Consider the following 288,358-nt stretch of genomic DNA (forward strand, 5'->3'; position numbering starts at 1 on the left):
GCTCGAGTGTCACTCATTGTGCTCCGCAACTCGGGAATTCTCTTCCCTCTCATATCCGTCAGCTCGATTCAATAACACATTTGAAAACCGGCATACCAATTGTGAATTTCGCACTGTTACTGCCAGTTATCTTTATTTGTTTGCTAATTATTCCTTTTTGATTTATCATTCTCTTGTTTTAGTGTTGACTAATGTTGTTTAATTTTATTGTAAGATGACCTTGAGTGCTAAGATTATAAAACGGGATTTTCTAATGGCCAAATATAACCAACACAATTGCTCAGCCTTACCTATGAACTGTAATCCCCCGGGATGTGGTTTGGAGCGTACAGCGGTTTGTAATCCCAAGCAGCACATTATTCATTACTTCACTCCGCAGCAGTGCCACTCGCAATATGGCGGCGACGTTGACGTACGATGCTGCTGGTCACGCAGCGTCTAGTAATTCTATGTCTATGTTTACTGGAGCATGGTGACCACGCGTGTGCGTGTGTTGTAACGTGTGAGTCTTGCACCTCAAAACACAAAGCTGAGTCTCCGTACTTTAGCGACACCAGCGTTTATTCAGCTTGAAACAGGAACAGCGCGGTTATTTTTTGTAGCGGGATCTGCCGCTCGCCCATACACAGACACAGCAGTCAGGCAGGATCGGGGTAAAGTAATCCTGTGCCCTGCACATTTATAACGTTCCTGTATTACCCATCAATGGCAGGCGCCTATAGCCTGACTGCGATCTCTTCGGATTCGCTTTTACGGCGAACTGCTACAGCGCTGGGAGCCTGCGGTTGCTTCGGGATGCTCTTCCGCGTGGGTGGGAATCCCAAAAGTGTTCAGAAACCTTACAGCGCGTAAAGCATTTTTTAAATTTCGTGTCCAAGTGTAGTGACTCTCGAGGCGAAAGGCACTCTCATTGGATGGGCTCCTTGTTAAATTAGTCAAAAAAAAAAAATGAAGAAGATTCCAGTGAGAAAGTCGTCTTACATTACATTGATGGATTGAAGGCCAGAAGTCCACATGACCGTCATCATCAAGTTCTTCCGTGTGAACCCTGAATATCATGAAGACTGATTGGGTGGTCATTGATGTGAGGTAGAATGTCTAGAGGGAGCTGGTCAGGTGGTCTCGTGGCCTCGGACCCCCTACAGATTTTATTTTTGTTTTTTTTTTTTGTTTTTTCTGTCCTCCCTGGCCATCGGGCCTTACTCTTATTCTATGTTAATTAGTGTTCCCTAATTTTAATTTTTTCTCTTTCTTCATCATGTAAAGCACATTGAGCGACATTGTTTGTATGAAACTGCGCGACAGAAATGAATGTTGTTGTTGTTGTCCTACACAATCACCCTCCTCCTCCTCCTCCTCCTCCTCCTCCTCCTCCTCTCTGTCATATCCCTCATACCAGCCATGATTCTTTTCAAAAGTAAAGTGCAGGTTAATTGCTTGATGTATTTTTACTTTATATGTAAAAATTATATGATTATAACTATATGGGCATTTCGCAGATCTGAATCTGTTCCTTGGAGAGTCACAGTCCGGGTGGCTGATGGAACGGTCCTTACGGATGACACTGCAGGGGGCTGGCTACTTTGAGCAGTTGTTTAAAGCTGATCCTCCAGGTAGGACGTTGGATATCTCAGGGTCCAGGCTGATCCTCCAATTAGCTGTGAATTCCCCCCCCAGCCTCACTGAGATGGCACAGGTGGTGGGTAGGAGGGTAGGTAAGGCTGCAGGGATCTGTGATATCCGGGGTGAACTTCTCCAGGCTGGTGGTAAGGCTGTCCTCCTGGCATTGCAAGCAATCTTTGCTTCCATTTGGGAGACTGGCATCATCCCAACTGACTGGAAAATGGGACTTGTCATCCCTACCTGGAAAGGGAAGGGTAATCTCCTGGATTTGGGCGACTACAGGGGGATAACACTGCTCTCGGTGCCGGGTAAGGTCCTTGCTAGGGTTGTCCTCAATAGGATCCAGGATCACTTGCTCACCTACCAGCGACCGGAGCAGTCTGGTTTTACGTCTAAGAAGTCTACCATCGACCATATCCTGGCACTGAGGGTTCTCATGGAGCGCAAACGTGAATATCAGCAGAGTTTCTTTGCAGCCTTTGTCGATTTTTCATAAAGTGTTTGACTCAGTTGAGCGAGCTGCCCAGTGGGACATCCTGAGGGTTCGCGGATCCCCTCGAGGTTGCTGGATATCCTGGCCGGCCTGTACACTGATACTGGGAGTGCTGTGCAGAGTGGTGGCAGGACCTCTCAGTTGATTCTGGGGTCCATCAGCGGTCTGTTCTGCTCCTACTCTGTTCAATGCTTGTATGGACTGGGTGTTGGGCAGGGTCGTGGGGTCCAGCAGGCTGTGGGGCATCTGTTGGTGAAGATGCTGTGATCTTCGTGGAGTCAATGGAGGCTCTGATTGGGGGTCTCGAGAGACTGAGCGGACGGGTCTGAGTGTCTGGGCTTGCGCGTGTCCTGATAAAAATCAAAGAGATAGGCCTTTACACCTTAACAGCAACAAGACCAAGGAGCTGGTGGTGGATTTTAGGAGGCCTAGGCCTCTCATGGACCCTGTGATCATCAGAGGTGACTGTGCAGAGGGTGCAGACCTTTAAATATCTGGGAGTGCAGCTGGATGACAAATTGGACTGGACTGCCAATACTGATGCTCTGTGTAAGAGAGGACAGAGCAGACTATACTTTCTGAGAAGGTTGGCATCCTTCAACATCTGCAGTAAGATGCTGCAGATGTTCTACCAGACGGTTGTGGCGAGTGCCCTCTTCTACGCGGTGGTGTGCTGGGGTGGCAGCATAAAGATGAAAGACGCCTCACGCCTGGACAAACTTGTTAAGAAGGCAGGCTCTATTGTAGGATTAAAGTTGGACAGTTTAACATCTGTGGCAGAGCGACGGGCATTAAGCAAACTCCTGTCAATGATGAAGAATCCACTGCATCCACTGAACAGGATCATCTCCAGACAGAGGAGTAGCTTCAGTGACAGACTTTTGTCACCGTCCTGCTCCACTGACAGACTGAGGAGACCCCACACTATGCGACTCTTCAATTCCACCCGGGGGAGTAAAAGCTAACATTAATTTTATTTTAATTTTTTTCATTTTTATTACTATTTAATTTAATATTGTTTCTTTGTATCAGTATACTGCTGCTGGATTATGTGAATTTCCCCTTGGGATTAATAAAGTATCTATCTATCTATCTATCTATCTATCTATCTATCTATCTATCTATCTATCTATCTATCTTTAATGACCTCTTGGGCACGGCCATCATCAGGGTGTCTGTCTGTCTGCAGAGAGTGTCGACCTCGTCATTGAGAGGTTTACTGACCTCGGCAGTGACATTCATGACTCTGGTGATTCTTCCTATGAAGTCAGTAGACGGATTGGGAGAGCATGGTGAGTCATGAGGTCGCTGGAAAGGGGTGTGTGGCGCTCCTGCTATCTAAATAAAAGGACGAAGGTCCAAGTCTTTAGAGTCCTGGTGCTTCCTGTCTTGCTATATGGTTGAGAGACATGGATGCTATCCAGTGACCTGAGATGAAGACTGGACTCCTTTGGTACTGTGTCTCTTCTTGGGTACCGTTGGTTTGAGTGTGTTTCTCATGTCCTCAGAAATAACGTGACGCGTATCCGAGTTGCAGTACCAGCAAAAAGTCAGGGGGCGCAGTGTGCTAAAAGTCGGAACGTGACGTCAGAGTCTCTGTTTACTATCCACAGGTGACAGAAAGCCACTATGCGGATCCTACGAGATCGATGTGCGTGCGTCGATGTTCGATGAATGGTTCGATGTGGTGAAGCAAAATGCCGACATACAGATGCATTCGTGGTGCTTTGATATTCCAGCGTCACATATTCCCGATCGTATTGACATGATACTTGTTTAAAAGTCTCACATACCATCTATTGTGCCGTCTTTTTTTTTTTTGCAACTTCACAACAGCAAACATAATGACAGAGCTGTATTTGAGCCACTGAGAAAAAAAATTAAGGACACGGTGAAAACGTGTATTTTGTGATTAAAGTGGAAATTTCTTTAATCTCGAAATGTCCACTTTAACCTTTACTTTATCACTAAAGCAGACCGTCGTAAACGTCATCCCAGATTTTAATCTCTACGAGCTTCTCGGACCTGAAGCAGCAATAGACCACCACACAGCACACGTTACATGTTTGATATTCCAACTCTCTGCACATTTAGAATCCTTCGATTTACACTTGACTAGCAGAATACCTGCGCTCCGCAGCGGAGAAGTCGTGTGTTAAAGAAGTGATGAAAAAGAAAAGGAAACGTTTTAAAAATAACGTAACCTGATTGACAATGTAATTGTTTTGTGACCGTTAGGAGTGTCGCTGTCCTGAAGGATTTGATTTTCATTATTTCTTTCAGGCAGGTTCGTATTTGGAGGTCGTGTTGTGTTCAAGTTACATTCCGTGTTTGTCAACAGGTTTCATTCATCGAAGTGTTCGCTACCCAAATCAGTACTCGTGAATCTAAGATGTTTAACAGGCATTCCTGGTATCAAGTTGTGGATTTGCCTGCGAATATTTAGCGTCAGCGTGTCTATGAACCTAATTTAAAGTTAAGTTTTACACCCTGCTTTCCTATTCGTTTGCATAAGCACAGTCCTTCACCAGCAATTTTAACTCCGTTACAGCAATTTTAACTTAGTTACAAAGTGATCAAAACTCTCGTTTATACCCTGCGTCTTCTCATTAAACTTGTATCTCGTGAATATCATATTCGTCGTAGGCATGACAAACGCCAGCGGCAGCCTGTCTATGAACTTAATTTAAACTTAAGGTTCACACCGAGCTTTGTTTCCGCAGTAGCTGCCCTTATGAATATGCTTGTATGCGTCACTCGCTTCATATTCTTTTGCTGCCTTCTCACTTGTGTGATGCGTTTTTTGATCAGGTTTCATTCATCGAAGTGATCACTACCCAAATCAGTACTCGTGAATCTAAGATGTTTAACAGGCATTCCTGGTATCAAGTTGTGGATTTGCCTGTGAATATTTAGCGTCAGCGTGTCTATGAACGTAATTTAAACTTAAGCTTTACACCTTGCCGTCCTATTGATATGTCTACAAAGGCCTGTTCAGATTCAGAGGGCTGCTCCTCTCTTACTGCATCACTAAGCAGCTCGTCTTCCTCTTTATGTGAGACATCACACACTGCATGCACAGGTTTACCTCTCCCAGTCCTGCAAAGTCGGTTGACGTGAGCCGCTCGGAGAAAATGCATCGAAGCTTCTCAGCTGTGCTGGTGCTCTCTCGTGTGATCTCGCGATGTCCACAGCTTTATGTAATGTTAGCTCAGACCTGGCATACCAGCAATTTTAACTCCATTACAAAGTGATCAAAACTCTCGTTTATACCCTGCGTCTTCTCATTAAACTTGTATCTTGTGAATATCGTATTCGTCGTGGGCATGACAAACGCCAGCAGCAGCCTGTCTATGAACTTCATTTAAACTTAAGGTTCACACCGTGCTTTGTTTCCGCAGTAGCTGCCCTTATGAATATGCTTGTATGCGTCACTCGCTTCATATTCTTTTGCTGCCTTCTCACTTGTGTGATGCGTTTTTTGAGCAGGTTTCATTCATCGAAGTGATCAATACCCAAACCGCTACTCGTGAATCTAAGATGTTTAACAGGCATTCCTGGTATCAAGTTGTGGATTTGCCTGTGAATATTTAGCGTCAGCGTGTCTATGAACGTAATTTAAACTTAAGCTTTACACCTTGCTGTCCTATTGATATGTCTACAAAGGCTCGTTCAGCGTCAGAGGGTTTCCGCAGTAGCTGTACTTATGAATATGCTAAGCACAGTCCTTCACCCGCGAGTATTTACCTTATATGGGCAGGCACTCAATTACGCGGGACGCAACTCCGCCTCACACGGCGACTGAGCTGCAGGCTATGGCCGAATATATGGATGAAAGTAGGTTCCAGTTATGACCGTTAGGCGTAGAATTTCGAAATGAAACCTGCTTAACTTTTGTAAATAAGCTGTAAGGAATGAGCCTGCAAAATTTCATGAAGATGGGACCATAAATAAGAAAGTTCAACACGGCGGACGTTATCGACCGTTATGACCGTTACGCATAGAATTTCGATGAAACCTGCTTAACGTTTGTAAGTAAGCTGTAAGGAATGAGCCTGCCAAATTTCAACCTTCTACCTACACGGGAAGTTGGAGAATTAGTGACGAGTCAGTGAGTGAGGGCTTTACCTTTTATTAGTATAGATATCACTTTCATGATAAAATGCATTAAAGTATTTATGTTTTACAGATAAATCCTTAATTTCGTTGAAATAATGAATACTGTTAATAATTACACACGGTGGCGGAGCGGTAGCACTGCTGTCTCGCAGGGAGTCACGTCGCTGGTATTCCCTGCCTGGAGTTTCCATGTTTTCCTGCTGGGTTTCCACACTGGGCCTCCATTTTCCTTCCAAAGTCATGCAGATTTGGTGACACTAAAATGACGCCAGTGTATGTGAGTGCTTGTATTCACCTTGCGATGAGCTGATGCCCGTCCAGGGATTGTTTCAGCCTCGTGCCCAATGCTAGCTGGAATGGACACATCCCTGGATTGATGGATTTAATCATTAAACATCCTTTTCAGAGATATTGTGGTAAGGTGTCATCGGAATTTAATGGCTGTTCCAGGCAATTCACAACACAGCGAAGCCGATCCTGTTCTCACCGTGATGATATCTCGCACTGCCACCTGCTGGATTCCTCCAGATTTACGTAAAGTACAAACACAAGTATAGCTGGCATAGCAGGAGCCTCGTCGCGTCGTGTCGCGTGAAGTATTAACCCGGCCTTAGACTTTGGCACGACCAACAATTGCTGCTGAGATGAACGTAAAGAGCGCACTGCTGTATAACGAACCAGCAACTCGACCAGGTAGGATGGGGCAGCGCCATTTAGCGACTTATAAACCAAAAGTAACATTTTTAAATGAATCCTAAATTCAACTGGGAGCCAATGAAGCGAGGCCAGAATTAGAGTAATGGACACAACTTTCTGAGACCCGACAGGAAAACGAGCAGCCAGCATTCTGAACCAACTGCAGCCGAGAAAGATGAGATTCACTGATTCCAGAATGAAGTGCATTACAATAATCGAGGTGCGATATAATAAAAGCCTGGCATACCTTCTTTAGATCGGAGTGCCCCAGAAACGGTTTGACTCCAGTAAGCAGTCTGAGCTGAAAAAAGCAGCTCTTACTGGACGAGATCTGATTATTAAAATAAAGATCGGAATGAAGGATAACGTGGGGTTTGCAAAACCCAGCTAATGAGCCGATGCTGATCCCTGACAGCCCCATCAGAAGCCATTGGCCCAAATACGACAACCTCAGCCTTACTCTGATTGAAATGCAAAAAATTATGGCCATCCAATGTGTGACCTCATCATAATAATCGTGTAGTGACTTTAAGGACTCCTTAGTCACAGGTAAATACATCTGGGCATCATCAGCGTAAAAATGAAATCAAACACCAAATTTGTGAAATATGGACCCAAGGGGTAGTGTAAGAGCCAATCTTAGAAAGTTAAAGTCATATTGGTGTTTGCTTAATTTGAACAGAATATTAATGTCTTTCATAGTCATAGCTTATGGTATAATCTTTTCCCCTATAAGTTAACGAGAGAGAGAACCTTCTTACTATAACTGAGGTACAGTGTGATTGATAATAAGCTCAGTTTGTTCAGAACTGGTCCCATTAAAGAGGGACTTGAAAGACCCATTTTAAGCTTAGAAATGGGATAAGCATACAGTTTTCTGACCATTTTGAAATGGTTCAGAAATGTTAAGTAAATAGTAACGATTTGAGATGGAACACGATTAAGCTTAGAACTGAACTTTTCTTAACATAAATTTTCCCTTTTTTTGCTATTTTAATTTTCTTTTTTTTTGTGTGAACAGTTTTACTTTAAAACTTAACTAAACTTTCAAAAATGAAAAAATTTTGTCTGTGCAATCATTTCTGTGCGTCAGGCTTTTGTTGAATCCCATTTTTTGAGTTGAAGCTGCAGAACTTTGGTAATTTTGGGAAAACGCAGCTACAGGTAGCAAATATCAAAGCACCCAGAATAGAGCCCTGTGGGACACCATAGTTCAGACAAGGAGTAGAGGAAAAGACAGACTTGTTACCAACAGAAATTAGTGAAAGAAGAAGCTAGTGCACCCCCTCGGATTCCTAGCCACTTATCCAGCCTTGACAACAATATAGATAGATAGATAGATAGATAGATAGATAGATAGATAGATAGATAGATAGATAGATAGATAGATAGATAGTGTGAAAGGCACTATATAATAGATAGATAGATAGATAGATAGATAGATAGATAGATAGATAGATAGATAGATAGTGTGAAAGGCGCTATATAATAGATAGATAGATAGATAGATAGATAGATATGTGAAAGGCACTATATAATAGATAGATAGATAGATAGATGTGAAAGGCACTATATAATAGATAGATAGATAGATAGATAGATAGATATGTGAAAGGCACTATATAATAGATAGATAGATAGATAGATAGATAGTGATGAAAGGCACTATATAATAGATAGATAGATAGATAGATATGAAAGGCACTATATGATAGATAGATAGATGTGAAAGGCACTATATTATAAATAGATAGATAGATAGATATGAAAGGCACTATATGATAGATAGATAGATACTTTATTAATCCCAAGGGGAAATTCACATAATCCAACAGCAGTATACTGATACAAAGAAACAATATTAAATTAAATAGTAATAAAAATGAAAAAAATTAAAATAAAATTAATGTTAATTAATTTACTCCCCCGGGTGTAATTGAAGAGTCACATAGTGTGGGGTCTCCTCAGTCTGTCACTGAAGCTACTCCTCTGTCTGGAGATGATCCTGTTCAGTGGATGCAGTGGATTCTTCATGATTGACAGGAGTTTGCTTAATGCCCGTCGCTCTGCCACAGATGTTAAACTGTCCAACTTTACTCCTACAATAGAGCCTGCCTTCCTCACCAGTTTGTCCAGGCGTGAGGCGTCTTTCATCTTTATGCTGCCTCCCCAGCACACCACCATGTAGAAGAGGGCACTCGCCACAACTGTCTGATAGAACATCTGCAGCATCTTACTGCAGATGTTGAAGGATGCCAACCTTCTAATGAAGTATAGTCGTCTCTGTCCTCTCTTGCACAGATCATCAGAATTGGCAGTCCAGTCCAGTTTATCATCCAGCTGCACTCCCAGTATTTATAGGTCTGCACCCTCTGCACAGTCACCTCTGATGATCACAGGGTCCATGAGGGGCCTGGGCCTCCTAAAATCCACCACCAGCTCCTTGGTCTTGCTGGTGTTCAGGTGTAAGTGGTTTGAGTCGCACCATCTAACAAAGTCCTTGATTAGCTTTCTGTACTCCTCCTCCTGCCCACACCTGATGCAGCCCACCATAGCAGTGTCGTCAGTGAACTTTTGCACGTGGCAGGACTCCGAGTACGTTGTGATCGATGGTATCAAAGGGTGCAGTTCAATCACTAAAATCCGTCGAGACCCCCGAGTCAGCTGAACATACAGTAGAATATCATTAACAACTCTGAGTAAAGCTGCTTCAGTGCTGTGATAAGTTTTCAAACCGGACTGAAAAATTTCTTGACCCCCATCACAATCCAAAAACACCTGACGCTGCTGCAAAACAACGTTCTCAAGTATTTTAGATAAAAAAGCTTGTTGAGAAATCAGTCTAAAATGATTTATGTCCTCCGTACTAAGGTTTGGTTTTTTCAATAAGGGCTTTACCACTGCATGTTTAAAATAGGCCGGCATAGGTCCAGAGGTAAGAGATAAGGCTATTATAGTTCATGAAAACTAAAATCAAAACTGAAACTATTACTAAAGAAACATTTTCATAAATTGAAATAAAATAATGAGCAAAGCCAAAATAAAAAACTAAAATTAAACAAAACTATTAAAGTAACTGGAAAGACTATCCATCCCACTATATCCTAACTACAGCGTCACGGGGTCTGCTGGAGCCAATCCCAGCCAACACAGGGTGCAAGTCAGGAAACAAACCCAAGGCAGTGTGCCAGCCCACTGCAGGGCACACACACGGGACAATTTAGGATCGCCAATGCACCTGACCTGCATGACTTTGGACTGTGGGAGGAAACCCACGCAGACACGGGGAGGACATGCAAACTCCACGCAGGGAGGCGAACCCAGGTCTCCTAACTGCGAGGCAGCAGCGCTACCCACTGTGCCACCATGCCGCCCTGGTTGGGATTAAGGAAGTTGAAAATGACACGAGGTGACAAACATCGATGAGGTATGTGGGGATCAGGGCGGACGGAGAAAGGCTGGAGCAGGCGGATTCTTTCATGTAACAAACGATGCTGACTATCATGACAGACAGGGGGTGCTATTGAGCCCCAAACCCAAGACACAACTGAGAGTCACGGGTTCAAACAATGGATTGTTATTCCTCCAAACACCTTCTGTACAACAGATAATGTAAATGGATGGTGAATCCTTCCTTTTTTCTTCACTTCTCTTCTTCCAGCTCCTCTTCCTCTTACAAATGCTGTCCTCTGCCTCCAAACTGTGACTCTCTGCGGCAAGGCAGATCCCTGGAAGCACTTCCAGGTCAGGCACAAGTTTCTACAATTCAGCGATGGCTCCTCCCTGGTGCTACCCATCAGCTTGCAACAGGACTGCACCATGGGACTACACATCCCAGCATGCCTGTGGGCGGAGAAAAAAGGGGCGGCGACATGAGAATGCTGCACTCTATTGTGTCAGGAAATGTACAGGCTCTGGGAAGGCTAACTCCTTTGACCACTTCATCCTTGTGGCCTTCCTCCCTGGCAAAGGACCAGTTCTTGGCCTGGTTGGGACGCCAGACGATCCCTGAAGACACTTACACTGTGCAATGAGGTGAAGTCGAGGCCGGCTGTGGGCAAGAGCAAAGATGGTGAAGCTGAAAAGGATATGGAAGAACAAGCAGTGCTGGATTAACCATATAAGCAAAGTAAGCACATGCTTAGGGCATCATGGGTAAAGGGGGCACCACAACACTTTTTCATGGCCGAATTTATCACATAAATTATTAAATTAATTAAATTTATAGCCATTTTCAAAATTTAATGAAAAATTAAAAATGCCTCCCTGTACCTCCCTATGCCGTCACTGTTCGTGGATGGCGCCTTACGCAGTGTGCTCTGCATACCGGTGCCATCTACGATGGGGAATTCCCGTTTCATGGTGATTCCCTTAAACGCCATGTTAGGTCAAAGTATTGTGAAAATAATTCGATTCAAAACAATATGTTTTAATATTTTTAAATAATAGTTAATAGTTGATTAAAAATTATTATCACGTAATTGTTGTGTCTCGTGAATTACCTGTTATTTAACTTAAAATAAATTTCTAGTGCGTAGAAAGCGTTATTTTCTGTTTTAAGCAAAAACAAAAAATCGTCCCAGTTTGAGGAAAAGATATTCTGGTAAGTCCTATGTCATTCTATTCTTGGATATTTTTAAATTCATTTACATTATGTAAAAGTGAAAACCGTACGGCTGATTACTATTGGATAAAATTGTGTATAATGTTTTTACTAATAAAGATTTATTAACAAAATTTTCACAGAATATTCTTCAAATCTTACACTAAGAATACGTGTAAATAGATTTGCTAAACTGACACAAAAGCCATAAATGAATTAAATAATCAAAATGGCAAATCTGTTTCCTCCCACAGTCCAAAGACATGCAGGTTAGGTGGATTGGCGATTCTAAATTGGCCTTGGTGTGTGCTTGGTGTGTTTGTGTGTGTCCTGCGGTGGGTTGGCACCCTGCCCGGGATTGGTTCCTGGTGCCCTGTGTTGGCTGGGATTGGCTCCAGCAGACCCCCGTGACCCTATTCAGATTCAGCGGGTTCGAAAATGGATGGATGGAAATGGCAAATCTACGATTTTCATGTCAAAATGTTTTGTTTAATTTTGAATTTTCGATAATAAAATAAAATTTTATTTTCTAGTTTGTTATTGTTTTACAGTTTTTCTCGATTGCTAAAACACTAAACCCTATTGTCTGAACCAAATTCTCAGTTGCCTGAACCCACTTATTGAATCAGTCACACTTTTCACCTGTTTAGACCCATCTTGTCAACACGTTGTCATTGCATAATGGTGAGCACAGGTGGCAGATGTCAAACACAATTAAAGCTCAGTTGTCACCGGTCGAACACAACAACTCCAAATTCATCACACTTGTGGCTAATGATGTGAGGGGACATATGAGCCAGAGCACTGGTTTGTGAGGCACTGCAATGGGTAGAGATCTAAGAAGAGGAGTTCGTGTGAGAGGAGGTCGAGCAGGTCAAGGTGGTCAGCGAGGACAAAGAACAGTAATATGTGATGAAATCAGAGCTACTGTGACTGTCCATGGTATGACAATGAAGGAGGCTGGACTAAGGGTACAACCAAACATCAGTAGATTCTCTGTGTCCAGATTGACACAATCTGTGAAGATTTCGAGAAGAGAACAGGTAGTTACCTTGCTTGACATGATAGTATGTACATGTTGACAACAATCACAGACGTACAATGACTGTACTATAATCAGCAAAAAAAGAAACGTCCTCTGACTTTCAACGGTTTTTACTTTCAGTAAACTTAATGTGTAAATATTTGTATGAACACTAAAAGAGTCAACACCATAAGACATAAACTAAAAATGTTTCACAATGTGTCCCTGAATGAAGGGAGGCTCAAAATCCAAAGTACCAGTCAGTGTCTGGTGTGGCCACCAGCTGCTTGAAGTACTGCACTGCATCTCCTCCTCATGGACTGGACCAGATTTGTCAGTTCTTGCTGTGAGATGTTACCCCACTCTTCCACCAAGGCACCTGCAAGTTCCTGGACATTTCTGGGTGGGAATGGCCCTAGCCCTCACCCTGCGATCCAACAGGTCCCAGACGTGCTCAATTCCTTCAACGATAAACACGAATCCGTCCATCACCCCTGGTGAGACAAAACCGTGACTCATCAGTGAAGAGCACTTTTTGCCATTCCTGTCTGGTCCAGCGAAGGTGGGTTTGTGCCCATAGGTGGCGTTGTTGCTGGTGATGTCTGGTAAGGACCTGCCTTACAACAGGCCTACAAGCCCTCAGTCCAGCCTCTCTCAGCCTATTGCGGACAGTCTGAGCACTGATGGAGGGATTGTGTGTTCCTGGTGTGACTCGGGCAGTTGTTGTGGCCATCCTGTACCTGTCACGCAGGTGTGATATTCAGATGTACCGATCCTGTGCAGGTGTTGTTACACGTGGTCTTCCACTGCGAGGATGATCAGCTGTCCTTCCTGTCTCCCTGTAGCGCTGTCTTAGGCGTCTCACAGTGCGGACATGGCAATTTATTCAGCAGTCCTCATGCCTCCCTGCAGCAGGCCTAATGCACGTTCACGCAGATGAGCAGGGACCCTGGGCATCTTTCACAGTCGGTAGACAAGTCTCTTTAGTGTCCAGCGTTTTTAGAACTGTGACCTTAAATGCCTACTTTCTGTAAGCTGTTAAGGTCTTAACGACCATTCCACAGGTGCATGTTAATTAATTGATTAGGGTTAATTGAACAAGCATGGAAAACATTGTTTAAACCCTTTACAATGAAGATCTGTATTTATTTATTTATTTGGATTTTTAAAACATTATTGTTGAAATACACAGTCCTGGAAAAGGGACGTTTCTTTTTTTGCTGAGTGTATATACTGTACGTCAGTAAACATGTTTCAGTACATCACTGTGCCAGTGTACTGTAGTATTGTAATGGAGGGTCAGTCTGACTGTTTGTAGGCCTATTCCATGTGTGTATTGTTGTAAGTGCGTGTTCTCTTTTTGTAGAATTGAAAGACTGCCACATGAGGGTGATAGGACATCTATGTTCTCCCCACACCAAGAGACCCTAATTGTCGACATGGTCCGTGAGAACAACACCATGAAACTGCGTGAAATTCAGCTGAGGATCATTGAGGACCATGTGCATTTTGAGGGTATTGACAGTGCTGACCGTGTCCTCAAGCGCAACAGACTGCGCATGAAACATCTGTACAGAGTTGGATGGAGTCAAAGAGTCAAAGATTCCAGTATGTACAGGTTGGTAAATATCCAGACACATAAATGTTGGTTACTGTAAGTAGTGATTTACTGTAGTTGGCCTACATCACTTACAACAATATCTATCTATTCCTACAGAGAGTCTTTGAACTGGATGCAATGGAAAAACTCCATGAATACGTCTACATGGATGAAGCTGGGTTTAATCTCACCAAAAGGAGAAGGACAGGCCGTAGTGTGATTGGCCAACGGGCCATTGTTGGTGTCCCTGGGCAGCGTGGTGGCAATGTCACACTGTGTGCTGCCATCAGCAATCATGGTGCTGTCCACCATCAGGCCAACCCAGGGCCCTCCAACACTCACCAGCTCCTCATCTTCCTCAATCACATGCGAGATGCTCTGTTAGGGCAGCAGGATGAGCCGCCCATCTATGTCGTCGTTTGGGACAATGTGAGTTTCCACAGGTTAGAGAGTGGCTCAATATGAACCAAGGTTTTATCTTTGTCTTCCACCGTACTCCCCTTTCCTGAACCCCATTGAAGAATTCTTCTCCTCATGGCGGTGGAAGGTATATGAATGCCAACCTTATACCAGGGGAAATCTCCTGCAAGCCATGGAACTGGCCTGTGGTGACCTGGGTGTGGAGGGCATGTCAAGCCTGGATACGGCATGCCAGGGGTTTTTTCCCCCGTTGCCCGGCCAGAGAAAATGTGGCCTGTGATGGAGATGAAGTCCTGTGGCCTGACGCAGTATGGAGAAATGATGCTGTGGCTGCGGAGTGATGCACTTCTTCTCTTTGTACTTCATTTGTAGATTTGTGTGCTTTATTTTTACGTACAAGTGCTACATGGAAATGCACAGAATTTCTGTTTTTTTGCAAATTCTTTTTTCTATGTACAAGTGTTAAAAATGCCCAGGTATTTGGTTTTGCAACATGCATTTAGCCTAAAGAAACCTTTATTTCTAGCGCTTCATGTCCTGAGCATTGTGTTTTCCTCTTTTCTATGTCGTGTTTCGTGACTACTCAGTAGAGTATTTCATTTAGATTGACTTGAGGCCTGAGTTGACAGCATAGTTCAGTTTTGAGCACAGATTGAACTGTTTTGGGGTGAAAGTTTGGTTTTGCAAGAAGAGTCGGAGGTTTTGTGAATGTCGCTTGGAAATTGGGTTTTGTGTTCACAGTTTAGGGAAGAGGAGAGCAGCTTTCCAGGAATGTGTCGTCTTAGCAATCGAGAAAAACTGTAAAATTACTTAGTGCTTAGGGCATCTAAGGGTCTTAATCTGGCCCTGAGAACAAGTCAGTCAGTCAGTCAGTCAGAAGCTGCTACACTTGATGAAGGTCTTCGTCTGGCCAGTAGCGACATATGGATGTGGGGTCTGGACGCTGAAGAAAGAAGGGATGAGAGAGAGAGAGAGAGAGAGAGAGAGAGACATCCAGGCCTTCCAGAACCAAAGCATCCAGAAGGTGCAGGGAATCTCGTGGATGAAGTTGATGACCACTGAGCAGGTCTACATGCTGGCCAGAATGGGAAGTCGAACTGCTTGAGGAAAGATTAAAAGAGCTAAACCTTTACAGTTTAAGTAAAAGAAGATGAAGAGGAGAACTGACTAAAGTGTTTAAAATGATGAAGGGAATTAGTGCAGCGGATCGAGGCGGTGACTTTAAAATGAACACGGGGACACATGTGGAAACTTGTGAAGGGGAAATTTCATACAAATATTATGAAGTTGTTCTCAGACCACAGATACTTGGAATAAGAGACCAAGTAGTGTGGTGGACAGGAGGACTTTAATGAGCATTCAAAACTCGACCTGATGTTATTTTAGAGGAAATAATTGGATGGAATTAGCAAGCTTTGTTGGCTGAATGGCTTCTAATGTTCTAAGAAATCCAGAAGCCATTAAGAAGACTAACAGAATGTCAGGTTATATAGCGCCTTGATGTGTGGAGTACAAGTCACAGAAGGCTTTATAACACACTGGTGAGGCCTCATCTGGAGTCCTGTGTGCAGTTGTGGTCTCCAGGTTTAGGTCTGAATACGCAATGGGAGTTCTGAACATCGAGAGTCCACCTTATGAGGAGGATTTAGGAGTCGTAGTGGACTCTACGCTTTCAACTGGCAGACAGTGTTCAGAAGCCATGAAGAAGGCAAACAGACTGTCAGGTTATATAGCGCCTTGATGTGTGGAGTTCAAGTCACAGAAGGCTTTATAACACACTGGTGAGGCCTCATCTGGAGTCCTGGGGTCAGTTTATGACTCCATAAAGACACAGCAGCACTGGAGAAAGTCCAGAGGAGAGCGACGAGGCTAATTACAGGGGGCTACAGGGGGTGAGTTATGAAGATTAAAAGAGCTGAGCCTTAAGGAGATGAAGAGGAGACCTGACTGACGTGTTTAAAATGATGAAGAGAATCAGTCCAGTGGATCAGACGGGGACTTTAAAATGAGTTCATCAAGAACACGAGGATGCAGTTGGAAACTTGTGAAGGGTGAATGTCACACCAGCATTAGGAAGTTTGTCTTCACTCAGAGAACCTCAGACACGTGGAGTAAGAGACCAAGTAGTGTGGAGGGCAGGAGGACTCTGTGGTCTTTCAAACTTCGACTTGATGTTCTATTGGAGGAGTTAAGTGGACAGGACTGGTGAGCTTTGGTGCACCTGCTATCGTCCACAATTGTTCTAATGGTCTCGTATCCCATGATCCTAACCAACCAAAATAGCGGTACAGAAAACACTGAAGCTGCAATTTCTCCTAAATCTGCTTTTACTCTTGCGGTCACTCCTGTCTGTCACTGTGCCTTTTCACATTAAACTTGCTGATTTTTCTTTTTCCTAAATATTTCTTTATAAGAAATGAGGAAGTCAGCGAGACACTAATAGCACAAATGTGCTTTTGACTACCTCAGTAGCCACACACAAGTTAGTCATGACAAAGACCGAGAAAGCAGACTGAGGGGGTTGGCGGGCATTCTGAGCCGAGAGCGGGCAGAATACAGAAGAGACGAAATATAATGTAAAGAAATGTAAGGTCATACCTGTGAGATCTGAATAACGGGCAGTTGGAAACTTCAAAGCGTGCGCCTCGTCAGGAGGACCGAAGAGTCACAGTGAACATCAGAAATCTGACAAATGAGAGATGACCATTCAGTCCGTCAGGGTTTGCACTGATGAAGGCTAATGGGATGGTAGACTATATAGTGTCCTGGAGTCCTCATTTATCAACCTTTGTGTGGATTCGAGTGTGAAAATATGCCCACGGCAAAAAAACAAAATGCGTTCATCACAACAAAACTCAGATTTTATAAAACTTGCCATATGCATATTACTACACTGTTTATAAATCACAATCACCGTGCGAATGTGTAGACGTGAACGCGCCACCCTCAAGCATCCATATAAGGAGTATGCTAATCAACCTCATACATATGCAATCAGGGTGCTGTAGAATTTCACTGACTGTCCCCCACCTGACACGCTGAGACTCCGCCCCTTCATTCAAGAGTGTCTGGCTGTGCTCCACAGATCATATACCGCATTATAGCGCCTCTCCTCTGCACTCTGAGGGTCTGTGTTATCTCCTATAGTAATAAAAGGCAAAGCCCTCACTCACTGACTGACTGACTGACTTGCTCGCTCATCACTAATTCTCCAACTTCCCGTGTAGGTAGAAGGCTGACATTTGTCAGGCTCATTCCTTACAGCTTACTTACAAAAGTTGGGCAGGTTTCATTTCGAAATTCTACATGTAATGTCATAACGGTCGATTACGGTCTACAATGTCCGCCATGTTGAACTTTCTTATTTATGGCCACATCTTTACGAAATTTGGTAGGCGGCTTCCCTGCGCTAACCGAAACCGATGTACGTACTTATTTCGAGGGTATGATGCCACTGTCAGCCGCCATATTGAATTTGATAAACATCACTAATTCTCCAACTTCTCATGTAGGTAGAAGGCTGAAATTTGGCAGGATCATTCCTTACAGCTTACTTTCAAAAGTTAGGCAGGTTTCATTTTGAAATTCTACGCATAACGGTCATAACTGGAACCTACTTTCGTCCATATACTGTATACGGCCATAGCCTGCAGCTCGGTTGCCGTGTGAGGCGGAGTTGCGTCCCTCATTGTCACGCCTCCCACATAATTGACTGCCTGCCCATATAAGGCCTTCCGTCAGCAGCTATCCAATAGACACGCTGCCGTGAAATATTCGCGGGTGAAGGACTGTGCTTACAATTGAGAAGGCAGCAAAAGAATATGAAGCGAGTGACGCATACAAGCATATTCATGAGTGCAGCTACTGTGGAAACAAAGCACACGGTGTAAACCTTAAGTTTAAATTAAGTTCATAGACAGGCTGCTGCTGGCATTTGCCATGCCTAAGACGAATACGATATTCACGAAATTCAAGTTTAATGACAGGGCGCAGGGTATAAACGAGACTTTTGATCACTTTGTAATGGAGTTCAAATTGCTGGTGAAGGACTGTGGTTATGCAAACGAAGATGAGATGGTCAGGGATAGAATAGTGTTTGGCACAAACTCAGCGAAAGTGCGACAGAAACGTTTAAGTGCCGGGTCTGAGCTAACATTAAATAAAGCCATGGACATCGCGAGATCGCACGAGAGAGCACAAGCACAGCTGAGAACCTTCGATGCATGTACTTCGAGCGGCTCACGTGAACTGACTGTGAACGCCGTACGCAGACAACAAGCAAGACCTCAAAAGAGCGCTGAACAAAAAACGCATTACACAATTGAGAAGGCAGCAAAAGAATATGAAGCGAGTGACGCATACAAGCATATTCATGAGTGCAGCTATTGCGGAAACAAAGCACACGGTGTAAACCTTAAGTTTAAATGAAGTTCATAGACAGGCTGCTGCTGGCGTTTGTCATGCCTACGACGAATACGATATTCGCAAGATACAGGTTTAATGAGAAGACGTAGGGTATAAACGAGACTTTTGATCCCTTTGTAACGGAGTTCAAATTGCTGGTGAAGGACTGTGCTTATGCAAATGAAGATGAGATGGTCAGGGACAGACTAGTGTTTGGCACAAACTCAGCAAAAGTGCGACAGAAATTTTTAAGTGGTAGGTCTGAGCTAACATTAAATAAAGCCGTGGACATCGCAAGATCACACAAGAGAGCGGCTCACGTGAACTGACTGTGAACACAGTACGAGTGATCACTTCGATGAATCAAACCTGTTCAAAAAACGCATTTCACAATTGAGACGGCAGCAAAACAATATGAAGCGACTGACGCATACAAGCATAATTATGAGTGCAGCTACTGCGGAAACAAAGCTCGGTGTGAACCTAAAGTTTAAATTAAGTTCATAGACATGCTGCTGCAGCGTTTGTCATGCCTACGACGAATACAATATTCACGAGATACAAGTTAAATGAGAGGACGCAGGATATAAACGAGACTTTGGATCACTTTGTAGCGGAGTTCAAATTGCTGGTGAAGGACTGTGGTTATGCAAACGAAGATGAGATGGTCAGGGACAGACTAGTGTTTGGCACAAACTCGGCGAAAGTGCGACAGAAACTTTTAAGTGGCAGGTCTGAGCTAACATTAAATAAAGCCGTGGACATTGCGAGATCGCACGAGAGAGCACGAGCACAGCTGAGAACCTTCGATGCATGAACTCCGAGCGGCTCACGTCAACTGACTTTGCAGGACTGGGAGAGGTAAACCCGTGCATGCAGTGTGTGATGTCTCAGACACACTACTTCTCGCGCGGGTATTTTGCTAGTAAGAATATAAGTTTAATGTCACTGTGCTCTGTACAAAAATTATTTTATAAATCCACTCGCATGTACAGGCCACGCCAAAGTTAGCCCACAGGGGCTCTCAGCATTTAGAACTGCTAGACAAGCATTTGAAGAGAGAAAGGTACAAGTACGAAAATGGGCAACGTGTACTATCTCTGTATGTTAGAGATGAAATGGAATCCTCTCCTTCCCTTGTTTGGAATCTAAGTAAAGGCCAGCACGTGGAGAAGACAGAATAAAAAGACTTGGACAGCAGCCGAACACTTTGAAGCCGAAGGACGGATGGGTGATATCGTCATCCATCCTGAAAAGCCTTCCAGCGCAGCGACGAAAAATGGCAGGCTGTATACAGTCATGGCCGAAATTATCAGCACCCCTGGAATTTTCCCAGAAAATTGTTGCAATTCCAAATGTTTTGGTTTACACATGTTTAGTTCCTTTATGTACATTGGAACAGCACAAAAAATCATTTCACACAAAACTCAAAAACCAGGCTGGACACAATTATTGGCTCTCAACTTAATATTTGGCTCCACGTCCTTTGGAAAAAAACAACTGAAATCAGGCGCTTCCTATAACCATCACCAAGCTTGTTACGCCTCTCAACTGGAAGTTCCCACCACTCTTCTTTTGCAAACTGCTCAAGGTCTCTCAGATTTGAAGGGCGCCTTCTCCCAACAGTAATTTTGAGATCTCTCCATAAGTGTTCAATCGGATTTAGATCGGGACTCATTGCTGGCCACTTCAGAACTCTCCAGCGATTTGTCTTCCACCATTTCTGGGTGTGTTTGTGGTCACATTCCTGCTGGAACACCCATGACCTCTGACGCAGACCCAGCTTTCTGACACTGGGCCCTACATTGCGCCCCAATATCTTTTGGTGGTCTTCAGATTTCATGATGTCTTACACACGGTCAAGCAAAACATCCCCAGAACATCTTCGACCCTCCGCCATGTTTGACTGTAGGTACTGTTGTTCTTTTCTTCGTAGGCCTCACTCCGTTTTCTGTAAACAGTAGAATGATGAGCTTTACCAAAAAGCTCCACCTTGGTCTCATCTGTCCACAAGAAGGATTTTGGCTTCCACAAGTTCATTTTGGCAAACTCCAGTCTGGCTTTTTTATGTTTCTGTGTCAGCAGTGGGGTCCTCCTGGCTCTCCCGCCATAGCGTTTCATTTCGTTCAGATCGTTCGAGCTCACACTGTGGCACCCTGAGTCTGCAGAGCAGCTTGAATACGTTTTGAAGTTGATTGTGGTTGTTTATCCACCATTCGGACTCTCCTTCGTTGAGGTCTTTTATCAGTTTTTCTCTTCCGTCCACGTCCAGGGAGATGAGCTACAGTGCCATGTGTTGTGAACTTCTTGATTATGTTACGCGCAGTGGACAGAGGAACATGAAGATCTCTGGAGATGGACTTGTAGCCTTGAGATTGCTGATGTATTTCCACAATTTTTGTTCTCAAGTCCTCAGGCAATTCTCTGTTCTTCTTTCTGTTCTCCATGCTTATGTAGCGACCTGTGGTTGAGTCTTAAAGTTTTCAGAGCCGTACTCAGCCGTACATTTCCCCCAAGCTGGTCGGCCAGCGGAATGCCAGCGCCATGCACGCAGCTGTACCCAGCTCTTTAAGCAAGCGAGCACTTGTGTGTCATACACCGCACGACTCCGAGTGTCTCGGCAATCATTGCTTAGATGAAATCTTAGGAATACACAGCTCTGTCCTGTTGTATCTCTTTATTAAGCAGATAGTCAGAAAACAAAGCTCAATCTCATTACATAGCCATTGCCAGGGTCATTAACGAAGCCACCTTTCTCATTGATGGTAACTTATTTACAATCTAGTAACCCCGGACGGCAATGACCCAAACCCATCCCACCAGTTGAACACAAACACATACAACAATTACAACATGAACAATAATTCGATTACCTTGCTAATTTAACACAACAGTAAACTTTACATAAATTACCCACAATGCATCATGCCGCCAGCACTGGCTGCCGGGTCACTACACTTAGTGTGGCCCACTCAGACACACAACACAACTTGTCTCCATTTTAACTGGCCTCAGGTGGGACTGCTGTATTGCCAGCACAGGTGAGTTCAAACGGGCATCATATGCTTGAAACAAAACGATTTACCCACAATTTGGAAAAGGCGCCAATAATTTTGTCCGGCCCATTTCTGGAGTTCTGTGTGACACATGATGTCAGATTTGGCTTTTTTTCTCTGTTTTCTTGTGTTGTTCCAACACACATAAAGGAAATAAACACGTGGACACCAAAACATTTGGAATTGTAACGATTTTCTGGGAGAATTCCAGGGGTGTCGATAATTTCGGCCATGACTGTAGATCAAGATCCCACCTTGGTATTTGTCTTGCTATGGCTTCCCGTCTGTAATGCCATGTAAATTGTCAGTAAAGAAAGCTAAGTTATTTTCTCTTATGTGATTTTTACCGCCGTATCACTATGGGAAGGATATCGCTTTTTAATATCATATCTAAATAGTTTTCAGTTACTTAAAACGCCGCAATTACAAAAGAATTTATTCCAACTAGGGAGCTAGCAACCCCGATCAGAAACAGTCTGAGAAGGGCGTAAGGCGGCGCCAGTGTCTGGGTGAGTAGTCGCTATCTCCTGGTACCTGTAATGACGTGATTGCTGTTACAGTGAACAGTATGGACCACGGGTGTCAAACTCCAGGTCTGGTGGGCCGCAGTGGCTGCAGGTTTTCATTCTCACCCTTTTCCTAATCAGTTTTCACTGCTAATTAACTTCTTTTCCCTCTATTTTAATAGCCCTGTTTTTAAGGAGTAAGTCCTCTGAATTGATTCTTTTCTTCATTAAATGACAGCCAAACAGAAATGAGACGTGAAACGAGCCAACAGATGACCAGCTAAACTGGGGCTTCAAACTCCAACCAGTTCCTTAACGAGAAGCTGATTCTTGCTGTTAATTAAACCCGTTATTCAATTCCATGGCTTGTTGCTGCTCTCTTTTTGCCACAGCAGACATTTCCAGACCTGTTTTTTTTCTAAGAACTCCTAAAATGTTTTGGTAACCTGAGGGATCAACCTTACCGAGACCTTCATCTTTATTTTCAGATTTTGTCTGATGGGTACAGGTCAGCTGGTCATGTCCTGCTTGTTTTATGTCTCATTACTGCCCGGCTGCTAATTAAGGAAAAAACAACTAAGGGGCCCGAGTCAAGCGAATTAAAGCTAAGGCTAAAGAAGTTAATTAGCATCAAAACTGGTCACTAATTAAGAAGAAGGTTAGAATGAAAACCTGCAGCCACTGTGGCCCACCAGGACTGGAGTTTGACACCCCTGGTATAGGCCATATGACACACATATGACACACTGAGGCCACCACTGCACTCACTACACCACTACATGCAGTCATATGACAAAGTCTGGGACCCCCTCTTAATACTTTGGATTTCTGTTTCTCATTGGCTGACCTTTCAAAGTAGCAACTTCCTTTTAATATCTGACATGCCTTATGGACACAGTAGGATTTCAGCAGTGACATTAAGTTTATTGGGTTAACAGAAAATATACAATATGCATCATAACAAAATTAGACAGGTGCATAAATGTGGGCACCCAACAGAGATATGACATCAATACTTAGCTGAGCCTCCTTTTGCTCCTTTGAGCCTCCAGACGCTGTCCTCCTATAGCCTGTGATGAGTGTCTGGAGTCTGGATGGAGGTATTTCTGACCATTCTTCATACAAAATCTCTCCAGTTCAGTTCAATTTGATGGACAGCCTGCTTCAAATCATCCCATAGATTGTCGATGATATTCAAGTCAGGGGACTGTGACGGCCATTACAGAACATTGTACTTCTCTTTCTGCATGAATGCCTTTGTAGATTTCCAACTGTGTTTTAGGTCATTGTCTTGTTGGAATATCCAACCCCTGTGTAACTTCAACTTTGCAACCGATGCTTGATTATCCTGTAGAATTTTTTGATATTGGGTTGAATTCATCCGACCCTCGACCCTGAACTAGCCACACCGCCCCATTGCATGATGGAACCTCCACCAAATTTGATTGTAGGTAGCAGGTGTTTTTCTTGGAATGCGGTGTTCTTCTTCCGCCATGCAAAGCGCTTTTTGTTCTGACCAAATAACTCATTTTTTTTGTCTCAACAGTCCAAAGCACTTTGTTCCAACATGAATCTGGCTTGTCTAAATGAGCATTTGATACAACAAGCGACTCTGTTTGTGGTGTGAGTGCAGAAAGGGCTTCTTTCTCATCACCCTGCCATACAGATGTGCTGAATTGTAGACCGATGTTCAGATACACCATCTGCAGCGAGATGTTCTTGCAGGTCTTTGGAGGTGATCTGTGGTTGTCTGTAACTATTCTCACAATCCTGCTCATATGCCACTCTTGTATTTTTCTTGGCCTGCCAGACCTGCTGTGTTGGTTTAACAGCAACTGTGCCTGTGGCCTTCCATTTCCTGATTCCATTCCTTACAGTTGAAACTGACAGTTTAAACCTCTGAGATGGCTTTTTGTAGCCTTCCCCTAAACCAGGAGACTCAACAATCTTTGTTTTCAGATCTTTTGAGAGTTGTTTTGAGGATCCCATGCTGTCTGTCACTCTTCAGAGGAGAGTCAAAGGGAAGGAAGCACAACTTGTAATTGACCACCTTAAATACCTTTTACTACTCATGACTGGACACTCCTGTCTGTGAAGTTCAAGGCGTAACGAGCTCATCCAACCAAGTAATCAGCATTGAGCAGTGACAGGCATTCAAATCAGCACAATGACAAGGGGACCCACATTTGTGCACAGCCAGCTTTTCACATTTGATTTAATTTCATACAACTAAATACTGCGTCACTAAAAATCTTCGGAAAACACCACAGCACTCAGATGTTCCTAGAAAATGAAAGACACACCACTGGTATCTTTATTGTTGAAAGGAGAGTCAATTATTATGCAGGCTGAGAGGGGGTCCCAAACATTTTCATATGACTGTATGTCCGTCAAAGCTACTTTGCCTTAAAATAAATGAATCACGGGCTGACCCAGGCCTTTGAGACTTGATGTTTGTCCGTCACATCTTGGATGACTGGTGCGCTAATGGACTGTCCCTGCTGACAGTTAACAATGGCCGCTTCAATGTCGCAATATGAGTGCGGTCGATTGTTCCGATTACTTTAGGAGAACCGGACACGGCTACAAATGGACTTTGTATGTTGGCAAAAACCTGTTATGTGTTGTTATGCATGTACACCCGCACCACATGAAAACTGGATGTAGCGCCTCGTCGGTTCATTAATGTCATCCAGCATAGCAGTCGTGATGGAGTGCAGCTTGGCTGAGATATTCCTGACCGGCTGGCCAATTCACTGAGAAGTTTAACTGATTTAAACTGATGAAAAAATGAAAAAGTACTTCAGTGCAAATATGCAGCATTTGCCCTCTAAAACGGGAACTAAAATACAGTCTGGACATTAAAGTCATCCTGTTTGTCACATCAGTGCACAATGATGACTCAGTGATATGACTTATTCCAGGTGTGAGTCATCGTTTAGACGGTTTGCCTGCATTTCCCTGCTTGATCAAAGGGGTCGCCATTTCCCATTTATTCTGTAATTTTGCATACACATGGGTCAGAGTTAATGTTAATATATGCAAGCTTCCGCATCAACTTTTCTTTTAAAAATCCTGACGTTTGTGTAGGAAGTTGCGTATGCTCATTTCGATTTTTATGCATATGCAAGTGTATTATCGTAGTACAGGTAGTCCCCAGGTTACGGACATCTGACCTACAACTTGCGAACGAGGACGCAGCTGCAACGCATGCACCTCAGTAACTGCCGTCATCTTCGGCCTGGGGATGCCGCAAGTGGTGGCTGGAGGGGGGGCAATTTCGCTGCTCGAGCAGTATAGTGTCCCTCGGGCAGCTCCCGGCGGCAAGCGGTGACCTGTGGTCCATAGTCACCGGGGCCACAGCTGTCGCTCGTGTGCAGGACGATGGTTCGCTGCCTGCCCACTACGCCGTCGAAGCAGCTGCTCCTGACTGGACGCATGCTGGACAGAGCAGAGGTGGGCGTTTCACTGCCCGCCCAGCACACACGGCTGGTAATGCTGCAAGCGATGACCTGATTGTGGGTGAACGGGGCGCGGGGGGGTAGCATTGTAGTCTGTCTCGGAATGGCTGCCTGTTGAATTGGGGTTGAGCGATTCACTACCCACCTTTGACCACACCGTGTTCGTTCTCGGTGGGCGGACGCTGCAGGCAGCATATTGTAGTGGAGGTGACTGTGTGGTAGTCGAGTGATGAACCCCACCTCGCTGCCTCCAGTCATTCTCAATAGCAAGCCTGCTTGTACTATTACGTACTTAGCAGGAAGTTGTCAGGGGTAAGTGTTCTCGTCAAGTTCGTTATCGGGTCGGCCTACTGTTGCACTTTAAGATTAACACACACATACATAGCTATACGCATACATCGTGACCCTCTAGCACTTTAAACCACACAAGTGCATTATGAATAACACAGCCTGTCGCTCTCTCAGCACTTCAAGAGACTTCATTATTATCGGCACAAACAGCATACAATGTTTTAAAGATATCTCAGACCTAAATATTACTTTTGGTCTACAAGAATACATTCAAACATACAAAGGCTCAGCACTCTTGACTATCGGCCATTTATCAGCCAAGAATGCCTTCCTTGACGTCCTGTTCCCTACTATTGGGTGGAGCTCTCACCCTCAACCTTAATAAACCTCGCAGCACAGAGCATATGGCAAACCTCCGGCCGCACCAGGTGCTCAATGAAATCTACCTTATCACTTCGATCACTCTGGAAATGAAGACAACGCATAGAAAGTTAAAAGAATCATGATATTTATTACAGGAAAAATAATAATACCACTGGAACAAAGAATAATAGAAAATAGGACTTATAGAAAAGTCTGGATATATAAAAGTAAAGGTGACAAGGATGAATGTCGCAGGCGGCTTGTGATCCAGCACTCATAGTTGTTCATGATGCTTTTCTGATGACCAGATGGAAACGGCATCACGTTGACGTAGCTCTGTCCTCTTTTGATGTCTTCTTCCCTTCTTCTTCCTCCCTCCATTCTCAACTTCCTTACTTCCTTACTCACTTACTATATCGCTCCTCAGACAAGACATAATAATTCTAAAATTGTACCAGGGGGTTTTGCAAGATGTGATTGTTAGATATTCTGATTGGCTGGCTGTCAATATGAATGAATTCACTGTCCGTTTTCCCAAACAATAAAACTTTTTATGTTCTCTGAGGTGTCACTATGTCTTCCTTTCCCAGGTTGTAAAATAATTAGATGTTCATCCTTTCTCAGGTTAAAAAAGTAATTGAGCCACCAGCATGTCTTCCTTTCTATGTTGGAACAGATGTTTTAAAAGTGAGATATGAATTTGGTCTCGTCCGTTGCTGGAGATGGATGTCAGAAGTGGAGCTCCGTAAACAGCAGTGTTATTTTTTCTATTATTTCTTATTATCCTGAAGTATCCTGTATTTATCCAACCCGAGGGTCCTATTACAATATATGTAAGCATATATAAAAATGGTCAGCAAGAAAGGGGCTCAGAAAGAAACAGAAAAGAAAACTAAAGCTACATCCAAGCCTAGACAGGCAAGTCCAAGTTCAAGTTCAGAGACTGACTTGGAACAAACGGGCGAAAGCCCAGACTCCTCGGGACCACAGTCCGCTGCATCGTCTCCAGTTGAGAGCGAAAATGGGAGTGAATGCGCAAGTGATGCAGGTCACAATAGCTCGCCGATTGGAGAAGATCATTTGAAACTGGAAAAGGCCTTGCAGTCCGCGCTTTCACCTACTCCTCGTGAGCCAGGAACATCGGCTGTAATACAGCCCGCCACTTCGCCTACAGTGCACAAAAGTAGAAATGATCTGTCCGATCTGAAGGTGATGATCGCTGAGCTCAAGCAAGAGATAAAGAATGATATAAAGAAAGAAAGAAATAGTATGCTCAAGACAAGCGAAAAGATAAACGAGAAGACACGTGAGAAGCTGCAGCGGGAGGATAATAAAGACTCGGAGAAACGCGTATATAACCGCTTTGAGGTGGACTTTAAATGTATGCTGGCAAAAACTGAGGAGCTCACTCAAGAAAATGCGTCTAAACTGAGGACACTTGCCAATCAGCTGGAGGAGGTTAAGCAGACATTCACGACTCGAATTGAAACAGCCAAAACTCTAGCATCCACCACTGATGGAAACAGCTGCCAACTGTGAATACAAAAAACTCAGAGACAGACTTGCTGCTCTGGAAGATGGATAAAGAAGGAATAATATTAGAATTGAAGGTCTACCGGAGAATCGTGAAAGTCCAAACCCAGTGAAATTTGTAGCTGAACTATTCTCCAAAATAATTGGAGAGGACTTTAAATCAGACACCGAGATAGGAACAGCGTACCACATACGGGGATCGAACAACTCTAAACCTAGGACTTTTACTGTGTGCTTTGAGAAGTTACAATTTAAATGAAATGTATTGTCACTTGGGCGGCACGGTGGCGCAGTGGTAGCGCTGCTGCCTCGCAGTTAGGAGACCCGGGTTCGCTTCCCGGGTCCTCCCTGCGTGGAGTTTGCATGTTCTCCCCGTATCTGCGTGGGTTTCCTCCAGGCTCGGTTTCCTCCACAATCCAAAGACATGCAGGTTAGGTGGATTGGCGATTCTAAATTGGCCCTAGTGTGTGCTTGGTGTTTGTGTGTGTCCTGCGGTGGGTTGGCACCCTGCCCAGGATTGGTTCCTGCCTTGTGCCCTGTGTTGGCTGGGATTGGCTCCAGCAGACCCCCGTGACCCTGTGTTCGGATTCAGCGGGTTAGAAAATGGATGGATGGATGTATTGTCACTTCTCAGACAGAAACAAGAGATTAGATCTGAAAATAACCTCATTCATATTTTCCCTGATTTTTTTATAATATTAAACAACGCTTACGAAAAGCCAATATCAGATACAGCCTCTTGTATCCTGCCAAACTGAAAGTGGAGATTCAAGGCAAACATCTCTTATATATATTTCTCTTCTGGTTCATCCTGCTTCCTCTTCAAACCCGGTGTCCTCCACATGCAGCCCACACGGCATTTCTCGATTCCTATTTGTCCTCTTCCAAACCCTTCCCCACACTGCCTGTGGCCTCCTATACACCCCCACATCGCTTTTCTCGATTCCAATTCATCCTTCGGACTACCGCGTTCCCCGCTCCTCTCTCATGACCCCATTGGTGTCACGTCACCTCCCACCTCCCGCGTGACCTTTCACTTCGGCCATGTGTTTGCCTGGGAGTCTTTTCCGTAGCCTGCTACAGGAAGGTACTCTCTCGCCCATTGGCATTGGTTTCGCTCCTTGCTATTTTCGTGACACTGCGACGGTTGTTTCCTAAGCCTTTGTTATAAAATGAACGACAGTATCTTCTCTGTCGACGGGTTTTTGTACAACGTCATCTCTATTCCAGGATCCGGCAACTGCCTGTTCCTATCCGTGGGTTATTTCTTGACACAAACGGCTGACAAAGGCGATGCACTCTCACTACGACATAGGGCAGTAGATTTCATTGCATCACATTTGAACAGATTTGGAGACGTTCTTCCTGTTGTTCTTTCCAACGCAAGTCAAGTTATCACAACAAGTTAAGAGTTCTATCAATACATGGCAACAGCTGGAGTTTATAGTGGTGAAGCTGAAATTCAAGCTCTTTCTGAGACTCTCCATACTACCATTGTCATTTACTTCAAACACGACCGCAACATCCCACCTTGCATTACGTTTGCCAAGATCTGCGTTAATCTACAACAACCAGTCTTCAGCCTTTTTCTAAGGTTAGATCTTTCGACTCATTATCTGTCGTCTCCAGCAAAACACCAATTCACAACTACGTCTTTCAAGAAGTATTTCTTTCTTCTTGATTTCTGAATTCCTTTCTCACCATTTTCTGTTCCTGCTCTTACATCGCCGTATGCTATGGCGGGCGTCGACTAGTTACATATATACCAGTAGGGAGGAAGCAGATAAAGAGTTAAGAAAGCCGATCCCGACATTTTCCTGAAATACGGGCGTGAGTCGCACCCTGTGATGGCATCGTAAAGAAGATATCACCGGCTGTGTGATCTGCTTGCAATGACACTGGTACCGTAATTATACATTCTTTTCCCTTCTCGGCCACTATCTGTTTTCGTTTTAATTACAATTTTACACGTTTATGTAGGTATGGGTGGAAGAAATTAAATTAGTAACCCTTTTCTTTTTTTTTTTTATTTATTTATTTTTTACTAGCTGATTACCCAGTGGCTTTGCTCACTGAGTGCAAGGGAAAAAAATAAAATGTTTTATTCTTTAATAATTTATATACTACATTAACATGTAGAAGTAAAGATACATTGAGCAGTACTGGAGTACATTTTAAAGGCGCTATAACACAACAGGTAAGTAGCAGTAACAGCAGTTTAAATGTATTTGGATCATCTCTCGGTAGCAGATCCCTTGTGAAAGGCGCTATACGACCGCTGTGGTAAAGATATTACATTTTCTATGCGATCCTACAAATTTCTGCCTGACAGCCTTGCACTACATGCCTGTGATTTAAGAGAAAAATTATTCAGAGAAATGTGGACGCTGCCCTTCCGTGCTTAACGAGCAGAAGGTCCAAACAATTCCCAAGTCCAAAACTTAACATGAAGCAGTCCATCTTCTTAGACGTAAACCCTCCATCGTCTTAAGAGAATTCATCACATAAGCAACCTTGAATGTTGCGGGGTTTTAGTGACCCGAACTCACCTTAAGGGACAGTGAGTAGTCGCGAAGCGCAATTTACAAAGAGAGTTTTGCTTCGATGGCGCCGATCACACTCATTCGCAATGATTTCCACCCTCGCAGGAACTGACGGGGAACTCGAAGTGTCACAAACAGTGCGAGAAGAGAGGACGCCGCCCGAAACTGCGACGCTCTCGACCCGGCGGAGCAGCCCGACATTCCACGCCTCCGAGCGTTCACTTTGTTCTCACGACCCCTCGCCGCTGAAGTCTTCACATTGTCTACAGCTCGGCGCAGTTAAACAGTAGAAAGACGCAAAGCCGTTTTCCTCATCTCTTCTTCTATCAAGTACTGCCAATTAAAAAAGTTACAATGTGGCAGTTTCCGCGACAGTCACGTGGACGAATAAATAAAACTTCTCTGTCAGAACGCGCCTGGCGGCGGACGGCTCAGCGCTGGAGTCCAGAGAGGAGGGCTGGGAGAGGGCGACGCGGGGCGCACTTCTATGGGATAGATCGGCGTGTTTGTATTTACTTATTTTCAGGGGTGGAAGTAACAAATTACAACTACTTACGTTACTGTAATTAAGTACTTTTATCGGGTACTTGTACTTTTATGAGTATATTTTAAAATCTGTAATTTTACTTGTATTTAAGTACAAATTAAAGTAAAGAATCTACTTCGCTACAATTAAAATGACAATTCGTTCCTGAGTACGCCAAAAATTGGAATTAATATTCAAACTTTTGACAGGCATTTCGGTAGCCAATAAAAGAATCCGATGGCAAACGGACCAATGACCCTGATATTTGGACTTGAAAAAAGCACCCGTCCCCGCTGCAGCAGGTTTTGATCATAATCGCACAGTGAAGGAGCTCGGAGCAATTTAAGGATTGAAGGTTTGGAGAAACAAACTTCATGGAGGACCGCAACATTCAAAGCAGTGAAAAAGACCAAGAAATTCTGGAGAATGAGCGCCCCTGGCCGCACCTGGAGGAGCTGTTCACGTACAGAGGGAGGAAAGGAGACCGCGTGCTAATGCAGTGCGAACTTTGTTTGCCATCTGCGGTGATTTCGGCATGCAAGACTTCAGCCTCTAATCTCAAAAAACACATTATGGTAAGAAAGCTTACAGCGATTGTTTTGTTATGCTATTTTCATTTTTTAATATGTAACTAGCTTGTCTACTTGAAGCTAACAAATGTCATCCATTAGCCTGCGATTCAAGTATAACTGAGCTAGCTAACCTATGTACGCGCTCGCACGCATGCATATTTTATATTAAATAATACTATCACAAAATATTAGGGGAACCACTATAATAATTATACAGTGCGATGCAAAAGTTTGGGCAACCTTGTTAATAGTCATTATTTTCCTGTATAAATCGTTGGTTGTCAGTTAAATCTATCATATAGGAGACACACACAGTGATATTTGGGAAGTGAAATGAAGTTTATTGGATTTACAGAAAGTGTGCAATAATTGTTCAAACAAAATCAGGCAGGTGCATAAATTTGGGCAGCACAAGAAAGAAATGAAATCAATATTTAGTAGATCCGCCTTTTGCAGAAATTACAGCCTCTAAACGCTTCCTGTAGGTTCCAATGAGAGTCTGGATTGTGGTTGAAGGTATTTTGGACCATTCCTCTTTACAAAACATCTCTAGTTCATTCAGGTTTGATGGCTTCTGAGCATGGACAGCTCTCTTTAACTCACACCACAGATTTTCAATTCTATTCAGGTCTGGGGACTGAGATGGCCATTCCAGAACGTTGTACTTGTTCCTCTGCATGAATGCCTTAGTGGATTTTGAGCAGTGTTTCGGGTCGTTGTCTTGTTGAAAGATCCAGCCCGGCGCAGCTTCAGCTTTGTCACTGATTCCTGGACATTGGTCTCCAGAATCTGCTGATACTGAGTGGAATCCATGCGTCCCTCAACTTTGACAAGATTCCCAGTCCCTGCACTGGCCACACAGCCCCACAGCATGATGGAACCACCACCATATTTGACTGTAGGTAGCAGGTGTTTTTCTTGGAATGCTGTGTTCTTTTTCCTCCATGCATAACGCCCTTGTTATGCCCAAATAACTCCATTTTAGTTTCATCAGTCCACAGCACCTTATTCCAAAATGAAGCTGGCTTGTCCAAATGTGCTTGAGCAGACCTCAAGCGGCTCTGTTTGTGCTTCCTCTTCATCACTCTCGCATACAGCATCTCCTTGTGTAAAGTGCGCCAAATGGTTGAACGATGCACAGTGACTCCATCTGCTGCAAGATGATGTTGTAGGTCTTTGGTGCTGGTCTGTGGGTTGACTCTGACTGTTCTCACCATTCGTCACTTCTGTCTATCCGAAATCTTTCTTGGTCTGCCACTTCGAGCCTTAACTTGAACTGAGCCTGTGGTCTTCCATTTCCTCAATATGTTCCTAACTGTGGAAACAGACAGCTTAAACCTCTGGGACAGCTTTCTGTATCCTTCCCCTAAACCATGATGGTGAACAATCTTTGTCTTCAGGTCATTTGAGAGTTGTTTTGTGACCCCCATGTTGCTACTCTTCAGAGAAACTTACAATGGACCCCCTTAAATACTCGGATTCACCTGTGCATGTAGGTCAGGGGTCACTGAGCTTACCAAGCCAATTGGAGTTCCAATAATTAGTTCTAAAAGTTTGGGGATCAATAAAATGACAACGGTGCCCAAATTTATGCACCTGCCTGATTTTGTTTGAACAATTATTGCACACTTTCTGTAAATCCAATAAACTTCATTTCACTTCTCAAATATCACTGTGTGTGTCTCCTATATGATAGATTTCACTGACATTTTTTAGCGTAACAATCAACGATTTATAGAGGAAAATAATGACTATTAACAAAGTTGCCCAAACTTTTGCATCCCACTGTATGTCATTGAAATGTGTTATTATCAGGCATGGTTTAGACACCTATGTCACCAGGAAGGCACCAGAAAAAGGGACCTCAAAGTTTACTATTATTGAAGTTCATTTAGAGCACAGATGCCGTTTATGTCAGAGCTGTAACAAATAAAGTTCCCCTGCATACTTTAAAAGAAAGTCTCGCCATCATTTCATTTTTCACAATTTGTGAAAACAAGACACCACTTTCATTATCTTAAGGTTATCTCAGCATTTTCTGTCACTTAACCCTCAAAGATCCGCTGCGGTGACAACACAGTCAGCCACGTATAGAAGCTGTAGCAGGCTCAGTTTTAAAGCTAAAGAAAAGATCGCATAAAACCATAAGAATAAAGGTGCCAGCTATGCACCCATGATATTTAGAGCTAATATAGCTCTAATAATCTCGGGAATTAAGGTATCAGAATGAGATTGCTTGTGGTGCGACCCAAGAATCAGCTTTTAAAGACATGCCCACATCATACTAATGCCACGTAATTTGGGGCAAAGAAAACATTTTTTGCATGCAGCATTTATGTAAAATTTGCCTCTTTTTTAATATTCCTGAACACTGGGGTCAAATACGCAGTATTTGACTGTACTGGAATTGCATAAATGGGTTTGACTGGAGAAATTTAACCCAAAAAATATAAAAATGGATGTATGGTTGGTTTCTAATGATTAAACAAATAGACCACACTTCATTCTAAACAATCAAAGTTTAGCTTGAATAATCACTCTAGGTGAATTCATTTTTTTTTATGTTTTTTCTTTAGTGTTGAAAGTAGTGATATGAGGAAGTGATGTTAAGAGTCTGACTGATATATACAGTGGTGTGAAAAAGTATTTGCCCCCTTCCTGATTTCTTATTCTTTTGCATGTTTGTCACACAAAATGTTTCTGATCATCAAACACATTTAACCATTAGTCAAATATAACACAAGTAAACACAAAATGCAGTTTTTAAATGATGGTTTTTGTTATTTAGGGAGAAAAAAAAAATCCAAACCTACATGGGCCTGTGTGAAAAAGTAATTGCCCCCTTGTTCAAAAATCACCTAACTGTGGTGTATCACACCGGAGTTCAATTTCCTGATTACTGCCACACCTGTTTCAATCAAGAAATCACTTAAATAGGAGCTGCCTGACACTGAGAAGTAGACCAAAAGCACCTCAAAAGCTAGACATCATGCCAAGATCCAGAGAAATTCAGGAACAAATGAGAACAGAAGTCATTGAGATCTATCAGTCTGGTAAAGGTTATAAAGCCATTTCTAAAGCTTTGGGACTCCAGCGAACCACAGTGAGAGCCATTATCCACAAATGGCAAAAACATGGAACAGTGGTGAACCTTCCCAGGAGTGGCCGGCCGACCAAAATTACCCCAACAGCGCAGAGACGACTCATCCGAGAGGTCACAAAAGACCCCAGGACAACGTCTAAAGAACTGCAGGCCTCACTTGCCTCAATTAAGGTCAGTGTTCACAACTCCACCATAAGAAAGAGACTGGGCAAAAACGGCCTGCATGGCAGATTTCAAGACGCAAACCACTGTTAAGCAAAAAGAACATTAGGGCTCGTCTCAATTTTGCTAAGAAACATCTCAATGATTGCCAAGACTTTTGGGAAAATACCTTGTGGACTGATGAGACAAAAGTTGAACTTTTTGAAAGGCAAATGTCCCGTTACATCTGGCGTAAAAGGAACACAGCATTTCAGAAAAGAACATCATACCAACAGTAAAATATGGTGGTGGTAGTGTGATGGTCTGGGGTTGTTTTGCTGCTTCAGGACCTGGAAGGCTTGCTGTGATAGATGGAACCATGAATTCTACTGTCTACCAAAAAATCCTGAAGGAGAATGTCCGGCCATCTGTTGGTCAACTCAAGCTGAAGCGATTTTGGGTGCTGCAACAGGACAATGACCCAAAACACACCAGCAAATCCACCTCTGAATGGCTGAAGAAAACAAAATGAAGACTTTGGAGTGGCCTAGTCAAAGTCCTGACCTGAATCCAATTGAGATGCTATGGCATGACCTTAAAAAGGCGCTTCATGCTAGAAAACCCTCAAATAAAGCTGAATTACAACAATTCTGCAAAGATGAGTGGGCCAAAATTCCTCCAGAGCGCTGTAAAAGACTCATTGCAAGTTATCGCAAACGCTTGATTGCAGTTATTGCTGCTAAGGGTGGCCCAACCAGTTATTAGGATCAGGGGGCAATTACTTTTTCACACAGGGCCATGTAGGTTTGGATTTTTTCTCCCTAAATAATAAAAACCATCATTTTAAAAACTGCATTTTGTGTTTACTTGTGTTATATTTGACTAATGGTTAAATGTGTTTGATGATCAGAAACATTTTGTGTGACAAACATGCAAAAGAATAAGAAATCAGGAAGGGGGCAAATAGTTTTACACACCACTGTAGTTTGGCTGATATCATTTATATTTTCCTTTGTATAATTCCTCTGTGATCTTTCCAGAGGAAACATCCATGAAAGATTGATCAGTTCCATGACATCATTGCGACATCAGCTAGTCGCCAACGGAAGACCACAGCCACACCAAACAAGCTCTCAGCAAGTAAGCAAGCCAAGTTACCAGATGTGATGTTGGCACCTGTAAGCAAACGTGTCCCTCAAGCAACTATTGACAAGCTTATCATCAATTTCATATGTGAAGGTCTACAGCCATTTGCAGTAGTTGAACAGCCAGCTTTCAAAGAATTAATTACCACATTGCAACCTCATGCCAAAGTCATCTCCAGGTCCACCATTTGTACCAGAATCTGTGACGCTGCAGAGGACTTGAAGACAACTATAATTGCAGAGTTGGGTAAAGCCAAATTTGTTGCAACCACCACTGATTGTTGGTCAGCTCATCAGAAAAGTTACCTTGCCATTGGATAGAGGAAGACTCCTTGGAAAGAAGATCTGCAGCACTAGCGTGCAAAAGATTGAGAGGGTCTCACACATTTGACATGATTGCTAGTGCTCTTGATGATGTCCATTGCCAATACAAGATTAGAGACAAAGTTGTAAGGACGACAACTGATAGCGGATCCAACTTTATCAAAGCTTTCCATGTGTTTGGGGCACAGAATGATGCAGAGGTAGATGAGGATGATGCAGACTTGGATGCTCTTGATGTGAGTGACCATATTGAATATCATGATACAAGTATAATCCTTGATGAAGACTCTGGTATGGAATATCAACTACCGCCACATCAACGATGTGCATGTCACCTGTTAAATCTTGTGGCAGCAGCAGATACAGCTCTTGCAGAGTGCATGAATGACACCTTCAAAAGGCTTTTCCGTGCAACCTTTGCAAAATGCCAGGGCATTTGGAACAAAACTGGGCGATCTTCTTTGGCTAGTGAAGTAGTAGAGGACAAGTGTGGGCTACAGATCATTCGTCCCAGTGCAACACGGTGGAATTCAACCTATCTTGCCATTGAAAGAATAATACGCATCATTGATGAGAAGGGGGAAGATGCCATGAGAAGTGTGTGTGACGAATTCAAGGTGAAAATGTGAGTAATATTAAGTACCATGTATGCAGTCTCTTCCTATTAAAGTCATAATTGGCTTAGTTGTTTATGTTATACACGTTTTATCTTCCAGGTTGAGTCCTGCAGAAGTTGCATTCCTCCGGGAGCATTGCATCACCATGACCATCACCATTAAAAGCTTCAAACATTCTCCAGTCAGAGTCCAGCACCTACATGGGATGGCTGCTGCCAGTAATCCACCAACTTCTATCAAAACTGAACAGGCCGGAGACATCAAGCAAGACCTGCAAGCCACTCATCAAAGCCCTGCAAAATGGCCCGCAGATGCGTTTTGGATAGATGATGGCGGATCCAGACTTGGCTGTTGCTGCAGTCCTTTTCCCCAAGTTCAAGACCTCCTGGACTGACAGAGCAGATGTTATAGAGGCTGGTAAGTTCAAATTTATATATTTGCATGTTGCTGTGACTGCATACTGGTATACAGTGGGTACAGAAAGTATTCAGACCCCCTTCAATTTTTCACTCTTTGTTATATTGCAGCCATTTGCTAAAATCATTTAATTTTTTTCCTCATTAATGTACACACAGCACCCCATATTGACAGACAAAAAAAAAGAATTTTTGAAATTGTTGCAGATTTATTAAAAAAGAAAAACTGAAATATCACCTGGTCCTAAGTATTCAGACCCTTTGCTCAGTATTTAGTAGAAGCCCCCTTTTGAGCTCATACAGCCAGGAGTCTTCTTGGGAAAGATGCAACAAGTTTTTCACAACACCTGGATTTGGGGATCCTCTGCCATTCCTCCTTGCAGATCGTCTCCAGTTCTGTCAGGTTGGATGGTAAACGTTGGTGGACGGCCATTTTTAGGTCTCTCCAGAGATGCTCCATTGGGTTTAAGTCAGGGCTCTGGCTGGGCCATTCAAGAACAGTCACAGAGTTGTTGTGAAGTCACTCCTTCATTATTTTAGCTGTGTGCTGAGGGTCATTGTCTTGTTGGAAGGTAAACCTTCGGCCCAGTCTGAGGTCCTTAGCACTCTGGAGAAGGTTTTTGTCCAGGATATCCCTGTACTTGGCCGCATTCATCTTTCCCTCGATTGCAACCAGTCGTCCTGTCCCTGCAGCTGAAAGACACCCCCACAGCATGATGCTGCCACCGCCACCGCCATGCTTCACTGTGGGGACTGTATTGGACAAGTGAGAGCAGTGCCTGGTTGTCTCCACACATACCGCTTAGAAAGTTCTATCTTGGTCTCATCAGACCAGAGAATCTTATTTCTCACCATCTCAGAGTCCTTCAAGTGTCTTTTAGCAAACTCCATGTGGGCTGTCATGTGTCTTGCACTGAGGAGAGGCTTCCGACAGGCCACTCTGCCATAAGGCCCTGACTGGTGGAGGGCTGCAGTGATGGTTGACTTTCTACAACTTTCTCCCATCTCCTGACTGCATCTCTGGAGCTCATCCAAAGTGATCTTTGGGTTCTTCTTTACCTCTCTCACTAAGGCTCTTCTCCCCCGGTAGCTCAGCTTGGCCAGACGGCCAACTCTAGGAAGGGTTCTGGTCGTCCCAAACGTCTTCCATTTAAGGATTATGGAGGTCACTGTGCTCTTGGGAACCTTAAGTGCAGCAGACATTGTTTTGTAACCTTGGCCAGATCTGTGCCTTGCCACAGTTCTGTCTCTGAGCTCTTCAGGCAGTTCCTTTGACTTCCTGATTCTCATTTGCTCTGACGTGCATTGTGAGCTGTAAGGTCTTATATAGACAGACAGGCGTGTGGCTTTCCTAATCAAGTCCAATCAGTAGAATCAAACACAGCTGGACTCAAATGAAGGAGATCTCAAGGATGAGCAGAAGAAATGGAAAGCACCGGAGTTCAATATACGAGTGTCACAGCAAAGGGGCTGAATACTTAGGACCAGGTGAGATTTCAGTTTTTCTTTTTTAATAAATCGGCAACAATTTCAAAAATTCTTTTTTGTCTGTCAATATGGGGTGCTGTGTGTACATTGATGAGGAATATAACAGAGTGACAAATTGAAGGGGGTCTGAAGACTTTCCGTACCCACTGTAAGTGTATATACAGTATGTTATATCTCAGTCATGATAGTTCCTCAAAATATTAAAGTATCATTTGTTGTGGGTATTTAAAAATAGTCACATAAATTAAAGTAATTGTATTCCAATTACAGCCTTGACATACCCTGAAACAACATCTTGAAACCACGGAGCATGAGAGTGAGCATCAGCAGAGAGAGTCATCTGATGATGATGATGATGATTTCTTCTCCAGAGTGATGCAAAGGCCCATTGAGCTTGATGGTTACCTTGCATGTGCCTCGGACAGCATGGAGCTGCTTCACTCGTTCCCAGCCATCAAGAAGCTGTCTCTTAAGCTAAACACGGCTCTGCCTGCATCAGCCGCATGCAAACGGCTTTTTAGCTGTGCTGGTCTACTGTTCACATCCAAACGAAGCCGGATAGACTCTATGAATTTTGAAAATCAGCTTTTGCTGAAACTTAACAAAAGGTTCAGAAAGTGAACTGTCCAAGACATGTTTCTTATGTCCAAGGCTTTAAGGCCCTTGCCCGGCTGTTTGTTTGCAGTACTCCGGTAAAAGTTTATACTACAGGAAGAACTCCTGTTTAATCTTTGTTTGTTTAGAAAACACATTTCTTAAATTTGATCCATTCATATACTTCATCAGTAATGTAGAAATATTTGTAGTAGCTGTTTTCCAAATGGTTCTCCGATTTGATTCAATGGTTTTTGATAATTCATTAAATATCAACGTCCAAAAAGTAACTAGTAGTCTGAGTAGTGTTTGAGATGACTAATTTGTACTGTTACTTTTTTAACACTAGTACTTTTACTTGTAATTGAGTATTATTTCAGCAATGTAAAGTATCTGTACTTAAGTACAAATGTTCAGTACTCTTTCCACCACTGCTTATTTTCAATATCGGTAAAGTAACTCTCACACAAATAATAACAATTTGTAAAGACGATATAAAAATGGCATCCACAAAAACCAAGTGATTAGTTCCTGTATTATAATATGTTCTGTTATCACACGTAGTTTCCGTTATGAGAAAAGAATTTTATATACCGTATATCGATTATTCTAAAGGAGACTGTTGAACATCATACCCTTGGTTTATTGTTGTTGTTATTATTGCATTAGGGTTCACTAAGCTTATCCAGGGCCACTTTTAACACCATTCCCTGGGTTTACTATCTTAACATTTCAAGTATGTTGAAGATTTTCTTTTCTTTTCTCTTTTTTGTTTTAGTTATTCTTATGGTGTTTAGACTTTATTGGCAACTAGCAAAATACCCGCGCTTCGCAGTGGTGAAGTACTGCCTTAAAATATTTATTAAGAAGAAAATTAAACCTTTTTAAACTGAGGGGAAATATGCCAATAATTATCTGTTAAGGATCTCTTTGTATGCCACATTGTGAGTTCGGCCCTCCAGTTGTAATCTGACCAAGCTGTGCGCTGAGCTTACTCTTGATCATGTAACGTACAGTCGGCCATGTGAACAGTAATCTTGTCTCAAATCTCACAGCTTGGATTGCTGCTCTCATAATCGGTTTGAGTTTCATGGTTTGTTTCAATTACGACAGTATTTGTAGGACTTGTGTTGAAGTGACATTCGGCATCTGTCAAGCGTTGTAAGCACACAACCGGTTTGATCGATAACTTCACATCCAGCTTTTGAGAGTTTAAACATTCATAAACATCAAAGTGTCCACTACTGAAACCGTCACCTGTCAGTCTAAGATGTTTAAGAGGCATTGGCGGTTGTCCAAAGGTGTAAAATATTTGGCCATTTCGGTACACTTGAAAGCGACAACCAAACAATTCAGCGGCGGCCATCAACTCACATGCAGATCCATAGGTGAAGGTCTTAAGCATTTCACTCTTCTAGTGCTCCTGTGTAGTCTAATTATCTCCTGTACGTCATCAGTCCACACCTTGAACCTGTCCCAGTCAGTCAATACATAAGACACAATGGATATCAAGAGTGAGCCTGATATGGCCGTGCAATATGTAACACAGAGAATGGAAAAGGTAGGTGCCATCTCTGGGCATGGAAACCACTCGGTAAGTGACAGTTCTTTGATCGATGGTGATCACCTCGATAGACATGTTAATGGGGGTACGGTTGGAATGATAAAGGAAATGGGTACCTGAACAATGTAAAGTAAGTCTAAAATACCTACACAATAACTATAATCGTAATAAACGAACAATAAAACAGTGGAGAAGCCATGGATTAAATAAAAAGGCTGTAGGTATCAGCAGGGAGACGTGAATCCCGTGGTGAAGCAAGGAAGGGAATGTAGAGACTGGAGCGACAGACGGCCTTATATAGGCAGGCAGCCAACAACGTGGGAGGCGTTGGGGTGGGGGACCCAACGCCTCACACGGTGACCGAGCTGCAAGCTATGGACGTATATATGAATGTAAGTAGGATTCAGTTAGCGTTGGGAACCCGCGTACCAAATTTCTTGAAGATGGGTCCAGAAGTAACAAAGACCGTTGAAAAGTTCAATATGGCGGCCGACAGTGGCATCATACCACCAACACAGTACCAAATTTCAGCCTTCTACCTACACAGGAAGTTGGAGAATTAGTGACGTTGGAAAGTTCAATATGGCGGCCGACAGTGGCGTCATACCACCGAAATAAATATGTACATCAGTTTCGGTTAGCGCAGGGAAGCTGCCTACCAAATTTCGTGAAGATGGGGCCATGAATAAGAAAGTTCAACATGGTGGACGTTGTCGACCGTTATGACCATTACGCGTAGAATTTCACAATGAAACCTACCCAACTTTTGTAAGTAAGCTGTAAGGAATAAGCCTGCCAAATTTCAGCCTTCTACCTACACGGGAAGTTGGAGAATTAGTGACGAGTCAGTGAGTGAGTCAGTGAGTCAGTGAGGGCTTTGCCTTTTATTAGTATAGATAGATATCTCAATTTTAATTCACATACACCGCTGCTGGGGGTCTTGTTTTGTTTTGGACGTGCTCTGTCTCTAGGTATGTCTGAGGACTGGGACTTTGTGAAGTTGGGTTCAGCGTCACGTGGGGCGGCAATGTGGGGGGGGACTGGGGGGGTGAGAAAGAGAGCAAGCTACAGTGATCCCTCGCTATATCGTGCTTCGACTTTCACAGATTTTAAATGTAAGCATATCTAAATATATATCACGGATTTTTCGCTGGTTCGCGGATTTCTGCGGACAATGAGTCTTTTAATTTATGTTACGTGCTTCCTCAGTTGGTTTGACCAGTTGATTTCATACAAGGGACACTATTGGCAGATGGCTGAGAAGCTACCCAATCAGAGCACGTATTACGTATTAAATAAAACTCCTCAATGATATACGATGTGCTTCCCGCGCGGTGCTTGATTGTTTGCTTTTCTCTATCTCTCTCTCATTCTCTCTGACATTCTCTGCTCCTGACGAAGGGGTGTGAGCAGTGGGGTTGTTTGCACAGAGGCTGTTTGCTTAGAAGATATGGACCCTCCTGTAAAAAATGCTGAAAGGCTACCTTCACATTGATCCCTTCATTGCACCCCTTTATCGCAGTGCTTGCATACTTAAAAGCCCAACAGCATGTATTGATTTTTGATTGTTTGCTTTTCTCTCTCTCTCTGACATTCTCTGCTCCTGACGGCGCTCCTTTTGAAGAGAAGATATGTTTGCATTCTTTTAATTGTGAGAAAGAACTGCCATCTCAGTCTTGTCATGGAGCACAGTTTAAACTTTTGACTAAAGGGTGTTATGTCTAGAGGGCTCTAATAATGTTAAAAAACGTATTTAGAAGGTCGTAAACAGGTTTTCTATACTCTAACTGTGAAAATATTCAATTTATAAATAAAGAATCCTACTTCTTGGAAATTCATTTATCTGTCTGGAGCGGATTAACCGCGATAAACGAGCTTTTACTGTATAACTGTGCGGAGAATATTTATAAACAGTGTGGGAGAGTTTACAAGGGCTTAAAATATATAAAAATAACCATACAAACATAGGGTTCCTACTTCACGGATTTTCATCTATCACGGGGGGTTCTGGAATGCAACCCCCGTGATCGAGGAGGGATTACTGTATATCTAATCTATCCTTTTAATCCTTATAATTATAATTACCAACGTAACAATAGACTGCATTAGAAATTAAGGTCAAAGCTGTCTAACTTTTGGTTAAGACTACAAAATGACATCAGAAATTCAGAATCAATGTCTCCAAGACGGGACAGTTAACTTTGTGAGCTGGAATGTTAAAGGCCTGAATCACGAGTTAAAGAGAAAGAAAGTATTCTCTCACCTGACAGGTCTAAACACTAAAATAGTATTTTTACAGGAGACCCACTTACTAGGCAAGGATCAGTTCCGGCAGGCCCGGCCTTAGGCATAGGCGAAGTAGGCGACTGCTTAGGGCCCCGGCATCCGGGGGGCCCCGGATCGACGGCGGCCAGGCCCCCGGCCCGCCCCTCCCCTCGCATGTTTAAATCACGTGGGCCAGCGGGGGCGTGTCCGCGTGGGCGGCTGTCTATAAAAGCGGAGCGGTTTGAGTCAAGATCTTTATGGGTCGAACGTTCACATCAGTGAATCAGCCCTCATCATCATTCGTCGAAGAAGAAAGAAGAAGTCAAGATCTCATAAATCCTTCCACCTCGCAGCTAACTACTCCGGGCGAAAAAGGGACGCAGTGTGATGACCTCGTAACGTTACAAGAAAACGTCTCCTTGGTCTAATTTTCACGCATTTCGCAGAGCTTCCAGGGGGGCTCTGGACCCCCTCTTTCCTAGGGCCCCATAATACCTAAGACCGGGCCTGGTTCCGGCTGCAAAAAGACTGGACTGGCCAAATGTTCCATTCCAGCTTTACAAAGAAAACTAGAGGAGTGGGAATCCTCATACATAGAAAAGTCTCACTTGTAGCATCAGATGTAGTATCTGATCCTGAAGGGAGATACGTGATGGTTATGGGTAATTTATTTAATTGTAAAGAGATTTTGATAAGTGTTTATGCATCCAATGTGGATGATGGGGAATTCATCCATAATGTATTTGCATCCATTCCCAATGTGAACACTCATAAAATTATAATGGCTGGGGACTTTAATTGTGTTTTAAATCCAGACCTAGATAGGTCTCCTGTCACAGGTGGATGACATCTAACACCGCAAATACAATTACACAGTTTGTAACTGACCACAACTTATCAGACCCCTGGAGATTTCTAAACCCAAACTCAGGGACATATTCCTTCTACTCACCAGTGCATCATTGCTACTCAAGAACTGATTATTTCTTTATAGATAATAATTTCTTGCCTACGATTAAATCCTGCAAGTACAACGCTATTGTTATTTCCGACCATGCCCCTCTGATCTCGGAGCTAAAATCATAATGCCCCACATACTCATCTCGCACACATTAACCCACTTTTATTAGCAGATGAGAACTGTACAGAATTTATATTAAAACAAATCAGTTTCTTCCAAGAGACAAATACATCCTCAGAGGTCTCTGCAGGAATACCCTAGGAAACTCTAAAGGCCTTCTTAAGAGGACAGATTATCTCATATCTTTCCCACAGAAAAAAATTGGAAACCAAGCAGGTATCAAAGCTAACCAACGAAATTACTAGAATGGACGAAGAACACGCCAGGTGTCCAAGTGAGGCTCTACATTGGAAAAGGCAGGCTCTGCATTCAGAACCTCAACCTCTCGACAACTAAAGAAACTGAACAACTCATTTTTAAATCAAGACATCATTACTATGAACACGGAGAGAAAGCTAATAAGCTCTTAGCTCAACAAATCCACAAGCAAGACGTTGGCAATGCAATCCCAGCAATTACCAACACAAACGGAGACAAAATCATTGACCATAAAAATATAATGCACACATTTAGAGACTACTATAAATCCGTATATTCCACTGAGTTTAAAGAAGGCAAGACATAATCTAATGCATTTCTGGACACATTACAGATACCACAAATAGATACTCTTAGTGAAGAGGAATTGGATAAACCGTTGACACTATCAGAATAATTAGATGCTACAAAGTTACTTCAGAGTGGGAGAGCAGCAGGCCCCAATGGCTACCCTGGCGAATTTTATAAGAAGTTCTCCACTCAGCTAGCTCCCCTCCTATTAGCAACATTCAGAGAAGCTAGAGACAATAAAATTCTTCCTCAAACTCTTCACCAAATATTAATCACCGTCTTTCCTAAACAAAATAAGGACGTACAGTATTACAATGTGCATCATAAAGACCAATTTCACTTCTGAATAATGATGTTAAGATACTGTCCAAAGTCCTAGCTAGAAGGATGGAGAAAGTGATGCCTTCGGTAATATCACAAGATCAAAATGTATTTATTAAAGGTCGACACTTAGCTTCCAATCTTTGACACCTGTTTAATGTAATATATTCACCTGCAAAGTCAAACATCCCAGAGATTTTATTATCTTTGGATGCAGAAAAAGTATTTGATATGACTGAATGGAACTACCTTTTCACTACATTGGAGAAATTTGAGTTTTGCCCGAACATTTGTGCATGGATCAAACTACTGTATACCAATCCAGAAGCTTCAGTTTGTATTAACAACATTTTTTCAGACTACTTTAAACTAGAATGTGGTACCAGACAAGGATGCCCCTTGTCACCGCTGCTTTTTGCAGCCGCCATTGAACCACTGGCAGTTCACTGTCGAAATGCTTATCAGATAAAGGGGATTATCAGAGAAGGGCTTGAACAGAAAATTTCTCTCTATGCAGATCATATGGTTTTGTATATATCAGACCCACAAGATACTGTGCCTGCAGTCCTAACAGCACTTACAGAATTACCTCTGGTCTCAGAATTAATTTGAATAAAAGTCTGCTCTTTCCAGTGAATTCTCAAGCACACAATATTAGATTGGACACCTTCCCTTTTATCATCGCAGATCAGTTTAAATACCGAGGTGTAAACATCAAAAGTAAACATAAAGCTCTTTATCAACTTTCAATCAATTTTGCCGTCTGTATGGAAAAAATTAAGCAAGACTTGCACAGATGGTCAACCGTTCATCTCACTTTAGCTGGAAGAATTAATGTTGTTAAGATGAATATCCTCCCTAAGCTTCTCTTTTGATTTCAAAATATTCCAATATACATCAAAAAATCATTCTTTAAGAAATTAGATTCAACCATAACCTAATTTATTTGGAATTTAAAACATCCACGTATCAAAAGAGTGACCCTACAAAGACCAAAGACAGAAGGTGGCATGGCTCTACCTAACTTTCAATTTTACTATTGGGCAGCAAACATCCATTCATCTATTATCCAACCCGCTACATCCCAACTACAGGGTCACGGTGGTCTACAGGAGCCAATCCTAACCAACACAGGGCACAAGGCAGGAAACAAACCCCGGGAAGGGCGCCAGCCCACCACAGGGCATGAACACGCCCACCACAGGGCATGAACACACACACCCACACATCAAGCACACAATAGGGACAATTTAGAATCGCCAATGCACCTCACCTGCATGTCTTTGGACTGTAGGAGGAAACCCAAGCAGACACTGGGAGAACATGCAAACTCAACGCAGGAAGGACCCGGGAAGCAAACCCAGGTCTGCTAACTTCAAGGCAGAAGTGCTACCCACTGCGCCACCGTGCCGCCCCGCAGTAAACATACAACATATAAAAAACCCTGACATTTACACAAATAGATGAACAGACCCAGGCTTGGTCTGCAATAGAAATAAAATCTTGCAGTTCCTCTTTATATTCCCTGCTTTGCGCCCCAATAAATGCAAATTATTGCCAATATACTAATAACCCAATTGTTTTTCACTTATTCAGAATGTGGAACCAATGTAGGAAGCATTTGAAGATAGAGAATCTTTTATCGGTGGCACCTCTGCAGGAGAACCACCTTTTTCAATCCTCGTAAACAAACGCAGTTTTTAATATCTGCACAACATCTGGGATTAAATCATTTAGAGATCTGTACATAGAAAATGTCTTTGCATCCTACGAACAATTACATTCTTTAACTTTCCAGCAACACATTTCTTTCACTACCTTCAAATCAGAAACTTTGTTAAACAGAACCTGCTCGATTTTCCTCGCCTCCCACCCTCTATGCTGGAAAATATATTGATCAGTTTCAAGGACTTAGACAGCATCATCTTACAGTCCCTCCCTTTCAGAGATCCAAGAGGACACTGGGAAAAGGATCTCTCACTCAACATCTCAGAAAAGGAGTGGAAGGTAGCAATGAAGAGAATTCACTCGAGCTCCATATGCACAAAGCATACCATTTTTCAACTCAAAATTATATATCGAGCACATCTGTCTCATTTAAAATTGTCCAAAATGTTCCCAGGGCGAGATCCTACCTGTGAACACTCCAATCGAGCTCCGGCCTCACTGGGTCACATGTTTTGGACCTGCGCCAAATTAACATCATTCTGGACCAACATTTTTAAGTGCCTATCAGACAGCGTTGGTGTCACAATCACTACTAACACACTAACAGTTGTATGTGGTGGGCTCACAGAGGGGCTTAAAGAAGAGAAGGACAAACAAACTGTGATTGCCTTCACTACACTACTGGCACGTAGATTGATAGGTAGATAGAGAGAGATAGTGATGAAAGGCACTATATAATAGATAGATAGATAGTGTGAACGATAGGGGGCGCCCTCGCTCCCTTGAACCCCTGTCCACGACTCCAGACACCAGGTAAAAGTCCTCAAGTTGACTTTATTTTGTCGCCACAGTGCACAAAGCACACACTCCACCACAATTCTCATTAAATTACCAATACTACACAATAATAAACAATCCTCCAGCTCCCAGACGCGTTGCCACCCTTCCACCCAGCTCAGCTCGTTGTCTGGGAGTTCCCATAGTCCTTTTATAATCCCTGACCCGGAAGTGTTTCTGCCCAATAGTCCACAAGTCCTTTTTCTTTCCGGGTCAGGGTAAATAGTCCCTTTCTTCAACCCGGAAGTCCGTCGCTCCGGGTCACAGGGCACGAAGAAGCCTTCGGTCCTCCCTGCAGCTTCCTCCTGTGGCCCCCACGGCATCCAGCAGGGCTTTGCATAAAAACTCCAATGTCCATGATGCCCTGCTGGTCTTCTGGGGACCTCCACGCTGCAAGGAGGGCTCCACCTGGCGGCTTGGGGGTATTGGCCGGGATAAATGGCTGGCCATCCATCACAATAGACAGACAGATAGATAGATAGATACTACCTACATAGATGACCCCTACTCTCTCTTCTGTTTCTTTTTCCGGTTTCTCTGTGGTGGCGGCCTGCGCTACCACCAACCTACTCAAAGCACCATGATGCCCCAGCATTGATGGACTAAAAGCCAGAAGTCCACGTGATCATCATCATCATCATCAAATCCTTCCGTGAAAACCATAAATCCAAAGAGGACTGTTTCATTTATGTTAGGTAGATTGCCCAGAGGGGACTGGGTGGTCTCATGGCCTGGAATCCCTGCAGAGTTTTTGTTTTTGTTTTTTCTGTCCCCCCGGCCATTGGACCTTACTCTTATTCTATGTTAACTAATGTTGACTTATTTTATTTTCTTACTGTGTTTTTTATTTTTCTATTCTTAATTATGTAAAGCACTTTGAGCTACTGTTTGTATGAAAACGTGCTATAGAAATAAATGTTGTTGTTGTTGATAGATAGAAAGGCACTATATGATTGATAGATAGATAGATAGATAGATAGATATGCAAGGCAATAGATAGATAGATATTTTATTTTTAAAATGATCTTTATTATGAACAATAACAAAATATACACAGTCATAAGACAAACAATCCCAATATTCAGGATAATAACAAAAGAGTCTGTATCAGACAACCACCACTACTCCCCCTTTACACTCCTCCTACTCTGCACATTAATTAGAACATGTTGTTGATGCCCACCAATACTTTTCATTCCCAGTTGATCACCAGTTCGCCCCCCTCCACAGCACACAGTACCTGTCGTGTCCCCCACATGTCGCTGAACATTTCTAAATTGTTTGTTAGTTTCTGGTACATGAATTCGAGTTTCAGTCGACTTTTAATTAAAACTTTGAAGAGCAGCAGAGCGTCGGTGCCCATGAGGTTTTTCTCTTTATTCCTCCTCGTTTTTAAGATTGCCAACTTGGCCTGTCCTAAGAGGAAATTCCCAATAACAGACTTATTCTGATTTTTTTGATTATAATTAATACTAAATAAAAAACAAATTTTTGAAAACTTAAACCCAAAATCACTAAGAAGAAAATCCAAGAAAATGAACAACGACCTCAGCCGTTCACAGTGTATGAACAGATGAAAGATGGTCTCCCTCGTGTCACAGAACGGGCACTGGTCAGTCTCTGAAGCTGTAATCGTATAAAGAAATGAGTTTGTGGCTAAGGCCGAGTGCGTTATCCTCCACTGCAGATCCCCAAGTCTTTTCTGTAACGGGAGTTTATAAAAAGCTCTCCATGAAGGTGTGATGTTCTCAGAGGCCTGCAGTTCTTTCCTCTAGTGTGTATCTGGCAACTCTTTTAACTGGTTATAAAATGTCACTTTGACACACAGTTTATAAAGTTCTTTCTTGTTATACAGTTCAAAGTCTTTCTTGACCAGAGTCCCAAATCTGAGAAGGTGTTCAGGCCTGTCAGTGTGGTCAGTGACATTTGGCTTTACAACAACAACAACAACATTTATTTCTATAGCACATTTTCATACACACAGTAGCTCAAAGTGCTTTACATAATGAAGAATAGAAAAATAAAAAACACAGTAAGAAAATAAAACAAGTCAACATTAATTTACATAGAATAAGAGTAAGGTCCAATGGCCAGGGAGGACAGAAAACAAAAAAACCTCCAGACGGCTGGAGAAAAAAATAAAATCTGTAGGGATTCCAGACCATGAGACCACCCAGTCCCCTCTGGACATTCTACCTCACATCAATGAAACAGTCCTCTTTGGATTTAGAGATCTCACGGAAGGGCTTGATGATGATGATGGTCACGTAGACTTCTGCCTTTCAGTCCATCCATCTTTACAATAATAACAGGTGATGTCATCTCTGCCTCTGGTGTCCCCTCACCTGTGAAGTACTCGTCACACAGTGAACTCGCTCCTGACCTCCGCAGTGCTGTTTGTACTTGACTAAGAAAAAAGTCAACCAGGCGTACTGATCGGATCCCCAGGACTGTCGCTAGGTGGGCAGGGTGTGCCAGCACCTCATGTTTGTATCAATTAAATGTTTTATTTTTAAAATTCTTTTGTTTAAAAGAATTGATACGAATGAGTCAGAAAATAATAACGAACAATCTAAAACAGGAATCCAGACCAAAAAACAAAAAATACTTTCCAGATTTAGCCTGGTCCTCCTGAACTTTCTGTGCCAGACCTGAAGTGCAGATTTATAAAATTCCGGCAGGTCAGACCCAACAAAGCTGGCAGAGTGTAATAAAAAATAATGTTCAGCAAAATTTAAGCTCCTTACCCCACGAAATAAGGTAAAGGCCAGCTGTCTCCATGGTAGGTGCTCAGGGCCGTATAAGAGCCGATGTAACGCCTGTAACCTAAAGGCCTCCATCTTGCTCACCAAGTCAATGAGTCCCTGACCGCCCTCTTCTACAGGCAGATACAGGACACTGCGCTTCACCCAATGTAGGCCATCCCAAAAGAAATCTAAAAGTATTGCCTGGATGTTCTTGATGACGGATATTGGGGGGTCTACACACTGTAACTTATGCCAGAACATGGAGGCTATTAAGTTATTAATAATGAGGACCCTGCCTCGACAGGAGATCTCCTTTTGAAGGTATTTCCATTTCTTCAGTCTGGCTTGAACTTTTTCCGCCCAGTCTGCCCAGTTTTCTCTAGCTACTCCTCCTTGTCCTAAAACACCCCAGGTATCTGAAGACTCTCCTGTTCCACTTAAGGCCACCAGGTAGGCCCGGTGGGTCTCCATCCCTCCAGTTGCCAATTAAAAATGCGGTACTTTTGTCCCAGTTAATTTTTGCCGATGACAGTTTTTCAAATTCATCCAGGCAATGTTTCAGCTCCGTGATGTCTCCATGATGACAGATGAACAAAGTCAAATCATCGCACGCGACCACCTTGAGCTGTAAATTCGGGCACTGAGGGATGTTCAGACCTTGAAGGCGGATGTGAAGTTGTTGTAGTAGCGGCTCGATGGAGAGCGAGAAGAGCATACCGGACAGAGAGCAGCCCTGACGTATCCCTCTGGTGACCTTGAAGGGGCTGTTAGTGTTCCATTGAGTTTCACGACACTAAAACGTTGTGATATAAAAGTCCAATGTGTTTAATGAATGAAGGTCCAAAGCCAAAGGCCTTCAGCACTGCTAAAAGGTAATTGTGGTCCACCCTGTCAAACGCCTTCTCCTGATCCAGTGATAAAAGACCAGCATCAAACCCAAAGAGCCTGGCAGCATCAATCACATCCCGAACCAGGAAGATGTTGTCCAGAATACACCTGTTGGGGACACAGTATGTCTGCTCGGGTTCACGATACTCGCCATGACTCTTCCTAACCGGTTAGCCAGGGCCTTGGAGAAGATTTTGTAATCCGCACACAGCAGGCTTACTGGGCGCCAGTTCTTTAGCTCCGTGAGGTCTCCTTTCTTTGGGAGTAGTGTGATAACCGCTCTGCGACAGGAAAGGGGCAGTTCACCCACTTGCAGACTTTCACAGAAAACCTCTGCCAGATCAGCGCCAAGGTGACACCAAAAAGCTTTAAAAAACTCAACAGGCAAACCGTCAATTCCTGGGACTTCCCAATGTTCAGCCCATTCAACGCTGTGGTCAACTCATCTAGAGAGATCGTAGTTTCCATGAAGTCTTCTCTCCATCTGGAACCTGAGGTAAGTCCTGGAGAAAAACTGACGACTCTAAAGGTACCTCTTCAATGTCTGCAGAAAACAGTCGCTGGTAAAATTGGTGTGCCCAGGATCGAAGGGCTTCAGACTCCAGCAGGTCCTGACCTTTGTCATTTTTTAAACAGTTGATGGTCTTACTTTGGCCAATTGTTTTTTCCAGTTTAAAAAAAAATTGTGTGGGAGCGTCCATCTGGGTGAGCGACTGCATTCTCGAGCGGACGAGTGCGCCGTTGACTCTCTTGTCTATAAGGTCCATCAATAATTGTTTCTTAGTTTTGAGGGACTCAAAAGTGCTGCCGTCAAAGTTATTACATAAAACTGAATGAAGTTCCTCGATATCCTTCTCCAGTTCAGAAATGGCCGCATTCACATCCCTGGTGGTGTGCTCGGTGTATTGTTGGCACAATACGCGTATCTCAGTTTTTGAGCAATCCCACCATTGCCTCAGTGAAGAGAAGGTCTTCTTTTTGTATCTCCATTGTGTCCAGAAGTATTTGAAACAGTTGATGAAGTGGGGTCTTTCAGTAGATTATTATTAAAGTGCCAGTAGGATTTAACAGAAGGAGCAGAGAGAAAAGAGATTTGAAGGGAAACAAGACAGTGATCAGATAAACTAGTTGGAAGAATGGAGCAGTTAGCTATGAGGTTCCTGTGATTTTTCTGGATGTAAATTCTGTCAAGTCGAGCCATAGACAGCAGCCCAGCTGAGCTCTTCACCCACGTATACTGCCGGACCCCCGGATGAAAATCCCTCCAAATATCAAGGAGATTATTATTGGTGACCACAGACCTCAGTGATTGGACGGACCCCGGGTGCGGTTCTAGCCCATTCCTGTCCAGCTGCGCATTTTCTGTGCAATTGAAGTCACCCCCCACAAACACCAGCTCATCATTGTCACATGTCCCCAGGACATCATTTAAAACTGAGAAGCAGTGAGTTCTCTCAATCCCTACATTTGGGGCGTACACGTTAATGAACACCCACTTCTTCTCTCCCAGCTGTGCTTCTACCTTCAGCAGCCTCCCCTGGATTAACTCCGTACAAACAACACTGTCAGGTACAAAACTCTTAGAAAATAAGATCGCGACTCCTGCACTGAGATTTGAGCCATGACTAAGATGTGCCAGCCCTGGCCACTCTCTGTGCCAGTCAGACTGATTTGCCTCGTCAGTATGGGTCTCTTGAAGGAAAACCACGTTAATTCTTTTTTGCGCTAAGTGCTCAAATAGCGCCGTTCTTTTTACTAGATCTCTGCAGCCGTTTATATTGAAAGAGCACAGGGAATAGACAGGCATTGTAAAAGAAAATAAGGTGGCGGTCAACAATACTACCTTAACCCAAGAAACGGGGAATCGCATTAAAACTGCCATCATGATTGCGCTTCTAGTGAACGTTTCACTTTGCTGATAATATTCTTTAAGCGGACTCTCTCTTTGGAGTTCATGCCTAGTTCAGCAGCCCGCCGCCGCACTTGCTTCGCCGAGCTCAGAAACTGATGGAGATCCGGGAAGTGTTCGACTATACTGACCAGTGGCGGTTTTAGGCATGGGCGAACGGGGCAGCCGCCCGGGGCGGCATTTTTTCATGACACGTGGGGGGCGGCACACGAACTTGGAGGAAAAAAAAATCATCTGTGCCGCTAAGCGGTTTTCTATTATCTAAGATACCTGCGCCGCCCCTGCTGCTGAAGGAGCCGCACAGAAGCTGAGCGAGCGGAGAGGAGAGGAGATGAGGGGCGGTGGGGGGTTGGGAGGGAGGTGGCGCAGAGTACAGTTCACCTGTCCCAAATGAAGCGGACAAGGAGGGGGGCTAAACTATGTCAGTGACACCTGACTTTCTTACAAATAACGCACATTTCATTCAAAATATTTTAAACACAGACCAATAATTGGCACATTTTTATTTATTTATTTAATTGTGTGAAATGGCTAATAAAAATAGGTAATAAAAAACGATTATGATGTGGAGGTGAATTGGTTTAGTCTTGACTTCTGGTCGTGAGTGACAGCGTTGGGGGATGATGGGACATCTGTTGATTGCCGATTACTTAGTAAACAATAGCGATGGAGAGAAAAAGGCCAAAGCTGTCAGGTGCCCAATTTAGGAAAAGAAGAAAAGATGATGAGGAGAAACGGGCAAAAGATAAAGGTATGCAACAATATTCTCTCTGTATGATTAAGGTATTCATGTCATTGTGTTAATTAGTGGTATAACGTTAACTCTTACTTTGTTAGCCTTCTTGCTTATGATGCATGCTATGCTTGCTTACCTTGCTAAAAAAAAAAAAAAAACACAGGAAAAGCCTAATATACAAACCATCACAGAAATTCTAATGGTTTCTATTAAATACCATTGTGAACCATTAACTTTTTTCCAGTGAAACTATTACAAAATTCCTTATTGTAGTGTGTTTTGGGCACTTTTCCAATAGGATTTACCATCCCACCCACTAATAGAATCCATCATATACCAGCAGACACTGTTATACTTACCATTAAAACCAATACAATTCCCATTATAACCATTAGATCCATTACATTTTCTGTTATTTTTGGGCAGGGTTCTATTGTCCACAAAGCGTCACTTCTCATATGAATCACATGATGAGCCTTTCAGTGATGCCCTTAGGAAGTTGGAGATTGGATTCTTCAATGTTGTTCTTGATGCAGCCCTGTCAGCCATCGCAGAGAGATTTACCACATTGGAAAATGTGGAAAACAAATTTGGGGTTTTGACAAATTTCCCTAGTCTTGCAGATGAGGAGCTGGCAGAGCAGTGCAATGCACTAGGTACCACACTGCACTTCGAAGGGCATTCTGATTTGGACAGTGGAGAGCTTGTGCAGGAAATCAAGAACTTCCCTCACCTGCCATCAAAAACCATGAGCCTCCTTGAGCTTATCACTTTCATGCACGATAAGGATCTATCTGAGATCTACCCCAACTTTTGGACTGCTCTCAGGATTGCACTTACCCTGCCAGTGACTGTGGCTCAAGCAGAGAGGAGCTTTTCCAAACTGAAGTTAATCAAGACATACCTGAGGTCAACCATGTCTCAGGAACGGCTCACTGGCCTTGCTGTCATAAGCATTAATCATTCAGTAGGGGAGCATATCTCATATGATGCCATTATTGATGACTTTGCATCTAGAAAGGCCAGAAATGTCAGATTTTAGTTTCAGTTTGTGTTTTCTGTTCTGCAGTGAAATAATTTAATTTTCTTTAGTGTGATTTATTCTATATTTTATTTGTATATTATTCTTAATAACTTAAAATATTTTTTCTTAAATAATATTGGTTTGTACAGAGTATAATTAAGTTATGAGCAGTTTATTTATTTATTTTTTTTTTGCAAAAATTGGTCTGTTACGGAATGACGGAATTACTACAATAAAGCGTGTGGTGTGTACAAAATGTGTAGTTTTGTCATTTTATTGTTTTTGGGGGGGGGGCGCCGGGAGGGAGTCTCGCCCGGGGAGCAATTTAATGTAGAACCGCCACTGATACTGACCCCCCACTTCCCTTCTAAAAACTCTAGAAAACGCAAAATGCTTTCTGTGCTGTAAGCCTCGTGTAAGCTCGAGTGAGATGACAGATCAACTCTGATCGACGGGTCAGATTCATTGCCGTCCTCCCCTCCTTCCTCTCTCACTGTGATTTCAGTGCTGTCTGTCTGCTGCTGATCACTATCGGCGGCCTCTGCACTTTCAGTCTTCGTGCTCTTCTTGGCGCGCTCTTTTTTGCGCACTGGTTGTTTGCTGTTTTCTATTACAACCACCACCAACAATAAACAATACACTTTCAAATAAATGGCAACTCAGTAAAAAAATCTTTATACATGAAACTGATAGTAAAGAAAGATAGAAAAAGAAAACGAGAAATACTCACAGAGACCCAAACGAACGAAGAGAACCTGCGACCAACAACCTCGCCCACCCAGACCAGAGTAATCGACAGACAGAGATTCCACAGATAGATAGATAGATAGTGACGAAAGGCACTATATAATAGATAGATAGATAGATGTGAAAGACACTAAATAATAGATAGATAGATAGATAGATAGATAGATAGATAGATAGATAGATAGATAGATAGATAGATAGATAGATAGATAGATAGATAGATAGATAGATAGATAGATAGATAGATAGGAAAGGCACTATATAATAGATAGATAGATAGTGAGATAGATAGTGATGAAAGGCACTATATAATAGATAGATAGATAGATAGATGTGAAAGGCACTATATGATCGATAGATAGGTAGATAGATAGATAGATAGATAGATAGATACTTTATGAATTCACCTACTCCAGCAGCAGCATACTGATAATAACAATATTAAATATCAGAGTGATAACAATGCAGGTATAACAGACAATAAATAGATAGATAGATAGATAGATAGTGATGAAAGGCACTATATAATAGATAGATAGATAGATAGAGATGTGAAAGGCACTATATAATAGATAGATAGATAGATAGTGATGAAAGGCACTATATGATAGATAGATAGATAGATGTGAAAGGCACTATATGATCGATAGATAGATAGATAAGATAGATAGATAGATACTTTATTAACTCACATACTCCAACAGCAGCATACTGATAATAACAATATTAAATATCAGAGTGATAACAATGCAGGTATAACAGACAATAACTTTGTATAATGTTAACGTTTACCCCCCCGGTGGAATTGAAGAGTCGCATAGTGTGGGGTCTCCTCAGTCTGTCAGTGGAGCAGGATGGTGACGTAGACTTATCTTGTTGAACTGGAAGAATCCTAACTCTCCCCTTTTCAGTCAGTGGGTAACTGATGTCATGTACTATTTGAAACTGGAAAAAATCAAATTCTCACTTAGAGTATCTCTGCAGAAATTTTTCAAAACCTGGCAGGATCTGATCAATAACATTTTAGAATAAGCTTTTAAAGCACCGAGGAAGCAGATTCTCTCCCTATTCTTTTTTCTTTCTTTCTTTTTCTTCTCTATTTATCTTTATTCACTTATTAATTTATCTATATACTTATTTTTACTAGGTTTAAGTTTTATTCTGCTGCCCATGCTCTCTTTCTCAGGGTTGGGGTTGATTTGTTTTCAATTCTATTCCTGTAAAATTGATCTATTTGTATGGAATGTTGTGTGATTTCAATAAAATCAATAAAATAAAAAAAGAGAGATATAACTGGGCAGCAGACCTGCTTTGATTTGTCCTGACTGTAGCTCATCTTTTGTCTTGTCTTAAACAAAATATAATGGAAATATAAACCAAAATGTACAGATTTTGTACCTCACAGCAGCAAGCTTTGTAAATATGGTACAAGTCAACTGAGGTTCTACTCAAGCTAAATAACACACTGGTGAGGCCTCACCCCGGGATACCTCATTCTGTTTTATATAAAGAGACACAGCAGTGCTAGAGAAAATCCCAAGGAGAGCGGCTGGGCTGATTAAAGGAGTGGGAAGTATGAACAATAAGGAAAGACTAAAGGAGTTGAAGCAGATTACACAGCGACACAACTGAAGTGTTTAAAGTCAGAAGGAGAATCAGTGCAGTGGATCCCAACTGCTGCTTTAAAACAAATTTTTCAACAAGAACATGGTGACACACATGGAGACTGTGCACAATAATACAAAATTCGAAAGTCAGCGTCAGGCTTTGCACCTTATGAACCAAATTACCCGAACTATTCTATAACATTTCAGTAATTATTTACTGTGTGGTATGGCAGCTGCACAGCACAGGACAGGAAGGACTTGGAATGGGTGGTGAGAACAGCACAGGGGATTGTGGGAAGTCCTCCCCTAGACCTGGACTCTGTATATGCTGGAAGGGTGTAGAAGAAGGCCAAATGTATAGCTGCGGATCTCACCCACCTGGGAAATGGACTGTTTGTACCACTGCCTTCGGGAAAGCGGTACAGAAACGTAAAAACAGGCACCAGCAGACTGAAAGACAGCTTTTTCCTCAGAGCAGTGAAGTCCATCTGCCCTGCTGATACACACACACACACACATCTACCACCTAACCTGCCCCCTGTAGACAGGCACACGCACTTTCCCTCGTATTCCTCCGCTGCAGACCACACACAGATCACTGGTCTCTGCAGGCGTGCTACCTCAGGAAAAGTCTGGACTGGATGATGTTTTATTGCTGCTGTCTTTTATACTTACTATGTTTATGTTATGATTCATAGTGTATTGTGTATTTTAAGTATTCTGCCTTGAAGCCGAGTCCTACCAACAAAAAATTTCGTTATGTGTATGCATAATGACAATAAAGAATTCTACATTCTACATTTATAATAAGTCAGCAACGTTATTGTGTAAGGAAATAAACATAACATTTTATTTTATCGTATTAAATAACAATTATCCCTTTTGAGTTTTAAAATGAGTGGTTGCAATGAAAAAGAAAGAAAGTAAAGTGACAAGAAAACGCATTTCACTGGAAACTAAAATGTAGGTGCTCAGACGATTAGATTCCGGTGAACGCCACATTGATATATCGGCACTGCATTAAATTGGTCAACTTCGACAATACAGACAATTTTAAAAAATAAAGAGAAAATCGTATCATCAGCAACTACAACCACAACGACTTCTGCAACAAAAAATAGCCATTCCAGAAGCTATGTGATTGAGGAAATGGAAGAACGACTTTCCATCGGGATCGATGATGAAGTGGACTGCAATATGCCATTAAGTCAAGCAATCATAATGGAAAAATTCTAAATCGATAATTAACCACATTCAGAATGCAAAAGGCCACACCAGTGAAAACGTCATAGCGTCGTCGAGGATGGTTCCATCGATTTTAAAAAGAGAAACGATCTTCATAACATACAGAAGCGGCAAGTGGATATTTAGAAGCAGCTGCGGCGTTTCCTGCGACATTAAGAGCCATCACAAACATAAATGATGTATTTACTTGAATATTTTTGATTTTCATGAATGATTTATGAATAAAAATCGATATTCACAATAAGAAATGTCTATAATTTAATGTAATAAAAAAGTATTTAATTATACTAGGGGGCTCTGCCCCCTGCTCGCTTTGCTCACCAACCCCCATGTTTGGTTAATCAGATATACAATTTTAAAAGCTTTGTTTTTTCTTTGGAATTGTTTCAATTTCATTATTTGCACTTTTACTTTAAAGCTTCATTAAAAACAATATTTGGAATCACCTTTTCTTCAAGATTGCATTGAATTTTGATTCTGTTTTTGGAGACACATTGTGACGACGCAACGTATAACTTCCTGTGAGTGAATATTGTTTCTGTTTCTAATATTTGTCCCTGTGATTTATTGATTGTCGTAGCAAAAGCTATTCTCACGGGAAACTGTGAACATTTTAATACGAATGGCGTATCGAGATCTCCTTTGGTGTGTAATGTTATTCGCGGAATATATACATTACCTTTCTTGTCGCCTGTTAAAATTTGCATCGCTTCTCCGTAATCATAAATATACACCTGACCGAATTGCGTTTTCTTTAGAATTCAACTTGTCGTTGCTTTAACTGTTGCAGGACCACAGATTCTCATAGCGTATGGTCCATTATTGTGTAAATCTACATTTTCTGCATTGAACGATGCGAAGGCGAAAAGACTTTGTTTTCTGCTCTTTGCCGTTTTATTTCTGACCTCGATTTGTCCTGCTCTTTTTTCAATTACACCTGGTTCTGAAGATTCATTTCCTTTTGTTTGCGCTAATGCGATCTTTACTATCTTTTTTGTGATACTGTAGCGACTGACAAAGTGATAAAGTGTCCCAAAAGTTTTACTTAAACAATCGGCGACTTCGTAACCCCAAACCCAACTTTCTAGCACCCTCTCCACCTTCTCATCCCCCGGATCTCGATTACCGCATCAATCAATACCCCGCTATCAGCCTTCCATGCTGTACTCCACCCTCCCTCAATCGGACCTAACAGTCACTTAAAACAAAAAAGGCTTTCAACCTGGCTGGGACGCTGCAATGCTTTCGAATTTCCCTGCTTTCATATTCTGTACCTTTCTCTGCATGTGTATCGCACCATGGTTTCGAATTCCACTGCTTTCATAATCTCTTATCTGCCCTTTTTTTCTCTCCAACGCTTTTGGGTCTCTTTTCTCCACGCTGCTCTTTCTTCTTTGTTTAGTCGTTGACGTTTCATCTCAAACGTATTGTCCTTATATGCTTTAAGCCTTGTTCACAGCGTTTTGTTTGCGTTCATAGCGTCCGGTGAGCGCGGATCAAGCGCCGAGTGTTTTCTACACGTAGGAGTCAATGAGAGTGTTCATACGGGCTTTGGTGACGGCGCTTGTCCGCAGCGCGCTTATACGGCATCAAAAAAACGTTGCATGCAGCTTTTTCTTGCCGTTCAAAACCCAACGAACGCAAGGAAACCGCTTCTAGTTTGTTTTCTGCGCGTTTATTTTACGCTTCGGAGGACCGGATATATCCCATATATCGCATTTCTGCATAAAGCACAAAAGAACTTCCTTTAACCCGACGTTGTGCAGTCAGAGGATGAACCCAGTAGCAGCGGCGATTTTTTCTCTCCCTACGTCGCCGTATTACGAGTATTTTTAAAACAAGAAGATTAATATCTAACATAGCAAAATGGTCCATATTGAAAGGAGGCACCTCAAATAAAACGACAAGGGCTTTCATATCCCATTTCCCGACACTGCCTCCACAGGTTAACACACAAACTACAATTTGGGCTGCAGGCTGGCGTTAGACAGAGACAAACGAACGCCGGTGTAGAAGTCAATCGATCGCCGCCACAAAATGCAACATAAACGTCTCGGACGTTCAGAGCAAGTTGGTTTATCCAAAAACTTAACGCCCGTGTGAACAAGGCCTTATATGTGCTGAGAGCACAGGATCTGCGTGTGCTACGTGCCTTTACATGACTGACTGTTATTTGGTATTCTTTGCGTCTCGCGGGTCTTTTAAGTGTCTTCTGAGAACTTCCCAGAAGATTACGTCTTGTCGCCCCTGCTTTTCCTTTCCAGGATTTTTTTTTTTTTTATAATAGAGAGACATGTTAGAAAATAAAACCAAAAAAAATGATAAAGTTTTTTATTCTCTGCCCTGTTTCACCTATCCCCATTATTTACGTGTTAAGATGACTTCGTTAAACAGTTTCATTTAGCGCTGGGATTTCTTGGAATGTTTCCCCCCGCATTAAATTGGGTCTTATTGTATATACATTCGTAAGGCCAGGGGGAATTTGTAAAATTCTGGTAACTCTTTATTTACTTGTGGATTCTTGTCTAAACAATATTTTGTTGTTTCTACCCCAGATGAATAGCTTTATTACTATGTAGATTCTTTATGACAAAAGGAAAGCTATTCATGATATCTTTATGGTGCTCATTTTCTCCAAAGAATCACAGGGGTCCCTTCCTGATGACTCCAACAGCTTTGCACTATGAGAAACAAAAATTTACAAGATGGCTGGTGTGAAAAAAATAAACAGAGAAAACACAAAAATAAAGAGTTGGGGGAATTCCCCGTATAATGACTGCGTAGTAATCGTAGTAGACTGGTTCAATGGTCAAAATTGGATTAAACACACATTTGACATGCAAGCAGTTTCGTTGCGGGTCTTTTATGGAATGATGGCAGGAAAGGAGACACTGAAAGGAAGTGGAAATGATCTGGTAGGAAATGACGTCAGTAGTGGGGGACGGAAATGACGTCTTCATCGGGAGCCAGAAGGGAAGTCATCAGTCATCAGTACGGGGCTGGAAGTGACATCTTTGGGAAAAAGAACTGGAAGTGAAGTCATCACGGGGGGCCTGAAGTGGGGCTATTGCGTGGGACTGAGGTGAGAGTGTTTTATTAATCTTCTGTTGGTCTGTTGGGACCAATCGGATCGCTGGAAAGGGGTGTGTGGCGCTCCCGATATGCAAATGGACGAAGGTCCAAGTCTGTAGAGTCCTGGTGCTTTCCTCTTTGTGAGACACGGATGCTATCCAGTCACTTGAGATGAAGACTGGACTCCTTTGCTACTGGGTATCTTCAGAGAATCCTCGGGTCCAGTAATCAGAATATAAGTTTAATGTCGCTGTGCTCTGTACAATAATTATTTTATAAATCCACTCACATGTACAGGCCAGGCCAAAGTTAGCACACTGGGGCTCTCAGCATTTAGAAGTGCTGGGCCAAGCGTAGGACAAGACAGACAAAGACAGCTGGAGGAATGGATGGTCAGACTAAAGACAGGTGGATACTATCTTGTCCTCTGTTAAAAGTCAGCACAAAATCTTCTTTCCTTGTTTTGAAATGGACTATTTGATGACGTGGGGGCAGCCAAATACTTTGAAGCCGATGGACGGATGGGTGATAACGCCACCCGTCCTGCAAATCCTTTCAGCGCAGCGACGAAAAATGACAAACTATACACAAAGTGTTGTCATGGCTTCCTCGTCTGTTGTGCCGTCATTAAAGAAAGCTAAGTTATTTTCTCTTATGTGATTTTTACTGCCATATCACTATGGGAGGGATATCGCCTTTTTTTTACATTATATCTATAAAGATTCGGGTTACTTAAAACGCCGAAATTATAAAAGAACTTATTCCAACTAGGGAGCTATTGTCCCCTAAAGGAGCAGGTCCCACTGGTTTGACTTTGTATTGCTAGTGGAGTCCCAAATGAGGCATCAGTTACGGCACTATGGCCATGTGGTGCCATTACCCGAGGGTGATCCAGCTCACAGGATCCTCATCGTTGGAGACCCGAGTGGCTGGACTGGGCCAAGGGGTCACCCATGTAACACCTGGCGGCAGCAGATAGAGGGTAATTTCCAGATGGTGGGATCAGACTACATGTCTGCCTGGGGGGTTGCCAACCGGGATCCCAAGCTGATTCGTCATGTAGTGGGGGCAGCGACACACTATACTAGTTCATGCCCCCCAACTTGACTTGTCTGCTGGGAGAAGGGAAAAGGCATTAGCACTGTGTTCCAATCCTCTATCTCTTGGTCTTTCACGCTCATTTGGACCCTTTGGCTGCCCCCTAAGTGCATGTGTGCGACACCGGCAAACTAATTGTTCTGTGTGTGCTGAAGGTTTTCTGTGGGTATGGAAGTGGATTTCTGGTGTTCTGTTCAACAAACAGGCTCCACATCACAAAGGCAAACTTTCCTTTTCAACCAGAGAACATAAAATAATTCCATGAAGCATGGAGGTTATATTAATAGATAAAATGATGGTTTGTACGAGGGATATCCAGAAAAAAAAGGTTACAAGTGCCCTGGAGGGTGCAGGGAATTTTTTTCGAAGGTTGGCATACCTGCGTGTAGGGGGGTCCTAACGGTCAAAATAAGCCCGGGACCGCGTCAGTCAGTTGTGAAAATGTCATCACAGCAAGCGAGTTCGTCAACCTCATGCTGAGGCCGTTTGCTCCACCTACCGCCGATGCGAGATTCGTTCGGTCATCAAGTTCCTCACTTTGCGACGCGAATCCGCGGCCGAGATCCATCGTCAGCTTGTGGAAACTTATGGACCTGAGGTAATGTCACGTCAGCATGTTTACAAGTGGGTTAGGTCGTTCAAAGAAGGTCGCACTGACACTCACGACGAAGAAAGGAGTGGGAGGCCGTCTCTCGTTTCAGAAGAGCTTCTGCAGCAAGTTGATGAAAAAATTTGCAGTGATCGTCGTGTGACGATTGACACCCTTCATGAAATGTTCCCACACATCTCACGAAGTCTCATGGGTGAAATTGTCTCAGAAAAACTTGATTACAGGAAGCTGAGTGCAAGATGGGTGCCAAAAACGTTGACTCCAGAACATCGCCAAAATCGCGTTTTGGCTGCACGTGAATTTCTTCAGCGTTATGAAATCGAGGGTGAGGCGTTCCTTGACTCTATTAGGACTGGAGACGAAACTTGGGTATGTCACTATACTCCTGAGTCCAAAAGGCAGTCCCAACAATGGCGCCATACCCATTCCCCATCAGCCAAAAAATTCAAAGTTCAGTTTTCAGAGCGGAAGATTATGGCATCCGTCTTTTGGGACAGAAAAGGGGTTTTGTTGGTGGATTTCATGGCCAAAGGGACCACCATCAATGCTGAAACATATTGTGAGACCCTAAAAAATTGAAAAAAAAGATTAAAGACAAAAGGAGGGGAATGCTGACTCGTGGTGTGTCCCTCCTTCACAACAACGCCAGACCCCATACCGCTCGTGTGACTCAGGACCTCCTTGTGTCCTTTGGATGGGATATTGTTACCCACCCACCCTATTCCCCGGACCTTGCGCCCTCAGATTTTCACCTTTTCACCAAACTGAAAGAATTCTTGGGTGGGAAACGTTTTTCCAACGATGAGGAGGTGAAGGAGACAGTGGAGAAGTGGCTTTCAGAGGTGGAGCGGAGCGTATTCGACGAGGGTATAAAAAAGCTGGTGCCCAGGCTGAAGAAGTGCATCGAAGTTGACGGCGATTACGTTGAGAAATAAACACATATTTTGGAACATACCCTGTAAATTTGGATGAAACATATTCATTTTTCGATTTTTAACAGCTGTTGTAACCTTTTTTTCTGGATATCCCTCGCACTTCTGACGGCTAAATGATCAGTAGCTGAATTGCTATTAATTTAACTGCAAGGTTACAAATAAGCTTTTTTAATAACGTCTTTTAATTTCAGTACTATTACAGTCAACATGTAAAAGTTCAAGAAATGACTGTAACACAAGAGCAGCATTCAATTTGTGGCCCAGTATACTGTGAACTCTCTGTACAGTTTTGTATTGCTGTTGCAGTATTTGGTATATGGAAATTTAAATTAAAAAAAATGATATTAATTCACTGTCATTTTTTTTTACAGTTTATGTTACCATGCAGTCATACATGAAAAACTTTATCACTTCAGGAAACATGCAAACAGTTTTTGACAGTTAAAATAAAATAGAAGGCCCAAAAACAAAAATGAAACTGTGCATAAAAATAATCGATAAGAAGTTCAAAACCTAATGACCCAAATGAATGAGGCAGAAAGGAAAATTACAATTTTAACCGGCTAAGTTAAATTCATTTTAAAATATCTGCACAATATTTAATTAAAAAATAAATAAATGTATAAGTCAACTTAATCGATTTCTTTTTATTTATGTATTTATTTATCGATTGATTGACTCATAGGCTGTATTATTTGTCTTGAGAGTCTGTGTCCTTGTTACTTTCTCGTATATGAACTACAGGGAAAGTATTGTACACGTCTAAAGATTCAATGTGGAGATTTTGATGAATCTCGACATTTTAGACCTCCCTGACTTTCTTGTATTCGAAGTATAGGGTTTGTATTGTAATCGTCCAAACTTCCATTTCGAGATTTTGATGAATCTCGATGTTTTAGACCTCACTGAGTCCGAAAATACAATTTTTGGAATTCTGTCTGTGTATGTGTAAACGTGACATCCTGAGTGTGCTTTCACTTCGGTCAACCAAATTTTACATACAAGTATTTGGTACAAAACTTAGATTCCTATCAACTTTTGAGCTAGTTCCGCTAACAAGAAATGGTACTTTACCTTTTATTTTTCATGCAGCTGCGGAGTTCAAATTATTCAACTTGACTTTTATAATAATTGTTCAATATGTTATTAATTTGATTTATTTGTTGTTGATGGTTCTTTAGTTTCCTCCCACAGTCCAAAGACATGCAGGTTAGGTGGATTGGCGATTCTCAATTGGCCCTAGTGTGTGCTTGGTGTGTTTGTGTGTGTCCTGCGGTGGGTTGGCACCCTGCTTAGGATTGGTTCCTGCCTTGTGCCCTGTGTTGGCTGGGATTGGCTCCAGCAGACCCCCGTGACCCTGTGTTCAGATTCAGCGGGTTAGAAAATGGATGGATGGATGGATGGTTCTTTAACATACATAATGTAAAAATATAATCCTTGTCTTAAGGTTTACTCCTCAATTATCCATCCCCATATCTGAGTATACAAGAAAGTCGAGGGGAAACCACTCCCGATTTTTTATAGTGTATGATTCAATGCAGACATATTTCAGCCTGTTAAATTTTAATTTTCATTTCTCCTTTCTGCCTACGCTGCAGAAACATTAAAAATACAAAGATAGAGATGCAAATAATACAGCCAGTCAATCAAAAAAATCAATAAATAAATTTGAATATTTAATTAAAAAATAAATAAATGTATATTGTACGGATATTTTAAAATGAATTTAATTTAGCTGGATAAAATTTAAATTTTCATTTCTCCTTTCTGCCTACGCTGCAGAAACATTAAAAATACAAAGATAGAGATGCAAATAATACAGCCAGTCAATCAAAAAAATCAATAAATAAATTTGAATATTTAATTAAAAAACAAATCCCAGCCTTGACTCCCTAAGAAGACAAGAACCCCCAAAAGAGGGAAAAAATGGAAGAAATCTTAATAATATATATTATATGTGGTATATAATATATGGTGCAGTGGGTGGCGCTGCTGCCTTGCAGTAAGGAGACCCGGATTTGCTTCCCAGGTCCTCCCTGTGTGGAGTTTGCATGTTCTCCCCGTGTCTGCGTGAGTTTCATCCAGGTACTCCGGTTTCCTCCCACAGTCCATAGACATGCAGGTTAGGTGCATTGGAGATCCTAAATTGTCCCTTGTGTGTGCTTGGTATGTGTGTGTGTGCCCTCTGGTGGGCTAGCGCCTTGCCCGGGGTTTGTTTCCTGCCTTGCGCCCTGTGTTGGCTGGGATTGGCTCCAGCAGACCCCCATGACCCTGTAGTTAGGATATAGTGGGTTGGATACTGGATGGATGGATGAACAATTATTAGAAAAGTAAAGTTGAATAAAGCGGACTCTGCAGCCGCATGAATAAAAGGTAAAGTACCACTTTTGGTTAACAGGAATAGCTCAAAAGTTGACAGAAATCTATGTTTTGTACCGAATACTTGTATGTAAAATTTGGTTGACTTAAGTGAAAGTGCATTCAAGTTATTGTATTTACACACACACACACACACAGACATACTTCCAAAAATGGTATTTACGGACTCAGGGAGGTCTAAAACATCGAGATTCATCAAAATCTCGACATTGAATCTTTGGACGATTACAATACTTTCCCTATAGTTTGTATGAGAGAAAGTAAAAAGTGGGGTAAATCAGTCATTTTTTAACCCGATTTGTCCTGAACAGGGCTGTGGGAGACGGGGTAACAGACCATCACAGGGTGAACACACACACAGACCATCCACACACTAGGGCCACTTTAAAAATAAAATAAATAAAAATAAAATAATAAAAGAACCTTGAATTTAGCATTGCCAATCCACCTAACTTGCATGTCTTTTGGACTGTGGGAGGAAACTGCAGCAAACCCACACAGACATGGGGAGAGCATGCAAACTCCACACAAGGCGGGCCGGGGACATGAACATTGGTCTACTTACTGCAAGGCAACAGTGCTTGTCATCGTGCCACCGTGCTGCCCAAACAGGTAGATAAATACACAAAGCAGAGCACAAGTAACAATTTTTAGGAAATTTTAGGTAAAAAAAAAAAAATCATAGTGAATTCGGATTTTTAGGCGAGTAAGCATTCAGGTTTCTGCTCCAGTTTGCTTCTACCTGCTTACGCGAAAGATTTTCGATTGTCCTTAAAACAAAAGCAAAATCTCAAAATTGACTAATTCTGACAGCTACAGCATACTAAAGCTGTCTTTAACAAATCTTAAACCAGATATGGACGACTTGTGTCATACAATGTCGGTGCAAATATGAAACAGTTTCAATCATTACATCATTTTGCAGTATATAATGTATAAGTATATACTGTACAGTACTGTACTCATACTCTTGAGCAACATAACTTTCTCTTTTGTAATTACCTTTTTTTACATTTTCAGCAATGTTTATCATCGGATATCGATCATATATACATTATATTGGGTTCCGCAGTCTCAAAAAGTTTAAGAATTACTGCAGTATACGAAAGAAGCAGATCACGTTGCTCTCAACCCATCAGTTTACCGCTGATAAGCATCGTCGAGCCGCCTCCCTCCTTCCCTCCTACTGTTTGCGATCATGACGCGCAAAGCAGAAGGGGGTGGTAACAAATGCAGTATTTGGCTGCACACGTAGCCAATGGTTACACTTCCCATTTGGTGCGTCGCCCACAGTATCCAATAGAATGCAGCGAAGGACGGCGCATCCTCAAGCACCCGCCTTTAACGTTCGTTGCCAATCGCGACGCTAATGAGATGTTTCCTCTGCAATCGTCGTGAAGCGAAAAGTGCGATTGACAGCGACACGAGCCAATCGGCTGTGCCGTCAAAGAGCAGCCTACCGCCCGGACGCTGATCGAGAAGAAGCCGCCAGTGAAGCGTTCTGTTATCCGGGCGCTGCTCAAGATGGTGTGCGGCGGCTTCACGTGCTCCAAAAATGCACTCTGTTCCCTCAACGTCGTGTACATGGTGAGTCCCGTTCCTGGGTAGCGAGAGGGAGTCTGTGAGAATCGGAAAGGTGGGCATTCGCGGGGCGGTAGGCCTCTCTGAGAATAGGGAAGCCTTTTGAGTGAGTGCGTAAGAACCGGTAGGGAGCCCCGGATTTTGGGCCGGCGAGCACTGCAGGTGACAGGCTGAGCGAATTCCTGTGAGAATTTTGGAGGCAGCCGTTTAGCCTCATTTATGACCGTTGGTTGGTCGAGTGCCGCCGGTGAGCGCTGTAGTTAACACTACATAACGGATGTTGCTGGGCATAAATCACTGTTTATTATGTACTGTATAGCGCCGTTAACAATGTGCACAATAGCAAGGCGTATCCCAGAAACATTAACACTGAAACTTGGGATTAGAGTCAAATTGAAATAATAGCAATAATTTAAACAAATCTGGTGTTAATAAAAAAAATAAGGAGGAGCTGGGAAACATCCTGCCATCAGTCCTTCAGCGGAGACCGAATGGAGAAATCAATCAGAAAAAGTCTGAATGAGCGTAAGCCGCCCTATTTCGTGGTGTTGATAAGAAAGGTAATGATTTACTTCATGAGGTAGAAGTGCATGATAAACAAACAAGGGTAATTGCGTCAGATATTTGAAATATTAAAATATGTACATCGATATAAATGTTTAAAGTGAACATGTTCTTCTTTATAATAGAAATGCCTTTTTTCACTCTCTGGTAGGGGTCGATAGAAAGCAAAATCTTTAGTAAAGGATCAAAATAACATCATACTCGTAGTGTAAAGCAGTACCCCACATCCCATTCTATGTATCTAATTTCTCAGTTATAACCTTCTGGTAGAAGCTCTTTGAGGGTTAGGCCCACCTGTTAAAAAAAAAAATCAACAATATTATATTTGTAATCAGCAACCTTGGAATAGCATAAAGCTACACTCTGTATGCCTATACTACCTGTCCTCTCTCACCTTCAATCCCCTCAAGGCTTTCTGAAAAGGAGCGACTTTTACTTCAACATATCCGACCGCAAGCGCCTTCAAAGGATAGTGAAGACGGCAGAGAACATTATTGAGGTGCCTCTCCCTTCACTACAGGACATGTTTTACAAACGCAGTGTCCTCAAGGCATTGTGCAGGATCCCTTACACTCCTCACATAGACTTTTCACAAGAGAAGATACTGCAGCATCAGAGTCAGGATAGTTTTTACCCCCAAGCTGTCAGACTCCTTAACACCAGGCTGCCCCCAGAGATCTTCCACACTGCCTCAACAACCACCTCTAAAAACACAACTTTTATACATGCCAGCACTTTCCTGTAAAGACGAGTGTGCAAGTAGAGAAGAACTGAAAATCTCCTACTGACCTTTTAAGGATTTTGCACACTGCACTTTGACATCCTTTAAAACATTCTGGCCTGTCATTGTTTACACGTCCTAAACAACTATTAGCATACACTGATAATTTCTGTTTGATCATTCATTTATTACTAGCCATGTGCGCCCAACTACGTTGCACGTGTTAAAGTTATCTGTGAAGGGCTCCTTGTTTAAACGGGGCTGCCAGTCGTGAACTGGGCCCTTCGTCTCACAGCATTATGATTTTTTATAAGGGAAACAAAATTACAAAAGAAAACCCTTGGACATTGTTTTGATAGGAACGGCCTACTTGGAATCACTGTCCGAATCGTAATTATGTGGTGGTGTAGGAGCATTTCTGTTTCTGTCCGTTCACAGTCCGTCTCGTTTTCACAACACTATCGTTTCCTCTCACGGTGTCTTCTCAACCTTTCTCCAATCTTGCAGGTTGCTTCGTTGCAATCCAAAGAGTAAGGCAATATACACGGAGCAATGGTTATAAAAGGGGGACACGTAGGTATCCAGGCTCTTTAAAGCACTATTAGGGATCACTTCACTGACATGTTGTTTCCTGAAGAGGCATTAGCTCTCTTGGAAATGTGTTCTTTTTAAATTGCGGCATATTAAGTAACTAAACAACATAGTAATATACCAGAAAAGGCGATATCCCTCCCATCGTGATTACGGCGGTACAAGAATCACATGAGAAAAAATATACTTTAGGTTACATTTACTGACGGTTAACGCGGTTACAGAGGCATATGGGCAGACTTTATCCAGGTGGGAATCTGGATCAAAACAGGCTGCCATTTCTCGTCCCCACGCTGGGAGGTTTTTCGAAACTTTGTCGACACGTGCCTCAAAGGGTCTGGCTGTTGTCCAAGCCTTTTATACTGTTGTTCTTCATCTTGCTGGTCCTCTCTGTCTCCAAACAAGGGCAGGAAAGGGCTGAGCGCCTCCTCCACAAAATACAGAAATATCATAGTGCTTACATGCCGGTTCTCCTTCTCCCCACAAGGGAAGACGATTTTGTGCTGACAGAGGACAGAAATACCCTATCCTGTGTTTAAGCTGACTATACAAGCCTCCAGTTGTCTTTGGCTATCTAATCCAATGCTTGGCTAGCAATTCTAACTGCTGAGCCCCGGTGTGCCAAATTTAACATGCACATGTGAATAAATCCATACTAGTGAGCATAGAGACAGTGACAGTAATATTAAAGAAAAATGTAATATAACACATGTGAGCAAGCCACGGTACAACTGTGAGACGCGCAGCACTCGCCGGCTACAACGTAACAATAATAATTTCCAGAACGTGCTGTTACGTTGTCATTCATCATACCCACTGTCTTTCTTTCATTCATATGTTACGTAGGCACGTACCTTTTATCTTCGGCAATCTCATTCTCTAACCAGGCCTCGGGAGCTGACCAGCGTAACACTGTCCACCACCCCTTTCGTTATTCTAGCACATTGTTGACATCCATGAGTAACAACAATGTACTAAACTGGACGGTGGTCTACGCATATGTGGAATTCACAGACAAACAACGATCAAGATCTAAATGATCTCTTTAGTTAACTTAAAGCACAACAATTTGTTTAGTTTGAATGTCTGTGTTTTGAGGTGTGACTGGCGTACTGCAGTCTTCAGTAGTATAAGCCTGGAGGAGATTCTTAATGCAATGCCTATGTTGTAGCTGTCTCTCTACTGCCATCTAGTGCTGCTTCTTCTAATTCATTCATGGACAAACAAAGATCAAGATCCAAATGAAGATTATAGATAGAGATATTAGGTTTAGATTAGGGGATAATGGCCTGAAGGCCTATGCATGGGTACACTGCTCCATTCATATATTTATATTTTTAAAGGTAAATTCACCCATTCTATAAAATGTTTCACAAAATCCTTTAAACCCCATACTTCTTGTCCTATCTATGTCTAATTCCTAGTTTTTAACCATTCCTACAAATTTCACTCCTTTTTATTTAATTTTATTAATTTCGGGTTTCGGTTCAAAAGTGACGCCCCCTACTGGTCAATTTTGAAAATTACTCCAAAGTTGGAAAAAATTAGGAAATCAAAATCTACTATAAGAAGACTTTTTCCGAGGACCTTAAAATTAAGGTTCTAGAATATTCCAATATTAGGTATAAGAGTTGGGGTTTACGATCATCGGATGCTAAGTTACTCACTGTGCCTAAATACAAGTTAGTAACTGCTGGTGGCAGAGGTTTCGGAGTGATAGCCCCTAAAATTTAAAATTCTTTCTCTCTCAGCCTTCACGAGGTAAAATCTGTTATTAATTTCAAACTTCTGTTTAAAAACGCATCTTTTCAATGAGTATTTTTCTTTTTCGTGTATGTAATTTTTACTGTCTTGTTAATGTGTGTATTGAATTGTAAAGTGTCCTTGAGTGTATGAAAAGCGCTACATAAATAACTTATTATATTACATATTTATTGACTATATTTATCTAGATTGCATAATACCATACAATGCATCAATCTTGTCTTTGCACAATGTCTTGTTTGTGTTTTAAATTTAAATATTAATTCTATTTTATTTTTTATTTGCATTTCATGTTGTTACGCTGTGGACCCTGAGCTTTGCAATTTCGTCTCTCTGTATACGGTTGAGATGACAAAGTTCGCTTTGACTTTGATCTCCTCCTTATCAGTGGTCTCCAACTCCGATCCTGGAGGGCAGCATTGGCTGCAGGTTTTCGTTCTAACCCTTCTCTTAATTGGTGACCAGTTTTTTGCTGCTAATTAATTCCTTCTCCTTTCATTTTAATTGCCTTTTTTAAAAGATTTGTTCCCCTGAATTTCTTCATTTCTTTCCTTAAATGACACCCAAACAGAAAAGAAATGTGAAGTGAGAGAGCCAACAGAAGACCAACGAAGTCGGGGCCTCAAACTCCAACCAATTTCACTCCAACCAGATGCTTAATTAGGTGCTGATTCTTGTTGTTAATTAAACCCATTCTTTAATTTTATGGGCTTTTGCTGCTCTCATTGTGCAATAGCAGACATTTCCAGAATTATTGATTTTTCTCTTTTCTAAGAGCACTATTAAAATGTTTTGTCGACCTGAGCAGATCAGCATTCCTGAGACCTTCATCTTTCTTTATTTTCATATATTATATGATGGACACCAGATGTTTTGGCACCGTTTTATATCTCATTATTGTTTGGCTGCTGATTAAGGAAAAAGAAATAAGGGGTCTGAGTGTTCAAGAACAAGTCAATTTAAATGAATTCAAAAGAAGTGAATTAGCAGCAAAAACAGGTCACTAATTAAGAAGAAGGTTAGAATGAAAACCTGCAGCCACTGCGGCCCTCCAGGACCGGAGTTGGAGACCACTGTTGTATACCATGTAAAGGTGAATGCCTGGGTCAGTTGATGTGGCATGCACAATTTCAAGTCCTTTGTTATTTATTTTTTTTTTTTTTACTAAAGATACCGGTTGGTTTACTTCTTATTATAAGTTTATAATTTCCTTCTGCACAAAATATGGTTTAAAAGTCGAGTAAAAAATTTTTTTTTTTGGGTCAGAAGCTCCATAATCACGGGGGAAACCCCATAAAGCTTGACGTCCTAAATAACCAGACGTCAAGCTGAGTCGAATGGCATGGATTTCTTGTACCGGTAAAGTCAGGAAGTACTGAACAAAAAATGAATGAGGTGATTTTTTTCAAAGCGTTCAGAAGTCATTTTTATGAACACTCATTTAGCCCGGCACATGCCAGTTATGCCATCCAAGAGAGAGGATCAAAAAATGTAATGGAGCCAAGTGCAGGGGTGCCCAAGTTGGGGTTAATGTAGGACTACGGGGTATTGTTCCAGCCCCATTCTCTCATTTAGTAGCCAGTTATCATTCAGACTTCCAACAGTATTGTGCCGCATTTCAGGTAAGGCTCCTAGGTTTCAATTAGTCTTTAAAACAACCCCATTCCCTATTCTTACTTACTTCTTGCTTTCTTAATGAGCCATCCATCCTCTTCTGCCTATCCGAGATCGGGTTGTGGGGGCAGCAGCTTGAGCAGAGATGCCCAGACTTCCTTCTTCCCGGCCACTTCTTCTAGCTCTTCCGGTGGAATCCCGAGGCGTTCCCAGGCCAGCCGAGAGACATAGTCCCTCCAGCGTGTTCTGGTTCTTCTCCGTCGCCTCCTCCCGGTTAGACGTGCCCAGAACACCTCACCAGGGAGGCGTCCAGGAGGCATTCTGATCAGATGCCCGAGCCACCTTATCTGACTCCTCTCGATGTGGAGGAGCAGCGGCTCTACTCTGAGCTTCTCACCTTATCTATAAGTGAAAGCCCAGACACCCTGCGGAGGAAACAACAATGATGGACGGATTAAAAGGAAGAAGTCTACGTGACCATCATCATCATCAAGCCCTTCCGTGAGAATCCTAAAGCCAAAGAGGACTGTTTCATTTATGTTAGGTAGAATGCCCAGAGGGGACTGGGCGGTATCATGGTCTGGAATCCCTACAGATTTTATTTTTTCTCCAGCCGTCTGGAGTTTTTTTGTTTTTTCTGTCCCCCCTGGCCATTGAACCTTACTCTTATTCGATGTTAATTAATGTTGATTTATTTTTTATAATTATGTCTTTCATTTTTCTATTCTTTAATATGTAAAGCACTTTGAGCTACTGTTTGTATGAAAATGTGCTATATAAATAAATGTTGGTGTTGTTGTTGTTGTTGAAACTCATTTCAGCCGCCTGTATTCGCGATCTCGTTCTTTCGGTCACTACCCATAGCTCGTGACCACAGGTGAGGGTAGGAACGTAGATCGACTGGTATATTGAGAGCTTTGCCTTACGGCTCCGCTCCTTTTTCACCACGACAGACCGATGCAGAGCCCGAATCACTGCAGATACCTGTCGCTGTCGCGCTCCATTCTTCCCTCACTCGTGAACAAGACCCCGAGATACTTGAACTCCTCCACTTGCAGCAGGATCTCACTCCCAACCGTGAGAGGGCACTCCACCCTTTTCTGGCTTAATGAGCCAGTGTTTAAAAATTATATACAAATGACAAAGAAATCGGCAGGCCACTTCTAACTTGGTCCCATTTAGACCTGCAAAGCACAAAAGGTTAAAGATTTCCATACTGAGAAGGATAGAAGGTAAAAGACGCCAGCATTTCAGCTGTATAACCTTAATCGGTGCGCAACTGAATGATGTCATCATGTCAGTTTTATTTTCACGTGAGGGAAATTTGGTTGTCGGAAGATCACAGCATAACATTTTAAAACACATCGACAAATGACACAGCCTTCGAACATAAATGTCATCCATCCATTATCCAACCCACTATATCCTAACTACAGGGTCATAGGGGGTCTGCTGGAGCCAATCCCAGCCAACACAGCGTGCAAGGCAGGAAACCAACCCCGGGCAGGGCGCCAGCCCACCGCAGCAATTCTGGTTTAATTCCTGTTCTCATCCTCCTTGATCTGAGTGCAGCCTTTGACACTATTTGTCACACGACTCTTCTCAATAGATTACCTTCGATTGGCATTACCCACACTCCACTAGACTGGTTTAGATCCCACCTCTCAGGCCGCACACAGTTTGTTCAGCTCAAAACTTTCCCATCCCAACCCACCGCTGTCACTTCAGGTGGACTCCCCACCTTTTCATTATTTACCTTCTTCCCCTCGGTGATATCTTTCGTAAATATAACATTAGCGTCCACTGTTATGCAGATGACCCCCAGCTCTATCTCGCTAGCAAACCTACTGCTTCCTTTCCACCCTCCTCGTTTACCGATTGCAGAGCAGAAATCAAATCCTGGTTTTCTTCAATTAAATAACAAGTGACAAAGCCGAGGTTCTCCAAAACTGATAATTTTTCCTTTGTTATTGATCACTCCTCTGTCTTGCCTTCCCCACAGGTGTCATCCTTGACAGTACTTTATCCTTTCAGTCCCACATCAGTAACATCTCCCGGTCTTCTTATTTCCACTTGCGTCACTTTAATCGTATTCGCCCCACACCACTGCTCTCCTCGTTCATAGCCTTGTCACTTCTCGTCTCGATTATTGCAATTCTCTTTTCTTTGGTCTTTCTCGCAAATCTCTTTATAAGCTTCAACTGGTCCAGAATTCAGCTGCCCGCCCCCATTATTACTGTAACCCCCTCTATTCACCACATCACTCCCATCATGCAGCAGCTTCATTTGCTTCCAGTTCAGTTGCGAATTCAATTCAAAATTCTCCTAACTTTTAAGGCTCTCCACAACCTCGCCCCTCCATGTCTGTTTGACCTCCTCCAGGTTGTCATTCCCTCCCGTACCCTCAGATCCTCTTCTTCATCCACTTGACTGTCCCCTTCGCCCGTCTTACCACCATGGAGGGCACAGCATTCGGTTGCTCTGGAACTCGCTACCACCTGAGCTTAGAAATACTGAATCATTCTCATCTTTCAAATCTAAACTTGCAACTCATTTGTTTAAGACGGCTTTCTCTCAGATTTTAACTTTTGTATTTTACTTTTGGTTATAATCTGTGTTTTGTCTAATTTTCGGTGTCCTTGAGTGTTTAGAAAGGCGCCTACAAACAAATAAAATATATTATTATTATTAAACTTAGTAGTAATAAATAAAACATAGCAATGAGAATAACACTTGCGGTGAAACACTAGATCAAATATATCAGACTTCAAAATGAACATTTAGACTCTGCTGATGATTGATACACAACCCAGCTGTTCGTCCTATGGTTTACGCCTGCAGATATTTTATTAAATTTGAACTTCTTGATATCACTTGGAATGAAGGAGTATATGAACCCATTGCCTTTTATTATTTGAACTTTGAACATGTGGCCTGATGCCATTAACCAGGTTTCCATCCAAGGAGTTTTTGCGAAAAAATATTTAGCGCTTCAAATTTTTTTTTTTACCGATATAGCTGATGGAAATGCTAATTATCGATAAAATGTTGTATATGTCGACATAATATTTTTCCGTTTAACTTTAGCGCATAAATTCCATATCGATACTTCAGATGTCGCAAAAACGACATTGGAAACACTTTTTGTTGGAAAAAAAGGGCTTTAACGCAAATAAATGTGTCACATGATACATTTTCATCACGTGCAATCAAAACGAGAATGGCGGAGCGGTTCGCGTGGTCTGATGAACAGCCTCGTTATTTCTCGTGATGAGCCAATGCAGTAGCGGATAGGCTGGGTCTCCTGCTACTAAAAGGGGTACCTGAACTCCCTCCACATCAACTGTAGCCTGGGGGTGTCTCTCAGGATGTCTAAATAATACAAAAACCGCAAAGGTAGTTTACTGTGCCAGTCAAAATATTTCATATTTTTTCTTATTATTAAGTGGCAGATGTTTTAGCATATATGAGAAATTCTCTCATTAATATTAACTTTAGTTTTTTTTTGATTAAACGTCGTTATTTTGTATTAATTCAAATTTCAGTTTTAATTAAAAACCTTAAGGGAAGCAGGTTACAGTACTAATTCAGTTGTTATCGCACTGAGAAGGGATGTTGAAAGGTTGGCTCACCTGTTCAGATCCGATGCTGCATCATGGGCACTTCCAGGAGTGCCAACGCAAATGTCTCGTATCATTCACCTGTCATCAACAAGGGCCTGGAGAACAATAGATGGCCACCCTTTGCAATTAATGTAATTGCGGTAGCCTTCCGTCGGGGGAAGAATAGGCACATGCGTGCCATCCAGCGCACCGTAAATCTGTGGCACGATGCACCAAGGAATTGCGGTATGCAGTTTCATTGGCCTCCGCTACAGTCGGAAGTCTGATGTAACGTTGCATTAATTTTTCTTTAATAGCGGTGCACACAGCATATACACATCGATGGACGGTAAAACCCCGAAAGTTTCTCCAACTACTCTATACTCGGCACAGGTTGCCAGCTTGTAAAGAGCGATGGCAATCCGCTTTTGGGTTGGAACCGGTGGTCGGTGGCAACCTGTGATGAGCGCAACATCAGGACTGATGAATCCACACAACATCTCAAACGTTGGCCGTGTCATTCTAAAATGTCGCAGCCAGAGATTTTCTGTGAAGTGTCTCCCCACCACCTCCTCCCAGAAGGTCTTATTCCGTCGTCTCTCCCATACCCGTGGGTTTCGTCGCACTGGGGTACTTTCTTCGAGCTCTAGGGCTATCGGACAAGCAACTGCTTCATTCTGCTGTCGTCTACGGATATTATGTACAATTCCAGTTATTTGTAAAACTGAAATAACAGTAAGCTGGCAAATTTCAAAAAACTGTCTGAATAATCTCTCCATTTTTTTGTTTAGTGGAGGGGGTGTAACGTGGAAAACAAAAGGTAGATAACTTGCGACATACACAAAATTATGTATGGAAACGGCTCACGGGCAGATTTTTTTTCACGATACAACAAAACTTCTGTGACAGTTCGTTTTGGGGGGGGGTGACGTCCTCATGCACACCATTTTATCGATAAAAAGCCAGTTGGATGGAAACAGGCTGGAGACAGCAAATTTCGCACATTTTTTTTATGTATATTCTGTTTGTCGATAACAAAACGTCGCAAAAAAGTGGATGGAAACTTGGCTAGTGTCGTGAGTGAGTCCCCTGTCTGCCTGAATGCCCTCTGCTTTCTCTATCTATCTATCTACTTGTTCGTTAGACTGGACTGTTGAGATCTTGTGATTTGTACTTCTCTGTTTTACAGTTTGATTTATTCTGTCCTTGTTGCTAACGTTAAGATTTCCAAACCAGGCCGTCAGAACGTAAGCACAGACAGACTCGAAACAAGATGTACAAAAAAGTGACCCCATGGTAGGACTTGCTCTAAAAACACTCGGCTTTCTTAAACGATAGAGGCACTGCTGTCCCTTTCTTTTTTGTAGATGGCTTCTGTGTTTTCCTTAAATTGGGCGTGACGAGGATGGACAGGATTAGAAATGAGGACATTAGAGGGTCAGCTCAAGTTGGACGATTGGGAGACAAAGTCGGCGTTGGTTTGGACATGAGCAGAGGAGAGATGAAGGGTATATTGGGAGAAGGATGCTAAGGATAGAGCTGACGGGTAAGAGGAGAAGAGGAAGACCTAAGAGAAGGTTTACAGATATGGTGAGAGAGGACATGCAGGTGATGGGGGTGACAGAACAAGATGCACAGGACAGAAAGATATGGAAGAAGATGATCTGCTATGGTGACCCCTAACGGGAGCAGCCAGAAGAAGAAGAAGAAGAGGTTTTGAACAGGCTCCTCACAACAGATAACAAAATCATCTACCATTGGACCAGAACTTGTTTCATTCTTATTCAGTAGGCTTACAATCACCAAGTCATTTAAGACAAACCTGTTTTCAGATTTACTGTTACATCCATTAGTATACAGAATGTATGAAAGAGGTGAAAGAACAGACCTTGTGTGGATTAGGACAGAATGTCCGTTAGACAGCCATTGAGTCCTGTCTTTTAAAAAGTCAACTGGCCACCCTACGAAACTGAAGTCCAGATTAAAATCTTTTATAAATGTCTCTGCCAGAAGGTGTACCTGCATGGTGTTAAAAGTCTACAAATGAAAGCCTTGCATGAGTCTCGAGGCTATAGATAGTCCTGACCCGACTCTGGCCACTGAGTGGTGGTCGCTGGCTCCTTTTATGATTCACCCGGAAGTGTTCCAGGTGTTTGATCACCGAGTTCCGGCTGCAGTTCCAGGTGTGATGTATGCGCTGCTCCCATGGGCTCAGGAATCCCAAACACAGCACCCCCTGGCGGTGCCTGCAGGACCCAACAGGGCTGCACCCAACTCCAATCCCCAGAACCGAGGCACTGCCATCTAGCACCCAGGGTTAGGTATTGCACTGTCCAGGGCTGCTCCCCCTAAGTAAGGTGTGCTGGGGCATCCCGGCTGGGCATGGATGCCTGCCACAATAAATATATATATGTCTAACCTGCTCTGCATGTGTATAGTGCCAACGTCCCAATTGGATGTGCTTTTTTTCAATTCCACTTGTTCCGGGCTGATGATTACTTTCCTTATTTTCTGAATTTGCACCTCTGTGTCTCTTTTCTCCGCGCTGCTTTCTTCTTCACTTAGTCGTCTACGTTTCATTTATCACGTCCTTATACACTTTATATGCGCTGAGAGCCCTGGATCTATGTGTGCTCAAAGCCAAAACACATCTGAGTGTGTTGCTGGCTGCCTTTGCTCTTATTTATTTGTAAGTAGGGCGTGTCTTGCAAGAATCTCATGTTCTACGGTGTTTGACGGTCCGTGGTCAATCTCTTGGCACAAAGTCTCATGTTTAAGGTCCCTGCGAGACGCTCCGTGGCCAATCTCTCTAGTCTCGCGGGTCTTTTAAGTGTCTTCCGTGATCTTAACGTGAAAATCATGTCTTGTTGCCCTACTGTTTCTCTCCAGGATTGTTTTTTTATAATAGAGGGATGAAATGGAGGAGTTAAGGGACTAAGAATTGCTAACCTGCTTTGGCCTACAAGATATTTAGTTAATATTCCCAAAAGTAAAAATCTGCAATATCGAAGTGTGGTAGAACGAAAATGAATCTTGTGGTAGCGCTGCTGTTGTCTTGCAGTAAGGAGAACATGAGTTTGTGTCCTGGGTCCTCCGTCGTAGGAGTTTGTGAAGTGCTTGAAGTAGTGAGAAAAGCGCTATACTAATGTAAAATGTTATTGTTATAACCATATTTAGCCATAAAAATAAACGAGGTGTATTACCAGTAATGATTGGCTTCTAATTAAGCAATTGAGTTGGAATCAAAACTTGTAGCCTTGCAAGACTGAACCTGAGCACCATTGACTAAGGCCAGGTCCACCCTAGTAAGTTTGTATTTTAAAACAACATTTTTAAACAAAACGGTCTGCCATCTGCACTAGATTTTACCACATTGTTTATCAAAGTATCCCCATTCACACTAATATAACCCAAAACGCATATTTAGACATTCGCCTACACTTTGCATGTGCTGACTGGTGGAAAAATTCTTGAAGGGATGGCAGTGCCACCACACAGTGGAATTTATCACAAACTATAACAGTGGGTAAATTTTTTGAATTTCATGCATGTGTGTACGCATGCTATAATAGAGAGACAAGCCATGATTTTCTCGGAGAGACACTTGCACGTCCCGCGAGACGAGTCTTTGTGCCAAGAAATGTAACCACGCCTGGGGCCGGAAATAAAAGACAAAGAGCAGGTTAGAGATAACGGAAGTACGAAAATTCGAAAGTCTCAAAAAAAGGATAGTAAAGATCGCATTAGCGCAAACAAACAGAAATGATTACTCGGTGAAATAACAGAACAGCAAAAAGAGATTTTAATATATTGTTCAGATTTAAACTAAAAGTTGTAGACTTGTAGATCATCTGATGCGTGTTGCCATCAGGGGAAAAAAAAAAAAGTAGTGTTTCTTCCCAATGAAGAGGACTATCCGCGAGAATTCAGTTTTGTTGTTTGGTGAAAGTGAAATCCCGCGAGAGAACATTTCAAGCCCCACGAGACAAGAGCTTATGCAAAGAGATTTGGAAAAAGTCCCGCCCACATAACCACACACACAGTTCAATCATTTCTCATTTGTGTGAACACATTTTTTGTAGAGAGAGAGAGAAACGATATTCACTCACAGGCAGTTATACGTTGTGTTGTCACGATGTCATTCCAAATAAAACACAGAATCAAAATTCAGTGCGATATTGACGAAAAGGTAAAAGTGAAAAGGGATCAAATATATAGACATAGGTGATAGGACAGAAGTATGTAGATATTGTTTGGCTTTAAACTTTAAGTCAGAGACGTGTAGATCGTCTAATTTGTGTTGCCATCAGGGAAATGTAGTGTTTCTTTACAATGAAGAGGCCTATCTGCGAGAATCAAGTTTTGTTGTTTAGTGAAAGAGAAATCCACGAAATACACGAGCGACAGAGACATGAATTTGCTTGCAGGTAGTTTTGGGGGGTTGGCAAGCGAAGCGAGCAGGGGGTGAAGCTCCCTAGTAAACTATGGAAAAATGCAATTTAAATTCATACAAGTAAGCGACGTAACAGCAACTCCTTTATGCCCACTTTGTTGTGATGTGGTTTTCTTCTGTGGAGGAATAAGACTTAATGAGCAGAAGCCAATTGGGGAAGAGCCACATAATAAGCACAAGCAAATGTAGAGTGCGACTAGAGTCCACGTTTTTAAACCTGTCCACACTGCTTTAGAAGTATACGGCTCTGGAGAGCGTGTTCAAATGTCTCTTTTCAAACGTTAAATACGCAGGGGTGTTGTGGATGAAATGTGAAAGATAATAAAGGAGACTAAAAATGGGGTAGTGTGGATGTAACCTAAGAGCGATCTTCCGCCTTAGATTTGAGGAGGTCCTCATTGCAGAATGAAAAGTCCAGATGGTAGGGTTTGGCTGATTAGTGTTACATTTTATATAATTTGACGTCAAAGAAAAATGGTTTAACATTTGTTAAGCTGTACATCCGATGTATTTAGTTAGTTATACAGTAATCCCTCGCTATATCGCGCTTTGACTTTCGCGGTTTCACTCTATCGCGGATTTTAAATGTAAGCACATCTAAACATATATCACAGATTTTTCACTGGTTCGCCGCTTTCATGGACAATGGGTCTTTTAATTTAGGTTACATGCTTCCTCAGTTTGATTGCCCAGTTGATTTCATACAAGGGACGCTATTGGCGGATGGCTTAGAAGCTACCCAATCAGAGCATGTATTACATATTAACTAAAACTCCTCAATGCTATAAGATATGCTTCCCGCGCTGTGCTTGTTTGCTTCTCTCTATCTTTCTCGCTCTCTCTGCCTGACGGAGGGGGTGTGAGCAGAGGGGCTGTTTGCACAGAGGACACGGACGCTCCTCTACAAAATGCCGCTTTATTGCGGTGCTTCTGTATACTTAAAAGCATGTATTGATTTTTTGATTGTTTGCTTTTCTTTGCGAGCCTCTCTGACATTCTCTGCTCCTGACGCTCCTTTATGACGGCGCTCCTTTGAAGATAAGATATGTTTGCTTTCTTTTAATTGTGAGAAAGAACTGTCATCTCTGTCTTGTCATGGAGCACAGTTTAAGGGTGTTATGTCATGTCTAGAGGGCTCTAATAATGTTAACAGGGTGGGGGAGTTTATAAGGGCTTAAAATATATAAAAATAACCACACAAACATATGGTTTCTACTTCGCGGATTTTCACCTATCGGGGGGGTCTGGAACGCAACCCCCGCAATCGAGGAGGGATTACTGTACAGGTAAAATTCTGTTATAACGAATATCTTTACAATTAAATTTTCATTCCAACAAAGTATTTTAATGGTCCTGACAGTTTCCCCATATGACGCGAGTCTATAGAAATCTCGTTACTATGAAGTACATTCAGCAGATGCTTTCATTACAACGAAGTGCCCAAAAGACCTTGAAATGTCTGAATGGATCATCCACAGAGCAGTCAGTTCTGTGGCCGCAGCTCAGTTCTGCACAACAATCCCCAAATAGAAACACAAATTCTTTCCTTCATTCTTCGAACTTTCCTCGTGCTTTTTTTTTTTTTGCCCTTTTTTGTTTCTTGCGGTTTTCAGTGATACCTTTTCCTTATTGCTCATCAACATTTGAAAAACATGCATTGGAATTTAACCCATTGTCACCCTCCTATAGAAACGGCAGACACGAAAAAACGATAACAGTTCATATTAGAAAAAAAACTTTACATTTTTGCAGCTCTCAATTGCGGCAAAAAAAAAAAACGTTGCCAGTGAATTCTGAATTTCGCCATCGACACAGTCGACTTTCTTGAAAGTTACAAACGTATGTGAACTGCTGCATTTGAAGACGCTGAAAAAGCCGCTTTTATGTGGTTCAGTGACGCTCGTTCAAGAAACATTCCTATTAATGCGGCACTCATTCAAGATAATGTGAAGTTTGTAAACTCTCATCGGGACATCCCCTAACTGGACGACACGCCGAAGAGCGTCCCGAAGTCTGGTCTCCCGCGACTGTGGAAGACTGTTCATCTGTTGCCAGGGCAACAGCTGGCTCAAAGATATTCTGCGTCTCTCCGCCAAAGCAAACAGAAAAGATATCGATGGGTGATGCAGCCTGACTGCTGTGTCTGTGTATAGCAGAGTGGCAGATCACGCTACAATAAATGAATAAGTGTGCTGTTCCTGTTTCAAGCTGAATTAAGCTGGTTTTCCTAAAGTACTGAGACTCCGCCTTGTGTTTTGGGATGCAAGATGAGGACTTATAGCGCGACACCTATCTTTTATGATTTGTTTCTGTGTCACTTCAGTGCAGCGCTATGAGCCTCCTATTGCCCTGCCCCGGCAACGGACAATCTTCCACAGATGCTGCAATCGCGCTTCGGGAAATGTATTATCGCAAGTAAATGCTGAGAGAAATTTTTGTCAGCATAACTTGTAGGCAGGAGGAGATTAAAATTAACGTGAAAGAAGCTATTGAAATGATTGCAAACGCCTGGGCACAAGTTAAAGAAAGAACTATAGTAACAAATACAGAATCTCATTACAACAAAATTTTTGTTATAACGAAATATTTTTTTAGGTCCCTGGGAGTTCGTTGTAATGGAATTTTACCTGTATATGAGATGATATTGTATTCCAGGGGTTTCTTGAGAAGTAGCTTACCAAAATTTCAAACCAAGGCCTCCCAGAATGTTGTACCACCTACTCGGGGCATCCCTACGTACAGCGACCTCCACAATTATTGGCACCCCTGGTTAAGATGTGTTCTTAGGGCTCATTTATACTTCACGCTCAGAACGCTGCACGCGCCGATCATGGCTGCCACGCGCTCCCAGCGCTCATTTCAGCGTCCTCTGAGCAGGTCCTCAGAAATTAACGCGACGCTGCACGAAGTTGCAGTACCAGCAAAAGTCGGGGCGAGTGTGCTAAAAGTTGGAACGTGACGCCAGAGTCTCTGTTTACTATCTACATGTGACAGAAAGCCGCTATGGAGATCATTCGGGGATCGATGTGCGCGCTTTGCTGTTTGATGAATGGCTCAAATACAGCTATACATTATGTAGCCGATGTGAAGTTGCAAAAAAAAAAATAGACGGCACAAAAGATGGTATGTGAGACTTTTAAAATGTATCGTGTCATTTATATGTGTCTTTTTTATTTTTTAATTTTTGCAACTTAACAACAGCAACATAATGTATAGCGTTATATTTGAGCCACTGAGAAAAAAATAAAGGACACGGTGAAAACGTGTATTTTGTGATTAAAGTGGAAATTTCGCTTTAATCTCGAAATGTCCACTTTAACCTCGTAGTTTACTTTTTCATTAAAGCAGACGGTCGCAAACGTCATCCCAGTTTTTAATCGCTATGAGCTTCTTGGACCTGACAGCAGGTAAAGTAAAACAATAAAAAATAGATGGCACAAAAGATGGTATGTGAGACTTTTAAAATGTATCGTGTCATTACGATCGGGAATATCGACGCTTGAATATAAAAGCACCACAAATGCATCTGTATGTCGGCATTTTGCTTCAGCAGCGAAAGCAGCAATAGATCGCCAAACAGAACAAATTAAATGTATGATATTCCAACTCTCTGCACATTTAGAATCTTTAGATTTATACTTGATATCACTTTCATGATGAAATGCATTAAAATGTGTATGTTACATTTTACAGATAATTTCGTTTAAATAATGAATACTGTTAATAATTACACACATGGGGGTGTCACGGTGGTAGAGCGATAGCACTGCTGTCTCGCAGGGAGTTATGTTGCTGGTATTCCACACTGAGCTCCGGTTTCCTTCCAAAGATATGCAGATTTGGGGATTTGGTGCCTCTAAAATGACGCGAGTGTATGTGTGTGCTTGTATTCACCTTGCGATGAGCTGAGGCCTCGTCAAGGGACTGTTTCTCACTCGTGCCCAATGCTTCCTGGAATGGACACATACATCCCTGGATTTATGGATTTAATCAATAAACATCCTTTTTGGAGATATTGCGGTAAGGTGTTATTGGAATTTAATTGGTGTTTTAGGCAATTCACAACACAGAGAAGCCGAACATGTTCACACCGTGATAATATCTCGCACTGCCACCTGGTGGATTCCTCCAGATTTACGTAAAGTACGCGCGCAAGTATAAACACTACAACGCTTGCGTAGCAGGAGCGTCCGCTGCAGCATGCGTCGCGTCGCGTCGCGTGAAGTATAACTCCGGCCTTAGGCTTCTAATAAATTCTTTTTTTTTCCCAAAAAAATATAGGCTCACAACACGAAAAAGAGAAAAATCCAACCTTTAATTGAAGTACATTCATTCATTGGGGGAAACATGAAATCGTGTGTGCCACAATTATTAGCATCCCTACTGTTAATATTGGGTACAACCCCCTTTTGCCAACAAGACCGCACTTAATCTTCTCCTCTAACATTTCACAAGGCTGGAGAATACAGAGACTGGGATTTTTGACCATTCCTCTTTGCACAGTCTTTCTAGATCGTCCAGAGTCCTGGGGTCCTCTCCTCTTCAGCTCACCCCACAGGTTTTCAATGGGGTTGAGGTCTGGGGACTGAGATGGCCATGGAAGGAGCTTGATTTTGTGTCTGGCGAGCCAATTTTTTGTAGGTTTTGCCATATGTGTAGGGTCATGTAATCCTGCTGGAAGACCCAATGACTACCCATCTTCAGCTTTCTGGCAGAGGCCACCAGATCTAAATTTTAAATGTCCTGGTACTTTAAGGAGTTCATGATGTCATGCACCCTAACAAGGAGTCCAGGCGAGACGCTTCTGATGCTGTCTCTTGTTCAAGAGTGGCTTGACACTAGCAATGCCACAGCTGAAGCCCATGTCTTGCATACGTCTGTGTGTGGTGGTCCTTGAAGCTCTGACTCCAGCTGCAGTCCACTCTTTGTGAATCTCCCCCACAGTTTTCTTTCACAATCCTCTCCAGGGTACAAGCCGTTATCCCTATTGCTTGTCCACTTTTTTCTACCACATCTTGTCCTTCCTTCGCCTCTCTATGAATGTGCTTGGACACAGAGCTCTGTGAACAGCCAGCCTCTTTAGCAATGACCTTTTGTGTCTTGCCCTCCTTGTGCCAGGTGTCAATGGTCGTCTTTTGGACAACTGTCAAGTCAGCAGTCTTCCCCGTGATTGTGTAGCCTACAGAACTCGACTGTGAGACCATTGAAAGGCTTTGGAGTTAATGAGCTGATTAGAGTGAGTGTGGCACCAGGTGTCTTCAATACTGAACCTGCTCACAATATTCGAATTTTCCAAGATACTGAATTTGGGACTTTCATTAGTTGTCAGTTATAATCATCAAAATGAAAAGAAATAAACATTTGAAAAACATCAGTCTGTGTGTAATGAATGAATCTAATATACAAGTTTCACTTTTTAAATGGAATTACTGAAATAAATCAACTTTGTCATGATATTCTAATTTTATGACCGGCACCTATATATGCCAAGTGCTTTTGAAATTATTTATAACGTAATAACAATAGGGTGATTTGACATGGAATAAAGAATGTCTTCTAGTATTTAAAATTTACAAAAAGTATGTAGCTACATTAAAATCCAGGTTAAAAACAGGAGAAATCTAATGGTTATGTCACGTACGTACAACGTATGGTCAGAAAAGAGAACAATAACATGCAGGTAGTGCCAAGTCAACGGAAGGCTGAGTCGGCTTTATGGCTGCCCAGTTCTACTTCTGCGTTCAGTCTGTTGATTTTTTTATTTTTTTAGAGAAGAGTTGAAGGCTACTGAATATTAGCAACTCTAAAAGTTTTCTGCTGTTGATTAATATTGTATTAACTTGGGGGCTTCACTCACCAGCCCCCCATGTAGGCGCTACGTGCTAGCCTCTTTGCGGTTCTGTTGCTCTCATATGGGGATGCGGATATCTCTTATATATATTTTTCTCTTCTGGTTCATCCTGCTTCCTCTTCAAACCCGGTACCCCCCACATGCAGCCCTCATGGCATTGCTTGATTCCTATTGGTTCGTCCTGCTTCCTCTTCAAAACCAGTCCCGCCCACACGGCATTTCTCAATTCCTATTCCTCCTCTTCCAAACCCTTCCCCATGCTGCTTTTCTCGATTCCTATTCCTCCTTCAGACTACCGCGTTCCCCGCCCCGCTCCCATGACCCCATTGGTGTCACGTCACCGCCCTATATGTAGCCTGACTGTGTGACCTTTTACTTCGGCCAAGTGTGCGCCTGGAATCTTTTCCGTAGCCTGCTACAGGAAGGTACTCTCTCGACCATTGGCATTGGTTTCACTCCTTGCTATTTTCGTTACACTGCGACGGTTGCTTCCTAAGCCTTTGTTATAAAATGAACAACAGTATCTTCTCTGTCGACGGGTTTTTGTACAACGTCATCTGTATTCCGGGATCCGGCAGCTGCCTGTTCCTATCCGTGGGTTATTTCTTGACACGGGTTGACGAAGGCGATGCACTCTCACTACGACATAGGGCAGTAGATTTCGGTGCATCACATTGGGACAGATTTGGAGACGCTTTTCCTGTTCTTCTTTCCAACGCAAGTCGACTTATCACAAGAAGTCATGAGTACTATCAATACATGGCAACATCTACAGTTTATGGCGGTGAAGCTGAAATTCTAGCTCTTTCCAAGATTCTCCATGCTACCATTGTCATTAACTTCAAACACGACCCCAACATCCCGCCTTGCATTACGTTTGCCAAGATCTGCGTTAATCTACATCAGCCAGTCTTCAGCCACGGTCAGTTGTACGTGGATTTTTCTAGGGTTAGATCTTTCGATTCATTATCTGTCGTCTCCAGCAAAACACCAATTCACAACTACGTCTTTCAAGAAGTATTTCTTTCTTCTTGATATCTGAATTCCTTTCTCACCGTTTTCGGCTAGTACAATTTTAAACAGGTTTTTATTTTCATTGGAATTGTTACATATGCATAATAGACCGAACTATTTTACATTACAGTTAGTAATTAACCATAGTAAAAAAGAGTCAAACATAATAATTTGAAATTTTATTTCATGTTGCGTTAGATGTATTCGTTGCGTAATATAATTTTGTTCTTTTTGGCTTTGAAATTAACATGCAAGTACTTTTTAAACTTACACTTTTACTCTAAAACTTAAGTAAAAGCAATTTTTTGAATTAACTTTTTCTCAATATTGCATTGAAGTTTGATTCCGTGTTTGGACTTTAATTGTGACAATGTAACATATGACTGCCCATGATTGAATTTCGTTTCTTTCTCCCTTTTAAATAAAATTACTTTTTTGAATGTTCATCCCTGTGATTTGTTAATTGTCTTTGCAAAAGCTGTTCTAACAGGAAACTGTAAACATTTTAATACGAATGGCATATCAAGGTCTCCTTTGGTGTCTTGTGTTATACGTGGAAGATGTCCTACATTACCTTTCTTGGATACGTCCTCCTTTCAACGGTAATTCGGCCGGTGGAAGACCTGGTGGTGTTAACGGTTGTAGATATTCTTTGTGATATTGTAAGTTGATGTTTTCATCTTCCGCATCATCACCACCAATTGTTTCAGCGGAGTCTATTGATACACATTTAACTAATCTGACGTGTAACCAATTGACAATGTTCGCGTAAATTCGTTTGACTTCATCGTTTCTCGGTGCTAGGATTGCCTCTGTACTCATTTCTTCTGTTGATAACCCTTTGTGATGAAATTCTTCAATAAGATTTGGACGTAATACGTTTTCTTTTATTGGGAACTTAAAGTGAGGAAAACATACAATTTTATAAGAGCTGAGAGTGTAGGAACTGTGATGACAAAAGCATTCACACCAATGAGAAGTGAGAGGATCGCGGGTGTGGGCAGTGAACCAGAAATGGTGGAGAGGAGGGCGGGACTTGAGAAAATCTGTTGGCAAAAGTCTCATCTCGTGGGACTTGAAAAAATCATCAAAAAAGTCTTGTCTCGTCGCAGGATTTTTATTTTTATATAACAGAGAGATATAACTGTGTAACACACAGTGCATTAATAAAACGGGCTACAAAAAGGACATAAGCGCACAAGAGAAGGTCCAGAGAAGAGCGACAAGGCTGATTCCAGGGCTACAGGGGATGAGTTATGATGAAAGATTAAAAGAGCTGAGCCTTTACAGTTTAAGCAAAAGAAGATTAAGAGGTGACATGATCGAAGTGTTTAAAATTATGAAGGGAATTAGTGCAGTGGATCAAGATGGCAACTTTAAAATGAGTTCACCAAGAACACGGGGACACTTGCAAAGGGTAATCTTCGCACAAACATTAGGAAGTTTTTCTTTACATAAAGAACGATAGACACTTGGAATGAATGACCCTGTAGTGTGGTAGACAGTAAGACTCTAGGAATGCTTAAAACTCAGCTTGATGTTTCTTTGGAAGAAATAAGTGGATAGGACTGGCAAACTTTGTTGGACTGAATGGCCGGTTCTCATCTAGAATGTTCTAATGTTCTATTAGCTAAACAAACAGGCCTGATGGACTGAATGGTCTCCTCTCATTTGTCAAACTTACTGTCTTACCACCTAAGAGTGCTTTTAATATCAATACGTGAAAGCAGTTTTAAAATTGTTTTTCAGTTGTAGCACAGAAATGCAAAAATACTCCTTGAGGATCTTCTAGGTAGATAGACAGATTAAATCAATCAATCAACATTTATTTATAGAGCACATATTCATACAAAAAAATGTAGCTCAAAGTGCTTTACAAAATGAATAGAAAAATAGAAGACACAATAAAAAATAAACATAAGTCAACATTAATTAAAATAGAATAAGTAAGGTCCAATGGCCAGGGTGGACAGAAAAAACAAAAAAAAACTCCAAAAGCTGGAGAAAAAAAATAATAAAATCTGTAGGGGTTCCAGACCACGAGACCGCCCAGTCCCCTCTGGGCAATCTACCTAACATTAGTCAAACAGTCCGCTACGCTTTCCACTCACAGGACGGAAGGACAATCCCGGCCGCTTTTATATAGTAAGAAAGAAGAAGATATCGCACAGTCTGGAGTAGAAAATCATCTTTTACCTGGAAAAACGAAACTACAAATCCCATCATGCATTGCAAAATAGACGGGCGTGTGTGAAACTCCGCGCCTGCGTAGCACTCACGGGACGGAAGGACAATCCCGACCGCTTTTATATAGAAGGATTGGTCATATATTTCAAAACATTTTTAATTCAACTTTAAGAGTTTGGCAACAAACTAGTCTAGCTTCTAAGACATTTATCTGTTTAATTGGTCAAATATTTCTCTATATTAGAATTCAATTTTTAAAACTTTGGCAACAAACTAGTCTAACTTCTAAAATGCGTATCTGTTTAATTGGTCAAATATTTCAATACATTTTTAATTCAATTTTAAGTGCTTTACAAAATGAATAGAAAAACAGAAGACACAATAAAAAATAAACATAAGTCAACATTAATTAACATAGAATAAGAGTAAGGTCCATGGCCAGGGTGGACAGAAAAACAAACAAAAAAAAAAACTCCAAAGGCTGGAGAAAAAATTAAAATCTGTAGGGGTTCCAGACCACGAGACCACCCAGTCCCCTCTGGGCAATCTACCTAACATAAGTCAAACAGTCCTCTTTGTATTTAGGGTTTTCATGGAAGGACTTGATGATGATGGTCACGTGGACTTCTGGCTTTCAGTCCATCAATGTTGGAGCATCAGGATGCTTTGAGTAGGTGGTGGTGGCGCAGGCCGGAAAAAGAAACAGAAGAGAGAGTTGGGGTCAGTATGGATTTTGGAGCCACTGTGAATAGTTATTATGAAGAATTGAACATACAGAGTATCAGGATTAAGTTAAAGTGAAGTTATAAAAAGGCCATGTTACAGTAATGTGTTGTCAGCAGTGTTTTAAAGTGCTCTACTGTATCAGCCTGGCGAATTCCTATTGGCAGGCTATTCCAGATTTTAGGTGCATAGCAGCAGAAGGCCGCCTCCGCCACTTCTTTTAAGTTTTGTTCTTGGAATTCTAAGGAGACACTCATTTGAGGATCTGAGGTTACGATTTGGAATATAAGATGTCAGACATTCTGATATATAAGATAGAGCGAGATTATTTAAGGCTTTATAAACCATAAGCAGAATTTTAAAGTCAATCCTGAATGACACAGGTAACCAGTGTAGTGACATTAAAACTGGAGAGATGTGTTCGGATTTTCATTTCCTAGTTAGGATTCTAGCAGCTGCATTCTGCACTCGTTGCAAGTGATTTATGTCTTTTTTGGGTAGTCCTGAGAGGAGTGCGTTACAGTAATCTAGTCGACTGAAAACAAACACGTGAATTAATTTCTCCGCATCTTTCAGTGATATAAGAGGTCTAACTTTTGTTATGTTTCTTAAGTGAAAAAATGCTGTCCTAGTGGTCTGATGAATATGCGATTTAAAATTCAGATTACAGTCAACGGTTACCCCTAAATTTTTTACTTCCGTCTTAACTTTTAATCCTAGTGCATCAAGTTTATTTCTGATAACCTCATTGAATCCATTATTGTCAATTACTAAAATTTCAGTTTTCTCTTTATTTAGTTTGAGAAAATTACTATTCATCCATTCAGAAATACCAGTAAGACATTGTGTTAGTGAATCGAGAGAGTCGGAGTCATCAGGCGCTATTGATAAGTACAGCTGTGTGTCATCAGCATAGCTGTGGTAACTCACGTTGTAACCTGAGATAATCTGACCTAACGGAAGCATGTAGATTGAAGGCTTAAAGGCACTATATTATAGATAGATAGATACTTTATTAATCTCAAGGAGAAATTCACACACTCCAGCAGCAGCATACTAATAAAAAACAATATTAATTAAAGAGTTATAACAATGCAGGTAAAACACGCAATAGCTTTGTATAATGTTAGTGTTTACCCCCCGGGTGGAATTGAAGAGTCACATAGTGTGGGGTCTCCTCAGTCTGTCAGTGCAGCAGGATGGTGACAGCAGTCTGTCTGTCGCTGAAGCTGCTCCTCTGTCTGGAGATGATCCTGTTCAGTGGATTCTCCATGATTGACAGGAGTCTGCTCAGCGCCCGTCGCTCTGCCACGGATGTCAAACTGCCCAACTCCGTGCCTACAATAGAGCCTGCCTTCCTCACCAGTTTGTCCAGTTGTGAGGCGTCCCTCTTCTTTATGCTGCACACCACCACGTAGAAGAGGGCGCTCGCCACAACCATCTGACAGAACATCTGCAGCATCTTATTACAGATGTTGAAGGACGCCAGCTTTCTAAGTAAGTATAGTCGTCTCTGTCCTCTCTTACACAGACCATCAGTATTGTCAGTCCAGTCCAGTTTATCATCCAGCTGCACTCCCAATATTTACAGGTCTGCACCCTCTGCACAGTCACCTCTGATGATCACAGGGTCTGTGAGGGGCCTAGTGAGCGTTTTAGAGCTGGCAGCCTTTATTAAAGTTCCACCCTCTGGTTAGTTGGGCACAACGTCTTCTGTTAGTCATGTCTCAGTTTACATGCCGTCAAAGCTGGAGCCCTGTGATTGTTTGCCAAAAGCAAAGTTTTTCAAATAACCTCGTATGTGATAACCTTTTTTATGGTAGACACCTTATCTGAAGTAGCTGTGGTTTACATTCCAGATAACATTCCACATTAACATCCGGGTTAGACAGTGCAAGTTTAATTCTCCTTAATTAACAGAAGCCAATACCCAGATACGTGAACACTGCAGACAGCAGAATGTGCGGAGTACCGTTGGCCATCTTTTGCTGTTCTACTCCTAAGGCCAGGTGGCTACCATAGTTTGGTGCATTTGTGTTGTACTTCCATCAGAATGGCCAGCTCAGCACTGATTCCACTCTAGAATGGACAATAGGGCAGGGAGGTGACTCGGACTGTGCCTGGCTTCTCGGACTCCATTTATATGTCTGTGGCTCTGCAATTAGCTGATGGATTATTGTTTGTCATTTGTGTTAAGTTTAGTTTCCGCTTTGTGTTTGATGTAGCTGTACAAATCTGTATTCTCCTGTGTGATAGTTCTGCACTTAGTGAGTGGTGTCATCTCTCCACGCATTTTTCCTTGAGGATGGTCGTGGCACTCCGCACCTGCGCTTGGTGAGGTGCGGCATGCAAGAATAATGCAGTTTGTACCGTGATAGATTGGCCGTCTAGCTCTGTGAAGAGGATTACTTGTGTTCTGGTTAGCGTATTCTACGAAGGGCGTTCAAAAAGTTTCCACACTTTTATTTTTTCGTTGGAAACGGTGAAGGCTGGAGGAGTAGTAATTGGGCATTAAGGAGTTGGTACGTTGCTGGTAAAATTGCCGCGCAAACGAAGGTGACTTTGTAGAAAAGTGATGTAATTTGTTTTTGAAATTCTTAATAAATAGACTTTTAAAAAAGGCGGTTTTGAACGTCCCTTGTATTGACCCCGTTTTTTTTGACACCCACTGAATGTCTAACCTACCTGAAAGGTGGTATAGCCCTTTGACACCGGGTCTGGGGGAGCAGCCATGGGATGCACACTACGTCCCCCGGAACGCGCGGTGGCAGCCCTCCTGGGTTACATCGGGGCCGTTTGACGGAGCCCGTGGCCACCACTGGGTGGAGCTGCACGGCTTAACGACCCCGTGTGGGCTGGAATGCATTCACACCCGGGAGTGCAGCCTGAATTAGGTTAATTGTCACCTGAAGCACTTCCAGGTGGGCTATAAGAAGAGCCTGCTGCCACTACTTGAGGTGCCAGAGTCGGGAGGAGGAGGAGGAGGAGGAGGAGGACAAAGCTGCCTGGGAGGAGCGAAGGAAGAAGAGTGTTTTTTGGTGTTTTCGTTTGGTGCGTTTTTGGGGACTGTGCAGGGCCTGTGGGACACTGGGAGGACGTGCCCCATGGCTGAAGAATACAAAAATAAACATTTTTGTTCATTTTCATCTGTGCTTTCATTGTCAGTCTGTGTCGGGTTGGCGCCAACAGAGCACTTACTCCACAAGGGTTACAGGTATTTGTGTCTGTCTTACGGCAAACTGATCAAGAAGGTGAAGTGGAAGAGGGAACAAGAAGAGCAGGGTGCATCTGCTGAGAGTGAAGCAAATTGCAGAAGCCAATTAAGTGATAGGAATAAGAATGGTGGCCCTGGCTTCCTCTGTGAGCAGCTACTCGTGAACCACCAGGCCTAAACCATGATCTTGGGTGAACCAGATGTCCACAATGTATTAGAACAGGGGTGTGCCCACACTTCTTCAGCTTGCGAGCAACTTTTAAAATATAATATACGGAGTATACTTTATACGTAAAATATATGTTGTCGTACCTTGCATAACTGAATAACCTTTATGGCACAATTATGGAAGATAACAATTCAATATATTTATGGTCACTACAGTATTTGGATTTAATAATCATCATGTGGGAAAAGGCTGACTCGCATAAATAAGTAGAGCCGAATAATGCCGTCAAGGAGGTAGCACATTTCCTCATGTTTGGGTACTTTTCTTCTGTAAGTTCAAAAACTGTGCAAGTGACTCACCTGGAATGATGCTTCTGTGTGTCTGCCATTGCATTTGAATTCAGCCGAGTGCAAAATGACGGCTGTCCGATTAACTGCGATTTTAGTTCCCTCTCCTTTCTTTCTCAGATCGCTTTTCGGAAGGACGTCAGTTTTGTAGTTTTTATGAAGAGTTCGAAAGTGCCTTTCCACATTGTCCTTCTTTGGAATAGCAATGATAGATTGACAGATCAGACAAACGCACTTCGATTGTGACATTGTGAGAAAAAAAAAAATCCTCTTCCAATTCCACATCCAGCCCATAACCTCCCCAAACTATTTATTTATTTTTTATCCTTTCTTTAGTCGATATAAATTGGAAGGCTAACTAGATCACTTAGATAGCCGGAGTTTTGTAGTAGCTTGCGTGTTTGATCGTGCGTGCGGGATGACCAGTGTGTTAGAAGAGAAGAGATCTCAGACTGGCCGCCCTGTATGTCAATCAAGAGGCAAACGCCATGGGGAGGGTATATGATAGACTAACATTTATAAAAAACTTTTTGGAATGGAACACGATCTACCTGCACGACCTTTGCGATCTACTGGTCGATCGCGATTGACGTTACGGGCTCCCCTGTATTAGAATGTAAAATATTTGACAAACGAGAAGACCATTCAATCCATCGAGCCCATCTGTTTAGATAATAGCTAAGCTTTCCTAATATCCAGATTCTTCTTAAATGTTGTCGAGCCTTCTGCTTCAACTCCGTGTCTCAGTTGTCTGTTCAGGGTGCGGCAACTTTTTACGTAAAGAAGGGTTTTCTGGTCACCTTGCACTTCCCCTTAATTTCCACTGATGAATCTTAGAGAGACTTAATGGCCGAGCCAGGATATGAACCCAAGTTTCAGGAGCAGCACCCCAATGGCACGGAGTGTTCAACTCAAGAAGTCAATCGAGCACTTTTTTCCCTACAAGGTATTTTTGCTTTGTACCGTCTCTCCCACCATAACCTGTCATCTGCTTTGATATTTGTGTAAATTTTGATCTGTGGTTTTCGATGGATCTCGACCTTTTAGGGTCCCCCGATACCAAAAACGTTGATATCTCAATGATGGGTGTGTGTCACAGTTTCTTGAGGATGACCCTCAAATAGCATACTTCTGCAATTAATTATGAATTCTTATCAATTGCTATTGTAAGGACCTATTTTATGATCTGAGCAGTAAATAATTCCTGAAATGTTATACAATAGTTCAGGTAAATCGGTTCTGAGGACGCACAGCCTACTGATGCTCACGTCTGAATTTTTTTTTTTAAGTTTTTTTTTTTCTTGACTACTTCGAGCAGGGATGTCAAAGTCCAGTCCTGGAGGGCCGCAGTGGCTACAGGTTTTCATTCTAACCCTTAATTAGTGACCTATTTTTGCTGCTATTTAACTTCTTTTGAGTTCATTTTAATTGACTTGTTTTTCAAGATTTGTTCCCCAGAATGTCGTCTTCATTCCTTTGAATTGCTCCATTTGTTTCCTTAAAATGAAATGAAATGTGAAGTGAGCGAGTCAACAGAAGAGCAACTAAGTCAGGGCCTCAAACTCCAACCAATTTCACTCAAACCAGTTGCTTCATTTAGTCTTGTCGTTAATTAAACCCGTTCTTTAATTCCATCGCTTGTTGCTGCTCTCATTGTGTAATAGCAGACATTTTCAAAATGGTTGATTTTTTTTTATTTTTATTTTTTTTACTTTTCTAAGAGCTCTCTGGTAAAATGTTTAGTGGACCTGAGCAGATCAGCATTCGTGAGACCTCCACCCTTTCAGTTTCAGTTCATTTTGTATGTCATTACAGTATTGTTTGGCAGCTAATTAAGGAAAAAGAAACAATTACAGGCAGTCCCTGGGTTACGTACGAGATTGGGACTGTAGGTTTGTTTGTAAGTTGAACTTAACTCGGAACTGGTCCATTATTTTAATAAATGCTATTGTTGACCGACTGTAACCAAGTGCTCTGCCAATGAATGGAGATTCTCCTCTTTCTGACATTTTTATTATTTCTACTTTATTTTCTCTTTATTGTATCACCAGCGCTGATCACATCAGATTTGTGTTTCAGAGACATTCTTGAAGGGTGAAGACAAAAGGTTAAGATGAGCTCTTCTGCACAGCACTGTACACGCGATCACGGCAGGAAGGCACCCGTCGTCAACACGTCTGGTGTACTGACAAGAGACAACTTCTTGCTATGTACGTAACAGTACAAGCAGGCTTGCTATTGTGAATGAAGGGGGGCATCGACAGGCGGTTCATCACCAGCCCACCCCACAGTCCCCTCCACTATAGTATGCTGCCTGCAGCGTCCGCCCACCGAGAACGAACACGTTGCGGCCAAAGGCGAGTAGTGAATTGCCCCCATTCAATTGGCAGCCATCCGATGCACACTACAATGCTACCCACCGCCACCTTGTTCACCCTCAATGGCTTCCGTTCAGGCACAACCGGGTCGCCGCTTGCAGCATTACCAGCCACCCAAGGTACACTACACTGCACGAGTAGCGAAATCGACCCCCTCCAGCCACCGCTTGCAGCGTCCCCAGGACGAAGATGACGGAGCGGCAGTTACTGAGGTGCATGCATCGCAGTTGCGGCCCGTTTGTAAATCGTAGGTCGGATGTCCGTAACCTGGGGACTACCTGTATTGGGTCTGAGTCTTTCAGAGCAAGTCAATTAAAATTAATTTAAAAGAAGTTAATTAGCAACAAAAACAGGTCACTAATTAAGAGAAGGGTTAGAATGAAAGCCTGCAGTCACTGCGGCCATCCAGGACTGGAGTTTGACATCCCTGTCTTAGAGAGTCGGGTTGGGGGGCTATCTTCAAAAAAAAAAAAATCGGGCCCATTGAGGCATTCCATGTGGGATTATTAATTATTGTTGTATTATTTTAGCTGTCGGCCCTCACTGCCTTCCGTCGGTTGCAGAGAGGTTATTTCTGGCTTCATCGTGTCCTTACTGCCCACTGTACAGCATTTTGCTCTCATGGGCATAATGAACATGTCCGACACGCTGCCACTCTCTGGAACTCAGATTAATGAGTAGAACTACCTGACCTTGAAACTTCTGTCTTCCTCACCTGAAAAATGTCAGAACGTTGTTACAAAGCTGTCTACGGTTCGGAGACGTTCATGTAGCATAGTTTGGAAAGTTCATATCATTTAATGGGAATAAAAGACTTGATACGTTTTATAGGAAAGTGAAACCGGCAGGCAGGCTTCTTAGGCCCAGGGACTGTCCTGCTCAGAGCTCTAATTGAACTCTCGGTTTATGCCGTCGTCTCTGTTGCAGTGTGCGGAGGCCAACTCGGGGCATCCCCGTTTTCCAGCTTCCCCTTTATGCTGCTTTTCCTTTTTTTTTTTTTTTGTTTTGTAAATATCACATATACCGTATATACTTGCTTATAATTTGGGTCCTGAAACCCGAAAAATTGATCATAGAATCAGACTGAGACTGATACGCCCGTTCAAATATACGACACTTCATTTTTTTTTTTTTCTTCTTGCCTCCTCCAATCTCGCACCAGTTTGTCAGACACATTGAATTTTGTTGCAGCGGCACAGTTGCCAGTTTCTTTCGCCACTTCAACGACTTTTAATTTAAAACCAGCTTCATATTTTCTCCTGATCGAACGTTCCATCGTAGATAAGGGATGCTCTTACGATAAACGTGTGTGAGATACAAAAAACGGTGCAAACATCACTTTTGAATAGTTCGGGTATTACCGTGTGGTCACGTAGGCACAATACATAGAAAAAAAAGGGTGTATGCTCCATGGTCACTCTCTCAGGTGGGTGTTAGCATATCGTAATCTCTTGGACCAATTTGCGTGAGTTTTCCGCATTCGACTTTAACGACCGACATTATAAAATACCAGAAATTACAGGGTAAAATCAAGCCCCGACTTGTCTGCGGGAGAACATAAACACGAGTAGATACGGTAAATATTTTTCCAGGTCTCTTACTTCCACAGCTTATTTTGAGAGTTTCTCATCAGACGTTTATCCTCCTAGAGCAGAGGTTCTTAACCTGAGGTTCCGTGAACCTCTAGGGGGTCCATTGATTGGTTTCAGGGGGTCCGTGAGAGTCAGATAACAATTAACATTTGTGTTCACTCCTCAGCCTGGTACGGTTGATTTGAAGTAGATGTAGTAGTAATGGTAGTAGAAAATGTAGTCGTAATAGATGTGTTTTCATTTGTTTTTCATTTATAATGAGTGGCTATTACTTTCTATGTAAAAAAGGACTGTTTTTTTAGATTGTGTACTTTAATAATTCGTTGTGTATGTCATATATGTATGAGACAATCAAAATTCGACAAATAAAGTACATTGCATGCAAAGTTGTGTTTATGTGAATTGTGAAAGCCCAGGGTGTGTACAGCTGCCCCAACCTGACACAGACATTAGAACACTCTGGACGAGAACAGGCCATTCAGCCTAACAAAGCTCGCCAGTCCTCTCCACTTATTTCTTCCAAAGAAACATCAAGTCGAGTTTTGAAGGTCCCCAAAGTCCTCCTGTCCACCACACTACTTGGTCGCTTATTCCAAGTGTCTATTGTTCTTTGTGTAAAGAAAAACTTCCCAATGTTTGTGCGAAATTCACCCTTCACAAGTTTCCAACTGAGTCCCCGTGTTCTTGATGAACTCATTTTAAAGTCACAGTCTGATCCACTTCACTAATTCCCTCCACCATTTTGCACACTTCAGTTTGGTCTCCTCTTCATCTCTGTGAAGGCTCAGCTCTTTTCATCCTCATAACTCGCCCCCTGTAGCCTTCAATCAGCCTCGTCACTCTTCTCTGGACTTTCTCCAGTGCTGCTGTGTCTTTATGGAGTCATAAACTGACCACAGGACTCCAGATGAGGCCTCACCAGTGTGTTATAAAGCACAAACAGAACCTCCTGTGACTTGTAGTCCACACATCAAGGCGCTATATAACCTGACATTCTGTTAGCCTTCTTAATGGCTTCTGAACACAGTCTGCCAGTTGAAAGCGTAGAGTCCACTACGACTCCTAAGTCCTTCTCCTAAGGTGGACTCTCAATGTTCAGACCCCCATTGTGTATTCAGACCTCGCATTTTGACTTCCTATGTGTAATTCTTTACACTTACTGACATCAAATTTCATCTGCCCAAGCCTGTCTGCTGTCCAAGTCCTTCTGGATTCCAAATTATCTGCAGAAAGGCACAGAGACGAGTTTCACACCCAGCACACCTTTTATTTACATTTGGGGAGCGTTTCACCCTGCTCCCTACAGCACAGTGCACCAGTCACCAACACAACACAGTCCCTTGTGCCACCAGTCCTTCCTCCACTCAACAACAACAACATTTATTTATATAGCACATTTTCATACAAACAGTAGCTCAAAGTCCTCAGGCTTTGTCCTCTTCCTCACGACTCTGGCCATTCGAGTGGTGGTGACTAGCTCCCTTTATAGGGCACCCAGAAGGACTCGAAGTGCCCAGCAAGGTTCTTCCGGCCACACTTCTACAAATAGGGCCCTGAAAATGTCCGTGTGCCCCCTGGAAACCAAGGGGGCTGCCCTCTGTCAGTCCCGGGGAGAAACTGTCCTGGAAATACACTCCACGTTCAGGGTGTCACAGAGCGGGTAAGGGCTCCGGCCGTCGTCCAGAGAATATTTCTGGGGGTCCATAGCCTTTTATCAAATTCTAAAAAGGGGGTCTGTGACTCAAAATAAGGTTAAGAATCACTGCTCTAGAAGTTCTGCCAGCCTTAAAGTTTTGACCAGGGCTGTGGAGTTGGTAGATAAATCCTCCGACTCCTTAGTTTCTGGTACTTCTGACTCCCTGACAACTCTGTATTTAACCGTGCAATTAACAACTGGGTTGGTTTTAAGATGACGTTTTCGACGGTCTACTTTAATGATAAAGTAAACTACGAGATTTACACCAAAATTTCCATTTTAATCATAAAATACACCCTTTCACTGGGTCTCTAACAGGGCTGTGGAGTACTTAATTAGGACTGTTGTTTGTGAAATGAGACATTTGAACTTGCTGTATTTTTTTTTTTTATTGCAATTTAAATTTATTAGGAGTCGGAGTCGGTACATTTTTGCCGACTCCGACCCCGACTCCAGGTACCCAAAATTGTCTCCGACTCCACAGACCTGTTTTTGATGTGATATTTTTTTTTTTTTTGTACGCATATAGAATTAGCATTAGTATGGAGTCTAGCAGGTTTGCGCCAGTGGTGAAGTGCAGTCATTCTGTAAAAGAAAGCCGGCGCTGGGCAGGAAGTCCACTCTTGTTTGTGTATCTCCATCTGACATTTTGCTACCTTCTTGAGAGCGTATCAGTGCAGAAATATAATACAATACAGTACAATTTATTTTTGTATAGTCCAAACTCGCACAAAGTGCTGCAATGGGCTTTAACAGGCCCTGCCTTTTGACAGCCCCCCAGCCTTGACTCTCTAAGAAGACAAGGAAAAAAAATTACCCTAGTAGGGAAGAAACCTTGGTAAAGGAAGTTCAAAGAGAGACCCCTTTCCAGGTAGGCTGGGCGTGCAGTGGGTGTCAAAAAGAAGGGGGTCAATACAATACAATATGATACAATACACAGAACAGAACAATACAAGTCATCCTCAATACTCTATAACAGTAAAATTGAAATATTACAAGTAGAGAGCAGAATTCGGCAGTAGACGATATTACGTAATACGATTTGGATTTGTGCAGAGTCCTGGAGACCTTGGTAGATGAAAGAACCCCTCTACTCCATGATTCCTGCGATCCTCCATCAAAGATGACTTTACTTTAGGCAGGTAAAACAAGATGGCAGGTGGGCAGTGGCACCAAGTGTCACATTTTGAGTACCGAGAAGAGAAACAGAATAGGTGAGGAGGGTTAGAAACAAATTCTAACTTATTAGAAGTGGGACATCGGGTCACGAACGTCTCTGAACACGTACAAATCGGGTTACGACCAAAAAGTTAGCCAAGCTTTTGCATCTGCTCACGACCACACACTCGGGTGACGAACAAGCCAGTTTCCCTTCCGGTTCGTACACACCGATGATTTCCGCACGTGTTCAGTCTCTCGCTGTGAACTCTTTGTGCTCTATTTCGTTTCCCTTCCGGTTCGTACGCGCCAATGATTTCCGCACATGTTCAGTCTCTCCCTGTACAGTACATTGTTCTCGGTCAGACGTGTATCGCGCAGAGAAACTTTACCTCAAAACTGTAACCTCCTCTCCACCCAGCTTCCTCCTCACTTCCTTCATTCTAGAACTCGATTCATGCAGTGTTGCTTTTCTTGGTTGTTTATGGTTAGTTTTTGTATAAATTACGGATTTTTCAAATGTTTATTTTTTTCCCTGTGCTTAAAACTCATTAAAAAGAAGTATTTACAGCGAGCGGTTCGTAAGGCTGTAGCGTGAACTCCTGCAATGTTAGTTTTCTCTGTTCAAGGTTTTCTCAGTGTTATTCAGTGTTTTTACACTTAGCTTACTATTACGCTGTGCATTCTGTGGTGTAATTAACTATTTTTGTACTTAAAAATTAAAAAAAAAAATTATATTTACATGCAGTTCGTATGGTCTGGAACAGATTAATTGTATTTACATACAACCCTATGGGGGAAATTACTTTGGGTTGTGACCAGAGTTTTGGAACGAATTATGGTTGTGACCCGAGGTTCCACTGTAGTTATGTTTTAGTGCTAATGACTAACAACAGAGATGCAGTCTGCGCAGTTAATCAGCAGCTCTAGTCAGGGTGTGCTTAACTGAAGTAGTGAGTCTTTAGCCGGGATTTGAAAGTTAGGACGGAAAATGGCGGCAACCATTCAAAAAAACTGAAGACAAAATGGCTAATATTGTATTTATACAATTTAAATGTGTGATTCATTTTCTGTTTCTAACTTGTTCCTGCCTGAAAAGAATCCGATGAACGCACGCAGTAAACAGCATCATTATAGAACCATTACAGCTCTTGTCACATGAGAACAATAAAACTCTTGAGAACAATAACCAAATCTTACCTTAAACGAGTAATTACCAGAACATGAATCCTCCAGGACCTCTTACTGTGCATATGCCTCAGCAGGATATCCAAAAAGGCTGCGTTAAAAAAAGTAAATATTTCCTGCCTTTATAAAAAGCAAGCAGTGTGTGCAGCAATGGGGCAGGTTGTATGTGTTTAGGTATGAAAGCGAGTGCCATCTTAATTGCAACTGTCGCTTTCCGGTGTAATGAGCCAATTTGTTGAACAAAAGAGTACCTACGGGCGGAGGGGCAATGCAGCTCTGTAAACCCAAATTACTGAAGGGAGGCTGGTTGTTATTGTATGCGTGGTTGACACCATTGGGGTTGGGAATCACTAGGCACCTCACAATTCAATGCAGTTTCTATTCCGGTGCCGTAATCCACCTTAATAAAAGCTGAAGTGGCTGTGTGTCCAGTTGCTATGTGTCTGTCATACCAATTGATTACGACAATATGGACATGAAAAGGCTATGTAGCAGAACAAAGCCAGTCCTGTCCACCTCATTCTTTTAAAATAACATCAAGTCGAGTTTTGACGGTCCATACTGTCCACCACACTACTTGGTCACTCATTTCTTGTGTCTGCCGTACTTTGTGTGAAGACAAACTTCCTGATGTTTGTGTGAAATTTCCCCTTCACAAGTTTCCAGCTTTGTCCCCGTGTTCTTGATGACCTCATTTTAAAGTCACCGTCTGATCCACTGCACTGATTCCCTTCATCATTTTAAACACGTCAGTCAGGTCTCCTCTTCATCACTGTGAAGGCTCAGCTCTTTTAATCTTCATAACTCACCCCCTGTAGCCCCTCAATCAGCCTCGTCGCTCTTCTCTGGACTTTCTCCAGGGCTGCTGTGTCTTTATGGAGTCATAAACTGACCACAGGACTCCAGATGAGGCCTCACCAGTGTGTTATACAGTAATCCCTCCTCGATCGCGGGGGTTGCGTTCCAGAACCCCCGATAGGTGAAAATCCGCGAAGTAGAAACCATATGTTTGTATGATTATTTTTATATATTTTAAGCCCTTAGAAACTCTCCCACACTGTTTATAAATATTCTCCGCAGTTATACAGTAAACCCTTGTTTATCGCGGTTAATCCGCTCCAGACAGATAAATGAATGTCCACGAAGTAGGATTCTTTATTTATAAATCTAATATTTTCGCAGTTAGAGCATAGAAAACCTGTTTACGACCTTCTAAATACGTTTTTTAACATTATTAGAGCCCTCTAGACATGACATAACACCCTTTAGTCAAAAGTTTAAACTGTGCTCCATGACAAGACAGAGATGACAGTTCTTTCTCACAGTTAAAAGAATGCAAACATATCTTCCTCTTCAAAGTGCGCGTCAGGAGCAGAGAATGTCAGAGAGAGAGTAAAGTAAACAATGAAAAATCAATAGGGTTGTTGCGCTTTTAAGTATGCAAGCACCGCGATAAAGCAGCGGCAATGAAGGGATCAATGCGAAGGTAGCCTTTCAGCATTTTTACAGGAGCGTCCGTATCTTCTAAGCAAACAGCCTCTGTGCAAACAGCACCTCTGCTCACACCCCCTCCGTCAGGCGCAGAGAATGTCAGAGAGGGTGAGAGAGAGGCAGAGACAAGCAAACAATCGAGCACAGCGCAGGAGGCATATCTTATAGCATTGAGGAGTTTTAGTTAATATTTAATACGTGCTCTGATTGGGTAGCTTCTAAGCCATCCGCCAATAGAGTCCCTTGTATGAAATCAACTGGGCAAACAAACTGAGGAAGCATGTACCATAAATTAAAAGACCCATTGTCCGCAGAAATCCGTGAATCAGCTTAAAAATCCGCAATATACATTTACATATGCTTACATATAAAATCCGCGATAGAGCAAAACCGCGAAAGTCAAAGCGCGATACAGCAAGGGATCACTGTAAAGACTTGAGCAGAACCTCCTGTGACTTGTACTCCACACGTCAAGGCGCTATATAACCTGACATTCTGTTAGTCTTCTTAATGGCTTGTCTGCCAGTTGATAGCTTAGAGTCCACTGTGACTCCTAAATTCTACTCATAAGGCGGACTTTCGAGTTCTTCTCATGTTAAAGTCCCCGTCTGATCCACTGCACTGATCACCTTCATCATTTTAAACACTTCAGTCAGGTCTCCTCTTCCTCTCTGTGAAGGCTCAGCTCTTTTAAACTTCATAACTCACCCCCTGTAGCCCCTCAATCAGCCTTGTCGCTCTTCTCTGGACCTTCTTCAGTGCTGCTGTGTCTTTATGGAGTCATAAACTGACCACTGGACTCCAGATGAGGCCTCACCAGTGTGTTTTAAAGACTTGAGCAGAACCTCCTGTGACTTGTACTGCACACGTCAAGGCGCTATATAACCTGACATTTTGCTAGCATTCTTAATGTCTTCTGAACACTGTCTGCCGGTTGATAGTGACGAGTCCACTGTGACTCCTAAACCCTCCTCATAAGCCGGACTTTCAATTTTCAGATGCCCCCCATTGTGTTTTCAAACCTCACATTTTTACTTTCTTTACTAGTCCCTGTGTGATGATTCATCCGATTCTTGATTATCTGCTAATCCTCCTATCTTGGTATCATCATCTGCCAACTTAACCAGCGGGTTCTCTGTGAGGGGTGGAGTGGTGGCTCTGAGGCTAAGAATCTGCGCTGGCATCCTGAAGGTTGCCGGTTTGAATCCCCATCACTGCCAAAAGAGATGCTACTCTGCTGGACCCTTGAGCAAGGCCCTAAACCTTCAATTGCTCCAGGGGCTCTGGCTGTACAATGGCTGACCCTGCGCTCTGACTCCAAGGGGTATGCAAAATGATGCATTTCACTGTATAACTATGTATGTGACATCAAAAATAAAGAATTATTATTATTTCTATTCCTATTCAAATCATTTCTCTCTCTATTAAAAATAGCAGTGGCCCCAGCACTGCCTCCTGCTGGTCACCAGTCTTAACATCACCCAATTCTGATGAGGCTTTTCACCCCATCACACTCTTCTTCCTGGTTCTGAGCCAATTCTGCACCCATCTACACACACCACACCCTGAACTTCCACTTCTTTTAGTTTGATGGCCAGCCTTTCGTGTGGCACCTTACCCAATGTCTTCTGAAAATCAAGAGAATGATGGCGCTTCACAAACAAATGGTGGTGCATTTGATGGCACATTGCAAACATCTGTCATAATGAAGTGCATTGCATTTGTCATTCAAGCACATCATAAACATTAACACTGCTTTTGTGAATTCCATACTGTACGGTGCATAACGGATCCCTGTGCATTGCATTTGTCTTTCCAACACATGGCATTTCACATGCAGTAACATGGCTGCTACGAATCCCATATACTATAACAAGAGGTTTACTGGGAAATCGGCATCTGATCCTGTGCTGAATTTGTAAGTTTGCTCACTTATTAAATGAAATGAACAATCTTTAATTTTTATGGTAGTTTCATTTTAATGGAGAAAGACAGAATATGAACCAAAAATCCAGAAAAGATGCATTATATAAAAGTTAGAAATTGATTTGCATGTCATTGAGTGAAATAAGGATTTGATCTCCTACAACCCAGCCAGAATTCTGGCTGACAATCAATCACAGATACTCCTGATCTCGGCTTGTGATGTGTATAAAGCACACCTGTCCACAGAATCCATTTCTTCCATTCCAACACCAATGAGCTATCAAAGGATGTCAGTGACAAGGCTGGAATGGGCGACAAGACCATCAGCAGGAAGCTCGGTGAGAAGGTGACAACTGTTGGTGCGATTTATTTGGTAATGGACAATATAAGAAATATAAAATGACCATCAATCGCCTTCTGTTTGGAGCTCCATGCAGTGCATTAACACTGCTTTTACGATTATCTTAAGTGGCGGCATGCAACAGAGACATACAGTGGTGTGAAAAACTATTTTCCCCCTTCCTGATTTCTTATTCTTTGGCATGTTTGTCACACAAAATGTTTCTGATCATCAAACACATTTAACCATTAGTCAAATATAACACAAGTAAACACAAAATGCAGTTTTTAAATGATGGTTTTATTATTTAGGAGAAAAAATCCAAACCTACATGGCCCTGTGTGAAAAAGTAATTGCCCCCTGAACCTAATAACTGGTTGGGCCACCCTTAGCAGCAATAACTGCAATCAAGCGTTTGTATAACTTGCAATGAGTCTTTACAGCTCTGGAGGAATTTTGGCCCACTCATCTTTGCAGAATTGTTGTAATTCAGCTTTATTTGAGGGTTTTCTAGCATGAACCGCCTTTTTAAGGTCATAGCATAGCATCTCAATTGGATTCAGGTCAGGACTTTGACTAGGCCACTCCAAAGTCTTCATTTTGTTTTTCTTCAGCCATTCAGAGGTGGATTTGCTGGTGTGTTTTGGGTCATTGTCCTGTTGCAGCACCCAAGATGGCTTCAGCTTGAGTTGACGAACAGATGGCGGACATTCTCCTTCAGGATTTTTGGTAGACAGTAGAATTCATGGTTCCATCTATCACAGCAAGCCTTCCAGGTCCTGAAGCAGCAAAACAACCCCAGACCATCACACTACCACCACCATATTTTACTGTTGGTATGATGTTCTTTTTCTGAAATGCTGTGTTCCTTTTACGCCAGATGTAACGGGACATTTGCCTTCCAAAAAGTTCAACTTTTGTCTCATCAGTCCACAAGATATTTTTCCAAAAGTCTTGGCAATCATTGAGATGTTTCTTAGCAAAATTGAGACGAGCCCTAATGTTCTTTTGCTTAACAGTGGTTTGCGTCTTGGAAATCTGCCATGCAGGCCGCTTTTGCCCAGTCTCTTTCTTATGGTGGAGTCGTGAACACTGACCTTAATTGAGGCAAGTGAGGCCTGCAGTTCTTTAGACGTTGTCCTGGGGTCTTTTGTGACCTCTCGGATGAGTCGTCTCTGCGCTCTTCTGGGGTAATTTTGGTCGGCCGCCACTCCTGGAAGGTTCACCACTGTTCCATGTTTTTGCCATTTGTGGATAATGGCTCTCACTGTGGTTCACTGGAGTCCCAAAGCTTTAGAAATGGCTTTATAACCTTTACCAGACTGATAGATCTCAATTACTTCTGTTCTCATTTGTTCCTGAATTTCTTTGGATCTTGGCATGATGTCTAGCTTTTGAGGTGCTTTTGGTCTACTTCTGTGTCAGGCAGCTCCTATTTAAGTGATTTCTTGATTGAAACAGGTGTGGCAGTAATCAGGCCTGGGGGGGCTACGGAAATTGAACTCAGCTGTGATACACCACAGTTAGGTGATTTTTTAACAAGGGGGCAATTACTTTTTCACACAGGGCCATGTAGGTTTGGATTTTTTTTTCTCCCTAAATAATAAAAACCATCATTTAAAAACTGCATTTTGTGTTTACTTGTGTTATATTTGATAAATGGTTAAATGTGTTTGATGATCAGAAACATTTTGTGTGACAAACATGCAAAACAATAAGAAATCAGGAAGGGGGCAAATACTTTTTCACACCACTGTACCTGTAGACTGTTCCCACTAATGTTTATGCACTACTATTCTAGCACCTGTTATTGTAACGGGCTTAATGTCTAGTAATTTATAAGAGCCGAGAGCGCAGGAACTGTGATGACAAAAACATTCACGCCAATGAGAGGAGAGAGGGGTGTGAACCGGAAATGGTGGAGAAGAGAGCGTGGCTTGAAAAAATCTTTTGGCAATAATCTCTTCAAAAAGGTCTTTTTTTAATATAATAGAGATATTACATATGAAAAAATCTGTATCTAATTATTTTAATTACATTAATAGCAAACATCAATGAAATGAATTATCCATCCATCCATTATCCAACCTGCTATACCCTAACCACAGGGTCACGGGGGTCCACTGAAGCCAATCCCAGCCAATACAGGGCACAAGGCAGGAAACAAACCCCGGGCAGGGCACCAGCCCACCGCAGGGCAGACACACACACACACACAATTTAGGATCGCCAATGCACCTAAACCTGCATGTCTTTGGACTGTGGGAGGAAACCCACGCAGACACGGGGATGACATGCAAACTCCACGCAGGGAGGACCCGGGAAGCGAACCCCCAGGTCTCCTAACTGCAAGGCAGCAGCGCTACCACTGCGCCACCGTGCCCCCATTAAATGAATTAGTTACCAAATAATAAAAGTAAGTAAACACCAAAATTAATTTTCAATCAAAAAAAAATAGTTTCTATAAATAAAGATGCAATAGTAATTTACACATGACATACCGTATGAACTTGTAAATTATTAATAACTAGCGACTGGGAGCCTGATCGAATCGGGCTACAAATTCTACGTTTGTGAAATCCATACTTTCTCTGCAAAGAATTATATTATTTTTTTTTTTTTTTAAGTCCTCGAAATGATTTTATCATCATGGCACTGATTTGTGCTCAAAATAGACCTTTTCGGTCGATGTAATGAAGAGCTTCCTGTTTAAACGGGGCTGCGAGACGTGAACTCAGCTCTTCGGCGCACCTCCTTTTGATTTTTTCCAGCAAACAAATTTTCAAAACAAATCGTATTTTACGACTCTAATCAGAGTCGGAGTGATAATTATATTGGCGTGGTCATTTTAGATCTGAGATCGGCTAACATTCAAACAATGACCGTTGTTAATACCCAGCCGTCATTACTCAGTTTGCCAATAGATGTCAGAAGGACGGATGCCAAAACTGAACTGCCCAAAGATAGATTTCGACGTACCAAGCAAATGGCGACACGTTCTAAATTACTTACGATTCCGGAGCTGTCGAAGGGTTTAAGTCAGTTGACGATGTTATTCCCGGAAAGTACGCCCCACCAAAGCAACGCTCCAAAAACCAACCGAACTTACTGTTATCTGCTCAAACCAACACCGACTTATTATACTCGGCCGTCCAGCAGCGTCACTGAAGCATTCGAACATTCTCAGCCAATCACGCAATACTGCGTCCGCGTTTGTCACGTGATGTTCTAACTACAGAGGCCGAGTCTCATTACATGGTTCTAACTTGTATCGAGTCGAGGTATTGACGCACAATGCTTGGCACTTGTGCTGCGTGGACACAGCGGATGTGTTTGCTAACAGCACCACACACTGAAAGCTGAAGTGAAATAAACTAAGCTGTCGGTTTAGTAAAATGTTGTCATAAGAACTTGCAGTGTCTTTTGACATGTGCAATACAAACATGTCGTCGTCGTCATCTTCTTCTTCTTTTGGCTGCTCCCATTTAGGGGTCTCCACAGCAGATGATCCGTCTCCATCTCTCCCCGTCTTTTACATCATTTTTTGCCATTCCAGCTTCCTTCACATCCTCCCTCGCTGCGTCCTCCTCTTTGGCCTTCCTCTTCTCCTCTTGTCTGGTAGTTCCTTCCTCCTTGTGTACCCCTCATCTCTCCTCTGCACGTTGCTCAAACAATTTCAATCTCGTCTCTGTCACTTGGTCACCAAACTGTCGTACCCCTGTTGTCCCTCTAATTAAAATGGTGCGACTTAAACCACCTACACCTGAACACCAGCAAGACCAAGGAGCTGCTGGTGGATTTTAGGAGGACCAGGCCCCTCATGGACCCCGTGATCATCAGAGGTGACTGTGCAGAGGGTGCAGACCTATAAATACTGGGAGTGCAGCTGGATGATAAACTGGACTGGACTGTCAATACTGATGATCTGTGTAAGAGAGGACAGAGACGACTATACTTCATTAGAAGGCTGGCGTCCTTCAACATCTGTAATAAGATGCTGCAGATGTTCTATCAGACGGTTGTGGCGAGCGCCCTCTTCTACAAGGTGGTGTGCTGGGGAGGCAGCATAAAGAAGAGGGACGCCTCACACCTGGACAAACTGGTGAGGAAGGCAGGCTCTATTGTAGGCACGGAGCTGGACAGTTTGGCATCATGGCAGAGTGATGGGCGCTGAGCAGACTCCTGTCAATCATGGAGAATCCACTGCATCCACTGAACAGGATCATCTCCAGACAGAGGAGCAGCTTGAGGGACAGACTGCTGTCACCGTCCTGCTCTACTGACAGACTGAGGAGACCCCACACTATGTGACTCGGGGGAAAACGTTAACATAATGCAGGTATAACAGACAATAACTTTGTATTGTTATCACTCTGATATTTAATATTGTTATTATCAGTATGCTGCTGCTGGAGTAGGTGAGTGGACCCTTGGGATTAATAAAGTATCTATCTATCTCTCTATCTATCACAAATCGCACACACACAAATTTTCTCCACCCAGTCCATCCTGCCTGCACTCTCTTATTCTGCTCTCTGTTGCTTTGGCCTGTTGAACACCACTATTTAAGCTTGTCTGCCTTCACCACCTCTGCTCCTTCCACCACCTTCCCTCTCATTAACACACGTGGACTCCATCTCACTCCAGTTGACTGTCATTCCCCTTCTCCCCAGTCTGTCCCTACTGTTCACCTCTCCAGGTTCATCTCAACCTGCTCTCTACTCTTACTACAGATCATAATGTCATCTGCAAACATCATGGTCCACCTCATCTGTCAACCTGTCCTTCACCATTGCAAACAGAAAAGGGCTCCGAGCCGATCCCTAATGTAATCCCACTCTCATTCGTACCACACACCTCGCCACAGTCACACTGTCCTCATTCCAACCCTCATACTTTACTGCCACTCCCGACTTCCTCATACAATACCACAACTCCTGTCTTGGCACCTTGTCATACACTTTGTCTGTTAGTCCACAAACACGCAATGCAATTCCTTCTGACCTTCTCTGTACTTCATCATCAACACTCTCATTACATCTGTAGTACTCTTTCCTGGCATAGAACCATATTGCTGCTCACAGATCTCCACCGCTCCTCTCAGCCTAGCATCCATCACTCTTTCCCGTATCTTCATGGTGTTGCTGATCAACTTTATACACCTGCAGTTACTGCAGCTCTGCACATCTCCCTTATTCTTCCATCCATCCATCCATTATCCAAGCTGCCATATCCTAATGACAGGCTCATGGGGGTCTGCTGAAGCCAATCCCAGCCAACACAGGGCACAAGGCAGGAAACAAACCCCGGGCAGTCCCTTATTCTTGAAAACTGGTATTAAAATACTTTTTCTCCACTCCTCAGGCAACATTGTGTTGTTAATTCTAATTAGAAACTCTAGTGACATCTCGCCTAAACCTCTCCATACCTCCACTAGTACATTATCCGGGCCAACTACTTTTCCACTTTTCACCCTCTTCATTGCTTCCCCTCACTTCAGCCTTGCTGATCCCAGTACTTTTGTGATTTATCATCTCCACTTCATCCAACCTACACTCTCTCTCATTGTCTGTATTTGTAAGTTCTCCAAAGTGCTCCTTCCACCATTTCAGTACACTCAACTCGGCACATTTCGGTCCATCAATAACATGCCAATCTAATGTAGAAACACTGTAGTCATTTCTACTTGGTCTGACCTCTTGGGCACGGCCATCAGCAGCGTGTCTGTCTGCGGAGAGAGTGTCGACCTCGTCATTGAGAGATTTACTGACCTCGGCAGTGACATTCACATCTCTGGTGACTCTTTCTATGAAGTTAGTAGATGGATTGGGAGAGCATAGGGGGTCATGAGGTCACTTTAAAGGGGTGTGTGGCGCTCCCGCTATCTAAACAAAGGGACAAAAGTCCAAGTCTTTAGAATTCTGGTGCTTCCTGTCTTGCTAAATGGTTCTGAGACATGGACGCTATCCAGTGACCTGAGATGTAGACTGGACTCCTTCATGTGTGTCTCTTTGGAGAATCTTTGGGTGCCGCTTGTTTGACTTTGTGTTGCTCATGGAGTCCCGAATGAGGCACATGACCTGCATTGTTAGTGAGCGTCAGTTATGACACTACAGCCAAGTGGCGCGTTTCCACGAGGGTGATCCAGCTCGTAAGATCCTCATTGTTGGGGACCCGCGTGGCTGAAGCAGGCCAAGGGATCGCCCCCGTAACACCTGGCTGCGGCAGATAGAGGGTCATTTCTGGAGGGTGAGACTGGACCGCGTGTCTTCCTGGGGGGGTTGCCAACCAGAAATCCGAGTTGTTTCGTTGTGTAGTGGGTGTGCCAACATGCTGTACCAGTGCAGGCTCCCCAAGTTGACTTGACCAAAAACCCTTAAATCAAAATCGGCCATGTGCACTGTGATCGCGTCTCGATGGTTTGATTTGTAATTTTAAACTGTGGAGCAGAAGGGGAAGTCAAAGAAAAATGTGTCTTTGTCCCAAATATTATGGAGGGCACCGTGTGTGTTTAACATTTTTGAGAGACTTTTCAGCCATGGACAGTGTGGTGGGCAGCCGGGACACCCTAAATGTGGAAGGGCCGAGGGGAGAGAGTATTTTCATAACAGATTCTCCCCCAGGCCGACAGAGTGCAGCCCCCTCGTGTGGGCATTTTCAGGGGTTTAAATTTGGCCACCCAGAAGTGTGGCCGGAAGAAGCTTGTTGGGCACCCGGAGTCCTTTCGGGTGCCCTATAAAGGGAGCCACTCACCACAGGTCGGGAGGAAGAGGACAACGCCTGAGGAGGAGTGGAGGCAGAAGAACTGGTGTTAAGAAGGCACTGTTGTAATGCTGGTGACATGTGCGCTTAAAGCTAAATAAACTGTGTGTTGTGTGTGCCAAGCTGGTGTCCTGCCAGTCTTCACAACAGTTTATCCATCATAACCACTGGCTTCCTTATTGGTCGTTGGATGTTCACAAGAGCTTCTTTGCTGTTTAAATTCCCGTTGCTGTTTGGAGCTCCGCCTTTAAGAGGTCTTGGATTGGTTTAGAAATGTCACATGTGGTGGTGAACCGTCCAGTCGAGCCGAGGTTCGTTCAGAGTTGTCTCCAGACGTATCGCCTGAACCTGCAGGACCACCTCTTTCCTATCGCTTACACGCTCCTTACCCATTTACTACTGGTCACTGCAGAGCTCACCCGCCAGCCATCCATTCGGTGGGGCGATCACAACTAAGCCAAACTAAAATGCAGGGCGCCAAAAAGACCACTGGACTTAATGATAACGTCTTGTGAAGCAGCAAGCATGCAGTTATTGTTGTCTCCCTGGTCTCATGGTGCAACTGTCTCGCTCTCAATGCTACAGCAGTTTTGGTATTTATAGCAAATAAGTAGTGGCGCCGACAGACAGATGGACTTAACTGGGCTCTCGTGTTTTTACATTGACATATCTGTCTGAGTATTGTGGTCAGGGATGGCTCAGGGCCTGTGCCTCACTGATCTCTCTCTCTCTCTATCTCTTTCTTTCTCTCTCATTCTTCTAGTTGGTGGGCTTGCTGCTGATTGGCGTTGCTGCGTGGGGAAAAGGGTTTGGCATCGTCTCGAGTATCCACATCATCGGCGGAGTCATCGCTGTTGGCGTCTTCCTGCTACTGATCTCCTTCGTGGGACTCATTGGTGCCGTAAACCACCATCAAGTGATGCTGTTCTTTGTATCCTTTCTTCAGACAAATGTCACCCACTCAGTTCAGCTTATTTTAAAGTGTAGGTTCAGAGTACTGTGACAAGATGTGAGGTAAGATGCAAGTATCTGTTTTACAACTTACTCAATGCAGAATTAGTACACCAAAAGGCACAGATTTGTTTGAAAAACGTAGAAAAATAAAGTCCTATGACGCTGATTCATATACAGTCATATGAAAAAGTTTGGGACACCCTCTTAATTCTTTGGATTTTTGTTTCTCATTGGCTGAACTTCCTTTTAATATCTGACATGCCTTATGGACACAGTCGTATCTCAGCAGTGACATTAAGTTTATTGGATTAACAGAAAATATGAAATATAACAAAATTAGAGAGGAGCATAAATGTGGGCACCCGACAGAGATATGACATCAATACTCAGTTGAGCCTCCTTTTGCTCCTTTGAGCCTCCAGACGCTGTCCTGTAGCCTGTGAGGAGTGTCTAGACTCTGGATGGAGGTATTTCTGACCATTCTTCATTACCAAATCTCTCCAGTTCAGTTCAATTTGATGGACAGCCTGCTTCAAATCATCCCATGGATTTTCGATGATATTCAAGTCAGGGGACTGTGACGGCCATTCCAGAACATTGTACTTCTCCCTCTCCATGAATGCCTTTGTAGATTTTGAACTGTGTTTTGGGTCCTTGTCTTGCTGGAATATCCAACCCCTGCGTGACGTCAACTTTGTGACTGACGCTTGAACATTATCCTGAAAAATTTGTTGATATTGGGTTGAATTCATCCAACCCTCGACTTTAACAAGGACCCCAGTCCCTGAACTAGCCACACAGCCCCACAGCATGATGGGACCTCCACCAAATGTGACAGGAGGTGGCAGGTGTTTTTCTTGGAATGCGGTGTTGTTCTTCCGCCATGTAAAGCACTTTTTGTTCCGACCAAATAACTAAATTTCTGTCACATCAAAATGAATCTGGCTTGTCTAAATGAGCATTTGATACAACAAGCGACTTTGTTTGTGGCGTGAGTGCAGAAAGGGCTTCTTCCTCATCACCCTGCCATACAGATGTGCTGAATTGTAGAACGATGTTCAGATACACCATCTGCAGCGAGATGTTCTTGCAGTTCTTTGGAGGTGATCTGTGGTTGTCTGTACCCATTCTCACAATCCTGCTCATATGCTACTCCTGTATTTGTCTGTGGCCTGCCAGTCCTGCTGTGTTGGATTAACAGCAACTGTGCCTGTGGCCTTCCATTTCCTGATTCCATTCCTTACAGTTGAAACTGACAGTTTAAACCTCTGAGATGACTTTTTGTAGCCTTCCCCTAAACCAGAAGACTCAACAATCTTTGTTTTCAGATTTTTTGAGAGTTGCTTTGAGGATCCCATGCTGTCTGTCACTCTTTAGAGGCGAGTCAAAGGGAAGGAAGCACAACTTGTAATTGACAACCTTTTACCTCTCATGATTGGACACTCCTGTCTATGGAGTTCAAGGCTTAACGAGCTCATCCAACCAAGTCACCAGCATTGAGCAGTGACAGGCATTCAAATCAGCACAATGACAAGGGGACCCACATTTGTGCAAAGCCAGTTTTTCACATTTGATTTAATTTCATAAGACTAAATATGGCTTTACTTAAAATCTTTGTTCAGAAAACACCGCAGCACTCAGATGTTCCTAGGAAATGAAAGACATACCACTGGTATCTTTATTGTTGAAAGGAGAGTCAATTATTTTGCAGGCTGAGAGGGGGTCCCAAACTTTTTCATATGACTGTAAGTAGAAGCCAACAAGTCCTGTCCATTAAATGTTAAGCTATGGCCAGTTGACAACGAAGGAGAAGAAAGCAAAAACTCAGTCAGCATCATCAGTGGAGAAAAGAAACCACTGGTTGGGCATCTGTTGGTGAAGAGAGATACACTGATCTCGACTTTGGTGACGATGCTGTGATCTTTGTGGAGTCAATGGAGGCTTTGGTCTGGGGTCTCGAGAGACTGAGTGTCTGGGCTTGCGAGGGTCCTGATAAAAACCAAAGAGCCAGGCCTTTTAATGACCTCTTGGACACGGCCATCAGCAGTGTGTCTGTCTGCGGACCGAGTGTCGACCTCATCGAGTGGTTTACTTAACCTCGGCAGTGACATTCATGTCTTCCTATGAAGTCAGTAGACGGATTGGGATAGCATGGGATGTCATGAGGTCACTGTAAAGGGGGGTGTGGTGCTGCCGTAATCTGCAAAGGTACGAAGGCCAAAGTCATTATAGTCCTGGTGCTCCCTGTTTGAGAGACGTGGATGCTTTTCAGTGACCTGAGACGACGACTGTCTCTCAGGAGAAGCCTTGGGTACCGCTGGTTTGACTTTGTGTCGCTCACGGAGTCCTGAGTGAGGCACATGACCTGCATTGTGAGGGAGCGTCACTTATGGCACTAGTGCCACGTGGCGTGATTACCCGAGGGTGATCCAGCTTATTGTTGAGTACCCAAGTGTCTGGACGAGGCCAAGGAGACACCCACGTAACACCTGGATGCGGCAGATAGTGGGTCATTTCCGGAGGGTGGGACTGGACCGCATGTCTGCCTTCGGGGTTGCCAATCGGGATCCCGTGCAGTTTCGTCATGTGGTGGGTGTGGCAACGCGCTGTACCAGTGCAGCAGCATCGGCAACAACATTTATTTCTATCGCACGTTTTCATACAGCTGATGTAGCAACATGAAGATAGAAAAGAAAAAAAACTATATATTTATAAAAATAAAATAAGGTAATACTAATTAGCAAAACATAAAGTAAGGTCCGATGGCCAGGGAGGACAGAAAAAAAAAAACTCTAGGGGGCTGGAGAAAAAACAAAAATCTGCATGGCTTCCAAGGGCACGAGACCACCCAGTCCTTCACTAGACATTCTGCCTAACATGAATGATTCCTGCTCGCCAACGTGACTGACAAAGTCCCAGTCCTTGATATTTTGGCCAGCTAGCCACCCGCCAGTACAAGTCTGTGCCCTCGCCCCCCCTTTAAATCTGATGACAGGATCGTTTCATCCGATGATTCCAAGGTGCCCAGTATCTCCGAGTCAGATGGGGTTCTGAGATGTGAGACATCGCAGCATCCAGATGTAAAGCAAACTGAATTCATTTCCTAAACAGCTGTGAGAGGTGCACACGGCGCTGGAGTTGCCCGTGGTGGGTGTTTGCTCACTTTTGTGTTATGTCCTTCTTCATATCCTGGTGCTGTTTACGTTGGCTGGCTGCCAGAATGATCGTCACTTTTGCGTACCCACACATCACAATAAGCATCTTGGAATTGGCGTGAAAACACAAAACAATCTTGTGATTTTTTTTTTTTGTCCCTTGCCGACATTCAGTTGTCGTGTCCTCTCTAGTGGCCGAGGAGTGGTGAGATTTGAGCAACTGCTGGCCTTCCATCTTAAACTTCTTGTGAGGTGTAAAGCTGACACAGCCTTTAGGTGCCCACCTTGCTGACCCCCAAAAATCAAATGCATTCCTGCAGTTCTCGTGCCACTTCAGCAAATGAATTAGCAATGCAAAGCAGACAGTCATAAGTGTGCTGACCTACTAAATTATAACAGGTTAGAAAATGGGATTCCAATTACAATTTGCATGTATGCCTTTTTGTGGAAATGCTTTCATTTTAGTTAAATAAAAAATGTATGTATAATTGTTTTTTGTTGTTAAAACAATGTCCTTCGCATTAATTATTACTGCAATTATGTAATTATTTGTTCAAGTTTTGAGGTCAGGTTATTCTACTCACTAACTATGGTGCCGAGTAGTGGGAATGAGTTGCATATGGATTAGAATGTCACTGACATGTGAACACGGGACACTAAGGACCCTAAAATCCCCACCCAGTCACCTACCACTCGGGCATCTCCCCTCACTCCGCCTTCTGCATTACTAATCGCGTATATACTCACATATAAGTAATGTCTTGAAACCCAAAAAATCGATCATAAAATCAGGTTTCGACTTGTACGCCCATTCAAAAACACGACTTTATTTATTTATTAGGGTGCTCCACCCCCTGCTCGCTTTGCTCGCCAAACCCTGGGTTTGAGTTACCGGATAAACAATTTAAAGAGATTGTTATTTACATATGCATTATTTTCACTTTTACTTTAAAACTTTTGTAAAAACAGTATTTGTCCTTTATTTCTGGCCCCGGGCATGGTTACATGTTTCTTATGGGACGTATAACACTGCTCGGATTGTGAAGGGGGCGGCTGAACGCATGCTAAAGAGATGCGGTCAGTTCAGCTGATGTCTTGCTGCGTGTTCTGCTTGTCACGCTTTGCGTCGATCATTTAAAAGCCTGTACAGCAGCTGTCCTTTTGCCACTTCGTGTCTCTGCCGCTTGTGTTGTGATGGGTTGGGGCTGAATGCATGCTAAGGAGATGCACTCGGATCATCTGCTCGCTTGCTGCTGCTGGCAGGATGCGTGTTCTGCTTGTCGTCGTTTTAAAAGCTTGGGAGCACATGAAGTGTGTCTGCCAAAAGAATTTCAACGACTGCTAGGTTAGATGTCCGTGAACTTGTTTTAAATTGTTTGTAAGTTGGGCGTGACGTGCAAAAGTCATCATCTCACGGGATTTGCTGCTTATGGTTGTAATGTCTCGTCTCACGTGTCGTCAAAATTGTCTGTCCGAGATGATCAGGTCTCGATCGCTTCGCATATCGTAATCTCTTGGACCAATAGCGTGAGTTTTTCACATTCGGCTTTTACAACCGACATTATAAAATTCCAGAAATTATACGATAAAATCCTGACTTGTCCGTGGGAGAACTTATCTGCGAGTATATACTGTAGCTCTTGTCCTTACCTTTCACTGGTGTAACAAATGGAGAACGGAACAGTTAACAGTAGAATTCCCAGAGCCTATGAAAAATCACATAGATCCATCCCAACTTTAAATCCCTTCGCACCTCTCCATCAGCGTCTTTTGTCCTTTAAATGTGTTGATAAGCAGCAAGCAGCCTGCTATCACATCCCCCCACCCCGCAGTTGTCTCAGCTCAAGTGTGTTTACCTGCGTGTCGGTTGCTTAGAGTTGTATAGAGAGAGAAGTCAAGCAAAATGACACCTTTTATAAATACTATATCGTTATTTGGAACACTTGCATTTCATGTGTGTTCCGTACCTATAACATTCTATGTAAACACATCGTTAAAACAGAAATGTTTTTCACGTTTTAGTAGTAATTGACAAAATGTAGACATGAAGTGTATAATGTATGAAGCCTGAATTCCAAATATCAAAGAAACACTTTCACAAAAGTACAAGTATAACAGAAGAAGTGCGCTTCTATTCAAGAATATAACTGCAGATAAAGAACCCGCATTAGGGTGCGACATTGACACGCATTTGCTACGACCGCCTCGGTGGTGCAACGGTATCAAATGTTCACTGGTAATTGAAACTTCACTGGTTCGACCCCAGATGAGTCTGTTTTTGAGAAGTCAGCTGCTCAAAAGGGCCCAACACAGCAGAGTCCGCCCACCAAGAACGAACGGGGCAGCCGTGTGGTGGACGGGCAATGAAACCGCTTGCTGCCCGAGGAACAATACACTGCGCAAGCAGCGGAATCACCCTCCTCCAGCCACCACTTGCAGCATCCCCAGGCCGAAGATGACGGAGTGGCAGTTACTGAGGCGCATGCGTCGCAGCTGCGGCCCGTTCGTAAGTTGTAGGTCGGATTTCCTTAACCTGGGGACTACCTGTATACAGTTTAGGGTGTACACCCGTTCCCACCCCTTGGGTGTTGCAATAGGACATGAAACATACGTAACTTACGTAAGTACACTGTAAGGAGTGAGCACGTGAAATTTCAGCTTCCCACCTATAAGGAAAGTGTGAGAATTAGTGAGGAGTCAGGGAGGGTTTTGTCTTTTATATGTAGAGATGACAACAACACCACAAGAGAAATCATTTTGCATGCTGCAGTTTTGAGAAGTGCAAGTCCATTGTTCAAGTGCAACGTGAATTCTGCTGACGGTTCAACAAGCAGCTGACTCATCATAAGCAAATTTACGAGTGGCATAAAAAATACTCAGAAGAAGGTTGCATATGCAAACGTGAAAGCACTGGTCATCCACGCACGTTAGATGAAAATGTCGAGCGTATCCGAGGTGTGTTTCAACGGAGCGCCCTAGGAAATCCACATCACGGGCAAGCATTGAACTTGGAAATTCCTCAAACAAGCACCATGTGTACCATGACAAACATCAAAACGGTAGATCATTGCTTGCCACACACGAGTCAGCTGGTCCCCAGTTACTGAATTCAAGATCTGCAACATCGAATTGAGGAAGCTGTGAAGATTAGCAGGCATAGGTGGAACAAACACTCTTTCTTTAATGTACCCCCAAAATCGTAAGGGGTAAAGTCTGGAGACCCAGGAGGGCCACAGACAATGAGCAAGATCTTGTTGTCCACCTCATCCAATCCATCATCCTGGAATAGTGTCGTTTAGTTAACACCGGACCTCCATGTGGAAATGAGGCAGGGCGCCATCCTCCATGAAAATCAAGTCAGTCGAATCTTCTTGAAGTTGGGGGGAAACAACCAGTTTTGTAGCATGTCCAGGTATAAAAATCCAGTGACAGTTTGCTCCTCAAAAAAGGTCCATAAATTTTGCTTGCAGAAATGGCACAAAACACATTTACCTTTGTTGAGCCTCTTTCGTGTTCAATGACTATACTGGGGACCAGTTGACTTGTGTGATCGCGTGTACAGTGCTGTGCAGAAGAGCACATCTTAACCTTTTGTCTTCACCATTCAACAATGTCTCTGAAACACAAATCTGATGCAAGTGCTGGTGATACAGTAAAGAAGAGAAAATAAAGTCGAAATAATAAAAAGGTCAGAGAGAGGAGAAACTCCATCATTCATTGGCAGAGCACTTGGTTACAGTCGGTCAACAATAGCATTTATTAAAATAACGTACCTGTTCCGACTTACAAAGAACAAACCTACAGTCCCTATCTCGTACGTAACCCAAGGACTTCCTGTGTATAGATAGGGGGGACCCCTCCTCACTATTACTGCGACTCCCAATATATGTAAGAAGCCCAGATTTCCCATGCTCCTCCTTTACACTGTACTTACAAACGTTAAATATGTTTCATTTCACGTCGTGCCTCGTAACAAACTTTGGAAAATAACGTCTTGTTTTTGGCAGTTCCCACCATTATGCCATACGGAACTTTCGGAACTGACCTCTCCTTTTGCCGGTTTCATTCCTTATTTCTGTTAACAGAGGATTTATTTCATGGCAGAGACGCACAAGGGCCGCCCCCCGGTCCCCCTTCCTTTTCCCACACGGCCGCTGTCCGCGTACCTACCACGTGGTTGGCTCCCTGCCTATATACATTAACGACATCCTGCACTGATGTGCCTCCTCACACGCTTCTTTACTTTCCTCAGCTGTTTGTCGTGCTCACTGCTCCCTCCTTCTTTACTCCACCGCTTCAAGCCTGTTATTGTTGGCCTTGCTTCACGTCTTCCTGCTGGTGACTCCTGCCTTTTCGTTTAGTTTCTTCACACTCTTAATCCTCCTGGCAGGCCTTCACATCCTCTACTTTTGAAGGTCGGTGCACCAATTATGTTAACTATGAAACTTGCAGCCACCAAAACTTTGTAACGGCACCAGGCTTCAGATCAAATCTCTGCACAAGAACCTCATTGAGGCCACGGTCTTCACTGGCACTGACTCAGGGGAGACCCTCTCATACCCTCTGACCTCCCATTCCAATTCAAACACCTCCAGTTTCCAGTAAGGGTCTGCTTCGCTATGACAATAAATAAGTCACAGGGCCAGACTCAAAAAAGGTTGCCATTGACTTGACACAAGATGGCTTCTCACACGGCCAACTGTATGTTGCATGCTCAAGAGGAAGCTCAGCAGACAGCCTGGTCATTTTACAGCCCGAGGGCGTCGTTTACAAAGAGATCTTTACATCCTAAAAATGTGCATTTCTCAAACACAACATTTACAATTATAAATTAAACTCTTTACAATTATCAAATTCACTCTCAATCCTTATATATAATTTGATACTATCCATATGTACGGTGTTCGTGTCAATACCTCGACTCAATACAAGTTAGAACTATGTAATGGGACTCGGCCTCTGTAGTTAGAACATCACGTGACAAACGCGGACACAGTATTGCGTGATTGGCTAAGAATGTTCGAATGCTTCAGTGACGCCGCTGGACGACCGAGTATTGTAAGTCGGTGTTGGTTCGAGCAGATAAACAGTGAGTTCGGTTGGTTTTTGGAATGTTGCTTTGGTGGGGTGCACTTTCCAGGACTAACATCGTCGAATGACTTAAACCCTTCGACAGCTCCGGAACCGAAAGTAATTCAGAACGTATTGCTATTTGCTTGGCACGTCGAAATCTATCTTTGGGCAGTTCGGTTTTGGCATCCATCCTTCTGACATCTATTGGCAAACTGAGTAATGACGACTGGGTATTAACAACGGTCATTGTTTAAATGTTAGCCGATCTCAGATCTAAAATGACCACGCCAATATAATTATCACTCCGATTCTGATTAGAGTCGTAAAATACGGTTTGTTTTGAAAATTTGTTAGCTGGAAAAAATCAAAGGAGGTGCGCCGAAGAGCGGAGTTCACGTCTCGCAGCCCCGTTTAAACAGGAAGCTCTTCATTACATCGGCCGAAAAGGTCTGTTTCAAGCACAGATCAGTGCCATGATGATAAAATCATTTCAAGGACTTAAATAATTCTTTGCAGAGAAAGTATGGATTTCACAAACAGAATTTGTAGCCCGACTCGATCAGGCTCCTAGTCACTAGTACTAAAATAAGCCTACGACAATTACATCGACAGTCATGTTACGTTATTTTTAAAACGTCTCCTTTTCTTTTTCATAACTTCTTTAAGTAAATTTCCTTTGAGATTAATAGTTTTCTGATTCTGATAATGCACTACTTCTCCGCTGTGAAGCGCCAGTATTTTGCTAGTTTTACTATAAACGAGAAATGTCGCTCGGTGGCATTGACTGGTACTTTCAGGCGGGCTTTTAAACTTTGAACTTTCCTCTATCCAGTGATGTGCGGAATGTGTTTCTGTCTTCTGCAGTTTTGAAATCTGCTCTTTCATTTTGAATAGCCCGGTATCTGACAGATGTTGTACGGTGCAAACCTGCATGAACCGGAAACGGTAGAAATGTGGTCAGAAAAAAAAGACAGCTGCTCATCAGTCACCACCCCAAGGTTGCGAACTGACCTAGCAGGTGTTGGTGACAGGGAGTCGAGCTGAACAGTCCGGGTAGCCGGGATCACATCAAGTGTGGTGGTCCTTCATCCAGGTTGAGATATCAGTAAGATATGCAGAGACGCTATCCGATAGCGTATTGTCCTCTAGGGGCAACGACGGGTACAGCCATGTAAGTGTAAATTTTAAAAAGTGTTTGCGTGTTAATTTAATTCTTTATTTATTTGTGAAATACATCTTTTTCGTATACCCTTTGGGGTCAGAGCGCAGGGTCAGCCATTGTACAGTGCGCCCCTGCAGCAATTGAAGGTTAAGGGCCTCGCTCAAGGGCCCAGCAGAGTAGGTAGGTAGATAGATAGATAGATAGATACTTTATTAATCCCAAGGGGAAATTCACATCCTCCAACAGCAGCATATTGATAATAACAATATTAAATATCAGAGTGATAACAATGCAGGTATAACAGACAATAACTTTGTATAATGTTAACGTTTACCCCCCCGGTGGAATTGAAGAGTCTCATAGTGTCGGGTCTCCTCAGTCTGTCAGTGGAGCAGGATGGTGACAGCAGTCTGTCACTGAAGCTGCTCCTCTGTCTGGAGATGATCCTGTTCAGTGGATGCAGTGGATTCTCCATGATTAACAGGAGTCTGCTCAGCGCCCGTCGCTCTGCCACGATGTCAAACTGTCCAGCTCCGTGCCTACAATAGAGCCTGCCAGTTTGTCCAGTTGTGAGGCGTCCCTCTTCTTTATGCTGCCTCCCCAGCACACCACCGCGTAGAAGAGGGCGTTCACCACAACTGTCTGACAGAACATCTGCAGCATCTTATTTCAGATGTTGAAGGACGCCAGCCTTCTAATGAAGTATAGTCGGCTCTGTCCTCTCTTGCACAGATCATCAGTATTGACAGTCCAGTCCAGTTTATCATCCAGCTGCACTCCCAGTATTTACAGGTCTGTACCCTCTGAACAGTCACCTCAGATGATCACGGGGTCCATGAGGGGCCTGGGCCTCCTAAAATCCACCACCAGCTCTTTGGTTTTGCTGGTGTTCAGGTGTATGTGGTTTGAGTCACACCATCTAACAAAGTCCTTGATTAGGTTCCTATACTCCTCCTCCTGCCCACTTCTGATGCAGCCCACCATAGCAGTGTCGTCAGTGAACATTTGCACGTGGCAGGACTCCGAGTTGTATTGAAGTCCGATGTATGTTGGCTGAACAGGACCAGAGAAAGTACAGTCCACTGCGGTGCTCCTGTGCTGCTGACCACAATGTCAGACCTGCAGTTCCCAAGACGCACATACTGAGGTCTGTCTGTAAGATAGTCCACAATCCATGACACCAGGTGTGAATCTACTGCCATCTCTGTCAGCTTGTCTCTAAGGAGCAGAGGTTGGATGGTGTTGAAGGCGCTAGAGAAGTCCACTCTGTCCAAGTGGGAGTGGGATCAGTGTAGCATATAGATGATGGCATCCTCTGCTCCCACCTTCTCCTGGTATGCGAACTGCAGAGGGTCGAGGGCAAGGCGGACCTGTGGCCTCAGGTGGTGAAGGCCTTCAGCAGTCGTGGCGATACTCCATCTGGACCCGCTGCTTTGCTGGCATGAAGTCTCCTCATCTCTCTGCTTACCTGGGCTGCTGTAATTGTGGGAGGGTGCAGTACTCCGAGGTGAGAGTAAGATCTCTTTTTGGCAGTGACGGGAGTTCGAACCGGCAACCTTCGGGATACCAGCGCAGATCCTTAGCCTCAGAGCCACCACTCCGCCCTCAAAGTCAAAAAGAGCAAAACCATATAACGTAACCAATACCTCTTAACGCAACATGAAACATCATTTTTTTTCAATTTATTACATTTTACTCTTTTTTTACTCTGGCTAATTACTCGCTGTAATTTAAAATAGTTCTATTATGCATATGTAACAATTGCCATGAAAATAACAATCTGTTTAAATTGTACATCTGCTTCCCCATACGCGAACGGCAGAGCCGTCAGGTGGCTAGGGCAGGGTTGGCAAACGAAGCAGGCATGGGGGCCAAGCCCCCTAGTCTAAATTATATTACGTTACATCTCAATGATTACTTTAAGATATATAAAAAAACAAAAGGGTGTCCCTGTTAAGCTGAAGTTTTTCAGACAATCCTGCCAAGCACCTTCCATATCCCACAGGGGTTCTGAAAAGCGGTGTCACATATTGTGGCTTCCGAAAAGGGGGTGTGGCTTAATAAAAATCTGGAAATCTAATAAAAGCGCATCATGCCAGTGCCAAGTGTGCCGTGTGATCTGCTTGGGCACACTTCCTGTGGCTTATCTTCACTGTAGTTGCTGCCGCTGCTGCGGAGACCACAAGTAACGTGGTGGCAGCTCTTGCCGTGTCGCGCAGGATGTTGCGGTTTTAGGTGCCGCTCTGTTTCTCTTAACTCTTTCCAGTACATGGTCATCTTGTTTCTGGTCTTCCTCATTCAGTTTGGGGTGTCTTGTTCCTGTTTGGCGATGAATCAAGATCAGCAGGTATGCCAAGTCAGCCTTCTCTGCACATTTTTTGTTTGTGTTTTTTTTTTTTTTATTTCAGGTGCGCAGAATTAACCCGTACTGCTCATTTTTCTCCACCCCCACAGGTACAGCTGCTGAATGCTACCTGGGGGACCCTGAGCAACAACACCCGGCAGAGCGTAGAAAAGCAACTCAACTGCTGCGGGATGCTCAATAACACACAGAGCGCTGCCGTCTTCCAGGCAGACTACAGCAGCTGTCCAGCGGTGAGCGGATTTGGGAGACATTTTGGGTCACCACACTTCATAATTTGGTGTGAGGTTGGGTAACGGGCCGCGGCCTCTGACCTCTCTCAGCCCAGGCAGGCTGCAGGCCTCAGTCCATGCTTGGAGTCTGTGAGCAACCTGCTGAATTGCTACTTTTGTAACTAGACGTAAACCTGTGAATGCCCCTCGGCATCACTCCTCTCTAGCTTGTTTTGTTTGTTTACTTATTTATTTATCTATTTATTTTAACCCTAGACTTGTAAACAGTCGCCCCCCTGCTTTACATGCGGTGAGAAGATGCTTCATCATTCAAAGGAGGCCCTGCAGATTCTTGGCGGAGTTGGTCTGTTTTTCAGTTTCACAGAGGTGAGGTCTTTCTGTGTGTTGACTCATAAACATTTCATCAGATCCTCAAAGATAAACACGCCGCCGTCTTGCATGCTGAAGTCTTGCATTTGCCTTTGTTTTCAGCGTCTTGTAGTGCAGATTTGCTGATTTATTTCAGTTTGTTACCAATGGTCAGTTTTCATTGGTGCTTCTGGAAAGCGGAGGCCCTTGCCGCCCACATTGGTGTGTCTGCCCTCCTCCTTTTTTTTTATTGTTTTTGTTAGTTCATAATAATGCACACATTATTCAAGATGATGATAAAAATGGCAGCCTATTTGGTTTAAGCATCTGAATGTTGAACCACACTTCATAAATAAAGCACTCGTTACCGGCCGTCTCAGACTGTCATGGAAATTGAATAATAAACCAGTTCACATTGGGAATGGCGTCATAAGGATCTCATCTCCTAGAGAGCAACATGGATAAGGGAGCATCACATGACACTCGTTAATATCAAATATTTGTAACATTTGTGGAGTAGAGCTTTTGATACAAATGGAGATGTGTGATCTCCAAACCACAGGCACAATAATACACAACACAAGTACAGCGGACCCTTGACTTACGAACTCAATTCGGTCGCGAGGGCTGCTTGTAACTCAAGTTGGTTGTAACTCAAGACTGTTTTTCCCTTAAGAAATAATGGAAATACCCATAATGCACTCCAAACCTCCCACAGCAACACTTACTTAACCTTTTCATAATAAAACAGGGTTGTATAATGTGCATGATTTACCACCAATAATTTTTCTAATGTACTAACCAAAAAGTTATAAAAAGTGCCTAGCCTACCAGAAACATCAATTTCACACTGTACTCGCCATTTAATTGGACAACTTTGGGCTGCAGGAAGGGAGGAGGAGGAGAATGAAACGGAAGGTGCTTATTGTTTAGAAGGATCCTCCTTATGCAAATCTTTTCTTTGTAAAATCGTCGCGATGGTGGATTTTGACATGCTGTACATATTAGCGAGATCGATCACACGAACGCCGCTCTCATATTTCCACACAATTTCCTTCTTCGTTTCGATTGTGATCGCTGTTTCTCAAGTTAATAATGACAGTAGTCAAGCACTCCGTTCAAAGCTGGCCGTGTTGTGAACTGCTGTAATGATACACTCCAAAGCAAGCCGGTGCTGACTCAGCCTGATGACATCATCATGTGCTGCGCCAGCCCGCTAGCTAACATCCCTTAACAATCGCCTTCTTTACCTTCGTTACCTTCTCTTCCTTCCTTAGCAATTATGCGTCTTGCTTGCCATGGTCTTGGTGAATTATATATATAGATAAATCACTGCACTGTCCACAAACGCATGTATCTGGGCTCCGACTGACGCTTACGAACGCTCTCGGCTATTTGTTTACAATCGCACAAGCGGGTACACGTGACCACATTCGGGTCGCAACACAAGATGTTGGTCGTAAATCAAAACAAACGTTTTGGTCGTAAATCAGGTTGTTCGCATGTCAGGCCGGTCGTATGTCAAGGGTCGACTGTAAATGATTTTTAACATTAAGCCCTTGTCACCCACAATGGTGTATATTACTTCCACTTTTTGTTTGTTTATGTTAGTGTATAATTAATACAAATGTAATTCTTGCATACATTATTTTAAGAGGAAACGTTATGACGATGTTTAAAAATGGCAGCATATTTGGTTTAAGCACCTGAACTACGCTTAATAAATAATACATTTAATGGTGTACAGGAATGTGGTCATAATGGTCTTCTGTAAAGAAAAATGGATGGATACGGGAGCATCACATGACCCTCATTAATACAGGGTGCGGCAGAAATAACTCCCACATTTCAAAGGGGGATTGGAAAAAAATGGTACGAGGTATCAGCAAAAACTTTATTTCCCAAATGTAGGTATAAAAAGGTTTAAATTTTAAAAATTATATCATCCAAATGGTGGCCTTGACGGCTGATACACATTTGGAGCCGTTCTTGGAAGTTTTCCATCACTCTCACTAGCATGTCGGGCGAAATTCCTTCAATTCCTTCTTGAATGGCCTCCTTTAGTTGGTCCAAGGACCGAGGACGATGTTTGAAAACCTCGGCCTCGAGGTACCCCCACAGAAAAAGTCACAGGGACTTAAATCAGGCGAGCGTGGTGGCCACGGAACTGCCTCACGTAAGGAGACCCGGGAACATCTCCTGCAAAAGATCCCACTACAGCAATCCATATGTGTTTGCCACTCTACTGGAGACAATTCCTGACCAATCATAATCTTGTATGGGTGTAAATGAAGGTCACTATGCAAAATTCGCCTCATAGTTCTTTCCGAATTCCAAAGAGCTGAAGCACGTTTCTGTGCTGAACGCGTTGAAGACCGCTCAATCAAAGGCCTCACTGCAGCGATGTTTTCGGGTGTTCTCACATTTTTGGGACGTCCGGGTGGTTTTTCTCCTCAGTTGCAGATCCTGTTGCCCTTACTCTTTGAACACACAGCAAAATCGTTTTCCGGTCTGGAACACTTTCATTAGTACGTAAACCGAAACGCGTGCGAAACGCCAACTGCATCACATTTACAGATTCGCCATTTTTGAAAAAAGCCTCCACTACAAAGCCTCGATGGTCACCCGACCACGGCATGGTGACGACTGACAACTTTATTATGTACTGTACCTAACGGAGCGGACCGCACCCCTCTAACCTGCTTTGGGAACCCCACGGTGATTTTTCGAAATGTGTGTCTGCTGCACCCTGTAAATCTAATGAATACTCACAGCATTTGTGAAGTAGAGCTTTTGAAATAGGTGTGTGTGTGTGTGTATCTTCTTTCAGCTGTTCCTGTTAGGGGTCACCACAGCAGATCATCTTGTTCCATATCTTCTTGTCCTCATCATCTTGCTCTGTCACGTCCATTACCTGCATGTCTTCTCTCACCACATCCTATATATGTAGGACTTTTGTCGACAGGAGGGGTTGAGGGTGCATGTTAACAAAAGTCGACATCCAAGGGGGTAGAAGGTGACAATCGGCTGTTAATGGCGACAGAACTTACTGTCACGTCACAGGCATTCCCTCTCTGCTTGGAGGAATGTTAGACTCATTGACTCGGCATCTAATCCTTGTGTGCACGTGAGTTCCGAATTGTAAACAAAGGCAGGATGGCATCGACATCTCACGAGGGAGCGAAGCGAGTGCAGAAAAGAAACATACTCGGCAGACGATGTTTTGCGCATTATCGCTGAGCCGGACTCTGATTTTTCAGAATCTGATTTTGTTGAGAGTGATCAGTTGAGTGAGGCGCCGGCATCAGCTGACCGACACATTCGTGCAGCCGACACATCTACGGTAAGGTTCGTGTGGGAGGAATACCCAGACATTGACCCACGGGAGCCAAAGTAGCTACCGGACTTCACAAGATGGCATGGCTTGCTGTTGGACACGGCAGATAACCAGCCGCTGGACTACTTCAGGCTGTTCTCTTCAGTTACTGTCAGGCGACACAAACGGGTATGCAGAGCAGTTTTTTGAATTGCGGGCTGAGCTTGCACCGCATTCTCGTTTTTCAAACCCACAACAAAAGACGAGATGAAGGGCGTTGTGGCCTTACAAATAGAGATTCGACTAGACTGGCGATATAACTTCAGGGAGCTTTGGTCCAAACGTGCTTTGTCCCCTGGTGGCTTTGGACAGGTTATGCCGCGTGATGATAGGTATGTGCTGCTGCAAAGTTTAATTCACTTCTGTGATGACCAGAAGCAAATCTCAAGGGGTGAGCCAGGCTATAACCCCATGTATAAAGTTCAGCCCCTGCTTGACATTGTGGGACCAACATAGAAACAAGTTTATCAGCCTGGCTGTGGTTTGTCTGTGCAGGAATCTGTGATAAAATAAAAGGGACACCATTTTTCTGCCGATATATGCCAGACAAGCCCATAAAGGATTTTGTACTGGCAGAAGCAAACACTGGTTTCTGCCTGAAAGTAATCAGATATACAGGAACGTATTCCTGTCAAAGAGAGAACCGTCCCTTGACAAGTCAGGCTGTGCTGGAGCTGCTGCAGGGCTATCAACATTTGGGTCATGGTGTGTACATTTGGACAGTTTTTATACATCACCAGAGCTACAGAGCAGGGGAATTGGAGCTTGTGGCACAGTGAGGGTGAACAGGAGATGCTGCAGATATGGACACTCTGTGCATAAACCGTCATGTCCTTGTCAATCAAAGCCTTTGAAACTTCTGAACTGCTCGTCATTCTACTTCAGTATCTCATCTGACACAAAGATCTAAAAACACTGTAGCGGCAGACTTTGATCAATCCAACACTGGGGTCCTTCTCAAATCTTTCTGGCCCCGACTGTGCAGTGTGCTGTGGTGGTGGAGCCGGCCTGAGAGGTGGTCCACTCATTTCTCTGCAGTGGTGCTCTGTTTTCACGTGGGTTTAGAAAGTAACAAAAACAGTAGTCCTTACTTCCTGTGAACAGTAATCCCACTAGTAGTAAGCGAGACAGTCCCGTTACGGTCTGAGAGAAGTAATTAGTCATTTGTAACTGAGGACTTCCTCTGTGTGACATCCTCAGCTCGGGCCTCACTAGTGACACACAGCGCTTCCAGTGTGATGAGCTTTTTAGTTATATTGCGGTTTATTCATCCGCTGTAAGTAGGGTGAAATCCTTCAGGTATGCGGACCCTTAGGGTCACACTGAGCCTTGGAAGGAATGCATTGTTTGTCTCCCTATGGAACGTAATACAAGATGATCTAATGTCATATATATGGACCTCTTTATGTTACATTGACTTGTTATCATCTACAGATGTCTATGCAAAAAGACAGATTCACCTCGGGGATTAATACAGTGTGCCAGACACCAAAAAAAAGAAAGAAATGTGCTTTTGTATATTCACATACTATAAAGAAGTGGCAGTTCAGGGTGAGGGGTGTCAATGGGGGCTCAGACACAGGAAGCAGAGGGTGGTGCTGCATGAACCTCATCAGAATTGGGGGACATTAAGAGTGGTGACCAGCAGGGGGCAGTGCAGGGGCTCCTGCTGTGTGTAATATCTAGAAATGATGTGGATAGGAATATAAAGAACAAGCTGGTGAAGTTGGCAGATGATACCAAGAGAGGTGGATTGGCAGATAATTTTGGAATCTGTTATATCATCACAGAGGGACTTGAATAGCAGACAGGCAGGCTCAGGCAGATTTGTGGACGATGAAATTTAATGTCAGTAAATGTAAAGAATTACAAATAGGAAGTCAAAATGTGAGGTGTGAATACACAATGGGGGGGTCTAAGAATCGAGAGTCCACCTTATGAGAAGGACTTGGGAGTCGTAGTGGACCATCAAACAGTCAGTGTTCAGAAGCCATTAAGAAGGCTAACAGGCTGTCAGGTTATGTAGCGCCTTGATGTGTGGAGTACAAGTCACAGGAGGTTCTGCTCAGACTTTATAACACACTGGTGAGGCCTCATCTGGAGTCCTGGGGTCAGTTTATGACTCCATAAAGACACAGCAGCACTGGAGAAAGTCCAGAGAAGATCGACGAGACTGATTGAGGGGCTACAGGGGGTGAGTTATGAAGATGAAAAGAGCTGAGCCTTTAGAGTGATGAACAGGAGACCTGACTGAAGTGTTTAAAATGATGAAGAGAATCAGTGCAGTGGATCAGACGGTGACTTTAAAATGAGGTCATCAAGAACACGGGGACACAGCTGGAGACTTGAGAAGGGTGAATGTCACACAGACGTTAGGAAGTTTTTCTTTACACAATGAACGATAGACACTTGGAATAAGAGTCCAAGTAGTGTGGTGGACAGTAAGACTTTAGGGACTTTCAGAACTCAACTAGTTATTTTAGAAGAATTAATTGGACAGGACTGGCGAGTTTTACTGGGCTGAATGGTTCAGATAGTTCTGATGCTTCAATGTATTTGCCCCCATTCTCATGTGCAGAATCTGTCTGTCTGTCAGTCATATAGTGCCTTTCATATCTACCTATTATATAGCGCCTTTCGCAACTGTCTGTCTATCTAGATATGTGTATATGTATGTATGTATACAGTTAGGTCCATAAATATTTGGACAGACACTTTTTTTTTCTCATTTTGGTTCTGTACATCACCACAATGAATTTTAAACTAAACAACTCAAACGCAGTTGAAGTGCAGACTTTCAGCTTTAATTCAGTGGTTGAACAAAACGATTGCATAAAAATAACTAAAGCATTTTTGAACACAATCCCTTCATTTCAGGGGCTCAAAAGTACTTGGACAATTGACTCAAAGGCTATTTCATGGCAGGTGTGTTCAAGTCCGTCGTGATGTCTTATCAATGAAGCAGATAAAAGGCCTGGAGTTGATTTGAGGTGTGGTACTCGCATGTGGAAGATTTTGCTGTGAACAGACAACATGCGGTCAAAGGAGCTCTCCATGCAGGTGAAAGAAGCCATCCTTATGCTGTGAAAACAGAAAAAAACCCTCCGAGAAATTGCTACAATATTACGAGTGGCAAAATCTCCAGTTTGGTACATCCTGAGAAAGAAAGCAAGCACTGGTGAACTCTGCAACGCAAAAGACCTGGACGTCCACAGAAGACAACAGTGGTGGATGATCGCAGAATCATTTCCATGGTGAAGAGAAACCCCTTCACAACAGCCCACCAAGTGAACAACACTCTCCAGGGCTTGGTAGGCGTATCGATATCCAAGTCTACCATCAAGAGAAGACTGCATGAAAGGAAATACAGAGGGTGCACTGCAAGGTGCCAGCCACTCATAAGCCTCAAGAATAGAAAGGCTAGATTGGACTTTGCTAAAGAACATCTAAAGAAGCCAGCACAGTTCTGGAAAACATTCTTTGGACAGATGAAACCAAGATCAACCTCTACCAGAATGATGGCAAGAAAAAAGTATGGAGAAGGCGTGGAACAGCTCATTATCCAAAGCATAGCACATCATCTGTAAAACACGGTGGAGTCAGGCAGTGTGATGGCTGCCAGTGGCACTGGGACACTCGTGTTTATTGATGATGTGACACAGGACAGAAGCAGCCGAATGAATTCTGAGGTGTTCAGAGACATACTGTCTGCTCAAATCCAGCTAAATGCGTCAAATTGATTGGGCGGCGTTTCATGATACAGATGGACAATGACCCAAAACATACAGCCAAAGCAACCCAGGAGTTTATTAAAGCAAAGAAGTGGAAAATTGTTGAATGGTCAAGTCAGTCACCTGATCTTCACCCAAATGAGCAGGCATTTCACTTGTTGAAGACTAAACTTCGGACAGAAAGGCCCACAAACAAACAGCAACTGAAAGTAAAGGCCTGGCAGAGCATTAAAAAGGAGGAAACCCAGCGTCTGGTGATGCCCAGGAGTTCAAGACTTCAGGCTGGCATTGCCAGCAAAGGGTTTTCAACCAAGTATTAGAAATGAACATTTTATTTCCAGTTATTTAATTTGTCCAATTACTTTTGAGCCCCTGAAATGAAGGGATTGTGTTAAAAAATACTTTAGTTGCCTCACATTTTTATGCAATCGTTTTGTTCAACCCACTGAATTAAAGCTGAAAGTCTGCACTTCAACTGCATCTGAGTTGTTTCATTTAAAATTCATTGTGGTGATGTACAGAACCAAAATGAGAAGAAAGTTGTCTCTGTCCAAATATTTATGGACCTAACTGTATATAGACAGACAGATATCACCATGAATGGCTTCCGATCTTTAGAGAGAATCTAATCTTTGACAAAGGCGGCCACATTACACACAGACCACCACCTCTAACTCGACATTTAAACATTTGGCTCACACACACCGTATTGTCTACAGCGTTCCCCGAGCAAACCACCAGGCCTGGTCCTCTTCTCACTTGCCGTATTTTAATGGATGTCCCCCGAGTCTCACTTTGTGATGTCCGCTCTCCAGGGTGTGTGTAGAGCTCAGGACAGCATTCTTCTGTCTAGTGGCTGCAGTAACATCATTCTATCAAAAAGTCCTGAATATTTCTGTGTGTTAACGCCAGGTTTAGAGTAAAGTGACATTAAATGGTTAGTTTTGAATCAAGCGATGGTGTTGAGGATGCGAAGCGCTCATCAGACATTGACACGGAGAGTGAAGCTGCTGCATGCCAGGGCACTGGGTGATCAAACCCCCCTGATGTGCCTGCCTGGCATGGTGTTAGTGAGCTGCGTGTCAAAAAAGAGCAAAATGATTGCCGTCAAGTAGAATGACGAGAGAGACGTTAGCCCCCCTAAGCCGTGTTTGCCAATGTTTTCAGTCACTTAGCCTGGCACTGTGTTCGCCTACGATAACACAAAGAGGGTGCATCAATCGTGCCGGTCTGGCACTGAAATTCTCCCCTCATGTGCCAGGAACAGAAAAAAAAAAATATAAGCAAAGTGTGCCAATAAAGAGCGACTGTGACGCACGCTGGGGACTGTGTTGGTCACGTGACACTCGACAGTCCTTTCCGTCTTTTTTCATGTTACACATTAATAACGTCTTCTCTTGTAAAAGATACATGTTTACGTTTTTTGACTGTTTTTGTGGAGGTAAACGTGACGCGAGGGAGGCCACCATCTCTAAGCGGTAAGAATACAATCGATAAACTAGTGTACAGGTGGAAGGGCAGCTGATGGACAGTCGGCGACATTTGAAGCGCCTGCTGGCGCGGCAGACATTTCAACGTAAGTAAATGTAAAGTGGGGAGTGAAAATCACAACAGTGTTTTTAATAAATCGTAACTCTGGATGAACAAATGTAATAAAATCGGCGCCGCTGCTCAAGTTTGCTGTCTTTTTACTTCGGATGTCCCCTAAACGTATGCACTGGGCTGTAAATGCAGTGAATTCCGAACGTCTTCAGTCCCCCTTGAATTTCTGCACACCTGATTGTGTTGAAGTTTTCATCTTAAATGGACAGCTTTGCCATTTTTGCCCATCGCTGTACCCCTTAATAACTGGTGATGACAAAGTGACAACATGTTTTGATAAAAGGTCGGTCATTTTTATTCAAAAACCAAAACTGAAACCACTCGCCCCTCCTCTGCTGTGGAACCCAACAACCCCCTAAAAAACGTTCTCAGGCTCATGTGCCTCCCATTTGCTTTAAAGACATTTCTAGAACTCGACTGGACGCCATTAAGAAAGGCCCAGGTGTATCAACGATTCACAGCGCCTGTCGGAACAAACGCCAAGAAATGACCTTCACGATCACAGTTAGGTGAGGCAGAGATTAGGGTGAGTGTATCTAAATAAAAAAAATAATAATAATAAAAAAGCTTTGAGGGTCCCCAGGAGCACCGTGACCTGGAGAAGTGTGGCACCATCGGGCTTAAGAGTCGACCAGCCTGAGTAATTGGGCAAGGAGGACCCCGGTCAAGTTGGTGAGCAACAACCCAAAGCTTCAGACGTCCTCTGCTAAGATGGGAGAAGCTGTCGGAAGGACGACCCAAGAATCGCAGGGTGGGCCAGACAGAAGCCTCGCTCTTCAGCAGCCATTTGCCAAGTGGACTGAGTGAAAAGAACGATGAGATGAAACTGCAAACACTATGTCTGAAGGAGACCTGCCTACAGTGAAGCCTGATTTGGGGTGGGCCGTGCCAAGTTATGGGTAGCGGGGGTTCTGGTCAGAATTGAGCAAAGGATCAATGCAGCCAAGCACAGGCCATGCTTCAGAGTGCATGCCATCTCAGTGACCCGAGGTATAGAGTGCAGTGACTTTGGGACAAAGTGTCCTCGAGTGGCCCAGCCCAAAGCCCAGGGTGTGACGAGAAGAGGCCTGAAGATGGCAGCTCACCGATGCTTCCCATCCACTCCAACGGTGCTTGAGGGGATCTGCCAGGCAGAAAAGGGAATAAAGTGCCGAAACGCAGGGGTGCAAATCTTGTAGAGAAAAAAAAAAGATACACAAAGCTGGAATCGAGGGAGGGTCTTCTACAAAGTACAGAATGAAGGGTCCGAACACATGTAGGAATGAGAGGTTTCAGTTTGTGCTTTTTAAATAACATTTGCAACACGTTTTACACTTTGTCATTATGGGTTACTGAGGGTTGGTTGACGGGCCAAAAATGTCAAATTTATGAAATCTACGACCCAGTAAAGCGTACAGGAAATGCAGGGGTCTGAAAACGTTCTGAATCCACTGGATGTTAAAAAGAAAAGAGCAGCGGCCCACCACTGACCCCTGCTGGTCACCACCTGGAACATTGTCACTATTGGAGAAGGCTGATCTCCCCACACAAAAAAAAATAGAATAATTCATTTTGTTTACCGTATACAATTTCTTGCATTAGGAATTCTATTTCACATACAAAAAAATTACTCCCCAAAGATGCATGGAGAGGGAGAAAGAGACAAGCATTGGGGGGAGTCTGAGTACAGGCTCAGCTATTTGTACAGCACCCCTGGAGCAACTGCAAGGTAAGGGCCTTGTTCAGAAGCCCACCAGAGTTGCTCTCCTTCTGGCACTGCCGGGATTTGAACCCGCACCCTTCCAGTTACCAGCTCAGATCCTTTACGTTCCCAGTGCTTAAACCGTTTTTTTTTTTGCTCACTCCCATCACTCCCCCGTGTATTTCCACTTCTCTTCAATTGATCACAAGCCTCTCTTATAGCAGATCCCACCCGGTATTCTCGGCTGCCTGTCCCCGTTGGTCTGCTTTTGTTGCTTTCTCGTGCAGTTCCACCATTGTAATTAAAACACACGCCCTTCTCTCTCTTCTGCACTCCTGTGCCTCTGACATGTCACGCTGGGTCTTCTCCATTCCATCCCATGCTCCAGAATACATGTACACAAGGTATACGTTAGAAACTTCACACTACGACCTACGATTCTGAGATGAACTCGATTCAAGCCTCAGGGTCCAGGAATGCCTGCCTGATGGTAGCACAGAAAAAAAGGTGATGGCGGGCTGAGTTGTACCCTCTGGATGTTGCAGGCTCCGCGGAGGCAACAGCGGGTCCTTCCTCCCGTGAGTGGTCTTTTGCGCTGTATTAGCGACTCTCCGTAATGCCCTCCCGTCTGCTGCTGTGCAGTTGGCACACCGCGCTCTGATGCCCTCCTGTCAAAACCCTCCTCACAAGAGAACAGCGAGAACGGGGCACACACAGCTCGGCAGCCAAGTTGGTCACCTTCAATAAACAGAGCCACTGCTGAGCCATTTTCACTGGGCCAGTGGGCTTAGTCGTCTGTCAGTGAGGTGCCCTGTGCTGTCACTCGTTCGTGTCTGTCCCTCCTCTCTCTTTTCCCAGCCATCCGTCAGTGTGCCCCTCGTTTCTTGTCTCACAAGAGTTGCATTAAAATATTAAGAACAAAAAAAAAAACACACTGTCCGGCAGGCGACCGATTTCCCCCCCGACCCCCCCCTTACGGCTTTTGCTTTCCTAGTCACAACTGGCAGCCCAATTTCAGAGCCCGGGTGACAGGAAGCCATTTTTTCCCTAAATAAAGACGGATTACCCCGGTGGCCTTCCTTGGATGTGCACTTGGAGGGCTCGTCTAATTCTGCTTTTTAGCCGACGTGTTTCTTACGGGGTCATTTCTGGACTTTGCTTTTTCTGCCCTCTTTAACATTTAGACATGGCACACAGACTCCTTTATTTTCTCGTTTTGGCTCCATTTCTGTCCCGTTAGTATCTTTGCCCGTTGTGCCATCCCACAAGGATCTGCACGGGTTCATTCCCGCTTTGCACCAACACCTCTGCTTTCCCGAAGGCCTTTAATTGAAATGACAAATATCTGTAAGCATCCCTGGGGGCCCAGACGTGACCTCCATTTCTGTTCAGAACAGGCGAGTGGACCGTGCTGCTTTTAATAATAACGTTGGTCCGCAGATCAAATTTGAAGCAGATGTTTCCTTTCGTGAAAACCCGCTCACCTGGGCTTTAACACTTCAAGTTTGACACTCCAATGGATGCCCTTTCTGTCCTCATTAGGCTTGTGACGCGGCCTTTCCTGTGCACTCCGGGTCGCCTCCTATGGGAGGTTTGCTGGAAATGTGTTCAACTTTCTGTGCTTGCTTGTTTAGTTTGACGCACCCGTTAGCCAGACGGGACTAAAACCTCAACAAATTAAATAGTTAACAGAGCGACAAGCTCACCTGACACAGCTCTGGACCCACCAGACTACGAAGGGCCATCCATCTACATCTGCTCACCTGGCTGACGCCTTCATCCAAGGTACAAGGTACTTACAACATTTCTAATATGGTTGGTTTCATTTCTCTTTTGGTTTTTCCAATTGGAGCACACAGGCAGGTCAAGGGGACTTGCTCAGAGTCACACAGGTGGTGTCAGTAGTGGGATTTGACCTCACAACCCAAAGCTTTATAACTGCTAAGCCACACTGCCTAAGCAAACAGATAGGGGTGAAAGGCACTATATAATAGATTGATAATGGCTGACACCTTCGTCCAAAGTGACTTACAACATTTGAGATACAGACTGGGCACAGGCAGGTAAAGGGACTTGCTCAGGGTCAGATGGTTTCAGTAGTGGGATTTGAACCTCATAACCTAAGGGTTTGGAGTCCAAAGCCTAAACCACTATGCCACTGGGAAAAATTTTCAGAAACAAACTCCAGCCGGTGGTCTTCCGCATACAGAGTCTGTGTGGTGGTGTAAGAGGTTGAGCAGAGCGGATGTGCACATTGGACAATCGCACAATGCAGCTGTGTACGGTAGATAGTCATTTTTATATTAAATTTTTTTTTCTTTGCCTGCTAAACTTCAATAAAAAAAAAAAAAGGCGTTGAGCGCCAGCAAATAGAGAAGCGCGGGCGGGCCTCCTCGTCTCTCCCCCTGCCCTTTTGTTTTTGGACAATCGTTCTTCTCCACTGGTGCATCACGCGTGTGCCTCTTCACTTCACACACCTTGCCGGGGGTGGGTCAAAAGTAAATCTTAGCCCTTGGGTGGTCTGTACGTAACGTGCGTGGCATGCTGGGGTGGCTCTGGAGGTGGGAATGGTGCATTGATGAGCAATATGTGCAGGACTGACCTGTTCCCTCATTAGTGCCTTGGCTGCACCTGCTCCCCACCCAACAGCTAAGGGGCAAGGGTGTGGAAGAAGCAAAAGAGAACGATAAGAATGGGAAGATACAAGACCTCAGACGTTTAAAAGGTAAGAAAGGGCAGCGTCACGGAGGTGCCAGGGTGAAGGTGGGCAGGCGGGTGGTCTGTCAGTCCGTTAGGAGTGACACCACAGGTGCCGTTTTGGCCTCTTGCTGTGGTTAGTTGTCTTTAGAAGTGCTAGGCGGGAGCATGTAAAGACTTCTGTGGGCAATGAGGTAATGGCAGCACAAATAGGAGCAAAGCCCAGCGTGGCACCCCGCAGAACACTCGGGGTCTGCCAGTAGGGGACACAAGTCCAGGATGTAACATTTGATGCGTCAGTTGGGGAGACGTCTGTCCGTGCTGTGGGGTAAGCCGAGGAAACGTCGTGTTTAGAGAGGCAGGGCCGTAGCGTAGGCCATTTGTCCTGCCCTTCATTTTAATGCACCATTTATCGTTTGACTTTGGCCTTTCCTTAACCTCCACACTGTTCACTCTTTACTTGTTTTTTTATTCTGGACTGTTCATTTGTGAGTATTTTGGAACACTGCACTATTTTGCACCGAGGGGATCTGATTTGAACCCCTGGCTGTTTTTGTGATGCGGTGTGTCCTCGTCATCGACGGCTGTGGGGTCAGGCGAGTCCTAGAAGCGTCTCAAGGAGCGTGGAGCCAACTTGGACCGTCACAGTCAAACAGTGAGTAATGTAGCCAAGTTACTTTTAAGAGTGACGTTGCCCACAGAGGTTTCATGCTTGTTTTGTGATTTATGACAGCCTGTGACGACTTTTAAGTGCTTTTTTTTTTGCCAAAGAACAACTCCACAATGGAGCGACCCGCCCGTGTAAAACAGAAGTTTTTTTTTTTAAGATGGCGGGTTTGTGCCTCAACTCATTGCAGCATCTAAAAAACAAAACGCAACACAAAACCCACCGCCTTGTCAATGTGTCATTCCTCCAACTCCTCTTCTAGATTTGCTACACGACAAAGGGTGCTTCAGCACTCCCCTCATGCATCATCAGCAGACTCCTCCTCAAGACTCAAACCCGTTCACGTTTGGGTTTAAAGGCCGTAGCTTTTTTTTTTTCCCCCCATATTATTTATTACTGCAATCAGAAATATTTTTGCACTGTGTGTTCCTTCAGTGCCTTTCCTCGTTTTTGGGTGTGTCTGAGCCCCTCTCTTGGCTGCGTTTTTCAAGGCGCCTTTCTCCCCTCCTGTCATCTTTGAAGACGACTCCCTCAGTGTGCCTCCTCCACTATTCCTCCTCCTCCCACTTCCTGTTTTGTCACCTGACCAATCAGATTGCTCTGTGGGACTTAGTGACTTATATGACTCAGGCGCCGCCACGAGTGGCAGCCTTTCCAGCAGCTCCGTGTATGATCTTTCTGCCTTTTTCTCTATTTTTCTTTATTTCAACGATCACTCCTACCACTTTCTTTTTTCTATCTAGTGTTTTATTATAATAGGAGACGCTTCATTGAATCAGCAGAAGTGACACTGGAAATTTTAATACAGTTGTCTTCAGAATAGTAGCAGTGTGTTTAAAAAAAAAAAAAAAACGAATAAAGCTCCGAATCCTCATCATCACATTTATTTCCGTACACGCAAATGCATTGGGAACACTGCACATTCTGTTCCAAATCAACACATGAAGAAAAATGAATCAAATTTGGGTTATTCCTTTACAGAAAGTGAAGAAAAGGGAAACAAATAGCAGTGTCTGCATTCTTCTTGACAAACTCAAATCATTCGCCGTAAAAACTGAAAAATGTTTCAAGGTTTTGCTTTCCTTTGAATCACTGAACTCCTATTTTTGTTGTTTTTGCTGCCCAGCTGTATTGGCATGAAGTCGACCAACTTCTGGGCCCTGGGTATTCCAGCTCAGGATGATTGGACTTCTCTTAGTTTTGCCTCAGAAACAGCATTTTTGATGTCAGCCCACAAGTTAAGGCCCGGGGACTGGGCTGGCCGCTCCATAACGTCAATCCTGTTGCTGGTTTACTGATGTGTTTTGGGGTCCTTGTCTTGTTGAAGCCCCCATTTCAAGGGCATTTCCTCTTTAAGCATTCTGAGGTCTTCAAACTGATCCATGATAAATAGGCCCGACGCCACAGGATGAGAAACATCCCCATCTCATGATGCTTCAGTGTACTGTGGCTTGAAGTCAGTGTTTGGAGGGCGTCTGTGCCCTCTCCCCCCAACCCAAAAACAACAATCTTGCTTTCATCAGTCCACAAAATGATGTACCATTTCTTTTTAGTGTGTTGTCACTCTTCAGCACATTTGTTTCCCCCCCCCCAAACATGGGGCTTCTTGCCAAGAGCTTGGCTTCTCATAGGCGTCTTCTAATTGTCACACAGGTACTCGCAGGTCACTTTTGACCTGGATCATTGCACGAGTCTTTGCCATTTTGGTTATTCTTTGATCCTTTCCAATGGTAGTTTTTAGTTTTCTTCCACGTTTTGCAAGTGTTGGTTGCCATCATTTTTGCTGAGCGGCCAGTCATTTTCTGCACTTCTTTCTTTGTAGGTTTTCTCCTCTCCAATCAACTGTTTAATCTTCTGAACAATGTCTGGAGTGGCCCATCTCACCCAGACTTTCAGAGAGAAGTGCACTCTGACCAGCGTGTGCGACGTTTGCTGCCTTCCTTCCTTAACTAAGGGCCGCAACTGAATTGAATTCCACACTGCTATTATTTTGAACAGCCTAATATTCCCGTTTCTTCACTTTCTGTAAAAGAATAACACAAATTTGATCAATTTGTCTTCATGGTTTGATTTGTGATAGAATGTGAAGCGTCCCCAACGCATTTGCGTGTATGGAAAGAAAAGCTCTGATACGGATGTGGAGCTTGATTCACTTTTTTTAAAAAACACTGCTATTATACTGAAGCAGGGGTGTGTGGTCAGGGGAGGCAGGTGAGTCTCACCTGTCATCATGAAAAGTAAAAAAAAAAAAAAATGTGTCCACTGGTCTGTGCTATAAATGTGTATGATTCCAATGCTTATCATTTTTGAAGTCAAAAATCACTGAATTTCCTGTTCAAATACAGTGGAGAAACACGAGGAGGTGCGGCAGTGACAAGCCTCACCTCACCTCGGACTGCACTCTCCGTCCCACACCGACGGGTTGATGCCTCTGATTGGCGCGTGCCCGTTGCGGTCTCTCTGTTTGTCGCCAATACAAGGTTTGCAGACGTTTATTATACATCCCGACCTTCCACAGTCTGGCTAATATCTTTAATGAATGTGTGACATATTTTGTCTTGCTGATCGGAAATAAAACCGCAGTGAAAAGGCACAAGGCGAGCGAGGCAGACAGTACCGTGCCGTCCTGAAGGGGGCACATGTGAGCCCAAAAAATGCTCGTTGCTGCTGTTCTCCGCAGAGTCGCCGATAAGTTAACGACATCAGAAAGTCAAGTGCACTGCAGCGCACCGTTAATTTTAATTTTTTTTGTTATGACTTACTGCCAAAATGGAAGATTGAGATTTTTAAAACTAAAGGAAAGTATGGAGGACTTTTCCAGGAAAGTGACAAGAGATTTTCGTGGAGAAGGATAGGCACATGGACTTCATTTACAAATTAAGGTAAAACCAGAAACGGTTTTCAATTTTATAAAAAACTAGCCAACTCGCGGCGTACCATACGCCGCATAATCAGGCCGGTTCTTTAATGATTTTTGAGCACAGGGAGAAAATTAACACTTGAAAAATCGGTATTGTAATAAATCAGCAAGAAAAGCAACATTGTAACAATGCACAGAACGAACCAACACACAATCGTCTGAAGTGACTGAAAACTGGCGGACCGCCATCGTGCCTTCTCCTCTCAGACAGGGGGGGGGATGGGGGTGGACGGCGCTCAGGTGCGGAGTGTGGAACGGGAGGAGAGGAGAAGGACGTCCACTCCGCTCCCTCCGTCAAGCTAGTCTGCTGATTTCTCGTCCAGTATGCACTGCCTGCTCATGTGCCCACCTCCAACTCGTCACTCGAGTCGTTGTTGTCTTTGCACAGTCCAGATGCACCTGTGACTCACGTAGACTTTTCATTGCTCTGTGCCGTTTTGCCTGCTTTTCTATATATAATCCACCAAGACACCCGACCACAGTAGTAGCGAGGTGTGTACAAAGGGTAGGGACGTAATCAGTGGGCAGGGAAATGTCTTCCGTGTTCCTGCAGGAGCCATCTAAGAAGACGCATGTTTGTCGCGGATGCGAATTGCTGTATGTAGCATGTAAAACAATTTGCTATGGTGCACGCGGTCATGCGTCGTAACCGAAAACTCGTTTTTTAAAGACTGCTTACTTCATTGTGTTTTAACCTCAGTTGTAAAGGATTGTTTTAAGGATCCCATGGGACACCCCTCGCAAACAGTTTCACACGCTGCATATGGCGATTCACCTCCGCGAGGAACATGCCTCTATGAACAGTCAACGTGGCTCGGAGGTGCATGTGGCCTCTACAAAAGACGAATATAAATGATGCAGTTTTTTCTGTCGTCGCGTCCGAGTTGGTGGGCGGGGCTCTGCGAGTTGTCGTCGTATCCAGTGGTCTTGGCTCCTTTGTGTCTGTCTTGTCGACGGCTTAGTGAATCCACTGCCCTTCCGGCGTGCTTTCCATGAGTGTCTTGGCTTAGTGAATTATATAGAGATAGAGATGGGATCACTAAGAAAATAAACAAATATTTAAAAACTAAATTTTGACCTTAAACATTTTTGTTCTACTTGATATCCTTTTGTTGAACAGTCTGTATTAAAATTGACTGAAGCATCAGAATTAAGCTTTTAAAAACAAATGTCTCAATTAAGGTCAAAATTGAAATACATTTTTCTGTACACCACTTTATACTTTTATTTGTATTGAATGAGTGTGAATTGTGAAATTGCAATGGCGAATTTAGAACATGTGGATGGTGAGGAGCAAATGCTCTGTCTCACTGCTATAAATGTAACATTCTTTCTCAGCCAAATATGCGCCTCACCTGTGTGTGTGTGTGTAAAGAATGAGATGAGATATGAAACATAACAAGTAGTCAATGTACCAACTGAATAGTCAATAAGTGACTCTTTGGGGTTCATAGATTTGTAAATCTCACTCTGAAGGAGTCCTTGCCGTTGTGTCACTCTTCTGAACACCACTGTAAATATCAAATCGAGCTCATAGTCTACTTGGCCTCAGAAGCCAGCATTGCCTCCTTTAGCAGAAATGACTTGTAAGGATTTGCAGCTTGATTCACTTTTTTTAAACACGCTATTATTCTGAACACAACGAATTTATATTAGTCAGTTTTTTTTTTTTTAACCAACTCCTGTAACTCAAATATGGCTTCTGACCCCCAGCCCTGATCTGCACACACTCGTCTTGGCCCCTCAGAAATGGCATGGTAAGTAAGCCTTCCTGTCCACTAAGTTTCAACGCATTATCTGAGCTCGTGAATGCATCGTAGGCTGGAACCTACCACACACAAGTCCTGTACGAGTATGGGTACAAAAGATTATCACTGATCCGACTCGCCAGGGCATCACCTGTCAGGCAAACTTATTTGAAGCTAAAGCAGTGTGTCACCTAAACAAGTGACATTAATCTGACTAATCAGCTTCTACTTGCTATTCCTGCACACTTTAATCCTAATGTTTTTTTTTTTCCTTTGTATTGCCCTTTGTATGTTGGCTTGTATTTTTTCTTATATTTTAGCTTTTGTATTCTGTATCATCCCTGTTATGTTGCACTGACATTCCTAAGGCACAGTAGTGTACTTTAGCCATTAAAGAATTCAAATTCTGAACAACTTCTGGAATTTTCTGTAATCGAGGCCCTGTGTTCTTCTAGAAAACTCTGTATATGTGACGAGGGTTGGAGGATGCAGGGCTGGCTACATTCCCAATGAACTCGGTCGGGTGAGCTTCTCAACAGAGGCAGTGCAGCTGTTAATATACTAAAATGTTATCCAATCAGCATGGTGGCCTACATTTACTCTTCTCCCCTTTCTGTAATATTACAGTTGGCCTGTGGGAACTCATTATTCCAAACTTGCAACTCTGTATCAGGTAGGGGCCAATACTTTTTCACAGCAGTCTGATGTCCATGTTGAATTGAAGTCTCCCCCACCAGGATTTACAATTCAGTTCCCCCAAAATGTCTGAATACGGAATTTTCCAGTAAACCCACACCATACAAGACGGCTGGCTGTAACTTGCACTAAGCCACTATAGTGCACCCCCCACTAACAAATCCTCTGTCTCACTTTTGTCTTTCAGATCCTGGGTGTTTGGTTGGCGATGCGGTACAGGAATCAGAAGGACCCGCGAGCCAATCCCAGCGCCTTCTTGTAAATGTCTTGCGTCCTTCTGTCACCTGTGCACACCCAGCCCGTCAGTCTTCACCCTTATATATGCTTATTGATGCTCGAGTGGGAGGAAGAGGAGGAGGAGGAAGGTGGCTCCTCCCAGATCACTACTGTACATTCTTGCTATTGGGTGCGACTAACTTATGACACATGGAAGTGGGCCCCTGCCCAACCTCAAGTGAATTATGGACTCCTTCTCGCTTTTCTCTCTCTCTCCCTCCCATCCCCTGTACACAAAGCGCTGCCATACAACTGAGCCAATGTGCCACAAGCACCCAGACAGTCCTTCAGCCATCGAGGCAAACAGCTTCACTCTGGCAGTGCCAGCTCCACTGCCCCCGGTGGTACCTGCAAGCGTCATTTTCTTAATTTAAATTTGCCAAAAAAAATGTGCTGGAACAATTATGAATTTGTGCTTTTTTTGTTCCCAGTGATGTCATTGTGCAACTTAATGTGATTTTTATGGAATAAAGGCTTTAGTGCCCTCCCTCTGCGCGTCTCCTGCTTCCTTCCACAATCAAACCACTTGAACAGCTCAAAATGCAAATGTTTAATAAAAATTCCCAACTTTACATCGCACCATCCCAGTTCAACATGATCAGTGTGCCACGAGGCTGCTTTGGGGGCAGAGCTACCAGCCACATATGTGCTCAAAGTGTCAGTCTGCTTTGTGTAGAAACCTTTGAAAAAAACGCCACCACAGGGCAGGCAGGTTCACCTCAGACCATCTCTGTGAAGTACGGGTGCTCCAAGGCCTTCTGTGCAGAGATGCGCCGAAGAGGGTTGAACGTTAACATTTCCTGCAAGAGACAAGGCAGAACAGTGAAGAGAACAGAGGAGAGGTGTGGTGTGGTGTCACACTCGGATCAAATGGTGTGCATCGTACCCGTAACAACGCAGCTCCCTGTGGATCCATCTCTGGGACGTAATCCCCAACCGGTCGTGGGCTCGGAGACGCAAAGGTGCAGCGTGGCACGGTAACGGCAGTGGGCCATTCTTCTTCTGGAGGAAGGCCAATGAAGCTGCAGAAATTTAAAAAACAAAAATGGCAGCTGAAAAGAGCAATACAGCAGGTACAGTGGTTTGCAAAAGTACTCGGCCCTCTCTGGAAACCATCCCCCCCCCCATATTTCCATCTTCCATCATTACAACCTTTAAAAATCACAGTGAACTTTTATTACTCTGTACATATTTTGAAGCTTGGTGAACTAAACAAATGCCAACGGACAGTCATGTTATGAAAAATGCTGTTGAAAAAGTAATGGACCCCCTTCACATGACGCCGTCAATACTTGGTAGCAGCACCAATAACTGCTTGCCATCGCTTTGGATAGCCATCTATAAGCTTTGCAAGCCTGGAGGGAGAACAGCAGCTTGCAGAACTGCTCCAACTGGGCAAAGTTTGTGAACTGCAGTTTTGAGATCACAGCACAAATTCCGGACTCTGGCTAGGCCACTGCACAACCTGGGCCTTCTTTTTGTCAAGCCATGCCTTGGTTACTTCTGCCCCGTGTTTCACGTCATTGTCCTGCTGAAAGGGGTAGCGTCATCCCAGTCCTAATTTCATGGCTGACGCTTGAAGGTTTTCTTCCAAAATCTTTACATACTTCTTATCCATTTTTCCTTCAATACGGACAAGGGGACCTAGTGCCTGCCCTAGAGAAGCAGCTGTCCCAAAGCATGAGGGGCCCCTCACCATGCTTGACAGTAGGTATGGTGTTTGTCCTTCCATGCGCCAGACAAACACTTTTGTGTTGAGGCCAAAAAGTTCAATTTTGATCTCATCAGACCAAATTACTGATTCCAGACTGCAGAACTCTTGTCAAGCGGTCTGTTAGCGAATTCGAATTGAGCTTTCATATGACTTTTTTTTTAGTAGTGGCTTTTTTTCAGGCAACTCTGCCATACAGCCCCCCTTCGATATTGTAGTCTTGTGCACTCCAGCTGCAGAAAGTCACTGAGAGTCGCCTTAGGATTTGCTCGCTCTTCTCCGACTAGTCTTCTTGACATTTTCTTTGTTATTTCAACAGGGTGGCCTGACCTAGGCCCGTTCACTATGCTTCCAGTTGTCTTCAGCTTCGCTATGATGGCCTTCACAGTGGACACATTGAGGCTAAAGAGCTTGTCAATCTTCTTGGCACCATTGCAATCTTTAAAATTCTTAATCACAGTGGTTTTCAAGTCATTAGAAAGTTCCTTTGTCTTCATTTTTATCAGTTTGAGGTTTCTCCACAGAAGCCACTTGTGCCGATTTCTAAGTTGGATGATCCTAAGAACTGGCCTGAATAATCACTCACAGACCAGTCAACATGCTAGAGCAGGGGTGTCCAAACTACAGCCTTTGGTCCATTTTGAATTGGCCTGCAGCAAATTCCAAAAATATAATGAAATACAGCCCACACATGAAACTTCTTCTTAACTGTATTGTACTTCGTAGGTTTAACACAAGGTGGAGCTACGGTCTTGATCAAGGCAGCACCTTCACAAACAAGGTGACCAAAAATGGCAGAACGAAAGAATCACACAAGAACAAGCAAGTACAGAAAATTTCAGACACCGTGGGGGGAAAAATGAATATTTCTTCCTAGAAGTCGAGGGCAAGTGTCTATTTGATTTGCAATGAAACCATCGCAGTGATCAAAGGGTATAATGTGCGTCGACACTACGAAACCAAACATCCGACCTACACTGGGGCCGAGCGAGAACAGGGAGTTAAGCAACTGGCAGCTTGTCTGCTAGCTCAACAACAGTATTTTTTTCCACACTAACCAAAACACAAGAAAATGGCACATTAGCCAGTTACAAGGTAGTACAACTCACAGGAAGCCTCTCTCAGGCGGTGATGTCATAAAACAGTGCCTCACTAAAGTCGCAGGAATAATGTGCCCGGAGAAAATGCAGAAATTCAACAACGTGCGCTTATCCAGAAACGCAGTTGTGCGGCGAATTGAAGATTTGTCAGCTAACTTCAAACATCAAGTGTCAGATAAAGCTGCTGCTTTTGATTTTTACTCGATTGCATGTGATGAGAGTGCTTTGTCTATCTAGTCTCCTGAACCATGAGGACTTGGGACTTGAAATTTGGAATGCAAGTTACCTATATGTATATGGCCTATAAGTGCTCGCTAAGAAACAGTTTTAAAAATGTGGTCCAAGCACAAAATCTTAGTTTTTTTTTTTAGACTAATTTGTCTGTCTGTCCGCTTTTCACAAGAGAACTACTTAACAGATTTAGATCAGATTTTTTTTCTACAATTTTCTTGAACATTCGTTGATTTTGCAACTTCTCTCATCCCACTAAGAATAATAGTTTGCTTGCAGGAGCGATATATATTCGTGCGAATCCGAGAGAGAGGCTGCGGGCTGAGGGGAGGGGGAAGAGTGATGTCAGGAGTAGGGAGCTGGGCGGGGCCTCCTCACTGTCCTGTTTCACTACTACGCAGGCGAAGCCGCAAGGGATGGCTAGTACTACAATAAATGAAATCCCATTAATGGAGAGCTGTGATGCAGTTTTTTCTTTAAGCATATTCAATTATGAAGCATAATGTACCTATATTTGATTGATTTTGCTAGCTTAATACACAGGAGGTGAGGCGATATGCCTCACCTCAAGTGGGTGGCCTAGCTGTTCACATACTTGTATGTGGCTCCCAGTGAAAAAAGTCTGGACACCCCTGTGCTAGAGGATCAATTGTTTACACAATTGTCATACAGTCTCCAAACTATTAGGGCTCGAATATTTATTCAACAGCAGATTTCATGGATATGTTCTTTCTCGTTGGAGCAAGATTTGATTTTCAGGATTTTTTTTGTGAAAATATATTGTCCATGCGGTCCTCATTTACATGTAACAGTATGAAACTAAAGATGCCTTTTCAAAGATAACTACTACAAGAAATTTGAAACTGTCTAGGGGCTCAAATATTTTTTCCACCCACTGTACCAGCAAATGAGGACATGTAGCCAAGAGATTACGTGACTCTTCCATTGAGAGAGAATGTCCGAGAAAGCGCTAGATACGGGCACCGTTCCCAGGCGTCTCAGAGTAGGAAATGGTCCTAACGGCTCAAATCTCAGTCATGCCCTCAGTAGTAAAAGCACTTTTAACAATGTTTTTTTTGCCAATTTAGGAAACTACTCAAAACTTCTCTGGGATTAAGGAGAGCAGCTGTGGTAATGTGGTTGGAGAGAGAGAGAGAGAGAGAGAGAGGGAGAGGGAGAGGTGGGTGCATTCTGGGAACAACGTGAACAAACTCATAACGTGACGGAAAAATATTCAAACCTTGTACATCATGTGACTGCTACAATGAGTGAAGTGCTGTCAGTCAAAATGAAAAGGGTTGACAATGTTACGTGTAAAGGGCAGCTTTGCCATCGAGATGATGTCACAACCATTTCTTGGATTTTTGCACCATTACGAGATGCAAGGTAACACAGATTTTTAATAACATTCCCATACCCCCGGGATTCAACATGAGGTAATGTTAAATTAAACTTGAGGTAACGGCTGGCTTAACAGCAGTATAGCCCCCAAACCAACCCCAAGGGCAAAGCAGTGCATTGGGTCCCTCTACCTACACAACCACTCAGTGAGTCCCAATATACATAGATTAGCAACTGCCCGGCGTGCCCATGCAAAAAGACAGCCCTAAGCAAGGTGCATTTATGCAATTTGCTAGTTTTCCTGAAGATAATGGCATGATAGACAGTGCACACTATGGTTTTGTGAGGTACAACGACTGGAGTGGAGACATGTTGGCAATCACCATGTTTAGTAACAGATTTTATATATAATAAATAAAAAAAATAAAAAAAAAAACTCTACACAGTGGTTCATTCATGAGTGAGGGGAAAAGGGCGAGATCGACAGAATGATGAAGGAGGAGCCAAGTCGAAAGGTGAAAGTCTCGATCTACGTCCCTAACCTCACCTATGGTCATGTGCTTGGGGGTAATGACCAAATGAATGACATCAAGGGTACAAGCTGCAAGATGGCTGGCTCTCCCTTAGAGAGGGGGTGAGAAGCACAGCCATCCGGCAGAGGCTCAGAGTAGAGCCGCAGACCCTCCACCTCGAGAGAAGCCAATTGAGGTGGTTCGGGCATCTGATATATGCCCAGATGGGGCTGGGCGGTCTCATGGTCTGGAACCCCTGCAGATTTTATTATTTTCTCCAGCTGTCTGGAGTTTTTTTTTGTTTTTTTCTGTCCTCCCTGGCCATCAGACTTTACTTTTGTTCTATGTTAATGAGTTGTCTTATTTTAATTCTTACTTTGTCTTTTTTCTCTTTCTTCATCATGTAAAACACTCTGAGCTACATTATTTGTATGAAAATGTGCTATATAAATAAGTGTTGTTGTTGATATGGAATGTAGAAAACATAAGGACACGACCAGCCGGGATAAAACCCCGGGCTTGCTGGGAGGGTTATACCTGCCAGATGGCCCGGGAACGCCTTGGGTTCCCACAGTATAAATTTAACCGTGGCTGGGGAAAACAAAAAATCACGTATGGGCCTCACTACTAACACTTTTACCCCCCGTGAAAAAAAACTGGTTCCCAATGTACCAACATTTAAGAGGGGGTTTTGGAGGAGCGACCACATCTCCCTGGGGTCCATTCAGCCAGAGTTCGGCAGAGACACAAAGTGGCTAGCACATAGCGCAGGTCGGGGAGGTTGGCGAGTGAAGCGAGCAGGGGGAACCCCCTAGTTTTAATATATTCATTGAGACTAGGTAGGTCTGGGATATATGCAAGACATCACACGCTGTTCAAGCCTACGATAAGCAAGTCTCTTGGAGTACTAGGGAAAGCAGACGGTGCATGTGTTATTCATTAAAGCACTCGTGTGGCAATAACGTGCTTGTGTATACGTATGTCTTTCATACAGTACTTTTGTGGTTAGTGTATGCATATACATATCTATGTATGCGTGTGCTAATCTTAAAGTGCGACAGTAGACCAACCCGGTAACAAACCTGACAAGTACACTTACCCTTAAAGAATAGGTAAAGGGTAAGTAGAGGGAAATACCATGATAATACAATGACCAAAAGTAACAAAAAGATCAAGAAAAAAGGATAGCCACATGGAACATTTTCGCTTTTTTAGGGTACAGAAAAGCTAGAGAATTTGAAACAAGAAATGAAAAGAACGAAAATTGACACGACGGCTGAATCCCGGTGATTTTTGGAGTGGCAACTACAGGGTAACACATTCTGGAACAGAAATGGACAGACCTGAAACAGCAGAAGTACCAATGATCCTTAATAAAACATCCTCTTATTCTCATTCCTAGTTAAGTGTAATATAACAAAAGAATGATTTTAGAGTAGGACAAAAAAAAAAAAAAAATTGAGGGACACTATTATAGTCATAAGCCATGAAGAAGAAACTGACAAGATGACTTGGAAGAAACAACTGGAAGAGCAAAGGGAGGTGGGAATCCTGTCATAATGGGTGATATGAATGCAGTCGTAGGACGGGGAAAAGATGATGTTGTTGGGGATTTTTGGATTAGAAATGAGAGGCAAGAAGTTTATTGAATTCTGCGAAAAGGAAACACTCAGGAGGCAGAGGAAGACCACATTTGTGATATCTTAAGCAAATAATGAAAGATGTAGGATGCAGGAACCAAAAAAAAAATGAAAAAGGCAGTGGAAAAACGAGAGGAGTGGAGAGTTGCTGCAAACCAATCTCCAGAATGAACACTAAAGAGATTTTACGAGGCATTTCCTGTGGCCTAAACAGCAGGGAAGGTGATTCTTGTGTAACTATGGCTGTGGATTGTTCACGGTTGAACAAACACTTCCATTATCAGGCTTAACACTTATGCGGTGTTTGTCTCAGCCTTTCCATCTCGGTGCTTGTTAGTTTTATTCTTGACATTGTTACAAAGTAGCCTGCGTCAACGAGCAACTGTGGAGTACTTCATGAGAGTGTCATAAACCTTTTATTTGAAGGTAATCCTGTCCGTTTGACTATTACTAAACTTTAGTATCAGAAATGACATCACATTTCTAAGGAAACTACCAACTATAATCACAAGTACAATTTTGTGGCTTAGGCTGCCATAAAATCGTGACGTCATTTAAACTGTGATTAGGTGAAGGATGTTTCAAAAACTATTTCTCGTGTCCTACCCTGATGCAGCACAAATTCTTATCTTAGTCAGGCCTTTAGTGTGATTCTTAGGAGCAATTCTGAGATGCAAGATAAATACGAGGATAGATCAAGGAGAGGCGCTAGTAAAAACTTCTCAGGAAACGAACAAGTGTTTAAATGCACTCCAACACCGCTACTACGTACGGTTCACTTACTCAAAAATCTTTCCCAGCTGACTCATCTCTGAATCTCCACAGAACAGCGGCCTGTAAGGTGAGAGAGAATGCTGAATGAATAGTAGAAGAGCAATCCGACAGTCACAGCCTCTCCCATTGGACATGCCAGGAAGTGAACGCATACACAGAAGCACAAAACATCCACCACGATGAGGAAGACATGAAAACTTACTTCCGCCTGAACATTTCTGCAAAGATGCAGCCAGTGCTCCAGATGTCAACCGGCGTGGCATATGTGGACAGCAGCAGCACCTCTGGAGCCCGGTACCAGAGTGTCACCACCTGTAAGGTCAAAGGAGAGTATTGTTGGGAGTAGGGAAGAGGGAGAGATAACTTCAAGTGGCGGTGCAGACCCCTGAAGCAATAAGAGAGCTCTTACCACTGGGGTCAGTGCCATGTGACAGCTGTAAATACGGGCCAGGCCAAAGTCAGCCAGTTTCACTTGCCCACGGCTGGTCACCAGAATGTTCTCGGGCTTGAGGTCACGATGGACAATCCGGTTCGCGTGGAGAAAGGACAGGCCACTCAGAAGCTGCTTCATGAGATCCTAAAAATAAAGGAAACACACTTGTGTTATGGAACATGGTGTCAAAACGTGCAACTGCACACAAACCAGACAGAAAGGAAAACACACCTGGATCCTGAAGGCAGGAAGCCCTGGGGCTGGAGCCTTCTCTAGGTAGGTCTTCAGGTCTTGGTCCACATGCTCAAACACTAACGTAACCCTAATCTCCTGGTCCGATCGGATGGTGGCACACACATCCATCAATCTGCAGCAGACAGAAACAAGAGAGCTGGAGCTGTGCGACTAGTGAAGTGTCCTACTCAAGGACTGCAGTGGCTGCAGGTTTTTCATTCTAACCATCTTCTTAATTAGTGGCCAGTTGTTGCTGCTACTTCTTTTGCCTTAATTGTAATGGATTTGCTATTTAAGACCCCTTAATGGTTTCTTTTTTCCTTAATTAGCAGCCAAACGGTAATGATGTTCCTAACAAGCCAACACACAGACTCAGGTTTGTTGGCCATCATACGATATCTGAAAATAGAGGAAGGTGAAGGTCCCAGGATTGTGCTCAGGTCTAGAAAATTTTTTATGGTTCTCTTATGAGAAACGAAGATCCACCATTTTGGAAACGTTTGCTGTGGCAGAATGAGAGCACGAGCATTGGCCCATGGAATTAAATAACTGGTTAAATTAATAACGCTATTCAGCTTGCTCACGTCACATCTCATTTTTGTTTGGCGGTCATTTATGGAAAAAAGGTGCAATTCAGAGGACCAAGTCTTACAAAACCAAGGGAATTAAAATGAAGGGAATAGAAGTCAAACAGCAGAAAATGATCACCGATTAAAGACTAGAAGCAAAACCAGCGTGACACTGGGGCCCCTCCAGATTACATCTGGACAGGACTGTGCTAATGCCACCTACATCACACATTCCAACCCTGGCATACAGTGGCCAGGAAACTACTAAAAGTAGAGTCTTAAAATCAATCAAGTGCCTGGGCCTCACCACAAAACACATCTACTTACTTGACGATGTTTGGGTGGTCAAACTGTTCCAGCTGTTTCAGAAGGGTCACTTCCCGGAGTGTTGATAATGGCACACCATCCTGATCCCTCTGAACTCTGACACTCTTCAAGGCCACAAATTTCCCGCTCTGCAGGTCCCGGGCCTTGTACACAGTGCCGTAAGCGCCGCCTCCTATCTCGGCCACTGGCTCATACTGCATTTGACACTCCTGTGCCATGTCTGGAGCTGTGGGAACAAAAGGACACTCGAGATCAAGCAATCCTGTTTGACCATTCAAGTGGGCATACATGGGAGCAGATCACTCCCCAAACAAACTGGGGCAACTCTCCAAAGTCGACAGGAGCTGCATGACCAGGAAAGAAATGAAGCCCGTAAAAATTATAAAGGCAGCGGTGAAACTCAATCTGGCTAACAGTGCTTAGGAGTAAAAAGGTCACCAGGCTACCCAGGTGCCTCTCTCTCATCCACACCTGAAGACAAATATGCAGCTTCATCAGCACAGACTCAAAGAATAAAATTAAAAGGAATGGACACAAACACACACATCTGAGGCAATGAAGAAAGGGGATACGCACACAGAAGGTCACAAGCACCTATTAGCATGTTTGCATTTTCATTTTGTACATTTTACATTTTTTGCAATAACAATGACAGTTGTACTGAATTTGTGGGTGTGTTGAGGGAAACTATTACCTGGGGGTCCCAGCCCCCATTTACACAGAGTGTTATGCACAGACAACTTTCACCTTCACTTCTTTATAGAGCCTGTGAATTACAGTTCTGCCACATTGTAGTCAGGCTGGCATTTTATCCCTTAGCTTTTCAATTACATTTTTAAACCCCAACCCGGCTTTCGTTTGCATTTGTTTGTGCGTTTCATTTCAGTTAAGTGGTAATGTCACCCAATGCACATTGTACTGGCCACATTTTGTATCCTGAAATTCAATGCTCTTAGATTTTTCTCTCTTAAAATATACAACACAAGGATACTGCTAACTAGGGATAAAGAATTGCTAATTTTCCTCTCTCTTTTTCAGTCATATCATCAATTGGCTGTTATGATCATCCCCATTTTTTTTGTTTATTTTGGTTGGAATGAAACAGCAAGGTATTTGACTGGTGGGGAGAGGTTATTTCTATTCTAAAAGGGAAGACGACGTAACAAAACTTAGACCACCTTCATTAGGCGTGTCATACACCAATAATGAAATGCATTCCAACAGATGGTGCACCACCAATGTTGGCACTGCTGTAGAAAGTTGAATACTAAAATTAGTGTTTCTCCACCAAAAGCGTGTCACAATTTGCTGTTTATATTGGTAGTGGGCCCTCACTCTGACCATGTCGCTCAAACTCTCTCCTGACTAATAATCACACTCGATTTACCAAGGGGGAGGATAAACCAACGACTACGGCGCAATTGACCAAGACGCAAGATTCCACTTTAACAATCGGGTTTGGGAATACCACCGCCCAAACGCTATGATGATCATGCTAGATTGACCAAAGGTAGCACCCTTTCACTGACAAAACCCTTAGAGGGTTGTGAAAACACACTTAAGTGGATCATACTTCCAAAAAAGGTTGAGAGGTCAAACAATGTACTAAACACTCCATCCATGTTTAAGTGGAGCATTTCGGCTCTTTTTGGCTTTTTACATTGAAGAGCGAGCTCAGTGGGAAACCTGCAATTTGCAAACGATCATAAAATCCAAGTAGTACACACTAGGGACTCTCCCACTCTCTCTCTCTCTGTCTGTCTGTCTAACAGGGGCACGGGAAAGTTGATTTGTGCAGACATTAGAATTCCTAAAATGACTGCAAAGAGAAAGAAAGCTGCAGAATAAACCTACATTTAGGCCATGCATAGGCTGGGGTGTTTGTGTGGATGCATTAGGTGCCATAATTGAATAACCTCAGTCCAACCATGGAGACTGCAGAGTTCAGTGCTTTTTGTGGAGATAGGAACACCTAACGAGTGATAACGTGTTGGCCTGAAGGCTATCCATTTTTGATATACGAGTTTACTTCAACTTTATTCATCTAAAGAAAGTAAAATGCAATCTGTTAAACCGACTCATAATACCGAACAATAAAAAAAAAAAAAATCACAAAATTATTAGACACTGGTGTCTTTTCTTTGTTCTGTTCAACTGAAACTTCAAACCTGAATTTTTCCTTTGCATCAATTTTTCAGCCCCACCTTAGCCCACTGTCAACATTTCACCTTCATTACGTGTCCAATTCCACCTTTTTCCTTTCCTCCTTGCCTTTCAAGACAGAGGCTTGGTCTTCAGTGTCTCGCCATTTCAAATAAATCCACAGAGTCAAACTAAAACACTCAGTTCTACAACAGGTATGATATGTAGTAGTGATGGTCTGATCAACTGACTTCTGATCTATCAATTGACCAATTACAAAAACTGATTTTTTTTTTCCAGCACCTGCTTTTCTAAGCTTTAAAACAGTAATTTCACTGTAGTGCTCCTCTACAGAAGGTATTACGGTAGCCAAAAAAAAAAAGTGTGCTATCTTCCTATAAACAAAAAGCCATAAGGGAGACTTTACCAGAGAGAGATGACCGGAATATTCAACTTTATATTAAAGAAAGTGGAGTCATAAACTTAGAAAAAGGAATCTGAGGAGTTGTTCTTCATTCCAATTGTCTGATTGCACAGGACAACGGCTAATGAATTTTTATTTTATCCTTTAATTTAAAACAAAGCACTGCTTGTCCGAGTTTGGACGGTGAGGGAGCTTGTGTTAAGTACCTGGACAACCTTCAGATCAACATTTATTTCTGTCGTACATTTTCATATAACAATGTAGCTCAAAGTGCTTTATGAGATGGCAAAGAGAAAGTTACAAGAAAAGAAAAACCAATTGCAATTAAGATTAGTCAACACTGGGCAAACACCGGAAACACGCATTTTGTAATCTAAAAAAGTGCTACACGGGGGCAAAATGATTTATTACGTCAATTATAAATACAAAATGGAAGACATTGAGCTACAGGAAGCAAGGCAAACTATGTTAGGTTAAACCATACAAACTGCTGAATTTAAGTTGAGGGACGTTATGATAAAACTATACACTCACCTAAAGGATTATTAGGACCACCATACTAATGCGGTGTTAGACCCCCTTTCGCCTTCAGAACTGCCTTCATTCTACGTGCCATTGATTCAACAAGGTGCTAAAAGCATTCTTTAGAAATGTTGGCCCATATTGATAGGATAGCATCTTGCAGTTGATGGAGATTTGTGGGATGCACATCCAGGGCACGAAGCTCCCGTTCCACCACATCCCAAAGATGCTCTATTGGGTTGACATCTGGTGACTGTGGGGGCCATTTTAGTACACTGAACTCATTGTCATGTTCAAGAAACCAATTTGAAATGATTCGAGCTTTGTGACATGGTGCATTATCCTGCTGGAAGTAGCCATCAGAGGATGGGTACATGGTGGTCATGAAGGGATGGACATGGTCAGAAACAATGCTCAGGTAGCCCGTGGCATTTAAACGATGCCCAATTGGCACTAAGGGGCCTAAAGTGTGCCAAGAAAACATCCCCCACACCATTACACCACCACCACCAGCCTGCACAGTGGTAACAAGGCATGATGGATCCATGTTCTCATTCTGTTTACGCCAAATTCTGACTAATTCTACCATTTGAATGTCTCAACAGAAATCGAGACTCATCAGACCAGGCAACATTTTTCCAGTCTTTAACTGTCCAATTTTGGTGAGCTCGTGCAAATTGTAGCCTCTTTTTCCTATTTGTAGTGGAGATGAGTGGTACCCGTGGGGTCTTCTGCTGTTGTAGCCCATCCGCCTCAAGGTTGTGCGTGTTGTGGCTTCACAAATGCTTTGCTGCATACCTCGGTTGTAACGAGTGGTTATTTCAGTCAAAGTTGCTCTTCTATCAGCTTGAATCAGTCGGCCCATTCATTCTCCTCTGACCTCTAGCATCAACAAGGCATTTTCGCCCACAGGACTGCCGCATACTGGATGTTTTTCCCTTTTCACACCATTCTTTGTAAACCCTAGAAATGGTTGTGCGTGAAAATCCCAGTAACTGAGCAGATTGTGAAATACTCAGACCGGCCCGTCTGGCACCAACAAACATGCCACGCTCAAAATTGCTTAAATCACCTTTCTTTTCCATTCTGACATTCAGTTTGGAATTCAGGAGATTGTCCTGACCAGGACCACACCCCTAAATGCATTGAAGCAAGTGCCATGTGATTGGTTGATTAGAGAATTGCATTAATGAGAAATTGAACAGGTGTTCCTAATAATCCTTTAGGTGAGTGTATAATGCACTCTTAAGACCGCATTTGGAGTGCCATGTGCAGTTCTGGTCACCACACTACAAGACAGACGCGGCTACACCTGAAGGTGTGCAGTGGACAGCAACAAAGTGCATCATGGGACTGAATGGCATGTTCTACTGTGACAGTCTCAGACATTTAAACCTGTTCAAGTCTGAGCAGAGGAGACTGCAGTGGGACCTCATCCAGGTATTTAAAATCCTCAAAGGCTTTGCTGAAGGATATCCAGCGACATTCTTTTGGTTTAAGGGTGAATCACATACTCGAGGACATCAGTGGAAAGTGCATTTAAAACAGACGCCAGGTAGGACTTTTACGCAAAGCGTTGTGGGGACTCTGGAACAAACTACCAAGACATGGAGTTGAAGCAGAAACTTTGGGAACCTTCAAGAAGAATCTGGAGGAGAGACTGGCCGTCCGCTAAACAAACAAGGCAGATGGATGGAATGGTCTCGCCTCATCTGTCAAATTTCTATTGTTCTTAACAGCTTATATTTTTAATTAGACAAAAATAAGAAAAATTTGCTTAGTAAACAGGCTTGTGAACAACATGACACAAACATGTCAGCCTTCACGTGTCTTCTTCATAAACATTTTTGATTGTTTTGCAGCCCTTTTTTTTTTTTTTTAAAAAGGTCTGTACTGTTTACACTACTTGTTTGTGTGTCATACAATGTACATTTTGGTAAGTAGTGAATAATTAAAATATCAATCTATATTTATAATTATATTAAGAATTATGAACATCTAATGTTGTACACTGCAGAGAAAAAAAATACTCTGCATAAACATAGAAAATAAATATTTTAACAGCAAAAAAAACCAAAAAAAAACGGCGTAGTGCAATTACTGATTAAGAAGGTTTCAAATGTAGAAGTGCTTGTATATTTATGTACATTTAAGCCAAGTTTGCCTGCCAAAATCAACTGATTGAATTAATGTGTCAGAATTGATATGTCGTCTTGTTAGAGAAAAGGTGAGACATTACAAAAAAAAAAAAAAGTTAAGGCAGCTTGTAATTAGAAGCATTTAATTTTATACTGCATGTATTATGAATACATATTTTCTGTATATATTTTATTAAAGTATGCATTTTAAGGTAATTTTGTTTTAGGGCTGTCAGATGAAACTTCATCATTTGAATTTATCTGAAATGGGTCACATTCAAAAGGCAAAGGCAGACGCTCGACTCAGATTCAGACTTCCTCGCATGGATTTTCGCTTTGTGTTACTCCAGACACGATTCTCATAGCGGTGATATTTTGCACATCATAATGTGGAATTGTCATTATCAACACACCCTTGTGCCCGACATCGCAGTTTGGGAAACTTATCTGCCCCACTGCTCCCCTTTTTAAACGGCAGTTTATTTACTTATTAGTATCTTTTTTTAAATACAGAAGCACATCTCTGGTACCCCAGAAGTATCATTCATTTCCTTTGTCCTGTCCCAAAACACTCTTAAAATCCTGTGATCCCCCCAACTGCAGTTTAACACTGAGATATACTCGTCAATGAAAATTAAGCAGTTATAATTATAACAATTTAAAATCTCCCCAGTAAACTGCTTCTTCAGTGTCACCGATGCACTTTTAGCTACTGCCACCAATATGTGCCATCCCTGTCTGACATGGCTGCTGGATGGACACACAACACCTAAAACAAAGAGGCGTCATTAACAATACTCAGGACACCTTTATTACCGTTCTGCTGCATTGGTAAAAGAAGTAAAAAAGACTCCATTCAGTTTTATTCCCTCCGTTTCTCATTACACACAAGCTCTAGGTGTTCAGCGCTTCAAACTTAAGTCGGAGTCCACATACTATGTATCAGGGCAAATTTACTTTAATGACATTGTACACATCTTGTCATTTTCTTCTATTTTTTTTTCTTCAAGGACCAGAGAGAGACTTAGTTTCTTTAAGCAAGCATGGGTGTCAGCAGTACAGGGAGGACCAAGTGTGTGTGTGGTTCTACGTTTTTCTTGATCATGTCACTTTGGATACATAGGGAACTCCTTTTTGGGGGGGAAAAGGCCACATTTTCAAACATCCTTTATTTTGAAGGCTGCAAAATCCACACAACCGATTCATCAGTGCTGCGTGCTTGTATACAACTGTAAGTAAAAAAGAAATTAAAAAAAAAATAGTGAGGCACTGTGCTAGTGCTCATGGATGGATGGATTTGCACTTTTCACAGTCAATTTCATTTACAGCTTGCAGCCCTGACAAGCAGTAAAGAGCTACGTGGAGGCTTGCTCACCCAGCCGTCAGTTCCAGACAGAAGAAAACGGTGCACATCCGTGTCTCTTATGGGGAGCACCTACGCGGTGGCTTTAAGATTTAAATAACAGTCGTCGAGTACAGAAAGGATTTTGAACTTTTCGCTTTTGCTGTGGTTTCTACTGCCGCCACTGTTACTATTCATAATAATATAGTGTATTTAAAAGACATACAGTAAGTAACAAGTCTGAGTATGGTATGTTTGAATACATTCAAATATGTGCTAAAGTTTTAACTATATTTGTTGGATAACCTGAGAGCCCTCATTTTTTTTTTTTTTTTAAGTTTTCTTTTTTAACATAAACCTACTGAATTTCAGTTTGTCAATAAAAATAAACAGCTAACACGTGTGGTCTATAATTATTAAAATTCACAAGTTAACACTTTCATATAGAACACAAGACTTCTGTGTCTTACATTAAGCTCCTGCAAACCCAAAGTTATATTAAAAAAAAAAATAAAATAAAAAAATCAAAACACACACAGAATACTCAGTAACATCAAATCGATGATTGGTATCGGCCCTGATCGGAGTGTCCTTAGTATGCAGGAGTCTCCCTATCACATTTGGAATTCCATCTACAATTTCCTTCCTCTATAAACTAAACGCAAAAGTTTGTGTCAATTCAGATCTGAAGACCTGTAAGCTTTGCAAGCAACCCATTACAGCATATGCCATCTAAAATCTGGCACGAAATAAAAAGAGACAGTCAGGCTCTGTAATCAACTGGCACATGCCAGGCATAGCTTTAATAACTGAGTAACATTTAGTTAATTCTGTGCAGCATGGCATCACCCTTTTGTCCAACTCATGTCAGGTTATGTAATTCAGTTTATTTTTATAGAGTGATCTTCACCAAATGCCAGCTCAGAGCACTGTAATGTACTGTAATGTAACAGATTTTGGTGTCAAGTGGCAGATAAATACACACTCAAACTTCTAACTTTATTTATATGGATCTAAATAAAGTGTAAAAAACACACCACACACAGATGGAAGCAAAACAAGTATCTGATATTTCTGGCCTTCAATCATCCCAGAATCTTCAGCCTCACTCTGGTATTCCAACCTCTTCCTTTTTTCTTCTTTAATTATGTTTACTAGCCATAGAAGCCCGTGCTGTAAAGAGCCCGGGGTCCTAGAAACTATTGAATTCATCAGAAACAAATTGCTACGTACAGATGCCAGTTAATTGAAAGAAATGAATTTGGGCCTTCTCTTATGGAAGATGATGATCCGCTGTGGCAACCCCTAACGGGAGCAGCCGAAAGAAGACGACGACTCTGGGCGTCTCTCTTCTAGGAGGATTCGTTTTGTTGATGTGCTCGCTTTGCTTGTGCATTAGCGGTGGGAGGAAAAATAAAAGGGGTAACGTTTTGCCGATGTTCGCAGCTAAGCGACTTTCTTCTGAGTTTTCATTTTGCCGACGTGCTGGCCTCGCTTGTGGATCCCTTACCCCGACTCCACCACTACTTACACATACCCACCCAAAAACCACCCACATCCATCCTCTTCGACATATGGTCCAGGGGAGCAACAATGAGCGCCTCAGTACCTACCCTGGGACACTTGGTGGCAGCCTCCCTGGTTGACGATGGTGCCTCAGCTTCCCGCAGGGCTCCATGGGAGATGGAGTTCTCCACAGCCCTGGGTGGAGCAGGGGGTGCTGTATGGGTCCCTGAGCCGGCCTCAACAACTCTACAGCCCCGGGTGGGCCAGAAACCACCACTCAGGGGCCAAAATCGGGAGGAAGAGGAGGAGATTGCCAGGGAGGAGTGGTGGTGCCAAACAGGAGTGTGTTTGCTTCAGTGTTTAGTGCTTTTAGTACTGTGTTGTGATTGGGGGGTTCACGGGGAAGATGTGCCCTCCAGCTGAAGAAAATGCAGTCTGTGTTATATTTTACACGTACCTCAGTGCGAGTCTTGCCGGGTCGGGCGCAATACAGCATTGTATTCACAACATATATACACATATATATACACATATTTTTTATATAAGATAAAAGACAAATATATGAATTTCCCCATAGGATTAATAAGGTTAATCTAAACAAACATTCAAGTAAAAAACAATGTGCTCTTCTGTAAACGATAAATAAACTTTACATTAATGTAAACAAAGCAGTGCAATTATTCAGAAAAGTAAGCCACAAATAGACCACCAAGACACTTACAGGCTTTGCATAAATGCAAACAGGGCACACTGCGTTTTTCTGTAACAAGACCACGATGTCTCTGCAACTTCCACATTTTTTTTTTTTTGCAAGGAAGACTAATATGTCAACATGCTCTTCCACGAGGCCACGGCAAGCTCTTGTTGGGCTGCAATTGAGCCCTGACATACTAAGCACATGTTCTGCAGCACAGCTGGAAGCAAATGAGCACACAAATGTTTGTGCAACTAAGCACAGAGCCCAACTTCATATAGTAAATGTTAGGAAGTAAAAATGTATCATTGCGCCTAATCAACAAAAACTAACGTGCTGGAGCACTTTAGAGGACTTTCCAGCGAGGGTTTAAATATCATGGGAGAAACAGAGCCCTCGTACTGAAGGGTGTTGCCACCATCACCAACACTTGTTGCAACTAATTCTGAACAGTGCAGAATAAAAACTGGCCCAGAGATAAATAGTTACAGACCCCCGTCTTAATGCAACAAAGTTGACAAAAACATTTTAACCTGTGGGGGGGGAATAAAAAATAAATAAAAGCCACATCCCTACTTCAAATGCAATAGTTTACAGGGTTTTATTGCTGAGTGTTTCCATAATTGAGAAATAAGATACAGTCACACATGTGCATCCAAGAACCACCTTGCCGGCTCTGATCATGTATGCGGTATGACACCAGGGCAAGAGAGGTCACCGTCGCTGACAGTTTTGTCCCTTCACACCACACCTCAGAGAAGCCAGTCCAGGAAACAGTGACTATGCCCCATACCTTTCCAGTCCAAAAGAAACGAAAGGGCCTAGCCCATAAGGTCGAGTCTCACTGATAACCTGAACTCACTGCAGGACACAACTCCCAGTTAGATGCTACTTGAGTGCCTCATTTGTGTTATAGCGTCTCTTCTATGTGACTATTACAGTCTTTTTAGTTTTTATTTCTGCAAAGAAAATGAAACACAGAGGCCCAGCTGGAACTCCTCAACTATTTCTGGGACTCTGCAATGCCTACTTCAAATTCCTTGTATTGACTTGCGTGTCGGCCCTTCATGTGTTTGGTGTAATCAGTTGGGTTAGCCCCTTCAGTTTGCATTGTGCAGTAACAAATCTTTCATTACATTATCACACCAATTAAGGTTCCGACACTGCTGAAGATGCCATCTTATTAATACCTGTGAGTTAGTAGAAAAGGGGCTGCATGTTCAGCCATGCACACTGGCAACCTATGAGACTCAATTGTCAAAAGCCAAGAAAATCGGAAATGCATTCCTAAATGTTGGCTATAGAACTCATCCCATGAAAAAGGAGTATTGAAACCATTTTTAAAAGGTTACAAATCGATACTTTATCGTTATTTTGATAACCTCAGTGGGCATAGTCTTGATCTTGCTGCTCATAGACTATATTCACAAGGCTTTTGCTTTGTTTGCTTTGTGTTAGCCAAGTATTTATGCACATTTGCCAGTTTCATCTTGCTGTTCTGCTCCATCATTTTTCACTCGCCATCTTTGATGTCAGCTACAACTTCCGCTATGCTATGAATCCTTATTCTCCTAGACCTCTCAGACCCTGATCTCTCTGGTTTATCTGCTTGGGTGCAGTAGCTGCTAAACTGCTCCTTGCTTCCAGATGGAATTCATCTCAGCAAATTGCGTTGAAGAACTGGCTGTCCTCTTTCTAAACTGTGGTTAATCTAGAGCTCTCTGCAACACAAAAGGAGCATCCAACGAGTCCATTTAAAATTGGGGTCAGGCTGCCGCTGCTTCTCTAATACAGTCCTTGAACAAACGAGCGATGCTGCAGCTCCCTTAGCTGGTAAGATGGCACCACTGCTGTTCCTGTTGGTACAGTGAAAGACATGGGTCCCAGGAGGGAATATTTGATTTTGGGTACAATGCGTTTCTTACTTCTTACATGAAGACATTTCTTCCTGTTAAGTATTGATTAGTTTAAAAATACAGGTAAAATTCCATTACAACAAATATCTTTACAACGAAATTTTCGTTAGAACAAAGTATTTTTACAGTCCCGATAGTTTCCCCATATGACACAATTCTATAGAAATCTCGTTACTATGAACGTACATTCAGCAGATACTTTCATTACAACGAAGTGCACAAAAGACCTTGACATACCTGAACGAATCATCCACAGAGCAGTTAGTTCTGTGGCCGCAGCTCAGTTGTGCACAACTTTCCGCGTACCGTTTTTTTTTGTTGCCTTTTTTGTTTCTTGCAGTTTTCAATGATACCTTTTGCTTATTGCTCATCAACATTTAAAAAACATCCATTGAAATTTAACTCATTGTCACCCTCCTATAGAAACGACAGACACGAAAAAACTTTAACAGTTCATATTAGGAAAAAAAATTGAATTCTGAATTTCGCCATCAATGCTGTCAACTTTCTTGAAAGACAGCAAAAAATGAAGAAAAATCTCGCGTTGTAAGCGTATGTGAACGGCTGCATTTGAAGACGTCGAAAAAGCAGTTTATGTGGTTCAGTGATGCTCGTTCAAGAGACATTCCTATTAATGTGGTACTCATTCAAGAAAACGTGAGGTTTGTAAACTCTCTCGGGACCTCCTCCAAATAGACAGCATGCCAAAGAGCATCCCGAACTCCGCGTCTATGGAAGACTGTTTATCTGTTGCCAGGGCAATAGCCGGCTCAAAGCTATGCTGCGTCTCTCCACCAAAGCAAACAGAAAAGATATCGATAGGTGATAATAAGCAAGGTACATTGTAAATGCAGGTAACAGGATTACTTGATCACTGATCTGGCCACAACCCTGCCTGACTGCTGTGTCTGTGTATGGCAGAGTGGCAGTTCACGCTAAAACAAATAAGTGTGCCGTTACTGTTTCAAGCTGAATAAAGCTGGTTTAGCTAAAGTACTGAGACTCAGCCTCATGCTTTGGGGTGCAAGACAGGGACTTGTAGCGCGACCCCCATCTTTTACGATTTGCTTCTGTGGCGCTATGAGCCTCCTATTGCCCTGCCCCAGCAACAGACAATCTTCCACAGACGCTGCAATCGCGCTTCAGGACACACTTCAGCGTGTCGTTCCTGTTGAGTGGGGAGTTTGGGGGTCTCAAGAGTTCTGAAACCTCACAATATGAAGGATGATTCGGCTCCTGATTGATAACTGTGCTGCCCACAATATGCATCCACATTTAGATAATGTTTGCGTTTAATTTCTCCCAACCAATTGCACAGCAGTGCTTCAGCCATTGGATTTGGGCGTCGTTCGCACCCTGAAAGTGTATTATGGCAAGGAAATGCTGAGAAAAATACTCGTCAGCATAACTTGTAGGCAGGAGGAGATTGAAATTAACGTGAAAGAAGCAATTGAAATGATTGCAAACGCCTGGACGCAAGTTAAAGAAAGAACTATAGCAACAAAAACAGAATCTCGTTACAACAAAATATTTTTTTAGGTCCCTGGGAGTTCGTTGTAACGGAATTTTACCTGTAATAACTATCATGATTGACATGCCATCATGGATTCCAAGGGCGATTCCTACCCTACCACTAACTGTTGTTCATTGGCAGTTCCCAAGCCATCACTTTAAAACACACACATAAAACAATGCAGGTCAAGATGTTAGGTTTATACTGAAGTACGGTTATGAAATCTGGTACTCAGATGGCAGGCAGCGAGTGTAAAGCCAGCACACTTAACAAAACACTAGCAACCTAGCAACACATTCACATGGACAGACAGACCAGGCAGGTGGCACTTTAAATTTTGTGCGAGTCAGCAGTGGGAGGACCCCCTTCAATATGCTACATCAACAACAAGCGTGTCACGTACCTTTCAGACCCGACAGCGAGCGCAAATCCAAGTCACAATGTGCAAGGTGGACGCCACTGGTAATTCTAAGCAATCCGAAGTCCGCATCACGGTATGTGGAAACACAAATCCGACAAAGGCAGCGCACAAATCAGAGGTCTAAGGTTAAAAAAAATAATAAAAAAAAAAAAAAAACAGGAATGAGAATACAAATCACCTTTATTTTGTTTAGCACTTTTCTATATCAAACAGCACTGCAAAACAATTTAAGTACAGATTGAGTGGTAGGTGCGTTTTTTTTGTTTTGCAGGGATCTCAGACAGGGTTATGCAACTTGCTCAGGGTTGCACAGGACCAGCAACCATGCAGCGAATCCATTTTGTTAGCCTCTACACCACACACCCATGACCTGCTATAATCAGCAGTGACCACGAGCCAAGCCTTAATGTCACTTCTGATGCCTGCTGAGTAGCACAGGCAGCTCCAAAAGAGCTTTTGCTTTCAAGAATCGGTCCCCGCAATTACGGCTGACAGCTACTGTGGCTTTCTGTCCACCCATTAGACAAACAATCCTCAAAATATAGATGCCAATTACATTCCTGCACACTAAAATTTAGCAATGGCCGATTTATCCTCTTAGTGTCTCTGGGAGTGGAGATGAAAAGCAACATACTTGGAAAATGAGTAAAGACCCCAAAGATCTGCATGCTAGGTAACTTAACGTTGCCTGGGTAAGCCTAATGACCCAAAGGGCCGTACCTTGTGGTGTTTTCACACACCTTGTTCATTTGGAACAGTTTTTTAAACTCTGGAGTTATTTCACCCATAGGTGCGGACATGCCAATCACATTCTAGTGCCGACCAAAACCATCACCATTTCCAAAAGATCTCAGTTAAGTACCAAGCAAACCCTAGATTGACTATGATCCAACAGGGAGCCAGTCTAACTGCAGGGAATACTGTGCATTATGGGTAACATTTCTACCAGTAACTAGGTAATCTCAGAATAAAAATAAATCCACACATGCATATACATTTGCATTAAACTTGCACAAGTACCAGTCAATCAGGTCAATCCTAGCACCCAATTCATTCTTCGAGCCTTTTTCTATCTCCCAATCAGATGGAATAACAGTTGGTCCCATTAAAACAAGAAAAAAAACAAAAAAAAAAACAAACGTACATGTGATCGGGAAGATCATATCAAACACGTGCAGAGCTGCTGAGAAACAAATGTCCTTTTTGAACAATGATCAATGTCCATAATCTTACACATGCACAGGTGAGGGGCATCCTCCGAATGCGATTGCACTTCTGACAAATTGGAGACCAGGGGTCTCCAACATGTTGTTTGCAAGCTACTGATAACTCAGTACCCTATTCCAAATAGCTTGCCAAAGGGTTAATGAATCCTACATAAATTTGAAAACTTGATTAGTCAAATTAGTTGGGAGATCTTTCCAAAAAATCATATCAGGATCCACAATCTGAATTGCAATCTATCTTTTCAATAAGAGAATATCCGGACTCAAACTCATCAAGATTTAAGCAACACTTAATTTTAAATATCAGACAAAGTTGAACTCAATTGTTCTCTCATTCGCTAGCTAAGCGCAGTTAAGGTACACGCCCCAAAGCTGGCGAGTGAGTGAGGAAGCCCACCCTCCTCGACCCGCTGCCTTATTCTTGGTACAGCAAGCGAACTCTTGATACATTGCAAAATGAGAAATGTCGCAAAATCAACTGGAATGTTCAAGCAAATTATAGAAAAAAAAAAAAAACTGATCTAAATCCCTGAAGCGGACGGAAAGACCTTGGATTTTATATATTATATATTAGTAAACCTGCAAACTAATGTGCAGTTAAAGTCTCAACAGCACTTCTGGAGCTTAGTAGAGACAGATAACTCTTAAGAATCTTCACCAAGCAGCTCTGAAAATGTCTGCTTTGTTTGGGTCTCCATACCTCTGTGAGTCTGACATGAATGTCATGAAGTCAAAGTTCAGAACACGACTGACAGATGAACATTTACATGACTCCATGAGAGTGAACCTGAGTGGCTCCACTCCACCAGACACCTGCCTCTCTTGTTGACTCCATGCAGTGCCAGTCATCTGGCTAACTAAAAAACACATCACACATGCAACTGGACATGTGAATAAAGTAACACCGTGACATGTGACAAAATGACAAATGAATAAGTCCTATCTGTGGATTTGGAATTGCATTGTTTTGACATCATTCATGTTTTAATTCAATAGTGTGAGATACACTAGAAAATGCATACTACAGACATACAAAATGCACTTGCAGGTGAACTAAATATTTTTTGTGATGTTAAGGCAAAATGTAAGTTGTGGACACCAACATTTTGTAAATGTCCAGGCAATACAAGCTTATTCAGTTTGTTTGGGTTGAAATAAGCAATGAGAATAAACGTTAAGACTACATGAGGAGCTCTCAGCCATTTTCATTTTGTAAAAGTAGCTCTCAGGGGGGGAAAAAAAAAAAAAAAAAAAAAAGGTTGGAGACCCCTGTTGCAGACACTGAAGGCACTTTTGATACCTCACCTCAGCATGTAGTATATTGACTTGCATGGTATACCGGTACTGAAAAGGTACAACAAAACATTAATTTTAAAACAGTACAAGCAATTTGGGATTTACGGTACCAGAAGGAAACATCAAGTTTCCTGTCAATTGCAGAGTTGTTGTCACTCCAAAAACTTGTTATGGCACTTGAAAAAAAATTCAGGACCTCACAAAATGAGACTAAACGCTTCGATGTAATGTGTACTTCACAGGAGAATTATTACTTTGACGAAATCGGGAGATCATGGTTATCAAGAGGGAAGCGATGCGTAGTTTGCGAGATGGTGCAGCACACCAGGGAGGGAAGCAAGACAGAGACTGGAGGTTCTGGAAATGTTTATTAGTGGTACTGAGCTTTGAAAGTGGATATTGATACTGAAGTTAAAATTTTAGTACCGATGCAAAACTAGCAAGCAAATAGTAATAGTAGTAAACACTACTAATCAATATTTACTGTACTACACAACAGTGGACACATGATTTAAAGAGAACTCAGAGGTGAGGTTAGGCTATTGGAGAGGAAATATGCAACACCATGAACAGAAATTCAATTTCACTTGATACGTCTACAGTCTAAAGGAAACTGAGGCACATCACTGTATGCCCTCAACAGAACTTACCAAAGAGTAACCTCGAGGGAATGTGTCCTTTCCGTAATATGCACAGCAACGCATTGTCACGTTCTCTTCTAATTATCAGATACAAAGACATTCTGCCCACAGAGCTCTACTTGTTAAATAACAATCATCGTAAATGTACTGGTGCTCTTGATGAATCTTCATGACGATTTTGCCTCTGCCGCAATGAATGTAGTCCAGAACACACCCACAGGGTGTTTGTGACTTCTGGTTGGCTTGAACGCTTCCTGTATGAAATGCAACCCAAACTATCTGGAGACTTTTAAGTAACTAATTATCTCCCAATTAAGCACAAAGCAGACAACTATGAGTGAAAATGCCTGAAGATTAAACCGGACCAAGCACGGAATTAGTGCTGTACTAGGAATAATATGCATAATTAACACTAGGTTTGCAAAAACAGTGACATCTAGTGGGGAAAGATTAAAAGTGCACAAAGGGGTTCGGTATTTGCCCCTCCCCCTTGAAAATGTCTCTTCACAATTATGGTATGCATTAACTTGCCACATAACATTGTGTTCTAAAGTGAAGAATTTTTTTTATAGATTTTAAAAGGTCTGTCTGTTGTTGCAGCTTACAATGTTACTCTTTGTAACTCAGCGTTCATAGGTGACAGAAAAATAGTAAGCTTACCCATTAACCAGATTGAGCCATCTTTAACTACCGCCATACACCCAAGAATGGCCTTCAGCTCTCCATCAGGGACCTTCTAAGAGTCACATATGGAGTTTGTATTGATATATGACTCTTAAATTTGGGAAAAGCATGCAAAATGTGACACAGCATAGTGTCTCAAATGGAAAATTACAAAGCATGATTTGTAATAAGACAATATAAGCAGACCAATTTTTGGACAACGAAGACACATGCAGTGCAAGGAAATAGTGAAAACTAAAGCACTTTGTCCACTACTGCCTAAAAAGGGTAAAATACAAGATTATCACTTCACCTACCAGCAAGTCAGACTTGAGAATTAAGGAAACTATTTTGAGGATTTTCCAAAAGAGCTGCTCACCTCATGATATATAAAGTTTATTCTTGAGATGATGAGCATCACAAGGCTCAGCTGAGCCAAATATCAGAAAACCGTCTTTACCCTCAGAGTATTACATCTCCGACATTCTGCACAAATGTGCCAGTTAACACAGGCTAATAAGCGGCATGACAGATAACCCACGCATTTCAACAGAAATGTGTGACCTATCAGCATCAACCGACAGGTCACGGAATGAGGCCCGTCTAAACATCAGCAATCTTTAGGAACTCGCAACATTTCCCTTGAGCGGACTTCTCCTACTTGCAATTACAGTACTCAAAATGGCACTGGCTGAAGCAACCACTGCATGCACGCCTGGGTCATCATTCAAAGGATAGCGATTTCCTACTTTGTGCGTTCCTTAGAACTCCTTAATAAGGTACATTTTGCAACACAAACGCATACAGTAATAACAAATTTAAATTAGAAATGAAAAAAAAAAAAAATGTAGGTGCTCCCTGGCCCCACACAACAATCTAACCTGTACAAAAATGGACACAACTAGAATAAGAACATTTGTCCTATTTGGGTTTATTTTGATGAAATTTCCCTCCATTAAACATAAGGCTGTTCACTCAAGCTTCATCACTGAAGGTTTCACATTCAAAAACAATGAGACCGATGGTCTTTTTCAGCCATTTCACTATCTTGTTTTGCAGGCAGGATACTTGGGATAATGCAACAAGATACGTGAGCAACACACGACAAGTAAACTAAAACAGCAGCATACGAACACAATGCCTACTGTGAACACCCGAGACTGTGATTAGGTCACAGGTGTCTGCTGCAGCCAGCCCCACTCTGACCTGCAAGAAGCAGAAAGATGCACTCGTAATGACTGAAGATGATCCAGCATTAGAGCTGGCAGCACACACGGGGAAGAAAAAAAAAAACACACACACACAGACACCCCACACTTGGTCCTTGAAACTGCAAATATTCAGCTTCACTGTGGTTTTGTTAAAATAAAATGGGTATTAACTTTTTCAAGGGCAGGTGTTGAGGTGAGGAGTTAACATCAAAGAATTGAAGGCTGCACACACAGAAACATTTAGAAAAGTAAGAAATTTGACAAACAAGAGCAGCCCACTCAGTCCATCAGGCCCGTTTGTTTAGCTAATATCAAAGATGTCCTACTATCTCAATCAGATTCTTCTTACGGGTTCCCACGGTTTCTGCTTCAAGTCCATGTCTCAGAAGTTTGTTCCAGAGTCCCAGAAGTCTGTGTGTAAAGAAGTGCTCCCTGGCTTCAGTGTTAAATGCACTTTCCCCCCTTCATTTCCGAGCAAGGGATTTGCCCCTTGCATGAAGTAGAGAAAAAGTTGCCTACAATATATTAAGGAGTTTGATGCACTAGATGGCACCAAAGGCCTCAAGATAAAGCAAGTTGCATGGCATTAACTACTGCTAGTGGCACTTGTCAAAAACATCCTTTGCAGAAGACACTTTGTGTATTGTTGACAGTTTTCATACCGCATTGTCAGATGAGGATTTGGAGCTGTCACAAGAAAATGACAATGACAGGGCTGCAGAAAAATGGAATGCCATGTGGCTTAGCAGGGCATGCAATTGTTTGCTTTGAACAGTTTCATACACTTCAAAATTGTCATGTGCAGAGAGCTGATACAATTAAATGTGTGTTTTCCACAGTTTGAGTAATAAAAATGGAATTTTGACATTTTTCACAAAAAGGGATCTTTTTCTAAAAAGTAAAATGCATGTTGCCATGATGAAAAAAAGGGAAAAGAAAAATCAGGCTCAAGAGAGTCAAATGACTTTTTCCTCATACATGCATTTTCACGAGTCACTTGTTTGTAACTGGGGTATTTTCTTATGTATGCGTGGCCAAGATTTTCAATGAGCCGTCTATGTATGCTTCATCTACTACATATATCTCTAATATCTATATCTATATATAAAAGCCAAATACCACTGCCTCACTCTTAACAAAATCTCCCAAACCATGAGGACTTGAAATTTGGAATGTAGGTTACCCGTGCTCACTAAGAAACGGTTTTTAAAGTGGAGAAAGACAAACAAATTGCGATTGCATGCACTACACTGTTGGCACGCAGACTTATTCTGATAAACTGGAAGAATCCAAACTCTCCTCTTTTAAGTCAGTGGGAAACCAATGTGTTATATTATTTGAAATTGGAAAAAATCAAATAGTTAGAGGATCTGTACAGACTTTTTTCAAAACATGGCAGGATCTAATCAGTAATATTTTAAAATAAGTTTATAAAGCACAGAGAATTTTTTTTAAATTAGGTATGTTTACAAGCCTTAAATTTAACGTTATTTGGCTTGCTCTCTCTCTCTCAGGGGCGGAAATCGATCTGTTCTTAACTCAATTTTTCTTTTTGTAAAATCTTGATTGCTTTGTATGGATTGTAATAAAATTAATAAAAAAAACAAAAAAAACACGGTTTTAGAATTGTCGTGGTCCAAGCACGAAATTTCTTATAGTTTTTTTAGTCCGCTTTTCACAAGAAAACTACTTAACGGATTTAGATTGGGGAGTTTTTCTATAATTTGCTTGAACACTCCAGTTGATTTTGCGACTTCTCTCACTGCGCTAAGTATCATAGTTCGCTTGCTGGAGTGATATATGGGCACTAATCCGAGACAGAGGCTGCGGGCCGAGGAGAGGGGGAAAGAGTGTTGTCAGGAGTAGACAGCTGGGTAGGGCCCTCCTCACTGTACTGTTTCAGTTATGGCGCTTTTCCACTGCATAGTACGGCACGCGCGGTTCAGTACAGCTCACCTTGGTTCGGCTCAGTTCGGCTCGGTTTGCGTTTCGACTGCAGTTTAGTACCGCTTTAGAGTGGGCGGGATTATTCACGTGTCGTTATAGTTGCGCCGCCTCTACTGCCGTGACACCGTGGAACTTTTACAACAACACGCAGACAACGACAACACTTTAGCTCGACAACGCGCAAGGGTAAGCATCTAAAAAAAGCACATCACTAGCTAACTTTTATCACTGTTGCAAAGCATAAAATGAACTTAACTGCCAGTGTAACATTAAAATGCTGATTCTGTATATTACAGATCTTCCACATTTTGCAAAAAAGTCGCCGCAACAGACCATCTGTTTGGACATTTAACCGTGCTTCAGAGTGGTGGGATGTGATTGTTCCCGGTTTTACAAACACTCAGTGGCTGGAGAACTTTCGAATGTCTGAAGAAACATTCATCCACTTATGCAACAAACTGCGTCCAGCGATGGAGAGACGGGACACAAACTTCCGAAGTTCCGCGTCTGTGTACCTTTAAAGAAAAGAATAGCCAGAGACGCAGTAATGACGATTTTCTCCGGCCAATCAGTGACCAGCAGAGTTTACACGTCACGTTTTGGTAACGGTTCGGCGCGCTAGGAACCTCAGCTGAGGGGGTACTAAAAAAAGGACCAGGTACCAGGTACTGTTCCCAGTGGAAAACGCCCCAAAAGTGAGCTGAACTGAACCGTGTCGTGCCGTACTATGCAGTGGAAAAGCGCCATAATACGCATGTGAAGCCATGGGGGATGGCTAGTAAAATAAAGTATACAGAATATACAAATACACACACTCTGAACACCTATAAAAGAGAAAGAAAATGTCAAACAGCAGTGAAAAGGAGAATTAAAAAAATAAAATCAATCAATCAAGCTACCACAATTCTGCAGGTCTAAAGCAAACTGAGGCACATCACTGTATGCCCTCAACAGACCTTCAACGGTTTTGCTACATTTATATGGATTCAATTCCTTGACAAAAGCACAAAACAAAACACACAATACCGTGTTCAGTAGCATTTTCGAAGAGAAGCAAAACTTTTTATTTTTTTTTTTTTTTATTTGGGACATATCAAACGTTGCAGAATTCTCAATTAAAATTAATCTTGCACATTCTCTACAAAATGGTAAAAAAAATAAATAAATAAATAACCTAAACTACGACCGCAAATGAACAGTTGTGCCATTTGTTTCAGCCTTTTGAGAGTGACAGGATTTTTTTTTATCCTATGTGATGCTGCACCATTCTTGCACGGTCGTAAATTAATCTGATATTTGTCACAAGTGGTAAAAAACACACACACTATACCGTTTACATGAATTTATATACCACATTTAAATTATTGCGACATTCATCCCCCATTGCCATTTTAGTCAGTGAGACACAAAAAGATAGCAGTGAAAAGTTAAATATAAAAAAATAGTGAGTTCCATATTAAAATCAGTTATGAAAGTACAAATTCAAATGCATTAAAACAACTAAAGTAGAGATATGGAATGTCAAAGAAAAAAAAAATGGCACATTTAAAAACCTGCTAAGATCAATCACAGCGTTCTCCAGTCGTCACATACAGCTTAGAGATTTAAACCACCAGCACAAATAAGGATTAGAAAGATAGCCCACTGTCGTTTTGATACAAGTCATGACAGTATTTGTATGTACATTGTAAAACAGAGAATATATTAATAGGTTCAATTGCAAACCTCAAGAGTTAAATGCATTCAACCTCTATTTTTAAAATAATCCATCATGCCCCCACCCCCACCCAGTATCAAAATATTAAAAAAATACAAAATGTTCTGTAATTGAGGATAAGGCGGTAAATAAAACACTCGTTACAATAAATTTGTCACAGCTGGTCCTCGTGATGAAGATTTTCATACAGATGTTCGTGGTTGCATTCAATGCCTAAAAAGTCAGTTTGCTTTCGACAGCATGTGGAATCAAGAATGGTGGGTCTATTCCAATGAATGAGGCAGTAAAGAGTTAAAAGGGCAGCACTACACCGTGCAGACGACACCGGTATTTCCTGGTGACTACAAAATTGCAAAGAACAGCTTCATATGTAATTAGTTGAATCCAGACATTGCAAAGTCAAGTGGCCGCAGAAAATGTCTGAGTAGTGTGCAAATCATTGGCATCAATAGGACTTTTTTTTTGGGTTATGTGCGTTTATTCAAAGACGTATTGGTGACTGTAGATAAGGTTATTTCAGCTTTCCAAACGTCATGAGCCCAACAGACTACACTAATGTACAAATAATGGTACTGCCAAGCTAATCAGAGACCAGCTATGTAAAAGAAAAAGAATTCACAATATCAATGCACAGGTCAGTCCTTTCAAATGACAGCGATGTGTAGGACCAGTCACATTGTTCGATCTGACATTCTGATGAGGGCAAACTCCTTCAGCAGGAGCGACACTGGGACATCAGACCAGTGACATAAGCTTCAGTTTTCTTTGATTGCTACATGCGCAAGATAGATTTGCAATTAAATATATTCTAGGAATTATGAAGTACTTTCTTGTATATAATTTTTAATTGATGCCAAATGTGCTTAATATCACTACTGAATACTTCTTTTAAGTGTTTCAAGCATGATGTTCCTAAATTAATGCTATTTTTCTAGCTAGCTGTCACCTGCAGGTCTGGCTGCGTAGTCGTGAAATAGGACAAACCTTAAAAGTCATTAAACAAACAGGTATTGGCAGGTAAGCGGAGGCAAGGTACACTACAAAACGTGGCCAGAGGTAGACCGATTCAAACAGAGGCTAGCCTGTGACTGAGGAGGGCCCTGCCCGGCTCCCCACTCCTGATGTCATGCTTCTCCCTCCCACCAGACTGCAGCCTCTGTCTCAGATTACTGCCAATAAATCACTCCTGCAAGCAAACTATGATACTTAGTGTGATTAGAGAAGACGCAAAATCACTTGGAATGTTCAAGGAAATTATAGGAGAAAACCCGATATAAATCTATTACGTAGTTCACTCATGAAAAGTGGACGATCGATCGATCGATGTGAATAATGCCATTAATATTTAATTATGTAATGCACAAATTCAGAACTGTAACGTAATTGGACATTGGTCTGGATTGCCTCGCAGCCTCTCCAGCTTTAAGAGCAGACATTTGCTTAGCGAGTTACTGATCAACTGCTGAAAGTACCACCACTTTCACAGTTAATGTTTTTCCATTTAATGATGATCTAAACTTTTCCCGACTAATTAAATAACTCATTTCTAAGCTATCCCATAATACATCATAACAGCTTCATGCTTAAAGTCATAGGTACTCGATTCCACTGAGATATCACACCACGCTGCAGTGCTTTTTGTGCCCTGATAGATGTTATCAAGGATTGGTTCTCGGAGCTGCTTAAATCGCACAAGTGCACGCATAATCGTGGACTGTCAAAGCCCATTTCGTGTTAATGAGAAACACTTAGGTATTCATGGAGCGGACTGGGCCTAGACTGGAAAACGAGGTTTATTCAAGCGAGGCATCCTCAGCCAAGTCTTGATTTCATAAGTGAGCTTCATGGAATAGCCCTCTGGAAAAGTTGATTAAAAATAGTTAAAGTTATTAACTACATGATTTCCATATAACTGCTTAATAAATAAATACAATTACCCAGCTCACTTAAATTAGGCAGAATTCAATTAAAAATGGAAGTTGGTTGGAACAAAAGCCTGCAGCCACATGGGGTCTCTCAGAACCAGTGCTCTAGCCTATAATCACAAAAGTCAAACAGCTTATTCCATCAAAGAAAGAGTTAAACAAAGCTGTACCAAACAATAGCACAGCAGCCGTGGTCAACATGCCAAAGGTCAAGTGGACAGTTCCCCATTTCCATCAGCTTACATGCTCTGAAAAGAAATAAATTGTTCTTTTGTAAAGCACTTTGAGCACTTTTTGGATGAAAATGTGCTATATAAATAAATGTTGTTGTTTTTCCATTAGGTGAAAAGACGTGTCCTGGTTTTGCTAGCAAAAAATAAATAAATAAATAAATAAAACAAACACCATTTATAAAAAATTTGATATCCTCCTCAAACACACCTGGAAACCACCCTCTACCTTGTTTCTGTGCGTCTCCTCAAGTCTTCTGGGAACTCTTTCCAAGCACCCATGTACAAAGGTTTGCCAATACATGGATATCAGGCAATATTTACTGATATTATTTGAATATACAGTATGCTGCATATTGTCAATATACTTTAACCCAAAATTACAGGGATGAGTTCAGCACAACATGTTACAAATTCATTTGTTCATAAATTAAGAAAGTCATCCTTCCTGCAATAAAACTGTTTATATATATATAAAAAAAAACACACTGCCTGACAGCGAGCAGAAATGCAATGTGTTTGAGAATGCAGCTTGCAGATGGTGTTACCGATTATATCGGAGAATGGATGTTCCTCCTTTGAAAGTTTGTGTTTTTTTTTGGCGGGAAGTTGCCAATAGCAACATTAGTATTTGTTTGGGCAAGTGGCCTTGCTCCATCCATAATTTCATCATCTGGGTATTAGCAATAACCAATGGGATTCCATGATAAAATCAATCTAATTTTCTTTAGGGTGTAAACAACAATTTGACAACTCATCTATCCACTCCTGAATGCACTTATTCCAGTTGAGGCTCAAGGAATGCTGTAACCCACACCGGAAGTGTTGGGTGTAAGTAAATTACCAGTCTTGAACAAAGGCTCAGTAACATCTAAAGTAGCGAAAACTCAACTCCTGTCTTGGCGGTCCACAGTGGCTGCAGGCTTTCATTGCAACTGAATCCATAGTCAGAAGCCTGGCCTAGCAGATTATATGACTCGTTAGTGATTTCATTCTTTATCACATTGTAGAGTTTTTTTGTTGAGATTATTATCTATATGTTGTGTGGTGCAGAAGAGATTATCACCTCTTGGTCCTTTCCTTCCCTTCTCTCTCATTTATTTCAAAACATGGCATCAACACAAGACACTTCATGCTGTACGCACACAGGTTTAAATAGAAGCACAGTAGCTAAAGAGTTGCCAGTTCCTTTGTTATCTGCACCTCATTAATAATTGATCTTGCACATTTTCACAACCAGCCAACAATTAAAACTAAAAGGTTGCTGTTTAAAACTATACAGCAGGCAATAAACAATTCGGAATCGTAACTAACAAGTTATCAGGCAGTGTAGTGTGTTGGTTAAAGCTTTAGACCAAGGATGTGGGTTTAAATCCTGCTAGCGATACTGTGTGACCACGAGCAAGTCACTTCACCCACCTGTGCTTATACTGGGGAATAGGGGGAGGCGCAGATGAATTGGATGTCAAATGTTGTAAGTCACCTTGGATAAAGGTGTCAGGCAAATAAGCAGAAGTACATAAAAAAAAAACACAACATGTTGCCTTAATAAATAAAAGCGTTCTACTTAAAAATTGACTTAAAGCAAACACCAGCAACCACTGCGGACCTCTAGGACCAGGGTAGACTACCCCTGATTTACAGCAATAGATAAATAGTTAGTAATGAAAAGTGCAGATGAGCTTTGCTCTTTAGGGTCCAGAAACTATTTTGCCTTGTAGGCAGTACTGGCCTAAGGGTTAAGGTGTTAGACATTAAACCTTGAAGTTGTGGGTTCCAATGTCACTACTGACATGGTGAATTGCAAAGGGCAATTTTCCAATTTGGTGAAATTGTACCTCTCAAATGATTCAAGTCACCCTGGATGTCAGGTAGATAAAACAGAATAAGACAATAAGGCTTGTTCTCAGTATTTTTGTAAACACAAATTGCCACGGTGGTGCGGTGGTAGGTAGCACTGCTGCCTCGCAGTTAGGAGACCCAGGTTCGCTTCCTGGGTCCTCCCTGCGTGGAGTTTGCATGTTCTCCCAGTGTCTGCATGGGTTTCCTCCCACAGTCCAAAGACATGCAGGTTAGGTGCGATTCTACATTGTCCCTAGTGTGTTGCTTGGTGTGTGCGCCCTACGGAGGGCTGGCGCCCTGCCCGGGGTTTGTTCCTGCCTTGCACCCTGTGCTGGCTGGGACTGGCTCCAGAAGACCCCCGTGACCCTGTGTTAGGATATAGCAGGTTGGAAAATGACTGACAAATTGCCACAACACTGGAAAACAAGTGCAACTGACAAGAGCAGGCTGAAATGGGAGCTTATGTCCAGAGAGGTGATAATAGGTTTTGAAAAGGTATCTTAAGCAAGTCATACAATTATTATTGTGTTAGTGTGCCTTACTGTGGGCGTACTTGCAAGATAAAAGAAGTTGTATCATACTACACAGCACATGCAGTGACCAAGGAGCAAAGAAGGCAATTTTACATCTGCTGCCACTAGGCCTCGTGACAATTTTGCCTTTGTACCCTTCCAGGTAAAGACAAAAGGAAACATGATAGAAGATAGAGAAAGAACTACCTTTAGGAACACATACTTTTAAGTATTTTATAAATTGAGCAACATTTCTGAAAGACTATTCTTTTCATGATCACATCAACAAAAAAAAAAAAAAAAGCAGAATGTCACATTTACACGAAAGACAATTTGTATTTAATTCATATAGTTGTACATTATACCTTTTACAAGTTTCTCAAGTTTTTTTTTTGTTGATCAGGAAACCCGAGTAGCAAACCATATAAAAACAGGATAACTTTATTGTACTTTCAAACAGTCTCTGTTACAACACCAATCCAGATTAATTCTGAAACAAGAAAACCACTGGTGTCTGATGTAACATACACAACTGGGTTTCAAGATGCTTAATCGGCCAGAGAGACAAAGAGTACAAATAGAAGAAGAATGGGACAAGGACATCAGTGAAGTCCATCTTTGCTCAGACTGTTACTCTAATATAAATTAATAAAGATTCTGATATAGTTACTAAACTCAAGAAACTTGGATATGAAAACTGGAGGTACAGGAAAAATAAACACTTGAACAATTCATTATGTTGAAAAGGCAGTCAAGTACAAAGTAGTACATAAAGGAGAAAGTATAGTTCATACCACACAAATACAAGATGGGCAACACTGACTTGATATTTACAAGGCGAATAAAAACTTAGCCCATGTTGTTCAGATGTGCTAGTAAGACCACATTTGCGGAGTGCTGTGTGCAGCTCTGGGTCATCATGTTACAATTAGCGGATCTACAGGCCTGTGTGTAAACAAGAAACCAAGTGCATCCTGGGAATAAAGGGCAAGTCACTCCCTGGATAGGCGAAGGACATTAAATCTTTAGGCTTGAGCAGAGAGAGCAGCATAAGGACTTTGATCCAGGTCTTCAGAATTTGTCAAAGGCACTGATAAAAAGTGATGCATAAGAATTATTCAAAGAGTGAATCATGGGTATTAGGACACCTTGCGGAAGTCACACATCTTCACAAGAAAGGTAATGGTAATTTGGAACAAGCTACCAAGTCATGCTCAGTAAACCCTGACAACTTTTATAATGTATCTGGATGAGAAAACTATTAGATAACCAAACGAGCTCACAGGACTTAACAGTTTACAATCTAATCTTAAAAAGCACGCAGTTCCATAAAACACGGATGAGGTACAGTATGTGTGTACTTCACTGCTTTCAAGCCATGCCAAAATTAATTTCTCTCCAGCTACCTCCCAGCACAGGATGGTGATAATCATCAATTACAAAAGGTTGCGATTCAAGTCATATCTCATTATTACCTCGGTGTCTGAATGTTTTGAGATTCTGGTGAACAATTCTGAATCTACTTTTTGCACAACACTGCCTATGGGATTTCCCTTACTGATATGGCAGACTTGTTGCCTTGTATCAGATGTGATGACATCTGGAACTTAATGATTGCAAGTGCTAAAGAGAGAAGCAGCCTTCCATACAATTACTGATGGGATACTTTTCAGGAGGTTGACTTGCTTACAGAAATGCAGATGCATACTTAGAAAAGAAAGAGATCGCATACAAAGACATGCATATGCTAGAAGTGGGAATATCAGTTTTGTCCATTTTGTGTTCATAAATCCCAGTCAGGGCTGGGGGTCATATTGAGTTTCTTAATATTTCAATTACTCTTGCTGTATGAGCCAGTTTTTGAAGGTTAGTGTTAACGGTAAGTTCACAGAAGTGTTTACTTAATTAGAACAGAATGTAGGTTTAGCATAGCTACATGGATAATGGAAGATTCCCTATAAGCTAACTTGATAATGGAATATTCTTAAAACTGTTATATTGCCAAATTTCTTCCTGGGGGAAAATAAAGTTCTGTCTGTTTCTGGTGTAACAATAGAATGAACAGTTACACAGAAACATGAACTGTTAGATAGATTAGACCAGGGTCTCCCGCTCCAGTCCTGGAGAGCTACTGTGGCTACAGGCTTTCATTCTAACCCTTTTCTTAATTGGTGACCAATTTGTACTGCTAATTAACTCATTTTCATTTTAATTGATTTTAGGATTTATTCCCCTGAATTCCTTCATCATTCCTCTGAATTGCTTCATTTCTTTCCATAAATGGTACCCAAGCAGAAATGAAACAAAGTGAGTGAGCCAACAGGAGACCAACTAAGTCAGGGCCTCAAACTCCAACCTGTTGCTTAATTAGATGCAGAGTCTTGTTGTTAATTAAACCTGTTCTTTAATTCCATGGCTTGTTGCTGCTCTCATTGTACAACGGCATACATTCCCATAATTGTCGATTTCTCTTTTCTAGGAGCACTGTTAAAAATTTTTGGGCACCTGAGCACATCAACGTTCCTGAGACCTTCGTCTTTCTTTATCTTCAGATTTTCTACGATGGACACAGTTTGCTGCTCGCGTTTTGACTCATTTTATATCTCATTATTGTTTGGCTGCTAATTAAGGAAAAACCGGTAAGGGGTCTGAGTCTTCAGGAACAAGTCAATTAAAATGAATTCAAAAGAAGTTAATTAGCAGTGAAAACAGGTCACTAATTCAGAAAAGGGTTAGAATGAAAGTCTTTAGCCACTGAGGCCCTCCAGGACCAGGGTTTGAGACCACTGGACTAAAGGGTATAGTAGAGGCATAAAGATTTCTGACCAAAATGTCAAGAGGTACTGTATGTCACAATTCATGTGAAAGAAACTTAAAGAAAACCAAGGTACTTAAGCCTTAAACATAAGTAGCATAGAAAGAAGCACTTGTGTGTGTGCATAATCAATGTGTTCCTTTAGGTGAACGCTGTTGCTTTGAATTTCACCAAATTTTTAAAATGAAGACATTTGATCTACAAACCTTTCCAAGTACAACTTACCTGGAACTATTTTGGAAATAATGAAATGAAGCTACACTTGCTCTTAGCCCCTCTGGTCCAAAAATCAGTGATCACTTGACTATCCATAAAGTGAAGGGGACAGGTGGGGTATCACTTAAGTGAATGTGTCAAGTCTTCTCAACAGCAATGAAACATTTGAAAACTGCAAGCAAGCAAGATAGTTATTCTCCACCACTCCATTGGAAACCTTCACAACAACCCCAAAAAAAGCTAGTGGTCTCATGTCTGGTGTAAATATGCACATTTATGAATTTTGTTGAAATCAATAAAGCTCTAGTGTTACAGCACTACAGTAACAGTACAATTTGATCATGTCCTAAATGATTCACATGTGTAAATAAAGATGTCAGAAAATGGCAAAGCAAAACTCAACTGTTACACACCATTTAATTGCACATCAGGATTTCTTTTGCTCTCACCTAATTAAGGAGTAGGAATGATGCGTGATGAAGTGGCATAGCTTCAAACAGTCTCATTAATTTGAATACGCACAATTGTGAAAATATGTTGCAAATTTCAACAGACCAACTCTAATCAATCTGATCACCTTTTTTGCGACCGGTTTTCAGGTAAATGTGACAACACAGGCTAGGTGTGCACATCTGAAAAGCTTTTGATGAGAACAGGCCGTTCAGTCCAACAAAGCCTGCCAATCCTATCCACCAAATGTATCAAAAAACCAGGGCTGTGGAGTCAATTTTGGGTACCTGGAGTCGGAGTCGGCAAAAAGTTAACCGACTCCGACTCCTCCTAAATTTAAATGGGAATTAAAAAAGTAAGTTGAAATGTCCCAATTCACAAACAGTCATAATAAACTACTTCTCTGCTGTAAGAATAAAGCCCAATGCATGCAGTGCATAATGTTACCACAAAACGAACATGTCAAGTAACCATGAAGCACGCTTTTCATTGACTGTATGCGTCACTTTATGGGATGTAATGCACAGGTAAGGTGCGGCACCGCTTTCCATTGTGTCGTGTTCCACTGTTACAGGGAACTGTGAACCTAGCCTAAAGCCCCCCATACATTTACAGATGCACTGCCGATTTTTCGGCCGTTCGACGAGTCATCACGCGTCAAACGCCTGAAATATCATCTGGTGTGTTCTCAGCTCCATCGGCTCCCTTTCGCTATGCGCTAGTGAAGGGGGACGAAGGAGCCGAGAACACTGATCTCCCTACCTGTCTCCAGCAGAGGCTCGTTCTGCTGATCAGCTGGCCGGTGAGTGACACAATGCACTAAACTTCCGGCTGGCTGACAGAGGAGACAGCCACTGCAGCAGACAGAGGCGTCACATTACTTTGGATGGGGGGCGGTGGTCAAGATTTTCGGCAAGCTGGATCTGTCCGTCCATGTGAACACCCGCAATCTGCGGCCGCCAATCAATTGTGTTTGTCTTTAATCTGGCATTATAGTAGAGTGTTGGCTTCCTAGCCAGTAGTTCTGTGGTGAAATGACATGCATGTTGCCTTCCTTTCCTTCAATGGATGTAGAAAATACATTAGCATAGTATATACATACAGAGGAGTCGGAGAGTCGGAAGATTTAGAAACTGAGGAGTCAGAGCATTTATCTACCCACTCCACAGCCCTGCAAAAAACATCAATTTTAAATTTATCAATGTCAATTAAAACTGTAGACACATGAAATAAGTGATCAAGTTCTCTGTATGAATAAAGACTTCCTAACATTTGTATGAAATTTACCTTAAGAAGTTTCCAGCTGTGTTTGTGTTCTTGTTGGAACTCATTTTAACTAATAGTTTTGACCCAGTGGACTAATTCACATCATAAATTTAAACACTTCATGTCACCTCTTAACGTCTGTCAGTGGTTAAGTGCTTAATTAAGAGCTGTAGTGTGCTGCCAGGGCACCTCCACGCCAGGAGGAACAGGGGAGCAAGCGTGGCCAGTACGTTACCTCCCCCAGGATGCTAGATGGCAGCAACCCCCCCTGGGTTGCAGCGGTGTATTGTACTCCCGCAGGGCTTCATGGGAGCTGGAGTTTGGTGCAGCCCTGTTAGGATCCGCAGGCACCACCAGAAATTAAACATTTATTTGTTTTATCAGTGTGCCTCCTGTGTCTGTCTGTGTCGGGCACATATATAGCACCTTTATCACACAGCATAAATTGAAAAGGTTCAGCTCCTTCAGTCTTTTCCTCACAACTCCAACCGGCAGCAGTTCACCTGCAATATGCCCAACTTAACCACTCAGGCAGTTCCTACGTTAAACCTACACAAGGACACAATCAAATTACCTTCATTTTACAGGGCATTTCAAAAAAGCTCAATTTTCTAATTCACTAAAGAAATACTCTACTCAAAAATGATATTTTACATGCTACCATGTACTTTGTAGAGTTGGATCAAAAAAAAAAAATATATAATCACGATATTTCACTGAACAAATTGTAACAGTCAAGTAGTCCGCTATCCATTTGTGGATCTGCCTCTCCCCCTCACTCAAGAATCCGATCTTCATTTAAAAAGCACTGCATTATGGGAATGTGTCATTTATACCGTGTTTTCTGGAAGTATCTACAACAACATTTATTTCTAACACACATTTTCATACAAATGTAGCTCAAAGTACTTTACAACAGGGGTCGCCAACTCCGGTCCTGGAGGACCACAATGGCTGCAGGTTTTCATTCTCACCCTTTTTTCTTAATTAGTGACCTGCTTTTGCTGCTAATTAACTTCTTTTGAACTAATTTTAATTGACTTGCTCTTGAAGATTCAGACCCCTTAATTGTTTTTCCTTAATTAGCAGCCAAACAATAATGAGATATAAAATGAGCCTAAACAAATGGTGTCCAAAGTACAATATCTGAAAATAAAGAAAGATGAAGGCCTCAGGAATGACGATATGCTCAGGTCCCCAGCAGGCTCTTAGAAAGAGATGAACAATTTCAGAAATGTCTGCTAATGCACCATGAGAGCAGCAACATGAATGGGTTTAACTGCAAGAACTGGCACCTCATTAAGCAGCTGGTTGGAGTGAAATTGTTTGGCGTTTGTGGCCCTGACTTAGTCGGTCTTCTGTTGGCTCCCTCACTTCACAATTCATTTCTGTTTGGGTGCCATTTAAGGAAAGTAATGAAGCAATTCAGAGGAACGATAAAGAAATTCAGGGGAACAAATCTTAAACAAGCAATTCAATTAAAATGAATTCACAAGAAGTTAATTAGCAGCACAAACAGGGCACTCAAAAAAAAGGGGGGGGGGGGAAGAAGGGGTGGGAATGAAAACCTGCAGCCAGAGTGGTCCTCCAGGACCGGACTTGGTGACTCCTGCTTTACAGAATGAAGAGAGAGAGAGAGAGAGAAAAAAAGACAAAATATAAAAATATTAGGCAATACCAATTAACACAGAATAAAAGTAAGGTCCGACCATGCTGTCCTTACATGGATGTATTGAAGGTCAGAGGCCAACATGACCATCATCAAGTTCTTCCATGTGAAGCCTGAAAACCACGAGGACTGATTGAGATCATTTATGTAAGGTACACTGGGTGGAACCCCTGCAGATTGTTTTTTTCTCCAGCCAACTACAATGTAATAAAACACTGAAGTCTGAATGCCCAGTTCCACAGAACAATCCGATTGGTCACTTTGGCTTTGGTGACGTGCTTGAAAGAGGAAGTGAAAATCTGAGAAACACAAGGAGGAATAAAAGGTGTAGCAGGCAGGCTAAAAGTCACCATCAAATACAGAAATACAAAAACAAAAGGAGTCAAGCAAGGAGCCTCGAACTGAAAATCTGAGAAGCAGGCCTTTTGGGAATGTGCTCGAGAGAGGGAGCACAGATCAAGAAAGGCTCTCCTATATTTGTACGGCAACAGACAGCAAATTTGTACTTTTTTTTTTTAACCTATTTTTGATAGGCATCAGGGCTAGTTAATATTTTAAATAAATGCATGGATCCAGTCCCAAGCCCAGATAAACTGAAAGCCTTTATTGTCAATGTAAAATAATTACAGCAAAATTACGAGCGCCTCTCCAACTGGATACACAAAACAAATAGGAAAAAAATAGTTAAAAAGGAGATAAAATAATGGAACCGGTAGTAATACAGTAAAATACCATTATACTGGGGAGCAGCTGCACGACAGCAGATTGTTCAGATCAAGAATTGGATTAATCCAGAGCATCTTTTAGGTACACATTTTATTGATTATGCTGTATACCTACAACAGAAAAAAACAATCCAACTCATACCTATGCAGTGTGCCGTTAAACTGATAAATCTGGAAAGAAAATCCAAAAAGAAACATGCAAGATGTTGGATTGTGTCTTTTGCCATCTTTTTAGATTTACCACACAAAAGGACTCATTTTGAGATTATATACTGTTTTGGCATCAATTGGCAGTATTATTATTAGTTATTCTTATTATTGTTCAGTTCAAATTTTTATTTATCATTCACATTATTATTTATATAATATTATACATTTGAGATTTATTACAAGTGCAATTTCTCATGCCAAGAAAATCTATGCTTTTTACATGTTTTTTTATTTTTTGGAATAAAATGCAACACTAAGGAGGTTAATGATGCTTGTAGGTCTGGTGAGATAGTGAGAACAGGCAATCTCTTCCAGGGTAAAAATTATATTGTGGCAGACGGCCAGGACGCCCCTTCTCTCTATATTCAGGGGGAGCAGCCCTGGACGGTGCAATACTTCACCCTGGAGGCTAGATGGCCACCCCCCTGGGGTTGGAGCGGTGCCTCAGTTTTCAGCAGGGCTCCATGGGAATTGGAGTTGGGTGCAGCCGTGTTGGGTCCCGCAAGCGCCACCAGGGGGTGCTGCAGCTGGAACTCCTGAGCCCTTATGGGCAGTGTTTTCACCACACCCGGAACTCAGCAATAAAAGGGGCCAGCAGCCACCACTCCAGGAGCCAGAGTTGGGAGGAGGAGGAGGACGAGGTTGCCTGAGAGGAATGATGGAGGAAGAAAAAAAAAAAAAAAAAGTACTTTGCTGTGTGTTTAATTTGGTGTTTGTGCAGTTGGGACTGAGTTGTGCATGTGGAGATTACGGGGAAGATGTGCCCCACAGGTGAAGAAAAATAAGTTTATTTTACACATGCCCCCTGTGTCCATCTGTGTTGGGTCAGGCACCCATATAGTGCCTTTGTTACAATATTTTGAATTATATATATATATATATATATATATATATATATATATATATATATATATATATATATAAAAAGTTGGGACACTATACAAATCGTGAATAAAAACTGAATGCAATGATGTGGAGGTGCCAACTTCTAATATTTTATTCAGAATAGAACATAAATCACAGAACAAAAGTTTAAACTGAGAAAATGTATCATTTTAAGGGAAAAATATGTTGATTCAGAATTTCATGGTGTCAACAAATCCCAAAAAAGTTGGGACAAGGCCATTTTCACCACTGTGTGGCATCTCCCCTTCTTACAACACTCAGGACGTCTGGGGACCGAGGAGACCAGTTTCTCAAGTTTAGAAATAGGAATGCTCTCCCATTCTTGTCTAATACAGGCCTCTAACTTGTTCAATCGTCTTGGGCCTTCTTTGTCGCACCTTCCTCTTTATGATGAGCCAAATGTTCTCTATAGGTGAAAGATCTGGACTGCAGACTGGCCATTTCAGTACCCGGATCCTTCTCCTAGACAGCCATGATGTTGTGATTGATGCAGAATGTGGTCTGGCATTATCTTGTTGAAAAATGCAGGGTCTTCCCTGAAAGAGATGACGTCTGGATGGGAGCATATGTTGTTCTAGAACCTGAATATATTTTTCTGCATTGATGGTGCCTTTCCAGACATGCAAGCTGCCCATGCCACACGCACTCATGCAACCCCATACCATCAGAGATGCAGGCTTCTGAACTGAGCGTTGATAACAACTTGGGTTGTCCTTGTCCTCTTTGGTCCGGATGACATGGCGTCCCAGATTTCCAAAAAACTTCGAATCGTGACTCGTCTGACCACAGAACAGTCTTCCATTTTGCCACACTCCATTTTAAATGATCCCTGGCCCAGTGACAACGCCTGAGCTTGTGGATCTTGCTTAGAAATGGCTTCTTCTTTGCACTGTAGAGTTTCAGCTGGCAACGGCGGATGGCACGGTGGATTGTGTTCACTGACAATGGTTTCTGGAAGTATTCCTGAGCCCATTCTGTGATTTCCTTTACAGTAGCATTCCTGTTTGTGGTGCAGTGTCATTTAAGGGTCCGGAGATCACGGGCATCCAGTATGGTTTTACGGCCTTGACCCTTACGCACAGAGATTGTTCCAGATTCTCTGAATCTTCGGATGATGTTATGCACAGTTGATGATGATAGATGCAAAGTCTTTGCAATTTTTCGCTGGGTAACACCTTTCTGATATTGCTCCACTATCTTTCTGCGCAACATTGTGGGAATTGGTGATCCTCTACCCATCTTGGCTTCTGAGAGACACTGCCACTCTGAGAAGCTCTTTTTATACCCAATCATGTTGCCAATTGACCTAATTACTGTTGATTGGTCTTCCAGCTCTTCGTTATGCTCAAATTTACTTTTTCCAGCCTCTTATTGCTACTTGTCCCAACTTTTTGGGGATTTGTTGACACCGTGAAATTTTGAATCAACATATTTTTCCTTTAAAATGATACATTTACTCGGATTAAACGTTTGATCTGTCATCTACGTTCCATTACAAATAAAATATTGACATTTGCCATCTCCACATCATTGCATTCAGTTTTTATTCACAATTTGTTTAGTGTCCCAACTTTTTTGGAATCCGGTTTGTATATGAACCAGAATCGCCCAATCACATAATAAAATCGGTATTGGTCTTAAAAAACCTGATCAGAGCATACCTAGGATAAACCTTACACTTCAAAAAATGCCCAGAGATCTTTAATGACAACAGAGATTCAAGACTTCGGTTTTACATCCCATCCAAAGCACAGTGCCCATGTCATTGGGATTCACAAACAGACCACCGAGTAAGCGCCCTCAGCTAGCCTCACCAATACCTGTTCCATCACTAACCCATGCTTTTCTTAGATGATCTCCCATCCAAGTACTGGTCAGGCCCAAACATGCTTTGCTTCAGGTGGATTACCTATTCTGAAAGCAGGATGGCTGCTGGCACTATTTTAAAATAAAATGCATGCATTTTTCATGTTTAAGCTATGCTTGAGTCCCAATTTGGGATCCTGAGATGGTTCAGCATGTGGTGGGGGTGGCAATACGCCTATCAGTGCATGCTCCCAACCTAAGCATACAAAATGTATAACGGACAAGTGAATTATGCAAAATGAACATGAAAATTTTTTTCATGGGCATTTTCTCCCGCATTGTTTGCCATTGTCCAGTGCTGGCCACAATTGGCTTCTGTTCTACTATAATTTCTGTCATTTACCTTCTCCTCAAAAACATAACATTAAAACTTGTCTCAGCCACCACTACAAAACATGGCATAACAGAGTATTCCTTTAAAAAACATGGTAGCATTTCGGAATCTCTGAAATTGCAGCCTGACAGTGCAAACACTGGGCTACTAATAAACTTCTGAAGAAAATCATGTTGTGCAAGCGTAGCAGGAAGACTGGTTCAGCAAGCTTATAAAATTTCAGAAACAGCCTGCTGGCCAGTTATACCTGGAATTTTAAACACAGTAAAAAGGAAGATTAGTGCCCATACATATCAAGCACCTTAGAATTGCACTAAAAGTCTGACTAGGATAAGAATTTGTCCTACTTCAGAGGAGAATATGAGACGTTGTTACAAAGCATTCTACTCGTCCATGTCTGAGAATGAATGACATCATGATTTTACACAACCCCTTGCTACAGATTTGGCCCTTATGTTTTGTAGTTTTCAGATACTGATGCTACATCTTCACCAGAAAGGTAATAATAATAAATATTCAAAGTAGGAAGATGAGAAAAGGAAGAAGATGACAGGATATTGTGTTAAGCTGCTTCTAACTGTTGCCAGTTCACAAAACCATTAAGAATACTAGTGTAAAGAGCACCACGGTGGGCAAACCCAAGACACACAGTGAATGAGAGTAAGCCCCGATAAAAGACATTTATTCCACGATAAATGATGCACAGCTGTACTTTCAGAAAAGGAAATGCCTTGTAAAGTAAGAGTTACTGAAATCGGCTGCGGCTCCAAGTCGTATGTACCCTTCCACAGTTGCCGATCAGCTTTCAGTGCTGTATGCCATGTCCATCTCCGCGATTCCCTCCTTATATTGTACGAGGCTGTATTTTGTATTTTCTGTCCTCCCTGGCCATCAGACCTTGCTTTTATTATATGTTAATTAGTATTGCCTAATTTTTTATACTTTGTCTTTCTTCTTTCTTCATCCTGTAAAGCACTTTGAGCTACATCATCTGTATGAAAATGTGCTCTAGAAATAAATGTTGTAGTATTCATCTACCCCTCACCTTCTTAGGTTTATAAAGTGCAATGTGAATATTTCAAGGGTTTGTGTAACGCAGAGTTCAGTCTACGTTGGTAACATTTTGCTCCTCAACACCCATGCAGATCCACCCATCTTTAGAGCAGCGATCCCAAACTCCAGTCCTAGAGGGCCGCAGTTGCTGCAGCTTTTCATTCTAACCCTATTCTCAATTAGTGACCTGTTTTTTGCTGCTAATTAACGTGTTTGGAATTAATTTTAATTGACTTGCTCTTTAAGACTCAGACCCAGCAACTGTTTCTTTTTCCTTACTTAGCAGCCAAACAATAATGATACACAAAATGAGCCAAAACATGAGCAGCAAACTGTGACCATCATACAGTATCTGAAAATAAAAAAGGTGGAGGTCTCAGGAATGTTGATCTTCTCAGGACCCCCAAAACATTTCAAAAGTGCTCTTTAGAAAAGTAAAGAAAAAAAAAATCAATTTTGAAAATGTGTGCTATTGCGCAACAAGAGCAGCAACAAGCCATGGAATTAAAGAACGGGTTTAACTAACAACAAGACTCGGCGCCCAATTAAGCAGCTGGTTGGAATGAAATTGTTTGGAGTTTGAGGCCCTGACATAGCTGGTCTTCTGTTGGCTCACTCACTTCGCATTTCATTCCTGTTTAAAGAAAGAAATGAAGCAATTCAAAGGAACGATGAAGAAATTCCGGGGAACAAATCTTAAAAAAAAAACACAAGTTAATTAGCAGCAAAAGATGGTCACCAATTAAGAAAATGGTTATAATGAAAAACTGCCGCTACTGCGGCCTTCCAGAACTGAGACCACTGCTTTAGAGTAATATGCCGAACAAATTTTATATCCATGGCCACCCGAGTACTGTCAATACGAGATCACTTGCAATTCCCATACGTGTGCTCATCCACACTTGGGGCAACGATCTTTATGTGCATGCCAAATTGCACCTTGCTCCAACATTACCACACATGGAATGGTGTGAAAATGAATACATCTGCATATCACCTCTTGCATCGTAAGGCCCTTCAGAGTTTAGTGGAAAATTTGAGAAATGACCCGATTGTGAGAGACCCAGATCATCACTACAGCAAAAGTGCATTTTCCTTGCGGCCAAAAAAGTAACGCTATCAACATTTTTCATTTCAGGTAAAATAGCAATGCTTCTTTGTGTAGATGAAGCGATTATGTAACGTATGCAAGACTAGTTACAAACACTATTCCATCTCCGTCAAACTGATATGAGTGGGTTCATTGTTATAAAGTGTTTCCAAAACATTCAGCCTTTCCTGGGGAAGTGCATGCCAATATCTGCCGAATGCCATTTTCTGATACCTGCTAGCAAGTTAGGACAGCTCACAAGCTCCGATTAAGCTAGGGGTTCTTTCCTAAATTAGGAAAACTGATAAAAATGCGTTTACTACTACTCCCAAGAGTAGGGCCAAATTTGCACCACTCAGAATTTTTGAACTAGTTAGGACCATTTTTCCTACCATAAGACACTTGATAAACATGGGTACAAAACAAATTTTCATCCCACAGAACTATGGTAAGCACTACAAGGAACAATCTTGTCTCGTTTTCTCTTCATTCTGTACACCTCAGACTAAAAAATAACAGCAGATCATATCACTTGCAGAAATTCTCAAGACAATTCTGCAATTATGGGGTGTACTGATAAGAGGAATGAAAGTATAAAAGTCAGGTGGAAAAAAAGAATCATCTGGAACTTCAGCAAAAATTAAGGAACTGATTAACAACCTTCGCTGCACCAAAGAGCCTCTATGACTGGTCATTATTCAGGGAGAGGATGTGGTGACCTGCTAGAAGTACTTGGGGTTCCATGTCAGTGAAAAGTTGGACTGCAGTCATAACACAGAAAAGCTATTTAACAGGGCGGATGTCAACTTTTGTCGAAATTCAGGGGTAGAGGACGGTAATCGGCTTTAAACTGTGACAAAACTTGCCGTTGTGTTAGCTCAACTCTCTTTAAAGTTAGCTTTGTTGATTTGACCGAGATTTCTTGCTCGTGCGCGAGTAGCAAAGAGCAAACAACCCCTCACATGGCATTGACATCTGACCAGAGACCAAAGTGAATGCGCAAAGCAAAATACTCTTTGGATGACGTTTTGTGTGTCGTATCACTGAGTCAGACTCCGAGTTGTTGGATTTTGATGCAAGTGATCTGGAGATCGAAAATGAAAGTGAAGGGATCAGCATCAGCTGATCGTGGTGCTGAACATGTCCATATAGCTAATGCGCCTACGCCAACGTTCAGCCGGGAGGACCGCCTCTTACACTGAAAAGCCATATTATATCCCACTGTGACCACTACTGCTGCGCGAAGACAGTTAAGCAGCTGGCCCAACACATATTCCTGCTGGTCATTGAGGTGCTGGCAGAGTTGCCGACCCCAGCCGCGACATGCAGCAAAAAATGTTTTATATGGATTTCCGTGTGAAACTATTTCTTTGTGTGCTTTTCAGAAAACTGGAAAAAATATTCAGCCCTCAAAGAGTTAAGGGCAAAGCATGCTCCATTTTTTTTTTTTTTTTTTAAAAAAGAGACTGCATTCCTTTAATGTGGGTAGCAAAATATTTCACATCTTCTGATAGCCAGTGCAATTTTTCTACCCTTGTGGTGTGCTGTCCTGGCAACATCATTTCAACAGAGGCCCACCGAATCAACAAGCAAATTAAAAGGGCATGCTATGGGACACACTCTAGACGCCCTGGAGGTTGCAGCAAAGGAGGTAATTAAAACAGGTCTGAGTGCCATTATGAATAATGCTACACATCTTGTCTCTGCCACACTAACACGGAGGACTTTCACACAACAGATTATTCAGCAGAAGTGTGCCAAGAAAAACTACGAAGGCAGGGGTTCCCAAACTTTTGGACGTCAAGTACCACCTGAGGTTAAGTGAGTTGCGTACCACCCACACCTTGTTGAAAGGGAGGGAGAGCTGTAGGGGGGTAATGTTCGGGTCTAAACCTCCCCGAAATCTGAATAAAAGTTAAAGAATTGGAAGAAATTATGCATAAAATTAATGAAAAAATGTGTGCATGTGCATAAATTGGTAAATTCCGGCCCGAAACTAAATCCTGCCTTCGGCCTGTATGTGACGCAGTTACCGAAGACGAAATGGTATCGGCTTTGTGCTTAGATCTAGTGACTACGATGTGATACAGTGGCAGTGCACGTATAACAACAAACGCGAGCGGTTTCTGTGAGGCAGAGTTACCGAAGACTAAATAGTGTCGGCATTGTGCTTTCATCTAGTGACCAAAAGCTCAAACAGTGAAGAAGTTGACTTCCGCAAAACGGAATTATGGTAGCGTTAAACGAACTAAATACTGATTCGAATAATAGGTTTTATTTATTCAAATGATGAAAATTCACACCACACTAAATTTGGGAATCCATGTATTATTGTATTTAAACAGCTTCATTGGTTTTTGCTCACAACAGGCTTGTCATAAAGGGTTTTACACAGATAAATTAAAATTTTAGGGGCCGCAATGCGTACCACCTGAAAAGGCCCGGGAACCACCATACTAAGGGTTCCTTTATACCAAAAAGTAACACGCCCGTATAGCACCCCACTGGGACTGCCAATTCAGAAGTTTCTCTTTTGAATGTTCTTCCCTTTAAGTGAGCAGGGCTGAGAAGTTGGAAGCAATTATTGGGTTACTGCAGTCCGTAAAAATGTACCGACTCCGACTAAATGTAAATTGTCATATAATGTGTTAATTTTTCATTTCACATATACTGACTTGATTAAACTATTCTCTAGACTTTGCATAAAAATATGGCTTCATTTTTTCAAGTTTAGTCTTATGTTTAATGTAATTAATTCAGTGTGTGTGAGCACTACAGCCTTTGAACCCAAACGTCAACAAGTTCAAGTGCTAAAAAAGCAGCCTGATGAGTCACACCGGAAGTAACACAATGCCTTGTATGTTGTATGTTGAGTGCTTTCAATCAACATAGTAAATACAACGAGTTTAATTACAAACTGAGAAGTTGAAGGTAACAGATACTGAGGAATCGAAGTTGGAGATGAAGATTTTATGTGCAACTCTACAGCCCCGTTAGTCGTTCTGATGTGTGTTTAGACCAGGATCTCAAACTCCAGTCCTGGAGGGCCACAGTTGCTGCAGCTTTCCATTCTAACCGTTTTCTTAATTAGTGACCTCAGTTTGCAGCTAAGGAAGTTCTTTTGAATTCATTTTGATTGACATTGCGCTTGAAGAGTCAGACTCCTTGTTTCTTTTTCCTTAATTAGCTGCCAAGCAATAATGAGAAATAAACAAAAACATGACCAGCAACCTGTGACCATCGCACAATATCTGAAAATAAAAAGGGTGGAGGTCTCAGGAATGTTGATTTGCTGAGGTCCCCAAAACATTTTAACAGTGCTCTTAGAAAAGAAAAAAAAAAACAATTTTAAAAATGTGTGCTATAGAAACAAGCCATGGAAATAAAGAATGGGTTTAATTAACAACAAGACTCCGCACCTAATTGGAATGAAATTGCTTGGAGTTTGAGGACCAGAACTTGTCTTCTGTTGGCTCACTCACTTCACATTTCATTTCTGTTTAAAGGAAAGAAATGAAGTAATTCAGAGGAACGATGAAGAATTTCCGAGAAACAAATCTTAAAAAAAAAAATTCAAATAAAATTAATTCAAAAGAAGTTCATTAGCATCAAAAACAGGTCACTAATTCAGAATAGAGTTAGAATGAAAACCAGCAGCCACAGGGGCAGTCCAGAATTGGAGTTGGGGACCGTTGGTTTAGATCATAGTGTGCGTCTATTTATATTTAAAGAGCCTCTGTAATTGGTCAAAGTACCCTCTGGGGACAAATAAAGAGGTGTACTACAGACAATCCCAGAATCCACTTTTCTCGAATAAGAATAGAAATTGGTTGGGGCAGGGAATAAAATGTGCAGTTAGGGGAGTATGAAAAAGCTGATAAAAGCTCCGCAGAAGTTAAAGCCAGACAAACTCAAGGCCCTCGGGGAAACTAGTAAAAAAAATGCCGAGGGACGCCATCCCTGAGCTTACATAAATCGCGTTAAAAGCACACTGGGAAGTGAACTCGAGAGTCTGGAAACGGCAATGCTGGGCGTAAATACGGAGCGAAGTCTGCTAAAAAGTCACACAACGAAAATCCCCGAATCTACTGGACAAGAACAAACGACACGAGGAGCGCATCCTGTCCGAGCTGGGAGGCGTGGAAGGGGAGCCTGGGCGCAGTCCAGCGGAGGCACACGAGACGCGAAGAACCAGGGGGGCTCTGGATGGAAGTTGCAGAGGGGGGCCTCGGCTCGGCCTATCCTAAATCCCCCCTTCCCCAGCTCCCTGCTACTCTTTGTTTGTAGCCGCCGGGACCCTCGAGTGCTCGCCTTGGCCCACCTCGCACTTCCACTTGTTTTTCTTTTCTTTTCTTTCCTCCCCTCCCCCTCGGGCCCAGGCGGGGTAGTTGAGGTCTGCACATGGTGCCGTTCGCGCCTTTCCTCGCTATCCACTTCGGGGATACACCAAACGCGGCTACCGCTGTTGCTTCAAAGCTCATTTTCCTGGCCAATCTTGCTCATTGTCCCCAATCATTTCCCTACTCTCATTTTGTTACTTACCCGCCGGTGCTCACCGCGAGGCGAACATCTTCACGAGCCTTGGTGACATCCAGCCGAAACGCGCGCTTGCTGCGGCCCATGCACAGACTCTTCATTCACCGATTCCATTCATCGTTCCTTACACCCGGCAGCCAATCAAAGTCGCGAACAGTTAGCCCGCCCAAAATATGGGCGTGGCTCGAGTGCGGCCGCACGCGCCAGAGTCGACGTCTTCTCCCATGTACCTCTGCGCTAGTAGCTCCCGCCTGCAGCCTCTCGATTGGAGACCAAGCTCTGTTGCTAGGCAGGTCCCCGGCTGCGTGCGGTGGCCTCGCCTCGTTTCCTTCCGCATTGTTGTCTTGTCAGCTGTTCGAAAACGAGGGCGGCGGGTGGACAGACGGACGGCTGGGTAAAAGTAGAACGTCCGAACCCCCATTCCCCCGCCTCCGTCACAGTTGTTCACATCGGTATGTGGGCGCTGACCGAGTTACAATTGTGAGAGGAGGATCGGACGTTATGCCACCTTTTTCAGGGCCCTTGTTAGCCTCAGACTGGAGACATCTTGGCATCGGCGAGACATTTGACAGCCAGCGGTCAACTGACTGCCTGTGTGTGGGAAGCCTGTCATAATGTTGAAGGCAGGGATGGCGTAAGTGTTAAAGAATGCATAAAAACAAGAGACCGGATGAAGCCATCTTATTGGGTAAAATAAAAACGACAGTTTCTACCAGATTCTTGGCGAGGGTCCCAGTAGCCTCAGTGGCACTTACGTGTTTCTTACACGGATGTCTGAGAACATCAGGGCTGAGGTTCCTGCTGCACCAATTACATAAGAAATCTGACAAACAAGAAGAGACCATTCCGTCCATTTGTCACTCATTTGTTTACCTACTAGCTAAGCTGTCCCCATATCTGACCCAGACATTTCTTAAGGGCTGTCACTGTGTCTGCTTCAACTCCGTCTTTCAGTAGTTTGTTCCAGATTCCCACAACTATTTTCATAAATAGCTGCTTTCTGGCTTCAGTCCTAAAACTTTGAAGGATTTCTGCTTGAAGTATCTAGAAGATGCCTTGAAACAGCTTAGCTATTAGTTAAACAAACAAGCCTGATGGATTGAATAGTCTCCTTTCATTAGTCAAATTTCTTTTGTTTTTATGATCTAACTCCATGACTCAATAGTGTGTTCCAGAATTCCACAGCTGTTTGATTAAAGAAGTGCTTCCTGGCTTCAGTCCTAAATGTACTTTCCCTTAATTTCCGACAGGTCTCTTTTAGTACGTGGTTCACCGTTGAGCTGAAAGAATTCTGCTGGATCTTATTCATCAGTGCCTTTGAGGATGTGGAAGACCTGGATAAGGTCCTCATGCATGGTCTCCGTTGCTGGAATCCAAACAGGTTTAATTCTCTTTGAATTTGTCAGATTACGACATTTCCTGGGATGCACTTGGTTGCTTTTCACTGCCCTTCTTCAAGTGCTGCTATGTCTTTCTTCTAGCTTGGTCACCAGAATACTCCGGATGTGGTATCACTACTGCATTATATAGTCTGAGCGTTCTTCTTCTTCTTTCGGCTGCTGCCGTTAGGGGTCGCCACAGCGGGTCATCTTCTTCAATATCTTTCTGTCCTCATCATCTTGCTCTGTTACACCCATCACCTGCATGTCCTCTCTCACCACATCCATAAACCTTCTCTTAGGCTTTCCTCTTTTTCTGTTGCCTGGCAGCTCTACCCTTAGCATCCTTCTCCCAATATTCCCAGCATCTCTCCTCTGCACATGTCCAAACCAGTGCAATCTCGCCTCTCTGACTTTGTCTCCCAACCGTCCCACCAGAGCTGACCCTCTAATGTCCTCATTTCTAATTCTATCCATCCTCGTCACACCCAATGCAAATCTTAGCATCTTTAACTCTGCCACCTCCAGCTCTGTCTCCTGTGCCACCGTCTCCAGCCCATATAACATGGCTGGTCTCACTACCATCCTGTAGACCTTCCCTTTGACTCTTGCTGATACCCGTCTGTCACAAATCACTCCTGACACTCTTCTCCACCCACTCCATCCTGCCTGCACTCTCTTCTTCACTTCTCTTCCTCAATCCCTGTTACTCTGTACTGTTGATCCCAAGTATCTCATCCACCTTTGCCAGCTCTACTCCTTGCATCCTCACCATTCCATTGACCTCCCTCTCATTCACACACATGTATTCTGTCTTGGTGGTCCCACTGACCTTCATTCCTCTACTCTCTACAGCATATCTCCACCTCTCCAGGGTCTCCTCAACCTGCTCCCTACTCTCGCTACAGATCACAAAGTGTCATCAGCAAACATCACAGTCCACGGGGACTCCTGTCTAATCTCATCTGTCAACCTGTCCATCACCACTGCAAATAAGAAAAGGCTCCGATCCGATCCCTGATGTAATCCCACCTCCCTCACTCCCACCACAGACCTCACCACTGTCACACGTCCCTTGTACATATCCTGTACAACTCTTACGTACTTCTCTGCTACTCCCAACTTCCTCATACAATTCCACAGCTCCTCTCGATGCCCTCTGTCATATGCTTTCTCCAGGTCCACAAAGACACAATGCAACTTCTTCTGGCCTTCTCTTTACTTCTCCATCAACATCCTCAGAGCAGACATCACACCTGTGGTGCTCTTTCTTGGCATGAAACCATCCTGCTGCTCACTAATCATCACCTCACTTCTTAACCGAGCTTCCACTACTCTTTCCCATAACTTCATGCAATGGCTCATCAATTTTATTATATAGTCTGAGTGTAATATACCTTAATTCATATTTAGTGTTTTTTTATGACGTTGCCTGACATTTAATTTGCTTTTTTAATCACTTCTGTGCACTGCTAAGATGGTGAAAATGTTGTGTCCACATTCACCCCTAAATCCTTCTCAGAGGTTGCTTCCTTTACAACAGTGTGTCCCATCTTCCTGAATTTCCTTGAGGGGATGAATAAATCTATCTATCTATCTATCACTTATAATTTCTGTTACTTTTCCCTATGTGTAGCACTTTGCACTTTTCTTAAACTGCACTTTCCTCCATTTTGGATACTTGTCGAACCTTTTTGGATCGTTTTTGCTGCCCCCTCAGTGTCTGCCATTCCTCCAATTTTCGTATCTGCTAGTTTCGCCAGTTTGGCAGTCAGTGGTATTACTATAAACCAGAAAAAGTAATTGAGGGTCTGAGGTAGGGTTGCACAGTATATTGGTATTGAAAAAGTACTGATAAAGGCCATTTTTAAAACCGTACAGTACACTGGTATTTCCTTAACTTCGGTACCAGAAGTAAGTCGTAGTTTTCATGCACCTTGCATTCAGTTGATCACAACTGCCGGAGATCTGCTCCACCTTCCCCACTCTCTGATGAAATATATGTGTATTACGTGTTGCTGTCTTCACCAAAACGCCCGCTCCTTGTATTGATTTGTGGAGGGTGGCGATGCTGGGAGGTGTGCACTTGCGTGGCGGAACAGGGAGGCTGCTTTGGGACGGGGCGATAACTCCTGTTATCCATTAGTTTTTTTTGGTACCATTTTGATTTCCAGTACGGAGTCCCAAAAAGTGCTATCAATTCCGAAGTCAGAATTTTAGTACCGATCTAACACTAGTCCAAGGACAGAGCCCAGATGGACTCCACTGATGATCTCACTCCATTTTCCTCTTACCTGCACTCTTTGTTTCATGCTGGTTCACCAATCTGATTTCCAGTTTTGTACGTTACCTCTGATGCCTGTAGTTTCTAGTTTCAGAATTAGTCAACAGTGTGGGACGACCGAATCAAAGAGGTTGGGAGCATTTGCAGATTACAATGCATTGCCGCAATTGCCACGTGTAGAAACCTCCAGATTGGGACCCAAATGCAGCTGTGCTGCGGGTGACACCCCAGCACCACACTGGAACACTGGAACACTGTGAGGTTTTTACGGTAGCTGGAGTGCCAATCCTGCCACTGGTTTTCCCTGCAACCTGGAGGACCTGCTTGAAGGCCTTGATGCATGTTAACGTCATACCCAGGATGAAGCAATTGCAGGTTGAGGGTCTTGCTCAAGGTTCCCAATGGAGTAGAGTCACTTCTGGCATTTATGGGATTCGAACCAGCAACCTTCCAATTGCTGCAACTATCTGCTGCTTCAGAGCCACCACTCCACCCCAATCAAAGTCAATTGTGACATGTGCTTTGTTTTTGTCAACTATTCCAGTCTAAAAGATTGGTTTGGCAAGATCTTCCAACCAGGAACCCATGCTGGCAGTTATTTAGTATATTATTATTTATATAGGTTCAGTTCTAACTCGTTACTTATTATAAACTGCACAAAAAAATTAAAGGACCACTTTGAAAACCCATCAAATCTCAATGCTGGGTATCTCTACTGCTATGGACTGATATGGTGATGTGTGAGGAACGAAAGGATGGAAATGAAAATGATCAACCGACAGAGGGACACCCCAAAAATCTATGACCAACCCACGCCTGACAACGTCCTAATGAGACGACAGATGGTGTCCTGGGAGATCTCCTCCTAGATCTGGACCAGGACATCACTGAGCTCCTGGACAGTCTGAGGCATCAGATGGGCCCAAACATGATGTCCTACCTAGAGGTGTTCTATTGGATCGAGGTCAGGTGAGTGAACGGTGGGGCGAGAGGGTAGTCAATGGTATCAATTCCTTCATCCTCTCGCCACACGAGGCCGGGCATTGTCGTACACCAGGAGGAATCAGTATACAATCTGACAGTGGGTCCAAGGATTTCATCCCGATACCTAATGGTAGTCAAGGTTCCCGCCGTTGACTAGCCTGTAGAGGTCTGTGCATCCTTCCACATATATGTCTCCCCAGACTGACCATCACTGACCCACCACCAAACTGGTCAAGCTGAACGATGTTACAGGCAGCATAACGTTCCCCACAGCTTCTCCACACCCTTTCAAGCCTGTCACATGTGCTCAGGGCGTACCTGCTCTCACCTGTGAAAAGCACAGGGCACCAGTGGTGGACATGCCAATTCTGGTATTCTATGGCAAATGCCAATTGAGCTCCATGGCGCCCACTAGAGGATGTCGGGCCCTCAGGCCACCCTCATGAAGTCTGTTTTTGATTGTTTGGTCAGAGACATTCACACAAGTGGCCTGCCTGCCTGCCTGCTGGAGGTCATTTTGTAGGCTCTGGCAGTGCTCTTCCTGTTCCTCGTTGCCCAAAGGAGCAGATAGCGGTGGGTCCAGCTGATGGGTTAAGAACCTTCCACGAGGAGCCCTGTCCAGCTCTCCTAGAGTAACCGCCTGTCTCCTGGAATCTCCTCCATGCCCTTGAGACTGTGCTGGGAAACACAGCAAACCTTCTGACAATGATGTGCCATCCTGGAGAAGTTGGACTACTTGTGCCAACTCTGTAGGGTCCAGGTATGGCCTCATGCTACCAGTAGTGACACTGACCATAGCCAAATGCAAAACGAGTGACAAAACAGATGAGGAGGGAAAAATGTCAGTGGCCTCCCTCCACCTGTTCAACTATTAAGCAGGTCAATAGCCCACAAGGGTCACTGACTTGATGCTACACTCTCATTCAAATATCTCCCCTTCATTTTTTTGTGCAGTATTGTTTCCATAGGGTGCAGATATAAGGGTTATAGCTCTGCGATTGACAGATCCATTTTGTCTCCTTCCATTTATGACTGGAATTACGTGTGCAACTTTCCAGTCCTCGGGTGTTTCTTCCTCTTCAAGATATGCCTTATTACGGGTTTTGAGGAGACGTCTGTCATTTCTTTCAATGCAAATTTGGTCCAGGGCTTTCACAATTCAAGTACACATTCAAAGGTGCCTTACACTGGACAACAAAGTCGTCCCTCCATCTTTCATCGCTTTTGATGAGAGCCTCCAATGAAAAGTTAAAAAGCTCTTTCACGGTGAGGGTGAGCTCATGGATTGCTGCCGTGAGCGTTAAGACCCTTTATTGACCACTGGCTGCTAGGCTCAATGGCAACACTTCTACCACTGTGTGTATTTCTTGTTATACTAAAACAAGCAGGGTGGCATGGTGGTGCAGTGGTAGCGCTGTTGCTGCCTCGCAGTTAGGAGACCTGGGTTCGCTTCCCAGGTCCTTCCTGTGTGGAGTTTGCATGTTCTCCCCGTGTCTGCGTGGGTTTCCTCCGACAGTCCAAAGACATGCAGGTTAGGTGCATTGGTGATTCTGAATTGTCCCTAGTGTGTGCTTGGTGTGTGTGTGTGTGTGTGTCCTGTGGTGGACTGGCATCCTGCCCAGGGTTTGTTCCTGCCTTGCGCCCAGTGTTGGCTGGGATTGGCTCCAGCAGACCCCGTGACCCTGTGTTAGGATATACCGGGTTGGAAAAATGACTGACTGACTAAAACAAGCTGGCCAGATTTACCAAGAGTTTATATGACCACAGGACCTGCACTGACTCTTGGGACACTCGTGGCACTAACATAACTCAGAGGTGCGACGTCACACCGCGATCCACAAGGGGGGAACAAGTTCAGTTTTCGCTCAGAGCTGGCACAAAGCACGTCTTAGTCTGAACTCTTGATCATCTCCTATAAACATTTGATATCACGATGGGTGGATGGGCCTGAAACATGCGCAATGGGGGAACTTCTCTCTCAGATGGCGACGTCCGTTTCACTTGACGCTTTCTCACACCGGCAGTGCTTGTATACTTCCGTAAATGTTCATTTTTACAGATCAGTCAAAGTCAGTGTCAGCCCACACCCTCGTAAATGTGACGACATCGAGATATCAGACCCACTCCTCTCTGAGCCACGCAGGGCCTGCAGTCATTCTGCCTGAAACTGGACAGCTGGGTCACTCGCACAGTTTGGCGGTGCCAACATTTCCACTGGCACCCCGTTGCTTTTTTAGGAAGATACGTTTCACCTTTCAGTCCATTATGCTCATTTGTTTAGCCTCCCTTTTGTCTCTCCTTAAATGTTAGTAATTAGTTAAATTTATATAGTGCTTCTTACCACTCTCACCTTGGAGTACTGCATCCTCCAACCATCCTTCTGCTGATACCAGCATAGGAGAGACATACTCACCCACAATTACAGCAGCCTAGGTGAGCAGAGAGCTGAGGAGACTTCGTGCCAGCAAAGCAGTGGGTCCAGATGGAGTATCGCCACAACTGCTGAAGGCCTGTGCGTTGGAACTGGGGAGTCCTCTACAGCCCATCTTCAACCTGAGCCTGGAACAGTGGAGAGTCCAGAGGCTTTGGAAAACATCTTGCATCACCCCAGTTCCAAAGGTATCACGTCCTGGTGAGCTGAATTATTGAAGTCACATGTGATGAAGACCATGGAGAGGCTGCTGCTTCACCACCTGAGGCCACAGGTCCGCCACGCCCTCGACCCTCTGCAGTTCACATACCAGGAGAAGGTGGGAGCGGAGGATGCCATCATCTATATGCTACACCGATCCCTCTCCCACTTAGACAGAGGCAGTGGTGCTGTAAGAATTATGTTTCTGGACTTCTCTAGCGCCTTCAACACCATCCAACCTCTGCTCCTCAGGGACAAGCTGACAGAGATGGCAGTAGATTCATACCTGGTGTCATGGATCATGGACTATCTTACAGACAGACCTCAGTATGTGCGTCTTGGGAACTGCAGGTCTGACATGGTGGTCAGCAGCACAGGACTGTACTTTCTCCGGTCCTGTTCAGCCAACATACATCAGACTTCCAATACAACTCGGAGTCCTGCCACGTGCACAAGTTCGCTGATGACACTGCTATGGTGGGCTGCATCAGGAGTGGGCAGGAGGGAGGAGTACAGGAAGCTAATCAAGGACTATGTTAAATGGTGCGACTCAAACCACATACAACTGAACACCAGCAAGACCAAGGAGCTGGTGGTGGATTTTAGGAGGACCAGGCCCCTCATGGACCCTGTGATCATCAGAGGTGACTGTGCAGAGGGTGCAGACCTATAAATACTGGGAGTGCAGCTGGATGACAAATTGGACTGGACTGCCAATACTGATGTTGATGTGCAAGAGAGGACAGAGCCGACTATACTTCATTAGAAGGCTGGCATCCTTCAACATCTGCAATAAGATGCTGCAGATGTTCTATCAGACGGTTGTGGTGAGCGCCCTCTTCTACGCGGTGGTGTGCAGCATAAAGAAGAGGGACGCCTCACGCCTGGACAAACTGGTGAGGAAGGCAGGCTCTATTGTAGGCACGGAGCTGGGCAGTTTGACATCCGTGGCAGAGCGACGGGCGCTGAGCAGACTCCTGTCAATCATGGAGAATCCACTGCATCCACTGAACAGGATCATCTCCAGACAGAGGAGCAGCGACAGACTGCTGTCACCATCCTGCTCCACTGACAGACTGAGGAGACCCAACACTATGCGACTCTTCAATTCCACCCGGGGGGAATAAATGCTAACATTATTCAAAGTTATTGTCTGCTTTTACATGCATTTTTATTACTATTTAATTTAATATTGTTTCTTTGTATCAGTATACTGCTGCTGGATTATGTGAATTTCCCCTTGGGATTAATAAAGTATCTATCTATCTATCTAGCGCAGTAAGGAGACCCGGGTTCGCTTCCTGTGTCCTCCCCATGTCTGCGTGGGTTTCCTCCCACAGTCCAAAGACATGCAGGTTAGATGCATTGGCGATCCTAAATTGTCCCTAGTGTGTGCTTGGTGTGTGTGTGTGTGCCCTGCGGTGGGCTGGCACCCTGCCTGGGGTTTGTTTCCTGCCTTGCGCCCTGTGTTGGCTGGGATTGGCTCCAGCAGACCCCCGTGACCCTGTAGATAGGATATAGCAGGTTGGATAATGAATGGATGGATAGCGCTTCTCTAATTCCATCCACGCACTTTGGGGAGCCACCACCTGGATGATGCGCCGGCAGCCATTTTTGCACTCACCGCACGTTAGCTATTAGGGGATGAAGAGGTTACAGAGATGGTTGTCAGATGATTCGATGATCAGAATGGTCAATGCCGTGATGAGCAGTTAAGCCCGGACATCCTACTTTCCTTTCTAGAAGGGGCCCAGTGATTTTTCATGATCACCAAGAGTCACAACCTCAGCTTAACATCTAATATTCACAGCGCAGCATCCCCATCTCTCCAGTGGTTTGTTGGGATCCACAAACAGAGCACAGGGTAAGCGCCCCCTGCTGGTCTCACCAACACCTCATCCTAGCCTTTTCCTAGATGGTCTCCCATTCAAGTCAGGCCTAATTATTCTTATCTTCTGATTAATGACCAGTTCTGAAGTTCGCATGGCATGGCCGCTGCCACTGAGTGAAGACTGGCTCTCTTTTGCCCTGCTTCTTATTTTGATATGAAGCGGAAACTTCACAATGCCAAAGTAAACCCTCGAAATTCCAGAGAAGGACGCTTCCAGACCTTTCCCTGAAGATTCAGTCATCTGAATTCCAGCAAGAGGCAAACACATTGGGAACTTTATAGCTTTCTTACAGTCTTTTATAATGTAAATCGTTTAATTCGTTTATTTGGTTGCACACACAGTGCAACGGTGGTGCCACTCCTGAAGACAGGGTTCAGTTCCTGACCCCTGTCAGTCATTCTCTGTGTGAAGTTTCTCTACATGTACGTGGCTGTGGCTCTTTTCATTTTCATTCCCACACCAGAAAGCATGTGGACCTCTGATACCCCAAAGATCAAGGTTCCATCCCCAGTGGTTCACAAGTAGCAGCACACAGTGGAAGCAAACACAACCATTCTTCCTTCTGTTACTTAATCAGCTTCTGAAGTTTGCTTCATGCTCAGCAGATGTTGCTGCTGTTCTTATTCCCATTGCCGTGTCATCTTCTTGATCAGTTTGGCAATGCAGTTTGTCATAAGAAGTAAACACCTGCAACTCTGAGGAGGTTGCTGCTAGCCACATTTTCTTTCTTTTGCTTGCCAAGTGTGTATCACGTCATAAGCTTTTGATTAAGTTCTTGCCCCAGTGGTTCATGAGTCATTTTGCGACAGACCTCTGGTCCTCCCAAGATCAAGCTTTCAGCTCCAGTAGTTCACCAAAACCAGTAGGCTGCACACAGCAGATACTGGAGCCATCGTTCTTCTACTTCTTCCTATCAGGTAATCATCTTCTGCAGTTTGCTTCGTGCTCAGCAGATGTCACTGCTCTTCTTGTTCGCTTGGCTGTGTCAACTTCTTGATCAGTTTGCCTATGCAGTTTGCCATAAGAAAGATGTAAACACCTGTATCTTTGAGGAGGTTGCTGCCAACTCCATTTTTTTTTTGCTTGCCAAGTGCGTATCACATTATAAGTGGTTCATGAGTAATTGTGTGACAGACCCCTGGTCCTCCCAAGTTCACCAATACCTGTAGGCTGCACACAGCAGATACTGGAGCCATCATTCTTCTATTTCTTCCTATCAGGTAATCAGCTTTTGCAATTTGCTTCATGCTCAGCAGATGTCGCTACCCTTCTTGTTCACTCTGCCATGTCACCTTCTTGATCAGTTTGCCTATGCGGTTTGCCATAAGAAGTGAACACCAGTAACTCTGAAGAGGTTGCTGCTAGCCGCATTTTTTTTGCTTGCCAAGTGTGTATCGCGTTATAAGTGGTTCAAGAGTAATTGTGTGACAGACCCCTGGCCCTCCCAAGATCAAGGTTTCAGCTCCAGTAGTTCACCAGTACCAGCAGTTTATACATAGCAGATGCTGGGGCCATCATTCTTCTACTTCTTCCTATCAAATAATCAGCTTCTGGAATTTGCCTCACACTCAGCAGATGTCGACACTCTTCTTTTTCTATCTTCCATGTCACCTGTTCTCAATCAGTTTAACTATGCAGTCTTCCATAAGAAAGACACAAGTCTCGATTGCTTCATTTAGGTTGCTGCTAGATGCATTTTTTGGTTCACCAGAGCACATCGTATCATTAGCTTTTTAATTAACATCAAGATGAAGGTTCCAGCCCCAGCAGTTCATGAGTACCAGCAGGTTACCTACAGCGGAGGCCAGGGCCATTATTCTTGATCTTCCTATCACATTATTGCCTTCTCCAATTTGCTTCATGCTCAGCAGATGTAACTGCTCTTCTTGTTACCTCTGCCGTGTCGCTTTCTTGATCAGTTTGCCTATGCAGTTTACAGTAAGAACGACACAGTCTCCTATAACTTCACAGAGGTTGTGGCTACCACATGTTTTGGCATCAGCAGCGCATATAACATCATAAGCTTTTGATCAGAGCCAGGTGAAGGTTCCAACCCCAGTACTTCAAAAATACCAGCAGGTTATGTGCATTGGATGCCTAGGCCATCATTCTTCTTTTTTTATCACATAATCAGCTTGTGCAATTTGCTTCACGCTTAGCAGATGTCATTGCTGCTCTTGTTTTTTTTCTCCTTCTTGATCACTTTGCCTACACTGTTTGAAATTAACCCTGATAACTTTGCAGAGGTTGCTACTACCTAGATGTTTTGCTTCACTATCACGTACCACATCATAATCTTTCACTAAAGACCAGCATCAAGGGTCTAGTAGTTCACAAACAATTGCATTACAGATGGAAACAACCCTTAACATTTTTTTATATATAAACTAGCTGTGCTACCAATCTAAGATGGGTTGGAATTTAAATAATCAACACAGACCCCTGCATTAATACTTGCAGTGCACCGTCTATTGGAATGTATTTTGTAATGCATGTAGTAATAAAATGCTTTGTATTCCAACAGATGGCGCATCACAAACAAGTCTAGTAATAAAATGTATTGCTACAATTATTTGGGATGCGCCATCTGTTGGAATGGAAAATGCAATGCATTCTATTACTGCAAATGTTTGTGATGCACCATCTATTAGAGTGACGAATAAAATGCATATGATAGTTTTATGCATTTGGGATGGGATTCCTAAAAGCAGTGTTAATGTTTGTGATGTGCATTCTGCTAGAATGACACATGCAATGCATTTTATGTACTGCAAATGTTACGTAGGGAAGACCTGGTTTGTGAACACTGGTCTCTTTGTTGCCACCCCTGAGCCACCCTACTGCCCCAGTAAAGCTATAAATACTAAAGCAAATATTTATTACTAATAATACTCCAGGACCAGCAGACTCCATGTCTAGCCAGTACTAACCATGGTTGAAAGAGTAGCAGCCAAGCTGAAATCACTGAGGCCCTTCAGACAGGGTCTCAGACGGCCTCAGGAATGGGAGGAGAAAGACTAATCTTGAAGGTGAGGATGGTCTACTGTGACAGAGGTTTGTAAAATCCTACCAGAGGGGTGCAGTGAGATTGTCTAAAATGAGTCGTTATATCAATGCAATGAGAAATCCCAATGGCGTCAATTAACAGTGGGGATGATGAAGGTTTGTGGGGGAAAAAACAATCCTGGAGAAACCCAGTTCCTCAGAATGAAGTCCCTCTATGAGGAGCAGAATGATAGATAGACAGAATAATGTGCAAGGTACTACATAATAGATAGACAGATATAGTGTGACGGAAACCTACCTTAACCCTAATCACTGGTGTCTGGAAGGAATAAACAACCCTCAGAGACAGTCCTTCCCTGTCCTCCTTTATCCGTACCAGGCAAGGTATTAAGCACATGCCTTTCTGTTCACTTTGGACCTCTCATCCCGGTAAGAGATCTTCCCAACTTTTTGCCAGGATGCCTGTCCATCACGTGTGCCTCCTACAATATATAGATAGATGTGAAAGGCACTATATAAGATAGATAGATAGATAGATAGATGTGAAAGGCGCTGTATAATAGATAGATAGATAGATAGATAGATAGATAGATAGATAGATAGATAGATAGATAGATAGATAGATAGATAGATAGATAGATAGATGTGAAAGGCGCTATATAAGATAGATAGATAGATAGATAGATAGATAGATAGATAGATAGATAGATAGATAGATAGATAGTGTCAGGGATGCCAGGGGCAACGACCCGGCCGGGATGCATGCCGTGAGGGACCGGATGTGGGTCTGTGCCCACCCTGGATCACATGGGGGCCACCGCCCAGGTTGCTTTGGGGGCCACGGGTTGAGGGTATGGAAGCCCCACCCTGCAGGGGCCCATGGACACCACCAGGAGGCACCCCAATGCCTTGGGGACCTGTTACCTCAGCACTTCCGCCACACCTGGAAGTGCTGGGGGAAGATTTAAAAGGACGCTCAGTGAGCTGCCGGCCAACGGGGGAGTGTCGGGAACACCTGGAGCTCATCCGGGACATGGATAAAAGGGGCCATCTCCCTTCATTCAAGGCTGGAGTCGGGTGGAAGAAGGACGAGGCACGAGAGGAGTGTGGAGGCGGCCCGGAGAAGAAGGCATTGAGCGGCCAGGACTGTGTGTTGGGAGTGTGTGTTGTGCACGGACTGTGTCTGAGTGACATATTAACTTGTATATAGTTGTGAATAAAAAAACGTGTGGTGGTGATAAACAACATGTCCGCCTGTCTGTGTCTGGGCCGGGTTCACAATAGATACTGTAGATAGATAGATAGATAGATGTGAAAGGCACTATATAATGATAGACAGATTGATTGATAGATAGTTAGATAGATACAGTGAGGTCCATAAATATTTGGACAGAGACAACTTTTTTGTCATTTTTGTTCTGTACATCACCACAATGAATTTTCAATGAAACAACTCAGACGCAGTTGAAGTGCAGACTTTCAGCTTTAATTCAGTGGTTGAACAAAACGATTGCATAAAAATAACTAAAGCATTTTTTGAACACAATCCCTTCATTTCAGGGGCTCAAAAGTACTTGGACAATTGACTCAAAGGCTATTTCATGGCAGGTGTGTTCAAGTCCGTCGTTATGTCTTATCAATTAAGCAGATAAAAGGCCTGGAGTTGATCTGAGGTGTGGTGCTTGCATGTGGAAGATTTTGCTGTGAACAGACAACATGCGGTCAAAGGAGCTCTCCATGCAGGTGAAAGAAGCCATCCTTAAGCTACAAAAACAGAAGAAACCCATCCGAGAAACTGCTACAATATTACGAGTGGCAAAATCTCCAGTTTGGTACATCTTGAGAAAGAAAGCAAGCACTGGTGAACTCCGCAACGCAAAAAGACCTGGACATCCACAGAAGACAACAGTGGTGGATGATCGCAGAATCATTTCCATGGTGAAGAGAAACCCCTTCAGAACAGCCCACCAAGTGAACAACACTCTCCAGGGCTTGGTCGGCGATCGATATCCAAGTCTACCATAAAGAGAAGACTGCATGAAAGAAATACAGAGGGTGCACTGCAAGGTGCCAGCCACTCATAAGCCTCAAGAATAGAAAGGCTAGATTGGACTTTGCTAAAGAACATCTAAAAAAGCCAGCACAGTTCTGGAAAAACATTCTTTGGACAGATGAAACCAAGATCAACCTCTACCAGAATGATGGCAAGAAAAAAGTATGGAGAAGGCGTGGAACAGCTCATTATCCAAAGCATAGCACATCATCTGTAAAACACGGTGGAGTCAGGCAGTGTGATGGCTGCCAGTGGCACTGGGACACTAGTGTTTATTGATGATGTGACACAGGACAGAAGCAGCTGAATGAATTCTGAGGTGTTCAGAGACATACTGTCTGCTGAAATCCAGAAAAGTGTCATCAAATTGATTGGGCGGCGTTTTATGATACAGATGGACAATGACCCAAAACATACAGCCAAAGCAACCCAGGAGTTTATTAAAGCAAAGAAGTGGAAAATTCTTGAATGGCCAAGTCAGCCACCTGATCTTCACCCAACTGAGCGTGCATTTCACTTGTTGAAGACTAAACTTCAGACAGAAAGGCCCACAAACAAACAGCAACTGAAAGTAAAGGCCTGGCAGAGCATTAAAAGGAGGAAACCCAGCGTCTGGTGATGCCCAGGAGGTCAAGACTTCAGGCTGGCATTGCCAGCAAAGGGTTTTCAACCAAGTATTAGAAATGAACATTTGATTTCCAGTTATTTAATTTGTCCAATTACTTTTGAGCCCCTTAAATGAAAGGATTGTGTTCAAAAAATGCTTTAGTTGCCTCACATTATGCAACTGAATTAAAGCTGAAAGTCTGCACTTCGACTGCGTCTGAGTTGTTTCACTTAAAATTCATTGTGGTGATGTACAGAACCAAAATTAGAAGAAAGTTGTCTCTGTCCAAATATTTATGGACCTAATTGTATATAGTGCCTTTCATCTCCCTCTGTCTATCCAGACAATGTGAGGTAGAGGTTAAAGTCTTTGACTTCAGACCCTGAATGCTTGTAGGTTCAGATCCCACTACTGACACCATGTGACCCTGAGCAGGTCACTTCACCTGCCTGCGCTCCCCTCTGTAGCTCAGATCCTGTAAGTTGCCTTGGATGAAGATGTTAGCCATTGCCTATGTATTATATAGTGCCTTTCATCTCTCTCTCTCTCTGTCTATCTAGGTAATGTGACGTAGCAGTTAAAGCTTTGGATTTCAGACCCTGATGTTGCAGGTGTCAGTCTAATAACTGTCTATCTATTATAAAGTGCCTTTCATCATTGTCTGTTTGACTGTCTAGGCAGTATGGTGTGGCAGTTACACATCTGGACTTCAGACCCTGAGGTTGTGGGTTCAGATTCCACTATTGACACTGTGTGACCCTGAGCAGGTCACTTCACCTACCTGTGCTCCAATTGGTAACCCGACTGAATCTTAAATGATGTTGCCTTGGATAAAGGTCTCAGTCGGATAATCATCCCTCTCTTATATAGTGCCTTTCATCCCTACCTGTCTGTCTATATAGTGCAGTGTAGCAGGTAAAGCTTTGGACGTCAAACCTTTAATGGTTTCTGGAGTTCAGATCTCGCTACTGGCACAGAGTGACCCCGAGTGAGTCACTTCACCTGCCTGTGCCCCATCTCTTTAACAAATGCTTAAAGTTGATTTGGATGAAGGTGTCACTCTAATAATCATCTATGTATTATATAGTGCCTTTCATCTCCAGCTGTACAGTATGTCTATCTAGACAGTGTGGTGTAGTGGGTAAAGCTTTGGGATGCAAACTCTTAAAGGGTGCAGGGTTCACATTCCACTTGTTCTTCTTTCAGCTGCTCCCGTTAGGACTCACCACAGCAGATCATCTTCTTCCATATCTTTCTGTCACACCCATCACCTGCATGTCCTCTCTCACCACATCCATAAACCTTCTCTTAGGCCTTCCTCGTCTTCTTTTGCCTGGTAGCTCTGTCCTTAGCACCCTTTTCCAAATATACCCAGCATATCTCCTCTGCACATGTCCAAACCAAAGGGTTCAAATCCCACTACTGACACCATATTGGCAAGTCACTTCGCCTGTCTGGCCCCATCTCTGTCTCAAAAGCTGTAAGTCTCCACAGATGAAGTTGTCAGTCTAATAACTGTCTATCTATTATATAGTGCCTTTCATCAATGCCAGTCTGCCTGTCTAGGCAGTACGGTGTAGCACTTAAATATTTGGACTTCAGACCTTGAGGTCGTGGGTTCATATGCCACTATTGACACTCTCTGACCCTGAGCAGGTCACTTCAACCACTTGTCCACCAACTGGTAAACCAATTGAATGAAGGTTCTAGTCTGATGATTATCAATCTGTTATATAGTGCCTTTCATCTCTATCTCTGTCTAACAAGGCAGTGTGGCATAGTGGGTAAAGCTTTGGACCTTAAACCAGTTCAGATCCTATTGCTGACACCACAAGTCACTTCACCTATCTGTGCCCCATGTATATCTCAAATTATGAAAGTCGCCTTGGATGAAGGTGTGATCCATTGTCTATCACTTATGTAGTGCCTTTCATCTCCAGCTATATGTCTATCTAGGCAGTGTGGCATTGAGGAGAAAACTTCTGGACTTCAAACCCTGAATGGTTTCTGGATTTCCGATCCCACTGCTGACACCATATTGACCCTGAGCAAGTCACTTCACCTATCTGAGCCTCACCTGTATCACAAATGCTGTAAGTCGCCTTGGAGTCAGCCCGGTAAGTAAACGTAGATGAGCATAGAGGAAGATTTAGTAGATGTTAAGGCTCCCTCCACTCCAAAGGCTGAGCCGCTGTCGACCGGAGGCTCTCGTCTCCCTCCGCCGAAGACAGGCGCGCTCGGTAGGCGAGGCCTGCAGCACAGCTCAGCACAGCACACTACAGCTCAGCTCGCATTTCCCGGTCGCTCCGGCACGTGTGCGCACGTCAGCCGCTTCAGCACCACGGACAGTGGACGCGCTGCGCAGCGCAGCGCAGCCGCCTGTCTGCATGCTTGCCTGCCTGCCTGCCTGCCTCCCTCCTCGCCGTTGTGGATGTTGCACCGAGCGCGGTATACCGGAAGAAGAAGCCATATTCGTCTGAACCCAAAGTCATCCATTTCAGCGGTGGCTCGCCCGTCTGTCTCTTTTGTGGGATCCAGACTCGGCGCGCATCCCTGATGAGCAGCGTCGCTCTGATTTTTTTTTTGGGGCGTTTCGTCCGGCTGTCGTCGCAGGGAGCAGAGGATGATGACGAGATGATGCACTCTCACGCGCCGCTTTTCTGCTCCTTTTCGCCGCCCCGATGCGATCTGATTTAAAATGCAATCGCGCTGGATCCTGAATTCGGGCTACACGCCGAACGGGGGCCACTGGGCCGAGAACAGCGGAGAATGCACGCGCCCGTGATGCGCTGACGGTTTGGACTGCGTCGAATTCGCCGTTGCGTTCTTTTGCACACCCATGTGGATATGAGCCTGGAATTCCCAGTCGCGGCACCGGAGACGTGCTATTGATAACGGATCTTTTTTTTTTTTCCTCCTTTCCCCTTACCTCCTTCCCCACCACCCCCTCCCAACACCCCGCTCGGATCTGCGGATTATCCCCCCAGCATAGCCCCCTTTATCGCGCCTTATCCTCTCTTTACGTGCGTACGGTGACAGAGTCGCCGTCTTTTTTTTTTTTTTGCACTTTTGCGCAAGTGGCCCTATTGTGCAGCCGTGGCCCTGGCATTTTGCACACACCGATGTGCCGGGGGGACTCGCTCGAGTAGCGGGGCTTTTTATTTTTCGCGTCTTCTGATGCGCCCGGGGCATCCGCTGCTCCTGCCATCCCTCTCGTGATTTTTTTTTATTTTTTATTTTTTTTATTGTCACTCCGCTTCGGATTGTCGCGTTAACGATGTTCAAGTATCGGATCCGCATGTTTTTTAACGAGCTCAAGGTCCTGGTTTTGATGCGCTCCGGCTCGAGGCAGGCCGACCCTGACACGGACACTGACCGGCGGAGCGCCATGCGAGGAACGAGCGGATGCGGCTGGCCGCCTTTCAGCGACTGCTCGTCCCGGGACGACGATGAGGAGTACTACGGCAGCGAGCCTCGCCCGAGGAGCCTGGCATTCGAGGAGCGGGACACCAAAGTGCAGGTCGGACTGGACGGGGTGTCACTGGGCAGCAGTCCGGAGAGTGGCATGCGGACCCCGCAGTGTCGGATCTGCTTCCAGGGTCCTGAGCAGGTAAGGCAGTCGGGGGTATGGACTGGGCATGGAATTGGCTTGGGGGAAGAGTGCGGGATAGGAGTCGAGCGGCGATTAATAAAGGGCATTGTGGAGGGGCAAGTTCAGGGGCAGGGTTAGTAGAGCCAAATGGGGTGATCCTAATCACAGGTGGACCATACCTGACCTCACTGAGCTGGGTCAATGGAGATGAGACGTGGCAGAGGGGCACATATGCCAGTCAATGGGGTATCACACATACAGCCTCCTATTAATTATATAGTGCCCTCACTGAGCCTGGTCAGTAGACATGAACCATGGCAAAGGGGCACATGCCAGTCAATGGAGTGTCAACCTCCTTTTATACAGCGCTCTCACTGATCCTGGTCACTAGACATAAAACATGACAAATGAATGTAAGGGAGAGGGGCACATGCCAGTCAATGGGGTATCACACCTACAACCTCCTTTTATATTGTGCCTTTACTGATCCAGGTCAATAGAAATGAAACATCCCAGAGAGGCATGTGTCAATCAATGGGGTATCAGCCTCCTATTATATAGTGCCCTCCTTGAGCTGGCTCAATGGAGATGTGACATGGCAAAGCTGCCTAAGGGAGAGGGGGCACATGCCAGTCAATGGGGTATCACAGACACAACCTCCTATTATATAGTGCCCTGAATAAGCCTGGTCAATAGACATGAACCATGGCAAAGGGAGAGGGGCACATGCCAGTCAATGGAATATCAATCTCCCTTTATATAGTGCTGTCCATGTGCTGGCTCAATGGAAAAGTGACTGGCAAAGGGTTCTAAGGGAAAGGGCCAACATGCCAGTCAACAGGGTATAACCATACTTTTATATAGCACCCTCACTGATTCCTGGTCACTAGACATGAAACATGGCAAATGAGTGTAAGGGAAAAGGGCACGTGCCAGTCAATGGGGTATCACACATACAACCTCCTTTTATATTGTGCCCTTACTGATCCATGTCAGTGGAAATGGGTCACCGCAGAGGGACTTAAGAGAGAGGGGCACATGCCAGTTAAAGGGGTATCAACCTCCTTTTATATAGTGCCCTCCCTGAGCTGGCACAATGGAGATGTGACATGGCGAAGGTGCCTAAGGAAGAGAGGGCACATGCCAGTCAATGGGGTATCACTCATACAACCTCCTTTTACATAGCGCCCTCACTGATTTGGGTCAGTAGACACGAGACATGGCACAGGGGACTGAGGGGCAGGGGCACATGACACAGGGTATCACACAAGCAACCTCATTTTAAGTAGCGCCCTTTTAGTGAGAGTGCCATGATGATGATGTGCCAGTTTCCATTTGTCCTGTTTTACGTTAGTCAGGTTAACAAGCACAAACCAACGTGACACTTTATATAGCGCCTTTCAGTAGTAAACACCATCCCCAACAAGCAGCCTCATTTTATACAGGGCCCTCAATGAGCCAATAGCGTCAATAGACATGAGACATAGCAGAGGGGTCATGCAACCAACCTCATTTTATAAAGCGCCTTTTTATTATGCACTGGTTTCCGTTTGAATTGTTTAACGGGGTCAGCAAGCACAAGCCGACATGACTTTATAGAGCGCCTTTCAGTAGTCAACACTTTACCAACGCAGAGTTGCTGTCATCGTCTGCTTTTCACAAGTGCAGCGCAAGTGGGTTAAGTGATCTGCTTGGGGTCACACGTGACATGGAGGTCAGAGGCGACCAATATGACCCATCCGCCTTACGGTTTGTCTCTGCCACTAAGCTGTACACACCAGCGGTGGGCTTGTGAGTCGAGTATCTGCTCAGCCCTGCTAGGGACCGTTTGACATGGTGGGAAATGGCGAAGACGAGAGGGGTGAGGACCTAACCCGCTGTCGCCCTCGACTGTGGGCCATCCATGGTCCAATGAGGTTCTCGCTTCTGACCCGGTCCTGTATGAAAGTGGCATCTTGGGGTAACATGTGTCCACTTCCAAAGGTGCACCATCAATGGGAGCAAAAATGAGGGGAGCGCCAAGAACACCACTTGACAGAAGGTGCCCTCATCCTCCATGCTGTATGGAAATGAGAAGCGTTTGGAGGGTGGGCTTCAAGATCCCCATGGGGCCTGACAGAGCCGTGTCCCCTGATGTGTTCCACGGGCAGGTGAGACGAGAGGGATGGAGGGTCTGAGCTGCCATGACACCCTCCAGGATGCTGAGACGCAGAGAATGCGTCTCACTCTGAAACGTGTCTGCTGGTTCTAAGGGCGGATTCTTGTGTTTGACTTTGCCAGGCCGTGTCCTTTAGGGTGTGCTGCTAATTCTCAGATGAGGTGTTAGACTCAGAGAGTGGGGCCCATAGGCACCCCGAGTACCAAACGGGTCTGATGGGAAACAAAGTCGGACAGTGGAATTCATCATGATGGGCAAAGATGCCGGTGACTTGGGAACGACCTGACCAGTTAACAAAGTCAGAGAGGGAGAGGGAGACCAAGATGGACTTCAACAAAGACACGCTTGAAGCCCCTGGCCAGGCCTAACCTGCTCGGCTCCAACGTCATGGACTGGTGTTTGTGATATCAGGATCAGACGAGGACAGGAGGCAGGTGGAAGTGGGCGGTCCTGGATATGCGCCCATGCTTGGCATGGTTATTTAAGGTGACATGGTCCATGGTCAGCTGGCATGCGATAGACCAAGGCTGAGCCTGCTTCAAATTCTTGAGCTGGGCCTGGATGTGTAAAGTGTGCCCGTCGGTGCCAGGCGGTGCCAGTCATAGCCTCTCCAGACCTGACAGGCCTCCTAACTTTTATGAGAGCCCACAAGCATGCATTCCTCATTATAATGCAGATAGATAAATATAGAGATAGAAGTGAAAGGCACTATATGATAGATAGATAGATAGATAGATAGATAGATAGATAGATAGATAGATAGATAGATAGGAAAGGCACTACAGTATATAATAGATAGATAGATAGATAGATAGATAGATAGATAGATAGATAGATAGATAGATATGTAAGGCACTATATTATGTATGTAAATATAGCTTTAATACACATAACATAAAGTAAATAAAAATTAAAGAAATATTTTCTCAAAAATAACCATAAAATTCTCACACGTACATTAAATTACAGCACAGGGTCTTTATAAAAAGACAGGAGTAAAGAACATAGCCAAACAATTGCAAGACCTCCAAAAGTTCCACAAAAGGAGGCCAGGCCACTCCGTTGTTCAGCCCAGAAGAAGCTCACCCCAACCCTGCCAGTCCCCAACTACAAGCAGAGGCTTCAACCTAAGCTAGGCCGAAAATGGGAAAAGTGGTCTTTTAAGTCCAAAAAAAAAACCCAAACAAATATCAAAAATGCCTTGCAGGAGGGAGAAACCGTGAAGAACATATAAAAACAAACCAAACAATACATTTTATAACTTGAAGCTTTATATTAACTAAAGAAGTACATTTTAAGCAATAAATGCTCAAAAGCGCAAACAAAGAGTGGCCATAAAGGCAATCTTAACCAAACAAGTCTGAATGCACAAATCCAATGGCAAATCCAGAAAACAAATCCCCAAAATCTGGAAATCCTAAGAAGTAACAGCAGTCACGAAAGCAACTCCAACCGAACGCCATGAAGCTCCAGTGCAGCCTTCTTAGTGGCCGACTCATAAAATCAGAGGGAGGAGCCAGCAGCTGTAACCTCAGGGTGGACATGGCCCCACCTCCCTGGGGCCCCTCCCACAAAGCACAAGGAATGGATGGCACGCTAAAGAGACAGCACATATATAATGCATAATAAAGAAAATCAACACAAATAACAAGAAATGTCCATATGTAATTTAAATATAACATTGATGTGTATACTGTATGTACTGCATATATAGCTATATTAAATATGTTAATAATTCATATCATATGACATGGTCCTTTCTAAAAACACAAAGCATGACAACAGTGAAAAACTAATAGTTTTTCCTCATTTTTCCACAAAATAATATTTGTTAGCTTGTTTTGCAGTTTATTCACAGGCATACCAATGATGTTCTCACAGTGGGTAATGGCAGCCCGTCTACCATTGGTGGTTGTGAAAAACGCAGTTTGAAATGATGAATTATGGGAAGCAAGCTTTACAGGAATGCGATTGAAAAAGGAAATGCCGAGCAAGAGAGGCTGACATACACGAAAGGCATAGGAGGAACGCTGAGAGTCGCCTTGAAAGACAGGAAGTATTCACAAGAATATGGGTGACATTTTTACAGCGGGTACTGGGGTAGTCAAAGAGCGGGCAGGAGGCGAGCAGCACGTCTCGAAGCAGGGGAGTCTGGGAAGCAGAGTTTACAGAAATGCGATTGAGAGACGAAGTGCCAGCCAACACACGACGATACCAAAAAAGAGCGTAGAGCAAACGGTGAGGGCACACGTAAGACGAGAGATATCAAATATTCTTTAATGTATTCCCTTACTTGTCCTTGACAGGTTAGCGTTGCTGGTAGAGAAGTCAAAACAAGGTGGTCATGTGAGCCTAAATAATGAAATATATATTTTAATGATTTCTTTTCTTTAGGTTTGTATTCACATATTTGTTCACTTTTTTTATCTCAGTGATTCTCACACTCAATATGAAGCTCACCTTGAAATGAAAACTGTCACTTTCCCCCCATCAGAGGTGAAAGGGCGGGCTCTAGCAAGTCCTGTGTTTTGATTGGTGAATCGTCAGTGCCACTTTTGTAGGCGGACACCACACGCCAGATGCCAACCCCTGAGAAGATAAGGAATTCACGGCTTCTGCTGCTTGGTTCAGTAATCCTGGCCAAGTTCCCCCGATAGAATCAAGCTATAGACGTCCTGAGCTCCGCCACACTGAGGAGCCAATCAAAAACCACACGTATCGGAAGACGTTTAGCGGCCTTTCCGTTACAAAGCCAGTGACATTATGTGACACACCAAGTCACCAGCGTCTTTTTCCAAGACATCCCTCCCCTTCATTATTATGAGACATCCTTCCACTTTGGTTACGGTTAGGGTTAGGGTTGTGGGAGGAGTAATGGTGGCTATCGAGTGGGCGTGTCTTGTAGTGGGCGTGAACCGCGTCTCAGGTACCGAGAAGACTGTCATACAGTACTGTGGGACGTAGCCAGACCCTTCTCATGGTTTCCTCCTGTGTAAGTCGTGCAGTCCAATAGGTTGGTCGCTGGAGCTCCAGAATCATGGAGCTTTGGTATCACGACAAGGCACTAAGCACTCAAAGAGTTCCACAGACACTCCCGAAAATGCCCACTAGAGGGGGGGGGGTTTGGGTATACCACCAAATCCCAGTTAGAATAAGGGCAAACAAAGAAGCCTAAGATGTATTTCCTCTGAACGCTCCGCCAGACAAAAGAAGCTCCGTGGAGCACAAAAAGCAAAAAAGGAGTTGACTAAAAGAACAAGGCGACCCAAAGCAAACGTAGTCCCAATACAGCTTGCATTAAATCGACCAGCCCAGGAAAAAGGCAAAAAACTCACCAACTCCCCGGCGCATTTGAAAAGAACCACCAAGAACTGTGGTGAAGTGAAGTGAGAGGAGGGCGGCTACTGGTGGTGACTGGCAGGTGGCCCCGCCTCTTGGGGAACCACCCACAAATCACATGGAGCATGGTACGGGCTAAAATAAATACACAGCAGACAGTTAACAAAAGTAATGTTAACATATAAACAAATGGCTCAGCGATGGACAAGAAGGACACAACATGTGGATTTGAACCCTGGCTGAAATGTAATATTTAGATGTCAGGATCTCGACCCTTCTTAACTTCTTTTGCACTCATCCATGCGTAGGCACAACTCTCAGCAAGTGCTTTCCTAGCTTTAGGAGTCGTGTGGCTCACAGGCACATCCAATTGTGTGCGAACCCCAAACATCAAAACAGGTGAAACGGACAGAGCTTTAAATCCATGGTGTAGTCCATGTTACATGCAGGGGTCACTGAAAGGAATAAATGTGGAAATCCACCTAAATGAAAGCACAAGTGGTCTGGGTATCTATGGGTCTGTCCAGTAGCTGGGTCTCTGTCATTCCAACAGAGGGCCATCTCAAACATCTGTTGTAATAAAATGCATTGCATTTTTCATTCCAACAGATGGCACATCATAAACAATTGTATTAATACAAATAATCATCTGAGTGTCTTTGTATATATAGGTCCATCCGGTTGCTATGTCTTTGTCATTCCAACCTATGATTCATCCATCCATTGATAATCCACGGCGGGTCTGCTGGAGCCAATCCCAGCCAACACAGGGTGCAAGGCAGGAACAATTCTTGGGCAGGTTGCCAGCCCACCAAAGGACACACACACACACACACACACACACACACCAAGCACACTATAGGGACAATTTAGAATCGCCAATCCATCTAACCTGCATGTCTTTGGACTGTGGGAGGAAACCCATGCAGACACGGGGAGAGCATGCAAACTCCTCGCAGGGAGGACCTGGGAAGTGAACCCAGGTCTCCTTCCTACAGGCAGCAGCGCTACCACTGCGCCAACGTGCTGCCCCAACTGATGATGCATCACAAATATTTGTAGTGATAAGATGCATTGCATTTGTCCTTCCAACATATGGCACGTAATAAAAGTTGTCTTTGCTTTTATGAATCCCATACCAAATGGCATATAGCAGTGACATAGGCATTGCATTTGTCATTCCAAAAGATGGCACATCTCAAACAATTATAGTAATGCATTATTATACTCCAAATAAGTGTCTATGTATTTGTGTGTTCATCTGGTTGCTATGTCTCTGTCATTCCAACAGATGGTGCATCACAAACATTTGTAGTAATAAAATGCATGGCATTTGTCCTAACAGATGGCACATGAGAAACATCATCTTTGCTTTTATGAATCCCATACCAAATGGCATATAACAGAGACATATGCATTGCATTTGTCATTTTAACAGATGGCACATCTCAGATAATTACAGTATAGTAATGCATTATGTTATATATGTCCATCTGGTTGCAATGTCTCTGCTATTCCAACAGATGGTGCATCAAAAACATTTGTAGTAATAAAATGCATCACATTTGTCATTTCAATAGATGACACATGACAAACATTAAAGTTAATTTTATGAATCCCATACCAATTCACATATAATGGAGACATATGCAATGCATTTGTGGTTCCAACAGATGCCACATCACAAACACTCGCAACAATACATTCTATTACGATAAGGTATCTGTGTGTCTGTCCAGGTGCTATTTCTCGGTCATTCCAACAGATGGCGCAACACAATATGAAAACTACTTTTATGAATCCCATACTGAATGGCATATAACAGGACATATCCATTGCATTTGTCATTCCAACAGATGGCACATCACAAAAACATTGAAGTAATGCCTTCTATTAATCCAAATATGTGTCTGTATGTCTGTGTATCTCTTTGTCCATCTGTTTGCTGTCTCTGTCATTCCAACAGATGGTGCATCACAAACATTAACACTGCTTTTATGTTATGAGTTATTGCATTGCACTTCCTGTGTCAACAGATGGCCCTTCACAAACAGTTGTAATAATACGTTTTATTACTGCAAATGCTTGGGATGCACCATCTGTTGGAATGACAAATGCATTATTACTGCATGCATTACAAAATGCATTCCAATAGCTGGTGCACTTTAATTGTAAATGCCAAGTTCTACGCTGATTACTTCGATTTCTACCCGTCTTAGAAGGTTAGCACAGCTAGAAATTAAATAAATATACAAAAAAACATATTTCATGACACGTTGAATTATTGATGCCCACATATCCTTCTGTTCAGAGGGGACCCTGGAGCATGAGGGCTAAAGGAGACAATAATTCGGAGGAGCTTCCCCACTAATCTGTACTACGATATGGCCAATTCAAAATACAACCGACATGAGAACGACTCTCAGCCTTTAAACATCAAACCAAGGGCTGAGATGAAAACCTGGGAGCTTAGAGGCAATGAGGTAGCTGGACATCTCCAGGACCTAACCCTAATCACAAAGCCTACAGGGCCTAAGAGAAGCCTGGACTATGAGGGTCTTGGACTCCATTACCATGGACTAGCCCTATCTTAAGCCCACAAGGCCAGAGGGGAGCTGGGAGCGTGACAGCAAAAATTCGGAAGACCATCCCTATTCTCTGTGCCAAGATACGGACAAAACAAAATACAACTGGCACCGGAACTGCTCACAGCAGGGCAAAGGACGGTGGATCTGAATTTGGAAAGACACTGCCATCCACCTTCCATCTGGGTCCCTTGTGGATTCCAGAAAAGCATTGAGTCATTTTCGATGGATCTGCTTCATCCAAGCCTTTGAGAATTTTGAAGATGTGGATTAGGTCAGCATGGAGTTTCCTCTGCTCAGATTAAACAGGTTTAATCCTCCGAGTCTGTCCCAGGCGGACATGTCCTTCAGTTCCACGATGCCCCTGATTCTTCTCCTCTGCCTCACTTCAAGGGTCTTTCTTGTAGCGTGGTGACCAGAACTGCACACAGGACTCCAGAGGTGGTCTCTCTAGTGTGTTTCATAGTCTGTTGAAGACTCAGCAGGTTTAATACACCGAGTCTGTCACAGGCGGACATGTCCTTCAGTCCTGTGATGCACTTCATGGCTCTCCTCTGCTCCTCTTTAGGTGCTGCTATGTCCTTATTGTAGAGTGAACTGCAGAACTGCACACAGGACTCCAGAGGTGGTCTCATTAGTGTGTTTCATAGTCTTTTGGAAAAATCAGCAGGTTTAATTCTCTGTCTGTCACAGTAGTGAACATCCTTAACTCCCATGATGCACTTTGTTGTTCTCCTCTGGACAGTTACAGGTGCTGCTATGTCTTTCTTATAGTGTGGTGACCAGAACTGCACACAGGACTCCAGAGGTGGTCTCTCTAGTGTGTTTCATAGTCTGTTGGAAACTCAGCAGGTTTAATTCTCAGAGTCTGTCATAAGGCGAACATGTCCTTCCATCCCATGATGCACTTGGTTGTTTTTCTCTGCCCCCCTTCAGGTGCTGCTATATCTTTCTTGTAGTGTGATAACCAGAACTGCACAATGGACTCTAGAGGTGGCCTGATGAAGAATCAATATTTTAAATGCTCTGTCTGTCACAGTAGTGAATATCCTTAACTCCCATGATGCACTTTGTTGTTCTCCTCTGGACAGTTTCAGGTGCTGCTATGTCTTTCTTATAGTGTGGTGACCAGAACTGCACTCAGGACTCCAGAGGTGGTCTCTCTAGTGAGTTTCATTGTCTGTTGAAGACTCAGCAGGTTTAATTCTCTGAGTTTGTCATAAGGCGGTCATGTCCTTCAGTCCCATGATGCACCTAATTGTTCTCCTCTGCACGGCTTCAAGTGCTGCTATGTCTTTTGTGACACCACAAAAAGATCAGGAGCAGCCTCCCCGTATACTTGAAGTATGGCTGAAAAAGAAACTGGTAAAGTAGCAACTGAAGGTCTTTACAGACAAGAGTCCAACACAGAACTGACAAACAGGAGGATTATGGCGGATTGTAAGGTCGGTCAGGTGAAGTGATGTCATCGTCAAGGAGTCAGGAGTGATGTCATTGGGTCCAGAACCAGAAGTGGCGTCCTCGGTTCCAGGCAGAGCTTCCCGTTTTTGGACAGCAGGGATAAAAGAGAAAGGATCAGTGCACTCTGGCGCCACCCCCTGGCCCAGCACGGAATTACCTTCTTCTGAGTCCTTTAGCTGCCTCCCATGTGCATGTGTGTGACACTTTCTTGTAGCCTGGTGACCAGATCTGCACACAGGATACCAGCGGTGGTCTCACTACTGCTTTATCACATCCCTTGACTTAAATTCAAAAGTTTTAATGATACAACCTAACATCTGATTTGCCTTTTGGTTCTGTGATCTGTTTAGACAATGAACATGGCATATCGGCATGAACCCCTAAGTCCTTTTCAGATGTTGCTCCCTGTAGCTCATTGTCTTCCATCTTGTATTTATAATTGACATTCCTTTTGCTCACGTGTAGCACTTTGCACATTTCGACATTAAACTGCTAGTTTCCACTGCTTGGTCCCGTTCTGAAGCTTGTCCAGGTTGTGATGGGTGCAGTGCCGCTACAATTCACACCGTCAAATGGACAGTGATTTTCGGTGGGTTCTCCAGGAACGCACTCAGCCCTGGCCTGACTGGCACTCAGTCACTCACAGAGACGCGGAAACAAAAAAGGGCTCAACCAATAGTGAGGCTGAATATATTAAACAACAAATCGGGAGTGTTCTCCCCTCGACTCTCTCGTACACTCAGATATTTGAGGAGTAAACCGCAAGACAATGATTCTATTTTTATATGATGTACATTAAAGAACCATCAACAACAAATCAAATCAAATTAACAATATATTGAACAATTATTATAAAAGTCAAGTTCAATAAATCGGACTCTACAGATGCATGAATAAAAGGTAAAGTACCACTTCTGGTTTATGGAAATCACCCAAAAGTTGATCGAAATCTACATTCTGTTCCTAATATTTGTATGCAAAATTTGGTTGACCAAAGTGAAAATTTACTCAAGTTATCGTGTTTACACACTCAAACACACACAGAATTCCAAAAATGGTATTTTCAGAGTCAGGAAAGTGTAAAACGTCAAGATTCATCAAAATCAAATTTTTGAACGATTACAATATTTTCCCTACGAGAAAGTAAATCGGACTCAGGGAGGTCTAAAACATCGAGATTCATCAAAATCTCGAAATTGAATTTTTGGAGGATTCCAATACTTTCCCTATAGTTTGTATGCGTAAAATTTGATGAAACAATAAGCAAGAATTGGGACGCAAGCGTCAGTAAGCTTTGTGCCCTAGAAACCAAGTTACCCGAACTCTTCTCTAACATTTCTGTAATTATTTACCGATCTGATGCTGATCTTTCCGATCATAAAATGGGCCATTATGACAGCAATCGATGAGAAGAATTCAGAATTCATTGCGGAATTTCGGTATTTGAGGGCTCCTCTCGATTGCCTCTTTCTCCTGCGCGATTTGCCTCATCATCATTTCATAACAGGCTTAAGTTTTGAGTTTGGGATTTTTCCATCCAGCCATTTTAGCTGTAGACCGTCCTCAAGAAGCTGTGACACACAGACACAGACATAATTCCAAAAATGGTATTTTTGGACACGGGAAGGTCTAAAATGTCAAGATTCATCAAAATCGAATTTTTGGACGACTATAATATTTTCCGTATGAAAAGGTAAATCAGACTAAGGGAGGTCTGAAATGTCGAGATTTATCAAAATCGAATTTTTGGACGACTATAATATTTTCCGTATGAAAAGGTAAATCAGACTAAAGGAGGTCTAAAACATCGAGATTCATCAAAATCTCGAAATTGAATTTTTGGAGGATTCCAATACTTTCCCTATAGTTTGTATGCGTAAAATTTGATGAAACAATAAGCAAGAATTGGGACGCAAGCGTCAGTAAGCTTTGTGCCCTAGAAACCAAGTTACCCGAACTCTTCTCTAACATTTCTGTAATTATTTACCGATCTGATGCTGATCTTTCCGATCATAAAATGGGCCATTATGACAGCAATCGATGAGAAGAATTCAGAAATCATTGCGGAATTTCGGTATTTGAGGGCTCCTCTCGATTGCCTCTTTCTCCTGCGCGATTTGCCTCATCATCATTTCATAACAGGCTTAAGTTTTGAGTTTGGGATTTTTCCATCCAGCCATTTTAGCTGTAGACCGTCCTCAAGAAGCTGTGACACACAGACACAGACATAATTCCAAAAATGGTATTTTTGGACACGGGAAGGTCTAAAATGTCAAGATTCATCAAAATCGAATTTTTGGACGACTATAATATTTTCCGTATGAAAAGGTAAATCAGACTAAATCAGGAGGTCTGAAATGTCGAGATTTATCAAAATCTCGAAATGGAATTTTTGGATGATTACAATACTCTCCCTATACTTTGTACACAAGAAAGTCGGGGAGGTCTGAAATGTCGAGATTCATCAAAATGGAAGTTTTAGACTATAATATTTTCCGTATGAAAAAGTTAATCGGACTCAGGGAGGTCTGAAACGTCGAGATTCATCAAAATCTTGACATCGAATCTTTGGACGATTACAATTCTTTCCGTATATTTCATAAAACGAGAAACTAAAAAATAAGAGTTAAAATATGACTAAACAATAAACAAAAATTGGGACGTGAGCGTCAGTTACCCGAACTCTTCTCTAACATTTCTGGAATTATTTACTGCTCTGATGCTGATCTTTCTGATCATAAAATGGGCGATTATGACAGCAATCGACAAGAAGAATTCAGAATTCATTGCGGAGTTCCAGTATTTGAGGATTCCTCTCGATTGCCTCTTTCTCCTGCACAATTTGCCTCATCGTCATTTCATAACAGGCTTAAGTTTTGAGTTTGCGATTTTTCTATCTAGCCATTTTAGCTGTAGACCACCCTCAAGAACTTGTGACACACAGACACACACATACATAATTCAAAAAATAGGATTTCGGACACGAGGAGGTGTAAATGTTGAGACTTATCAAAATCAAATTTTTTGGATGATTACAATATTTTCCATACGAGAAAGTAAATTGAACTCAGGGAGATCTAAAACATCGAGATTCATCAAAACATCAAAAAGGGATTTTTGGACGATAACAATACTCTCCCTATACTTCGTATACAAGAAAGTCAGGGAGATCTAAAACATCGAGTTTCATCAAAATCTTGACATCGAATCTTTGGACAATTACAATTCTTTCCCTAAATTTTGTAAAACGAGAAACTAAAAAGTAGAAGGTAAAATATGACTAAACAATAAACAAAAATTGGGACGTGAGCGTCAGTAAGCTTTGTGTCCTAGAAACCAAGTTACCCGAACTCTTCTCTAACATTTCTGTAATTACTTACCACTCTGATGCTGACCTTTCTGATCATAAAATAGATGAATACAACAGCAATCGACGAGAAGAATTCAGAATTCATTGCGGAGTTCCGGTATTTGAGGATTCCTCTCGATTGCCTCTTCTCCTGCACAATTTGCCTCATCGTCATTTCATAACAGGCTTAAGTTTTGAGTTTGCGATTTTTCCACCCAGCCATTTTAGCTGTAGACCGTCCTCAAGAACTTGTGACACTGAGACACACATATACATAATTCAAAAAATGGTATTTTCGTACACGAGCAGGTCTAAAATGTCAAGATTCATCAAAATCAATTTTTTGGACGACTATAATATTTTCCATATGAAAAAGTAAATCGGACTCAGGGAGGTCTGAAATGTCGAGATTCATCGAAATCTTGAAATGGAATTTTTGGATGATTGCAATACTCTCCCTATACTTTGTAGACAAGAAAGTCGGGGAGGTCTGAAACGTCGAGATTCATCAAAATCGAATTTTTAGACCACTATAATATTTTCCATATGAAAAAGTAAATCGGACTTAGGGAGGTCTGAAACATCGAGGTTCATCAAAATCTTGACATCAAATCTTTGGACGATTATAATTCTTTCCCTATATTTCATAAAACGAGAAACTAAAAAATAAGAGTTAAAATATGACTAAACAATAAACAAAAATTGGGACATGAACGTCAGTAGGCTTTGTGCTCTAGAAACCAAGTTATCTGAACTCTTCTCTAACATTTCTGTAATTATTTACCACTCGGACGCTGACCTTTCTGATTATAAAATAGGTGAATACGACAGCAATCGACGAGAAGAATTCAGAATTTATTGCGGAGTTCCGGTATTTGAGATTTCCTCCCGATTGCCTCTTTCTCTTGCACGATTTGCCTCGTCATCATTTCATAACAGACTTAAGTTTCAAGTTTGGGATTTTTCCATCCAGCCATTTTCGCTTTAGACCTCAAGAAGCTGTGACACAGACACACACACATTATTGAGATATCGATTTTTTCGGTATCAGGGGACCCTAAAACGTTGAGGTCTGTCGAAAACCGGAGATCAAAATTTTTGACGAAACTAAACCTTTCACTCATCCCCCATACAGGATAGGTTATGGTGGGGGGAGGTTGCAAAGGAAAAACACAATCCCACCCTGGCAGGCAATTGATGATCCGCAAATTAACTTGATACGGCAACTGCAACAAGCCCGATAATCTCCTAACAATAAACACTAACAACAAAGTCCATGACATTGAAAGAAGGAGAAAAATGACAACCCAGTGACCAGCTCTCTGTAAGGGATGCATAAGCAGTCCTAGCGATGCTCCTGATGGGGCGAAGGGTGGAGAGATCGGGGAACACTCCCTCCGACTAACCACTGTGATCCATCGGAGTCACTGCTCACACGTCCATCCATACAGGAGCGACGATCAAGACGATAATCCACAAGTGACGACGGCGTTGCTGACAAGACAGACGGGTGAACTCGGAAATAAAACAACAGGCCTCCTCTACCGCCACGCCGGCTTCCCATTAAAACTCCCGCTAGCCAATCTTGTTCCCAGCAGCAGCCCCTGTGCCCTCTGCAGATATCCAATCAGGGCCACTGCAGAGACCTCTGGGAGATGAAGTTCTTAATTAGTGTGCCACTGCTTCGTCTTTTTGAAACATTTTTGAAGCCTCCTCAGTTTTTTTGTTTTTTGCATACGTGTGAATTTACTAACTACATCAGAATTGATGTCATTCATGTAAATCAGAGACAGTAAGGAGGGTCCAAGGACAGACCCCCGAGGGGCTCCAACCGATATGGAGGAATATTTCGGACAAAATGAAATAAATAAATAAATGCGTAAATAAATAAAAGTACTGTGAAATGTGAGCATAAATAAATAAATGTATCATGAAATGATAGCATAAATAAATAAATGTGTCACGAAATATGTTTTCGTTGCTTATTTATTTATTTCATTTTGTCCGTAACATTCCTGCAAACCGTCATGAAATACGGCTTGAAATAAAACTGTCACTTTCACTCGTCAAAGTTGAGAGGGTGGGCTCTAACACGCCCTCTAGTTTCTGATTGGTGAATCGACAGCACAAGAATGAATTAGAAAAATGCTTACTACTGCCGATGAAATGGATTCTGCCGAAGATACTACGTATTTCAGAGAGAGAATTGAAGATTTATCGGAAGAAATGACAATGTTGGCGGCCCTTTTAGACTCCGATATAGATGAAACTATTTTTGAAATTATCAAAGAACAGGTGGAACGGACTCGACTACACTGCAGTTCAGGTGACGCAGTTCCCTGCTCTGGACGTCCATCCTTTGACATTCCAGCTGAGTCAATAGAACACCTTCTGTTATGCGGTTTAAATATTAGTTGACGCTGCTTTGAGCATTCCATGTCAAAGTACCTAAACTAATACAGCCGTTACAGCTTACCGTATATCAAACTGGCTCATTCGCCTTGTGATCGTCTTCTCCGATACACCATATAGATCTGCAATCTGTCGTACTTTTAAACCGCATAACAGAAGGTGTTCTATTGACTCAGCTGGAATGTCAAAGGATGGACGTCCAGAGCAGCGAACTGCATCACCTGAACTGGAGTGTAGTCGAGTCCGTTCCACCTGTTCTTTGATAATTTCAAAAATAGTTTCATCTATATCGGAGTCTAAAGGGCCGCCAACATTGTCATTTCTTCCGATAAATCTTCAATTCTCTCTCTGAAATACGTAATATCTTCGGCAGAATCCATTTCATCGGCAGTAGTAAGCATTTTTCTAATTCATTCTTGTGCTGTCGATTCACCAATCAGAAACTAGAGGGCGTGTTAGAGCCCACCCTCTCAACTTTGACGAGTGAAAGTGACAGTTTTATTTCAAGCCGTATTTCATGACGGTTTGCAGGAATGTTACGGACAAAATGAAATAAATAAATAAGCAACGAAAAACATATTTCGTGACACATTTATTTATTTATGCTCTCATTTCATGACATATTTATTTATTAAGGCTCTCATTTCATGACACATTTATTTATTTATGCTCACATTTCACAGTACTTTTATTTATTTACGCATTTATTTATTTATTTCATTTTGTCCGAAATATTCCTCCATAAACCGATGACCTCCTCTTCTCTGTTCTCTTTGTTTCCTGTCGGTTAACCAACTTTGAGCTCCAGTTTTGGATGTCACCTCCGATGCCGAGAGCTTCTAGGATTTAGACGTAATCTTCGGTTGTGGGGGGTGGAGTCCAAGGATTTCGAAAGTCCAAGTCAGTTCTGTCATAGGCTTTGATTTTACCAATCGTTGCAGTTAACTGTTCAAAAAACCTAAATGTTTGGTTTGGTAGGAGCTTCATCTCATAAACCCATGCTGGCTGTTCTTTAGTATGTTATTCTCATTGTTGGTACTTTTCTAATTTATTTCTTATTATAGCTTCCATAATTGTGCATGGCACGGGAGTAAGACGTGTCTGCATCGGTCTGTCGTGGTGAAAAAGGAGCTGAGCCGTAAGGCAAAGCTCTCAATTTACCAGTCGATCTACGTTCCTACCCTCACCTATGGTCATGAGCTATGGGTAGTGACCGAAAGAACGAGATCACGAATACAAGCGGCTGAAATGAGTTTCCTCCGCAGGGTGTCTGGGCTTTCACTTAAAGATGAGAAGGTGAGAAGCTCAGAGTAGAGTAGAGCTGCTGCTCCTCCACATCGAGAGGAATCAGATGAGGTGGCTCTGGCATCTGATCAGGATGCCTCCTGGACGCCTCCCTGGTGAGATGTTCCGGGCACGTCCAACTGGGAGGAGGACCCATGGAAGACCCAGGACACGCTGGAGGGACTATGTCTGTTATGATTCCCCACAACAGCTAGTAGAAGTGGCCAGGGAGAGGGAAGTCTGGGCATCTCTGCTCAAGCTGCTGCCCCCCTGACCCGATCTTGAATAAGCGAAAGAGGATGGATGGATGGTCTGTGGTCCAGTTTGTCTCCCTTCTTGAAGGCTGGAGTCCCATTTGCAACTTTCCAGTCCTCAGGTGTTTCTCCCTTCTCAAGTGACGGCTCCAGTATGACTAATGAGGGTCCATAGATGACGTCTTTTATTTCTTACAATGCAAATCACGTCCGGTGGGGATTCTCAATTCAAATTCAGCGTTGTGTGAAAGGTGTGTTACACTGTCAAAGACTTTGTGAAAGTCCAAGTCAATTCTGTCGTAGGCTTTGATTTTACCAAATGCAGCAGTTTACTGTTCAGAAAACCTTAAAGTTTGGTTTGGTAGGATCTTCCTCTCAGAAACCCAGCCGGTTGTTCTTTAGAATGTTATTTTTACTTATATTCCTAATTTGATTTTTATTATACTCTCCATATGGTACAGTCCTAAGACTTACTGGTCTGTAGTCCAGTTTGTCTCCCTTCTTGATGGCTGGAGTCCCATTTGCAACTTTCCAGTGCTCAGGTGTTTCTCCCTTCTCAAGTGATGGTAACAACAACAACAACAACAACATTTATTTCTATAGCACATTTTCATACAAACAGTAGCTCAAAGTGCTTTACATATTAAAGAATAGAAAAATGAAAGACACAATTATAAAACAAAATAAATCAACATTAATTAACATCGAATAAGAGTAAGGTTCAATGGCCAGGGGGGACAGAAAAAACCAAAAAACCCCAGACGGCTGGAGAAAAAAATAATATCTGTAGGGATTCCAGACCATGAGACCGCCCGGTCCCCTCTGGGCATTCTACCTAACATACAATACGCCTGATGAGGGTCCATAGATGACGTCTTTCATTTCTTTCAATGGAAATTGGGAAAATCCCATCAGGTCTTGGGGTGGGGTGGGGGCAGAGGAGTAGCTGGGGTTTTCAGTGCCTGGGGACAACTGAAGATTTCACGCCCCCTTCTGTTTGCCAAAATGCAATGGGGAAGGGAAAGAAAATTTTTAAAATGTATTTAAAATATGTATTTAAAATAATAGTATTTTAAGAAAAAAATGTCATATTTTTTATTTTAAATAGTTTTAAATTTTTAAATATTTTAATTTTTTAAAGCACTTTTATGCGTATATTTTCAAGGTTTTGCTAATTTATAAAGATAGAACGAAGTAAAATAATTAAGACAACAATGGTAGTTCGAAAATATAATTATTCTAAAATATTATTCACATATAACATTGCAATAACTTAAACATTACATTGGATATAATAATATAATAACCTGAAAATGAAGTTTGTATAAAGTAAAAAAATAGTTTGATGTATAATGCTTTAAATGTAATTATTAACTTCAAAGAGAGATTTTCCTAATGATTTGCTGCTGCAAATTTATCGATTAGTTCATCAAAATGTCTGCTGTCGGTCACCGCCCGCTCCACACTCAGCAAAGCCAAGGCTGACAATCTTTCCTGTGCCATGGATGATCTCAGGTAGGACAAGATAAGTTTTAATTTACTGAAAGATCTTTCACAACTGGCGATGGAGGTTCCAACAGTCAGTAAAATCTGAAGATCAACTCTCAGATTTGGAAATGCATCTTCCCCATACTGTACAATAACGCAAAATGAGAAAGAGACAAAAAACATAAGAAAAAGACCTCCTCATACTGATGGAGTGATAGACTGAGTATGAAAATGTTTTTTATTTACTTTTTAGTGCATTTAAGAATGGAAAACATTTAATTCTAAAATTTCGTAACATCAATCTGGCGCCCCCTGGATGCCGCGCCCGGGACAGATGTCCCCCTTTGCCACTTTCTCAGTTCAAATTCAGATTCACAAGTGTTGTGTGAAAGGTGTGTTAAAACATCAAAGACTTTGTGAAAGTTGAAGTCAATTCTGTTGTAGGCTTTGATTTTACCAAAAGCTGCAGTTTCCTATTCAAAACACCTTGGATTGGTAGGATCTTCCTCTCATAAACCCAGCTGGTTGTTATTTAGAATGTTATTTATACTTATAGTCCTAATTTGATTCTTGTTACACTCTCGATAGATAGATAGATAGATAGATAGATAGATAGATAGATAGATAGATAGATAGATAGATAGATAGATAGATAGATAGATAGATAGATAGATAGATAGATAGATAGATATGAAAGGCGCTGTATGATAGATAGATAGATAGATAGATAGATAGATAGATAGATAGATAGATAGATAGATAGATAGATAGATAGATAGATAGATAGGTGTGAAAGGCACTATATGATAGATAGATAGATAGATAGATAGATAGATAGATAGATAGATAGATAGATAGATAGATAGGAAAGGCGCTGTATGATAGATAGATAGATAGATAGATAGATAGATAGATAGATAGATAGATAGATAGATAGATAGGAAAGGCGCTGTATGATAGATAGATAGATAGATAGATAGATAGATAGATAGATAGATAGATAGATGTGAAAGGCACTATATGATAGATAGATAGATAGATAGATAGATAGATAGATAGATAGATAGATAGATAGATAGATAGATAGACTGTGGTGGGCTGGGAGTTTGTTTCCTGCCTTGCACCCTGTGTTTGCTGGGATTGGCTCCAGCAGACCCCTGTGACCCTGTAGTTAGGATATAGCGGGTTAGATAATGGATGGATAAATAACAAATTAAAATAAACACACTATGATGTGTACGAATCGGGAAAATGAAGGGCAAAATCCTGCCGCAACCTGTACTTTCAAAAGACGCGTGTGCCACTTGGACTGTCAGACACCCACCATGTGATGTTCGATGGTCTCTGCGCATGCCAGTCAAGTTCTTCCACACCAAACTCATCCCACCATATTTTTATTGACCTCACTTTGTTCACTGGGACACAGTCATGCTGGGATAGACAAGGGCCTTCCCCAAACTGTTGGCACAAAGTTGGCAGCATGGTGTTTTGTCCAAAATGTCTTGGTATGCTGAATCATTAAGATTGCCCTTTAGAAGCCCAAACCCTGATAAAGAGACCCCCACCATCATCCCTCCTCTACCAAACTTCACAGTTGGCACAATGCTGTCAGGCGGGTAACATTCATCCCCAGACTCGCCCATCTGACTGCCTGATTCATCACTCCATAAAATACGTTTCCACCACTCCATCTGACGTTTGGTGAGGCTGGCATGCAGCTGCTTGGCCACGTAAACCAACTCCATGAAGCTCCCGCCGCACAGTTTCTGTGACTTTAGGTGGTCTTCCACTTCATGGTTGAGTAGCTTCCACTGTCCAATGATACCCCTTACAGTTGACCAGCATGGATAACATTTCACAAAGTGTCTTATTGCAAAGGTGGTATCCAAACTCAGTACCACGCTTGAACCCACTGAGCTCCTCAGAACGACCCGTTTGCTTTCACAGATGTCTGTAAATGGAGACTGCAGGGCTGATTTTATACACCTGTGGCAATGCGTCTGATTGAAACACCTGAGCTCGATAATTAGGAGGCGTGTCCCAACTCTTTTGTCCATATAGTGTCCCTACAGCAGTTTCTGAGGATATCCGTAAACTCGGACATGTCTGATGTGTCACTTTTTAAACCGTTCTGTCTGTTCTGTTTGCTCTGGAGTCACAACATAGCAAAGAGTGGAGCTTGCAAAGAACCACCAACAGCCCCAGAAGACAAGCCAGGCCCCCACAAAATGGGAGGTCATAGGCCTCACTGGAGCCCACAATGGAGGACAGACTTTTAAATTCAAAAGGAGTATCAAAAGCTGGACCCTCTAAGGGGAGGACTGCAAAAACTCCATCAAACAAGCCCAAAAGAAATCCGTATAAAACTGGAGATTTATTAACAAAAAAGGGAAAACTATTACAAAAGGCAAAAAAAGGAGCTAAACAGGAATTGTTTACAAGACAAGCAGCAACAAACAAGTCTAAAAACAAAAAAACAGAAATCAGAATCCTTAAAATTGTCAACAAACAAAAATCCAAATAACAGGAAATAATCCAAAAGGAGAAACACGTCAGTGAACGTCGAGGGACTGCATTTCCCATGAGCCTTTACAGGGCTGGGAGCTGTCTGTCAACAGTGATGGACAGGTGGCCCCGCCTCTTCAGGAAACACCCACTAAACAGAAGGAGCAAACTAAAGCACATAGAGAGTAAATAATAAAAAAGCTGCAATAAAACACATAATTAAGTACCGTGAGCATGGGAAAGGCACTATATAAGTAAAATATATCATTGTTATTATTATAATTAGGCAAACAATAATTAAAATAAATAACCTGTGAATTTTGCTCGTTTTTATTTTTCTGTTATTGCTTTTATTTGCTACTGTTTTGTCATTATAAAAGAACAGGTGATAAAGACCATAAAGTTTGGGGGCCACTGAAGTGATCCCCGTATATTATGATGAAGTTTTTAGAAGTAAAAAGGACAAGATAAGTCTTCCTCAGATGGTTTGTCGCCCGACCGTTCCAAGATGGGGGTTATATAGGAAACTGGTGTTGGGTTCGGTAGACCAGAAACCAGAAGTGATGCCATAAGGAGGCCCTTCCATCCATCAATCATTCATTCTGCAGAGGAAGGTAGAGGAGGGGCATTAGATGACAGCGCCAACCGCTGGCTTGGAGAGGAATTAAGTTTTTTCTTTTTTTTATGGTGGCTGGAGCGCCAATCCTGCCACCAACCCCCAGGATTTCCCTAATTGCAGGGCCGGATGCATTTTCACTTCATACCCAGGACAAGGTAGAGGGTCATTTCCGGTGGGTGGGACAGGACCGTGCATCTGCCAGGGGAGTTGCCAACCAGGATCTTGAGAGTATTGTCATGTGGTGGGTGCATCAACACACCGTACCAGTGCATGCTCCCCAACCTGACCTGACCTGGGAGATCAGTCAGTCAGTCATTGTCCAACCCGCTATACCCTAACACAGAGTCACGGGGGTCTGCTGGAGGCAATCCCAGCCAGCACAGGGCGCACGGCAGGAAGAAACCCCGGGCAGGGCACCAGCCCACCGCAGCCAGGAGATCAACCTCTATTCCACAGTCCATGAGGAGGACGCCATATGGGGACTGGCATCCCATCTGGGATCCTTGTCTGGTTGGGATGACAATGGAGTGGAAGGACATTTGCTGAGGGCATTGTATACCCCGAAACACTAGATTGGCAGCCCCACTGGGTTACGGTACCACCACAAATTCCCACAGGGCACATTGGGAACTGTAATTCATTGGCTCAGCCCTGTTGGGTTCCATGGGTGCCACTAGGGGGCGCTGAGGGAACTAGCGAGCCCTATTTTGTCGGGCTCCAGAATTTATTCACACTGGAACTTGTGTGTCGGGAGTTGGGGGGAGCTGCAGCGCCCCCTGGTGACCACAGAGGCCAGTGTCGAAACTGAGAGATCAAACACAAAACGAGAGACAAAACTCGCAGTCAAGAAATTAAGTATAAAGTGGGAGTCGGGGGGAGAACTTGCAGCACTGTCGGCATCTCCAAAACAAAGGAAGTGCTTATTGACTTTTGCCCACCCAGGAGACTCCACGTCCAGTCGCTATTTAGGGTGGGGGTCAGGAGGTGGTTCAATGACAGGCTGGAGTGGTCTCGTAACACAGTGGGAGTCGCAGAAGAGAGGGCAGAGCAGAATCTTTGTACTTAGAAGCCTTTTTTGAGGATAGTGGCATCCAGTGCCGGTCAAAGCCCCTATTGGGGGGTTCACACCCCTTTAGTTACCAAAACTACACCCCTTGGTGTCCGTAGCATGAATGGGATGCAGAGATGGAAAAGTGTCCATAGCACACTTTCATTATTATTAGACTCTGAGGACTGGGGTGCCCCCCCAAACCCCCAGGTGTCCGTAGTCCACCCGCCCCTTGACTTACTAAAACATTCCTCACTGGTCGTAAAGTGACTGTAACAGAAAGGTACAGAGCGATGCACCACTTGAGTACTTCAACACGGCGCCCCTCGGTGTCCATAGTGCGCTTTCCGTATTATTAGATTTCGAGGACTGAGGGGTCCCCCCCCCCTTGGTGTCTATAATGCGCACACCCCTTGACTTACCAGAATGGTGCCCCTCACTTTCCATCGTGTGAACGTAATGGAAAGGTAGAGAACAGACTCCCTAACTATCCAGAGCGCATGCCCCTTAACTTTCATAAATGGACCCCCCCCCGGCTAATGGTGTCCTATAGGTGCCTAATCGATTGAGCAGCTCTGGTCACATCCTCCACATGTTCTTCACCATCAGTGTGATGTGCTCGGCTGGTAAGGCCACTTCAGGAGAGGACCACGGAATGAAGAAGCTAATTAAGGAGGCAGGTTCAGTTACGGCAGTGGTTCTCAGACTGTGGGGTGGGACCTCCTAGTGGGGGGCATGAAGTAACAAAAAGGGGGGGCGCGAAGATGTGAAAAAAAGAAAACAAGAATCAAAAATATGAAAAATACATCTATTGAAACCAAAACAAATGAACTTAAACTACATTCTGATACTAGAAAACTAAATACAGAGTTAGACAAATGTCGATAAAAATTAAGTAGGTATAATAAAATATGCATCTATGATATATCATTAATTAAAAAAGAACAAATGGGTATTAGGGGGCACCTTTCAAAAAAACGTTAGGGGGGTGCGATTAAAACTGTTATGAAAACTCGGGTCGCAAATACTTAAAGGTTGAGAAACGCTGAGTTATGGGATGCCTTCTGGTCCTGCTGGAGGTAGTGGTGGTGGAGCAGAGAATGAAGCCTTTTAGAACAATTCAGCACTTCCTCTCTGTGACACATCGGCATTAAGGAGGTCCAGGCAATGAATCATTCAGCAGAAGGGGGTCAAGAAATGCAACTGGGGGCTCCTTTACACTTAACTTACCAAAAACTTCCATTGTAAAAATTCAGAAGCAGAAGGACTTTAAGTAACTGAAGGTCGTAGCAAAGGGCTTAGAAAAATGGGTCTTGTTATCCACAGCTCTGATAAAGAAGTGAACATCTCACTGAAGTCTTAATCCAGCATGTCATGATCAAAAGGTCACAATGTCTAAGGATACTAACCCTAACCCTCGACAATGCAGGGTGCTACCCTAACGGTGACGTGCGGTGAGGTTCATGGCTGGTGACTCCTTCAGAGTCCAATTTACAAATCTATGAACCCCAAAGAGTCGCTTATTGACTATTCAGTTGGCACGTTGACTGCTGGTTATGTTTCATATCTCATCTCATTCTTTACACACACGGGTGAGGCGTATGTTTGGCTGAGAAAGAACAGAGAAAGAAAGAGCGGAGAGATAGAGAGAGAGAACAGAGAGAGAGGGAGAGAAAGAGAGAGAGAGAGAGAGAGAGAGAGAAAGAGAGATAGATAGATAGAGAGAGAGAAAGAGAGATAGATAGAGAGAGAGAGAGAGAGAGAGAGAGAGAGAGAGAGAGAGAGAGAGAGAGAGAGAGAGAGGGGGAGAGAGAGAGAAAGAGAGATAGATAGAGAGAGAGAGCGGAGAGCGCATTTGCTCCTCGCCCTCCACGTGTTCTAAACTTGCCGTTGTAATTTCACAATTCACACTCATTCAATACAAATGAAAGTATAGAGTGGTGTACAAAAAAGAGATTTCAATTTTGACTTTAATTTAAATATTTATATGTTTTTAAAAGCTTTTAATTCTGACGCTTTAATCAATTTTAATACAGACTGTTCAACAAATGGATAACATGAAAAGCAAAAGAATATTTTATCCATCCATCCATCCATTAGCCAGCCCGCTATATCCTAACTACAGGGTCACGGGGTCTGCTGGAGCCAACACAGGGTGCAAGGCAGAAAACAAACCCCGGGCGGGGCGGCAGCCCAGCGCAGGGCAGAATATTTTATAAGGTCAAAATTTGAAAACAGTTTATGGTCTTACCTTTATTTGTAAGTGAAGTCCATGCGCCTATCCTTCTCCACGAAAATCTCCACCACTTTCTTGTAAAAGTCCTCCTTATTATTATTATTATTATTATTATTATTATTATAATGTAGTTTTAAAAATCTTAATCTTCCATTTTGGCAGTCAGTCGGAACAAAAAAATGAAAATAAACGGCGCGCTGCAGTGCACGTGACTTTCTGATGTCGCTAACTTATCGGCGCCTCTGTGTAGAACAGCAGCAACGAGCACCCGTTGGGCTCACATGCGCCCCCTTCAGGCCGGCACGGTACTGTCTGCCTTACTCATCTCATGCCATTTCACTGCGGTTTTATATCCGATCAGCAACACTAAATATGTCACACACATTCATTAAAGATATTAGTCAGACTGTGGAAGGTCAGGGTGTATAATAAACGTGTCTGCAAACGTTACATTGGCGACATACAGAGAGACAGCAACACACACGCGCCAATCGCAGTCAGTGACTGAGGAGAGCGCAGTCCGAGGGGAGGTGAGACTCGTCGCTGCCGCCCCTCGAGTTTCTCCGCTGCATTTGAACAGGAAATGTGCAAATTCGGCGATTTTGACTATAAAAATGATCAAAGTTATTGGGATCATCGATAAAACAAATATATAGCATAGACCAGTGGAAAAATGTATTTTATGTTATCATTATTATTTTTTTTTACTGTTCCATGATAACTGTCTCACCTGCCTCCCCTGACCGCACGTCCCTGTATCCTAATGACGGGAATTCTAAAATGGTATGATTGCGAAATTCAAAAATGGCTATCAAAGCACACCAAAAAAAAAAAAAATAATAATAAAGACAATGGGGAACTGTAAAATACTTAAACATCTGAGTCATAATCTATCATTCACAAACCCTTAAGGCAACTCTCCAATCTCAGTAAAGTGTAGCAAAGTATAATATGTTATTTATAATTTCACGTCTCCCACAGTCCAAAGACATGCAGGTTAGGTGCATTGGCGATCCTAAATTGTCCCTAGTGTGTGCTTGGTGTGTGTGTGTGCCCTGTGGTGGGCTGGCACCCTGCCCGGGATTTGTTTCCTGCCTTGCACCTTGTGTTGGCTGGGATTGGCTCCAGCAGACCCCCGTGACCCTGTAGTTAGATTATAGCGGCTTGGATAATGGATGGATGGACTTCCCCAAAAGTAGTTGATCCCTGTAAATAGTTAATAGCATACTGGCAATATAATCTGTTGTGGTACGGGCCCAAATTAGCGTTACACCTCACAAACTGCCGGCACCACGTTTCTTGGCTCTGCCGCTAGAAGCACGGTGGACGTTGTTGTAGGGGTTACTGATGGGACGTCCGGCTCTTTTGGTTCGGCTCCCTTGGGCTTTTACGGGTAGCAAATGGCTCATCATTTAGTATCACTCGGAGCCTTCTATTTTAATCTCATTTTGCAATTATGGATGGTTTGTGTGTTGCTATACAATTTTTTTATTCAGTGTTTTTATAAAAGCCTTATTTTTATGCATTTTCTCGTTACAAAAATACATTATTATTGTTTAACATTTTAATCAAACCTTTAAAATGAACAACTGAACACAGCAAACAAATCAAATAAATAAAGGCCAAAGTCTTAACATTATGACACTTTAGATCATTGTCTGTACTGCAGGTTGGCATTCAGAAACACCAGATGCCTCAGCTTGGAAGGGCCGACGCGCTTGCATTTAAATCCAGCTCGCCGTCTCTCCGTGTACCTGGACTGTACCACTGCACTCGCTGTCTGTGGAGCGTCCGCCCCCGTTCCTTCTTTCACATAATGGTTTCATCCTAGTCAGTCTTTGCATGTGATTGGCCGGAAAGTGTGCCCATCAAAATTAAATACCTGCCGGCTGGAGAGTCAGCGCTTCTCGTTCGCTACAAAGAATCGGTTCTTAGAGCCGCCTTGTTCGCGAACGACCCATTACTAGTGGAGGTACGTTGTAGGTTCAGTTCTCCCTAAGCTTTTCCTGATTTTTATTTCATTTAATTTGTATTAATGATTTGTTTAAAATAATTTGCAATTGATGTAACTTATTTTTTAATAGGCATAGGGGAGAAGCCGCTTAGGTGACACCCTGTGCCTTTTTTTCCTTTTGTTTGGGAAAGGTATGCTATGTATTTTTTTATTTTTTGTTAAGAATATACAGCATCATTATAAAGGGCGGCACGGTGGCGCAGTGGTAGCGCTGCTGCCTCGCAGTTAGGAGACCCGGGTCTGCTGCGTGGAGTTTGCATGTTCTCCCCGTGTATGCATGGGTTTACCCCCGCAGTCCAAAGACATGCAGGTAAGGTGCATTGGCGATCCTAAATTCTCACAAGTGTGTGTGTGTGTGCCCTGCGGTGGACTGGCACCGTACCCGGAGTTTGTTTCCTGCCTTGCGCCCTGTGTTGGCTGTGATCGGCTCCAGCAGACTCCTGTGACCCTGTAGTTAGGATAGCGGGTTGGATATTGGATGGATGGATATCATTAGAAAATTAGGATTTTTTGTATATAGTTCTGTCTAGTTTATATGTAAGTAAAAAAACGCTGTGGGCACATAGGGGTCAAGCTGCTTATGTGAAGCCCTGTTCCTTTTTTTCCCCTTTTGTTTTGCAAAGTTTCTTGGGGAGAAAACTAAAAGCTTCTGTTCTGACCCACGTGCCTCTGACTTGACGGTCATTTACACTGCGCAGAAAAAAGGCAGATTGCTACAGTCGGTTACAAATGCGTTATAAAAAGCAAATGCATCTCAAGTGGGGTAGATCTCCTTGGATGAAGCTGTCAGCCAAATTAATTAAAAGTTTGTCACAAGCCGTCTACTAAAGCAAATAGCCTGCTAGTAGTTCGGGACCGACCAGGACTGAGGGAGGTAATAAGAGAGGCAGATGTTCAAAAAAAGGTCATTTTGTTATTCCACAATAGAGAGAGAAAAAACACACTTGCTGATTGTAAATGGTTGCACAAAAACAATATATTATCCGGTGACAAAACAAATCCAATTATGAAAATGCAAAGAAGAAAAACCGAGTATGTCAAACACAGAGGCTCATACCCTGATGTAAACGCAGTCACTTTTAGTTCATGGAAGGGTATCAGCAGACGCTGGACTTTCTCGGCCCGTGTCATAAATGCAACTCCTCAAAAAAAAATCTCGGGAACCAAAACCGCTTCTTAACATCAACCAACAGCTCAGCCACCAGGCGCCTCTTAGCCAAGCGTACCGGCTCGCACACCCTAACCCTTCTTCTCAAATCTCTCCGAACGATCGTTCCTCCTGTTGCGGCCACAACTGTACTTCTCTCAAGGCATCTCATTTCCCCGGTCAGCTTGCCTAAACGTGGAGAGATACCATTTCAGGCTTGCAGGGGGAATCGTACACCTCGAGCGAAAAACAAAGTATCCGACAGTAAAATAGACATAATTAAACACTAAATAACAAAAAAATATATGTTTTATACTTAATCTCGAGGTTACTAAGACTCAAACGTAAACGTTACAGTACCCTTACAATAATAATCGAAAATGGACTCCCCTATAGCTGTCTTTCGCCTTTCCCAGGCACCCGCGACTGCGTTAGGCTTCAGGCGCCACCCTTAAAACACCAGCCGATAAATGTGGAATATGACCCGAGTCTGCGTGGGTTTCCTCCGGGCGCTCCGGTTTCCTCCCACAGTCCATAGAAATGCAGGTTAGGTGCATTGGCGATTCTAAATTGTCCCTAGTGTGTGCTTGGTGTGTGTGTGTGCCCTGCGGTGGGCTGGCGCCCTGCCCGGGGTTTAAGAATATACAGCATCATTATAAAGGGCGGCACGGTGGCGCGGTGGTAGCGCTGCTGCATCGCAGTTAGGAGACCCGGGTCCGCTGCGTGGAGTTTGCATGTTCTCCCCGTGTATGCATGGGTTTACCCCCGCAGTCCAAAGACATGCAGGTAAGGTGCATTGGTGATCCTAAAGTATCACAAGTGTGTGTGTGTGTGTGTGCCCTGCGGTGGACTGGCACCCTACCCGGGGTTTGTTTCCTGCCTTGCGCCCTGTGTTGGCTGTGATTGGCTCCAGCAGACTCCTGTGACCCTGTAGTTAGGATAGCGGGTTGGATATTGGATGGATGGATATCATTAGAAAATTAGGATTTTTTTGTATATAGTTCTGTCTAGTTTATATGTAAGTAAGGTGCATTGGCGATTCTAAATTGTCCCTAGTGTGTGCTTGGTGTGTGTGTGTGCCCTGCGGTGGGCTGGCGCCCTGCCCGGGGTTTGTTTCCTGCCTTGCGCCCTGTATTGGCGCGGGATTGGCTCCAGCAGACCCCCCGGGACCCTGTAGTTCGGATATAGCGGGTTGGATGGATGGACTGGACCCAAAAAGCGCTATATAAAAGTCGGCATTCCTTCTATTTCAGCTTTCCTGAAAGGCGCTACATATACGTAAGTATTCGTTCTGTTTAGAATTTCAACATCCACCCATTTTTTTTAAACCCTGAGTAGGATCCCAGCAAGTAATGTATTAAGATCTGATTCTGAAAGGCACTATATTAAAATCGTAAATTATCCCAAGTGTGTGCTTGGTGTGTGTGTGTGTGTGCCCTGCGGTGGGCTGGCACCCTGCCCAGGGTTTCTTCCTGCCTTGCGCCCTGTGTTGGCTGGGATGGCTCCAGCAGACCGTCGTGACTCTGTGTTAGGAGATGGATGGATGGAGTGCGAGGCTCGTACCTGAAACAAATGTCAGGATATCTGAAAACAAAACAAAAGATACAACCTGCCGGTAAGTCCAAAAACCTTGTTAACTATTTTTTTTATTCTTGTTGTAAACTCGGTGACATATTGCTCATTGCGGTTCATACGTAATGCTTATTGAGAATCTTGCTGTCCAGTATCTGTCTGCATTACTCAGTGTTAGCGTCCCGGTGAGACAAAGTTTTTAATTAGAATCAGCTGCCCTAATTCAGAGTGTTCATAAGAAATGTTATGATTTACTTCATCAGGAAGAAGAACCTAATGAACAAGAAGAGTTGCATCAAATATTTGCTTTAATATCAATGTTCTCGATTGTAATTTGTCATTTGTCACCCTCTGATGGAGGTCCTTAGAAGGCTATTAAAGGATCAAAAACCAAAAGTAACCTCATATTCATATCACTGACCTTGAAATAGTCTGAAACGATACCTCACATGCTTAGGTTTTGAATTTGTCATTTTTGACCTCCTGTGAGGGCAGGAGGACCACCGGTGAAGAATCAGATATCAAAAATATGATCCCATTCAGAATCAGCAACTTTGAAACAAAATTAAAAGACCCTCCACATGCTGATATTAATGATTTCCATGTCTTTTTGATGGTTTGTGAAAAGGATTAACTTTAACCCCTCCTCTCCCATTAGGGGGTCCGTTAATGTGGGCCTACTCAACTTCAAGTTGTTCTGACCATTTTTACTGCAGAAGCCTAATGGTCAACCTTTTATCTTAAGGGTGTGATCTCCTGCTTAAAAACGTGGTCCAAAAATGGTCTGAAAATGATGGGTTTTCGGGTCTTGAGGGCCAAAAAAGTCTCCACATCTTGCATAACCAGACATCAACATCAAGACGAGTCCAATGGTCTATCACACGAGGGGGTTTTCTTGTACCGGTGAGCCATGGAGGTGCCTGACGTGATTTCCAAGTAGGTTCTTAGAAGTCATTCTTAGGAAAACAATAGAAACCAATCATTTAGCCGAAGTGTCATAAAACTCAATAATCTAACCCTTCATCCATTTTCCTCCATCCCACTTTGTTCTGGTCAGGGTGCTGGGGAGGCGGAGCCTATCCTGAAGGAGAATAGGTAGGAATCAGCCTGTAGGGGGTGCCAATACATCTTTCGGCACTATGTGTCATGCTCACATCTGCCAATGCTGCTTTAGAGTCACCAGTCTGCCCAACTTGATGAATTTTGTTTTTGAAGATTGCAGTGCATTATAAATTTTAAAAATTAATAATTATAACAATGAGAATATAAAAAAATGAGAAGCTGCCAAGGTAGATCGGGACATGTTTTGATGGTGCTTTTATATCGACTTGTGATGGCACGTGCTGTTAATGGCACTATATAAGTCCTAATCAATTGTTGTCCTGTGTCAGGACGGTGGCACACTTAGATCAGTCACACCTGGTCAAGGTGGGAGGCTCAAGTAGATTGTGCTGAGTGCAGGTAAAATGGGGTGGGGTGGGCTGAGGTCAACTGGCATCTGGTGGGAAGTGATGACGTTGGGCAGGGTCAGATAAGGTGTGCAGGGGTCAAGTGGGAAGTGATGAGCTCAGGTAAGGTCAGGTAAGCAGAGCCGAGGTCCACTGGCGTCAGGTGAGATGTGATGACATCGGATAGGGTGAGGTGAAGATGGGCATGTAAGGTCAGTAGGGGGTCTCAAAAGAAGTGATGAAGGCAGGTAAGTTTAGGTAAGGTGAGTTAAGGTCATCTAGGGTCAGTTAGGGTGTGCGAGGTCAAGGTGGGTGTGCAGAGGTGAACTGGGGTCAAACAGGAAGAGATGAAGTGATGTAGGGACAAAAGAGGTGTAATGAGGTCAACTGGGGTCAGGTGAGAATTGATTAAACCAGGTAGGGTCAGATAAAATGTGGGCTAAGGTCAAGGTGTGTGTGCCGGGGTCAACTGGGGTCAGGTGGGAAGTGGTGAAATCGGTTTGTGTCAGATGATGCGTGCTAAGATCAACAAGGGTCAAGTGGAAAGTGATAAAATCAGGTAGGGCCAGACTCTTGGATGTCACAAATTGAGCCAAAGCTTTGGTTTCATGTTGCCCAGGATGTCCCTTTCTGCCACGATCCACATATTCCTCCTCCCTTTGTACTCCTACAGATTATTTCAGCTCCTCCAGTGGGCAACTAGAACAACAGGCGTGCCAGGCAGTGACCTTGATGGGCTGTGATCAGCTTCAATGATTTAGCCTGCTGACTTAAGGTCAAGATGCCCTCCTGACAACAACCACCCCACCTCTTCTCTTCCCCTAATGGGATCTCCAGCATGAAGTAGCTGGTCAGAGTGGACACTGTGTTTATGGTGGACCCTGAACTCCTTCTACTTTAGGGTGCCCACAAAGGTACTCACTGTGGTTTGGCAAACATGGTGGTGCTTGACAGTGCCATCTGTCTCAGTCAGGGTGTGCTCCTGTCCATTGCCCCCAAACTACTTCTGTATGTGAGATGGTAGAAGTGGCCATCTATGGGAGTGGGCTGAGCCACCATATGGGACAATAAGACGTTTAATGGGTGTGGTAGGTGGGATTCCGCGCAATGTGAAGCATCCTGGCTTTCTGTTGTCGGTTTGTCTGCTAAACGGTGCAGTATAACGCAAGTACTCTATCTGTCCTGCAGGGGGAGCTCCTGAGCCCATGCCGATGTGACGGCTCTGTTCGCTGCACACACCAGCCCTGCCTGATCCGGTGGATAAGTGAGAGGGGCTCCTGGAGCTGTGAGCTCTGCTACTTCAAGTACCAGGTCCTGGCCATCAGCACCAAGAACCCCCTTCAGGTATGTGGCCCACCGGCACCCACCTCCACTCCTCCACACCACTGCCACTCCAGCCTCTCAGTTGTCTCCCCTTCTGTGTTTCAGTGGCAGGCCATCTCCTTGACAGTGATTGAGAAGGTGCAAATCGCCGCAATAATCCTGGGATCCCTGTTTCTCATCGCTAGCATCTCCTGGCTCATCTGGTCCTCGCTGAGCCCGTCGGCAAAGTGGCAGCGCCAGGACCTGCTCTTTCAGATCTGCTATGGAATGTATGGCTTCATGGACATCGTCTGTATAGGTGAGCACCACCCGCATTCTGCTGGGCCTGCTAAACACAGCGCCAGCTTGAATGGACACCCAGGGGGCAACATTGATCTTCTCATTGAGCGAGGATTCCAAAGGCATTTTTGGGGGGTACAAACCAAAGGTCAGGTGGGCTCAAGTAGGATGACATAAGGTCAACTTGAATCAATCACACCTGGTCAAGGTGGGAGGGTCAAGTAGAATATGCTGAGTGCAGCTAAAATGGTAGGGAGGAGGGTGGACCAAGGTCAACTGGGGTCTGGTGGGAAGTGATGAAGTTGGGCAGGGTCAGAGAATTGTGATGAGGTCAAGTAGGGTCAGATAAGGTGTGCTGAAGTTGGGTAGGGTCAGATAGGATGTGGGAAGTGATGAGGTCAGATAAGGAGAGCCGAAGTCAGCTGGTGTCAGGTGAGATGTGATGACGTCAGGTAGGGTGAGGTGAAGATGGGCATGTGAGGCCAACAGGGGTCTCAAAAGAAGTGATGAAGTCAGGTAGGTTTAAGTAAGGTGTGCTAAGGTCATCTAAGGTCAGATAAGGTATGCTGAGGTCAAAGTGGGTGTGCAAAGGTCAACTGGAATCAAATAGGAAGTGATGAAGTCAGGTAGGATCACAAGGTGTGCAATGAGGTCAACTAGGATCAGGTGAGAATTGATTAAACCAGGTAGGGTCAGGTAAAATGTGGGCTGTGGTCAAGGTGTATGTGCTGGGGGGTCAACTGGGGTCAGGTGGGAAATGATGAAATTGGGTTGTGTCAGATGATGATGTGTGCAAAGATCAACAGGGGTCAAGCGGTAAGTGATGAAATCAGGTAGGGTCAGGTAAGGTGTGCTGAGGTCAAGGTGTGTGTGCAGAGGCCAGGAAGAGATGAAGTCAGGTAGGGTCAAATAAGGTGTGATGAGGTCAAGTGGGATAGGATGAGGTCAAGTAGGGTCCAATAGGCTATATTGAGGTTAACTGGGGTCAGATGAGCAATGATAAAATCAGGTAGGGTCAGGTAAGGTGTGCTGAGGTCAAGGTGGATGTGCAGAGGCCAGTGGGGGGTTAAACAGGAAAAGATGAATTCAAGTAGGGTCAACTAAGGTGTGATGAGGTCAACTGGGATAGGATGAGGTCAAGTAGGGTCCTGTAGGCTATATTGAGGTTAACTGGGGTCAGATGAGCAATGATGAAATCGGGTAGGGTCAGGTAAGTTCTGCTAAGATCAAGGTGGATGTGCTTAAGTCAACTGGGGTCAGATAAGGAGTGCTGAGGTCAAAGTGGGTGTGCTGAGGTCCACTGAGGTTAAACAGGAAGTGATGAGGTCAGGTAGGGTCAGATAAGGTGAGCTGTAGTCAAAGTGGGTGTGCTGAGGTCAGCTGGGGTCAGGTGGGAAGTAATGAAATTGGGTTGTGTCAGATGATGATGTGTGCAAAGATCAACAGGGGTCAAGCAGTAAGTGATGAAATCAGGTAGGGTCAGGTAAGGTGTGCTGAGGTCAAGATGTGTGTGCAGAGGCCAGGAAGAGATGAAGTCAGGTAGGGTCAAATAAGATGTGATGAGGTCAAGTAGGGTCCAATAGGCTATATTGAGGTTAACTGGGGTCAGATGAGCAATGATGAAATCAGGTAGGGTCAGGTAAGGTGTGCTAAGGTCAAGGTGGATGTGCTTAAGTCAACTGGGGTCAGATAAGGAGTGCTGAGGTCAAAGTGGGTGTGCTGAGGTCAGCTGGGGTCAGGTGGGAAGTGATGATGTTGGGTAGGGTCAGATCAAGTGAGATGAGGTCAGGAGGGAACCAATGTGGTCAGGTAAGGTCAGATAAGGTGTGCTGAGGCCAACTGAGGTCAAACAGGAAGTGATGAAGTCAGATAGGGTCAAATAGGGTGTGATGAGGTCAGGTGAGAATTGATACAATAGGTAGGATCAAATAAGGTGTGTTGAGGTCAGGTGGGTCAGGTGATGTATGCTGAAGTCAAAGTGGATGTGCTGAGGTCAACTGAGGTCAAATGGTGAAGTCACCGAGGGTCAAATAAGGTGTGCTGAAGTCAGCTGGTATCAAGTGTGATTCTCCTGTGCCATGTGAAGCCCAGGTGGAAATGAAGTGTAGGAGAGAGCTTGATAAGACCTGCCGAAGTGTGCTGAGGTCACTCGGTCAATAGAAAGAACTTGGCTCAGGCTGGGTGTGCTGAGGTCACCTGCAGTCCAGCACAGCGTCATAGGGTCAAGCAGAGTCATTCCATAAATGTGTGAGGCATGTAATGTCAAGGGGTGGGGTGCCAAAATTGGGACGAGGAGGAGGAGGAGGAACGGGTGGTCATCTGTATTCAAGCTTCACTTCCTGGGCTTTAGTGGGGTCAGGGGAGATGTGGTCACATAGGGGTAACCAGATGACCTAGGCTAGGCCTCAGCCCACATCTAGGTGGGTGGCAGCCATTGTGAAGCTCCTCGCTGACCTCCTCACTCTTCTCTTGTCCGCCTCAGGTCTCATCATCCACGAAGGCTCCTCAGTCTACCGGATTTTTAAACGCTGGCAGGCAGTCAACCAGCAGTGGAAGGTACTGAACTATGAAAAGGCCAAGGACCTGGGGGAGGCCCTGAGTGGAAGTAATAAGGCGGCTGGGGGTCGCGGTTCACGGAGCGGCCACCCCTCGGCCAGCGACAGGAGCGGCCGACGAGGACAGCGTGTTAGGACTATTCTCAACCACCACTGTGGCTACACGATCCTGCACATCCTGAGCCACCTGCGGCCCAGCGAGCACCGGCTGAGCGGCAGCTCCAACCGCGAGGTGGTCATGCGGGTGACGACAGTATGAGGACTGAGCCAGCAGCAGGGACTGGACTCGGTGGGGAGCGGGCCCCACGCCTCCGAGCCGCCTTCTAGAGTATTGCTCTTTGGTTTATTTTTTAAATAAAGCATCCAAAAGCAGAGGCAAGCGGAAGGTGTTCTGAGTTGAGGAGTGGACCATGTCGGACCCAGCGACAGCTGATGGACACGGGCATGTCCTCCCTTTTCCTCACTGCCTGGCGATCTTCTCTTCTTGGTTTTGGGGAAAAAAATCAAAATGTGTGTGGATACTGAGTCCTCCTTTTAGACAAGGCCAGCATAAAAAAAAAATGTGGCTGAGAAAAGGTGTTGGGGTTGGCTCGGGATTGTGGGGCGCTATATTAAAAAGCTCAGGGCGCCAGGGCTGCTGCTACTGCTGCAGCATAAAAGTGGTATAGCAATATGACTGGGCTGGGAAATAATAAGCACATCGCCTCCTTTGGCTGGAAATTTAATGCCAAGGCTGTATAGCGCCCCCTAGCCTCATGTAACACAACCCAAGGGTACTACAACGGTGTGGCCAGAGACTCTAGACTGGAAACTCGATATGAAGGCTGTATAGCGCCCCCTAGCCTCCAGCAACAATAAGCACACATCCCAAGAGTACTAGAATGGTGCGGCCACAGACTCTAGACTGGTAATTCAATGTATGGGTAGTATAGCGCCCCCTAGCCTGGTATCGTTCTCTAGGATGGTAATTCAGTGTGAAGGCTGTATAGCGCCCCCTAGCCTGATAGGAGAATAAGCTCAAAACCTAAAGGCACTATAATTGTGTGGCCAGAGACTCTAGGCTGGAAACTCAATACGTAAGATGTATAGCGCCCCCTAGCCTAGTAGAAGAATGAGTAGAAAACTTAAGGGCACTCTAATTGTGAGTCCAGAGCCTCTGGGATGGCAATACAATGTAAAAGCTGTATAGCACCCCCTAGCTTGGCATTGTTCTCTAGCACACCTGGCACAAAAATGAACAAATTGCTCTCTCAGCTTGCAATATTTCCTGTATAGGGCCCACTTATCCTGGCACAACAATGAACACACAACCCAAAGGTACTATAAAAGAATGCCAGTGTCTCTAGGAAAGTAATTCCAGGTAAAGGCTGTATAGCGCCCCCTAGCCTCCTGCAACAATAAGCACACAACCCAAGAGCACTAGAATGGTGTGGCCACAGACTCTAGACTGGTAATTCAATATGAAGGTGTAGAGCGCCCTCTAGCTTGGCATCATCCTGTACCACTGTAATTCAATGCCAAGGCTGTATAGCGCCCCCTAGCCTCATGTAACACAACCCAAGGGTACTACAACGGTGTGGCCAGAGACTCTAGACTGGAAACTCGATATGAAGGCTGTATAGCGCCCCCTAGCCTGGTGTAACAATGAACACACAACCCAAAGGTACTAGAAAGGAATGCCAGTGTCTCTAGGAAAGTAATTCCAGGTAAAGGCTGTATAGCGCCCCCTAGCCTCCAGCAACAATAAGCACACAATCCAAGAGTACTAGAATGGTGCGGCCACAGACTCTAGACTGGTAATTCAATGTATGGGTAGTATAGCGCCCCCTAGCCTGGTATTGTTCTCTAGGATGGTAATTCAGTGTAAAGGCTGTATAGCGCCCCCTAGCCTGGTAGGAGAATAAGCTCAAAACATAAAGGCACTATAATTGTGTGGCCAGAGACTCTAGGCTGGAAACTCAATACGTAAGATGTATAGCGCCCCCTAGCCTAGTAGAAGAATGAGTACAAAACCTAAGGGCACAATAATGGTGCGCCCAGAGACTCTAGACTGGCAATTCAATTGTAAGGCTGTATAGCGACCCCTAGCCTGGTATTGTTCTCTAGGATGGTAATTCAGTGTGAAGACTGTATAGCGCCCCCTAGCCTGGTAGAAGAATGAGTAGAAAACTTAAGGGCACTCTAATTGTGAGTCCAGAGCCTCTGGGATGGTAATACAATGTAAAGGCTGTATAGCACCCCCTAGCTTGGCATTGTTCTCTAGCACACCTGGCACAAAAATGAACAAATTGCTCTCTCAGCTTGCAATATTTCCTGTATAGGGCCCACTTATCCTGGCACAACAATGAACACACAACCCAAAGGTACTATAAAGGAATGCCAGTGTCTCTAGGAAAGTAATTCCAGGTAACGGCTGTATAGCGCCCCCTAGCCTCCTGCAACAATAAGCACACAACCCAAGAGTACTAGAATGGTGTGGCCAGAGACTCTACGCTGGTAATTAAATATGAAGGTGTAAAGCGCCCCCTAGCTTGGCATCATCCTGTACCACTGTAATTCGATGTAAAGGCTGTATAGCATTCCTTAGCCTGGCATGACAATGGGCACACAACCCAAGGGTACCAAGGGTAATGCTGTGTCCATAGACTCCAGGCTGAAACTCAATGTGAAGGCTGTATAGCGCCCCCTAGCTTGGTACAAGAATGAGCACAAAATCTAAGGGCACTCTAATTGTGAGTCTAGGGCGTCTGGGATGGTAATGTAGTGTAAAAGCTGTATAGCGCCCCCAAGCTTGGTATTGTTCACTAGGATGATAATTCAATGTATAGGTAGTATAGCGCCCCTCTAGCTTGGTAGAAGAATGAGTACAAAACCTAAGGGCACAATAACGGTGGTCCAGAGCCTCTAGGATGGCAATTCAATGCAAAGGCTGCATAGTGCCCCCTACCTTGGTATAATTCTTTAGGCTGGTAACTCAAAGTAAAAGCTGTATAGCACCCCCTAGCTTGGCCTACAGCCTCAAGGATGGTCATTCAATTGAAATACTGTATAGTGCCCCCTAGCTTGGTGTAAAAATTAGCACAAAACCTAAAGGCACTATAATGGTGGTTCCCGAGCCTCTAGGCTGGTAATTCAATTGGAAGGCCGTATAGCGCCCCCTAGGTGTGTATTGCACTCTAGGAAGGCAATTCAGTCTAAAGGTTGTATAGCATCCCTTAGGCTGGTGTAAAAATGAGCACACGACCCAAGGGTACCCTAATCCTGTGCCCATAGACTCCAGGCTGATAACTCCATGTGAAGGCTGTATAGCGCCCCCTTAGCTTGACATCATCCTCTACCACGGTAATTCGATGTATAATGCCCTCTAGCTTGGTATTAATATGCACACAAAGCCTAAGGGCACTATGATGGTCGGTCCAGAGCGTCTAGGTTGATAATTAAATGTAGAGGCTGTATAGCGCCCCCTAGCCTGGTGTAACAATAAGTACACAACCTAAGGGTACTATAGTGGTGTGACCAGAGTCTCTGCACTGGCAATTAGATGTAAAGGCCGTATAGTACCTCTATCCTGGTATAACAATAAGCAAAAAACTTAAGGGTGCCATAGCGGTGGGTTCAGGGCCTCTAGGCTGGTAATTCAATCTAAAGGCTGTATAACATCCCTTAGCCTGGTGTGTCAAAGGGCACACAACCCAAGGGTACCACAATGCTGTGTCCATAGACTGTATAGCACCCCCTAGCATGGCATCATCCACTACCACAGTAATTCAATGTAAAGGCTGTATAGCGCCCACTAGCCTGGTGTAACAATGAGCACACAACCTAAGGGTACTAGAATGGTGTGTCCAGAGTGTCTAGGCTGGTAATTGAATGTAAAGGTAGTATAGCGCCCCCTACCCTGATAGAATTATGAACACAAAACCTAAGGGCACTCTAATGGTGAGTTCAGGGCCTCTGGGATGTTAATGCACTGTAAAAGCTGTATTGTGCCCCCTAGCTTGGCATTGTCCTCTAGCACCTGGCACGAAAAAGAACACATTGCTCTCTCAGCTGGCAATTCAAAATTAATTTCTGTATTGTACCCGCTTATCCTGGCATAACAATGAGCACACAACCCAAAGGTACTATAAAGCTATGCCGGTGTCTCTAGGATAGTAATTCAATGTATAAGTAGTATAGCGCCCCCTAGCCTTTGTAGAAGAATGAGCACAAAACACAAAGGTATTACAGTATAGTGGTGTGTCCAGAGTCTCTGCACTGGTAATTAGATGTGAAGGTTGTATAGCGCCCCCTAACCTGGTATAACAGTAAGCCAAAAACTTAAGTGCGCTATAGCGGTGGGCCCAGGGCCCCCGGACTGGTCATTGAATGTGAAGTCTCTGTAGCACCTTCTAGCCTTGTAGAATATTAAGAACGTTGCTCCCTAGGCTGGCAATTCCAATGTAATTCTGTATAGAGCCCCCCAGCCTGCTACACAAAACCTAAGTGTGCTATAATGGTGGGCCCAAGGCCTCTGGGCATCCGCAGGCCTGGTACATTAATGAACATATTGCTCTCTAGGCTGGCAATTCAAAATATATTCTTTATAGCGCCCCCTTAGCCTCATATAATAACAAGCACAGAGCCCAAAAGTTTTCAGGCCACTGGGTTGGCAATTCAATGTAAGGGTGGTATGGCTCCCCCAGGCCGGGTACAGAAATGAGCACATTGGCCCCTAGGCTGGTAAGCCACCGTAAGTCCTGTAGAGCGCCCCCTAGCTTGACATAAGAACGTGTGTACAACGTAATGGGCGCTTTACTGGAGGGGCCAAGGTAAAGTTTGTATAATGCCAACCGGTCTGGTATAAAATGAGCATGATATCCACCTGGCACACTCTGAAAGTTGATCCAGTGTTCTAAAGATTTATAGCGCCCCTAGACCACCATAATACTCAATCAAGTATTTATGAGTTCAAGTTTAAATGTTAGGGAGGGGTAGCAACCCACTCCAGTTCTGTCCTAGTAATGAGGAATAGTAATAAGCACACTGTCCCCGCAAGGCACTGTCATGGTGGTCCGGTTCCTCTTGGCAGATATTTCAACACTAATGCTGTATAGCGCCCCCAAAGCAATTGTGTTACTGGGTCTCAAATCCCTGTTCCATTGGAAAGGTTGTGTAGCATCCACCTGTCCTGGTAAAATAACCAGAACACCGCCTATGCAAAGTGCTGTAATAGGGGGTCCAGCTCCCTGGGCAGAGAAGGTGGTCTGCCATAGTAAAGAGCACATCACACTCTATGAGCCCCTGAGCAGGAAGCCCAATGTAAAGCTGTATAGCGCCCCCTAGCCTGGTATGACAATGAGCACACAACTCAAAGGTGCTAAACTGGTGGGCCCAAGGCCTCTGGTCTGGTCTGGTCAGTCAATGTGAAGACTGTATGGCGCCTGCAGGCCTGGTACAACGGTGAGCACATTGTAAATCCTGTATAGTGCCCTCTAGCCTGGCATAGCAATAAGGATACAACCTCAGGAGTGCTGCACTGGTGGGTCCAAAGACTCAGGGCTACTAGTTTAATGTCAAGGCTGTATGGCGCCGGGTACAAAAACAAGCCCACTACTCCCTACGTTGGTAAGTCAAACTAAAGCCTGTACAGCACCCCCTAGCCTGGCATAACAATAAGAACACAACCCACTGGCACAGAAATGTTGAATCCAGGGATGATGGGCTATTAATTTGATGTAAAGGCTGTATGGCGCCTGCAGGCCTGGTATAATAGTGAGCCCACTGCTCCCTAGGCTAATAATTCAATGCAACGAGTGTATAGTGCCCCTTAGCCTGGTATGACAATGAGCACACAATTCAAAGGTGCTAAACTGGTGGGCCCAAGGCCTCTGGTCTGGCCTGGTAAGTCAATGTGAAGGCTTTATAGTGCCTACAGGCCTGGGACAACGGTGAGCACATTGCTTCCTCAGGTAATACGTCAAAATAGTCATAAATCCTGTATAGTGCCCCCTAGCCTGGCATAGCAATGAGGATACAACCTCAGGATGGCTGAACTGGTGGACCCAAAGACTCAGGTCTAGTAGTTTAATGTCAAGGCTGTATGGCGCCTGCTGGCCTGGTGAGCCCACTGCTCCCTAGGTTGGTAAGTCAAACTAAACCGTGTATAGCGCCCCCTAGCGTGGCGTGACAATGAGCACATAATTCAAAGTTGCTGAACTGGAGTACCCAAGGCCTCTGGTCTGGTAATCATTGGCATGTGTTAACCCTGGCATGACCTAATAGCTCAATGTAAAGGTTAAATAGCGCCTCCCGTTGGGCACCTATTATACTGGGTCCAGAAGTCCTCCACAGGTATTTAGATATCTGAGTTTTACAGTGAGCATGTTTTCCTCCAAGTGTGCTCTGATAGTGGATCCAGGGTCCTAATTGAAAGTAAAGGTTATATAGCGCCCCCTAGGCTTCTGTAATAATGCGTGCAGAGTTCCTGAGTTCACGTTTAAACATTACGGTTGTGTATCACCTAATGTTCTGGTAGAATCATGGGGACACCATCCCTTAAAGGTGCTAAAATAGAAAGCATATAATTCAATGCCAAGGTGGTAAAGTGCCAGCTGCTCTGCCATGGTAAAGAGCACATCTGAAGTGCTTTAATGCTGCATCCAAAGTGGCAGGGCAGGGGTAGTAATGGAATGTAAAGCTGTATAGCACCCCCTAGCCTGGTATGACAATGAGCACACAATTCAAAGGTGCTAAACTGGTGGGCCCAAGGCCTCTGGTCTGGCCTGGTAAGTCAATGTGAAGGCTTTATAGTGCCTACAGGCCTGGTACAACGGTGAGCACATTGCTTCCTCAGGTAATAAGTCAAAATAGTCATAAATCCTGTATAGTGCCCCCTAGCCTGGCATAGGAATGAGGATACAACCTCAGGATGGCTGAACTGGTGGACCCAAAGACTCAGGTCTAGTAGTTTAATGTCAAGGCTGTATGGCGCCTGCTGGCCTGGTGAGCCCACTGCTCCCTAGGTTGGTAAGTTAAACTAAAGCGTGTATAGTGCCCCCTAGCCTGGCGTGACAAGAAGAACATGACCCACAGGCACAGAAATGTTGGATCCAGGGATGCTGGGCTTGTACTTTGATGTAAAGGCTGTATGGCGCCTGCAGGCCTGGTATAATAGTGAGCACGCTGCTCCCTAGGCTGGTAAGTCAAACTAAAGCGTGTATAGCGCCCCGTAGCGTGGCGTGACAATGAGCACACAATTCAAAGTTGCTGAACTGGAGTACCCAAGGCCTCCGGTCTGGTAATCATTGGCATGTGTTCACCCTGGCATGACCTAATAGCTCAATGTAAAGGTTAAATAGCGCCTCCTGTTGGGCACCTATTATACTGGGTCCAGAAGTCCTCCACAGGTATTTAGATATCTGAGTTTTACAGTGAGCATGTTTTCCTCCAAGTGTGCTCTGATAGTGGATCCAGGGTCCTAATTGAAAGTAAAGGTTATATAGCGCCCCCCCAGGCTTGCGTGCAGAGTTCCTGAGTTCACGACACCATCCTTAAAGGTGCTAAAATAGAAAGCGGATAATTCAATGCCAAGGTGGTAAAGTGCCAGCTGCTCTGCCACGGTAAAGAGCACATCTGAAGTGCTTTAATGCTGCACCCAGAGTGACAGGGCAGGGGTAGTAATGGAATGTAAAGCTGTATAGCGCCCCCTAGCCTGCTATAACAATCCGCACACACCCCAAAGGTGCTATAATACTGGGTCCAGTGGTCCTAAGCAGGTGCTTAAATGTTCTATTTGTATTGCAGCCCTTGTTCTGATAAAATAATGGCCATTCAATCGTCACAAGGTGCTACAAATGGGTGGGGGGTGCAGGTCCCCTGGGGCAAGTAGCTTAATATAAATGCCATATAGCGCCCCCAAGCGCTTATAATACTAGGTCTTGAACCCCTGAGCAGGTATTTCAGTGTAATTGTTGTATTGCACCCCCTCATCTCCCAATTATGGTATAGTATTGGGCACACTGCTCCTGAAAGGTACTATAATAGAGGGTCCAGTACCCCAATCAGATAATTCAATGTAAAGGAGGTAAAGCGCCACCAACTTGTTTGCCATAGTAAGGAGCACATCTGAAGTGCTTTTAATGCTGGGCAGGTATTTAAAGTCAAAGACTACATAGCGCCCCCTAGCCTGGTTTAACAACGCACACATAATCCAGGGATGTGACAGCAGTGGCTAATTCATTGTAAAGACTCTATAGCGCCCCACCTGGTGTGGCAAATAATAAGCAGAGCACCTCCCTAAGCTGGTATACCAATCAGAACACAAACCCCCAGGGAGCATTAATGGGGTCCAGAGTCCCTGGGCTGGTAAATCAACTGAAAAGTTATATAGTGCCAACCAGACTGGTATAACAGTTGGCATAGTGGGCTCTAATATAGTGGATTCCTGGCCCGGGGGCTGATAGTTCACCCCAAAATGCAATAATACCAGGTCCAGAGTTTCTGAGCACATTTATAAATATGGTAGGTGGTCTAACGTAATAACAAGCCCACCACCCTCTGAGGAGTTATAACAGTGGGTGCAAAGTCTCCGGGTGACTAATTCAATGTAACGGCTGCATAGCGCCCCATAGTCTAGAATGACAATCAGCACACAACCCAAGGACGTTCTAACGATGGGTCCAGGACCTCTGGGCTGATAATTCAATATAAACATTGAACAGCGCCCCCTAACTGCTATAGCAATGATCACGTTGTCCTTAGCCTGGGAATTCAATGTAAGAGCTGTATAGCGCCCCCTAGCTGGTATAAGTCTGAGAACTAAACATAAATGTGCTATAACGGTGGGTTCAGGGCCTATAGGCTGGTAATTCAATATAAAATCTGTATAGCGCCCCCTAGCTGGTATAGTAATGATCACATTGTACGTAGCCTGGGAATTCAATGTAAAAGCTGTATAGTGCCCCCTAGCTGGTATAAGTTGGAGCACCAAACATGAAGGCGCTATAACGGTGGGTTCAGGGGCTCTGGGCTGGTAATTCAATATAAATGTTATATAGTGCCCCCTACCGGGTATAGTAATGATCACATTGGTCCTTAGCCTGGGAATTCAATGTAAGAGCTGTATAGCGCCCCCTAGCTGGTATAAGTCTGAGCACTAAACATAAATGCGCTATAATGGTGGTTTCAGGGCCTCTGGGCTGGTAATTCAATATAAAATCTGTATAGCGCCCCCTAGCTGGTATAGTAATGATCACATGGTCCTTAGTCTGGGAATTCAATGTAAAAGCTGTATAGCGCCCCCTAGCTGGTATAAGTTGGAGCACCAAACATGAAGGCGCTAAAACGGTGGGTTCAGGGATCAGGAAGTAGAAATGGAGTAGTAATGGGAGCTCTGCCCTGGGGAAGCTGCCAACTAGTGTATTGAGGGGAATAAACAGCCCCCCAGAGACAATCCTGGCCCTGATTTTCAGGAGAGGTACTGGCAACACATCCATCTGGGACGCCTGTCAATCTACCTGGGGTCTCCCGTCTGGGTAAGGAACCCGCCTCTCTCCTGGTCGGGATGCCCATCCATCCCATATGGCACTTACAGCTGGTATAATAATGGGCATTGGCCACCTGTATTTCATTTATTTATAATGCACTTTAAAACAACAGGAGTTGTACAAACCATAATCCAGGCAACACAATAAAGTAAGAGATTAAATATCAATAAATAAAACAAAGGACAGGCCATTTTAAAATCAGGACAAAGGGATGGGGGACAAGCAACACCCAAGATGAGTTACAAAGTGAGATTTAAGATGCGATATAAAAACAAGCCAGCCTAACATGCAGGGGTACACCATCACATAGTTTCGGAGCCTGGACAGAGCCAGCCTAGCCAGAAACAGATGAGCGGACCTGAGAGACCATCACTGGGGTGTACAGAACAATCAGGTCATTAAGTTAGGGGGGCTCCAATCCTTTCATAGCTTTGAAAGTAAAGATGAGGACCTTAAAATGTACCCAAAACTGTACTGGAAGCCAGAGCAGGGATGCGAGTGTTGGGGTGATACGCTTTCTGGTGGGAGAGGACCCCCAGAATGCTGGGCGCTACAGTAATCGAACCCCCATTAGATAACAGCAAATGCTAAAAAAAAAAGGGCCTCACTTCATCACCAAGTTAATTCGATTGTCCGTTTTAATATTCTTCCTCCGTTTTCACACTCAAATTCCTTGTGGGGGACGTGGCATTGGCATAACATGAAGGCCCCCCACACTCCAATATAGAAACAGACGCACTTACACTGGCTTATAAAGCAGTTGGCAGGCTACGAGAAGCCCACCTCCTTCTGGGCTGGTATGGTACCCACCATTGCACAAGAGGTCTCTCACCACTACTACAATGGCCAACAACGCTGTTGTGGACCTTAACATTCATTGTGTAATGGACGCTGAAATATGGAATGAGAATGAAACATGGCAGCCCCCTAAACATAATGAAACCCACCGATGCAACACAGGCACCAACCGAAAAAAAAAAGACAGCTATGGAAAATTCAAAGCCAAGGTGCATTTTGATATTTTGAAAACAAAAATTTCAATCGGTGACTGGCACCATCTGTCTCTTTTTGAACCCTTTTTTAATTTCTTGCATGGCATAAAACAGAGCCAGGAGGAATGGCACGGGGGCCAGAGGGGGTATAGTAGGCCTAATGGTAAGGCATAGATGGCCAATGTGAGGACCCACAAAGTGGAAGCCCACTGAGGTGACATGACACACAGACCCCTCGGCAGCATGTGGCAGGGCACAAGTATGACCAACTGTCTGAAGACTTGGCGTACAATGCGAGGGCCTACTTTTTGCACCCTGTGGTGGACACAATAAAGTGTCCAATGTGCCCACAATACAGTGGCACTGGGCTGCTACCTTAATGGGCACCCATGGGAATGCTGGTTTGCATTTGTGTCAAGAGCAGAGCAGCAGAAAGTGCTTCACTTGTCATGAACTCATTAAGGAGTGTACTGGCAAATATAGGACTCACCACAAGAGGGCGCTAGATCACAAAGTGAAAACCTCTGCTCAGGCCACCGGAAGGCCGAAATAAGAAAAATGGAGCAACGGAAACTGTTGGTGTGTCCCAGTAATGAAGAAATCTCTGCCCTCTCACACCTTCATGGAGTGAATGCGGGGCCCGGTCTGGCTGATCTGACCCAATGAGTCTCTGGTCCCTCTACAGCTCCCTGTCACACTGTCACACTCACTGCCATGTCATCAGATAGCCAAATTCTAGGAAACGTGGACCCTGTGTGACTCAAAGCACATAAATCCCAACATGTCTACGGCATGCTCACTAGTGCTGGATCGGTACTCCAGCGTTTCTCAACCTTTAAGTATTTTGCGACCCGAGTTTTCATAACAGTTTTAATCGCGCCCCCCTAACATTTTTTTGACATGCCAATGCATATTTTATTATACCTACTTAACTTTTATCGACATTTATCTAACTCTATATTTATTGTTCTAGTATCAGAATGTAGTTTTAGTTCATTTGTTTTGGTTTCAACAGATTTTTTTTCATATTTTTGATTCTTGTTTTCTTTTGTTCACATCTTCGCGCCCCCCTATTTGTCACTTCGTGCCCCCCTAGGGGGGCCCGCCCCACAGGTTGAGAACCACTGCGGTACTCAGATTTTCACTTTGGTATCGATACCATCAGTTTCAAAGCAAATAACAAATGTCCAAAGAGACCCCCATCTTACTCCAGCCCCCCTGGTGTGCTGAGACTCATTTTCAGTACGGAGATCCAATTTGATGTGGTCATCTGAGGGAATGACAGGCAGCTGATATACATGTTGTCACAAAAATGAGGCTAAGAAGTCATAAAGAAGGTTTGGGGCAGCCCCCCGTATATTGTTCCTGGCTGCAAAAAGGGTTCTGATGTGCGCAAGTCGGGGTCCAATTCAGAACCAATCCTCTGGTTTTAAGATGGCGGCTTTAAAAGCCAAAACAGGATGTGACATCATCAAAAGGGCCAGAATCGGAAGGATCTTCTTCCATAGGTTCGGACCCGGAAGTGACGTCATCAACAGGGCTGGAATCCGAACGATCTTCTTCCACAGGCTCGGACCCGGAAGTGACTTCATCAAAAGGGCCAGAACTGGTAGGATCTTCTTCCTATTCCGCCTAGCCCTGATGACATCACTTTCCGGTCATGGGGCCGATGACTTCACTTCTGGCCCCACCCCTGATGATGTCACTCTCCGGTCCTAGCCCTGATGACATCACTTCCTCTGCCTGGCTTTAAAGCCGCCATCTTTACCTCACCTGAGCAGTTCTGTTTTGGACTCCAGTCTGTACTTATTATTTCTCAACTTTTTTGTGGCCGGGTTCAAGTATACGGGAGGTTGCCCCAAATCTTTTTGTGGCTCTTTTGTCATTCTTTAACAACTGATTAGATATTTGTGTTAACAAGCCGTACCTAATAAAGTGGCCGGTGAGTGTATATAGTGTACGGGACGGCCGACAGTTTATCCCCTGTAACGGAAGGATGGGGGAAGACAGCTTATCAGGAACCATGACGATAGATGGCAGCTGCCATTCATAAGAGCAGTTATGAGGTCAGGCACTGATGGTGGGCGAGAAGGTGTATCCGGCAGAGAGCGCTCTTTCTCCCTGGAATGTGTTTCTTGATGCAGAATTGATGAGACCCCAAATACTGGACCTTTTGGTCAGACCCGGCTGGTTATTAATACCTTCTTTAACACTGAGGTCTGCAGCCATATTGGTTAAGCAGACACCAGCACTTCCCAAAACACCCTGCTTGCGTCCTTCACGTGTGCTCTGCCCGCGTCCCTAACCTGACTTACAGTCGTGGCTAAAAGTTTTGCGAATGACACAAATTTTAATGTTCAAAAAATTTGCAGCCTATGTTTTTATGATTCTATTCTATTTCAGAATGTCCTGAAGAGTGAGCAGATGCCAAGTCCGTCTGTGCCATGAAAATGAGCTTCATCCCAAAAAACCACTCAGCCCGACCACCAAAGGACCTGCTGATGTCACCTCAGTGATCCTCTCGTTAACTCGGGTGAGAGTGACGGGGACAAGGCTGGAGGCCACTCTGTCACGCTGATGGAGTTACAACAGAGAGGTGAAGAAGGCGCCAGGGCGCCCAAGAGAGTCCAGCAAGCGCCAGGAGCGTCTCCTAAAGTTCATTCAGCTGTGGGCACCACCAGGGTAGAGCTGGCTCAGGAATGGCAGCAGGCAGGTGGCAGTGAGGCGAAGACTTGTGGAGGATGGCCTGGTGGGTGTCAAGAAGGGCAGCAAAGAAGCCATCAGGGACAGACTGATAATTTGGGATTGGACTGCTGGGGTCAAGTCATTGTCTCTGATGAATCCCCTTTCCAGATTGATCCAGAAAAAACAAAAGGTGAGCGGCGCTACCATCAGTGCTGTGTCAGGCCAACAGTAAAGCATCCTGAGACCAGTCATGTCAGCCAAGGCAGTGCGGGGCTCAGAACACAGCCAGGAGTAAAGAATGGGAGCAAAACATCAACCGAGAGCATCTTCTGTCAACCATCCAACAACAGTCTGGTGACCAACATGACGGAGCACCGGGCCATAAGGCACAAGTGACAACTGAGTGGCTCAGGGGAAACAAAACATCGACATTTGGGGTCCATGGCCAGGAAACTCCCCAGACCTTAATCCTATTGAGAAGGCGGGTGGACAAACAAAAACCCACCAATTCTGATTATGCAAGAATGGGCGGCGGCCATCAGTAAGGATTGGGCCCAGAAGTTGATTGACAGCCTGCCAGGGCGAATCACAGAGGTCTTGAAAAAGAGAGAAGGGCCAACAACAACAACAACATTTATTTCTATAGCACAATTTCATACAAACAGTAGCTCAAAGTGCTTTACATATTAAAGAATAGAAAAATAAAAGACACAATAAGAAAATAAAATAAATCAACATTAATTAACAACATTAATTAACATCGAATAAGAGTGAGGTCCAATGGCCAGGGAGGACAGAAAAAACAAGAGAGACGGCTGGAGAAAAAAATAAAATCTGTAGGGATTCCAGACCATGAGACCACCCAGTCCCCTCTGGACATTCTACCTAACATCAATGAAACAGTCCTCTTTGGATTTAGAGTTCTCACGGAAGGGCTTGATGATGATGATGGTCACGTAGACTTCTGGCTTTTAATCCGTCCATCATTGTTGGAGCATCATGAAGCTTTGAGTAGGTGAAGGTGGCGCAGGCCAGAAAAAGAAACAGAAAAGAGAGTTGGGGTCAGTACGGATTTTAGAGCCACCATGAATAGTTATTATGATGAATTGAATACAGAGTATCAGGATTAAGTTAAATTAAAGTTATAAAAAGGCCATGTTAAAGTAATGTGTTGTCAGCAGTGTTTTAAAGTGCTCTACTGTATCAGCCTGGTGAATTCCTATTGGCAGGCTATTCCAGATTTTAGGTGCATAACAGCAGAAGCCCGCCTGCCCGCCTCACCACTTCTTTTAAGTTTAGCTCTTGGAATTCTAAGGAGACACTCATTTGAGGATCTGAGGTTACGATTTGGAATATAAGATGTCAGACATTCCGATATATAAGATGGAGCAGATTATTTAAGGCTTTATAAACCATAAGCAGAATTTTAAAGTCAATCCTGAATGACACAGGCAACCAGTGTAGTGACATCAAAACTGGAGAGATGTATTCTGATTTTCTGTTCCTAGTTAAGATTCTAGCAGCTCCATTCTGCACTCGTTGCAGTTGATTGATGTCTTTTTTGGGTGGTCCTGAGAGGAGTGCGTTACAGTAATCTAGTCGACTGAAAACAAACACGTGAACTAATTTCTCAGCATCTTTCAATGATATAAGAGGTCTAACTTTTGCTATGTTTCTTAAGTGAAAAAATGCTGTCCTAGTGATCTGATGAATATGCGAACACTGCAGATATGGACACTCTGAGCATAAACTTCATGTCATTGTCAATGAAAAGTGAGTACTGAGTGGGTCGGAGAACAAAACATCGACATTTGGGGTCCATGGCCAGGAAACTCCCCACAGAGAACTTGTGGTCAAGAGGCAGCGGGTGGACAAACAACAACCCACCAATTCTGATTCTGCAAGAATGGGCGGCGGCCATCAGTCAGGATTGGGCACAGAAGTTGATTGACAGCCTGCCAGGGCGAATTACAGAGCTCTTGAAAAAGAAAAAAGGGCCAGCACTGCGGATATGGACACTCTGTGCATAAACTTCATGTCCTTGTCAATCAAAGCCTTTGAAACTTCTGAACTGCTTGTCATTCTACTTCAGTATCTCATCGGACACAAAGATCCAAAAGCACTGAAGGAGCAAACTTGGTGAAAACCAGCACTGGGGTCCTTCTCCAAATGTTTGGCCACGACTGTACAGCTGTCATGTCTCAGTCTCTCTCTCTCTCTCAGCTGAATTCCATGGATATGTGACATAAATGCCATTGGCCCAAATCATTTTCTTACTACAGAAGGCCTGCCTCGGAATCTCCATTCCAGTTCATCCCAATGGTGTTTGATGGGCTCTGTGCTCACCTGTCAAGTTCTTCCACACCGATCACATCCCACCATATCTTTATTGACCTCACTTTGTACATGGGGACACAGTCCTGCTGAAATAGACAAGAGCCTCCCCCCAAACTGTTGGCACAAGGTTGGCAGCATGGTGTTTTGTCCAAAATATCTTGGTATGCTAAAGCATTAAGATTGCCCTTCACTGTAAGCCCAAAACTTGATAAAGAGACCCCCCACCATCATCCCTCCTCCTCCACAGTTGGCACAATGCTGTCAGGCGGGTGACGTTCATCCCCAGACTCGCCCATCTTACTCCCTGTCTCATCACTCCATAGAATATATTTCTACCACTCCATCTGACGCTTGGCGAGGCTGGCATGCAGCTGCTTGGGCATGTAAACCCACTCCATGAAGCTCCTGCCGCACAGCTCATGTCAGCGGAAGTCTGGAACTCCTCAGCTATGGAATCAGCAGAGTATTGACGACTTTTATGCACCCTGCACCTTGGCACGCGTTGACCCTGCTCTGTGACTTTAGGTGGTCTTCTGGTTTGTGGCTGAGTTGCTGTTGTACTTAAGCACGTCCACTTTCCATTAATCCCATTTGCAGTTGACTGTAGAATGTCCAGCAGGGATGACATTTCACAAAGTGTCTTATTGCAAAGGTGGCATCCTATCCCAGTACCACGCTCAAACCCACTGAGCTCCTCAGAACGACCCGTTTGCTCTCACAGATGTCTGTAAATGGAGACTGCAGGGCTGATTTTATACACCTGTGGCAATGCGTCTGATTGAAACACCTGAGCTTGATAATTAAGAGGCGTGTCCTGTTTTCTCCAATTAGTGTAGTTTAGTGAATATTAATAGAATCTAATGTTCAGATGATGCTTAGTCTCATGACAAAGTAAGTAGATACAGCATGAGCCCAAAAGAAGTCCCACATGTCAAACGTTTACTCTGCAAAAACGCTACAAGATAAAATAAATTTAATTATGCCTGTGGACGCTAGAGGGCGCTGTTGCCCCTGTGAAACCCAACAGACAGATGCTCAGGACATACGTTTAAAAGCACCAAGCAGATTTTTAATATTTTCTCAAATAAAGTGCACAAAGCACCACAATCACCACAATTCACAATAATTAAATAATCAATAATCACAACAGTACAATCCTCTCCTCCCAGCAGCTCCGTCACACTCCCTCCCAACTCCGGCTCCCTGCTGGGTCTCGACCAGTCCTTTATATATTCCTTGACCCGGAAATGCTCCTCCTCTTCTTCCGGGTCAAATGACACATCATCAGTTTTTAAGCAGCCCAGAAGTACTGTGGGCTTCCATCCTCCTGACTCCGAAGTACTTCCGGGTTGTAGGGAAAGTAGGAGTCCCCAGGTCCTTTATGAGCTCCCCCTGGCGGCACCCACGGCACCCAATAGGGCTGAGGAAACGGACTCCATGTCCCAGGATGCCCTGAGTGGAAACCGGGGTACAGCTACCGTCCAGGGGAGCTGCCACCTAGCATTCTGGGGGAGGCAGTGTCCTGGAAATTCTGCTTTCCTCCATTCTTTGAGTTCAGGGACGTCCCGGCCAGACTGAGCGGCCGGCTGTTTATCACAGACATACGAAAGGGTATATAAAATGGATTGTTTTGACTGTGTTTTAAAAATGAGGTCTTCATGGTGGTGGCCATCATTAGCGATACGCTCTTCGATACGATTTCTGAATGCTCGCATGACTCGTTTGGCCATTTCAAGGGGAATAGTGGCGATTTTGTGGCAAATAGCGTCCTTGAGGGACTTCAAGGTTTTGAAGTCGGTGTGTGTTGTCACACACGTGCGCATGGGAGGCAGCCAAATCCAAATCATATTATGGGATATCATCTACTGTTAAATTCTACTCCGTATTTGTAATTTTTATTTTTATACTGTATTGAAGATGACTTGTGTTCTGTTCTATTCTGTCATTGTTTAACTCTGTTGGAATCACCATTAGTTTTACTGAATCAGCCCACAATCTCGGACTTATCTTTGACTCTCGCATGTCATTTAAAGTGCACGTCACAAAGTTGTCCAAATCAGGTGTCTTCCATCTTAAAAATGTTGGGAAATTAAGGCGCTTTCTAAATAAACAGGATTGTGAGAAATTAATTCCTGCATTTATCTCTAGTAGGACTGACTACTGCAATGCGGTGTTCACTGGCTGTTCAAACTGTTCTTTATTCAGCCTCCAGTTAATCCAAAATGCGTCTGTAAGAATTATTACAAGAACAAGAAAATACAAACACATAACCCCAGTCCTCAAGTCCTTACACTCGCTCCCGGTTAAGTTTAGGGCAGATTTCAAAATCCTCCTTTTAACATATAAAGCATTAAATGGCTGAGGTCCGAGTTACTTGTCTGAACTTATCATGACTTACAAACCTGAGCGCACATTAAGATCTCAAGATGCCGGTTTGCTTAGGATTCCAAGAATCAATAAAATAACAGTGGGAGGTCGAGCTTTTAGTTACAGGACCCCCTAAACTGTGGAGTGGTCTACCTGCTACTATAAGAGATGCCCTACTCTGGGGATCGATCTGTTCTTAACTCAGTTTTTCTTTTTGTAAAAACTTGATTGCTTTGTATGGATTGTAATAAAATTAATAAAAAAATTTAAAAAAAAAAAAAAGAGATGCCCCTTCAGTCTCAGCTTTCAAATCTCACCACTTCAGTTTAGCACACCCTGACTAGAGCTGCTGATTAACTGTACAGACTGTCATTAGCACTGAAACAGAAGTAACATGAGAGTTAGAATTTGTTACAAACCCTCCTCACCTAATCTGTTTCTCTTCTCGGTACTCAAATGTGGCACTTGGTGCCACGGCCCACCTGCCAAGTTGTTTTGACTGCCTAAGGCAGGGGTCCTCAATCCCAGTCCTGGAGGGCCGCAGTGGCTGCAGGTTTTTGTTCTGACCTGGTTGCTTAATTAGAAAGCAATTCTTGCCAATAAAGCACTAACCAGCTATGAAATTAAATTAACTCTGCTACGTCAGCTCATTCTCATATCCTAGATTTTCTTTCCCTTTCTGTCATGCAAATGATTTGAAGGCTAAAATGGACGAGTAATTCTCAGTCCTTCACTTTTTTCTCTCCGTTTTTCTTCCAAGTATTTAATTAAACCCAATAGTGCAGATAAATACACACAAGTGTAAATGTAAAGAAGCTAAATTGAGAAATGCTGCTCTCTCTTGTCATTTGCATGTTATTGATAATAAGGAGCAATTAAAAGAGCTGTTTGAGACAAAATGAAGCAATAAGGGCTCAAAATCACTAAAGTGAAGCAGAAGTGTTACTTGAGCAATAAGTGCTTTTTATTAAGCAACTGGGTTGGAGCAAAAACCTGCAGCCACTGCGGCTCTCCAGGACCGCGATTGAGGACCCCTGGCCTAAGGTAAAGTCATCTCTGATGGAGGATTTAGGAATCGTGTGGTAGAAGGGTCCTTTCATTGGATTAGCGATATTTCAGCTGTGGAATGGCCAAATGGGGGAGGCAGCTTGATGAATGAGGTCTCCAGGACTCTAAACAACTCCAAATCATATTATGTGATATCATCTACTGTTAAATTCTACTCTGTACTTCAACAATTTTTATTTTTATACTGCATTGAGGATTTGTTCTGTTCTGTGTATTGTTTTGACTTCCTTGTTTTTGATACCCACTGCACGCCCAACCTACCTGGAAAGGGGTCTGTCTTTGAACTGCCTTCCCTTGGGTTTCTTCCATTTTTTTCCCTACAAGGGTTTTTTCCTTGTCTTCTTAGAGAGTCGTGTCATTCATTCCTCCCATGCTTGATCCGCACCAGTTTCCCTACAGAGCAAACATGTCTACAGAGGACGCCGTGGCCACTGTTCTCCATGCTGTTCTGTCCCATCTGGAGCAGCAGAGGAGCTACACATGGCTGCTCTTCATAGACTTCAGCTCTGCCTTTAATACCATTTTACCCCACAGACTGGTGACCAAATTGTCAGATATAGGACTTCCACACTCCATCTGCTTTTGGATCAAGGACATCGTGAGTGATCGCACTCAGAGGGTTAGAGTGGGCCCCTACTTCTCCACACCCATCAGCCTCAGCATTGACTCTCCACAGGGTTGTGTGCTGAGCCTCTGCTCTGTACCCTCTACACCAGTGATTGCATCCCTGCCCACCACAGTAACACCATTGTTAAGTTCGCTGATGATACCACGGTAGTAGGGCTCATCTCTGGGGGGGATGAGTCCGCCAAAAGGGATGAGGTGGAGCGGCTGACCACGTGGTGTAGGAATAACAACTTGCTCCTAAACATAGCCAAGACCAAGGAACTCATCGTGGACTTCAGGAAGAAGGCAGACAACATCCAGCCACTCATCATCAACGGGGACTGTGTGGAGAGTGTCTCAGGCTTCTGCTTCTTGAGAGTCACCATTAGGGAGGACTTGACCTGAGGAACACACACTGCTGAGGTAGTGAAGAAGGCCCAAAAGAGACTCTACTTCCCGAGGGTGCTCAGGAAGAACAACATCCCTGAGAAACTGCTGGTGTCCTTTTACCGCTGCACAGCAGAGAGCATCCTGGCCTACTGTCTCTGTGCGTTGTTCTCCAGCTGCACAGTAGCACAGAGCAAAGAGCTCCACAGGGTCATTAAGGTCACCCAGAGGACAGTCAGCTGTCCTCTCCTCTCACTAGAAGAACTACATACTTCCTGTTGTCTCAGGAACGTCAAGAAACTTCTTCAGGACCCATCACACCCAGGACATGCATTGTTTGAACGCCTGCCTTTCAGATCCATAAAGACTAAGACAAACAGACTGAGAAACAGTTTCTATCCTCCAGCCATCACCATGCTGAATGCTGCTAAGTGGTCAGTCTGACCGAGTGCACCGTCACGTTTACAATACGGCACTAAGTCAACATTGGCTAAGGGACAAGTGCAATATGGCGTATGTATGAGGGGAAAGCATTTTTCTGCTGTTATGGACTGTTTTGGTACTTATTTTATTCCCTTTTTATTTTAGTTTTCACTTGAGTAATTGTGTTTTTGTTTTTATTTTATTTCATTTTTTGCACTGGAAAATTGCACCTAAAAATTTTGTTGTACAATGTCTCATTGCTACAATGACGATAAAGATTTTGATTTGATTTGAGAGTCAAGGCAGGGGTGGGCTGTCAAGAGGCAGGGCCTGTTAAAGCCCATTGCGGCACTTCTTGTGTGATTTTGGGCTACACAAAAATAAATTGTATTGTATTGTATTAAAGTTGGGGTGGCACAGTGGCACAGTGGGTAGCACTGCTGTCTCGCAGTTAGGAGACCTGTGGGTTCGCTTCCCGGCTCCTCCAACTGTGGAGTTTGCATGTTCTCCCCGTGTCTGCGTGGGTTTCCTCACACAGTCCAAAGACATGCAGGTTAGGTGATCCTTGGTGATCCTAAATTGTGCTTGGTGTCTGTGTGTGTGCCCTGCGGTGGGCTGGCGCCCTGCCCGGGGTTTGTTCCTGCCTTGCGCCTTGTGTTGGCTGGGATTGGCTCCGTGACCGTGACCCTGTAGTTAGGATATAGTGGGTTGGATAATGGATGGATGGATGTATTAAAGGGCTTGAATAGTGACAGTTCCAGGTCTGACCAGGGGGTGGCGAGGTGCATTGACTTTTCTCTCAATCCTTTGCAGACCATTCACAGGAAATTCCATAGGGTTCCTGCGCCCGTGATGACGTCACTTCCTGCACAGACGACGTCACTTCCATTTTCTGGCGCCTGTGATGACACCACTTCTGGTTTTGCCATCCATGATGACGTCACTTCCTGTCCAGACCTTTGCCACATGTCATCAGTTCTGTCTTGGACACAACTCCACAAAATCCAACCCTTTTGCAGCCAGGGCATAATATATGAGTGGCTGCCCCAAACCTTTATATGTAACCTATATATATACTGAGTATACTTTATATATTAAACTAGCAAAGTACCCGCGCTTCCAGCGGTGAAGTACTGCCTTAAAATTTTTATTAAGAAGAAAATTAAACCTTTTTAAACTGAGGGAAAATATCCCAATAATTATTTGTTAAGGATCTCTTTGTATACCACATTGTGAGTTCGGCCCTCCAGTTGTAATATGACCAAGCTGTGCGCTGAGCTTACTCTTGATCATGTAACGTACAGTTGGCCATGTGAACAGTAATCTTGTCTCAAATCTCACAGCTTGGATTGCTGCTGTCATAATCGGTTTGAGTTTCATGGTTTGTTTCAATTACGTTGGTATTTGCAGGACTTGTTGTGTTGAAGTGACATTCGGCATCTGTCAAGCGTTGTAAGCACACAACCGGTTTCATCGATAACTTCACATCCAGCTTTTGAGAGCTTAAACATTCATAAACATCAAGTGTCCACTACTGAAATCGTCACCTGTCAATCTAAGATGTTTAAGAGGCATTGGCGGTTGTCCAAAGGTGTAAAATATTTGGCCATTTCGTACACTTGAAAGCGACAACCGAACAATTCAGCGGCAGCCATCAACTCACATGCAGATCCATAGGTGAAGGGCTTAAGCATTTCACTCTTCTAGTGCTCCTGTGTAGTCTAATTATCTCCTGTACGTCATCAGTCCACACCTTGAACCTGTCCAGTCATTCAATACATAAGACACAATGGATATCAAGAGTGAGCCTGATATGGCCGTGCAATATGTAACACAGAGAATGGAAAAGGCAGGTGCCATCTCCGGGCATGGAAACCACTCGATAAGTGACAGTCCTTTGATCGATGGTGATCACCTCGATAGACATGTTAATGGGGGTACGGTTAGAATGGTAAAGGAAATGAGTACCTGAACAATGTAAAGTAAGTCTAAAATACCTACACAATAACTATAATCGTAATAAATGAACAATAAAACAGCGGAGAAGCCGTGGATTAAATAAAAAGGCTGCAGTTATCAGCAGGGAGACGTGAATCCCGTGGTGAAGCAAGGAAGGGAATGAAGAAACCGGAGCGACGGACGGCCTTATATGGGCAGGCAGCCAACAACGTGGGGGGCGTTGGGATGGGGGACTCAACGCCGCCTCCCACGGTGACCGAGCTGCAGGCTATGGACGTATATATGTACGTAAGTAGGATTCAGTTAGTGTTGGGAGCCTGCGTACTAAATTTCTTGAAGATGGGCCCATAAGTAACAAAGAGCGTTGGAAAGTTCAATATGGCGGCCGACAGTGGCGTCATACCACCGAAATAAGTACGTACATCGGTTTCTGTTAGTGCAGGGAAGCCGCCTACCAAATTTCGTGAAGATGAGGCCGTAAATAATGGCAGACGTTATCAACCGATATGACCGTTACGCGTAGAATTTCGAAATGAAACCTGCTTAACTTTTGTAAGTAAGCTGTAAGGAATGAGCCTGCCAAATTTCAGCCGTCTACCTACACGGGAAGTTGGAGAATTAGTGATGAGTCAGTGAGTGAGTGAGTCAGTCAGTCAGTGAGGGCTTTGCCTTTTATTAGTATAGATGTATGTTGTCGTACCTTGCATAACTGAATAACCTTAATGGCACAATAACATTTCAATACATTTATGGTCACTACAGTATTTGGATTTAATAATCGTCATGTGGGAAGAAGGCTGACTCGCATAAATAAGTAGAGCCGAATAGTGCAGTCAAGGAGCTTTTGAATTCAGCCGAGTGAAAAATGACGGCTGTCCGATTAACTGCGATTTTAGTTCCCTAAAATGCGAGCGGGATGACCAGTGTGTTAGAAGAGAAGAGATCTCAGACTGGCCGCCCTGTATGTCAATCAAGTGGCAAATGCCATAGAGAGGATATATGATAGACTAACGTTTAAAAATTTGTTTTTTGAATGCAACACAATCTACCTGCACTACCTTTGCGATCTACCGGACGATCGCGATCGACGCATTGGGCACCTCTGGTGTAGACCTTTGACTTGAGCAGAAATCAGGTGAATGTGTGGGCCACCGACATCGCCGCGTCTCCCGCTAAACTTGCATGGATCTCCGCGCAGGCCGTATGAGCCGTCACACCACATCCATTTCTGCCAGTTCTCTATTATGTCAATGTGACATTTTGAAGTGACGGTGACCGTTGCTCCACCCTAAGGGTTGACAATGCCAAATTCTGCAACGGCACACCAAACTGCAACACGTGTGCTCACTGTGCGGGGGTCTCTGATGAAGTTCACAAGGGTGGGTTTCTGCCCAATAGTGGAAGTTTTCCTTATTTACTCACACATTCAAATGGAAATGTGCCTCATGGCTGACGTCACATGACGATGGCATCTCGATGAACGGTTTGCAGAATGTTGGCGCACAACTCTCGATGGCTCTCCCGGTCTCTCCCAGTGAGTTCCTGCACTGCCATCTATGGAATCCATTCCCGGATGGGTTTATCCATTCCCGGGAAAAATGACAGAGTGCACGGGCATCTCACATGAGAACGGTTTTAGAACGAGCGACACTTATTTTGAATAAAACTACTGCAGTACGTTGACACCAATAAAAGACTAACCTTAACTTTAAGCAGTTCATGCTGTCATACAACTACATGCATCTAGTTAGTTACAGTAATAAGAGCGTAGAAAGCACAACGTGTCGAGCGTCCGGTCGTCTGGGCGAGAGCGCGCCTTTGTGCAGAGTACGCCAGCCGCTGAGAAAGCACGCTCTGCCTCCACTGAAGTAGGCGGCACAGTCACTCAAAAAATGCTGCCAAACTCCGTCGTTTTTAAACTCGACAAACTCGGCCATTGGTACGAGGCTTTCAACACAAACAACTGATGTTCCGACTGCCGACTGGACCCGAGCTCTGCTCCAGTTGGAAACTTGACACCAGCCTGTACTGTCAACAGCACGTGCCACAGACGTCAATGAAGTCTGCCCCGTCCCAGCATTCGTGAGCTGCAGAGGGTAGACTCCGCCCAGTCCATTGTGCTCAGTCTTAGTGGGAGCCGGGAGACTGACGACTGCTGCTGGTCTGTTGTTGACTGAATTAATCGGCCACACACTACACCGTGGGCCAAAAAACCGTGCCATTTAATTATTTCCAAATATAACTAATTTTGACACTTTTACACGCTATATATGCGAGCTTGGCCATTCCCATTCACCTGGGGCCTCATGTATAATGCTGTGCGTAGAACTCGCACTATAACATGGCGTAAGTACAAAAGCCAAAATGTGCTTACGCACAGAAAAATCCCGATGCAGGAATCTGTGCGTACTCCAACTTCCACGTTCTTCCGCTACATAAATCCCAATCAGCGTGAAAACTAACGCTTGTGCACGCGCATTATGTAACGCCTCAACTCCTCCCAGAATTACGCCTCTTTGAATATGCAAATCAATATAAATCACCCTTAAGCTCAGCCTTCTGTGAAAAGACAATGGGAAAAGCACGGGGAAAATATAAGAATTTCAGCGAATACCAAGTGGAGGCAAAGGAAAAACATACTATTTGTTCAAATAAACCGTGGTATAATCAACAAAAGGAAGTTGATCGAGTGACATAGCGTGTTGGAGAAACTTGAAAGCTCACGTTCACAAAATCGCACAGTACTGGAAATAAAAAAGAAGTCACATATCAAAGTCGCTGTGAAAAGAAGAGTTGTAGCTCACTGTCTGAGTGTCATATGAAAGCTTATTAGGGTACAGAAAAAAAAGGCACACGGTGGGGAAAAAACACAAAATGTCAACTTCAATCTCGACATTTCCACTTTAATCACGTAGTTTATTTTGTCATTAAAGTAGAACATCATAAACTTCATCTTAAAATTGTTTAATTAACCAGTTTCTCAAATCACATCGTAATTAAAGTAGCACATTAAATGCTTTGTTTTGTATTTGATCTTCTACTTGTATGTGCTCTATGTGTGTGAATCACTACTTGCTTCTTAAACCGGCTCTCTTCCTCCAACTGGACACAGAGTCCATTACATTCGTGATATTACAGCTCTCTGAATAACTAAAATACTGAGATGTATACGTGATATCATTTTCATGATGATAGGAGTTAAAGCACGTTATTAAACATGTGTTTCACTTGATGAAATAATTTATTGCAGCAGTACTCAGGGCGGCTCTAAGCTTGTGGTGGCACTGGGCAGAGGAAGAATCGGTGGCTCCTTCGCCCGCCAATGTCAGTAAGGTAGCTTATGCACGGTGGATGGCCTTGTCTGTTGCAGACACTGCATAGCCGCCTCGTGCTCATGACACAAGTGTTTAACGTTTGCCGAAATTTGTTGCTGCGTTTTTAGCTGTGTTGTTATTTTCTCTTTCTGTTTTATATTCAATATATATTGGCGTAGCCGTCACTGCAGTCCTTGCTTTTCTTTCCCCAAGTAACCGATCGCCATACAATCAGCTCTGTAATAGACGTTAAGCCATCTGTAAGCTTAGCGCCGATTCTTCAAAACGTTTAAAGAACATTGAAATATCTTCGTAGTACATGTTTAATTATTCTATCCTTAAAGACACTCCCAGTGAAGAATATAGATTATTTAAATGAAGTTAAAGTTTTATCTGTATAATTTAATAAACATATTTTGCTGCATTTCACCTTAAAAATGATATCGTCATATGTAAATACGCGCTTTATAAAGTGGCTCAGGTTGTGAGATATTATAACTGTAGTGCAAGTTTACAGTGAGGTGATTGTACTTATAAGTACAAACAGTTCTACAAGGAGCAATTGATTGAGTGCATTTAAAGTTCTTGGGATGAAACTGTTTCTGAACCGCGAGGTCCGTACAGGAAAGGCTTTAAAACGTTTTGCCGTGGCTGAGACAGCATGTCCTTAAAGCCGTATACCGATAATTCTCTTTCCGATCAGCTGCTGCTGTGATTCACACTCAGATACAGTGATATAAATACTCCGAGTGGTGCAGTGAGAGTAATATGGAAAAAGATGATCCGCTGTGGCAACTCCTAACGGGAGCAGCTGAAAGAAGAAGAACAAGAAGTGAGAGTAACAACGCTAAAGCAGTTCCGGTATTTGGAATACTATGGCTGTTCCCTGGACCATTATATTGTTACAAGTTAATTACAATCAGATGTGTTACACTAATAAACAATATGCGGTTAGTTTCTGTGTATTTATAAAGCCGCGTCAGGAAAATAATGAGTAACAACACAGGAACAGTAGCACTGCTTTGACGCTGGGTGCCGCCAGTTTGCAAAACCGAGCAGAGAACTTGCGTACGACAAGACATGAGGTACCGTGGAAAAGTGCGTGGCTTTATGCCAAGTGTAGGTTTTATACATCGCGATTTGAACGTGGAAAAGTTCTTACGCAACATTTCTGTGCGTACGCACCGTTTATACATGAGGCCCCTGGGGATTACAGCAGTTTCATTCCCGGTAATCGGGAGCCCGAGAATGGATTCCCTACTGCCATCATTTTGTATTGATGGAAATGAAGGTTCTCAGAGGTGCACTGAACGTCTAGGAGACTGCAGAATGGACGCCCTCACAGCTTGGATGTTTTCAGGCGTTCGTGCAGTCCGAGGACGGCCTGGAGATTTTCTGTTCAATGTTGGACCCGTCTGTCTACATTTAGAATTGTGTTCCATATTTGGGACGTCACCGTCAGGAGGAATACTGAAGTGCATTCAGAAGGCCTACGTTGCATAGTGATGATGGATTTGTTGTTTTTGAAGAACACTTCGTCAGAGAAAGCAATGGTGCGCACCGGACCAGGGCATGTGCCCTGCCAACTGAAAACTACAAGGGATTGCCTATCAAAGGACCCCCCACCCACCTCTACTTTGCGCAATGACCTTGAGAAATGGGGTACTTCATTTTGGCTCACCCTGTACATCTGTTGATTCTTCTGGACAAATCACCAGTGATGTTCCTGAACTCATTGGGTGGGTCAGGTCTTTCAACATTCAAACACCCCCCCAGTCAGGTGACTCAGTCGAGGCCAATCAGACCTCAGCTTGCCTTCAGACAGCTAGCTGGCGACATTGGTTGTCCCGTATTGAGCCACAGCCATCTCCTCTACTGCTGTGTTTGTTTCATGGATGGCTTTTCTTCTTTTCTTCCTCTTCCTCTTCCCTGGGATGCTGTGACGATGTGGGTTCTGGCTCCACACTCCCATCTGATTTTTGGAAGCACTTGAACCCAACACCGTCGATAACGTAACCGAGTGAGCCACATCGTCACAGATGCCCAATGCTCTGAAAGCTCTGGGCAAAGAATGTGCTGTGAAGCCCCCCCTTCCCCCAACCTCCACTGACCTACACCGCGCTTGTTTACTGGTAGCCCCTCATACTTGGTGCGTTTCATTTCAAAGACTTCATCCACGGGTCTGTGAACTCCAACATGAGGACTTGGACATAAGGAGGATGTGTGGTCTTAAGGTGGTGATCACAGTGGGCCACAGGATCTTGAGCTGCTTCTCCAGGTCCACCAGGAGCTGCCAGTCCCTTGCAGAGGCTACGATTCCTGCAGGTGTGGGTTCAGATTGCTCCCCACCTCAGATAACTGGGTTAATTGTTTGGAGGGGCAAAAACCACTTGCTCCACAGAGACTCCTTTAGCCTTCGTGTCACCTCCACGAGAGCTTTGGAGCAACAAGAGGAGACTTCGTGTCAGCAAAGCAGCAGGTCCAGATGGAGTGTCGCCATGACTGCTGAAGGCCTGTGCGTTGGAGCTGGGGAGTCCTCTACAGCGCATCTTCAACCTAAGCCTGGAACAGGGGAGAGTCCTGAGGCTTTGGAAAACATCTTGTGTCACCCAAGTCCCAAAGGCATCACGTCCTGGTGAGCTAAATGACTTCCGGCCTGTTGCTCTGACGTCACATGTGATGAAGACTATGGAGCAGCTGCTGCTTCACCACCTGAGGCCACAGGTCCACTACGCCCTCGACCCTCTGCAGTTTGCATACCAGGAGAAGGTAGCAGCAGAGGATGCCATCATCTACATGCTACACCGATCCCTTTCCCACTTGGACAGAGGCAGTGGTGCTGTAAGAATTATGTTCCTGGACTTCTCTAGCGCCTTCAACACCATCCAACCTCTGCTCCTTAGAGACAAGCTGGCAGAGAAGGCAGTAGATTCACACCTGGTGCCATGGATCGTGGACTATCTGACAGACAGACCTCAGTATGTGCGTCTCGGGAACTGCAGGTCTGACATGGTGGTCAACAACACAGGAGCGCCGCAGGGGACTGGACTTTCTCTGGTCCTGTTCAGCCAACATACATCAGACTTCAATACAACTCAGAGTCCTGCCACGTGCAAAAGTTCGCTGACGACACTGCTATGGTGGGCTGCATCAGGAGTGGGCAGGAGGAGGAGTATAGGAACCTAATCAAGGACTTTGTTAAATGGTGCGACTCAAACCACTTACACCTGAACACCAGCAAGACCAAGGAGCTGGTGGTGGATTTTAGGAGGCCCAGGCCCCTCATGGACCCCGTGATCATTAGAGGTGACTGTGCAGAGGGTGCAGACCTTTAAATACCTGGGAGTGCAGCTGGATGATAAACTGGACTGGACTGCCAATACTGATGCTCTGTGTAAGAGAGGACAGAGCCGACTATACTGGCTGGCGTCCTTCAACATCTGCAATAAGATGCTGAAGATGTGCCCTCTTCTATGAGGTGGTGTGCTGGGGAGGCAGCATAAAGAAGAGGGACACCTCACAACTGGACAAACTGGAGAGGAAGGCAGGCTCTATTGTAGGCACGGAGCTGGACAGTTTGACATCCGTGGCAGAGCGACGGGCGCTGAGCAGACTCCTGTCAATCATGGAGAATCCACTGCATTGACTGAACAGGATCATCTCCAGACAGAGGAGCAGCTTCAGTAACAGACTGCTGTCACCGTCCTGCTCACTGACAGACTGAGGAGACCCCACACTATGCGACTCGGGGGGTAAACGTTAACATTATACAAAGTTATTGTCTGTTATACCTGCATTGTTATCACTCTGATATTTAATATTGTTATTATCAGTGTGCTGCTGCTGGAGTATGGGAATTTCCCCTTGGGATTAATAAAGTATCTATCTATCTATCTATCTATCTATCTATCTAGTTAGGAAATTCTCCCAGTGTTCCAGCAGCCATCCCACATGAACTTCAGAATAGACCCCCTTGGTGGATTCCAGTTAGGACACCCGCAGGGTCATATGGGACTTGGAGTGTACAGTAGAATCGCAGCCATGGTGGGGTCCTTGAGTGCCACCTGAGGCAACACCATAACACTGGAGGCATTCATTCAGACAAGATTAGACGATCCTGGAGGCCCAATTTTGGACCCTTGGGGTCGTGACTCCCTGAGGTCCAGTTGGGGGCAAAAGGAGAGAAGGAGCATTTCATTCATTTCTTAGTGTGTGAATATTGGTTGTGTTACAATATAATATAATTTCTTTTTATATAGCCCAGAATCACCCAAGGAGGGCCAAAATGGGCTTTAACAGGCCCTGCCTTTTGAAAAAATGGAAGAAACCTTGAGAAAGGCAGTTCAAATTGAGACCCCTATTCAGGTAGGTTGGGCGTGCAGTGGGTGTCAAATAAAGGGGGTCAATACAACAAAATACACGGAACAGAACACAAGTCATCCTCAATACAATAGAAATATTACAAGTACAGAGCAGAATTCAACAGTAGATGACATCACATCAGAGGGTTCCGATTGGTTCAGAGTCCTGGAGACCTCAACCATCAATCTGCCGCCCCCCATTGGCCATTACAACACAATACACAGAAGAGGATACAAGTAATCCTCGATACAATATATTAGTAAAATAAAAATATTACAAGTACAGAGCAGAGTTCAACAGTAGATGATATCACTTAAGAGGATTCTGATTTGTTCAGAGTCCTGGAGACTTCGGCCAACAAGCCACACCCACGACTGGTCATTCCACAGCTGAGTCAGCGCTGGTCCACCCAATCAGATGAAAGGACCCCTCTACCTGACGATCAGAGAAACGTGGGGATGACAAATAAAAGTCTTGTGTTTGAAGCCCGAACTGCATTGTGTGAAATTGTGTCTGAGGTTTGGGGCTCATTGACACCCCCTTGTGGTCACAGCTGATACAAATAATGTGATGAAGAGGTTTAAAAATCCAGAATGATAAAAAAATCCATCCATCCATCCATTATCCAACCTGCTACATCCTAACTACAGGGTCACGGGGTGATAAAAACATACAAGATTTAAATCTTAAAAGACAAGATAAAGAAAACAAATTCCTCACAACGTAAAACGCATACATTTACTAAACCTGGATTGTGATTTCTGCAATGAAGCAAAAAAAAGGTATAAACTGCGTAATAACAGCCGGCTTAATGGAGGGCTTTGTGGGCAGCAATGTAGGGTTAGGGTCCACCATTGCCCTGGGACAGTGAATTGGATCGAGTCGATTTGAGAATATTTGACTTTATACGTTGCCACTGAGCGTCCAGTTGTCCTCTTCGGCTGATTCTGCACATTACCTGGACAATGAGAAGCGGCGATGACTTCAGTCGCGCCAAAGCCCGTGGCTTAGATGGCCACATCGAGCAGCTCATGAGTTCACCCCACAGAAACCCAGCGCAAGAAGGGTGTCAGAGGTGAGGGTTGCGACTGTCCTATTTGCAGACTTTTAAACATGACACAGCACACGGCTGGACTTTGGGCACCAAACACAGCTGCCGCCAGCTTCTTATCAATTTTCCAAAAACAGGCCTTTTCAGTGTAAAGTAAGAGTGGGCGCGCAAAGCACAAGGCCACCTGAGGTTAGTTTGGTGCCCCATGGGGGAAGGGTAGGGATGTTTTAGGGGAGGGAGAAAAATTCCGAAGCCACACTCAGAAGGCTGGCACATGACCCACGGCTTTGGGAGCTGTGCCGAGGGCCAAGCTCACTGTGCATTGGTCCTCTGCTTCTTCTGCACTCTCACGGCAGACTGTCACTTCTTGTGATTAACTGTATTACTGCCACCCACTGAACTAAAGAGCATATTCCTTTGCAAGATCAGTTTGAAAATATTTGTATCTTCATATTTCTCTCAAAAAGTTCTGTTTGTTTTAGAATATTCTAGACAAGAACAGGCCACTCAGCCACTCAAAGCCTGTAAGTCCTGTCCACTTAATTCTTCCAAAATGACATCGAGTTCAGTTTTGAAGGTCCCTAATAGGTCACTTATTCCATGTGGCTGTGGTTCTGTGTATGAAGAACAATTTCCTGACGTTTGTGTAAAATGTATCTTTTACTGCCCAACTGTGTCCCCGTGTTCTTGATGACCTCATTGCACACATCAGTCAGGTCTCCTCTTCATCACTATAAAGGCTCAGCTCTTTTAATCTTCATAACTCACCCCCTGTAGCCCTCAATCAGCCTCGTCGCTCTTCTCTGGACTTTCTCCAGTGCTGCTGTGTCTTTATGGAGTCATAAACTGCACACAGGACCCCAGATGAGGCCTCACCAGTGTGTTATAAAGCTTGAGCAGACCCTCCTGTGACTTGTACTCCACACGTCAAGGTGCTATATAACCTGACAGTCTGTTAGCCTTCTTAATGGCTTGTGCACACTGTCAGGAAGTCGATAGCTTAGAGTTCACTACGACTCCTAAGTCCTAAGGTGGACTCTCAATGATCAAACCTCCCATTGTGTGTTCAGACCTAAACCTGGAGACCACAACTGCACCCAGGACTCCAGCTGAGGCCTCACCAGTGTGTTATAAAGCTTGAGCAGAACCTCCTGACTTGTACTCCACACGTCAAGGCGCTATATAACCTGACATTCTGTTAGCCTTCTTAATGGCTTCTGAACACTTGCTGGAAGTTGATAGCTTACCTTCTCATAAGATGGACTCTCGATGTTCAGAACTCCCATTGTGTATACAGACCTAAACCTGGAGACCACAACTGACCCCAGGACTCCAGATGAGGCCTCACCAGTGTGTTATAAAGCCTGAGCAGAACCTCCTTGGACTTGAACTCCTCATATCAGGGTGCTTTATAAGCTAATAGCCTCCATGGTCACTTTAGTCCACTTTAATCATGTCACCTATTAATCGCCATTTGGTTCTGTGACTCCAGTCTTCCCTCCGTTGTTGGTCTCTGTGGTCCAGGATCAGCCTTGTTACTTGCCTCTGCTGTGACTTTTTTGTATCCTGGAGACCCAAACTGCACACAGGACTCCAGATGAGGCCTCACCAGTGTGTTATAAAGCCCGAGCAGAACATCCTGTGACTTGTACTCCACACATCAAGGCGCTATATAACCTGACATTCTGTTAGCCTTCTTAATGGTTTCTGAAAACTGACTGGTAGTTGATAGCTTAGAGTCCACTATGACTCCTAAATCCTTTAATCTTTCCTCATAACTCACCCCCTGTAGCCCTCAATCAGCCTTGTTGCTCTTCTCTGGACCTTCTCCAGTGCTGCTGTGTCTTTATGGAGTCATAAACTGACCACAGGACTCCAGAAGAGGCATCATCAGTGTGTTATAAAGCCTGAGCAGAGCCTCCTGTGACTTGTACTCCACACGTCAAGGCGCTATATAACCTGACATTCTGTTAGTCTTCTTAATGGCTTGTCTGCCAGTTGATAGCTTAGAGTCCACTGTGACTCCTAAATTCTACTCATAAGGCGGACTTTCGAGTTCTTCTCATGTTAAAGTCCCCGTCTGATCCACTGCACTGATTCTCTTCATCATTTTAAACACTTTAGTCAGGTCTCCTCTTCATCACTGTGAAGGCTCAGCTCTTTTAATCTTCATAACTCACCCCCTGTAGCCCTCAATCAGCCTCGTCGCTCTTCTCTGGACTTCCTCCAGTGCTGCTGTCTCTTTATGGAGTCATAAACTGACCACAGGACTCCAGATGAGGCCTCACCAGTGTGTTATAAAGACTTGAGCAGAACCTCCTTGGACCATGAGGACTGATTTATGTTAGGTAGAATGCCTAGTGGTGGTCTGGCTGGGTGGTCTCGTGGCCTCTGAACCCCTTCATATTTTTTTTTTTCTCCAGCCCCTGGAGTTTTTTTTTCTGTCCTCCTGGACATTGGACCTTACTTTATTCTTTGTTACTTAGTATTGCCTGATCCTATTTTTCTTTCTTCATCTTGTAAAGCATTTGTATGAAGATGTCCTATATAAGTAAACACTGTCTGGAGGTTGATAGCGTCAAGACCACTACGACACCTTATTGCTTCTAATGAAGATGTCTTCTCTTACAGGTCACTCAGCCCCACCTCACTTCACGCTCCCAGGGTCATAGGTAACACACGTGACACACTGTCCCCAGGGTCTGAGCCAATCCAAGGGCAGGGTCCACCTCTGAGGCACACATTTGGGCCAATGGGCTTTTAGCAGCTGGGAAGTGGGTCCGAAGTGCTCTCTAAGTGCTGCGTCTGTACCCTCACCACACCCAGTGCTCACTGGGGCTGCTTTACTGCTAGCTTCTCCAGGTATTTCCACCCCCTCAGACAAGTCTCAGCCACCTGAGGATCATGTCTCCCTCATGTCCACACCCAGAAATGCTACACTGATCCCTCTGTTTAAGCTCTTGCTCCTCGGGTTACAAGGTGATTTGGTCAGGAGCTTGATCAAGGAGCCATCAGTGCTAAACCAGTCCTCCATCTAGAGGGCCCTTAGCCTGTTCTCCTCCCAACCACTGGCACCAGTGTAACAACCCGAGGTACGTCTGGAGGCAGGACTGTCATCACAGACACAAGTAGCTGTTTATTGCTTCTAGAAAGGACCTTAAGTTAGCCTTAGGAAACTCCAATCTTCCTCTTCAAGGAGGATCGCTGTCGTCACGAGCATTCACGCTCCCTTGGACTGGTCTCGCCCACCTGAGGAGGGTCTCCCACTTTCATTTGCGCCCCTATGAAGAGGAAGATTTTCTATTCTTTCAACTGAGAGACGGAACTGTCCCCTCCGACTACACACGGAGCTCGATTCGCTCCTGAAAGAGACTTCTGTTTGTTTGAAGGGTCTGAATAACGTTTCGGTCTGTAAAATCTCCTGTGTATCCGTGCAACTCTGTGACCCAAGCATGACAGCGTATGTGGATTTCACTTTCACCAAACCACAAATCTTTTCATTCTCGCGGATACGCCTCTTCATTCGGAAGAAACACTACTTTGATGGCAACACGAATTACAGTAGACGATTTACAAGACCCCGACTTAAAGTTTAAATCGGAACAATATATTCGATCTCTATTTGCTGTTCCGTTATTTCACCGACTAATAATTTCCATTTTTTTGCGCTAATGCGATCTTTCCTATCATTTTTTGGAGACTTTTGAATTTTCCTACTCCCGTTATCTCTAACCTGCTCTGCATGTGTACCGCACCAACGTTTTTGAATTCTTTACGACGTTCTACTTTGTCATCTGCTCTTTGTCTCGCGGGACGTGAAAGCGTCTCTCTGAGAAAAGTCACATCTCGTCACAAGATTTTTTTAATATAATAGAGATAAGATTGAACAACACCTGGCAAGAACAGTTTTACTGAACAGTCAACACGTTTTTAGAAGAGGGAGTTTGTGTTTTACTAACAGGGGCACAAGATCATCCTGGCCAAGGGGTGACCCTTAATGAGCTTGATGGCCGAGGACAGAAATGACCTAACACAGCACTCATAGGAATTGTCTCAGTCTATTAGTAAATGTCCCCCGTGACCCTGTATTCGGATTCAGCAGGTTAGAAAATGGATGGATGGATGGATGGATGGATGGATTAGTAAATGTCACAGAAAGACCTGCCCTACGGAAGATAACCAAGGAAGAACGCTAGCAAGGACGATAAAGAATCACTCAAAGGCGTTTTTACAATCATAGCCTGTTTGCTCTGTTCTGAATCAGAAGACGTTACTACGTTGACAAGTCCATTTATTTTAGTTTAATGCTTGAAAAGCTGCAGGTTACGGTATGATGAAACGGGAAGCGGAGCCGATACTGTGTACCGGAACGTTGAGGTGATTCTAGGGACTCTGAGGGCCCTCAATAAAAATCTCCATGGGACCCTCTAACTTACTCTCCCCGCCTCAAGTCTCGTCACAGTAGAATTTCTTACCATTACTTTAGTGCGACGTCTAAATAATAAGATAAGGTCATCAGGGAGAAATCAACAAACAGAAATCCTTTATTTTAATTTTGTGAGAAACAGATTCATAAGTTAAAACATCTCGCCTGAAGAAGGGGCCGGAGTTGACTCCAAAGCTTGCATATTGTAATCTTTTTAGTTAGCCAATAAAAGGGGTCATTTTGCTTGAATTCTCACTAAAACACAGCAATAAATACATTTGTAGAGAAATCAGAAAAACAATAATAATACATTTTAAAAATATAAATAAATGAAAAAGTAAAAACAAACAAAAAAAATCCAATAAATATAAGGCGCACATGGTAATAAAAAAAAACGGATACAAATTGCACGTCCTAATATTTAAAAAAATTAAAGTGCACATAACGGAATTTGTTTTAAATATTACTCATAAAGGTATTATGTTATCTTTCAGAATCGCTGTTTTGCAAGCTTTGGCTACAGCAAAAGCAGCCATTATGTCCTCCATGGTCCAAAGACCCTCAAACATGGAGCTCAATAGAAATTAGAGCTTGAACTGCAAGCCTTTCCAGGAACACCTGGCAGATCTCAAGTAAGATTCAAATCCTGTGATGGGATGTCATCTCCTGTTGAATTCTGCTTGGTCCTTGTAATATTTCTATCGCAATATTCTATTGTATTGAGGATAACTTGTGTTCTCTATTGTGTATTGTATTGTATTGACCCCCTTCTCTTTGACACCCACTGCACGCCCAACCTACCTGGAAAGGGGTCTCTTTCTGAACTGCCCTAACCCTAACCCTAATTTCCCAAGGATTGTTACATTTTTTTCCCTACAAGGGATTTTTGGGAGTTTTTCCTTGTCTTCTTATTGAGTCAAGGCTGGGGGGCTGTCAAGAGGCAGGGTCTGTTAAAGCCCATTG

At 43.5% G+C, this 288,358-nt stretch overlaps 4 protein-coding genes across 6 annotated transcripts; 3 read left to right on the forward strand and 1 right to left on the reverse strand.

The window, feature by feature from the left end:
- The first annotated feature begins 31,222 nt into the window (after nucleotides 1-31,222).
- LOC120524841 lies at nucleotides 31,223-39,951 on the forward strand. Its single transcript, XM_039746627.1, has 4 exons — nucleotides 31,223-31,836; nucleotides 36,118-37,171; nucleotides 37,263-37,580; nucleotides 39,338-39,951. The coding sequence occupies exons 2-3, from the start codon at nucleotides 36,615-36,617 to the stop codon at nucleotides 37,555-37,557; spliced, it is 852 nt and encodes a 283-aa protein (XP_039602561.1). The 5' UTR covers nucleotides 31,223-31,836; nucleotides 36,118-36,614; the 3' UTR covers nucleotides 37,558-37,580; nucleotides 39,338-39,951.
- A 28,418-nt stretch (nucleotides 39,952-68,369) lies between these two features.
- tspan31 (tetraspanin 31) lies at nucleotides 68,370-147,039 on the forward strand. Its single transcript, XM_039746631.1, has 6 exons — nucleotides 68,370-68,530; nucleotides 114,633-114,800; nucleotides 126,480-126,560; nucleotides 126,668-126,808; nucleotides 127,064-127,174; nucleotides 146,462-147,039. Exons 1-6 carry the CDS (start codon nucleotides 68,468-68,470, stop codon nucleotides 146,534-146,536), a joined length of 639 nt encoding a protein of 212 aa, XP_039602565.1. The 5' UTR covers nucleotides 68,370-68,467; the 3' UTR covers nucleotides 146,537-147,039.
- Nucleotides 147,040-147,085: 46 nt separating this feature from the next.
- On the reverse strand, nucleotides 147,086-198,518 carry cdk4 (cyclin-dependent kinase 4). 3 transcript variants are annotated; one of them, XM_039746630.1, is made up of 9 exons: nucleotides 198,393-198,518; nucleotides 197,270-197,346; nucleotides 155,423-155,648; nucleotides 154,524-154,659; nucleotides 154,269-154,436; nucleotides 154,062-154,171; nucleotides 153,869-153,919; nucleotides 147,437-147,572; nucleotides 147,086-147,350 (listed from the first exon to the last, which is right to left on the reverse strand). In XM_039746630.1, the coding sequence occupies exons 3-9, from the start codon at nucleotides 155,638-155,640 to the stop codon at nucleotides 147,270-147,272; spliced, it is 900 nt and encodes a 299-aa protein (XP_039602564.1). In that variant the 5' UTR covers nucleotides 155,641-155,648; nucleotides 197,270-197,346; nucleotides 198,393-198,518; the 3' UTR covers nucleotides 147,086-147,269. The 3 variants fall into 3 exon arrangements, with proteins under 3 accessions (XP_039602564.1, XP_039602563.1, XP_039602562.1); XM_039746629.1 differs by lacking the exon at nucleotides 197,270-197,346 and adding an exon at nucleotides 168,023-168,160 and having other exon boundaries at nucleotides 198,393-198,517; XM_039746628.1 differs by lacking the exon at nucleotides 197,270-197,346 and having other exon boundaries at nucleotides 198,393-198,517.
- A 17,777-nt stretch (nucleotides 198,519-216,295) lies between these two features.
- On the forward strand, nucleotides 216,296-252,379 carry march9 (membrane-associated ring finger (C3HC4) 9). The gene is made up of 4 exons (XM_039746632.1): nucleotides 216,296-216,833; nucleotides 248,923-249,078; nucleotides 249,163-249,355; nucleotides 251,819-252,379. Exons 1-4 carry the CDS (start codon nucleotides 216,501-216,503, stop codon nucleotides 252,148-252,150), a joined length of 1,014 nt encoding a protein of 337 aa, XP_039602566.1. The 5' UTR covers nucleotides 216,296-216,500; the 3' UTR covers nucleotides 252,151-252,379.
- Nucleotides 252,380-288,358: the final 35,979 nt, after the last annotated feature.

This window comes from Polypterus senegalus, chromosome 3 (assembly GCF_016835505.1).
Source record: "Polypterus senegalus isolate Bchr_013 chromosome 3, ASM1683550v1, whole genome shotgun sequence".
NCBI lineage: Eukaryota > Metazoa > Chordata > Cladistia > Polypteriformes > Polypteridae > Polypterus > Polypterus senegalus.

What these genes read in the sequence shown, in the direction of transcription:
- LOC120524841 (XM_039746627.1), top strand. Translation starts at nt 36,615, where the DNA reads ATGATTGCTAGTGCTCTTGATGATGTCCATTGCCAATACAAGATTAGA. An exon ending in GACGAATTCAAGGTGAAAAT is followed by an intron (nt 37,172 to 37,262) that starts GTGAGTAATATT and finishes TTTATCTTCCAG; the next exon opens with GTTGAGTCCTGCAGAAGTTG.
- tspan31 (XM_039746631.1), top strand. Translation starts at nt 68,468, where the DNA reads ATGGTGTGCGGCGGCTTCACGTGCTCCAAAAATGCACTCTGTTCCCTC. An exon ending in ATCAAGTGATGCTGTTCTTT is followed by an intron (nt 114,801 to 126,479) that starts GTATCCTTTCTT and finishes AACTCTTTCCAG; the next exon opens with TACATGGTCATCTTGTTTCT. An exon ending in CGATGAATCAAGATCAGCAG is followed by an intron (nt 126,561 to 126,667) that starts GTATGCCAAGTC and finishes CCACCCCCACAG; the next exon opens with GTACAGCTGCTGAATGCTAC.
- cdk4 (XM_039746630.1), bottom strand. Translation starts at nt 155,640, where the DNA reads ATGGCACAGGAGTGTCAAATGCAGTATGAGCCAGTGGCCGAGATAGGA. An exon ending in GCAGAAATGTTCAGGCGGAA is followed by an intron (nt 153,920 to 154,061) that starts GTAAGTTTTCAT and finishes CTCACCTTACAG; the next exon opens with GCCGCTGTTCTGTGGAGATT. An exon ending in CAGCTGGGAAAGATTTTTGA is followed by an intron (nt 147,573 to 153,868) that starts GTAAGTGAACCG and finishes AAATTTCTGCAG; the next exon opens with CTTCATTGGCCTTCCTCCAG.
- march9 (XM_039746632.1), top strand. Translation starts at nt 216,501, where the DNA reads ATGTTCAAGTATCGGATCCGCATGTTTTTTAACGAGCTCAAGGTCCTG. An exon ending in GCACCAAGAACCCCCTTCAG is followed by an intron (nt 249,079 to 249,162) that starts GTATGTGGCCCA and finishes TCTGTGTTTCAG; the next exon opens with TGGCAGGCCATCTCCTTGAC. An exon ending in CATGGACATCGTCTGTATAG is followed by an intron (nt 249,356 to 251,818) that starts GTGAGCACCACC and finishes TGTCCGCCTCAG; the next exon opens with GTCTCATCATCCACGAAGGC.